The sequence below is a fragment of the Opisthocomus hoazin genome, chromosome 3 (assembly GCF_030867145.1).
Source record: "Opisthocomus hoazin isolate bOpiHoa1 chromosome 3, bOpiHoa1.hap1, whole genome shotgun sequence".
In the NCBI taxonomy this organism is placed as follows: Eukaryota; Metazoa; Chordata; class Aves; order Opisthocomiformes; family Opisthocomidae; genus Opisthocomus; species Opisthocomus hoazin.
In genome coordinates this window covers 41,109,139-41,396,824 of record NC_134416.1, presented here as the reverse complement: position 1 = coordinate 41,396,824, position 287,686 = coordinate 41,109,139, and the positions used below count along the sequence as shown (strand labels likewise).

Sequence of the window (287,686 nt, the reverse complement as noted above, 5' to 3'; positions counted from 1 at the left end):
ATACAGCTTTCCTAATGCAACCTTAACTCTATCTTACTGTTGCTTTTCACTGATCTTCTCCATAACACTGTAGCTGGAGTTTTGTACAGCAAAGGCAAGCCTTAGCCTTATGTGCTATCATTATAATGCAGGTGTGATTTTGAATCATGTCATGCTAAGGCACGCACCCATCACAATGTCTCTGCAGTTTCTACCCAAAATGAAATACATTCCATTTCCAGAGAAAAATGCAAGGATTTTAGCTAGGGGAGAAGGGCAGGGTGTAAGATGCCTTTTGAATGTAGTTTCATAAAATGAACTCTTCTGAAGTACAGGGAAAAAGTTGGAACTGCAGCTTTGGACACTGTGCTGTTACCACAGATCCTTGCTGTGAGTTTGTGTTTGCATGCTGTACTTGAGAAAGACCATCGATGTACTGGCAGCCGAGGAACAAGGAGCAAGTATCAGAAGTAGTTTTACAAACCAGTCAAAGCAGTTTTACAAACCACAGCTCAGTATTCCCCATATTAAATAAAAGCTTGCCAGCTGGCAAGTGGGAGAGAGGGAAGTTCTTGTCCTCGTGGGTGGTTTGGATTGTGCACCAGCAAACCTTCAGCCTTTACCCCAACAAAAGGTCTCATCAGTTTTCGGGAGCTGCATGTTTTGCCTTAAAAACACCCTTGTGTAACCTAGCTTCAAATTTATTTCCACCCTCAAGTAAGCAAGTTAGCAAGGCCAGTAGAAAAGCAGAAAGAAACAAATCTAATGATCAAAGGAGCATGTTGAAGAAATCCTTCAATCCCTGATTCCTTCACCTGTCAGTGTGTGCTCTCCTTCCCTTCTGTACCCCACCCCGGCCTCCTCTCCCCTGAACATAATGATAAGCAACATGTGCAAAACATCTAATTAAAAACAAAATACTATTTGCACATTTAAAGTGATGCTAGAGAAGATACGAGAAAACAGCACAATGGACAGCAAAAAATGTGGTTCACATAAATGTTTGTTTTTAGCTTTAATATTTTAAACAAACATTTCCTTCCACTTAGACTCATCCTAATCTGCAATCTCCACCTGGTGTTTTTCAAACCAGATGGAAATGTAAATTATTTAAAATCATGAAATTCCATTAGCAGTTGGGCTTAAGTGCTTTAAAAAAAAGAAAAAAGAGGAAGAAAGAGAACTTCTCAGGGTTCCAGAATGTGACTGCACCACCCCTTGTGTATGGCTGCAACCACAGAGCAGGGTCTGGGAGCGCTCTGCTCCATGTGTGCCCTGACTGAGCTCTGAGCACCAGTGAAGAAGTACTAGATCCAAGCAGTTGCTGAGATTTGCACTGCAGCAATGCCTGCAGCTCACTCATTCCCACAGCAGAAAGGGTGTGACCCCCAGAGAGCCTGCAGAGCAGAAATCTGTTTCACCTCAAAAATGCTTCGAGCAATGCTACCTACTTTGCTGCTGTTCAATGGGGAGAAAAGATTTTCCCCAAACTTTATTTTTGCAGGGTTTTTTGTTTGGTTTTTTGTTTTTTTTTTTGCGGTAGATGCCTGGGATGATGTCCGTTTGTTCCTGTTTGTAGCATAGAAGTCTGGGAGCAAATGCCATGTAAAGAAGATGCCTGCATGAACAAATACAGCAGAAAACTGAAAAGGACCACGAGGAAGAAAACGTAAACTAATTTCATGTTTCTATTTGCAGGGGTTTTGCCATGAAAATTAAACGACATTTTGGGGCACTTCACTCTTTTATCTCTCTTCTTTATTGAGGCTTTGCAGCTAGTCCTGATGATGTATCCGACTACTCACAGCTCTCAGGTGTATCACAAGACAGGAGCCTGAAGCCACCAGCATCAACGGGCTACACTACATGTTCCCATCTCCCTTCCTCCAAGTGGGCTGCGTTCTGCCAGCCCCCATCACCCTCTGCCAAGCTCCCTATTGCCCCACGCAGCAAGAAATCAAGCTGGGACACCTTCACCACTGACTGGAGGACTGTCTGTGCATCTTCAGCATCGTTTTTTGTGAGCTGGGAGATCTCTGATTAGTGTTTGCTTGGATTTAGCTAGTATTTGGCCACACCATACTATAAAAGAAGTCTCTAAAACTCAGTTATATTACTTAAAGTACAAAACCTTTAAACTCAATAGTGGTATAGATATAATCTATTCACACTCAATGGACATCTATATCGATGTACCATTTACAAAATCCACACCAGACATACTCCTTCTGCCTCCTTTATTGATTCCTAGTTATTAACAAGCATACTGTTCTTACCCAATTCTTAACCTCCCAGGATCAGCTAGATGGTAACAACACCTCCGTCTTTAATCAGTTTCATCAAGTAAAGCAGAGTAGATGGATTTAAGTTTCATGGACCAAATCCATCAAAGGAGACTTAGGCACTTTAACACTGTCTGTCCTGTCTGTCCTATTATGAATCCAGAACCCTGTGAGTGATGGCTATGTCACAAAGAATCACAGACTGTTCAGGGTTGGCAGGAACCTCTGTGGGTCTCCCGGTCCAACTCCCCTGCCGAAGCAGGGTCACCTACAGCAGGCTGCACAGGACCTTGTCCAGGCGGGTCTTGAATATCTCCAGAACCTACAGTTCCTGGTATTTCTTACCATCAGGAAAGCAAACTCTGTTCATAGGGAAAAACCCTATCAAATGTTGTAGCACTAAAAGCACCCAGAACAGGCAATGCAAGCAACAGTCCCAATTTCAGTATCTCCAAGAAAATTTCAGTGTTCTGAGAAGCTGCCTCATGGAAGAGAGAATGCTGACTGCTTCACACAGCTCTGCTCCTTTGCTCCTTTCTCTCATTACGTCTTGTAAGTGTCGGACATGTTCTTGCCATGGTTTTTTCTCTCTCTGATTCCAAAGAAAGAAACTGGGGCTTCTGATCAGGAGGGAGAAGTGAGGAGAAAAAAACATTCCTATAGCAAAGGGAATTCTGTCAAATCACATTTTAAAAGAAACAGTATTTTAGAGTACAACCACATGACATTTGCTGCAGTTTGGGCACAGAAAACTGTACTTACTTTGTAGGTCCTGGGGACATGGCAGGTCTTGTGGCACAGAGATCAGTGAGACTAAATGCCCCAGTGTTTGCCGAGTTCCTCAGAGAGGCTTTACAGCCTGCTTGGGGCTCTCTCTTTTACGCCACCGGGAGCATTCAGGCAAGATACTTTACATCTAGCTGGGATGCATCTGCATGTACTGCAATCAGCTCGGCTGCAGAGTAACTGCAAAACAAGTGACTCTGTGCTGTAAATTTTTCGTAAGCTTGTGTACCCTACAGGTAGTCCAAAATTATCCTGCCTCATGGAAAGAAGTCAACAGCTATCTGCACCACAGTGAATGGCACTCTGCATGACACATGTCCCAGCTGGGAGCAAGTCTTCCTCTCAATATCGTCTGAGACTTTCCCCTTTTCCCTTAAAAAAACCCAGAGAAGCCATCAAAAAATATTCTCAAATTTCCATAGCTTTATATCCAGATAGATCTTCTTTTGTGCTCTTTGTGCAGAACAGCTTGCAGCATCTGGGGGTACATCCCTTTATGGGGGCAAATTCTGCTGTGCTTCCTTAGAACATCATCCTGCAGGACCAGTACTAAGAAAGACTCTCCCAAGGGTAAAAGGAAAAAGGAGATCCAGCTGCAGTCATACCTTCTGTCTGTGCCATCCTGGACTCAGAGCTGCAGAAAAGGAAAGCTGCTCTCTGCTGCTTTAGGGAGATCAGAACAAGGTAGGCATCCCCCTCCATCCAGCATGAATCAGGTAGTTCAGGTTGGACAAGTCTTCCTTCTTAAAGCAGGCTCAGCTATGAGATCAGATGGTGTTACTCCAATCCTGACAGATCCTGTAAAGATCCAGGCAAAGAGGTAGCACATCCTCACTGTGCACTGTCTTCTTGTGCTTCACTGTTCTCAGGGTGAAAAAGTTTTTCCTTGTATCCTCCTGGACACATCTTTCCTTGTTTCTATTTCTGTCCATTTTCTCTTGTCCTTCCACCATACACTGCTGTAAAAGCCTGTCTCCATCTTCTTGATAATCTCCTCACTAGTTCTGGCATTCTTTAGTTAGGCCCCCCTGAAGCCATCTCCACTCAAGGCTGAATAAGTCCAGTTCCCTCAGCCTCCCTTCACAGAACAAGTCCTCCAGCACCTGAACATCTCAATGGCCCTCTGCTGAATTTTTTCCAGTATATTTATGTCTCCCTTGTATTGGGGAGTCTAAAACTGGATGCATCAATGAACCCGCAAGGAAGGCCAGAAGGAGCCAAAGCAGTGAGGCACTCTGAGAATTCTCTACAGTTTTGATCAGGCATTTCCCCACCCTGTTTTACAGGTTTGGGTATGAAATAACAAGTGATTGCACCCTCTGGACATAATAAGCTATATCCCTTTCTGGCTATCACAGTGACCAATGGCATGTACACACCTCACGTGTCCCAGATGCAAAATGAAGCATTATGATTCAGCTCTCCCTGGCATGGCCTAGCTGTGGCCAGTCAGGAACCTGCACACTGCAGGTCACACCAGTTAGCTGATGGGTAAAGCCCATTAACTTTCAAGCTTGTCAGTTTTGTTTATCTGACCAAGGAATGCAAATTAATTTTAATTTTGTCTCCCTGTCTTCTTTTACCATTTTCTGCATTGCCTTTCAGTTCTCTATTCCTCTCGGCCAAACCTGTTCTTCGTCCTTCCTCTCCCATCTTCCATCCCGAAACTCTGGAGTTTCCATGGTAATTCCCGTGGTAATTGTCAGCATCCCCTTACCCCAACACCCAGTGTGAATCGAATCCATTTCAGTGATCGTCTGGGTGGATCTGGGACCGCTAGACATTTCAATTTTACCAATAGCTAGAGTTAGGGGGCTCCATTCCTGATTCGCTGATGGCCATCTCCATAGGAAATACAATTATTCATAATAATAACAAGAGATATCACAAACTAAATGTATGTATGTGTTCCTAATATACAAGGACACCAAGGATTGACTCACATTGAGAATAAGGAACCTGAATTTAGGTGTTTACAAGTGCATCACTGATAAAAACTCCCATCACAAAAAAATGGAGATGTAGTTAAGATTGTGAGTGCCCACCTACAGCCAGTCCAGTCAATAACCCTTCAGGCTCTGCTGACTGTGATGGCATCTGAGACACAAAGCTTACACGTAGACACCTGGATTTATGCATTTTAATCCCAAATCAAACCCTACCTGGAGGATTCAAACACAGGTTTACACAACTCACAAGCTTCATTTCCTACTACAGACAGAGGAAAGATGGACAAATATTAAGTAATTACACTAAGGTTTGTGCCAGCTCAGGGTCTCCCAGTGGGTTGCTCTGAACACCAAACCTTGCTGCCTTAAGATGCTAAATGCAGCAGCTCAACTCCACTTAAAAATACTTCTCATAGCTCCCACATGCTTTGCATTTTGCCATAGAGCAGCTGAGGCACAGGGACGCCAGACACTCCAGAGCCCCCCAGCAGGCCAAGCCCCCACTCCTGAGGGCACACCAGTGAATGCAGACCCCACTTGGGGGGTCAGCGCTCACCCAGAGCAGCAAGCGGGCTATCCCTTCCACCAGCAAGTGCCAAGGAGAAGTTGGCCAACAAATGGAGGCAGAAAATAGCTGCGGGAGAAGGGGTCTGGTTGATGCAGTTGGCTGGGGCACTATACCAAGGGGTCAAGGATGGACATCCTCCAGTAGTCACTGTGCCATCTTTTTCTTTTCTTCTTTGTTTGAATCTGGGACAATTCAGGTCCAGATGAGACCAGGTTCAAAGCCAGTGGACTGCAGCAGTTTCCAGTTAAACAGAAACCGTTCAAAGTTAATAAACAAGTCTCTGCAAATGGGCAGAAAGAAATTCATGCATTAAAGCTGCATTAAGAGAAGAAAGAGAAAACAAATCATTCTCTCTGTCTGTCACAAGCTTCACTTTAACTAACTGAAGCCTATTTGAAAAGAAATGCTTTGGGTCCCCAGTGCGGAGGTGGAAGGGGAGGGAAGGTTACGTGGGGAGAAGAAGAAATCACTTTATTTCTATCACGATGCAGTAAGATATAAATACAATCAAAAGGGGTTAATCTAATCCTTTTGTGAAGCACTGAGTCAGAGAACAAGACAAAAACAAATCTGTGATCTGGAACTTCCTGAGCACCCACTCAGGGTGGATTAATGAGGAGTACACGGCTGTGAAATTACGTGCCCTCTGAGTCAGGAAAATGGTCCTAGTGGTGCATGACCTTGAAATGAGGGGAAGCAAACTTCACCTGATCCACAATTATAAAGACCTAAAAGAAGGGGGACTGAGGAGGCGGGAGAACACATTAAAAGCCGGGAAAATGTTTCTGAATATGAAACCAACAAAATACTAAACAAACCAAAGGCTTGAAAGATGAATTAAATGTAGCATAAACAAATCCAGAGGCTTTAAAGGATATTGGCATTAGTGTTTGAGCATTATAAGGAAAGCTTGTCCTCTTTATTTACATGAAGTGGATATTTTGTTGCTGTTGTTATGGACTTAGAGATGTTTGTCTGCCTTCAATTTTCTCTTTGCAATGAAAAATTGTTGTGAGATGATTTCTAGTCTTAGCTGCTTTACATGACAGTATTATCAAGGATTCATCAAGAGGCCATCTGTCGAATTTATGAAAAAAAATGCAAAAACAAAACAGATGAAAAGGAAAGAGCAAGACAGAGACTGGTCCAGGGGACGATAGATGTGGCAGCATGTGCCTCAGTGTGAAAATTACAACATTTAAATACTGTAGAATAAATTACTGTGCCGAAAAATTAGTGATGCTCTCCCACTTCAGATTCTTCCCTTATGATGAGAACATAATGAAATAGATCACAGACCAAATCATTTTTTCCTGTGGCTATTATTATATTCTAATGAAAAATTCAAATAGGGTAAAGACATAAAACCTGTAAGGGAATGAAATAAGCTACTGAGCCATTTCTTAGGTACCCCCCAAAATGTACAGCTGATGTAGAAACAATAAATTCATATCTTTTTATGTATGTAATCAACTGATCTCCCCCTGTTTTTCATATCTTCTTGCGTCTTTATAACTGGTGTGTGTAGATTCACATACATGCCTGTGACATAGCAAATATAATGAAGGGAAAAAATGATCTGTCCTCATTACAAGCTGGTTGAATTGCATATCAAAGTAGAGTCAAATATAAATATCTATTCCCAACCAATATACATATTGTACATAAAATTCACTGAGTATCTACTCTTTTCTGACTAGGTTGATACCTATGTTTACACACTGTGTATGAGATATAAATTTGAATCAAACATATGCTTATTGAAATCAAGCACTTTGGATTTAATTGGAATCTAAGAGATGAAATCCAGATTGTGCTATATTTTAAAGTGGAATTACCACAAAGTCCAGTCCTTTCCTAGCCTCTCCCTTCATCTAGCCTCCATCAGGAATGCACCTGAACTTCTGCGCAGATCTGTGATAAACTAATAGGGAAAATATCCCATTGCTTGTTACACAAATTTGAAGATTTTCAACAGCCTTTCCTCAAAAGCAATTTGCCTTTCTCTTTTACTGATTATGTTAAAAGTTATGGAAAGCCAGCCACTAGGCTTTCCCTATGAAAGTGCAAAAAATCAGAGAATGACATGGCATATATTTTTGAATATAACTGTGTTATATAATGAAAAATCCGAGTTCTTTGTGTCCTGATTCTTAACAGGGAGAAAAACTAAGAGAAAGAAAGACTGATATTGTTTTTGTACCACAATTAGAAAGACATTCACAATGGTTAACTCTGACTATCTCCACCAAAACCTCCCATAAAAGTAAATGGCCTACCAATGGTGACCTATACAAAGATGACTTTCAGCACCTGAGAAAAAGAGCAGGTAGAACCACTCCTGAGCTTCGTTAAAGATCTTCCTAAACCATACTGGTTTATATGGCAGATAACAAAACTCTATGCTAATTTCCACCAGTTACGATTTTTAATCCAACAAGTAAAGAAGGGCTACATCCGGCAGTCCATCAAACTGTCCTCAAGCACACGATCCTTCAGTTTAGATGATGAGCATACTTAGTGCATGGAGAAGGCAATATCCTGAAATTTTTAGCTGACTTGAAAAAAACTCAAATTAACCACTAAGTTTAACTTAATTGAATTGGGATGAACATCTTGATGCATCAGTAATTAAATGACAGCAAACATCATAAAAGCAAACTGTGCATAGATCTGAACGGCACAGAGCAAAGCAAAACTACTTACAAGGTCTAAACTCTGTGTCCTTCCAAAACTACAAAAGGGTTTATGGCTAAAGACCATTATATCATTCACTGTATTCTAGGGAGACTGCACTGGGGAAAGTCTATAGGTTTAGTCCTGAAAATATATGCTTACTTATTTAACTTTACTCATGAGAGTAAGCCCACAAATTTCTGTTGTACTTGACCCGACTGTAAGGGCAAGCATATACAAATCCCTCTGAGAGATGGGCCATAAAATTTACATTCTGGAAACCTTTTTTAATACAATTATGCAAATATTACTATAACAATATTATGCTTTAAGGATCAATTCTTTAATTATATAAGCATCAATATTCACTTGAAAACTGTGATGTAATTACAAGTAAAAGAAGTGGTAGTTGTGCTTGGGGGTACTAATTAAGTAAAAGTCTTCTGTGAAGTATTTTCTTTTGAATCTACTCAAATATCTAAATATTAAATGAAGTCAGGAGAATGATTCTCAAGCAAAAATATTGTACAAGTCTGCGGGATTCGGCTTCTGATTTAAAGTAAGTCTCGTATGTGAATACAAGACCTGGTACCCTTTATGTAGAAGGAGCCATCATGTAAATACAGGGAACGCATAATTTTTCGGTGATCGGTAATCTTGCTTGTGAAAATTAACAGAGAATAAACCCACAGCAATCAAGTATACTCTATTAATGTCTGTGATATGACCAAGCATTCAGATAACAATTGTACCATAGTAAATGGGAAACAAAAATATTTGTTCACAGTGATGTTTGATCTTCATTTCACCGGACCTGTAGGAAGCAAAAAATGGCATCAACAAACCATCACTGTCCTTTGTGATTGGTTTTTAAGAATTCAGCTGCCTTGTTTAGAGTGCTTCTCTGCATTTTCCCAAATGCCAGAAAAAAAATTAAAGCCTCTGCCTGAATCTATGCAAGGACCAGCTCACACTGAAATAGTGCAAGACGCCTTTGAGTTTCCAGGGAGTGGGATTTTTCACATAGGTGCAGAGCTCTGCAGCAAATAGATGTCCAGCCTGATTCCTGCCGTCGGTGGGTCATTTAAGTGCTTTGCCTACGCCAAACCACTACCGCTGTACTGTTTAACAAAAAGCAACAGTCACAAACAACTGCTAACAACAAAACTTGTCATATAAGCATTGGAGGTCCGGTTTCATCAGGAGCAGTGAATTCTCTGTAACCCCAATTAATTTACTGGGTTCAGAGGCAGCTGTTTTGCTGGCAGCAGATTTACCATGGGAGCTGGCTCTGTTTGAGCCTCTGGCCCCATCTTTGAGAAATCAAGAGCCCTTGTGCCGCTCTTCACCTGTCCCGCGTTGCTGGGGCCCCAGGAGAAGAATTATGCTGGGGCAGGGCTGTGTGGGAGAACACGACAACACATTCCATTAAATTAGTTACTCAAGTGTGTAACACCACCGCACACGGGAGTCAATTACCCTGATAGCCCAGCTCTGCCCCACTCCCTATAACCATATGACTGAAGATCCATTGTATAATAATAGCCTGCAATAAGGTGTCAAGAAAGGACATTAGGGATCTCTGAAGCAATGAGCATTAACTGGGTGCATTTTCCTAGGTCCATTTTATTGGGATAATCCTTGAACTATTCAAATACATGAACTCCCATATGAAACGGATATCTCTCCATCTGCACAGGCTTGGGTACTGGCGAACAGGCTGGAAATACATGGGAAGCTGTGTTATTTTAAATAACTGTTCCATAAAATAAATACTAAGCACACAGCTCAGCATTTCAAGAGTCATAAAATAAATCGTCATCAAAAAAGCTTCTTTTATGAACCCATAAATCTCCTGAAAATAAATGTTTTCTTCATCTTCCTGTGTTTTAATAAAAAATTCCTTTTTTTACTCACTCAATTACAATATCACTATCAGTTCAAATTACAGGTCAAAGATACAGAGCTTAATGTATGTACAGCCAGTTCTCTTCTCCTAATAACCTGTCATTCCCAGGATTTGAATGTCAGAACAGAGCCTGCTGCGGTAATGCTACTCGGCAGCACAGTGATGAAAACTTTGGACAAATCATGAAGAACATTCCAGATCCAAATCACCAGAAGGTTACTGGGGAGAGCCTTTCATCCTGCTCTGACCCCTTGATCTGACAAGTGACACCTACAAAATGAACAGCTCTCCAGCTTAAATTGTTTAACTGTAGCCTGATCAGTTTTATTATCTTGCTAATCCGGATATCAGCCGTTTCATCAGAATGGAAGATATGCATATCATGAATTATTTTGACACCAAGACCTTTTAATTTTTGCCAGCAATATTTCACTACACCAATCAGGGCCTGCAGTCAGTGATGCTGCTCGCCTCCTGGGATGTCAGAGGACAGTGCACTCCTGACAGCACCAAATCATCTGGGAGCTGTAACGAGCTATTGCTGCAATTATTATTATCTCCTGTAGTCATGCATTTCATTATAGTGCAGGCAGACAGAGGTTTCAGTTTTGGGCCAGTCTTATTTAGGAATCTCTGCCATTTTATGGGCTGTAGGGCTCTGTAGTGTAATTTCTTTTCTCCGCAGTAGACAAGGATAGGTGAATTTCTAATAAAAACAAAACACTACCTAGGTACTGTAGAAAGAGGGAGCACAATACAGTACATTAACCAGCAGTGAAACAGCTTAAATGGCCCACGTGTAGTTTATGAAAGCAGTGGTTAATCAGCAATATGGTTTGCTGCAGAGAGAAATAAAGAACAGTTTATCTTTAAATACATATATATTATTGTTTTTCCAAGCTACCCACTGCTAAATTTTTTGTAGGCTAACACTAAATCCTGAATGGACACATCTATGGCTTTTAGTGACTTTTTTTCTGCCACTTCATGAAAATAAACTAGAATAGTTAAGAAAAATGAAGAAAATTGTCTGTTTTGATTGTTCAAGCCGCTTAGGTGCCATTATTGCAAAGCATGGGCATGCAAACAAGCATGTTGGAGAGCAAGGGGAAAGGAGCATTCTCAACTAAAAATTAATAAAAATGATAAATATTCAGCAATAGATATTCACAGGTAGAATAAGACACAAGCCCTTCCTGGAGAAACACCAACAATCACCATTTTACCTCTTTCTAACATTAAATGGTGGCCCAAAAGAGGTTGTCCTGCCAACCATTTGTTGAATGTCCTTTGCAGGGTATCGCCAGCTTTTACAAGCATTGTAAAAGAAAAGAAGATAACAAAATGCACATTGTTAAAGATGTACATTGATGCAAAGGCAACACTTTGCAAAATACCCAGCACCTTCTCCCCCTGTTCTCCATCTCTCCTTGACATTCACTTTTGCTATGACCAGTATCCATGTGCTTACACATACATCATACATTTTCATCCTTAGCCTTCTTCTGCTACACTCAATTGATTTCAAGGACTTTTCCACTTTCTTTCTCTTCAGGATTTCCTTTCTCCATTGGTTCCCTTTCTCTTTTTCAAACCTTATACCCTTTTTTTCAACGTTTAAGCTACAAATGACTTAATTTTTTAGTGGAAAAAGAAGCACCAGAGAAACAGAGGTAGAATTTGGCAGCTTCAGTTCTCCCGTGTTTTTAGAAATGCTATGTAATATGAGTAAAAAACAAATTAGAAAGTTACCACTATGTGTGGGGGGAAAAGCCAAGCATGTGGCTATCTGTGAACACATAATAAAACACGGGAAAGTCACCAACACTTCCGGAGAATCTAAAATTAACTGTTATATAAGAACAAATTGCTGTTATGTGTAACAAAAAAAGCATTTGAGCACACTAATTTAAATGTAAACAATGAAAGAACCACTTCACACCACCCCATGAAAACTACATGGCGTCTTCTTCTGTGCTGAGGTATTTAATTATGCACTTTCTGCAGTCAGCTATCCCCTCCACATGTATAGCTTTTTGACAGCAAGACAGACAGAGCTTTGAATATTAAACTTAAAGTAACATATTCTGCCTCATCGCTTGCATAAAGACAGCTGATATTGCCTAAGAGTTTGGCACCAGAGGCCAAGCACCATATTTTCAACCACCCACACACAAACCCTTTCAATACAATCGCTAGCAACTTGACTGTGAAATTTCCAGACATTGATGGCTAGCAAAGACTAATAGCAATGCTCCTGTGATGGACTCCCGTCATGAAGAAGCAGTTCTTCAGCTTTTTGATCCCATCTGTGTGATGCGAAGAAAGCAGGAAGACTTTGCCTCAGCAAAGACAGGACAGCATGTCCAAAACAGGAGCAGAGCAGCACACCAGAGTCTGTAGTGTTGTGTTTATTTACAGATGCCATTCAATTTTGCATAACTCCTCTGTTAGTTAAGGGTTGCTGATCCTGCAGACTCTTACACATGTGAGCAGTTCCATCAAAGTCACTGGGACGTGCCTGACTTCAGATTCCTCTTTTAAGTAAAGCTTAGCAGGATCAAGGCTGGTCCTCACGGTTGTTGGAATTGACTTGAAGGAGAAGCTAAATTCACTCAGCACTACACAAACTGGAAGATATTTCATCATGTCACACGGGTTGTTTCAGTCTCTCTTGTGCTAGTAAGACAGTCATTCGAAGCTCTGAGTGACTGCCTCTGTCGATCAGTGCTTCTGGTATGCAGCTATGGAGTGACGGAGCTGGATCACATCCCCAGGCTGGGTAATGCTGGTTAACACAGAACAGCGGCAGCTTAAGGCACTGACAAGAAGACACTGCAGGTTGCTATATTGCCTGAGGATCATGGTGCTCCCTGCTCTGAAACGGGTGGCACATGGGTCACTTGGAGCTAAAGCTATGGGTCAAGATCAGTAACTCTTGGCTAGGAGCTTAAAGTTGCAATGTCGTGTCCTTCCCTCTCTCTTCGACTACAATTTCTGCTGTAGACTTCAGAAAACATCTTACTAAAGTTACCGCACTTTGTGGGTCCTTTAGCGTATGGCGTTTACACTGACTGTGGCTATCACAAGGAACAGTTGAAGACATTCAGCATAAAAACAAAGCAAGACAGCTCAGCTCAAAACCAGGCTGGAATTTTCTGGACATTCACAGATTTTTATGAGCTCCTATGGAAGAGGTCGCTCACAGGAGGAAAACCCCTGCCAGGTCCTTCATGGCTACCTTCTCCACAAGGCCTCTGGGGCCAATGAAGCAAGCAGGAGGCTGACTGACACCATCCTGGAGTTATTCTGCTGAGGATCACAAGACGTGCCTGGTGTATGGGCTGGGTCCTGCTGTGCCTTGGATGCAAGCTCTACATTTTTCTCCACCACAGCTAAACACCAGTAAGCAGACGGCCTGAGGCCAGGAGAGTGCTGGCTGTGCCAGGCTGCTCCCGTTTGAGGATGGGTGGGAAGGAACAAAATTTACTTCAAATTATTGTAAAATTTTAATGTAAAAGAAGAAAAAAAAAGGAGAAAAATTACTAATTAATCAGAAAACTTTAAAAGGGAACCCAGGCACCTGAACTCTCCCACTCTCACCCTACAACCTACCGCTGCCTTCAACGCCACCTATTTTATTTATTTTAAAATCATTTTTATTCTCTTTGGGCCAAATGCTTGTTTTCCTAAGTGACTGTAAAGTCCCTTTTGAAACTCAGCTGAAAATTACTTTTACCATCTAATTGTGGATTGATCTAGGTAGACTTGAGGAAAAATACTTTCAGCTCTTGAAAAGTTATAATTCTTGCATGCGTGTCAGTAAGCAATGAAAAATGCAATACAGTAAGAAAATTGGCATTCTTCAGGTCAATGAGAAGCTCTTCAAATTCATTGAGGGCAAACATATAGAGTTGCAGATTTCGTATGGTGCCTTCTGTAAGAGACTTTCAAATTCTACATTATTGTGATTAAAAAATTCATAAGACAATATGCAATGATACTGTCAATGCAATAATATGCAATGATAGTATCAAAACCACCTGTATTTCTAGTGTCTTTTGGTGTGTAAGTGGTGGTTAATTGTTTCGCAGAACACAAGCATACCTGACTATAAGCAAGTTACACAACAGATTATAATCAGTTAATTAAATCCCCATAACATTTCCAGACAATCAGTTCCAGAATTTTCAGAAGTATCTTGGGCCAAATTTAACAATATCCATCAAAGTGGAAAAATGTTGTTAACTGATCTGACCTACTTCAGATTCCTAACATTTTCCAGGGCTTTCAGCATATATTAGCATGTTGCTTAAATCCTGCAGTGTTCTTATTTCTTGTTTACTACATATTATGTTGCCTTAGCTTATTTTGTTTACCTGTAGAGAGTTTGAGCCAAGCCCTTTGTATTACGGTCTAAAGAAAGTTCTAGCTTATAATATCAGAATTATAATTATTTTTAACAGCAATACAGCAGATTTGCACTAAAATAAACAGAGTACTTCATTAACACTAGCATGTGTAGAGACTTAGCCTTTTCTTTTTTAAGAAATCAAGCGTGACAGATTCTTTGCAATACTTCTTAAAACAGAGAACATGACTTCCATCTGAATCCTGATGATCAGCTGCAGTGTAACGTTGCAGGCACCAAGTGAGGTGCGTCAGCATCTACCTTCTCAGCTTATAGGTGCATTTAGTCATTTAAGTGATCTGACACTAATTAAGCAGAAATACTGGACAAATTTGTAAAAATCTGGCTCTCGGCAACCTGTCAAAAGACATATCCAGCCCAGGAATTCAACAATTCATAGCTCTCTTGTTTGAGCTTAAGCTATTAATTCATTCCTCACTGTAACTCCTGTAAAATCTCTTTCCTTCCCCTTTTGCCCTCCTGTAATGTAGTGTATCTTTTATTCTTACCATGCTAAAAGGTTAAGGATGCAATGTGTACAGCAGTAAGCACCCTTTTTACCTGTACACTGGTAACCTCATGTCCATGTAGGGAATGTAATACAACCTGCTTAAATTCCAACTGCTTCTAGCTTTGGTGAATTTAATAAGGAGACTGTAAAAAATTCTGCAATTTATACCATATATAAAAGTAATAAAACAAATTTAGAGAAAGATTTTGTAGCTCATGTATCACACAGACGTGAGCACTCATTTTAAAAGCAGAACCAGAAATCTGCAATTCCAGTATGACCTGATAAAGGTTGGATCAAAGTTTTCAAACACAGTGCCTGGTGGCAGGCTCCCAATCCCACGTTAGTCTTACAGCTTGCATCCAAAAAAGGGGGTTAAGCCCTGTGCGGAGGAGCCTTACAGCACTTCAGAAGGCACCTGCTGTTACCACAGAGAAGAAGCCAAACGTTGCCAAAAGCAATCTTGCTGGATCCTCGTTGTGCCAAGATACGGGCTGGGAACAGAGCAGCTCCACTGGCCGTGCCAGGAAGGAGATAACTCTCAGCATCCAGGGAGGAACTGCAGGCTTTGGGGAGCCTTTAAAGCCCAAAAGCTAGGTGCTCCAGAGTAACGTCTTCATCAGGAATCTTTAGGGGTATAATCTTGGACATTTAAAGCAAGACTCAGAAACAATTAAGTGTCTGGACTCATATTTGGACCTGATATTTGAACAAAAAATGGTTTGAGTTAAAACCACTGAGTGCCTGTATTTCCCATTAACACCAAAAGGTATAGTGGCTTTTTTATGGAGGAGGCAATTCTGTAATGTAAAATTAGGCAGAATATTTGAAAACTTTGGCCTATAAACTTTGTGTGTATTGCCAGTCTAAACTCAGCTCCTAAATATTTAAAATCTTGTTTCTTTTTTATTGGAAATAATTTTGTGATTAGGAAAAAGAAGAATGGAAATAAAGCCTCTTAATTTTGCTCACAGGATTCATTCAGATGACTCCATGAGATCACAGTTAGATACATAAATTAAATTAAACTACAGAAATAAGTGTTCTTAGACTTGGAAAGAAAGTTAGGGAAGGACAAAATGACCATTTCTTTCTCCTTCTGTCTGAGCCATTTTTAATAATCCTTCCTTATGCAGATAAGGTAGCCACCACTACTATTCAAGCTAAAGTTTAAGGGAATTAAGAGGCCATATAGCACTCTGCTATGTTTACAATGACTTACTTAATTTTAAACATTGCATGTAAAATTTTACAAGACCATCCTGAAAACTTGCTTGATATCCTGAACAGTGGAGTGACTCCACTGTTCTTGTTTGTCAGTAGAGCTAAGGGAAGGGTTCCAACATGTAAGTCAGTGTAGGGTAATGATATATGTGATTTCCCTTGGAAAATCTACACTTGGCTGAAAGTTTGATAAGCTTAAAATCAACCCCTGTGTTGGTGTTTACATGCTGCAGAGAGCTAGGCATGTTCCAACAAAGGCTGTGGAGCAACCTTCAGAATATTTGCTTCCAATATACCAGGTGTGTTCACACTTTTCTTTTAAACCTAAGGCAATGGTACAACCCACCTGTGCTGTCAGTAAGTTGTTAAGCCGCACACTCGAGGGAGAGGTCACTGGCTCTGGAAAGCAGGCTTGTTCGGTACAACCGCTGTCAACCTTACAGAGAGCTTTAGGCTTGCTTTTTCCTTCCTCATTCGCCCAAGATAGTGCTCATTTCCAAGTCAGTCTGAATTAACTCACACTGCTACGCAGACATGTTCGTAATTTTGTTTTACCCTCAACAATATGTTTCTTGTTAATAATTAAAAACCCTTTGGGTTTTATGAACCTTGGCTGATATAAATCAGTAGTTCAGATTTGCTGTTGTCATTCTATAGTAAGTAACCCTCTGAATTACTTGTAAAAGGAACTGCCCCAAAAAGCGGAGAAAATCTCTTCAATTAAAACAAAAACATTTTATAACTTCTATTGGCATCCTGGGAAAAGACTATTTAAATTTTCATAAAACCACGAAATCAAAGTTTGAAACAGCATTGGGAGGTAATGCAACCCAACTTCAATCTTAATAAAAATAGTTTTACTAATGCATTTTATTTTGTAAGCGGTTGGGGAACTAGAGAACTCCCACACCATCAATCACAATACGCAGAGGATGGGCAATTCCTTGCAGAGGTGTTCTAACCCGATCGTGTGTTCAGATGTGTGTTCGTACCCAAGCGTACATAGCCAGCTTTGTCAGGAAGAGATAAAACTATTTTTTAATCACAGCCCTCATACTAAAAGCTGAGCATGTACTTGTCTTCGCAGAACTGTGACCATAATGGCCTTACAAGGCAAAAGATGAGGCAGGTCACTCATTTCCCTGGTGAGTATGTCCTGGTGTGGGTTAGGTAGGCAAAATAATAGTCAGCTGTCAAACTAAAATCAATCATAGTTTGCTTTATTTGCAGTCATTCTGCCGTGGGAGGCTTGCAGTTTTGTCTTTGTTATTCGTGGGTTTAGAGAGCAAAATTAAAATGTGAAACCCTATCAACATGTGAACTCTGCACCCTCTGACATATGGGGCATGCCCCTCATCCAACACAATCTTTGGTTAACAGCTGTGAGGAATTTTACCACGCTAAACAGCTTTTTAGTCTAACCCAGGGGAACTGGCATGTGTTAGCACAGCTACAGAAGGTCTCTTCAGTCCCTAAATGCAAAAACATATTGAGGACTGTAAAGAAAAAGTTACAAGGGGGACAGAGTTCAAATAAAATTTGTTCTCTGGTTTGTGGCGAGATCTATCTATGCTCACACACGCATTCAAGTCAGGCTTGTTTGCCGCAGGTTTGCTTTTGCGAATGCACAGTGTGAAGAGCTCCCATTGAAGCCACTGGGAGCACTGGCACACAGCAACGCCGTTCCTCTGCGGAGTAGAGACAATTTGCACCAGCTGAGGATTCAATTCAAAGTACTTACAAGATGAGGCTTGGGTGTTGTGTTCAGTTACAAGCAAGATGAGAGGCAGTATCACTTTTTTATTTTCCTTTGGGGATTCTTGCCAGTGCAATATCCATAAAACTCATCCTGGTATGTAACAATCCATTGGCATGGCAAGGCCTGAATATTGCAAACCAAAACTGTCTACCTAGACAAAATTTTGTTGTGGGCAATGTTTGAAGGTAGTCCTAGGGTGAAATTTTCCCACTTAGAGTAGCAATGGAAAGATAACAGCATATGAACTAGTGCCCATACCTAGGACTGCCATATTTCTGCTCCTGATTCTTCCATAATGCAGGTACAAGAGAGGTGATGCATACAGATGATATCAAATCTGCCATGCAAATATAGGAAGACCAGTATACCCTGGCACTTGAGGCTCGCTGTACCTTTAGAGTTTATCTGTGCATGCCCAGCTGCCACCCGGCGCACGCACAGCCTGGGCAGACCCAGTAGCTGGAGCAGGCTTCAGCCAGCCCAAAGCACTGAGCAAACGGTAAAGCACTATTTTCCTATCAACCAGGTGAAAAAAGAAAAGATCTTCAAGGAAAACCGGGTATATAGTAGCAATGTCCACGTAGTCAAGAAGCCAGACCACTTTATCTCAGTCTCACTGCAGGACAACACATTCAGGCTGGTGCAGACTGTAAGAAAATAGTCTCTAACTTCAAACCACTGTGCTGCGTGAGGAGGTGGCATGAACACTCGTATGCCACAGCCCAGGAGTCAGAGAGAGAGGGGGGTTTTCTCCCTTGCCAATGCGAAGGGTTTGTTTCATTATTCTGTGCTTGACTGAGTTCCTCTGGCTCTTGCCAAGCTAAACTTCCATTATCACAATAATTCTAGGTGCTGCTAAAGGCACTTGGTGAAGCATGAGGAAAGCTAATTGACACGGAAACGGAAAATTCGCAGGCCATGTTTTCTCCTGTGGAAATTATGTAAAATTGTTGCTGCTGCATTACACAAATAATTTTGATGCATCAACTTGTCTCTTGTTTGTCTTTACCTCAATCTCACCCAAATACTATCGTTTTTCACATGTTCTTTCCCCATCATAGGTACAAAAAGCATTACTGCCAGAAAACAGCAACATTTCTGAAGCACTTTGTTCTGCCTTATCTCTTTCTTTGTTCAGTGCTCACTCACACTGACTCTGTCATTAGTTGCTAACAATTTAAGGCATTCCTGTTTTCAGTTTTTTCTTGAAAAGCCTGTAAGCCTCTGACAGTCATATCTCACTGATATGCTTCTGTAACTTAACAAATGTAAATACGCATCAGAATCTGACTCGAAAAACCTTGAATCGACACTTCAGAAATTTTACACTATTTCAACCTAACCATTGGGATGACAATAGCAATGATTATTAGTTTTTTATAGCATAAAAGTGTACAATATTTATAATTCATATCTATTTTATAAGTTTACAAAAGCTGAGGCAATTTGCTTCACTGCAAAGTGCTGAAATACTTGCCCGCTAAATTGTGGCAAATCTGAAGCTGTCTATGAATGAGTCCCTCAGAAATTTAAAAAAAGCTAAAAAGAACCAAAATTGATGTTAAAATATTTTTAATTATTTACATCATCTCTGTTATTTCATTGTATCTTCAGTATCGTTTTAAAAATGAAGCCGTATTTTTATCTTGATTACTAACAAACATAGTATCACTATTTTGCTATGGACTTCACATCCCTGTCTGTCTTGCTAATGGATATTTTCCTGTTTAGAGAAAATGAGAACAATTCTATTTTATTTAGAGACCAATAATATTCCTGAGTGTTCATCCTCACTATTCTGGAAGAACAATGAAACAGCACTTACATGAACGATTTACTGGTGTGCATGCCAGGACAAAAACAGATGGACAAAACAAGTTTAGACAAGTGAATCTGAAAAATTGGATGACCCTTATCTCACAAACACAGTTACAGAAATGCAGAAAAAGCCAAAAGATTTTTTATTTCCTTCAATGGAGAAATTCCAGTATTTGTGCTTGAGCCAACCACTTTCACTTAAACCTGGTGTTGTAAGTTAGTAGCTAGCACTTACGGCCAATACCTATCATTCCCAAAGAACAAATATCTCAAATGCCTTAAAAAAAAAACCCACTCCACCCCCAAAAAATTTAGTATCATCTTACCTAAGGGTAAGATCAGGCCTAATAAAGGAGACGTATGGGTTTGGGGTTTTTTTTTGCATTTGGTAGCATGCATGGACTCACAGCCAAAAATAAAGTGACTGGCAGTGACATTGTCAAGCTTAGGCGACAGCTCCTGGCTCAGAGAGCTCGGAGGTGAGGAGAAGGCAGAAATACAACAGGCAGACAAAACAAGAGGTTTGAGAGGCTGCTGAAGAATTAAGGAGGAAAGAGCAAAACATACACTTCTTAGCCACAAAGTACGAGGTTTGGATCACTAGTTTTAAGGCATACAAAAGGAAGTTACACGAAGGAAGTCTCCCATCGATGTTTCTAAGATATCAAAGCTTGCTCTGCACCGCAGACATAAGAATTTAAGCAGGCAAGGCAAAGAGCCAGGATATGGTAAGGCCACTGCAAAAAGTAAGTTTTGAATCTACGAACACTTTTTTCAGATTTGGAAGGTATCCCCATGATATTCAAACTCTGTAAAGTCTACTGAATACAAATACTGAATCCTTAAAAATCCCAAGTGGATTCTTCACACCCATTTGAGAGCAACTCTGCAAAACAACATTATCAAGAAAAGCTGATTAGCATCGTTTCAGCTTTAAAAATAACATGTTTTAAGAAGCCAGAGATAAGAACTAAACAAAAGGAAAATGAAAACATGATCCTACACAGAATAATCATGAAACAAATAGAAAACCTTCCAAAAAATGGAATGGCAAAGTTTGGGTCTCACAGCTAATTCAACAATGGAGCAAAAAAAAAAGGCTAGGTATTTGGTAGCTTTGCAGTTACTTTCCTTTCATCTACTTGCTGTTAAAGTGATAGGTGTAGTGTTGATGCAATACAATAGAAATCAACTAGTATTGCAGAAAACAATCACAGGCACTTCTCATCTTCATGTGGTCATCTCAAAGAAGCACCACATTCCCTAATATTTCCCGTGAACCTTGCTGCCCCTCACTGCTCTAATGACATTGAGCACTTCTGCTCAAACACAATGAGGCACCAGGACAGGCTCATGTGAACGGGTGGGTCCTTCTTCTAGCGTGCACCTCTTACACATATATATCCTTGAGTAATACATGGCAGAGTGCCTGACCTCATCAGAACATGTTGTGCAATTTAGTAGAGGGGTACAGCCTTGCCCTGTGATTTTTAAACCAAGGTTTATAATTCTACTCTGTGAATATGGGTCTGTTACATTCTATGTGGTTTTGCACAAATTCTGTGGATTTCCAGAAAATTCACATGGCGGCATAATTTTTCTAAAAAAAAAAAAGAATTTTACGAGAGCAGGAAGACACTTACGTTTCACTTTGTTGTCTGTCCAGTCACTATGTTCTCTACAATCGTGTCACAAGCAGAGCATGAACCTACATACCTGCTTGAAATGGCTGGTGTTTTACAACGGACAGTGTCATGGCAGAATCTCTTTTTATAAGACACCCCTCTGTCTGCATTCCTGGTGGTTATGACTTTGCTCTTGACTTAATCCATGTACGTCCTGGTGCCTAAGTGAGGCTCCATTAACAGGACTCTGCCCTGGCTCAGGAGATACAGGATCAGATCCCAGGTGCAATCGTATACCTGCAGCTGCAACAGAACCAAGCACTGTTGCTTTCAAGTGAAATATCTTTTTCTGTAATCGTTTTCCTGACTGCTTGAATTGTGAGCCAGTAGAGATGCTGAGGAAGACCACACAATACTATGACCTTAAGAATATTTTTTTGACAGGGAATAAAATTTTCTCTGTTTTTCATCTCTCAGCAGTATCAGCCTTTGTTTCTCAGAGCTGTTCAAAGGTCCAAAAAGACAGAACGATCCTGTTCTGCCTTTTGCAAAACAAGCTGCTGTAATCAGAATTATCACTCTGCAAAGATCCAGCTTTTTATTCTCAGCAATTCTGTTTTAACTTTTTCTTTTTTTCTTCTTTTTTTTCTTCCTTTTTTTTTTTTTTTTGTTGCACAAAATGGTTTAATTCTGTCTAAAAAGCAATTAATATGTTCCTCCAAACAAATCAGAACTGGAGAACCAAATTAACACCCTTCAAGAGTGATATATCAGTGCCTGATTTCACAGAATGCTTTACGACCCTTCCACCTAATCTAATGGATAGATTTTAAACATTAGAAAGCCTTAACATGGCTTGAATTTGAACACCTCGACTCCTTATAAGTGTGTACCACTAATTACAATAAGCCTTTATTAAACCAAGTAGTCACCTATGTATTTCCAAGACAAGGAAACCTTTTAAAAAAATAGGTACCATTAAACACTATGTTCACTGTTATTTTTATTGAGCCTTACCCAGTAAGGGAATATTTACCATTGCGGTACTGCATACATATCAAGATTATTTGCAAATCAAAAATCAACTAAATATTAAACATATAGCAGAACTAGAGGTATCAACAGCTAATTTTTTCCACTTTTCCTTCACTTCCTTCATCTCATAAACAGATTAAACAAAAAAAGAACCATGGAATCAAAACAACATATTCATGGGGAGGTATGTTCATTTAAGCAACAGGCTGTTCCAATGTAGCATTTAATAAGATAGATGAAACTGAGTAGTGATAATTTAACCAATGACAAAAATGTTTTTTCATACATTGCAATAATGCCAAGCTTCGATATCTAATTAATTCTCTGTTTTTCTCACAAAGCCCCAGATCTTCTCGTCAGTTAATTAGGCAGTAATATCGTTTTTCATCTGGGGGGTGTGAAAAAAGGTACAATTCTAGGTGTTGCATTTAAAAAAGGTTGATATGAAGCAAACGCCTTAGAAAACAGACAGCAAAGGAAAAAAGAACACAATGTGCTAGGTTCAAAATTATGCAGTTTTTGTGTTGTACAGTGGGCAAAACTTATGACTACACACATATTCAAAGTTACCACACCAAGATGTAGCTGCTGGGAGTCCAAGGGGTGCCATCGCAGCAGCACCTGCAAAGAAGATGGGGCAGACAGGGAGTATCACTTGTGCTGCTGACCTGCTCGTGGACTGATATCCAAAGTAATATCCCATGTCAGGGTATACAGGCCTCACAAGAATGGTCAAGTGGTACATAGAGTTAAACATCCTAAATAAATGGGCAACAGCAGGGCAAACTTCCTAATGATGCATCACTCAAAAGTGTTTTGAAGAAGTGTCTCTGAAAACGAGACTAAATCAGCCTGCGTGCCCATACAGCTCCTGCACTGCCAAATCTGGCAGCAGAGGTTTCTGCCAATTATTTTTTGTTAAGGGAATTGGACTGCAGCCTATGATTCATTTTACATATAGTAGAGCAAGAGTTGGCCTACATATAAAAATTCACACTGGTATAACTGTGTCAGTTTGGGGTGTGATACTTTGCTGAGAGTTTTACCTTTAAAAGACCTAAAGTAGATCTGGTTAAATCTGTACCCAGATACCTTATGCTCACTGAGGGGTTTTGTTTCTGGTTTTCAGCTAGAATAAACAGGCTAAACTATTTAACTATGGCACCTTACAGCAGGCTGCCTGTTAGTCTGTTCTTATCAAAATAATACAGCTGACATGGAAGACTAGGCATATACCGGAGGTTCCCCAAAACAGAGGGGATCATTAATAGACTTTTTGCATCAGTCTCAGAACAGAACCACAGAATGGTTGAGGTGGGAAGGAACCTCTGGAGGTCATCTGGTCCAACGCCTCTGCTCAAGCAGGGCCACCTAGAGCCGGCTGGCCAGGACCATCTCCAGATGGCTTTTGAATATCTCCGAGGACGGAGACTCCACAACCTCCCTTGGGCAACCTAAGCCAGGGCTTGGTCACCCTCACAGTGAAAAAGCGTTTCCTGATGTTCAGACTGAACCTTTACAGGAAGCATAATCTTGTCGGGTACTGACATTCAATAAAATCTACTGATATACCAGAACTTTCAAGAAGTTAACCGGTAGTCATATGTAACACCTTGTGATACCAAAACTACGAGTCTATATATTTGTTCTGAAAATGATATTATGGTAGTGGTCTCTATATTCACAGTTCCTAGAGATGGATATTTTTGACTGAGTAGGGGCATTCACTATGTTTATTTGAAACATAAGAAGGCCTGAAACTAAACCTCCTCCTTACATATCAGCCACCTCAGTCTTGGCAGAAATGCACAACTGAAAATGAACTTAATTTGCAATGCAAGCTACCAGTTTATTACTCATGTTAGTTGTAGAGAGCTGAAGATCATAATGCAGTACAAACGTTTTAACAGTCAAGATTTACACAGGGAACGAATTACTTTGTTAGCCAACTATGGCTTGCTTTATTGGCATCATTTAGTTCTAAGTAGACTGAGAAATGGAAAAAGAATTGTTTTTCATTTTTAACATTTCCCTCCCTCATTAATACTCCTCATCAATTGCAGTAATCAATCTCATTCGGGCACACTGAGATTTCAAGTCGTAGGGTCTGGAGGGGGAGGCTGGCTTTTGCACCTTTTCCGTACACTACTTTCGCCGACAAAACTAGTTTGGCAATCACTTGTCAGGCTCTTGGCAAAGGTTCTGACCTCACCATTTTAAGCACTGTTTTCTTAATATAATGTTGACATATGGCCATTGTGCTCTTAATCTAGTTATTTTGTGTCTGCTGTGTTGTTGCTATCTCATCTTCTGAATTTTCTTCAGGCAATTACTGTCAGAAGCATTTAATTTCTTCTGCTACATATTAACCAGTTGCCAACATTCTCCTCTTAGCAGCGCAGAGAGGCTGGTTATGGGGCCAAAGCAACATTATTGCAAGGTGTCCTAGGTATATCTATCTACCTGCAAGGCCATCTAAAAATACTCTGATCACACACTAAAGAATGGTAAAGAAGTTTTGAAGAGAATAAAGCTGTTCTTCTGGCTTTCACATGTCACAAAGCCAGAAAAAAACACGCTACGTTGCTTTCATCTCTAATATGTTGAATAGTTGCCTGTGGTTAATTACACTGCATCGTGGAAGGTGCCACAATCAGGCAGTAGGATTAAGCCAGTTGAAAGTGATGTGAGGAAACAGATGGAAAATAACTCAGGTAACCATATTAAGCAAGTACAAAAGCTCTAGCCGTAAGTAGGCAAAACACCACATTCAACCATTTTATGCTGTCCAAAAAGCAAACACCCCTGCAACGAACAACAGTACAAGCTAATGCACATTGTTCACTACCATGTGTTGACATATTTTGACCTTGAGCAAGCAAGACCAGAGGTACATAGGAAAAACAGAGAAATGCAGTAGCTGGCAGGCACGGATTTAACACAGGGACAGGGGGAGGGGATGTTTTTCATGTTAACTCTTTCTGGTTCACAACACACTCCACATCCTGTGATGGGAAGCAGCTGCCCTCCTCTGATGCTGCCCAGCATCCATGAAGGCTATATCTACCCTGACCAGCCTGTAGTAATTATTAGAGCTTATGGCTGCTGTTCAGTTCTTATGTCTTGTTGCAAAGTCCCTTAATCCTAAACTATGAAAAAGCTGCTGACAGAGTATGAGATCAGAAAGTATTTGGTCTACCAGGCTTCACAGGCTAACTGCATGGTCCTCTGAGGAGCTTCTCTCTCCTTTCATTAATGGTGAATAATTCACATCACAGGCATCTCATATGGGCAGTGAGCACCTGCTCATCATCTTTGTGTTACTGTGCTTTGTCCACACTCCCAGTGCATAATGCAACTTCATTTTTCTGTGCCTCTGCTTATGAAATAGGGATGACAAGACCTACCTCCCCCTCTGCAAGTATTCCAGCACGTTATCAGGTGATCAGCTTCCCCTTTACAGGCATGACTGGTGGTCATAATGTTTGCTTTCATGGAACAAATTACAGAACTGAAGAAAATCAGTATCTAAATTTGTTCCAGTAGCTCATTTTGAATGCAAGCTAAATCCCATGTTTTCAGATTGTACCCCACAAATACTAAAATAAGCCCTTCTTGGGGGCTGGAAAATAAACCCTGAAAAAATACACCCTTGATTTCTCAGTGAAACAAGAGCAGACATTTGAAGAGGAAGAACAAAAGGTATGTGATCCATTCCTATACTTCACAGTTTGTCACATTTTTCACTGAAATTCAACCAGCCATTAAGTCATAGGATAGCATGTACTATTTACAAAAACTAAATATAACCCTTGGCTTTACTCACAAATGCCCATACATTTCTTTAATGATTTCTAAAGGAATTTTATAGTATGAGGATAGGTTGCATAAATGCCAGTAAGACAGACATGACAGGGGTATTGACAACATTATAAAAGCAGCAGTTATGCTTTACTTGACAACTTAGATTAAATGGTATCTGTGGCAGCTAATCAGACAACTGGTTAGCAATTTAGTAACCAGTTTATTCATAAAATTAAATGTAGCATTAAAAATAATGTGGCAATATGTCATCATATAGGTTGAAGCATATTGGACAAGAGACCTCTTTGCGAAGTCCATGAGAATTTGGCTGCACTGTAATGCTCTGTCAGCCGTTGTCATTATCTTGTACAGGTACCTAGTGGACAAAATAACAATCTGAACTACAGAGAACCTGCTAAAATTCACAGTTCAGTGAAATGCTGATTACAGCAGCAACCCTCTTTTCTTCTGCCTGTCACTCCCACCCTTTTGCTCTCCTCCACTTCGTCTTCCTCCGTGGAACAGCAGACAGCGGTAAAATGGTGTGGGTAACATGTGGTATATTAGTCTTATTAGCACTCATTTACAGCAAGCTGCATAGCTGCAGTCTCCCCAAACCCATGCTGCTCTACATCCCTACTGCCAGGACACATGCATTCCCTGCTCTACGTGGGGACGCCCGCATGGAGGCGGAGGACCCTTCTTCGGTTGTGGGCTGCCTTCTCGTCGTCCGCCCCAGGAAAGAAGAGCTGCTTTCTGTCTCCTTTGTGCATTTGAATGTCTCATTGTTTCAATCAAATTACAAGCTTACATTCTGGCCATGCTCTTTATCCCCTGAAACCAAGTTTGAATGTAAAAGATAATACAATGTTTACCATAAAGATTAGTCTCTTCCATGACTGTTATGTTTATCTCCTAATTTAAATACTTCTTATTTTCCCTGCTTCAGTGAGCTATTTTAAGGAATAGTTGAATGAGATTCTTTTGGAAGACACACAGAAAATTGCTCAAAACACAGATTTTTTTTTTTTTCCAAGGGAGCAAAATATACCACTTCCAAAATGAGTTTAAAATTAATCACCTGACAGGTACCTGGATTGTTAAAAATTGGTTTCTCCTCAGCTTCCACAGCCAAGTAATTACAAAAGGAGAATTCATGGAAATTTATCTAAAAACTACCTATATGTCATGGCTGGACTCAAACCTTGTGTGAGGCCTAACACAGGGTACAAAAATGTCCACCCATCTAAAGCATCCTTCTGAACCCCACGATGTTACTGTTGCTTGCAGAAGAAGAGGTCCCATTTTTAAGGGACATTATAACATTCCTCAACCCTCAGCAAACCACATTTTGCTCAATATTTTTACTTCAAGATGTAAAGAATTATTCTTTATTTTTCTTGGTTATCTTAAAATAAGAAACTATGAGAAAAAAAAAAAAACAAATTCCAGACAACAGGACAGTTACTGAATGGATTACTTGATGTCATCCCCAAAAGCTGGTTCAGAAAATCTCTGGCTCATTGGTCAGGGAAAAAGGAAGTCTGTACAGTGCCTGATCTATTATTCTGAGCTGCTAAATTTTTCTTTCTACCTCTCCAGCCCTGAATCCGTGAAGCACACTGATGGATTCTGGCTAGCACAATCAGTGCGATTAAGAAGATGTCCTGAGACAGCGGAAATCACCTGTGAGACAACAGAGACACGAAAGCAAGGGTTAGGACAAGGAGGTGCTTTGGGGCTTGGATGGAGTTGCTCCTCCATCATGCAGCAGAGTGAAAAATCAGTTTTCTGCTTTACGACCAGGGAGATGTGAAGAAAACAAAAGGTTAAAAAAACAAAAAGGAAGAAATGCATCTGAAACCCATCAGACCCATTTTCCTCTTCCTTTTGCTTTCCTGCCCCACTCACCCCCAAGAGAGAGATAATAAATGGCTAAACTTGGTGTTGTCAGTGAATCAGGGCCCAGATTCCATCAGCGTCTAGAATCCAATTTGAAATCATCACGCCATTTTCCAGGTAATAGATATAAAAGTTTCTGTAGGAGACAAAGCATCTGAAGTTGGATCACATCATCAGTTTTGTACTGATGAGACATTGGATGGGTTTTCTATTACACATCCAAAGAGTGAACATCTGTCTTACCAGAAAGCTTATTCAGGCTCAGCCAAAAGCTTTCATATTCAGGGATACATGTCATAATTCGAGACTAGTGAACTGGAGATATTCTGGGAGAAGAAACATGCCAGCAGGGAATATTTTAACACAGCTGAGATTGGTCTAACATGGAAGAGACACTCAGAGAAAAAAACAGTCTTAGGGTTTTCTATCCTGCTTTAATTCTGAGTTAATTTTATTTTTTTCCTATAATTCTGGTCTGCTAAATACCCACTAGACACTAAACAGGAGATAAAGCCACTCTCCAAAAAAGGTTTATCTAACATTAAACAAAATAACCATAAATTTTAAAAGCATTGGGTTTCAAATAAATTTAAAGCATGTGGCACTTTTTTTTTTGTGATGTAACAGGAAAATCCTGCCAAGCTAAGCCAGACCCTCTTGAGACTTAGCAAGCCTCCAGAATGCATCTGGAGCACCATACTTGTGGCCAGCTAGAAGATCAGACTTTAGGGGAATCTTCCTAAAGAGTACATGGGGAAAAGCAGGCTTCGAACATCCATGCTCTGGCTTGCCTCCTGAAGGCACCTGACTGTACCAACCTCCAGCTTACACACCTTTCTAGGACATCTAAAATTGGATGGGGTAAATATCCCCCAAACATGACGGTAAAATAGCACCATCCTGGACTCACAGTATGCTATAAATCAACCAGCTGTCAGAAAAATTAGCTTCCCAAGAAGACTTTCAGAAGACAATGCACTTTGGAAACTTATGTGTTCAGGTACAAAGCATTAGTGTCCAACCTGGAAACTTCTTGTTCACACAAGCAGCACCATTGATTTTCATGTAACTATTTGCATCAATAAGTCTTTTGCAGACTCACAACTTCGTTTCCTAAGTATGTTTTATACAAATGACATCCTAAAGCCCTTCATGGAATTAAAGAATACTGTCCACTGTCTTGTATCTGATATAAATTACACAAAACAACATCATAAAGATATTTCACAGTGAATAAATTAAACATTCACTCTTCAGGCCCATGACAGAGGGAGAGAGAAATTAAGAGACATAGGCAAAGGAGAAAAGATCTGTTTTAAGACAAGGTTTGAAAAGAGACAGAGTCAATGAGGCAGAGAGGTACATTCATGCAATGGGACTGCGCAACAAGAAAAATTTTCAGATGTTCTGATACCCAGAAAAAACAACCATGGGCAAGTTTGACCAGACACATGGTACATGGAGGCTTCCTACACAAACAGCAATTGTTACACCTCGCAAATTAATTACAGGGAGAAGTCTAGTCCTTGACTGGTCCATAACTTGTTACATCTCTAGTTTTTCAGTTCACTGCCCTATAGAAGGCATTTATGCCAGCACAAATCCAACAAGACACTAGGAGAATAGCTTCAACTCATAAATCAATTACATACTTGGTGTTTCCTGAGAGGAATAGGAACATTTGTGAAGGTCCTCCAAACCCTTCTGTTGCTATGTACTTAACTTAAATTTAACATATGCTAAAAATGTGGACAAAATTACTGCAGTCACAGTGCACAGTCACAGCAGAAACTCCAGTCAGGTAGCATTTGGTTTGGTTTTCACTTCTACTGAAACTCATGCGCCATATTCACATTTATTTGTAGGGGTCCCATGACACGAAACTCAATGGAACCTCATATCTAAATACCTCCGTAAACACAAGTTTTATGCATGGCCTTCAGCTAGTAGTTTAAAGACTATGTGCCTCAAATCTTTCCCCATAAAGCCAGGATGTTAGTATTTGGTAACCATGAATGAAGTTGGTGAAGGGTTCTTGCAACAACACACAGCACTGGAGCCATACTATCTGCCTAATACTCTCAGTGTTGTGTCAGTCAAGAGACAAATAGCCAAATGCCACAGTTAGAGAGAGCTGTCAGAGTTTCAGGACTTACTGCCACTACAGGCAGAGCGAGACACTGTCATACCCAGAAGGAGATTTTGAAACTTCCTCTAAAGTTTACAGGAACCTGCTTATATAACAGTCCCACCAGAGCTGATGGAGCAAACCTGTAGCCAGGAAGCCCATGGGAGGGCAAGCACATACAAGTCCTTCCATCACATGCAGAGATGCCTGATCTACAGCTTTGCACATAGTCCCTCTTCCCACTGTCAGACTGGCCCTTTTCTTCTTACAGGGAGATGGATCAGTTATATGAAGAGAAAAGACTCTGAGCCATTGCGCCACCTAAGTCTTCACTCCAGGTCCTTCTGCCCTCATTCTACACCTTTGTACACCTTCTCCAATCATGATGTTGATCACTTCCCAGCCTTGCTACCCCTGCCACCTCTCCCAACTCCACATGGATCATCTAAACACATTTTTTTCCAAGAATCTTATCATCTGAATTTTTCCCTCATGATAAACAGCTCAGGTGTGACCTAGGTGTAATGTGCACTTCACGTGCATTTATGTCATACTTTCAAATTTAAATCTCCTTGAAGGCAAAAGATAAAGGATATTCACACACAAAAATGTGAGGGGAGGAGGACAGTAACAGGGTATATATTTGAAAGCACCAAGCCTTTGGGAGAAGGCATTTATTTTAAAATCACTTATTCTGTGTGGATGGTGTGGGTTTGTCACTGCAAAGAGCAGCTAAATAAAATATTTCCCACTTTTGGCTCTTGGACTTCATTAATATTTTGTAGCTGTGGGGTCAGTCAGATCCCTCATTTGACCCTCCAAGACAATTTTTTTTTCTGAAAGTCTTATCCATCACTCTGACTTTTCCAATAAGATGGGAGGTTTTTCCACAAATTTTACACACACGTGCTTACACCCTCACGTTCGCACACTCTGAGTGCATCTGGAAAACGTTGGTGAGAGAAGTACAAGGCACTCAGAGCCACAGATATCTTACCTGGGGCAAGGGATATTCCCACTCCCTCCCTTCCTTGGGGTAGAGAGCAAAGGAGAGTGCCGGGGGAGGAAACAGTGTGCCCCAAATTTGTGACTGGGAATGCTGTAAGCCGTGTAGGTACCTTCTTGTTCTGTATGGAGACCCACCTGCTTCCCTGTGACCCTCACACTCGACCAGCTGCAGCAACAGCTTCCCCATCAGAGTGGGCCCATGCCTCAAGACCACTACTGTCAACATTTCAGCTGATATGCATCGCTGGCAGGAACTATTATTTCAATTCCACAGTCTAGTAATGATTTCCTTAGCCTGTATAAAGGATTTTCCATTTTCACAATTCTCATGTACAGTAAATACAGTGAATAGCATAACGTGACAACAAAACAAAGTTTTGGATAGCAAATAATCATTTTCTTCTGGCGTTTCCCTGTCCCTTAGTTAAGTTAGAACTTAGTTTAAAAATTAAACCATTCCTTCCAATGTATCAATTATTCTTTAAAACTGAAGTTGCTTCCTTTTGGTTTTACTTGGGAGAAATTTTCCCCCCATCCTCTCCCTTTCCTTTTAAAGGTACTGCACTGCAATCAAATACTCAGCGTATGCTCAAAACAGTCACCTTGCTAAGCTGCTTCTACAACATCATGCTAACTTTCAATGCTCTACAGAGACAACTACTGATAACTCATCAATATTCATAGAATCATAGAAACATAGAACGACAGGTTGGAAAAGAATTCTAAAATCATCCAGTCCAACCATTCACCCAACACCACCATGCCTGCTAAACCATATCCCGAAGTGCCACAGCTAAAGGTTTTTTCAACACCTCCAGGGATGATGACTCAACCTCCTCCCTGGACACCCTATTCCATTCCTGGTATGGAAAATAATATGCTCTATACTACTAGGAAGAAACAACAGAAAAATCAGTCACTTTTTTTTGTCTGAAGACGATAGCAAAATGCAATTTTACAGGTCTATCTGTGGAATAGGAACTGGGCATTTAGGTTCTCAGCTTTGGCAAAGACTTTTCATGTTTCCCAAGACTAGTTACACTGGCCTGTATTTTCCATGGTGATCTTTCACATCCTCAGATACCATAGGCTTGGTCTCCAGTTGCGCTCAGCATTTCCAGATTCATGCTGTTTTAACTGGAGGTAAAGCCAAATCATGCTGCCCTGAGAACTGGTTGTGAGGAGAGTCTAGTAGATTAAAGAATAGAAGAGCCACACTTGAAAATCCACGACTGCTTTTGAAAACTTGGACATTAACAACTCTTCCTCTGAGTTTTCCCCTCTTGGGAAAAAATGCTATACCTGCTCAACATGCCAGGGCACTACAAAGCTGAAATCAAAGCTTAGAAAAAATATAACAGTCTTGTAAGAAGCTACCTCAGAGGAATGATTACTTAGCAAATTCCTCCTAGGAAAGGGAAGGCAAACGCGTTACATCTTATTGAGCCTGACTGTTGAAGTGAGACCCCAAAGACTGTATGGTACATGGAAAGGCTAGACATTTGCAAAACAGACACATTCTTAATATGCTCTTTAAGTCACACGGCTACTCGCTAATTCTTCTCTAGCCTGCTGACTCCTGTGCATGAAAGGACAAAGACTACAGATTTTCCCAGGTAGCCTGGGAGCCATGAGGTCAGCTTTACTGAATGAATTTATCAATTGAGTTAGAGTTGCAATTTCTCTAATATGTTTTACCTAATAAGGCAGTTCCTGTCGTAATTGCTCTTGTAAGGATAGGAGGTTAATCTTTTAAGTGACGGCACTCAACTCACCTGCTGAGAGATGATCTGGAGCACTCCAATAAAACATTCATGGCTTCATGCCTTCTCTGTTGCACTTAAATCTATGTTAACAGTTTCAAAAAGCTAAAAAGCCAGGCCTGTGCTCTGCAGTGATCAATAGCACCACGGTTAGATATCAACGTATTCAGCTCAGTGGGATAAATGTTCAGTCTTTGGTAGATTTAGTAGTGGGTGGAAATGACAGATGGAATTGAAGTCTTTTGTTCAAAGGCTTTGTTCTCCTCCTTCTTTAGTGCAAAGAATTTCCCTGTGATATTTTGCTTTCTTTCCAAGAGCTCTGAGGCACCAATTATTTTGCTTTGTTCCCAATGGGGGGGGGGGCAGGGGGGGGAGAAAGCCAATCCAAAAATACAGAAGGAAAACACTTACTCCACAAAGATAGGTCCCTAACAAAAGGCTCAGGTCAACAGAGACAAGACTCTGCATGTCCGGACAGCATCCTTTCAAATTTAAAATTGTACAGTTAAATCAAATATGATTTGTAATACATGACCTTTGAAAGTGTGCAATTTGATCAAACAAAATTTGTGATAAATTATTAGGAACAGGAAATCCCACTTTTTCACAGTAAGCTGCAATTGTCTTCTAAGAACTTCAGATCTAGTCACATTTCCCACAGTTATTTTTTAGCCCGGGATTCAGCATGACACTTGCACACAAAAAAAATTTGGAAAAAAACCCATTGCATCAAATGTAACTCTAAAGGGTTGTGAAGTATCAAAACTAGCAATTGAGGTGAAAGAAGACAGTGAAGAGAGCAGGATCTCCTGGTTCCCCTTCACCTATACTTTTCTCCTTAGTCTGGAATTTTCTGCAATTAAAATGTTCTGGAAAAAGCATTGAGTGCGTCTCAGAATATAACACTCTGGAAGTGTTTCCTCTAACTAGAATTTCAGCATTTCCTGTGCCCAAATTATTCACATAGTCCTCAACAAGGGCTCCATGTTTGTGACTCAGAGTAGAATTTGACCTCAAAACTTTGAAGAGCACAGAGATACCTGAAGCTTTCCTGGCTCTTCACTAAGTATTGCCCTAGTACTTGAATTATCTAAGTGGGGCTACACCCATGTTGGTCTAATTCCCCTTCTTCCCTTTGTACTTCTGGCACGGTACAGAAATACTGGTACAAGCAATTATAGAAGCGGCAGTGTTTTGATCACAAATCTAACGCTCATACAGTCTTAAACCAAAACAGAGCCAGAAGTGGAGTCTTTCATGGTATTTCTAATGATTGTCTGCTGAAACTCTTGAGTCAATTTTGTCCTGGGAGAAAACCTGATCCAGGAGATCACAGAAGAAAACATTTATTGTGCTAATATACTTATGAAGAACTGGCAAGCCAATCTCAATATATTTTATTTTCCAATAATATGATTTTTATAACATGAACTATATTACTTTTATTGGGAGCTGGTTTTACTAGATATTATGCATGTACGGGGTACACGTGGACAGGCAGCAGGAGCATTGTGAGTAATGTGGGGGCAATTCTGTGTTTTGCAAAATGGGTTGCTGTCTGCTAACCAGCATTCAGATCAGGAAAGTCCTTCAAGCTATTTAGGTACATGATGTATTGCCATGCCTTCCATCTGAGCAGCTCAAAGATTTTCTGTGTGAAGTCTGTGAGCTTTGCTGAGGAGTACCCACACACTGCTCATATTTACTGACTACAAAGTGAGGAGATGGGAGAGGAAAGAAAAGAGGAGCTACATCTCCAGCTCTTCCCTACTGATGTGACCCTGAGATTACATGGGATAACTGCAGGATTCAGAAAACAAAGAGCTAGAAGTAACTGATCAGAATGGCAGAACTTAACAGGATGGCTCTGCCATGTAATAAAAGTTGCAGTGCGGTTGAGTAGCTCTTATTAACTAGTTACACCATGCTATTAAACTCCAGGGGACACAGGTTGCTTTAATTTGTTGGTGATAGAGTTAATAAAAATTATGGATAAAAGGTTATCTGTTGAAAAATGGTATTCTAGCATAAATCAACAAGCCCCCAAAACTACTGCTTGCTTTCTGAAAAACAAGAACAAAGGACATGTTGCTATTCAAGGTCAAACCCAGAACATGATTTTTTGGTATCCAATTTGTTATCATCAGGTGGATGTTCAATGTTACACTTTCAAATTGCTTTTTATAAAAGTTAGGTAGTTAACAAAGATTCAACACACAAAATTTTAAACTTGTGGTCCAATGAAGGATATAGGTGTGAGTACAGGTCTGTTATATTTGAATGGCAAAAAAGAAGAACATATGCTAATTCAAAGTTTTCTTAGTTACATCTTTGAATCAGACTGCTGTCAAGGATCTCCTTATTTGATTACTCTTTTGGGGGGGAACTCTACCACCACCACTCATAAAACTGTGGGTAGTTCCCTGCTAAAGACGGCACACATCAGTACAACCTTCTTCAGCACGGGGACCATTAAATCCTTTATTCAAACATTTGAGTTTGTCTAGCCCTGGTGTCAGTACAGCAACCCTTCCGATACAATCTTTTCCTCATCATGAGTGCGAAGTATTTAATTCCCTGAATAACGCCAGAAAACTGTAATGTAATTATTTCTTAAATTTGAGCTTCTCTTAGTTTCCTCCATGGGAGAAAGGAGCTCTGTTTCTACCACTTCCACAACCTGGGTCCCTTGCTGTCAACGTTAGATAGAAATTCAAGTATTTGTATGCACAGGAGAGACACCATCAGTGGTAAATTCTCCCTGATTAATCTTTTGTTCATTTTTTCAGACTTTTCAGATTATTCACAGAATGGAGTTCATCTGCTATGTCTTTCACCACTTCTCCATGATGATGAAATATCTTTGCAATGCCTTGCAATGTTTTTTGATGCAGCATAAGTAAGTTTTTGTACCTTTTGGTACCTAAAATCTCAGCAAATACCAGCCTGTCCATAGGGAATCAGTAGACTGCCACTAACGGGATTTTGCTGAAGAAGACTCAGAAGAAGAAATGCAACAAATTCCACAGCTGAAGGTTAAAGTCCAGTTACCAGTGGCAAGGACAAGTACAGTCCTGGGGAATAATTTCCACAGAAGTTGGAACAAGTCCCTCTTACAAGGCCTTTTTTAAGACATATTCAGGATAGGTTGTTTGGTGTGCTTCTTCCTGAAGACAGATAGTCAGGTATAGTAGAGGAAACAGGGTTGATCTAAGAGAACAAAGATTTCAGCAGTGTAATACATTTTGTGGACTACAGGATAAGGAAGACTGATTAAGTTAAAAGTACCATTATTTCAGTCCTTAAAAGGAAGCCCTTTTGCCTCATAAAGAAATTTTACTATGAACAAAATGGAACTTGAAAATCCTTGAAAAATTCTACTAAAAAAAGGCACACAAGGGTTAGAATAATTCGGAAGCTGCAGCATAAGTAGAGCCATACTGAATATGAAGATGAGACACATTTAGTTTAAACCTCAGAAAGGGATTTTCTCAAAGGGGGATGAAACATAATGTTTTCTATATGCAAAACATAAAGATTGCCTCACCATCCTTTTAGATACAGCATATGAACATATCTGCTAAAAGTCAAAAGTGAAAGACTCTAGGAAGCTGCCAGACCTAGGGAAAATGAATATTCTGCAAATATATTTATTTTACTTGTAAAGAAAAGCAAAGAAAAATATTGTTAAATATTTACTCATCACCCAGTAGCTTATTAATCTCTGTCACAGCAAATACAGCTGACTACAGAGTGTGGGGAGAGATGGTCCTTACCAATGGCATACCATGGCTGAGACTTGTAGGTAAGCAAAAGCCCTGACAGGAACAGTGGCTCAGCTGCCTGAAGAGCAGCCGCACAGGTAAACCTGGCTGCAAGCATCCATAACAGTTGAATTCTCTTGCCTTTTTCTCCCCCCCTGTAACTTCCTTCATCTGGCCCCCAGAGTCTTCTTGCACTACCAGACATCCTATAATTACTACTCCAGCACCACTGAAGTCCATGGAGACATGGACTATATTCTGCCTACCTACTATAGGTACTCAATATTAATAGTTGCATCACCTGAAAACCAAGTGCCTAGTCCCAGCCTGATGATTCAGGCTGCCCAGGCTCCCCATCTGGTCCATGGGGAATCTGATTCAGCTTATCAAATGTCTGTTCCTCCCCTTGGTCTTCTACGTTTCCTGAACGCCAAACATGGAGGTGCCTACATCCAGCTGGTAGGAAATGACAGTTCCTAGCAGGTCTACACCTGAAGTTGGTGCAGTTTCACAACATAAGATGCTCAGAGAGGACTCAGCAGTCTGAATATTCTTCTGACAGATGTAGCGGCAGCAGTGATGACCTGCCTTTGCGTGACAACACGGCAGCACGTTGCTAAAACCCAGGAAGAGAAGACCTGAAATCTGATCTCTGCTTCAGACTGAACAGGATCAGCCCCACAGCTCCCATTTCCCCACTGCACAGGTTACACACCAGGAGGGGATGTTCCCCGTCTTTGTTGAAACTGTGCCACCTTGTCCTACTACAGGCTCATGTGCAAGACTCATAGCACCAAAGAACAAACAGGGAACCCGCCTGCAGTGTTCAGAAAAAGGGTAAGGGGTCTGGTTCATGGTTTCTGTCACTCAGACATCCTCATCAATTCAAAGTGAAAACATGAAGCCTCCTGGAGCAGGAACCAGACTACCTTGAAAAAGTCTCCTCCTCACCAGTGGCGTAGAGAAAGCTCTTTTATTAGCTCTTGACCAAAAAATTCAAAGGAAAAAAAAAAAAACAATTAACACAGCATGCATTGAAAAGACCACAAAATAGTTAACAGATAGTTACTGGAGAACGTGCTAAGAGTTGCAGTGTCTCTGGCAGTAAAATCAGGACTGGCTGTTTTCCTTGGGGATACACTGGCCTTCGAGTGTGAGTTATTTAGTGAATATCCAAAGGTCTATGTTATGCAAGAAGGCAGATTAGATGGTCATCCCAGTCCCTTCTGGTCTTAGGCAATTGATCTCTGACATGATGTCAGGAGGTTGGTTCATCACAGCCAAAGAAGGCAATTTCCTTGCTGATAAATGAAAAAGTAAATCAATTTTTACTCCAAGATGAAGATGGGATTCCACTGGTCCCCGGGGGCTGTTTTCATGTTCAGGCACTGAGCAGCTGAGCAAGGGACTGCTGCACCAAACAGCATGTGCTCTTGCCAGAACCTGCCTTTATTCTCCCTGTTCCTAGCAAAATCACAGCCACCAAAGGTGCATTCTGGCCTCTGAAGACACTGATAAGTTTAGATGGGGTCTTGGCTTTCAAAGAAGTACAGAATCCTCAATGCTATGCTGCTAAAGAAATGGTGTAAATCAGGTGAGGAAAAAACGGGCTGTTTACACCGCAGGATCACAGGTTGCACCTTTGATAAACAGCGGTGGCACAATCTTACTGACTGATCTTAGCCATGTCACTCTGGTCTACATTTTCCCCATTAATTTAGCTCTTCACGTCAAGATTGGATGCTGATTGCTAGGTTTCAGGAATTTTTACTGCAAAAATAGTGCAGATATTGAGTAATTAATTCCCAAATGCCCATGTGACTCTGAGGGCAACGCCCTTCTTATCTCCAGTTCATCAAGGAGGGAAGTAAAATGTGAGATGACTTGCCCAAGGGCCAAAAACCAAGTAAGCAAAAGAGAAGGGCATGAAAGTGGAATAACCTAGCTTTCCATCCTGTATTCCTACCACCAAATTTCATGGTCCCTCAGAGGTCACTTCTTCCATTTCCAAAACTAACACAACTTAAATTTCCAAAAATTTAAATCTCCCTTTAGATAGCACTGTTTCCTTTTCTCTGTACTGGAATCTTATGAAGAGGGTGAGAAAATAACTGTGGTCAGAGTCTGCCCCTTTTTTGACTGAGGAATGGTTGTAATTCAAGATGGCAGAGGGAAGCAAAACTGCAAAATGAGTTATGCACTGTCATCCACAAGGAATGAAAATAAGTGTACTGCACTGCCTATCATTACGTACTTAATGATATCACTGTCAAGACGGATTTCTTTACAGCAGATGCAGATGTAAAGTTTGTGGTTGCAGAAATAGTATAATTTATTACATTTTTTAATTCTTCATTGGTTACATTTAAGTATGTAACAGAGAAATTATTGTACACATTTCTAAAGGACTCATACAGAGGAACCGCTCTGAAATAATTTGAAGTGGGGCCACAGTGTCTTTATTTTGTATTTGAGGCATCTTCTCAGTCAATGAACCTCTGTGAAAGATTAATGTAGTCTGAACTTTTATTGTGGAATATCATTCGTGCACTGTCACACTTCGCACAAATGGTGTTTCAGTCACAGTTCGGTAACACTCCAGCATATTATTTCCAAGGCATTTGAGAGTTTAGAGAATTATTGAAGGGCACACTGTACTCATTTGGTAATAAGCCAGAGTGCAGTTGCAGTTTCCATATGATTTCAACAAATGGAATCAATGTTAATTTTATTGAACATAGCAAAATAGTTGCGATAATGACCCCAGTGAAATATTCCACTAGAGAAAAGAGATAGAATATAGCTTTATAGTGTTTTACATTATCTCCACAAAGGATTCTAGAAGAAATACAGAAACAGGTAGAATAAGATATTATTAAAAAAAAACCCTAATAATTTCTGAAAAAATATGCTCATTTGGAAATCAAAATTGCTATTTCTCCTAATCTTTGCACTTTGATTTTAAGAATGTGCTGCAGAAGAAAGAATTGAAGAAATCAGCTGAATTCACATCCTATTTTCACCAATGATACCCAGATTTAAGGCAGTGTATATGTTTTAATTTGGCATTACTGTTTGTTCAAATACATATTATACTGATCCTGAAAGTAAACACTTCCCAAAGCTATGATTTGTTAGCACTGCCTTCACATGTTATAGCCAATTAGTCAATAATTAGACAAATAATTAAAAATATAATTATGTAACGATGTTGCCTTTTTTAAATTAAGGACTCATTCACAAGCTGATTCCTCTTTCTGATTATATATTTCCTTGCTGCTACACATAAACCTTGGTTGCTTTTTCTCTCCTTTTGAGTTAAAACAGGATCCTGTTAACGGACAAGTGCTTATCAATATGCCATCACCAGCAAAGCCACAAACATGCAACTAAATACTTATGCAACTCCCACCAGATGCAAATCTATCTGTGAGAACCATCACTAATATGCTGGAGACCTCTAGAGCTGTAGCTCTTCTCATGACGCTGCACTTGCTGTTATTACCTATTAGGGCTACAATCCAGCTATACATTATCAAGTTTTAACCAAAAAAAAAAAAAAACAACTGAGAGGTCCCTTGCAGAATTATCAAAAATCTCCTATATACAGTCCTAAACTGTGTAACATGCCAGCAACCACCATGTTTTCAGTATGTCTAGACACTTGCTTGAAGCAGAGGGATATCAGCCATTAGCAGGACCCTGATGCCACGCAGAGGACATGGGAGCACCACCAGAGAAAGAGAGAGGTGTTAGTGGTGTTAACTGGCATCCAGAAAAATGACTTCTTCTACATAAGACAAAACATTACATCCATAAGACAACCAGAATCTGGAATTCAAAGTGGCTTTAGCCACCCATTAGCTGGCTCCCATTTATTTATACCAAAGCTATTGGATTTCCAGCTTGCAAGGTCTGCATGGAAGGCCTAAGATAGCTTGCAGTGAAGAAAGGCACATACTTCACCTCACCCCTCTGAGCTAAATCTATGGTGTTAATGTAGAAACAGGAATGTATTACATCAATATATTGCCCCTGTATTTGGCACTGGTGAGGCCACACCTCGAGTACTGTGTTCAGTTTTGGGCCCCTCACTACAAGAAGGACATTGAGGTGCTGGAGAGTGTCCAGAGAAGGGCAACGAGGCTGGTGAGGGGTCTAGAGAACAAGTCTTAGAAGGAGCGGCTGAAGGAGCTGGGGCTGTTTAGTCTGGAGAAGAGGAGGCTGAGGGGGGACCTTATTTCTCTCTACAGCTACCTGGAAGGAGGTTGTAGTGAGGCAGATGTTGGTCTCTTCTCCCAACTAACTAGCAATAGGATGAGAGGCAACGGCCTCAAATTGAGTCAGGGGAGGTTTAGATTAGATATTAGGAAACATTTTTTCACTGAAAGAGCAGTCAGACATTGGAACAGGCTGTCCAAGGAGATGGTGCAGTCACCATCCCTGGAGGTGTTTAAAAAACATGTAGATGTGGCACTTCAGGATATGGTTTAGTAGGAATGGTGGTGTTGGGTGGATGGTTGGACTCGATGATCTTTGAAGTCTTTTCCAACCTATGATTCTATGATTCTATGATTCTATGATTCAATGCTCTCTAATGACTATGTTCACCCTGCTATCTAGCTACCTTTTGTAGTTGTGTTAATGAAACACTGATATTCAGAGCATTTCTTTCCTCCAGGCACAAAGTTAGCGAAAGGAGAGCAATTGCATGGTGCTATCCCATGCTCCACTTCAGCCTCCTCCTTCATGTGCATACCTCAGGGGTGAATTGTTGGATGGTTCTGAAGACAGTTTATCTCCCTGCAATCTGCTGAAGTTAGATCTGGTCACACAATCAAACCAAATGCAGGCCTGCTCATTACTGCGCAAATACAGAAGGAGAAAGGGACCTTCTAAAGACTGTCAGCTGTAGATGGAAATGGAAACTAAAAGCAGAAGAACATTTACAATTTGAACAAAACTCATGCCAATCATTTAATCTCTTTTACAAATGCTAAATGCTTTTATTTTACCAGGTGCAAGCCATTCCTGTCAAAAGCTCACAAAAGTCATATTTTTCCTTCAGGTTGCCCAAAATCACTCCTATGGGCCAAGCCAGCCTGAATTAAAACCCAGTGGTCAACGTATTCTAATGTTGGAGGGTTAAGTACTGAAGATGCTAGCCTTCCAGACCACACATGTGAGCAGGATTCTTGCCTGAACAAGAACTGAGTAAAGAGATCGAGACTTTTAACTATGGTTATGAAGACAAGCATGCAATTCCAGTCACGCATTACTTGAAACTTCTAAATTAAATGCATCCAACACTCTATCAGAAAGATTCATTTTGTTTTTCCAATGGATCTTTTTCCAAGAAAACTCTCAACCATAATTGGTACCAAGATGTGGGTTTGGCAGGTGTATAGAAAACTTCAATTTTTGTCTCTTAATATGTGGTACTAGAGATGGGAAACATTTTTGCCTTCATACAGGACCCAGATGGCAAACTGTGAAAGCTTAATTTCAAGAGCGTTCGGGCTGACAGCTCTACAAGCAGCAAGCTGAATTTAACTTATGTGATTATGACACATACACAGGACTCTTCAACCAAGTGGTCCAACGCTCTACCTATTAGAGGCATGCCTACGAGATCTGCGAGTGCTGCATGAAAGCCTTTAACGTGCAGATCAGGTCTGGATTACTGCACTGGAAACCACACATGCACATGCACTCAATGTACCTCCATGGGCTACCTTGTCAACCAGGACATCAATACTATTTTTGCTTCTGCAAGAGGTACTGAAGAGTTTCTACAGTCTCATAGGCAGGATCACTTTTACTCTGTACTTTACCTAAAGGGCTTCACTCATGTGTGTTATGCCTTACTCAACTTCATGCTGGCACACCACCTACTGACAGCCCAGCGCTGCTTTCTGTGTCGTGTTTCTTAAATTCCTATCCCTTTGTGAGACCATGAGCTCTGATCACAAGACGTCTGGCTGTGCACAGCCAGCACAGCAGCATTTGTTGCAACTCTGAGAAGAGAAGGAATTGAGAAAAAGGGTCATCAGGCCCCTGGTGGTACATTGATAAAAAATAGTAAGCTCACCTGTTCCACGTTTCAAGCCAGGCTGTGAAAAACGAATTCTCTCCCAGCTGAATAAGAAGCAAGCAGTCGGACAGTTTGTCAGTAAATGGTTAATGAAACTCTAGCATTCTGAGAATTTATTTCATCCAGGTATAAAGTTAGCAAAAGGAGTAATAACTGTATGGTGCTATCCCATCCTCCATTTCAGCCACCTCCTTGTCTTCCAAATGCCAAGGTCGGTTCAAGTTTCTTTTGATCCCACATCATTTTAAGGTGTTTATGTGTTTTAGTGGTTGCAGATTTGCAAGCAGATTGCAGTGCACAGAGAGAAATGCATTAAAGGACCATCTTTTTTCCTTTCTGACTCTTCTTTATATACCACTGCCACACAGCTCAGTAAGGTTGAACTTCTGTCCCTATTTTCGGTAATGTTTGCTGTTTTTTCCCATGTATTTACTTTGATACTCCACAGGTAGCACCCATGAACCTCACAGGATATTCTAACTAAGAGGAAACCATGGCAAAAGAGTTAATCCTCTTAGTGAAGTTGTGTCTAGAGAGAACTGCCTGCAACCAATGACCCCCATTTCTCCAAGTTACAACTGTCTGTACCTTGAGTGAACCAAACCTTCCTGAACTTAATAATGCTGGGATTTGACAGATATGCTGCCTCATCCTGCCATCTTTGGCATTATTAGGGTACCCTGCTCTATCGACTTTGCCACCTTCAGCAACCCAGGGGAAGCTACTTGTGCCCCTCTCTCCCCACCCTGCCATGGCACCTGTATTTGGTCTGACCTCTCCAGATCTCAGCCCATCTGTTTTACCTCAACTCACAAAACCTCCTTAAAAACCCTGTTTCTGGAACTTTTGGTGCTAGGAAGATACCAGTGATAAGCAAGGAGGGAGAGGCTGTTACATGTCTGACTGACACAAAACTGGGAGGAGTGGTGGATACACTGGAAGGCTGTGCTGCCATTCAGCGAGACCTGCACAGGCTGGAGAGTTGGGTGCAGAGGAACTTGATGAGGTTCAACAAGGGCAAATGCAGGGTCCTGCACCTGGGGAGGAACAACCCCAGGCATCAGTACAGGCTTGGAGTGGACCAGCTGGAGAGCAACTCTGTGGAGAGGGACCTGGGTGTGCTGGTGGATGACAAGTTGACCACGAGCCAGCAGTGTGCCCTGGCTGCCAAGAAGGCCAATGGCATCCTGGGGTGCATTAAGAAGGGTGTGGCCAGCAGGTCGGGGGAGGTTCTCCTCCCCCTCTACTCTGCCCTGCTGAGGCCCCATCCGGAGCACTGTGTCCAGTTCTGGCCTCCCCACTTCAAGAAAGATGAGGAACTACTGGAGAGAGTCCAGCGGAGGGCTACGAGGATGATGAGGCGACTGGAACATCTCTCCTACGAGGAGAGGCTGAGGGAGCTGGGCTTGTTCAGCCTGAAGAAGAGAAGGCTGAGAGGGGACCTTAGAAATGCTTATATCTCAAGGGCGGGTGTCAGGAGGATGGGGCCAGACTCTTTTCAGTGGTGCCCAGCAACAAGACAAGGGGCACAAACTGAAGCACAGGAAGTTCCACTTGAACATGAGGAAGAACTTCTTCACTCTGGGGGTGATGGGGCACTGGAACAGGGTGCCCAGGGAGGTTGTGGAGTCTCCTTCTCTGGAGATATTCAAGACCCGCCTGGACATGGTCCTGTGCAGCCTGCTGTAGATGACCCTGCTTTGGCAGGGGGGGGGGACTAGACGATCCCCAGAGGTCCCTTCCAACCCCTACCATTCTGTGATTCTGTGATTCTGTGAATGGAAGAGCTATGTAACCACCCTCCTTTTCCTCCGCTCATAATGCAAAGGGTACACAGTCACACCAGTGGATTTGGTTTTCCTCAGTGCAAAGATCATCACTTGCTTGTCCCTGTTAGACACTAAACAGCTATTTAGGGTAATAAATGAAGGGATATTTGCTATAGAAGTCATCCCTGGTGTTGCAGTCTTGAAGAGACTAGTCTCTAGAAGTCTCTAGTGTCTCTAATCATCTCCAGGGTGAACTGGAAAGAAGATTAAAGCTGATCTATTTAGAGGGGATTTGAGGAGGAAACAAAAAAAATGCTGTAGATTAACCTTTAACAAGTTCTCAGACAAAACTCTGATGAATTTACACAGATTCTGCATAGCTGCACAAGTATGTGTACATTTTATTATGTGTGGTCTTAGTGGGCAAACTGCTGCAATGGGCTTTGTCCTCTTCCTACGCTTCCCTGTTTGGTGTGCGTACATCATTTCACACCGCACAGGACCCACCGAGCCATCCTACTCACACTGCAGCTGCGTGCAGTCCTGAACAGCGCCATTAACCTCCACCTCCAGGAAGAAAACACAACGATTCCTTCATTTGCCCAGGTGGGAGCTGACGCAGGAAAGGTTTGATGACTTCCTCAAGCCACCCAGGTACAGCAGGGAACAGAGCCCTGAGATCACCAACCAAAAATTACTGCTCACAACAACCAACATTTCTACCTGGAGAGAGAAGAAGCAGTAAGAGTTAATCCTAAAGCAATACCACAAAGACCATCAGCAAACAGGCCCAAGCTTCTATTGCACAAAGGTGTTGATATTTGTAGAAAAAGAACTCTCTTTACTTCGGTTTATGTGCTGCTGTAAAATTTCATGAAATTGAACCATAACACTTAAACTAACGAAGATCCAGCAGATGTTGAATCTGTGATACTTCATAGCAGTGTTTGATTTGGGGAAAGAATCCAGTTTTTCTAAAATATTAATGAAAAAATGCTCATTTTGCTTCTGGATTCGCTGAATGCCTGTGCTCCATAGTTTGTTCCTGTTCTCAGTTACCACTGTTGCTTCTTCTTCTTTCTAGCAAGATAGCAACAGGCATAAATGAAGAACCAGGTGACTCTGCGCATTGAACCACTAGATGTATACTGTGAAGAGGACAACATAGAGGCTGATGTGAACATATTTTTTTCCTCTACCAGTGTACCCTGGAAGTCTGTCCATCTGAAGCCAAACTGAATTCAGATCCCTTCAATTTCCTTTTGATTTTGTCCATAGAAGATGGACAGAAGTCAGCGGAGACTTTTCAAGTCTTGAGCCCAGACCACAAATGTCATTTTGAACAAATTAAACAAGAGTGTACTTTACTGGGTAAGGCATCTTGGAGGTTTTCATATAATGAGTAGGTTTCACTTACTATGGAAAAATAAAATTAAAACAAAGCAAAACAAAACAAAATAAACAAGTATTGCACTATGAAACTCAGCCTAAGTCATTCGATGGCAACCTTCTAGACCTGCCTTGAGTCCTTGCCGCTTGGGGCATTTCTAAAGGCTGAGACTGAATTCTCTTTTCTGCCTGACTGCTGGGAGAAGATCTCTTTTCTGTCCCCACAGGAGAAACCTCAACTTCTGTCATCTCCACAACACACAATCCTGCGCCTGTTTTTTCTGAATCACTCTGCTATACATGCCTCTCTGCTGTTATACATCTGTTGTGGCACAAGCTCATATCCCCACTGTCATTCTCTGAGTCAGTATTTGTATTTCTGTCTCATATTGTGATGAAAACATCTCTAGTGGCACCACACTTTAATTGGTATCAAAATATTTGGTAGCATAGTCAGTTACACCCACAACTTCCATTTACTGCTTCTCTCTCTATGGAATATCGGTATCGTCATCCACTTTCACATGGCATTATTCTGTCCCTATTTTTAACTTCAGTGATGGGACTCCTACTTCTGAGCTGTCCATTCTAGTAAAATGTGTCAGACCTTTCCAGGGAAGCATCTAGAGACCTGAGAAGGGTATTTAATCCCACTACAAGCATCAGCAGACTTTACACCAACATCTCTAGTTGCACTTACAACTAGGGTCAGGGAGTCTGACATGGGGCTAGACAGGACCAAAAGACAAAAGCATTCCTAAAATTACTGTAGGTCATTTGCCTTGGTCAGCAGCTCTGTCCACACACCAAGCTGACTTCTGCTGAAACAGTCCCATGATGGAAATAACACTAAAGCAGTTTGATTAAATTTAATTTTTTAATACATTACATTGGATATGGTTGTTGAATATGCACTGGGGGGCGGGGAGGGGGACTGTATAAGCAGATCGTTGTCTATTTGAGAAAGCCCAGGTTACAAGAAGAGCTCTTTGAACAAACACCCATAGCATTTCTCTCTCCTACACACAAATTCATCCACATCCACCATGTCAACTGATCTTTCAGCAAACCATTTTAAATGGGGTCTACAAGAGGAAAAAATATTTGCTTCCACTTGCTGTCTTTATGAATAAAATGCGTACAGGGCACTGTGAAAAAGATCAGTGCATCTCTTCTGGGCTCTAAACTAAAGTATCTTTTGGAACCTCTTTTGTATCGATTGTCTCAGTAACCATGGGGTTAGTTGCCTCTGATTTCACAATTGATTCCTTTGTTTTTTGGAGGCTAATACCAATGCTGTGGAAGGGCAGCACTTTGTGAAGCAGCAACTTGGATGTCAAATATTCGCTACATCAACACTGGACCTAACTTAACTTATACCAGCATAGTTCAAGGGCGCTGACCCTTACCCAGGCTTCTCCTTTGCCCCACTCGCCCTTGAACCCACCCATGGAGCAGCCCCACAACCGCGGCAGCAGGGATGCACCACCATGGTGCCGGTGCCATCATGGCCAGGGACTCGGCTCTCCCTGGGACAGGGCAGTAGCCGGGCTGTCCTCCCCGCTCACAGTGTGGAGGAAGCACCACGCGCTCCAAAATAAGAGTAAACACATGCAGACTAAACCTTGACCGCTTTTCAGTAAACACTTTTTTGTGCCTCCCCCTAATTCCTCGCTTGCGTGGATGCGCTTCCGGTATGTATTGCTGTGAGAAACAGCTGCTTCAAGAGCAGCGTGGCCAGCAGGTCGAGGGAGGGGATTCTGCCCCTCTACTCCGCTCTCGTGAGACCCCACCTGGAGTCCTGCATCCAGCTCTGGATCCCCCAACATAAGAAGGACATGGAACTGTTGGAGTGGGTCCAGAGGAGGGCCACGAAGATGATCAGAGGGCTGGAGCACCTCTCCTATGAGGACAGGCTGAGGGAGTTGGGGCTGTTCAGTCTGGAGACGAGAAGGCTGTGGGGAGACTGTATAGCAGCCTTCCAGTACCTGAAGGGGGCCTACAGGAAGGATGGAGAGGGACTTTTCACAAGGGTGCGTAGTGATAGGACAAGGGGGAATGGCTTTAAACTAAAAGAGGGCAGATTTAGATTAGATATTAGGAAGAAATTCTTCACCATGAGGGTGGTGAGGCACTGGAACAGGTTGCCCAGAGAAGCTGTGGCTGCCCCCTCTCTGGCAGTGTTCAAGGCCAGGTTGGATGGAGCTCTGAGCAACCTGGTCTGGTGGAAGATGTCCCTGCCCATGGCAGGGGGTTGGAACCAGATGATCTTTAAGGTCCCTTCCAACCCAAACCATTCTATGATTCTATAAGAAGAGGGGCGTTGCTCACATTCCTGTATTTTGAAGGCAACTAGTGGCAGGGGGATGCCAGGTGCACGGGGTGAGGACCTGTTGCAGACGTGCTGTGCCGGTCTGGGAGCAGGGCACCAGCCTCAGCGACTGCTCCCACGGACTAAACCCGCAGTCTCCGGGGCAATGCCCGGGCGCTGGAAGGAAAGGGGTGTCCCTGGCTCCGGAACCGAAGCGTGACCCAGAAGGGGGCAACTATTCGCAAAGAGCTAAATTCTGGTTTCAGTTACGCCGGGATCCCCTGCGTCCGGGATAAAACTAGGATCAGGGCGGCCCGTGCTCGCCTTGCTGCCGGGAAGATGGGGCCGGAGCCCGGGCCGCCGAGCACGGACGCGCCGGGGCCGAGACGCGAACCCGCAGCCGCCGCTGCCGGGGCCACCTCGGGGCCGTTCAAGCTGCCTCCGGCGCCGCACGTGCAGTCGGCAATGAGCGAACCGTAAAAAAATAACCAGCGCTCTTCGGCGAAGGGACCAAAAATTTTACTTCCGCGGGAAGTTTTTTCTTTAAAAAGCAAAAGTTGGAAGCAACCGAGGAGCGAGATCCGCGTGAGAACAAAGGCACTACAACACCCCACCCCGCCCCGCGGCTCACGGCCGCGCAAAATGCAGCACTCCGGCCACAGAACGCGCCTGACAACAACCAGGAGTTGCGGGGGGGGGGGCGGTGCGGTTACCCACCGCCCCCGCACCCCGCCGGCGGCACCCCCTCCCCCCACTCCCCTCAGCGGGCTGCCGGCGCGCGCGCCCGCCGCGCTCCCTCCCAACGGCACGGCCATGCTGCCACCTAGCGCGCCCGCCCGGCCGCGCAGCCCGCGCCGCCGCCGCCCCGCCCCCTCGGCCCGGCCCCGCCCCGCCCCCTCGGTGGCAGTCCGCTCCGCGCCTGCGCGCCCGGGCGGTCCGTTAAAAATCCTCGTTAAAAATAAGGGCGAAAAAAAGCATCCCCCCGCATCAGCGCTCCAGATGCCGCTGCCGGGAGCGTCCGTTGGCGTGGGCCGGCCCACCTCGCCCCCGCTGCTGAGCGGGGTGGCGGCGGTGCGGGGGGTGAGCCTCAGGGGACCGCCCGCTCCCCACCGCACGGCCAGGCCGGCGCTTTCCCGCCTTCAGCCGAGCAGCCCGTGAGGAGTGCCTGCTCAGGAGTTTGGTGGCGTCCGGACAGCGGTGAGCCCCCCAGGGCAGGCCCGACCAGACCCGGGCGGAACGGTCACGGTGGAAGGCAGGAGCCCTCTCCGCGGGCGCTGGAGGGTCGCGCCGGCAGCCGCCCGCGTCCCTCGCAGGGGGAGGCACCGATGCTGTGACCCAAGGAGTCTTCTGACACCCCACGTTTCAGTTTATGCAAGAGTCGCACAGGAGGGGAGGCGATACAGCCTCTCTTCATAAGCTTCACATCCCAAAAAACAGTTTTGTGCCGTTTGATGAGATGTGTGGGACGAGGCCTGCTCCCGGGCCCTCGCACCCGTGCGGCTCTGGCAGGTGCCTCTGGCACCATGCCAGCGCGTCACTCGGCCGAACCCCCAAAGAGTGGAGGGAAACCCTCTGCCTGTTCCCCTGCTTTGCCTGGGTGAAAAGTGAGATGCGGAGTTACGGTAAGCAGATCAGGGGAAGAAAAATTAAAACGCAGAAGGCTCTTGAACGATTCTTTGCAAACACACCGAGCCAGAGAAACAGGAAAAGGCAGCAGAAAGATGGCCGGAGTAACACAGGGGCCAGTGAGGGAGCAGGGGAGCTGGCAAAGCAAGAAGGGTGGAAAGCTGTTTTAATCTTGTTACAGGGTTTGGTTGTTTTGCTTTGTTTTATTTTTCTGATGCTTGCTTTTGCACAGCCCTGACTTGTAAGGGAAGCGATTCTCCAAAGTCTCAGTTTTCGTTAAAAAAACAAATATCCCTAATCCTCACAGCTGCAAAGAGGGTGGGAAAAAAGCTTGGAACCGCACTCTAGCATACCCAGGCAGCTGGAGAAAACAAGCAAGAAACAAAAAGAATGTTTTTAAGTCCTCAGGAAATCTAAGTCCAGTTCATGGTGGGACTTTGTCAACTGCATTTTGATATTTAGTATTACCAGGACTGAATGGATGGATGGAAGAGCACAACAACATCACCACAATGAGTACTGCAAGAAGAGCAAAAGAAAGGAGCAAAGCATGCAGCAGAGGAAGCAGGTTTGCCCGAAAGAAAATGCCTACTTACTTGCTTAAGACTCATACTCTGAGCTGATCGATACTGGAGCAAGATGAGAAGTCCAGGCATAACGGTATTGGATTTATTTAGCTCTGTGAAGGGGAATGTTAATTTTAAGGGTCTGGAGTTAAGGTCCCAAAGTGAGCAGCTCAGGTCCAGAAGCCAAAACCGGTTTCCCCACCTTAGTGCTGATCAAGCCAGTGTTTTACAGGATGGCCCAGCAAGAAGCACTGCGCAATTTTGGTGGGTGCCCAGTTTGCTGAACAGCTCTCCCCTTGGCAGGGGAGAAGTTTGATTCTCGGTTTTTCATTTAGATCTCTCACACAGCAACTTAGCCCTTTCTTTGTATAAATAGGTGCCTTCATCCACTTTGTATTCTTTTAGAATGCCCATATTTAGAGAGTGGAGGCCCCTGGTTATGCTGGGATTCAGTTATGTTGCAGGACAGCCCTAGCTGTGCTGCACTCTACTACAGGAAAAAGAAGATGGAAAACTCCTGTACAGAGGCCAGTAGAGGTCATTTCTGCAGAAAAGCTGGTGCAAGGAGTAATCGCTAATAACCAAATGATTTTATTCAGAGTTGTAACTCTTCCCCTTGCCAGATTTAAGGGGCAGCCCCAGAAAGTTATGAGGGACATATGCTCTTGCCAAGATAACGCACTAACATTAGAAAAGACTACTCCTGAAACAGCGATTGCTTTGGCGTATGACTGTGGCACTGCAAACCAGTACCAACAATTAATATATGGCTTATAAGAATTGGGTCTCAGAAAAGGGAGACCACATTACCCATGAACAAAATAAAACCATTTTTACAAGATTTCTTTCTGTCGAAGAAGTTTCCCACTAACAGCAGTGGAAGATGTTGATCAGCTCACAGACTTCTTCTTTAAAATAAGCTGAAGGACAACATTGCAATCACAACAGCATTATGTGGGGGCATTTTTGTCAGCATTGACAATTTTTATCCTGTACAAATGGTGGTGTTTAACAAAGACATATGTTTACACAGATGGAGGAGGGAGGTTGTAGTAATGGTGTGACTGAAAGTAAATTGGATTGGTTGAGTAGCTGATACCAGCTGCCGCTTCAGTCTAGGAGTAGGTGGGTACATGAGACGGGTTGTAGTCGCTGGGACCACATACTGAAAGTTTGCTGTTACCGTCCGTTTAGGTGATCCCAAAATAATGACACAGCAACTGCTGTAAGCCCCAGAAGTGCTTTAGCTTAGCTACAGCTTTTGCTGCAGCTCCATTTGGCGAAGTGCAGAGGTTCCTTCTTGAGGAATCCTTTCACCGGCCCCCGTGTACGGGGAGCTGGCTTGGGGCTCAGGATTCAGCAGGATGCTTGGCTTTGGGTGTTCCCATCCTCAAGGAAACAAACAAGATGTCCACTGGTGGCATTTAAGCACGAAGGTTTTTTAGAGGCTGGCAACACAGCACACAGGTGAAGGCCAGACTCGGGTACCCTTACAGCTCTCCAAATGGAGAATTTGTTTAAAGGCACCCCCCCACCCCCACCCCATCCTCTCCCAGTGGTGGCTGACTATCCAACAAGCCAAACACAAAGACAACCGCAGCGCTGTTTAGCCAGAGTAGCAGGACATCCATCTTGCACAAGAAACACCGTTCTTGGAGCGTTAACACTTTGGCTGGTCAAAGAGGGGCTTCTAAAGACAAAAGCCCGTTTTCAGGATTTGGGTCTTTATGAGCTATCAGTACTGGAACATTAAAGTACAAATTGCTGTAGAGTTAATGGGAATGACACCTGTGGGCCCCATCTTTTACTACCTCATGCTAGTCTCGTGTGAGCAGAGGGTCCATGCCTCCCCACATCTTTCGCTTTACAGGCCCTGCTGTGGTCTGGTGGTGATGCTGTCGGACAGGGGAGAAAAGGACCAGGGAGGGCTGGGCTACATTCGAGCTTTCACTGCATTTTGTGGTATTAGGTTTTTTCATTCTCTTCTTCCTACTCCATTTAATTTAAATAACGCAGATAACTTTTGTACATTAAGGGTAGTACACATTTACAGGTAGTAGTCAGGTCTAACTCTTACTGCTGTTTACCAGATGTCAATCCGCTCTACAGAGAAGTCAGCATCGTGTGTCCTTACGTGTTATCTTGTATATTATGAACAGTGTCTGAATAAAGCATTTTTTTAAATTTCAACACATTACAATTTTTAAAAGATCTTAAGATATTTTTGGTGGTTTTCCCTAATAATTATCATTTCCCTTTCAGAATTTATAGACCCTTGATTGAGTTGCACCTCACTATTTAGCTAGCACTAGTGGTATCTGCGTCAGTGTTCATTATACTGGGGGTGTTATATATATATATATATATATATATATATATGTACATGGGAGACTGAAGAAAAAAGAAAACAGAGCACACTGACATTCTCAACTCATCTAACCCAGACACACAAATAGAAACCACAAGCGTAACATTAAAGAGGTCACAACGATTGAGACATCCCAGGTGAAGGACTAGCCATCACCACCTTTAATTTACAGAGTCCTAGCTTTGAAATGGAGAACATGCACCTCTTCAGTAACAAGCACTGCAAAGTCGTGCTTCAAGAAGCTGTTTCCACAGTGAAGGCTTATGCACAAAAGCACTATTTTTTCTTTCTTAGGACAAGATTTTGCAGGATAGCACAGAGTGTTTTCATTGTTGAAACTACTACAGTGAAAAAGATTTCAAAACCAGTCATTTTTTACTTTAGCTTTGTTTATTCTGTTGAAGGGTCTGGCTGTAACTTCTTTTAAATAGCAAGAGTAGCCTTCGAGCACGTGTAATTTACTGTTACAAACAGCAATGCATTTTATACGCCAGAACATCTACGCATATGGAGAAACAAAACCAGCTACATTGACTATAATAATAAGATTGCTTCAGCAGCCTAAATGACAGAGTTAATGCTCAACTATGTTAAATGGCTGCTATTTCCCTATTATAGTGGGTGATATATCTTCATTGCTTCAGTAATGTAGCCAACAATTGAGAGCTAAGTAGTAGCCACTCTTCACCTTCAGTAAGCTTTACAGGTATTTTATATGCAAAGAAATAGACTCCTTAAAATATGCCATTTACTACATCCCACTGAATTACAGTGTATAAACAGTAATGGTTATTTGCTAAAACATTACAGCACATATTTGTCGTAGCAAAGGAAGTAAAGCCATGAAAACAAGGACAACGTACAAGCTTTTAGTTTTATATCAAGACAATGAAAGCGAATGGCTTTGTCAATATTAAACGTGGGACTTCCCTATTAACAATATAGGGTTTTATAATCAAAAATCTATTATGGTAGTTTAAGGTTTTATTCAGAAAAAAATAATCTTGCAATAATACAAATTAAACTATCACTCTTGGACGGTCTCACATAATGTTAAATTAGTGCTGTTCCTCTGGCCAGGAGGAGCAGCCCTTTGCAAATGGAAAGCCTGTTTCTCTGGGAACTGGTTTCCAGCTTCCCTCCCTTCCCTCCCACCCTTCGCAAAAAAAGGAGACCCCTGATGGATCTTCCACCTGTCCTTCAAGGTTTAATACGAACCAACACACCCTGGATTCTCCCCCAGTGAAGGAAGCACAGCCAAAAGGTCATGCGACCAACGGGACATCTTGCTGTGCTCTCATTTTCAACCTGTGATCCCGGGGGAGGAGGAGTTCTACTAAAACATGCTCTTGAAAAGCAACTAAAAAGAAATACCACGTTGGTATCAGCTATATGATGGTGTATGTATGGGGAGTCCATAAAGGAGATCACACCTTCTTAGAGAAGTGTTCAGGGATTGAAAACTGCTAATGACATTAGTTGCTGGAAAGGGTGTAAACACCACTGTTGGGGTGAAGCTTTAACATATGTGAAGACAGCAAATGCCTGGGGTATGTATTGCACCTAGCACTGCTGAAACAAAAGCTTTTGAAATATATTGTAACATATGCAAAGATAGCTATATATTTTTGGGGAAACCAACTAGAAAGGGTATTTGTTACCAAAAGTTCTCCCTTACCTAGAATTTCAACAAATCAGTAAGGACTATTGTGAGAAGAAAACTGGCTTTCAACCACGCCTGGCTCGCAATGCAATCCTGTGCATAACTCAAATGTTTTGGCTTGGCCTGGATAAATGCCAGGTGCCCACCAAAAACCGCTCTATCACTCCCCCTCCTCAGCTGGACAGGAGAGAGGAAATACGATGCAAGGCTCGAGGGTCGAGACAAGGACAGGGAGAGATCACTCACCAATTACTGTCATGGACAAAACAGACTGAACTTGGGGAGAAAAGGGAGCTTAATTCATCACCAATGAAACCAGAGTAGGAGAGTGACAAAATAAAAACAGATCTTCAAACACCTTCCCCCCACCCCTCCCTTCTTCCCCGGGCTCAGGTTCACTCCTGTTTCTCTCCCTCCTCCCCTCAAGCAGCGCAGGGGGACGGGGAATGGGGGTTACGGTCAGTTCATCACACGCTGTCTCTGTCACTCCTTCCTCCTCAGGGGGAGGACTCCTCACACTCTGCCCCCACTCCAGCGTGGGGTCCTTCACACAGGAGACAGTTCTCCATTAACTTCTCCAAAGTGAGTCCTTCCCACAGGCTGCAGCTCTTCACGAACTGCCCCAGCGTGGGTCCCTTCCACAGGGTGCAGTCCTTCAGGAACAGGCTGCTCCAGCGTGGGTCCCCCACGGGGTCACAAGCCCTGCCAGCAAACCTGCTACAGCGTGGGCTCCTCTCTCCATGGGTCTGCAGGTTCTGGCAGGAGCCTGCTCCAGCACAGGCTCCCCACAGGGTCACAGCCCCCTTCAGGCATCCACCTGCTGTGGCGTGGGGTCCCTTCCATGGGGTACAGGTGGAGATCTGCTCCATCGTGGACCTCCGTGGGCTGCAGGGGGACAACCTGTCTCACCATGGTCGTCATCATGAGCTGCAAGGGATGAGTCTCTGCTCTGACATCTCGAGCACCTCTTGCCCCCTCCTTCTTCACTGACGTTGGTGTCTGCAGGGTTGTTTCTTTCACATCGTCTCACTCCTCTCTCCCGACTGCCATTTCCCACAGTTTTTTTCCCCCTTCTTAGTTGTGTTATCCCAGAGGCACTACCACCATCGCTGACTGGCTCGGGCTTGGCCAGTGGCAGGTCCATCTTAGAGCTGGCGGGCACTGGCTGTATCAGACATGGAGGAAGCTTCTCACAGCTTCTCACAGGGGCCACCCCAATAGACCTCTGCTACCAAAACCGTGCCACACAAACCCACAACACTGAATAAGGAAAGTTGCTTACAGCAGGTTTGACTTCTGCTCCAGCCAGAGGAGTTCAGGCAGTGCAAAGGCCTCTCTTAAAATGAAGGGCATCTCAGCTTATTTTTGTCGTGAAGCGTGAATGAAGAATCAGGGACAGCTCACAGAATTTTGCACTTCCCAGGATTCCCGAGCAATTTGGGTAAACAGACTCAGTTGTGCAGTGTGTGAAAGGAGGCCAGAGGAAGAACACCTTTGTCAAGACCCCGTGCTGTGGATGTTCAGGTGTCTGTGGGGTGTTCGGTGTGAACAGTGTGCTGGCTGCCTCCTGCCAGCTGACCACGTGCTCCCCTCTTCCACCAGCAAGCACCCAAGGGGCAGCTCCCCACGCCGGCAGGCTGGCATGCCCACGTCCCTGAAGGACTTCAGCGAGAAGAGGTACGAAACAGCAAGGCATTCCTCCAAGCCAGCAGTACTCCGTTATTCTCAGTATTTATGCTCAACTCAGTGCTCCGATTGGAAATGAAAGCAATGATCTGGTCATATGGTGATTTCGTGGTATTCAGTTTTTTTATGCTTGCTACTTGAAAGACCCTTTTTTAGGCCCCATCTGGAGTACTGTATCCAGTTCTGGGCTCCCCAGTTCAAGAAAGATGAGGAGCTACTGGAGAGAGTCCAGCAGAGGGCTACGAGGATGATGAGGAGACTGGAGCATCTCTCCTATGAGGAAAGGCTGAGTGAGCTGGGCTTGTTTAGCCTGGAGAAGGCTGAGAGGGGACCTTAGAAATGCTTATAAATACCTGAAGGGTGGGTGTCAGGAGGATGGGGCCAAGCTCTTTTCAGTGGTGCCCAGTGACAGGACAAGGGGCAATGGGCACAAACTGAAGCATAGGAAGTTCCACTTGAACATGAGGAAGAACTTCTTCCCTCTGAGGGTGACGGAGCACTGGAACAGGCTGCCCATGGAGGTGGTGGAGCCTCCTTCTCTGGAATTCAAGACTCGCCTGGACATGGTCCTGTGCAGCCTGCTGTAGGTGACCCTGCTTCGGCAGGAGGGTTGGACTAGATGACCCACAGAGGTCCCTTCCAACCCCTACCATTCTGTGATTCTGTGATTCTGCTGGTCAGATATATCGCCATGCACTGCTGGCATAGAAGTGCTTTTTACAGGAGAAGTGTGGTTCCAGTTGTGATTTTATTCAGCTCCTTAGAAACGCTGGTCAGGTAAACGCAAGCACTGCCGGCTGACTGACCTGAGCTGCAGGCACTCAGCAAGTATTAAAACGCTGCTGGAAATTATTTAGCTACCAAGTTCTGTCCAGTCTTTGTGCCACGAAGAGGCCGAGCTGCTGGGGACTTGATCCAGGCAGCAGCCTTTGGATGCTAACAAAATAAACAACTTCTGCCACGACAGCTGGCACAAAAATAGTGTAAGAGTGTGCATCTCCTCTGAGATGTTTTTGTACCTCTAGACAACGTTAACTGCTTTAATGGATCTTAATTCATTCCACAGGGGAAGCTCTAACTCTTCCAGTCACTAACAAGCCCAGTGCAACGTGTACACAAATGCACCATAACGTGAAGAAGTACGTATCAGCTTATAGATGTAGACATTACTCTCCATGCTTTAACCAACATACATGCAAATACTGCTAATTTAAATCAGCTTTTTTCAACTCTATTCAAAACGTGCATGTAAAGCAGGCTAAACAGGTAGAACATCGCCTGCTCCGCGTAAACTACAAGAAATAGGACAATTTCTTTCTGTAACAGCTTTATATTGAGCTTCAGAGCAGGAATTTACACAGCCAGTCTCACCCCTCAGGCTAATTAGGTGCTGTACCTCACTGAAGAAGTCTCCAGTGGCCCCACCACTCACCCTCTTTCACCAAGTAACCTGCTCTCAACTTTTCCTGAAGAACTACAATCAGAATCTGAGATGGGTGGAGAGGTTATTCTCATCCCTATCTTAATTTATTTTCAGTCCTTAATTTTAACAGATTTATTCACTTCTTAGGAACTCAGAATACTTAGGTACAGATGAAGAAACAGGAAAGACTATACAGTCCAGCCTTCTGCAAAATGAATACAGCAAGGAATATGCTGCTGCTTAGTTTTATTAGGGATGTTTTTAAACTCTGCTAGTTGACAGCTGGAGCGTTGTTTGCAGGCAAAAAGGGGCACCCACATTTTATTTTACATTGCAGGCAGTTACAGGAGTAGTTCACACCTGCCAGTTTGCATCTGCCTAGGTTCTCACTGTTTTCCTCCGAACTAGCCGCACACAGCGCTCCCCCCATCAGCTTGCACGGCCCATGGCAAAACTCAGCAACACCAGCTATTTTTGTACAGAATAAGCCATAGGTGGTTGCGGAGTGGGAAAGCTATGGAGTGTATTGCATTTCACAATGCTGCAGAATGCTTACAGTGCTGTGACAGCTGTTCACAGAGGCACAGTTATGCGCCTCAATTTTGCCTCTACCTATCCCATAAGCATTTACTCTTATTATGAAGAAACATGGTAGTGATTATTCTATTATGCTTTACATGGCTATAACCCTAGGACAGTTTAGGAGCTTAAACCATGATGCACGTGGTGGCTTCCTCGGAAATCCGAGTACTTTGCCACTACTGCAACGCAGTACCAGTGCTCCATCTCTCAGGTCAGCTTCTTTTTGGAAGCCTCTAATTTTGTAGTATTTTTTTTTGGTCGTCTCCTTAAGTCAACGGGCTTTCTTATCCTTAATCTGAGAAAAAAACCTGCAACTTTTTCTGATCTGAAAAAAAAGCATGAAATTAATGACTGAGCGCTGTGTTTGCTTTTTTTTTTTCCTTTTTTTTTTAGTTTTTCAAAATCAGAGGTATCTTCAGGAATGTTTCTTCTTAATTTCCCTAATGAAATATGACCTACACAGCATGTTATACAAAAAATACCTAATGTCCTAAAGAAACCCCTAAGAATGAATGTGAGATGATGTCCTTCAGTAGCTTCCACTTACCTACTTCTTACAAAAACTTTGTTTAAAGTGCCAAGTATGTTCTAAACACATACAAAAAACCCACTGTGATACACAGCAAAGGTCTCATGACTGGGTATTTGCATTCCTCTCTGTAAAAGATGAGGATGATGTATTTCTAATACCGCAAATGGCTTAAAAGAACGTCAGGACATCTAAAAAGGCACCAGTGTTTGTTTAAACATTTAAAAAGGCACCAGTCATATTTTGTTTAGTTATATTATCCTTTATTATTTTACAATATATTTCAAAAACTTTTACAGATGCCTTTAACTGTTCTACAAGAGCTGCAATACTGTCATAAAAGCACACCTACAGACCAAATGCACAGACAAACTGTAATACCTACTGGTATTGAACCATTAATATCCAAAGGGTGTAGTCTTTTAGTAAACAGATGTGCAGTAATGCAAATGCAAACGGATGTCAATGCAGAAAAATAAAACTCTGCATTCATGGCTGCAGAACAGAGGACTTTTCAAACACATTTGGTACTGTAACATTCTAGACAGCAATATGAGTAGTATTACATATTTAAAGCAATACATGCCCTGAAAAGCCTGTATTTTCAATCTGTGCGTGTAAACCTGAATCAAAAATAAACTAGATATATTAAAAAACATGAGACATCTAGTCTGCCAACAAGTTTTTCTTTTTTATCCTAGAATGACAATTAATTTGGGCAGGTGAACTCCGACCTGCGTTATTATTTTACATTATAATTTCCTCAGCATTTCTGTAGTAGTATGACAGCCTGTGAATTTTATTTTGTTTTTAATTCCTTGCTCATAGGCACAGGGGAATAACTTTGACGTATTAAATTTTTTTTTCTGAGTCTCCAAGTGGTAAATTAATATTATAGCAAATACATTACCACAAAAAAGCATTGTGTAATGAGGTTTATAACATAAAGTTCGCAGCTGTATTTCTCTGGTGCAACAAAGCAGTGGCACTGCAGTTTTCAAGCACTGTGTATTGAATCCTCTCAGGCACACAGGGTTTATTAACAGCTCAGATGTGTATTATTCTCTACCTACAGAAGTTTTGCTTTTATTACCACTTCTAGTCACAGAAATTACCAAGCCATCTTTAAACCTATACTGTCTGAAAGTAACCAGGTAAAGCCAACTGTTTGCACACGTTTTTAAGCCTGTCCAAGCTGATGTACTTTCATGGGAGTCTCATGAAAGACATTAGAAGGGAACAATAGTTAACGTTATCGGATCTGTTAGGTAAAAAAATAAAAAGGGTTAAAGTCAAAATTTATGAGTGTGGCACTGTGGCAAAAGAGGCATTCAGTTCTGCTTTATTCTTCAAGTTTAAAGTTTCAGTTACCATTAAATATTTGCTAACAGTGAACACCATTTCTTAACCAAATACAGCCTATATCCCTCTATTCTCTGCAGACAGAGCTGCGGTGGGTCATCACTACATTAGACCACAGCTTTTTTTGCTACAGTCTTCCCAGCTAGACTAAACAGCAGCCAGTGGTATGTATTAGTTATATACATCAGTCAGTCACATCCATCATTACAAATATGTTCTAGTTAGTTTACTGTACAATGAATGTATACATATGTGTGTTTATTCAATCCCTTCTTTCTTAATCTCAAGCACTCCAGTGGTTAAGGGCAGGCTGGAAAAAAATTCAATATACATAGCAGGGTTATAAATTTCAAGTCTGTAGTGATTCTAGTTTAATAGCAAAAGGGGAATGTCGTGCTCATGCTGGGTATATGGTTAGCAAAAATAAAGGCAAAAAAGGAGGCAGGCTATCTCTGGAGTCCAAATCTAGAACATTAAACAAACTAACGTTACTCCAAAGGGATGCAGGAATAAAAAGGGCATTTTATTTAATGCAGAACTAGAGCTATTAAGAATTTTCTTTCACAGAGGCCCTGAGACTTGAGTTAAATGGTTTCTCCCTATCGTGTTTCATGTGAAGTCAAACTTAAAGCTCTGTACACATAAATATTTGGTATATAACAGTGGACCCATTTTTAAAAAGTGAAGCAATAAAATCTACACGAAAAACAAATGAAAGAACAATTTGATTGGAGGCCTCTGTCCTTTGACCCCTGCCCTATCAGGCTAAATGTCCAATAAAATGTAAAATGCAGCATACATTTGCTCAATCTAAAATTTTTGTAATGACTTATTGCAAATTGCACTTGGCAGTTCACCACACCAATGGAAAACTGGCCCCCCTGTTGGTTCATTCACACAGTCTTTTAACACCAAATACAAGTCACCAGTAGAAAGATCTCGATAGAAAGTTTGCTGCCGTGCTGAGCCAGCTTGCTGCACCTTCCGGGTGCGACCCAACACGAGACACTGCTTTGTCCTGTTCCTTAGTAGGGCTTTCATCTTCCGGTAAATACTCAGGTAGATCTGTATTCTGCTCTACTTCCACTGGCGTATCTTGGAACGGAACCAGCATCTGATAAAACACAACAGATTAAAATTATGTCAAATGTTGTAACTTAAAAAAAAAAAAAGTTACACATATACACACATTCAGGATGACAGGCATATGTGTTGTGAGGCTCCTCCCCATCCCCCTACACAGCAAGAATATTAATGGTACATACCATATATCCAGAATCTCCTATGCTTAGAAGATACACAAGAAAAGCTCTGGCTTAACATGGAAGAAAAAATACCAAATATAAAGACATACCCCTTTTTCTGTAGTTGTGAAAGAAAAATACTTCAGCAACTGCAGCCAAAAAAACCCCAACAAACAACTTGTTCACTGTGATCCTTTTCATATCATTAAGGAAAGAAACAATTACAGTATTTTTATCCTTCTTCTGAACAGCGAGTTCTGTAGAACTGTTCCATGGATACAGGCCCTGATACAGGATACCCTTTATTCTCTTTGTACTGTACATGCAGCACTCTCACAAAATTTTGCCTGGTATCAGATATCGTGGGCACAGAAGTGCTGGTATTAAAGATACAGCTGAACTAGAACAATTGGTATTTAGAAAGATGCAGATCCTACCTCCTCACCACTTTCACTTTTCACAACTTGCTGTGCCTTCATAACTTTGGTTGACGCTATTGCCGTTGCCAGCGCCTGCAAGTACACAGAGCAAACCCAAGAGCTTAGTGTGACAGAATGCAATAATGCAATAATGCTAGGATCTAGAGGGTTACTGAGCACTTACCTCTGCTTTTAAGTCTGAGCGAATTCGGACCACGCACCTTTGAACAGCCATTTGAAAAGTAAAACTAATAACACCTTTAATTTTCAACAAGGCTTCTTCACAAAGATTCCTTCGAGACTGAAAAAGAAACAAAAGCCCCACAACTGAAGTACCTGCACAATACACCATGTGAAAATGCTAATAATTAATTGTCAAGGAATTCCTGCATGTCTGAGGGCAGGTAGTTACTCAACAGCATTTTTGTAAAAGAAAAACTGACATACATTTTAGTGCACAAACATTAAGACTCTCTTGCCAGAAAAAAAAGAGAAGAAAAAAATTGCTTACACTTTAGAAGTCAAACAAGGATGGAATCAACTGTAAATAATTAGAGAAAAGTGCTGAAAAGCAAAGAATGTTTTTCTCCGTATGATCAGCTAAACAGTCCCCTCTGGTTAAGTTCTGATTGACTGAAGTGCTCATTGATGAGTAGTTAGTGTTTAAGTTGCTATTTATCAGACACCTTGCATCCATACTGACTGCATGCATCAAAGCAGCTGTTGTATCTTTCAGCTGCTTCATCTGTGGCAGCTCATGGACATCACTGCACAGCACAAGCTTAGTTCTTATTTCAAAGGGAAATATTTGGTTGATAACCCACAGAATGTTATGTTTAAAGCAAGTGACATCACCTACTGTGCTGTAACATTACATCGACCTGTACCAGTTGCATCTGTTCTGCATTATCTTAGAATGCTCCATTATTTTTTTTCCTTTTAATATTTGCACAAGACAGTTGTAACAAAAAGGATTAAAATATACTTGTAGAGACTGCGAGCACATAAGAGGAAAAAAGAAAAGATGCACTGTACCAGAAATAAACCAACAGCCTTACAAGGGTTCAAAATAATGATGTATTTAACTTTTACTGCAAGTTCCTGCAAGATTTTAAATAGTAAGTTATTTCCAAGCATATTTATATTCGTTCTCAAATAATCACTAGTCAGTATTTGGGACAGCTTCATGCACAAGTAAATTAAATTATTTTAATCTCTGGAAGAACTAACTGAAGCAGGGGTTTTTTTAGCAGTTTAGCATATATATTGAAACAATTCATTTGCATACGTTTACGTAATGAAATAATGAACATTTTTGAGATTCACAAAAATAACTTTGCTGGATAGGCTACCTTTCCTATACCCGGGGAATACCTCATGGCAAGATGACAGGCTGCCTTGCATGAGTGAAACTGGAACCTACTTTTGGACACAAGAAGCAACACATTCATAGCTTATTAGCCTTAACAAATAATTTATGCTTACATGGCTGTACAGCAATTGTGTGACAGAATTTGGCTTTTTACTCTGAGATCCCAGGTTAAAGCACAGGCACCTCAGTTTAATTTGAGATGAGGCTTTCAGTGACCAGGTAACTGGTGAGTCACTTAAAGACAAAACCTGCCAAGGTCCATACAGACTCCTTAAAAGCTGGAAGCTTGGCAGCCACCGGCCTTCCTGCACAAATGTCTTTTGCAAAGTATGTGTAACTATGGCAGTTAGGCACAAACCCCAGCAATACGCAGCTTGACATCGTTCTGCATGGTACTCCTGAAGTGTGGGCACAGGGTAGGACAGGTACAGGGTAGGACAGATGAAATTGAGGTTATTTTCTTGCCCACCAAACCCTGGTTACCAGACCCTAACAAATACTACTAAAATGTACAGACTAGAAAACTTACTGAGGGGGATGCCACAGACACCTGAACTACTGCTGCTTTTATTTTTTTAAGCTTATAATCAAATTTGATAATTAGATCTTAAAATAAAAACAGCCCCCCCACTAAAAAACAAACGACCTTTCCCCTCCCTTCGCAAAATAATCAATATCTACTATTTGAGGTTTCAAAATCCACAAGCATTTGTAGGATTTGCAATCATTCCTAACAGCAGCTTCTTGTTTCAAATCTAAATAACAAAACCCAGGTAAACTGAGAACACAGTGTTTACAACCCTGCATTTACTTACTATGCTTTTTAACACTCGTATGTGCTGCCTAATACTATTCCCAACTTAAGTAGCAAAAAACTGTTGAATGAAATTACGCTGCTTTTATTGTTCACTTCCTTCTCATCCCTCCAGTCCCAACTTACCGTGACATTTAAAATAGCATTGTAGGGAGGTTTAACTGCTGGGTGAACACCTGGAGTATCACTAACATTTCTTTAATCATCTGATGAAATACACAGCTACGTGCACTAGCCACCTCCAGCCAGCGCACAGTCAGATTTTTCATTTCTTAACAACGAGCTAAGAAAACACGCTGGTGTGTTCCAGGCAACTGCAGAAGCCTGCAGTTTTGCTCTCCGGAGCTGAATATCTACATGTCCTACGCTTTTTCAGAATACCCTTGCCTCAGCACTTAAAAGAGAAACTCCACAAATCCTGCTGAGTTCCATTTGTCAAAGAACACAAAGAAACACTTTTAAGATACGATCAGACTACAGCCAAGAATATCTAAACTCACGAAGTAGAAGTGGATGAAATTTCTTGCTTGGAGATACCTGTGAACAAACAAACCAACTACAAGCTTAAAAACAAAACAAACTTAACAGGACTGAATTAAAAAAACTTGAGAGCACGATGTTGACAAAGCACTGCCTTCCTAGACAGAGCAAGTGCTGGAAGGACAAAACTGTAAAAAATATTTACTTTGTGTAAAGTGAGCTAGAGCAGCATGTTATTTCTAAAGGAATTAACCATGGTCTTATGAAAACAGTACGACGGGTATGCTGTTGATAAACTTGGCCTGTGGACATGCTTACTTGGCAAAACGTAAAACCACAAAGCAAAGGATCAGGTTTGATCATTTAAAATGGGTACAAAACTGAAGATACAGAGTCCGGAGGGCACTTGTGGATAACATGCTTAAACAGTCTACATGCTGTTTGGCAGCCGTAAAAAGGCAAACATGGCCCTGGGGTGTTATCTACAGGGGTATGGTAGATAAATCCGTAGAAGTTATTCTGACATTACATAAAGACTCAGTGAGACCTCATTAACTCAAATGCCATTCTGGTCACTACAGCAGAAAAGATCCCACAGACAATGAAAAGATGTAGCAAAACCAGCTCAAAAAACCCACAGCATTTCTAAATTAAGGGGGGGGGGGGGGGGATCCAACAGCCAAATGTCGGAAATCTCTCATAACTAAAAAGAAACTTTTTTTTTAGTTTAACACACTGATACAACCACATGATTTCCTTAAGTGAAACTGCTGAAGGTACCTTATTTATTCCATTCTTTCTTGAAAAAGGGAAGAAAATTAGGAGAGGTGGAAACAGAACAGTTTAAATTTTAGAGTAATTAAAAACACACCAAGGAAACTGCCTTAAAACATCTTTAGATATTCTGAGTAAGCTAAATTTATGCAAAATTTTATACACATCTTATGATTCAAAAATACAATTCATAGAAATTGCTGACAATCGATGATGCTACAAAAGTAGCCCGAATACATTATTTTTGTGGGCAAAATGCATCTCAGTACAGCATGCCTTATTTAAATAAATGTTGAAGGTTTCCTTACCGAATCATCAAGGCCATCTATATGCAAAACCACTGTCTTGGCACGCTTATTTGTGCTGCCGAGGAAAAACTGCGCTTTCCGTCGGCGATAATTCATCTCATTCACACCGTCCACGTCTGACATGCTGGAAGACTGAAGGATATCATAGACTTCAGAAGCTAAAAGTTTAGTCTCTCCCGGTGTAGTGGTCCTTCAAGAAAAAAAGGATTAAGATTTGCAAATATTTGTTTTTACATTAGTACTCCAAAGAGCTGCTAATTACGTCCTTGCAACTGGAATACTCCACATGCTACAGAAATACTATTCTACAGTCAACACATAGCAAAAGTTTTAAAAATCCTTTCCCATACTATGACTTTTATGTCGATCTGTTAATTCTAATATTGTCATAAACAAATCTGTGTTCTCAAACAACACAAATACAGTTTACATCAGTTTGACAACTACAAACAAAACAAGGTAGATGCTCAGTACACCGCTGTTACTTTGTTCGTGTTGAGCTTTTTCTTTTTTTTAATCAAAAGATCTCCAACTGCCTTGTAATAACGTTTCATTTCCCACTTTCCTAGTTACACAATAAAATAATTTAGCTGTAGAACGATAATCTTTCCAAATGTTTTCTTCTCCAAAGTTATTGATCATTGCAGAATCCCAGATTTTCTTAAAGAATACAAAGGTTATTTCTGATTACACTAAAATTTATGGTATGAACTATATGATAGATTTTTTTTAGATAGAAAAATATAGATAATAGACAGAACATGATTGTGATTAATTAAAACTAATTTTAAAAACGTACTAATATAAATCTGTTGTCCAAATTCATCCCTGTTTTAATTATGCCAGTGATTTAAGGCTATGTGCTGAAGCAAAATTATTACTGCATAAACTTGCAATTAATCTTAAAATGATGAATGACAGCTTTGCTGCTTTGTTTAGCAAACACTAAGTAACTAACAACTACCTTTAGATCTTTTTTTTCCCTTTGACTTCCTTAATCACCATACACTAAACATGTTTTCCATCCTACCATATGGAAAAGCAAGAACACTGAAGCAAGCATGTTAGGACTTCTCAACTTGTGGGGGTCCCAGCTAGCCTTTATTTTCCTTCTCTCTCCACCTTGTTTTGAACAGCTCCCATTTGGAGAAGAAAATGTGAGTTCTTGTGATCATTCAGTACATTGATAGCATTCAAAGAAAAAAAGAAAAAGGAGTAATAAGCAAACAACCTAGGCTTAAAACAGCAAAGCATGCCAGCATACGTTCAATTCCACTTATATTAATTCACAGAAACAAGTACTCGGAACTCAAACATTTCAACTTCAACCTTTCATAATTTATTAAATAAAGTAAAAGAATAGCTGATAAAGCCGTACAAGCTGATATCCTGAGGCAGTAATAAATTAACTTGCGCAAAAAAGTGAAGGCTTATAAAGATACTAAGAAATTTATCCACCCATTAGTTTTGGCAAATTCTTTCAACAACAACAAAAATTCTGTCCATATCAAATGATTTACAACAGAAGACTTTTGTTTTGGTAAGTTTAAGTACAGTTAACTAAGCACAATATTGAAAATGTCACTATCCCACCTACAGCACCCACTATGCTGTTGGTGAGAGTTTTTGCTTGAATAAAACTGTACTATTTCATGCCAGTTACAAAAAAAAAAAATCCAGAAAGGCAAAAGAGAAATGAAATATACTTAATATAGCCATAATATCTATGCATGTATATACATACATACACAAGAGAATTTAAAGTTATCAATATGTCAGCAAATATAAAATATGCAAGCGCCTAAAATCAACAGTGATTTTCATACATGTTTTGTGCTCCCAACATTATAGTTGCCATAGTTCTTGGAAAACTTATGACCTAAGATTAACTGTACTATTGAAACAACCTGTTGATTTGAAAACACAAATTTAAATCTGCTCTTATTCGATAGAAGTATTCTAAGATACCCCTAAAACAAGTCTATACAGGCAAATGGTATGCATATGCACACACACACTTCAACAAGCTACTCAGATAATTCCCTCTATTTTTCCACAGAGAGGATTACTACTATCTATCACTATGTCACAGATGATAACTCTACTTACCCTCTTAGATTAAAAAAAAATAAAAATCCCAAACCCAAGATCTTAATCTTCTATAATCTGTTGCAAAATATATAACTGCGTAATAAGCAGCAGCATGAAACTCAGACACTACACTACAAGGGCAAGAACAACAGATGTCACATAAGAACACCAGACTTCAAAACAACTCCCAGTAAAGGAATAAGCCAGTTCTTTCTGCACTAATGCAATACTACACTTTCAGCAACTCAGTTAAAACAAAAAAACAAAGATACACAAAATTCCACACAAAGCCTTCTACAATTTATACAACAGCTATAAAGAGAATAGGAGCCTTAATATCAGGCTAGATATAAGGGTGACATTTTTTACAATGAGAGTGGTGAAACGCTGGATCAGGCTGCCCAGAGAAGTTGTGGAGGCCCCATCCCTGGAAACATTCATGGCCAGGTTGGACGGGGCTCTGAGCAACCTGATCTAGTGGAAGATGTCCCCGCTCACTGCAGGGGGGTTGGACTAGGTAGCCTTTAAAGGTCCCTCCCAACCCAAACTATTCTATGATTTTATGATTCTCTGATCTTTCAGGGAAGGGCGGGGGGAATCTATCTGGAAGTCAGTATAATAAACCCTCTCTATTGTAAAACCAAGGTGACATTCAGCGCTGACTCTGTTTCCTTACCCTGCTAGGGAAATAGTAGTCCCTAGTTAGAGCAGAGTAACAGTTGGTAAGAGTTGGTTACCACCACTTTCAGAGGCGGTAACATCTTACATGACTTCAGCAAGATTCAGAAGATGCCTGTCAGAAACACAAACCTTTAATTTTCACTGTCGTCTTGAATTCCTGTCATCCTAGATTGCTGCCTGTCCTTCCATTATGTTCACCCAAGGCTGGCTGTATAAGTAATATGAACACAGAATCCAAGTGACATGTGCTCTATCTGTCAGAAGAGGATACCAGAAATAGTTCTCATTTTCTTCACAATTAAAAATAACTTTAAAAACTTAAAAAGTATGAAAATTACTGGCTACAACTCCAAAGGTGGATGTGATGTGGGCTGAGTATGCATGCTTGGAAAGAATGCATAAGTAGCATACAGCATTATGGCTGTACAACCAGCACGTGACTTCAGCATAAACACAGCATCACTAATGATAAGAGAAGGGCCCCAACAAGCTTCCTGGCATACCTGCATCTGATGTAAAGGTAACATAGAAAGTCATGTTTCTTCCTTTAGAAAAAGCACAAAGGCTGAGAAAGACTGATATAGTGGATTTTCCCCTTCTGAAGAAAGACAAGATATAAAAACATTTATAAATATATATATATGTTGGTTTTTTAAAAATATATATGTGTGTGTATGTAAAAGACCACCTTATCCTTCTTAAAGCTATAATATTTTATATATCTATTTTAAAACAAACGTACATACATATACATATGTGTACATTACATACATACTCCTATATCAGACGAAACAGATGCAGCCATAACCCTGCTTGAAGTACAGCAGACCCTGTGCACAAGCACAGAAACCGTTACACGCTTTTCCTTAGTGGCACACATTGTGCTCTAAAGACCCATTAGCCAAACAGCTAACAAACATACTGTAACAGCGCTTCATTAGAGTGTTTCTACTGAGTTTATAAACTAGAGACAGGAGGTTTTCAAACTAAAGAGGGTATCTTTCTTTGCCAGAGATTCAATTACATCCCAGATTCTATCAAAAGGAGATTTGTGTAATTTAATTCCAAAAGTCTCACTTCTACAGAGATGCTGCTTTTGGTTGTACTTGCTCGGTTTGTCATCTTATTGGGGGTAGTGCACAAAGTTAAATACCCATTCATGAAATTTCAAGGCTCTTGATAATCTCCGAATGATTGCCTCAACTCCTGGCAACATGACAGAACAAATCTGGAAACCATTTCCTCCAGCCACATGAAGGACAAGAAGGTGACCAGGAATAGCGAGCATGGATTCGCAAGGAGGAAGTCATGCCTGACCACTCTGATAGCTTTCTACAATGAGATGACTGGCTTCGTAGATGAAGGGAGAGCAGGGGATACTGTCTTTTTACATTGTCTCCTATAGAATACTCATAGAGAAGCTGATGAAGTATGGACCAGATGAGCAGACAGCGAGGTGGACTGAAAACTGGCTGGATGGCCAGGCCCAGAAAGTGGTAATCAGGGCCATGAAATCTATCTATAGGCCAGTATCTAGCAGTGCACCCCACGGGTCAATACCGGGTCCAATCCTGTTCAATATCTTCATTAACAATCTGGATGACGGGGCAGAGTGGATGCTCAGCAAATGTGCAGATGACACAAAACAGTAAGGAGTGGCTGATATGCCAGAGGGTTCTGCTGCCATCCAGAGGGACCTCAGCAGGATGGAGAAGTGGGCCGACAGGAACCTCATAAAGCTCAGCAAGGGGAAATGCAAAGCCCTGCCCCTGGGGAGGAACAACCCCAGGCACCAGCACAGGCTGCGAGCCACCCACCTGGAAAGTAGCTTGTCAGAGAAGGATCTGGGGATTCTGATGGACACCAGGTTTGGACATGAGCCAGCCATGTGCCCTTGCGGCAAAGAAGGCGAATGGTATCCTGAGCTGCATTAGGAGGAGCATCGCCAGCAGGTGACAGGAGGTGATCCTGCCCCTCTGCTCAGCACTACTGAGGCAACACCATGAGTGCTGGGTCCAGGTCTGGGCTCCCCAGCACACATGCCAGGAAGTTCAACGATGGGTCAGGAAGATGAGTAAAGGGCTGATGAGAAAAAGCTGAGAGAGCTGGGACTGTTTGGCCTGGAGATGAGAAGGCTCAGGGCAGGGGAATCTTATCAGTGTAAATACCTGAAGGGAGGGTGCAAACAGGACGGAGCCAGGCTCTTTCCAGTGGTGCCCAGTGACAGGACCAGAGGCAACAGGCACAAACTGAAACACGGGAGCTTACCTCTGAACACCAGGAAACACTTTTTCACTGCGAGGACGACCAAGCCCTGGCACAGGTTGCCCATGGAAGTTGTGGAGTCTCCCTCCTTGGAGATCTCCAAAAGCTGTCCAGACAGTGTTCTGGACAAGGTGATCTAGGCAACCCTGCCTGAGTAGAGGGGTTGGACCAGGTGGCCTCCAGAGGTCCTTTCCAACCTCAACCATTCTATGAACACATACTAGAAATTGAGAAGTTATTACGTAAATTCAAACAGCAATTTTGTAAGTTAGGCTTTTACGTAAGTAAAGAAAAAATGTATTTGATTTTCCTGCCAACTACTCTCCTTACATATTGTTTTCCAAAGAGTTGTGCATGACCGCTTACGTAACTCTAATGCACCTGATAATTTAGAAAGACTGGAATATAAGCAGCTGTATAATTTTATTTTGATTTCAGAAATTTCCTGCTCCCATATTTAGACTTATGGTTCACTGCTCAGTCCTAAATTGTTTTATCTTAAGGCATCATGAACTAAAGGCAAGGCTAGATGGAAAAAGGGAAGTTTTGTTCCGAAAGTCACTAAACAATTTGCCAGTCGGTACTTCAGATGTTTTCACCTTCGCTTATAGCATGATCTTACTAGCCACAGTCATCACGGAAAAGTTATTGAGCTTATTAGACCCTACAATAACAATTTAGAAACATAATACAAAACTTAAAAATCCAATAGCTTACTGGTGCAAACATGATGCTGATTTTAGGAAAAAAAAATTTCTCCCTCAATCTACAGCTGAAAAACCTCTGTGAGAAGAGGGCAGCTATTGGTAGACTCTTTCTATCCTAGAACAGCCCACTCCCCGAAACTCTTAAGATCCAAGGAAAATGATATACAAGAACAGTACATTTGCTGTACACCACCTATACACACGTAATAGACACTTTCACATACACAGTACAGACAGACTGTCTGTACTATACGTATTTTCAGCATGCATGGCCCCACAAGGGAGTGGGCACGGCATACAGCCTTACAGCTCATGGCAAAAGGCTGTGCTGCAGTCCATCAGAAAAGGTGGACATGCATTGTATGGCTCATCATCATGCTCTTGCTCACGAGTACTTGGGAAACCAATACACAGAAAAATTAATATTAAGAGCAGGTCTGTAAAACCAAAGAAGTCTAGCAGTGGTGAACCCACAAAACTAAGGAAATAAATCTCAACCTTTTAAAATCAGTTCAGGTAAAATTTCCTGTTTTGACAGCTCAAGAAGTTTACATACTAATGGAAAAATAGTACCTTAAAGCATAGCTTAAAAAAAAAAAATCCATTACACAATTCAAATCTAATACATATGAAGAGTTTGAAGAATAAAAATGTCTTTATTATCCAAGTTAAAGCTCAGATATTTGGCAAGACCTCAGCTCAACCCCATACTAAATAACCTACCCATAAATTAAAAGTAAAAACAACTCAGATGTCACAGTCTTATCACAGAAAAATCCTAAGTGAGTCAGTGAAGGTAACAAAACACTGAATGCATCATTTTTTTTTTCTGAATAATAGTTTGAGAGAATCTATTTCTACAATGACCCAAGCACCATTCCAAAAAGTCTGAGAAAACTTATGATCACATAGCAGTAGATATTTTCACTTGATCCCAATCCTTTCCATACATGCAAGTACTGCCCCTATAAGGCAGAACTAATATTTTTCCCTAGGATCTTATGTAGTGATATCTTCAACCATGATTTTATTTCCGTAACGAACCTCATTCACTGCAATAAATGTAGTATCCTATATGACACAAAAAGAGCAAGTAAGAATTTAATGGATTGGCATGAATTCTATCTAAATACACTGTTGGGTAAATGCAGCTGTATTAGAAACCTTGAAGCATATACTTGGTAGAGATTTATCGGTTGACTTCATTATGGTTAAAAATGGCTAACAAATTGATATTCATGTCAAGTATGTCTTAAGACCATTGATGTATTTGTTTCCAGGTGACCAATTTCTTTCAGAGATCATTCTTCCAATATCTAAAGACAGAAATTGTCTCTAGCGCTAACTAAAGGGAGCAGTAAGCTGCTAAGAACTGCTATATTTGGTAATAGGGGGGTGGGAAATCACTAATCCTTGACTCTAGAAGTGAGACACAGTGATTGACATGGTTTTGATGAAAACTTTGAGCATGAATGACAAGCCTAAAGAAAGAGTATGGTATTAGAGAAAAAGCAATCTGTTTCAAGACAGTTATCTGATCTGGCTGTTTTTCTGGCTGTTCTGCTCCAGTGCCGGGGCAAGATTCTTTCTTATCTCCAAGAATGCTGCTCTTTCTTGTTAGCTTTTAGCACATCCCATGATATGGTGGGCTCACAAGCATATGGCTGCTCTCCTGATTCATTCCAGGCAATGGGCAAGTCATTTGAAAACAACTTGAAAAAGAGCATTACTTCAGCACACACTTTCTTACAGTCCCAGTATGGTGCTATTACCATGCTACCCATGACAGTACAGCTCAGTTCCCTCTAGCCCCAAAACACCCAGTAAAGACCAGATAACATTATACAGCAGTTGACAAAAAGGATTACCACCTGCTTTCTTAAAAGAAAGAAGTCAAAATCCTCAAGAATATAGACAGCAGGATCCTTACGTTGGCCAACAACAACACATCAAGCACAGTAGTGTGTTAACAATAGGAAAAATAATTCATAGGTGTAGAACAGGAAAAACAATAGAACCTGTAGGGCTGGGCAAGTTTGAAGTGACACACTGAGCTGCAGCACTATCAATCTCCAAATCCAAAAACCAAGCAGTTGGACTGCTCGATGAACCTATGTAAAGCCTGAGTGCAGCTGTGTTATGTGACTGCACTCCAATAGTATCAACCGCATGCTAGCTACACGTCACCTTTATTTACTCCAAGGCTGTCACACCATGGAAACAAGGCAAGGTCAGACACACTTTCCTAGAATGCTTTCTAGACCTGCAAGATGCCTGCCACTTGGCAAATCTTCCAGACTCTACTCGCACTACTAGCTGTGACAATTTGACCAGGAGAAACTAAACTAAGGAAAGTTTGGAATGGAACAAGGAAACCTGATGTCTTGAAGTTGATTTTGTACTAAACGAGATATATCACTGAAATCAGGAGTGAGGAATGGATTTCCCAGTGCCACTTCCAGCTCAATTTACATCACGTGCCTACTGACCCTGGAAATTTAGAGAAGCCTCATGTCAATGCTGGGATGTTCTGAAGACTGATGAAAAACAAAAAAAAAAGCCTGATTATTAAATATAAATTGTAAATCTGAGTACGATCTCATTAACTGCTGTAAAAACCAGTGACTGGCATATGATCTTAAACATTTAGCAAACTGAGTAATTACCCAAGCTTAGAACGTTTCCGTGATTCATTCTATTGTCCTCTGATCACAAGAAGAAAACGAACTTTCAAGAATGGGATAACAGATTTGAACATATGCCATATGTTTAACCCAGCTATTCATCCAAATTTGTTTAACTCTTGCTATTTATATGCTAAATGGAAGATCAACTTTTGATCTCCCACAGCTTGGTATCTACCATATGGACATATTCTCAATCTCAAAAAAAAAAAAAAAAAAAAAAAATTAAAAAAAAGGCCTGTTACTCAACTAACTCAAAAGGCTTCAGAGTAACATTTGCTAGACAAGAGTCTGCATAACAAACTCCATGTTGAATTTCACAGTAGCTAGTTCCAACATCTTGCCTGCTAATGAACAGTAATCATTTCATGGATTTATATAGCAGAAATCATGTTTATTATATGGCTTCAACAAACTGCATCTGGGTTAAAAAAAAGTCTGAAGGGTAACAACTCTCTTGGGTCATTTCTGGTGGAAGATACCCAATACTGACATTAAAAAGCCAGTCCTTCCCAGTAATAATGCTGTAGCGACCAGGTAGAAGCACTGGCAATGTTGGAATCACCTGAAGCATTTTAGGAACACCTTGAACATAGCCGAATACTACTTCTTGTATTACCAGCACACTAATAGCATTAAGTACATCATATAATAATATAGGATTATAGTATATAATTTTCTGGAAAATCCTTTTATGTCCTAAAAAAACCCACAGTTTATTTTAATTTTGAGAAATAAACTTCATCAGATTATTTCCCTGAAACCTACTGGAGAAAGCGAAAAAAAGGTTTGCAAACACACAGATAAAGGCTTCCCTAAACAAAACCTGTGTGAACAATACAAATTAAACTACAGCACTAATGCGTATCACAGAAAAAAAAATGCAGGTTTAGTCTGTGTACGTGTATCTGTGTGTGTAAACTTTGTATTCGACTCATTTGCTAATATAGTTCATATTAATCTATTCAGCAGAGACTTGAATTAGGTAACTTTGAAAGCAACAACTATTTAAACATCTTGATTTCATACTCTTCAACTACCTTTTTGTTGGCAACAGATTTTTTTTTTTAAAGCAAGCCAGTATTAGCAAATTCACTGCTAGCCAAAGGGACAGCAGTCATGCAAAACAGGCTGAAGCACACACTAAGGTTCCAAAAAAATTTTTTGTGTGAACTTGATGATGTACTAAGTAATTACAGTATGCACGAACAATTTTAATTTGTTTCAAGTTGTTTCAAGTTATTACATAGGACTTCCTACCTGCAAAATTAAATGGAAATCTTGCAGAAAAAAAATATTGTAGCATGTACTGCAAAACAACAAAGTATAAAAACACATTCCTGAATAGAAATACATCTAAGTCAGAATAACATATTCGCTTTGCATTAGTTGTTCCAAAGTAAAATTCACTTTCTTCTGAAACAACAGCTCCATTCAGAAACTGCTAATGAAGACTGTTTCATCACCACTATTTTTTGAAGCATTTCCCTTTGTGTCACTTACTGCCTGTAATACCCACGTGAAACTACGTAAGTTCTGATCTCACAGCAGCACCTTACTACACTTCTTGCTTGAGCAGCATTCAGGGTGGCGCGGAACACGGAGGGAGGTGGGAGGAACAAGGTAATCCAGACACTACTGGTTTAATAGAAGAAATCTGCAGTTGTTTTGGGACACTTAGCATGAAGGTCAAAGACCAGGGACAAGCATCACCTGTGGACAAGCTCACTGTGAACCAAAAGCAGCCATATGATACTAGCAAGGAAAGATAAGAAACCTCACAGTGCTAAGTATCTATCAACTCCCTTTTCACAGTTAAATGGCTCCAGCCTACCACACTGTCAATCTGCACCTGCAGTATGTACTACATACTTCACAACACAACTCGTTACTCTTATTTCAAAGCATCTTAAGTCTTCTTTGCTCTTTATTTTAGTAAGCTGTTGGCAGAAGTCAGCGTATCAAAGAACCTAGCTCAGCACTTTCTCTTGTACACTCACTGGTAACCAGTGAAGGTCACTGTATTCCTAAAATGCTTTCGACACCAGCTGATGACAAGGTTTACTGAGTGTTAAAGGCACCCTGTGTTGCCATTACTGTTCCTGACTCTTCTGCCAGTCCATTTAAATGTCTTCCCTCACACCTCAATACTGAACCCCAACACAAAAAGAGAAGATAGTTGCCTTTTGGCATGCCATGTCAGGCAGGTCTTGAGGCACCAAGTTCAGCATGATAGTACTTTTTTTCCTACCATACAGTCAGCAATTAGTTAAGGCCAGCTCAGCTTCTATTCTTTTTAATATATCAAAACACGCTCTGTAAAGCATTAAATTTTTCATAAATTTTTTATAAATCACTGCTTTGCAGAGTTCCATTATTTGTTTTAACATAAAGTCTGCAGAAAAAAATAGGAAGTAAAAACACCTTAAGCTTATACTGCTTTCTAAAACACTTAATTCCCTGCTCCAGCCAGCTTCTAAATAAAGAAGAAACTGGCTAAGACACTGAACACAAAAGGCTTTCATACATATGTATTTTTATTAGTTATTTTATACTTCACACACTTTGTTCCAGTGTTTCAAAGTTCTCTTTTTTAATTCTGCAATACTCATCACAACATTTCTTGCCTATAATGAAAAGCTACTAGTTAATTTTCTAACTTCCCAACCGATTTCTTCACATTTAAATACAAAGCACTCAAATCAATTATGATTGTGGCCCTCTCTCTGCCAAAAAAAGCAATGCCAGAATAATGCCTATTCACTCAGTAACAGGTACTAAAATTTCTTTTCCAGGTTTAGGAACCTGTGATTCGGTAACGTGCCTTTTCAGATACTGCACACAAATCACTACTGTAGAACTTCAGCACTTTGATGGTTAGGTAACAGGGCGTGAAACCTGCACTACTTGTTATCATTTTCTTAAGCCAGTCATTGTAACCCAGTTGAAAGTCATGATTTTGAAGGATTAACAGGTAGTCTCTAAATCTTACGGTACATAAATGACCAACTAAAAACACTGCATTACTTTGTTACCTCACTATTTGTCAATTAGTTAACTTGGAATTCACTAAATACCAAGAAAATTAAATATTTATATCAAAGAAAAGATATGAGAGAAACTGCTGAAATGCAAGAACTTTAGTGTCAGAGACGTACCAAGAAAGCTGTGCATTAACTGCAAGTGCTGCACAGAAACCAGTAACAAAAGCAGCTGGTCCACTGTTTCACTGAGAGTGCAAATATACTGAGCTAGTATACTAAAAGCTAGTCTATTGAACTAGTATCTTATTCAACTGGTATACTAAAAAGTCTATGGATGTACAGTACCAGAATTAAACTGAGACAGGTATCACATGATGAAAAGCCACCCAACCTGAGAGAGTCCTGATACAGATGCCACATACCAAGAGGAATGTTGTAAGGTAAAAGTAGTAGCTTGGACAGCAAAAAGTGAAACCAAACTGTATTCCTAACTGCAGTCAAAAACATTACAACAGGAATTACACACATGACAATGAAAGACATAACACAAAAAAGCCAAATCTAGAGGCTAACAACCACCTAAACTGTTGCATACAGAAACAGTACTGACTGTATAGAGCTCACTAAGCAAGGTGTGTGCAAGAAGAAACTATAGCTTCGTAATACCTCTTTGACTACAGAGACGTCCTGAGATTTAAAAAAAAAAAAAAAAACAAAACACAACATCAAAAGTAAATTGATCGAGTACATCTTGGAGGGCACAGGGCAGATCTTTCCACTTGGTAATGCTTCCACATTTTTTTCAGTGACCAACTCTACACACACAAACAAAAAACAGTAAGCCCATCCTAAATTGCATCTCTCAAAATAAAGGTTTAGAGCAGTTATTTATATGACTGCTAACTTATATTAACCCCTGCAAAATATAAACCCACAGCAGTATTTCAAAATTTAAATTATTAGCTACATTTGAACTGCTGGCAGTCAAGTTTTGGACTGTTCTTACAAACAACCTCCATCTTTCCAAGCCTTTAAACTTTATTTTCCTGATCTCATAAAAATCCTAACATTCTCTCTCAGAAAGCCCATAAGTCCAGGTTAACATCAATACTGTATAACTAGGATTTCACATCACTTCGTTACTCAACGCTTTTTGTGTTTTATTTATTGTTACCATTCGTCCCTGTGCCTGCATCTCTGTGTTGAAAGCATGACTTCCTACGTCCTTCATAACGCTAAATATACTATAGGAATACAAAAAGTCTTAAAAGATTTTAAAAACAATTGCTGAACTGTGAGAAAGTCTGAAGTCCCGTTAGTTTGCCATGACCCATGAGCAGCAAGAGCAAGAACTTTAACTGAGTACATGCCTTACTGACATAGGTAGCCTACAGCACTGAACCCATCCTCTCCTCAGCACCTCCACTCCTTCCTATATATAATCTCCTCCAAATACCAGGAAGCTGTTTGACAGACAAAAGGAGCATTCAGCCACTTGGAACAAATAACACTGTATATTTAAAGAGGACATAATGACGTTTCCTACATTCCCTAATATTTTATTGGGTTTTTTTGTTTTTTTCAGAGGATGCTTTTTCAAAAATAACTTCAAAATACAATCTATTTATGAAACTTGTAAGATTTACAAAATATACAATACAAACATTTCTTAAAGAAACTAGGAGTGGGGGAGGGGGATATTAAGCCACTTTGCTTAACAATGCTGAATAAAACAGCCTGCAGACACCTTCGTGCTGTGACCATCTATTATTAACAAGCGCACTGCTACAGCACTGCATAGGCTGGAGCCCTACAGCCCAAAGAGATCCACCAGCAATCAAGAGTGTGATTTTCTATAAGCACTTACCTTCTAACCGACAAAATTTAACAAAGTGGGTAAAACAAGGAGGCTTGGGAAAATAACAGGAAAAGAAAGGCCAGGAAAGTTAACATGGAACAAACAGACGTGTGTGTATTACTCTTGTTCCAGGTGATACACTGCAGTTTGTAAATCATTTACCAAACCAAAGTTCTTGGAACCTCCTGCTGACAGGAATATTTAAGACATAAGATAACCACGTTCTTCTCCCAAAACACAACTCCTTAGTACAGTATCACAAGTATGACAAAGTCCCAAAATAACTATGCAACAGAATCATGCTTCCCATTACCCAATCTCAACCATTTCTCAATTTTCATGTGTAAAAAAACCCCACACACCAAGGATTACAAAAAATAACACCACTGATTCAGTTATAGAAAAATAAAATCTCTACAGTCTGTAAAAAGCTATTTCCTTCTCCCTTGCAGATCAGAATTTAAGTATTCCAATCAACACGATAAATGTATAAATGCAGTAAATGTGAAAAGTTTACGGAATTTTTTAGCTGTAATTTTTCACAAAGTATTATCTTGAAGCCGGTTATGATATGGCAACATACCCTTCATCATCAGATATCCCTTTCAATATGCAGTTTGCTTTCTTGCTAATTAATACATGGCCTTTGCCCTGGCTTCCCCCAACCATTTCTCCTTTCTCACAAAGGAGAAAAAAAAAGTATGTCACGCTACAAAAATGAGAAAACTATTGGGATACTACATACATACTTACCAAATACTACCTGAAATACTTTTTTTGTCAGACATTATAAATTTAAACTTTGCTGGTTTCAACGAATAATTACATTTTTTAAAAGTATAGGTAATTAAGACTACCAAAAATTAAAATTGAGTAAGAAGCCATCAATTATATACTGCATGTATTTATCAGATCTGCATGGGACTCTAATTAAACACATATTAATTGCCCTAATCTTCTTAGGCAAGTAATAAATTGGAAGAGCTGATTAATGCACTGGATTTAGTTCAGCTTGTTAAATGTGACACCCTGGCAAAGGAAGACTATCTTGAAAAGCTCTTTCAGCTAAGTAATTGGAATTTTACTCTCCGTAATTTGCTGTTCCATAATAAGAGCTATTTAGTATATTGACACTACATCAGTTTTTTTTTTAATACATCTTAGTTATATTTAAACTACCATTATGCAGCTCATAAAGATTATGAAAAACTATGAACTTTGACCTTTACTGTCCATCAAAAGTCACTTTCACTCTGAACACAAATTAGTATATTTCCTTGTAGGCTATAAATCCTAATTAATTTTAATTCTAGAGGCTGCTAATAACATTTTATAAAGTCCATAAGGACACATTAAGTCCTCAATACAATTTATAAAACCAGCACCTAAACCAGTTTCCAACATTAAATAACTGCTGATGACTGCTGGAATACAACCAAACATCTCCAATGAGCGCAAATTTCTCCTCTCCTTTTTATCTATTTACACAAACACTTCTGCACATACACTTACCAGTACTCAGTCACCTAGCAAGGAAGTGAAAGATTTTTGTGATAGCAATGAAGCAGTATCAGCCATAAAAAAAGATCAGAAAACTGCAGGCAGGGATTTTAAAGGTCTGATTTCTCTTCAACACACCTACTATTTCTAGTTTATAATATGGAAAGGTGCATCAAGCTTCACTTAAAAATAAGCAGATGTGAACAAACAAACAAGAAATCTCACTTGCTAAGGAAAAAAACAGCAAGTATAGAACAGGGCAATAGAAATTTTTGTAGTTGAAAAATCTTTTGAAGTATCCCATGAAACTTTAACAGCTTATCATATGTCCTAGAAAATGTAGAATGTATAAAGCCTTTCATATGAAGTATCTCAAGAAAGTCATACATGTTCCAAATCAAGTTCAGGCTCAAAAAACCCCCTACATATATAAATATCTCACTGCCTTTTTATTCAGTACTCCTCAGAGCTGACATTTCATATTTCTTCTCTAGAGCTTATAAGCTCCAGTCTCTACATCTAAAATCTGTTAACACTTCTGTTAGTAACAGCTAGTGTTCATACGTCTTGAAAATCACTGTCACAGTGAACCTAAAACCTACCCTTTGTTCCTGTAGTATCAACTAAGAAGTCAGTTAAACATTTCATTTTAATCAGCAAAATGATTTTCACAAATGAGTTATAATGCTTATTATAAGCAAATACCAAAAAGCTGATCAGAAAATACTAGGGGACTGGTAAGTCATTAACTGAGACATGAATGTACCTCAAAGAACTACAGTTAAACTTTGATGTCTCTCAAATATTTCCCACCAATTTTCCACAATGCAATAGAGTATAATTTACTGTTTATCACTGGATAAACAGGTGGCACTCAATTTCAACTCTCATCCTCAGTAATCTTACAAAGGAAATAGTACTCTACCTTCACGATAACGAGTCTAAACAAGTGGTATATTCTTCTTCCATTGGTTGTGTATCACTTGCAACAAAAGGGTTTTGGCCTATGCCTGAGGCTCCCATGTACTATTACAAGAAATCCTAAGCAGCAAACCAACTCCAACTATTATCCAGCTCATGGCATCGACCATTTCAAGGTCTGTTAGACTGGTTAGCTGTAGGCAGATTACAAGAAGAAGTTCCACACCTGAACGTGAGGTCTCTAATACAGAGTCCTTCAAGGCTCATAAAAAGACACTCACATGATGAGAAAAGCCCTCAAATTTCAAGATTTACATAACTGAAAGCAAAAGAGAACTTGAATTCTAAACAAACTCTTGACTTCTTAAGCACAGTGTGAGTTCAGCGCTGCTGAACATCAACTCAAGTCCGAAATATGACAAATATTCAGCTTGCAACTTGCCTCTGTGCACACGAGCTCCAATTCATTGCTTGAAAAGACGTAACACAGCTTTATCAGTGGCAGAATACAGTTTGTCACGATTCACTACCGAAAAGGGAAAGCCACTGGATATTATTCAGTGAAGTGAGAAGTCAATGAAAGTGAACAGTGAGAGTTATAAAATCCTTGATGAAAGGGAAAGATTCAGACCACAGGACGTGCTTAACTCATCAAGAGCAAAAGGCCAGTGACTACAACTTCCGGTCCAGAAGATACGGGGTTCTGTCTTGCTTGAAAGAACTGTGCAATAACTGGAAAAGCAGAATACTGACCGAAGTTCATATCTCTTTGCATGATTTGTTTGCATTTTCATAACACATCACAAAAAAAAAAATCTACACCTCAAATTAAATTGTGGAAATAATAAAAAGATTTTAGATTAGATAAAGCGATGATCTAGATACAGAGATTCTGGAAGGTACACTGAAACGCACAGCATGTAGTCATTAAGACTAAAGCATTTATTACTGCATTTATTAATGTTTAGTTTCAGTTCAAAGGAATACAGTATCTTCTGGTAAACTGAAAACACATTAAAATCTAGAATCTGCCCTTTGTAAAGCAAATCTGAAGACGGTAGAGACCTTGTTTTCTCCCCTACAGACCTAACAAAAAAACACAACCCCAAACCACTGGGGTTTTGTGACAAAAATAGTTCTACATCTATCTTCTCAGCACTTTTCTACCATCTTTCTCCATTTTTCTGCAGGCGATACAAAACTTAGCTTCAGCATTTCCTGTCAACATTAAAGCCTAAAATCCTGACAAGCACATGACAAAGTCTTGTGTTTGAAGATGCTATGTATTTAAATTTTCATGATCTCACACTTTCCAAATGTTACAAGCATACAAATCAAATGTATGTTCTTAGTCCTGCCAAAGAGCTTTCTAGACAAAAAGAACACCTACAAGATTTTCAGTTTTTACTGGCTTATCTCTCCATTTCCGCACGTTTCTGAACTTCACACTCTTTTGGTCCTTAAAATTGAAACGCAGAAAAAAAATGCTGCTTAAGAGGTTGCCATAAAATTCTTTGAACTAAAGTTTTAATTATGACTGTTTCCCAAGTAATATTTGTAAGCTGCAGAGACAGATAATGAACTACCATTCCCCTTTCAACAACTTCTTAAGGATGTCTCTGTGCTCGAAATAGACATGTAATCCATACTAAAAGTTCTTCTCAAATACATGCTTCTGTTATTACCCAAACATTTCAGTTCTTATTATAAAAGTAACAAGCAAAGACTTCTGTGTATTTTAACTTAATTATGCCTGTCCTTAAAAAAAAGTGAATAGTGTAAGACTTAATTCTATATTTCCCCCCATACATCCTATTAAAAACACCATTTTAAAAAGTTGTAATTATTATATTATTCAAAAAACCTGAGAACTCTTCTGAAATCTTGTGATTTAGTTCATCATCCTATTTCAGACATGTGTTTCACATCCTTGTGTTTTATGTAACTGGTGAATAACAAGATGGTATTTAGGCATAATGCTGAATTTCATGCCAATACACAATCTTGTTAGTTTCAGCAGAATTAATGAAGTACTTCAAGGTAAACAGTTTTAATCTTTCTTAGATCACATAACACATAGGACTTGCGAACAGACCAGAATTTCCCCTCCAGTTCTTCAGGGTCACACCTTTAGATAAGCAGTGGCTGAGGGAGAGATACAGTAACAAAGGATACACCACCAAAAACTGAAGGGGCTATGGGATGAAGGAACTAGCAAAGTCTAGCCTTGATTTTTTTTCCAAAAGAAACTTGTAACTTATACCACAAGCGACACATTAGAGATTCAACTAACATATTAAAGATTCAAAAGTTTTCCACCTGAATCTTTAATATACAATTTTACTTGTGTTTCATCCCTTTCTAAATAATTGTTTTAAACATTTGTCTGAGATACCTCAGTGCAGCAATACGACTTTTCTCCTCCCTTGCAGAACAGTGCCTTACATCTGAAAAGTCCAGTTAACTAGAGCGCTATCAAACTGCATGTAAAAGAATCACCTTTTGATAACTTAATGGCAAATTAATTTTTGCTATGACAGACTAATCTGTGAAGGAGGTTGGGGGTTTTTTTGCTAATAATGATTCATCTTAGCTCATCACATTAATTCCTATTGATAAGTGCTCATATGCATCTTCTCCGGTGTGCACATACCCACAGGTGCTCTAGTATTCAGGACTCAACAGTTCACAATCTTAACAAAGCTGAAGTTGCAAATTCTAAGAGACATAACCGGCTGACACATTCTGCAAAGAAATCAGAGACCACTATAAATCTCACTAACTTCTACTCCACCTGCAAGATGTTACCTCAACACAGCACTGCAGATACACACCTTCAAAAACACACTGAAACAAATACATTGCATATACAATTTCCCTTCCCAAAGGTGGGATTCAAAGAATAAATGTGGCAGATGCCAACCAATTTCATTAAATGCACTAGTGTAAGGCACCCTTATACAATGATGAGAAGAATTATAAGAGAACCGAAAGGGAAGAGACAAAATTAGTTACCTGTAACAAGGGCAAGAAATCTGTTGTTTGGCAAGTGACTTTCAAACGAGCATTTCTTGCAGACTACGGTCTAATTACTTTGCTACACTGTAAAATGAAAACCTTTAATCGCTTACATATTAAATATGAAATAACTTCAACAAGGAGGAATGCAATATTAAAAATTTGCTATTCAAATTCATAGTCAGTCTCACTTTGCATCAGAATGTCATGTTTACACTGTCTTTGGATCCAACAACCCATCATAAACTTACTTTTGTATTACATTCTGTAAGCTGAGCATCATACCCAGTTCACTTTTCATCTTTTCTCTGTTGGCACGGCACTCTGCCAAGTAACGGAGAGCCTAAAAGAAAGAGGGCCACAGCAAATCAGCAGTACGTCCAGTACATTATCGTTCATTTTTATTAGTGTACCTCTGTAAAACATTCACAGGGTGAGTTCTAATAAGATGATAAAGACTATTCTCACTTACTGTGAACAACAAAAAAATTGTTTATTCTTACAAATACACAGAAAGCAGAGAATGTCTAATCTATGAGAAAAGGTTGAGAGACTGGGTTTGTTTATACCAGCTAAGAGAGTCTAAGGGACAATCTAACAGCTGTCTACAACTACTCAAAAAGCCTTTATGAAGATGATAAAGGCAAACTTTCCTCTACAGCAGCAGACAATGTAACAAGGGGGAGCAGACACAAATTGCAGCTTGGGAAGTTCAAGTCAGATATTACAAAGTTTTTTTCACTATGAAGGTAGTTCAATACTGGAACGGATGACCTAGTGGAGACAAAGCTACAACTGATCTGACTGCTAGTGACAGTCCCAATTCAAGCAGGAACCTAAAGCGAACGACTTCCAGAAGTCCCTTCCAACAAACATTTATGTGATTGAGATCTAAAGTAATTTTTATACACTATGCTTCCAGTATAATTTCCATCAATTCTATGGGCTCCCCCAGAAAACTCACCACCACCAAGTTTCTACTGTCCACAGAAAGAGGTCTACCACATTTATAAGCTTTTTGGAGACTAATTGCGATATTCATCACTCCATGCAGAAATAAGAATACAAGCAGCAGCAAGCTGCTTAGGTTATTGTTACCTAAACTGGGAATTTACACTTATTTGTTGCCCAAGGTTTTGTTTATTTGACATTCAAGGGAGACTCTGCACAACTTCACACTGCTGAGCCCAGTCAGCAACTGTGTATTTCCATGATCCTCCTAACGCAATACTCTTCCAGTTAAAATGTCAGTCCTCCTTTTCATGAGACATCTATTGTTAGCGCCGACAGACAAAGTTTTCTTAGAAGAAACCTCCAGAGGTGTACTGTGCATTGTGCTTTAATCAGTGTTTTATTGACATAGGTACAAGAACCACACTTGCAAAATCCCACAACACACAAATGCAATGGTTTATAAAATGGGTTTTGTGATGGAAAGGTTCAGAAGTGCACCGCTTCTTTAAATGCAGTCATGTAATAGCTATGCTGCTCAATAGCTACTCTAAAAATAACATGCTCCTTAATCCCTTCAGAGATAGAGAACTAATTACCTGGGGTTGTTTTCTAAATAATCTTCAGCACTTATTGGGTAAAATTCAAGGCCATTTGATTACCTTTGAAGAAATTCTGGCTACATTCTGGCATGATAAAAACTCCAAGTGTGATTTTCGCTATTTCCTGATGTGGATTGTATCAAAAAAAGCAGTTTATAGATGTTGTATGAATGAATTTATTTCCTTACTTTTCAACTATGGGGAAATACTTGAATGATAGCTCCGAACAACTAATGTTCACGTTAAGAAATATATCGTTACTGGTAGAAAGAGTTTCTCATTTTTATTAGTCTCTGTTCGAGCAATTTAGCAAGTACATAAGATCGTTGGACAAAGAAAGATTCATTCTTTTAACAGCTAATTATTTGAGTCAAGACATAGGCAGTCTCTTTTCCATCTGTCACATACTCTTTACACAAAAAATTAACTTCCATTAAAACAAGGCCAAAGACAAAGACACAACTTAAGTGACCTGACTTTTCAACACTAGGAATAGCTATTCCTGCTGCCCACCATGGGAGATGCAGAGCCCATCACCTTCAAAGAACTGAGATCATTTATGCTTATTGAACCACAGACTACTGAAGGCATAAGGAAGACTTTGGCTCAGCCTCTGTCCAGCAAAACTTATGTACATTAGCTTTAAGCTCATAAGTAATTTCATTATAATCAATAGGACTATTGCCACCCTTGAATATAAAAATACACTGTTGTCAATTTTAGTAACAAAAGACACCTTTGATGTTTTGTAAGTGAAATGTTAATGTAGTTTCTTAACTTCAGAGTCCTGTTTTTGAAAATTTTAGTCCAAATTTAAGAGACAAAAATAGCATTGCTTGGGTTACTTCTGATTTTTTTATTTAAAACATTCAAAACTCATAGCATTTGAAGTGCAACACAAAGAACTCCTGGAACCAAAACTAGAGAAAACTATGTACACCACTTCTTGACCAAACAGAAGAAAGGACTGAACTGAAACTGCACATTGGGAGGAATACACCTTCCCTGAAAGACTGTACAACATATCAAAAAAGTTAAACAGGGAACTATTACGATTCATACAAATTATTTGTAATTTCAGATATAGGAATCGCAGAATAATACAGTAAGAAATTTAAAGGCAGTGCTCTACATCCTTTTATTAGGTACAGACTTCATGGAGAATCCTTACATTTAATCATTCCCATTCAAATGGAAGCACCTTTTTAACAAATGAGATGGCTAGAAAAAACAAAATCAAAACAAAAAGATCTTTCAGAATGGAAAAATATAAAAAATGAAGACTAGAAAGTTATCAGCAAAGCTATGAAAAGCTGCAGAACCTGAGAGTTTGAAGAACTCATGAACACAAGGAGTCTGAGCCGCAGACAAAAACACGTTTTCACAGCAAACTGATCCATTTCTGACTGCAGCCAGGGTCCTGGGATATAGCATGGTCTCCTCTAAATCCTGATTCTTAAGCCACTCTAACTACAGGTTATCACTAAATGGAACAACACAGACGTCTCCTGTTCCCACACAAGAAGATGTCCTTACAACAAAACTCGAACAGTATCTGGGGCTGTGGAACCACACTGCAAACTGGATTAGCCCTCATCAATCTGACATAGTCAGACCTTTTTATGTAGAGTTAATTTTTGTAACATGATCACAGACTGCTTACATATCTTGTGCAGGGAGTGAGAATACACAGCCCCGAGGAGCAAATAAAGGAAAAAGAGAATGAGACAGCCAAACAAAATCCTCTTCTAAGACTACAACTTAAGAAAACTGTGCTGGAAAGAAAACCAATGCAACGTATTCCCAAGAACTGTAAACTCAAAGTTCTTCCAGTGTAGAACATTATAGTCTGGCAAATGCTATGGCAAGGCTAACCTAAACACCAATTAGCAGGACACAAGTCTCCTGGATGATGGAACCTCATTCCCTGAGCCCAGAAGAGTATCAGAGACATGAAATAATTCCAAGTCGTCCACTAATATCCACTATGAAACTAAAACAAATTAAAAATACAGAATTACGGTAAAGAGAGGCCTTAATGGTATAAAGAATAATGTGTACTTGTATGTAAAAAGCAGAGCACTTTATTCTTTAGTTTCACACTGTTTAGAATTCCATGATGACACAAAAATGGAAAAAAGAGAACCACATAAATTTTAGTAACTTCAAAACTTATTAGAAGAATTGAATTAGACTTGTAGCAAAATCTTGACTTCTGTTTGTCCTGTTTCTAAGCAAGAAATACACTTTTCCAAGCTAGTATTTAGATTCAGGATGAGATATCAGGACTTCAGCATTTATGATTTAGAACAACAAGCAACCGACAAGAGCTGAAACAAGTTGTATTAGATATTACTAAATTTTGGGTTCTTTTCTTGGGTTTTGGATGGGTTTTATTTGTTTAACACCATGAGGGTGGTCAAATACTAGAACAGGGTGCCAGACAGGTTAGGGAATTTCTATCCTTCAAGGTGTTGAAGAATCAAGCGGACACAACCCTGAACCATGATCTCAGTATACTTAATTTTAGCACAGGATTGGATCACATCACCTCTAGAGGTCATTTCTAACCTAAGTTATCCTATCATTTTAATTTTTATTTTTTCCCCCCACAATATGAATGTTGAATCACAGTGTATATTTACCAAGCTCCATGACTTCATCTTAAGAAAGAGATTTAAGGGCGCTTACCTCCCTCCACACAAAAAGTGAAATAGCTGTATTAGAGAAAAAATGCAAAGTAAATTAACCTCTTCCAAAAAAAACATACATTCCCCTGGAATAATGTGTCACTGGTAAACAATTTTTGAGATGCATGTTTTTTTTTAAAAAAACACATATAATGAATAGCAATATAACATAAAATGAGGTTTTATTTTCTACATTTTTACTTGTTTAAAGACTTATTAACAAAGTTACAAACTGTCCTACTGATACACAAGTTTATCTCCAGAACACTTACTAGTAAAGCTGAATGAACAACTGGAGGGTTGGGATGGTCCAAAAACAGAATAAGACCTGGCAGGCATCCTTGATCCTGAACAATGGCCCGTCTGTTCAATGGGTCAGCTGCTAGATCTCGGAGTTGGTTAACTACAGATAGTGCATCAGGCTCCTCACTCATAGTAGAATTCATTTTTTCCGCACCATGCATCCAAAATACCTGCTGGAAAAAAAACCCCAACCAAATTCTATTACTACTACCACAACATTTATCATGAATTAAAATACAGGTAAGACAAAAGCATAAAGACACTGATTTGTTACAAGCATAAAAGTATAAAAAAACCCCAAGAACTAGAATTCAGTGAATATACAAACATGTGAATCTTGAGATTTGTAAACTGGAAATCTAAACTTCCTATGCAGAGAACAAGTAGGTTTGGTTAATAATATTTTGATTTGTGTCCTATATATAGTTTCAGACCAGTCAGCCTTTGCGGGAGTTTGTGTGGATTTTTTTTTTTTTACACTGCCAACAAATATTTCCAAGAAATCCAGTTTTCTCACAACAAGGCACCCTAGAAGTTTACAAGCAGTCTTCTGCATAAATATGTGTAAAATCAAAATACGTACTATCAGACTACCTTTAGCAATAATCAAATCTTACACAAAAATGAACCAGGAAAGCCACCAAAACATTAACACTGCATCAAGAACAGTGAGCATTAAGTTTTAATCTGGATGTATATATCAAATAACCAGTGTAATGCCATACTCATTCAAAGGCAAAGAAGGTTTCAGAGAGTAGGTTTTGTTGTTTTTTTTCTTTTTTTTCTTTTCACTAGTACCCTCTCAATAAAAAGCAAGAAAGCAGGTCACGCCTTGCTTCAGCTGAAGTCCAAGCCACCGTATCAATTTCAAAGGAGACATGTGTCAGCTTGAGAGTATCAGATTCCAGAGTTGTTTAACAAGGAATAACTACTTCACAGGCAACAAAAGCGTAAGTTTACTCAGAGAAAACGCTACATCTTGGTGCAAAACACTAGTTTCCTTCAAAAGGCTGATTATGTGCCTCCTACACTAAATGCTAACTGTGGTCCTGGTGTTGCCAGTACCAACTCATGTTTTTAAGGCACAGAAGCATGAGTAAATATGTATTGTTACTTTGTGTTGTCTCATTTTTCCCCTGCATAAAAATAAAACAAATTAAATTTTTAAGTGGTTGCATTCTTTTAACATCTTTTTCCAAACAAATAATGTTGTACAAACATTACAGTATTTTCTTACTGAAGGTAGGCCTTTCAGCAACACAAATTAATCATACTCATCAAAAATAACAAACCTCAAATACGCATTTTAGTTATGATAATTTCTGACATTTTCACATAGAAAAAATGCTGCTAATCTCTAAGTTGCTGATCCGTCCTTCGGGAAAGAGCTGCTCATGTGAAAAGTACACGTCAATGGTTAGTCTCCAGGCTACTTTTCTTGACTATCACAAGTCCAAAAGAGATCAACTAGGAGATGCAGCAGCTCAACTAATAAACAGTAATTTATATTTCCACGGCAGACAACTTCAAATTAAAAAAACAAAAACCAAAAAAACCTGTCTCAAGTATTATTAATTACTTTTCATAGCTGGCAAAGGAACTTATTCAAAACTTAAAAATCACGTCAGTTGTGGAGCTGATGCTAACCGATGGACGCCGATGCTGACTTCCACTTCTGCGTCCCAAGCACCAGATCATACCTACAACTCTCTCCATCCTGACCACCTTTTGCCTTTTTCCTATCTCCTGAACAAGCCTGAAGCCAAATTTTACCCCCCTCCTATGCCAAGGGACACACTCCTGTCCTCCCCAGACCTTCTCCCTCTCTCCTCAGCCACAACTGAGGGACAACTGAAGTCCTCATCCTCTCCATCACCTACAACAGCCAACGTTATGAAAACTAGGATCCCTAGCAACTTTTTATGAAAAAACAATTAAGCTGTCTCAAAAGTTTTAAGAAGTTTTCTAGGATTTGGGGGTCCTAGCAGAGAAGTTCGCCACGCGCCGGCCCTCTTCTCCTTGCAGCTTGGAGATCAAACCTTAACAAAGGCACCGCGGACCTCTCCGCCGGCCACCCCTCTTCGCTCCTGCGTCCTCCCCGGGGAGCCCCAGCAGAGGAACCGCCACGCCTCACGCCTCCGCCCTCAGGCCGAGTGTTCCCTCAGCGGCGGAGCTGACAGCCCGGCTGCGACAAGGCCCCGGCGCTCAGCTCCCGGGCCCCTCGTACGCCGGAGGGACAACTCTCCGGCGAGCGGCCGACGCCAGCTCCGGGACGCGCTTAGGGAAGGCAGGAGGGACCGCGGCCGCCCCCCTTTCAGAGCCATCCCGCCCTTCCCCAGCGCCCCCCGCTCCCCCCCGCCGGCGCGGCCTGCCCCCTCCCCGGCCCCGTACCGCCGCAGCAGACGTCCCCGGCCGGGAAGCTCAGCCCCGCGCCCCCATGGCCCGCGGGGGCGGCGCGGCCTGCGGAGGGCGGCGGGAGGAAGCCGGCAGCAGGGCCCGCCGCGCACGCACCTCCCGCTCCGACCCGGGCACCCCACGGCGCCCCGCAACCCGATTGCCCACGCCTCTCCGCCACTCGCGGCGCGCTTTGTTCCGGGCGAGGCGCTATTGGCTGTCGGCGGCGCCGCCGTGCACGCCGGGAGTTGTAGTTCGCGGAGGATCGCGCCATAGCGCACGGGGATACGCGGCCCCGCAGCTCGATTTTTATCTTTATTTTTTTATATATTTTTTTTCCATAGATGGCCGCCGCTAGAACTCGGATTTACCGGTGAGTGTACTGCAGCGTAAACTACACCTGACCCTGGGCGGAGGGAGAGCACCCGCCCCCATTTTGAAGCCGGCAGCGGGCCGTCCCCGCCCGCCGAGGCCCGGGCAGCTCCGTTTGTTCAACGCAAGCAGATCCCGGCCCCGTTCGCGGGCTGGGTTCTTCCCCCACAAGACTGCAAAGCACCCGCCGGCCTTTCCCGCACCGTTTCACGGGACGCGGCTGCCCCGCCCCCGTCAGCGCCGTCAGGGACGGCCAGGACTCCACAGAAGCGCTCGGAAGCCTCCCCCCCTGCCCAGGCCGGGCCCGAGCGCCTCCGACGCCGGCAGCTCCCGCGCTCCAGAGGAGCCCGCCCCAGGCCGCCGGGCCGGTAACAACCGAGTGGGACCGCCACTGCCTCCCGCTGCCTCAGCGCCCGCCAGGCCGCCGCCAAGCAACGGGCAGTGCCTGCTCCGCGGCCCCGCCTTATTGGCGGGGGCCGGTCACGTGGTCCCGGCGGTCGCCGTCGGCGGGACGGGCGGGGCGGTCTCGCCCGCCTCCTCCGGGCGCGGTGGGTGCCGGGTAGGTCGCAGCGCCGCAGCCTGGCGGAGGGCACTCGAGGTCCCGCCTCCTGTGGGCGCGGTGGCTATTGGTCAGGGCGGCGCCGGGGCGGCCGCGGATTGGCTGTTCGGCGGTGTGGGTGAGGGGAGGGTCGTGAGCCGCGGTGGAAGAGGCGGGTGAGAGAGCGCGGCCGCAGCGGACGGCGGGTGAGGCGGCGGCGGCCCCTTCGCTTTCCATGTGGGGGCTTGCGGGCCTCCCCCCCTCCTGGGCAGCCCCTCGCGTCGCGCCCGGTCCCGGGTGCGTGAAGGGGAGCGCGATCCGGGCCCGCTCCGCTCCTCTGGCTCGGCCGGGGCCCCCTCAGGCGGGTGCGCGGGGGGTGCTGAGGGGGTGTCCTCCGGTGGGGTCCGACCGCGGGAGCTCCCGGGTCGGCGCCGAGGGGAGGCGGGGGTGCCGCTCGACTGGAAGCGAGGGGCAGCCCCGCTTAATGGCTACTGTGTCCGGGCAGCGTGGCAGCGCCGAGGGCCCATCCCGGGCAGGCAGCGGGCGGGCGAAGGCGCGATGCTTGGGCCGCCTTTCACGGGGGAGCAGAGCGGCGTGGGTGTCGGGGTCGAAGCTGTGGTTTCTGCAGGCGAGCTGACGGAAACGGAAACCCTCTCACGTTGACAGGTCGCGGGAAATCGTGTCAGTCAAAGATGATCTGGAGAGCTTTCAAGGAAGTGTTTTAAGGAGGCTTATAGCACATTGAGGGAAACGTAGCCTGTTCTTAAGGGGTCTGGTGCTTACTTTGCTTTTCTGTACACTTATGATGCTTACTTTCTATACCTTTAGTGATGCTGCTGCTGTGCTCAGGTTCTTCTGCAATTTTCATAAAGAAGTAACTTGCTAGATGCTTGTTTTCATTTTGTTTAACAAGCTGTCAAAATTCCAAATACTGTGTTTGAGTAGAGTTTGAATGCTGGCATCAACCGTGGTGCATTGATCTCTGTCTGATAGCGTCAGTCTGTGAAGACTTTATTAATATTTACATGCTGTCCTCAGACAGCCGTAGTCCTCTGTAGATCTTGTGAAGACAAGACTTACAAAGACTAAAAAGGAAATAATTCTGTCTTCTGATACCCACTGCTTTTGCCTAAGTGATAGAGAAAAAAGAAGGGAGCTGAGTTTTTTTGCAAATCAGCTCTAAAAGTTCCAGTTAACTATCACTGAGTCAAAATAATTTGCTTCACAGGGATCACTAGCTGCAATCTAATTGCTGTGTGTAGAAACTCAACATTATTACAAGGAGGTTTTTTGGGGTGAAAAAATCGAACATTTTAAATGCTTTTTCAGACAAATACACCCTTTTGGTTAATAAAATTTGCATACTCCTGTTTCTCAGAGACGTAGCAGAAGGACTGGCATTCACAGCATTGACTAGGGAGGTCTGTATGTCTGGCAGGAAAGTGTAGATGTGTGGTTATGTCTGTATAGTACAATACTGCACTGTTTTTAGAGATGTTGAAAGATTTCACTTACCTCTCCATGGTATCATATTGCACCATGTAGGTATCGTATAATCTCAGCCGAGTAAAGGCTTTGATTAAACTAGTGTTTAAAGACGGGGATTTTTTGTTCTTCATCCTTAGTTGGCAAGGAGTGGTGATGTGGGTAAGATGTGATGAATATGGTTTGCACTTTGAGGTACATGTAAGTAGGCTATATTCTTAAGAAAGCTTTAACCGCTTCTATTGCAAGTAGGCATTATTTTCAATTCTTGCTTAGATTTCATGCTGATACTAGCTTAGATAAGCCTTTGATTGCTTCTGTAGTATTCACTGACTTTTATCTCTCTTAGCCTATCTTTCCAAACAGATGTTTCTGAATGTAATAGGGCACTTCATTATTTGTGGCTTCCATGCCAAAAAGTAGACCTCTATAGCTGGCTATGTGATCTCCTCTGAGTGCTTCCATTACTTATAAGAAATCTGTGTTGGTTTGGGAGAGGGTCTAGTCCATAATCTGAAGATTCTTCCTGCCTGCTTGGCTTGCTGCTGTTCTGATAATTTTTTGTTGTTTTTTATTTTTCTTTATTAAATTTTAAATATATTTCCTCATGGATGATTTTTCATTAAATGAGTTTGGGTTGTGTGTCAGTCTTAAAGACTGTGAAAATATGTGTGCACTAGTTTCCTGCTGAAATAAGGAGGAACCTGCTGTTTTTGCGTGTGACTTTTGATGTGGTTGGTATTCCTTTGAAACCATGCTGCTTTGAAAATTTTGTACTACTTTATGTTATACATACCCTTTCAATTTAGAGACTTTCAATTTCAGATTTCATGCATTTGTTTATTCTTCGTTAAGGCTGATCTGCTGATTCAAGCCTGTTAAGTCATTCTCATTTATTTTTGTGTGGATCTTACGTGAACGAGAGAAACTTCCTTCAGTAAGAAAAATATGAATATTGTATTTCTGTTTAAGAGCGAGAACTCATAATTTGGAAGGGACTTGGACAAATACAACATTGGAAAATATGCATAGAAGAATTTCAATATGAATGCAATTGCATCTCATTTTTCTTTCTTTTCATCTTCTGTGTGGGACTCACTAGAAAGCCTGTCAAAGGGCTCCATTTCATCTTTAGTGAGTGGTATGCCTTATGTGTACAGCCTCCAGAGCCTTTATTTATTTCATAAACAGTTTGCAATTTATACGTGGTATGATGTTTCAGCTTTGTATTGGATATGACAGTATTGAATGAAATCTGCAAAAGTGGTTGGGAAAAGTAAGGGCAAAAGAGAGTTCAGGGAGGCTAAGGTGTGAGAACCCCAACACTCAGAAATGTAGACCTTATTTCTGAACCAGGGAATTCCTGCATGCTTCCATATCAGAAAGCAAGTTGTTCAGCATTGCTAGTTTCTGTGTAAATAGAGTTTTATAAATGAAGAACCCATGAAATTCCAACCCCCCACCTCCTTTATGCAGTGAAATGTAGTTCTTTGTGTTATTACTCTTCTGACCTCTTTTGGGAATCTTGCTTATGACTACTGCTTATCGTTGTAATAGTTTTGCTTAAGCACAGCAGAAGGACCATGTGTTATAGCAATATTACTATCACTCAGGGCATTTTATTATAGTAATTGAGTTGTTGGAGCTGTAGAGGAATTAAACTACTGTTAGTTTAGGTAGCATAAAGAAGATAGAGGATAAATAAAGCAAGCATCAATATTTTAAAAGAGATATTGTTCTAGGTTAATAAAAGCAATAAACATTTAACTCCTGCTTCTAAAATTCGCATGTATACAGAGCGTAAGAGAAAAATGTGCTAATGTTTTCATTCTTGCTGTCCAGCAATTTCATTTGGAATTAACTCTTTCTGTTCTTGGCACATGAAATAATTGTGAAATAAATGAGATTTATGAAGAAAAGTATAGTGCAATATAGTCTGGAAGAAATTAGCATCTAGTTTGTCTGGGGATAATTCTGGACAACTAATAGATCTCACAAAAATATCAAGCTGATAGAAGCATTTTCCTTTTAGGTCTCCTTTTAGATAACAAATTAGCTGGAAGGTGTTAAGACATGGTGGTTTTCTGTAGTGCCAGGAACTAAGGAAACTAATGCAGGAACAGGTTGGTACTCTGCGTTCTGTCGCTTTCTTCTGCAAAAGCAAACAACAAGTCATTGGCAAGAGCGAGGAGTTGATGATCCCAGTCTTAGGTACGTTAAGTATTTAGGCTACAGAAGAAACAATGATTTATAACGTGAATTATAAATAAACATTTTACTGAAGTAGTTATCTTGTTGAATGAATGGTCTTTTGTGTTTGGTCATCAAAATCTTGGAACCGTGCATTATAAAAGGTCATCTACATGTTTCAGGGCAGGATAAGTATTTTGGACTGTTCCTGATGCTTGGTGTCATCATGCTCCTTCTTTTATTCCTGGGTCTTTTGGATCTCATTGAACAAGTTTCTAAAAGTATTCACTGATACCTCAGAAATTGCTTTGGCTAATTGCTTTTGGCTATTTTTTGCTAAATTTTGGCTAAATTCAAGGTGAATTTCATTAGAGACTCTTGTCCTGGATGCTTATAAATTTTCAGAGTTGTCTGTAACCCATTCTAACATCTGTCTCTTCTACCATCTTCAAGTGAAAACACAGAATATACAGACTGTATCACTCATTGCTTGCTTTCCTCTCATGTTACGTCATGGCTTTCTCATCTCCTGCTTACTCTTAATACATATGTAGGATTTTTTTATGGCTGTAAGCTGGAACGGATTTTGTACCTTAGCTTTTTCTAACTTATTGCTTTGTAGTTGTACTGTTCTGTCATCCTAATATTGTGCTGCTTTTTTCTGCATCTGCTTTTGTGACTTTACTTGGTTATCTTGACAGTTTCTGTGTCATTCCTTTACTTCTTTGCCTCTCAGTTTCTTGAGTTCATGGAAACTTGCTAGAACTGCTCTGATTTCCTCAGAGGAAGTTGTATCACTCTTTTCGCTTCTGTCCAAATTGTCTTTTTAAAGACTTGGTCCTCCCAGTTGATCAGAAACAAAATAATACCTTTTCTTCACTTCCTGAAACAAAACGTGACTCTGACTACATCTTGGGATTTTTAAACTAATAACCTGCTTATCTGTTGAAAGAGCAATGTATCAAGGTATGGCCATCACTTTGTAGTCCTATCACTTGCCTTTACCAGCTGGCTCTGTCCTTGTAATTGCTCAGCAGTACAGTCTCTACCTCTTTTACTCTTTTGTTTGCATGGCTTGACACAGCTTCCGCTTTTGTTCTGTTTGATTTACACACCAAATGTTCAACAAGTCTGAACTTTGGAAGGAGGCAGCGTGCATCACATGTATCACACGTTTGGAACACATTTCCCCTTTTAAAGGAGCATTCCTGTCTCTTACGTCACTGCGTATCTACAGTGCCAGATATGGTGCTAAATCTAATATGGGGAATATAGAAAGACTTGTATTCTTACTGTTTTACAAACACAACAGGTGCAATGCGATCAAAGATCTGCACAGTCTGGTAGCTTGTCTAAGGGCAGAATATCAGATGCCTAAAGGAAGAATAGATCAAGTGGATGGTAATGCTTCCCTAATAGACTTTTCCAGCTTTCCATAAACAAGCGCATGACTTACTTACTGTGTAGGACTGTAGCTTATGTTCATGGCTGTTTGGTAGGTAGCCCATTATTCTTCCCTGTTGTTTTTCTTATAGTGATTGCAGTTCCCATTCTAATCTCATGGTGGTCAGTTCGCTTTTTTTTTTAATTTTTTTGTGTCTTACATTTTCAGTAGTCCTCCTTTAGCTGATAGATTAGTAGTTTCTTCCTAGTTTATTTAGAAACAAAAGAAAGTCCTGTTAGGAAATACCTTTTACTTTCTGTGTTGATGAGAAACTAAACTTTTTTATTTTTTTCAAAAGCCTGTCTAAAAAAAGGTAACTGTAGAGTTGCATTGTTCCTGCCAAGTTTCCACAAGAAACAGGTTATTACTAAGGAACTGTAAACTGTTGAAAAAAACACTTGTAATGGAAACAGTGATGGTTTAACTGTAATGCTTGTGGGCACTTTCAGACAGCATAGCTTTTCCATCTCCTGATTTGCAAACTTCACGAGTACCAGTTCCTTGCTGTTACGTTGCTTTAGTCATCACTGTATATATAGAGAGGCTTCAGCAACACTGTTGTTCATGCTACAATATGTTGTTCGGGGTGGTTCGACAGAGTGTTGTTTCTAGCCTGATACACAAAACAAACCTAAATCTATGGCTTCCTTTTTGGTTTTGGTGGCATACACTTCTCAGTGGCATCCAAGTTATGACTGGTGTAGAACACAGTTAAAGAAAAGCTACACTATTTTCACTAGAGGAGCAATGAAACATCATAAGTGAATTGTAGTACATATAAATAGACGCAATTTGAAATCTGTCCAACTTTATAAATCACTTGTAAATATTTTCAGGTCCCACATCTATGCTATTTCCTGTCATTTTCTTGCATTAGTCATTTTTCCATGTTTCCTTTATCTCCTCAGTTGTGGGAAAAAGGAGGAGACAACAAAACTGTTAGAGAATGTGAATGAAGAGAAGTGATCAGCTTTCTATAATTTGTTCTTGCATAGAAATGAGGTTTAGATTGGAGTGTGGTGCTTTTATCTTAGTGCTAGTCCCCAGCTGCAGGCATTCTGTAGTGTTCGGTGCTCACTTAGAGTTGTTGAACACCATCATCTGTCCAAGCTCAAGTGAGCAATCATTCCCCCAGCTCTTTAATTGTTAACTTTGTGACAGCTTTGATTTCTTAAAAATGACACCACTAAAAAGTCTTTGTCACCTCTATTAAGTAAATGCCTTCTGAATGCCTATACTTCGCAGTATTAGGAATTGTTGTCACCTACTATGTTTCTAAAGCTTGGGTGTTTTTAGGAATACGTGTAGCAGTTTACTTCCACGTATGCTCCACAACATGGCATCTAAAATTTTTCTGTTTCTCATTTCAGAAGTACTATGGAACCTCTGCAGTCCTGTAGACTTGGAAGGCTTAAAACCAAGTTTGGAAAGGCTTCTTCCATTCCAAATGATTTGCTGGATTAAGAGCTTAATTAGGATGGCTTTTGAACAAGTTGGATTAAACATGGAATCAGTAAGTGTTTCAAACTTGCTTCATGTTTTCAGCAAATGAGGTATAGAAGGCCCTTCTTATATTTTAGTTTGTGCTTATCTATTCCAACAGAACGCTTTAAGTGTACTCAGTACCTGTATGATTCTGCATTGCTGAAAAAGTACGAAGTTTACTATGTGTACACTGAAGTATTGAGTAATATATGTGTTAAAAATACCATGCAGTTCCTTCTAGCTCTAGTAACAAACTGTTTACATTGTAAACACTGCTTTTCATGCTGGACCTCTGTGTTTTGAAGCTGAAGAAAAATTTTCAACTGATTTTTAACAGTGATTTTAATTAATAAATAGTCTTATTTCTTTTCTGTTATCCTGGAGATGCAAAAAGCCCTGTGCAACTGAGATGATGATAATTGTATTTACCTCTCTTGAAAGTGTTGCAGTACATGACAGCAGCACGGCTGTGTTCTTTACTCGGGAAGGAGGAATGTGCATGCATAGCTCTCCTCTTGGAGGAAAGCGTATATAGAGTTTTCTTTGAATGCTTAGCAGAGAGAGAGAGGTCTGCTACACATCAACTGCTTTGTCACTGGGACCTTTAGGAAGCTATTTTGAATACAAGTATTTACCTCAATGCAGTAATCCCTGTAAGTTGTCAAAATATTTTAATGCTTGAACAATGGGGAATTCCTTAACAGCTATGTGCAGTAGTTAGAAGGGCAGTTCTTACTCTGGATTATTGTGGTAGAACCTTTATCAATCTTGGGCATTTTCTTGGAGAACAAAGTGTTTATACATTGTAAATTAAAATTACCAGTAAGAATCTATATTTTAGGATTTTATTCAAATTTGGATCTGAGATTTCATGCAGTGTAACTATGAAAATTCAAAGTATGAGAAAATGTTGCACTGCCATGATTTTTGCTGTGGCCATTGTCAGTGGTATCTTTTGGCCTGAATAGGGAAGGGGGGGACGACAATGAGTTTTTAATCTGTTTCCCCCCATTCTCTACTTGTATCAAGCTTGTGATATTGCAGTTACATTTCTAAATGTCAGTTGTTCTGGACAACAGCAGAACACTGATGCAACAAGAGGGTATGACTAAGTATTATTTTGCAGACTTGTTCTGCCAGTGCTTCAAGTCAACGAGAAGTTGCATGAACTTGGGTAGAGCAGTGCTGAGACGACTTAGCTCAGCTGAGCAGTGTGCTGACTTTACTTGCGTACCTTGTGGCACAGCTTGCATGCAGTTTTCTGAAGATACCGTCTCGGTATCTTGAATTACCAAAACTGAGTCACTGAAAGTTTGGGTGCACCAAACCACTGTTGTTGAACAACATCAAGGGCATTTGCGCACAAAATATATTTGAGGATCTGGGTGGTAGTCAACATCTTGTCTGTGGTCTGAGTGATCTCTAAACAAGTTTTGCCACTTGCTTAAAATGCACTGCATTTGTCTTGGTAATACAGCGTATGGTCTAGGCTCCTTTGCTGTTGTTGAAGTGCTTCTGTAATTAATTCAGCCTTCCCTTGACTAGTAGTATTTTTTCCAGTGCAGCATCGCTTTGAGGCTACTCATGTATTGGCGTGGCAGATGAGGGTTATCCCAGTATTACTAGCCTGGATTTTTATCTAAGTTTTCATTGTTGGGCAACCTTATAACAGGATGTTGAGCGTGCTTGAAGCTATGAGCCTTTAAAAACTGAGGTCTGAGTAGTAAATTCATATCTACAGCCATAAGTAAACACTGGCCAATTTTTTAAAATCACCATACAGTGTTCTAATTGTTTACTAACAATGTACTCTGTGTTAGAGTCTTCCAATTATTCTTTTTCTTCTTTGCATTTTTTTTGTTGTCTTTGCCTGTGCTGAAATTTTTCCTACTTATCTCTGGGTTTTTGTTTGTTGGTTTTTTTTTTTTCTTTTTCTGTTCTGGCTTATTTTGTACTCTTCTCCTAGGATTAAAGTCTCATTTTATTTCATACAACTATGGTAAATAGTAGAGCAAACATTTCCGTCCTTAAGTACAGCAAAAGAAAGCAAATTCCTTCCCTGGTGAAATAACGTAGAAGAAATCTGAACTGCAGTAGAAGCAGTTCTGATGAAGCCAGGTGTGTTGAGGTGCTACATGCATTCTCATGTATTTATTTTCTCCCTTTTCTTTGCTCTTTAATTTCACAGTTACATTTTCATGCTTATTCGAGCTGATAGTTATTTTTATTAAGACTGGTAGACACTGTTCTTGTATTAGAAGAAAAAGAAATTTAATTAAAAAAAAAGAAAAAAAGATATTTTGGGAAACGTAGAATTACATAACATTGGATTTTTCATGATTGAGTGTCTTTTCTTGAAACCCCTGAAAAAGAGGTGTCTGACCCAATGCAGGTTCTTTATTGTCTTGAAAATGGATAGATTTCGCTTTTGAAGATCCTTCCGACTCTTGAACCCTTCTGTGTTACCCGATTTATTGCTTTGAATTTAAACTTAATGCAAAGGCTGTCTTGAACTTAAACATCCATAGCTATATTGTAATGGCAAACACAAATTTTGTGCCAATTTGGATATAGAATGTAAGTAGTTCATTGATACAAATTTCAGTGTGTATATACATGTATTCTATTCTAGCATAAAAGGAATAACTCTAAATGCATTTAGCACAAACATCGTATGGAAGGATAAGGGAAACCTACTCCAATATGATATAAAAATCAATTGCCTAACAGCTGGCTTCTTTTTCCTTCCCATCTAGGTGCTTTGGTCAAGCAAGCCTTATGGTTCATCTCGAAGTATTGTAAGAAAAATTGGTACTAACCTCTCTCTTATACAGTGTCCAAGAGTTCAGTTTCAGGTAGGTGTTCTCAACGGTTTAGAATATGTGTTTCACTGTAATGATGAAAGGGTTTGCTCTTGCATCAAAAGATTTTAAGCAAATATGCAGTGAATTTACACAAATGTCTAGAGGGTTTGCAAAAGCAGCATATGATAAACTGGGCACACTGGGGAGTTAGTTTACTTCAGTTCTTCCCACTTCCAATTCAGGTTTTCCCAAATATGGATTCTTAAGCTTCTGTACTGCCTAAAACCTGAATCCATGTTGCTGTAACACACACTTAAGGAAACCTGAAACAATTTTTTTTTCCTAAGGAAATTGGAACTTCTAAAATGAGGCAATACAGTAGTAAAAATTTATTCTTGGGAAAAAATTATATTCATAAAAGAGAAAAATGTTTGAAACTTATTTCTGTAAACAGTACTTATGAGCGAGGCTTAAAAGGCATGTAAAGATGAACAGCATTACTTAAAAATATTTGGGAAAAACAACAACTTTATCAGAAAGTAAAAAATTAGTAACAAAGTAACATGAGTACCCTGTTTGCTGTTGTTTTAAATAAAAGGCTAGCACTGTGCAGGTGAAAGGGGAACATAATTCTGTGCAGCTTTCTGACTTGTTTGCTTCTGACTTCCAACTGTATATAGTGGGAGGGTAAAGAGTAAGGGTAGAAGCTTAAGGAGGAGAAAACCTTTGCTTTTTATAACGAGCCTTTCAGGAACAGATGGGAGAATGGAAGCTGTTACACATAATCTCTTCAACTCTGTGTGTTAGGGATGGGGGTTGGGTATAGATTTGGAGAAATTTGGTGTTTGAAGCTGAAGCTGAGAAAGGAGTGTTTCTTGGGCCAAGCAAGTGTGGAGAACATAAAGATGAATGGTGGGAATCATCACCCACACTAAGACAAGGTAATTTCCATACAACTAAAATTTTCACTGTTTAAATTACTGTCTTTATCCTATATGAAATGTCTGAACAATATTTAGACTTGACATTATACTAGCAAAATCAGATAGTTCAGGTTACTGTAGAAGCCTTTTTGCTGTGATAGTAAAAGCCATGCTAACATTTTGCCTCTCTTAAATAATTGAGAAACTAGGAGGGTGACCATCTCCCACTACTAGTGGCTTAATGAAACTTTAAAAATGAATAAATACTTTGTAGGGGTGGGGATTTGTGCAGGTAAGAACAACAACAAAATGACATGCTGGATTTAAAATTGTGGACATGTAATTAATAGTAGTTAGGCTCTGTGCCTCAGATCTGAAAGGAAATGGAGTCTTTCTATAATGTGTCTGATTTTCTGTACTGTAAAGGCCGTACAAGGGAAGATGATGCTCATTTGCAGATAGTTAGCCAAATACTGCCTTCTCTTAATATGGCACATGAAAGAAGACATTTCTGGTTTATGTACTTGCAAAGAGCTGTAAGATACATCTGGAGAATCTATTCCTGAATATTTTTAGTGTTGAAATAAAAATATGTATATGCCTTCGTCTGAATTCTAGGTTAGAATAAATACAGTATTTGCCTTTTTTTCCTCTTAGAGACATTCAGTCAGGTTTGCTTAGATTTTATGCACATTAAGTATAAACATTTATCTTCTATTAGATGAAGGGAAAGGATCCTAAAAATAGAAGTACATTTGTCAGTTGGTTGAATTAGAAATGTGAATTTCAAAATTTGGGCTATGAAAAACATTAAAATTTATATGGTTTATGCAGGCTTTAAACTATTTTAATATGTAAACTGCTGAACATGTAAAAGTGTGATGCTAACATCTGTTTCTTACGTCTTTATCTCAGCATTAAGATTCTATAGTGAAGTTCAATACTGGTCTCAATCGTTTTTATGCTGTTGCAACTGACGCTTTCCTATAGCTGTCTCTTCCTCTTTCTTTCTTGCCAGCTTTAGCTATATTATGAAAGGACCATGCACTGAACCTTGCAGTAAGTCACTTTATTTAAAAACCAAAGCAAACCTTGCTTGCCTCATCTGAGTGTGCATGTATATCATCAGTGTTTCTAACTTCATCTAAGAGCAACAAACTTTCCACAGGTCTTTATTTTCCTTATGATACATGGATAAGAGATATGGGAAGAATATCTCTGTTATGTTCATTCTTTCTTCTCTTCTAGCATGCTTTTGTTCAGCTAGTCTGAAAAAAAAAAAAGAGTTGTAGCCTAACATTTTGAATTTTGAAGTCTATTGACTGTTGTAGTATCTGTCTCTATGGATCATGCCACAGTCAACATTTAAATTAATTGCTAAATGCTATTTATGTATTCAGTAAGTGGTAGCAGAGCTTACCTTATATAGTCTGTGTGGCATGAACAAATGAAAATGGTTCATATAGTTCTTTTGTATGTCAAATTTCTTATGTTTATCTGTAGTCTTCAGGAGAAAATAAACTTACCAATATAGCCTAGGTAGATTCAACCAAATCTATGATACTGTCTCTCAGGATAGTATCCTTCAGCTACAGCATTACTGTACTAGTCCTGTGCTTTTCGTGTTCATCTGATGGAAACCTGATAACTCAAGAGAAGTCACATGCAAACATCAGAATTTACTGGGCTTATTTGAAAAATCATAGCCAATTTGTCTTACTTGAAGAAGTATTTCCAAATGTTTAATATCTAACTGTATTAGTAATTTGAAATTACAGTTTTTGTTCTGTCCTTAAACGTATAAAAATATTTGTTCTACTTTCCACTGCTTGGAACAAACAAAACGTAGCAATCCTGCTTGACAGTCTCCTGTAGAGGGTTTCTGTAGTGTAGTGGTTATCACGTTCGCCTACATGCGAAAGGTCCCCGGTTCGAAACCGGGCGGAAACACTGCTGGGGGCTGACTCTGGGAGTTAGACCTGAGGATCTTTTATGAAGTCCATTCCAGCTCAAGATATTGTCTGATTTTGTGACATCAGGCAAAACAGTACAGTGTGTGTAGTCTTCAGAAATTCGTGGAGTAATAGTTCTGAAACCCAGAGGTGTGCACGGGGTGGGGGGGGCGTTCAGCTCTCTGTTTTCCATTTTGGGTGCTGGCAGAGCAGTTGTCCCAGTTTTATTCGGCTGAGATTAGGGTAGTCACAGAGTTGATTAAGCATCATTCTAGAGGCAGTGAAGGTTTTATGAGATGAGTGTTGGCTTTTAACCTTTAAATTAAAGTAAAAATCCTGCATTAGTTTGAAATGCGAAATCCACTGCTGTGGAAAGCCTTGTTGTTTTTAAGGATAGAGAAAAGAAACATCTGTATACGGGGTAACAAGCAGATTCTGTTTACATATAAATATGAATAAAAAAGTAAGAAGAAACTTGCATCACCATATAACAGAAGGCTTTCTACTAGGTGTTGGATTAGAAGTTATTTATCTCACAGTGCGGGAAACCTGGCAGTGATAAATGCATTCCTTTCTGTTGATTTATAAAATTATTTTTGATGCAAGTACATGTAGTACCTTTATTTAAATGTGCCTTCCGTCTTTTCATGGTAATAGTTCCTCATGTGTCCGTTACCATCAGGAAAATCTGTGCCACCTGCAAGAAGTGGCTAACGTATTATGGATTTTTTAAATTGCCATTAGCATTAATACAGATGCTGTGGTCATGAAAATTTCTTTTTATTTTAAAAAACAAAAAGACCAAGGAAACCTGAGCAATTAAAATCCTAACATGCAATATAGTATTCTCTAGACTGTTTTAAAGAGAGGCAGACTGTCATGGTATTAGGCACAACTGTTAATGTGATAAACATATTACCATCTGTGCTGATGCTACCTGGAAAAAACCCTGTTGTGTCCAAATGATCTGATGGTGCCAATGCACACTCCTGGGAGCTGTGATAAAGGCTCACATACAAGTTGCAAGAGTGCGAGGTGAAGATGACTAATCTTGATTTCCAAAGCTGTTTGTAACAACTCCTGGGGAAAAAACAACCCCAAACGCACAACTTCTGTCTTCCTGGGTCCTGTGTATCAAGTATCTGTGGCTGTTCTTCAGAAATAGTTTCACCTCATCCAGACTGCAGTCCTACTGCGATAGGTCTGCTACAAATTCAGGTTAATGTGAACATTTCATAGTTGCTGCTACATAATAGTTTCCTCTTACAGAGATGAGTTGCCTTGAAAATTGACCTAAGCGCTAACAGGCTGGACCAAAGCTGTCTTCACAGACTGTTACATACTACCACCATCTTTGTCAGTGTTACTAACTTCTTGGCCACTGCCAGCAGCAGGCAGCACTTCAGCAGCTGCAATGACTCGTGCACATTTGGCCTGTGGATTGAATCTAACCCAGGCAAAAGAGGTGGCATAGTTGCATTGGAGATAAGTAAGTCAAGGTGACAGACTGAGCAGAATTTATTACTGAAAGATGTCTTGGTAGCTTTTATCTGCTAAGATACTGAGACCGGGCTTGTCAGCAGTCCAGTGACTTGAGTATGTGTGCTCTTGTCTAACTGGGGAAGCAGGCAGTATTTCAAAGTAGATTTGAAACCATTTTGTGTGTTTGTGGCTATGGAGAATATATTGATGGTCCAAACAATTTTTCAAATCTCCATTCAGGTCACTTAACTGTAAATCTGAGGAAGGTTCCAGTCTGGAGTCTTGCTCACCTTTGGCCTCAAACAGCTATAAAGCTAATGGCAGAACCATGCTGGAAAGCAGTCAATTTGTTTGGCGTGCTGTAAATAAGTTTGTTAGCATTACTAGTGTATTCTGTTATGATTGCATCCTACCTTTCCTACCTCTCACTCGCTCAAAGTCTTTGTGATTACTGAGCTAGTAGAAATGGCTCCCCCCCCCCCCCCCACTGCAGTGCACACACCTTTATTCTCATATGGAAATTCTGGATGCTGTAGGGGAAGAGAAACACACTTCAACAGAATACCACTTTCAAAATAATACTAAATCAAAGCAAAAGACTTAAGAAGTACTAGAAGCCGTAATGTCTTTTGTAACTACTGGTCATGAAAATAATTTAAAGACATATTATTTCAGTTAATATAGCTGCTTGAGAATGTTGATGTTTGTCTTCCAGATAACAATTTGCATTGGATTTTTAATGTTCAGTAGTGTCATGTGATAGGATATGCAGTTAGCTGTGAACCTTAATAACAAAAATAGTTTCTGTAAAGCATTCAGCAGGCTAGACTGAATAGTTTGAAGTCAGTGAAATGGTTCTGGACCAAGCCCAGGACAAAAGTAAGTGTGTTAAGTCTACAGCTGTGTTTTGTGCATGTATGTGTTAATTGTTACATGTAGCCTCACCAAAAGTATTGGGTAAAATAACTGTGACACAGGCTGGGAACAGTGGCTCTAAAACCTTCAATCTTTTCTTCAAAATTTAGCTTACTTCTCATGCCACAGAAGGAAACCATCCTAATCAACTTAGAGAAGATGCAGTGGCCTCCTTTGCAGATGTGGGATGGGTTGCTCAAGAAGAAGGTGAAGTGTCTACAAGGCTCAGGTATGTTCCTTAAATCTTCTCTTCCAACTTCTGAACTGAGAGGAAGAAACCTAGCTTATCTCTAATGAGAATCCGCTGTGCATTGCAATTAAAGGAGAGCACTTGAATGCTGGGTGAAGAGACAGAGAAGAGTGATAGAAAAGGTAGGGTCTGGAAAAGAAGTAGAGGTTAGGCTAACAGGACTATGAATGGAAGACTGGTTTGAGAACATACAGGAGATTGGCTTTATACAAGGAAGACTGTGTTTTTTATTTACTTGTTTATTGCAAAGAATTGCATGTGACAGCTTGAAGCAACCTTGTCCCCACAAAAATGTCTGCTGTGGTATGGCACAATTGCTAGCACTGATTCTTTTCCAGTGCTTCTAAGATTTTCATTAATACAGGGCAGTGTACTCTACAGCTCCTAATTAGCAGCAATGGTCATTCTGACAATCCAGTAACTGGCACATTGTTTTTTACCTTTCTGGTTAAGGCTCCGCAGCCTGCTAAAGACAATTAAAAAATTATGGTTTATATTTCATCTTTAATCTTCGTAACAAAAACTGGCAGGGAAGCATGTGAGCACCTGTGTCCAAAACGATGGGACAGGTACTGTTGTGTTGGACCAAGAGTACTCCATAGCACTGTAACTGCGTGAAACAGGTTGGCCGAAGTGATGAAGTTCTGTGTTCCAGCCTACCCAAATGGCTGCTCAGAGGAGCCAGAAGCAAAGGTGCAGTTCTGCAGCACAGAGGAAGTTTTTCTTCTAAACAAACTAACCTTCCAGAGAAAGGCACAGATTGTTGGCTTCAGAGATTACTGGAGGATACCGTTCTTAATTTGAAAGCATAAAATAGGTTAGTAATGACCTAGATGTCCTCCAACATGACTTGCCACAGTGAAGCTTTGCATAACGAGCATTCTGGCACTGCCACATTAATTTCACAAACTCACAGGGGAGTCACAGAAATCAACGCTTTTTTGGGAAACAGTTTGTAAAGTGTATTTGATGTGCAGGAAGTGAACTGGCCAATACTACTCTAGCTTGCATAGAAACATTTTGCTTAAGGATTGCACTGTAAAGCTGTTACGCTTAATGGAGACAACAGGGAGAATAGCTCTTTGTTGCTTCAAAGAACCTGTTACGAAAGACGTAGGACTTGCATATTTGCTGAGACGTCTCCATGTGAAGGGGGGAAGGGGGACAGATGGATGTGGGATGGGACTAAAATAATCCTGCAGATACATAGTGGCCTTAAGGCAAACAGCTTATAATGGAGCATGGTAAGTGAATTACTTAGCAAATACGAGTGTTTCGACGTGCACTGTTTATTACGTCTGTGCGCAGTATTATGTGTGGAGCGAGCCTGCATTAGGTGTTTTCCAGGCATTTGAAATTCTCTGTTTTGACAAGATCACATAGGTGTTACTGTTAAATATATATTCACTGTATAATTCAGTAAACAGTCTTGCAGACGTAATTCCTTCTGCAAATGCAGTTTTATAGACGAAGCAACTAAATGACACATCATTTTTCCCTACCCCTAGTCAGAACAGTGGCGACAATTCAGGCGCAGCATTTTTTCCACAGCATTAGATTCCAGTTGAGACTTTTGCCTAATACACCAGAAGTCCAGAAAGTACAGAAATATGCTGTGGAACTAAGAAACTCTTCCTGCTTCTGAAAGGAATCAATTACAAGTGACTATTTGCAGCCTATGGGGCAAAAAAAACTTTAAATCTTAATTCCAGCAAAAAATACAATAGGTATGAGGCAGAGAAGTACATTGGGGGTGAGAAAGAATGTATTCCTTTTTTCTCCTGAAATCAAGGATTCCACAAAAAGCTGGCTAGGGGAAGAGAAGAAATACCACTCGTGATACAAACAGGAAGGAGGTAAAAATCTTGTTTCCTTTACGCTGTATAATGTCTTGGTAGAAGTGATTTGTGTAAAGCCAATTTTAAAGTCAGGCCTTCAACTTGTATTCCTAGTTTGTAAGTAATGGTGCTTCAGTTTTTAATCGATAACAAAGCCTTTAAAAAAGGAATCTTGTGATGTTTTTGTTACAGGTCAGAAGTTTGGTCAAAAACAGCCCAGCCTCTTTCAGGTGAACCACATCATTCTGGGAAGTCCCCATGCAGACAGATGTCCTTACAAAACCTGTCGGAAGAAGAACCAGTGTCCAGGAGCATAGTGACTGCAAATGAAGAAGCTCTGCAGAAGATCAGTGCTCTAGAAAACGAACTAGCCACTTTAAGAGCACAGATAGCCAAAATTGTAATCTTACAAGAACAACAAAACCTGACAGCAGGTATTAAATTTGCTGTATTCTTAGCATAAATAGTTAATGAATTTGTCCCTTTTGTAATTAACGTGCTAATTCGCTTTTGTGAGATACTGCAGCACTGAACACTTCTCCATTTTGTTGTGGTTAGTTTGGTAGACAGACATAGTAGACTAACCAAGGGATACAGAATAGATCTTGAAGACAAGAGACCTGTCAGATTTTCTGTATTTTCTTGTATTCCAAAACTCTTCATGTTTGGGGTGGACCTGCTGGAGAGCAGCTCTGTGGAGAGGGACCTGGGTGTGCTGGTGGATGACAAGTTGACCGTGAGCCACCACGGTGCCCTGGTTGCCAAGATGGCCAATGGGATCCTGGGGTGCATTAAGAAGAGTGTGGCCAGCAGGTCGAGGGAGGTTCTTCTCCCCCTCTACTCTGCCCTAGTGAGGCCCCATCTGGAGTACTGCGTCCAGTTCTGAGCTCCCCACTTCAAGAAAGATGAGGAGCTACTGGAGAGAGTCCAGCAGAAGGGCTACGAGGATGATGAGGGGACTGGAGCATCTGTCCTACGAGGAAAGGCTGAGGGAGCTGGGCTTGTTCAGCCTGAAGAAAAGGCTGCGAGGGGACCTAATAAATGCTTATAAATATCTCAAGGGTGGGTGTCAGGAGGACGGGGCAAGACTCTTTTCAGTGGTGCCCAGTGACAGGACAAGGGGCAATGGGCACAAACTGAAGCACAGGAAGTTCTGTCTGAACATGGGGAAGAACTTCTTCCCTCTGAGGGTGATGGAGCACTGGAACAGGCTGCCCAGGGAGGTTGTGGAGCCTCCTTCTCTGGAGATATTCAAAACCCACCTGGAGGAGGTCCTCTGCAGCCTGCTGTAGGTGACCCTGCTTTGGCAGGGGAGTTGGACTAGATGACCCACCGAGGTCCTTTCCAGACCCTAACATTCTGTGATTCTGTGTGAAAGTCTGCCAGAATTCTGAGCCTATGGATGAGTAAAGATGTATTATACGGCTTTCGGAGCAAAGCTCATGATAAACATGATGGCTTAAACCAAGCAATTAAATTACATTTTTAGTTAACACTTAAGTCTCCCATCCAGTAATGAAATAGGCTCTCTGATATCATGAAGTAATCATACAGGATGCTAATGATGCTTTCAGAATATGTAATATACATCTGAAATTTATGAAATAACTAACAGAAAAGGAGATTAATTGTTTATTGGAATCATCTTTGGGATCAAATACATTGTCCAGATGGAACCAAAAGTGGTGCACTGTTTCTGGCAGTAGAGAGAGTAATAATTCTTTTCCTGAGTTTTTTTCTCCTCTTTCCCTCACCTCTGACTGCCTCACAGTTCTAACTCCATCCACCATCTCCAAAGGTTGGTGGGAGATGCCCCTTCTCGACTGGAGATGACAGCCATTCAGTTTTCACTCTTTGCTAAAGTTTCTTAGCAAGTAGTTTTTTTCTACGTTTATGTATAAAAATCACGTTCTCATTCTTCAGATGCTCTTGTTTACTTTTTGTCTATGAACTGATAGCAGTGACTTTATTTTTCCTTAGTTGTTCATATTCAAAACTATGAAATAATTTTAAGGATCACATGGTTTCAACTCCTGAATTGTAATGGGGCGGGTGTGATGTAACTAATAACTATTGTTCATCGTTTTCCCTTCACCTCTATTTATTAGGAAAAACAAATTTTTATTTTATCATCTTTACCTCCCTCTTCTGGTAGAATATGGTAATGACACTGTGCCTATGCCCACATGCACACAGAGTAGACACCTCTGTATTATTTGTACACATATCTTTACACGCTTTATACTCCAAGCCTCAAAATTCTGTTTTAATCTGGTTTTGCCCATTTTTTTAAAGGTGCATTTGAGCAGAGGTTTCATCATTTATTTGTCAAGTTGTTACTGCTATTATATTTATAACATCAATTTTTACCTAAAGAGTACAGGGAACTTGAAATCAAGATTATCGTCAGAATCTCTAACTTCAGACAGATGATTAGGTGGCCTAAAAATCCTTAACCTCAGAGAGCTGGGATAAGCTTCAATTTAAGCACTGTTTGAGCTCTGAAATCTAAATTTTAAAGTCTTGTATGCTGATTTCTTACTTGTGATGGCAAGGAAGGAAACACTGCTCACATGGCAGATTGTACATGACTGCCAGTTCAGTACCTGCCTCTCAAGAAAGTGAAATTCTGGTAACATTAGGAGCAGAACAGAACTAGAAGACATTGTGACGTCCATCCCACTGCAGTAAAGAAGTGAATGCACCTAGAATTCGAACTGGAAATTCAAGGAACACTTCTCACTATTCGAGAAGGATTTTTATGTGGCTTTTCACTTGAGTCTACTTCAGTGGTTTAGGAATGAAGAAGTTACATGATAATCTAAAGAAGGCAGAGAGGAAGCAATTGAAGCCATTACAGTCATATTCTTACCTGAGCATTTGTGAGATATAAAGGGGATTTACCAGTAACCTGACATATAATGCATGTTTTGTTTGTAGTTGGGTCAAGTCCCATTGCTCCACCTGCTGTCCCTGTTGCACCTCCACCACCGCCACCTCCTCCGCCACCGCTCCCTGCCCCAGGTCTACAACAGGGTATGTCTACAATTGAGCTCATTAAAGAAAGGAAAAACAAAAAAATGAACTCTGGACAGAATCTGACAGAGAACGGGCCAAAGAAGTCTGAAATGCCAAACATGCTAGAAATCCTCAAAGACATGAACAGCGTGAAACTACGCTCAGTGAAAAGGTAATAAATATAAATAAATATCAATGTATGAACATTTGCATCAATTATTTAGTTTTTTATGACTCAGAACTATTTCAGGGTGAGACAGATGCTGATGTAACATCTGACAAACAGAACGCAAAAGCATTCACAACTTCTAAAGGTTTGTTTTGGACTATGTGAATGCTTCTCATTTTCTTTCCTAGATCATCAGAAGGCACAAAGCCTAAAGTGGCTGACCCTACAGATCCTGCGGCATTAATAGCAGAAGCGCTGAAAAAGAAATTTGCTTATCGTTACCGAAACGATAGCCAAAGCGAAACAGAAAAAGTGATTCCAAAGACTGAAACAACGACAAAGACCGAGGTGGTGCTGGTGAGTATTGTGGTTCCAAGCACATGCTTGGCCTAAACAGTACTTGTCATGAAAGCCAACGTATGTCTTTCTGCCAACACATGCAAATGCCTATGGAGTTAGCATCCCTGTCCACCAAACCCTATGAAGCACTGCTGATATGCCAGGATTCGTGGCAATCACACGTTTTTAGTATCAAGTCTTAAGATTGTGTACTGGTTTAAAAAGCCCTGTTACAGTTTCCGGTTTTTGTTGTTTTTTTTTTTTGTTTTTTAACAAAAATCTTTTCTGTTGCCACAAACATGCAGTATTCTGAGAACTCGATTCCTAAGGGCTCAGACTAGAACCAAATCTGAACTGAGTTTGCCTGTTATTACCAACCTTAACCATTCAGATAGCGCATGTGAAACTCTGAGGCAAGATCCTGAAACATGTCAGCCATTCCTAGGAATGCAGAAAGCAACTTGTTCAGAATGCCTGGTGGATCTTGGTGTAGGGAGTTCCTTCTAATAATTGAAAATGCTGAGTAAGTAAAAGCAGTTTCTTTATAGTGCGAGAACATTAAAATGAAATTATATTTAAAATTCACATCATGGTACAAGTTAATGGCTTCTAGTTTATTTCAGATTGATTTGAAACTGAAGTAAGAGTTTAAGAGGTGAACGTTCAAGATGCAAATTTCTAGCAATATACACTTACTTAAACAGGCTGGTATAGATCAGTTTTGTTAGTAAGCAATCCTTGAAGCCTCGTGCCATAGAACTAGAATTAAATAGTTATTTTTCCCCTTTGTGTGTTTGGAAGAGTGCCCATAAAACTCCAAAAGAGCTGACTGCGCTCTGAATTAAGTTCTGAGCTAAATAAGATTCCGAAGCCACAAATCTCAGGACTTCCGAGTACGTCAGCTTATTAATGTTGACTGGCTTACCTTCTGGTTTAGGCCTTTAAGGTGTACTCCTGTAACAGTCAGGCTGTTCTTCGTAGCTAAAAGGCTAGATATTCCCCAAGAATCAATTACTTTTTCCCCAGCACCTCTGAGGATTCAAGGAAAAGAAAATGAGTTGGCAATGTTTTTTGCACACAGGCGTTTTTCATGACTTTCCAGTTTCAAAACTTACAGTCCGCCTTTTGAGAATAAGGATCATCAAGTCCTCAAAAGCTAAGAAAATTGAAGGTTTTAATTTGTTAAATGATAGGATGTTGATCCATAATGAGCTAATGAATGTCCTTCATCAGTTACCAACACGTAACTTCTTTGCTAGATGAGTTCTCGTACAGTATCCTTGTGTGATAGTTTTTAAAAGGACTTGCACAAAAACGCAGGCTAGAGTAAGAACAGAAATACGGTTAAATTCCTGCTAGAGCCATTGGTTGTCGGCTTCTAAAGATAACTCCATCTGTCTTCTGATTTTGCTGTGGTAAAGTGAACTACCTGTAGTCAGAGCTGCTCCAGCAGACAGTTAGCTGCCGCCTCCGAGGGATTTCAGCTCACTGCTGACACCAGTTTCCCTTTACTTTGTGGCTATGAAGTGGTGAAATCCACAGGCAGAGCAGCAGGTTGATAAAGGAAATTACCTCTGGCCAAGTTCTCGTTTGACTTACAGCTTGGACGGATAATGTGAGAGTGTTCAAGGAGGTTTCTGGTGAAAGCCATCTGACCATGTTTCTGGTTTCCTTCTCAGTTTGGACCGCACATGCTGAAGTCTACGGGGAAAATGAAGACTTTAATTGAAAAATCTTAAACGTATTGAGATCACTATGCAAAAGACTGTTAAGCTGTTTTGTCTGAAACATTTTATGTTGCGCGTAGCACCAGTGCTGAGCGGTCTCTTACAACACAGGACAAACCTGATGTGAAGTGTGGAACTGAGGCACTAAACATGTTTGTATGCGATGTATCAAGGGGAATAAATCTGACCATTATACTCAGGTATTAATTTTGTATTCAAACCTGGCTTTCTACTCAGACTTATGTGGTGGGTTTAGTTTATTAACACTAAGTTATATAGACAACAGTCTTTGTGCATAACTGACCACCTTAAAAAATTTGTGTACATGTTAATAGTGGTGATAATGATACACCCTTAAATTTCTATCAGTCATTTGAGCTCTAACTGTAACTTGCACTACGATGTTTACTTTGATACTGAATTTTTCATGTCAAAGTCTTTCTTTTAAACTTAATTTTAGCAAATTTTTAGCCCCAAGAAAACCTGAATGCATTCTGCTTCGTACTGAAAGTGAAAACTTAAATCTGCTGCTGGTATGAGACATTTTTAGTAGCAGCACATTTTTGTGCAGGGTTTTTTTCCTTGTTTTTTTTCCAAATGAGCTTGCAAAGGTAAGAGAGCAAAACCTACTTGCATCATCCTGTGGCCAACATAAAGACTGCCTGACAAGTGAGTAAATCATGCTGTGGGAGCCTCTGTGAGTAGGCAGCCCAGTGAGTTTGGAATAACCAGTAGAGAGCAGCAGAGTAAAATAACTGATGTCAGAGTACGTGTTAACTAGCATAGACGTGGTGTAGGTAAAAAAAAAAAAAGTACAAACTACTGTGGCATGCAAGCTGCCAAATGTACCTTGCGCGTCTTGGCTGCTCTAAGAGATGTTTGTGTGCACCTTTTCACCCCCAGCTGCCTCTGGGTCCCCGGACAGGTTTCTGGCAGTGGGGACCTGTGAGCAGGGAAGCGATGGCACAAGCTGTTGCACATAACCCGCTCTCCCAGGGAAGCCCTTCTGGGGCTGCGCGCTGCCCGCCCCATGCTGAGCGAGTGCTTTCAGCAGCCGCCAGCCACAGGGGTACAAAGGGCTCCAGCTAAAAAATAAAATCCAGGCTGAAAAAAAGCTGTTTAGGAACCAGAGAGCTGCAACTTAGCTGCATGCATAGATGAAGCCAAGGTTTGCTCTGGCTGTAGAGGAGCGTAGAAAAAGCTGAGTCCGGGTATTTTGGTGTTCTCAGCTGATCTGGCTGCTGGAAGAAGTACAAGTGCCTCTTGGAGCTTCCGTTTTCTAGGAAAAGAAAAAAGCAGCACTTCTCAAATAACGACAGCTGAATGGCTCTGACAAGGTTACTGAAGGTGACTTAAAGCTTTGCTGCTTACAACTGGAACATAGATTGTACAATGGAGGAGGATGTTTTTTGGTCTGAAACTTGAAGTGGTGTTAATACATACACAGTGCGACTTCCTTCCAAAATGCTCTGCCATCAGTCTCACTGATAGGCTGTAAATCTGTGTGTTCTTTTAAATGCCTTTATAACACCTTTTTGAAAGTTAATTTTGGTTTCAAATTTTGTATTTAATGCTCTATTGCAACTATATAAGATTAAAAGCAGTTAAAATAAACATTGCATGTGATTTGTGGTACTCTACAAACAACAGCAGCCACAATAAAATATAGTTTACTTTCTATTATAGTGACTATAAATCAGTGTAGTGACAACTTACTTGCATCTCCTTCAAGACTGGACTACTTCCCTTGCTGTGCAGCAGGGATAACAGCAGAATTAGTCCCAGAACAGCACCATGCTGTTAATTCAGTTACACTCAGATTAACAAAGGGAGAAAAAAAGAGGTCAGGAACCAGTGAGAAGTTCGTGCCTCACCACAAGCGCAACAGGAAGGTGCTTGTTTAACGGTCTCTCTGTCCCCTGCTACACTGGGCTCCCCAGCCATCCCATGGTGCGGCAGGACCAGCCCCCTCCCAGGGGCCACGCACAGCTGCAGAACAGCTGGCCCACAGAACCTCCGCTGGAGTCGTCATCATCGTCTTGCAGAGACAAAACCTCTGTCCAAAGCGTTTCCACATACGTTATTGTAAATATAACTCAATCCAATTAAATCATTAACTTGTAAAATTTAGGGCATCACTTGACCTGTTAAACTAGGCTAAAACATGAGAAAAAACTCGCACTAAACATTTTCAGTTTGAACTGCCGATGTGAGGCGCAGCACCCCAGAAATACAACATGTGGCAGGTTGTACTGGCAGTGGAAAGCTACAGTAGAAGAAATGTCCTCTGCACAAGAGGGTAAAATCACAAAGCTGCCAACAAATAATTTACTTTGTACTTTTCTGTACCTTGATTTGTATCTTTCTACTTGAAATCTTTCACACACACAACGCTGCCGCCCGCAGAGAGGCGTCTCGAGCAGAAGCGCTCAAACCAGGGACACTGAGGCACCCCAGGCAGGGACCGCGGCCGTACCCCAGGGCCTGTCCGTGCGCGCGGGCCCGCAGCGCGTCCCGCCGGGAGCAGCTCTGTGGATGATGCCATCCCACGCACCCGCGGGCTGAGCGCCTGCGCACCGGGCACCCTCGCTCCCCGCGCGCACTCACAGCAAAGTGTCAGAGCCGTCGGAGTGCTGGCGTTCAGCAGGGGTTTGTAGCAGGCATTTCTAGACAGCGTGGACAAGAAAAGGCTTTCGTTTTCCTTTTTTAAATTCGGTCAAACATCAGAAGCTTCTGCACACACTGTTGGATGGGACAGGACCAGCCTCTCTAAACCGAGTCTGGCAGGAAAAGACAGAAGCCCCTTTCCAGGAAAGGCGACTTAGAACAAAACTACTCGTGCTTTACTCTCGCACCTTGACAAGCTGTCCTGGTTCCTGTCAGAGCAGACGACAGCAAGGCTGCAAATGTTGCACAACGTTGAAGAATCACAGGATGTTTATAAATATTATACTGAAATATTTCTATAGGCATATACATAAATGCATTAATTTTAATTTTCATTAAAATTACATATTAAAATATGCTTATGAAGAGCCTGTAACAAGTAGGAAAATTTATATTGCTGTTGAGACCTTGTCTTTAACCAAGTCACATTTAAAAAAAAAAGTGAGTCACAGAGGACATCATCAGATACTGATTGTAGTGGCTGTTCTGAAAATGGCCGCAGGCTCGGAATAGGCCTTAAGCAAACAAGTTAAAGCAGAATCAATACTTTTCCACACTTCACCCCACGAATCCGTACAGGCCGTAAGGAGGCTTAGCTGCAGCCTCTCTGTAGTAAGCTACTCACGCACAGCCATCACCCTCTTCGTCTCGACAGCTCCAGACACCACTGGCAAGCATCCCCCTTCCAAAGACGCCCTTGTTAAAAATCAGGCTTTTCTGCTACTGCAAGTTACAGCTGAAGCTGACAATCGCATCCGATCCTTCTCTGCTGGGGTCAGACGCCAGCAAGAACTTGCACTGACAGCAAAGGAAGGAAGATCACGCAGGTTCAAATAAACGGTTTCATTACAAATTTATTTCTTTAAACATGGCCACTTTGAGATTAATGATACTATTTCAGGGAACGTGAAAGAGTAAGAAACAATTTTAGAAGGGGAAACAATCAGATAAGTCAGGATTTGCTTTTCCAACAGTAAAAGGCCAAGTTGCAAGAGGCAGTAAGTTTTGGCGTATGAGGACTGGTATTTTCAAACCCAAGAGTTGGCTTAGTTGTACAGTGGAAGCTGACTGCAACCTTCGCTATCTTTCCATAATACTGGACTCGGTCGTAACTTAAATGTACAGGAGCATAATGTGAAAAGGGTTTTTTTTATTAATTAAAAGTTAACAGCAACAGGCACATATTAAAATGAATATGGCAAAGCCTTTACAAATGGCTTTACGCTGAAGCTCTCTCCCAAAAATGGCTGTTGCAACAAACTGTAAACAGAATCAATAAACAGTCTTTTACAATAATAACAGGGAATTACAAATGAACTAAAAGAAAGCACCAGTTTCTCAAACTAGATTACAGTTGTGCTTACTGTACTTAAAACAATGTAAAACAAATTACAAAAATGGAATGTTTTAAGTTTAAAATTAGTCCTTTAATTTTGTCCTAAAAAACATTTTCTCCTTTTCCCATCGAAAACCCATTAGTGGGTAATGTTTCAGTAGAGGGAGGAATACGTAAACAATGCACTTTTTTTAATTATTATTTTTCAAATCAAAAACAAATTTGGTCACTTAGCTTTGTGCATAGTTTAAGGCATCTGTAGCAATTTGTTACAGTTTCCTCCCCAGTGTGGCTGTTCATGAAATTGTCACGTTCTAAAAGAATAAATAAAATTAAAAAAAAAAAAAAATAATATGTTGCCGTTCAAACCCTTCCCGGTACCCTCCCGCCCTCCCCCGTCCCCACCAGACTCACACACCCACACATACACGCACGCTGCAGCGAAAGGGGCATTTGTACCCTTGTTCTGAAGGACACGCTTCCCATCCCACTTTATTTCAGATTGGCAAATACCCTGAGCTGATTTATGGTGTTTGGACATTCCACCTTTTTCTTGCATGTGCAGTTCAAGTGTACAATAGTGAAAACAACATGCGATGTTTCCACTGCAGAATCGCAATGCAGTTCGGACGCTTCCCCCCCGCCCCCGCCCCCCCCGCCCCCTTCCCCTCCCAAACTCAGAAGTGTTTCCCGCCGTTAAAAAACTGCATTCCCATACAGCACTGGAGTAAAGCTTGGCTGTGCTCTATGATGAATGCTCAGTTCCCAGTGCACAAACAAAATTATGGCAAATGGGAGGCTCTTCTGGCATCCAAAGAAACGAGAGCTGCAGTCTCAGATTTGATCTTTTTCTTTTAAAAAAGCAAAAAACCCCAAGTTAGTGGTTCCTTCACAGCCATGCGCAAAGGTTAAGTCTAGAACCAACAGTTGCAGAGTACATTTGTAAACATCGAGTCTCGCCAGAGGCAGCAGAGGATGGGCACTTCACATTTCCGTATTAAAACAGGGACTGAGTGGAAGGTACGCTTTCAACGCTTCTACGCGAGTCTTGCTAAACTCCAAGGAAGTGGAACAATCCATCTCGAGTCTTAGATTTGAAGACCGTATTCCAAATTTCCCCAAAACCCCAAAGCCGTGAGGCACAACGAAGCTTTCGTACTGTTCCTCCAAGGCTTAGTCACTGCTGTGCTTTGCATATTCAAGGTTCCGAACGAACACCAGCGGAGGCGTATGCATATTGCTCTATGGTCAGGTCTTGCGGTTTAAAAAAAACCCCTCTGGTTCAAATGGTCCGTGTCAAAGGAAAACTTGGAAATAAATAATGCTGGCATCATTTTACCATTCTACCAAAACCTTGGGCTGGCAAGTATCTCCTTCAACCCAACCGTGCAGATACCACGAGAAGAGGCAATTTTGTCATGAAGACTGAGGTCAGGACAATCGAGGTTCCTGAGGTAATATGTCTGAGTCCATCTCCTCAAAAGCGGGGTCGCCGTCGTCACCGCTGCCGCACTGTTCCCTCTGCAACCCCTTCCAGCTGGCCTTGTTCAGCCCCAGGTGCCCCAGCATTGTCTGCGACAGCCTGGTGTTTGAAAACCGGGCCCATTCCCCAAACAGCGGCTCCACTAAGTAGGTCATAAAACCTTCGGAAACAAGCACACGTATCCAAGTGAAGAAAAAAAAAAAAAAAAACAGAAAAAAAATTTAAGTATTTTAAACAAAATTTAGTAGCAAAAAATAAACAATGCATCAGACTACTCCAGCGTGCATTTAAAAATTCATTTCATTAAGGCTTCTTTACAAAATCATCTCTCAAGATGTAAAGGATTTTACTAGTCAGTCAAAAGAACAGCATCCTACTGGATGACAGGTTAACCTCCTTCCTTTCGCTGAAGTGACCAAATAAAGGAAAATATTGGAGCATGTGGCAGGGGAGGGATCTAAACATCAGCAACTGAGCCACACAAATTCATTCAGAAAACCTAAATTTCTAAAAGAAATATTTTATAACAAATTACCTACAGACAGTCTGAACTATATTACACAGGGGGGAAAAAAAGAGAAGATGCTCTTTTCACAACATTAAGTTGACTAAAAATACTTAAAAATACAAATTACAGAAATTTTTAAACAAAAAGGCCACAAAGTATCAACACACAAACATTTACAGACATGTCTGGGTGTATGTGCATGTGCGCTTATTTATAGTGTCTATTTCAATGAATGAAAAATGCAATGGTAAGAAAAAACTGGATCTGTCAATTACAGAAATGTATCATTTTCTAACATCCTAAATGAAAACAGCGCAGCTGACAGAAGAGATCAGTTTTGTCTTGAATTTAAAGCACTAATTCATACCATATTTGTGGTTAAATTTATTCTTGACTATGTTTTAAACTGAGTTCCATTCAATCTACATAAGTGACTTTAATAAATTTTACTATGTTAAATCCAACTCAAGTGAGAAAAAAAAAAAAAAAAATAGTGTAATGGCTATTCACCGTTCTCCATCAAACCCCTGCCCACCACCCTTCTCACGGCTGGATTCAGCAGGAATGCCAACATTCCCGAGAGCTGAACCCAGAGAGCTGGAACCAGTTCTTGTCCAGTTCTGGCCTCCCCACTTCAAGAAAGATGAGGAGCTACTGGAGAGAGTCCAGCAGAGGGCTACAAGGATGGTGAGGGGACTGGAACATCTCTCCTATGAGGAGAGGCTGAGGGAGCTGGGCTTGTTCAGCCTGAAGAAGAGAAGGCTGAGAGGGGACCTAATAAATGCTTATAAATATCTCAAGGGTGGGTGTCAGGAGGATGGGGCCAAGCTCTTTTCAGTAGTGCCCAGCGACAGGACAAGGGGCAATGGGCACAAACTGCAGCACAGGAAGTTCCGTCTGAACATGAGGAAGAACTTCTTCCCTCTGAGGGTGACGGAGCACTGGAACAGGCTGCCCAGGGAGGTTATGGATTCTCCTTCTCTGGAGATATTCAAGACCCACCTGGACAAGGTCCTGTGCAGCCTGCTGTAGGTGACCCTGCTTCGGCAGGGGGGTTGGACCAGATGAACCTCTTGGCTTAAGGGAGAAATGTTGTGTAGCGAACAGAGAAAAATTGCTCTTTGTAACGAAGCGCTGCTGCGCACACACAGAGCAGGTACAACCTCTAGAAAATGCATCTAAAAGGTACTTTTTTTTTTTTTTCAAATTACATCCTGAAAGAAATTACTAAAATAAACTGAACTGCAGTTACCAATCTGGATGTTGGCAATAGTTTCCGTCTGTCGGTCACAAAGTGGACTCACACCCAAGTGGTATTTTTTCTCAATATCTCCTAAAGAAATTAAAGTATAATACAATAGTTCAGTCCTCAAGCCCAGACCCAAAAAGAGCCATCAGACACTAACAGAGGTGAGCTGTGCATGCTGGTTAACACGGACGGTATCTTCCAGCTGGGTGAACGCATTTAGTTCCCTCCCCCACCTCCCAAAAAAAACAAGTAGGTCTATTTAACAGCAGACTTTGTATTTTTCATCAAACATTAATTAAAGAAAACACATCAAATCGCAGGTTTCCTGAAGGATTAACACACTTCCTTGCAAAACCTCCTAGAATGCCATAGAAATGGCAGATTAAGACCCCCCTTAGCAATATGGAAGAGAACAGCTTAGCCTTCAGGAATTTCTCACCAAAGGCAATTAATCGTTCTCCTTCCCCATCACCTTTACCCAAGAATAAGCTTCACATGATTAGCACCAAATAAAGCAGTTGTTGGTCATTTATCCTACCCCTGCACAAACTAGCATGTCTCAAGCCAGCTAAACTAGCCTTAAGAAAGGAGAAGCACACATTATTTTATTATTAAAACTCTTAATAATAATGGAGAAAATTCACTCCATTTGTCAATTAAAAACTTTATTAACTGCTTAGGTAAGTAAGTAGCCTTGACTGCGTGGCAACTAAAAATGCTGTCCCTAGCTCTTACCTGCTTACCAACAGGCCTCACAGCCAAAGTTTAAATACTGAAGATACATGATGTATGTATTTTGTAATTTACCAAAACCACCAGGTAAATGCAAAGTGAGCATAACCATTCATCAGAAGCACCTTTCAGGCTGAAGGATCTATTGCACCAGCCCTTCCAGATTCAGATTCTAAGCAGACTCTTTGGTGGGTAACCCCAACCCTTTGCAAGAAGTACAACCCACGAAAGTAAAAAAAAGAAACCCACACTGTACTGCAAGTTTCTATTAGCCTTAAATACAAATCCCTTTATCTGCAAGCACCTATGACTCATGGTCGCTCTCTGCACAGTGCAAATATATTCTGTACCAACAGATACTTCTGCTCTCACTTGCCTTGATGGAAGAACTCCTCTGTTACTTTTTCACTCCACTGCTTACTGAGCTCCCACGTCCGACATGGATTACAAATATCAGCACACTTCAAAGCCATCTAGTAAGTTAAGATAACAGCGTTAGATCATCCTTCCCTCCAACAGAAGCATCTGTAATTATTTATTTCCTGACAGCAGATTATTTTAAGTTTTGTGAATAACAAACCTACCTTCCATTTGTGCTTTGCGCTAAAGTTATGTTCTATAATCATATTTAAAACATGCTCATGGAACTATCAGATCTCATGATCATCTCTGAGTAATATGGAAATTCAGTCAAGTCAAAGTATTTCAGGAACGCTATATTTAGTATATTCACTAGTACAGAAGACAACAATAAATTCAGAAAAAGAAATATCAAAGTTAGAGAACAGTTTTTTTGCACTTCTGGCTCTGAAGTTCACGTTTTCACTCGTGGTTTGCACAGGACTGAACTCACCTGCTCGTCCACTTTCTTAATTTCTATAAACTAAAGAGACTCTCAAGGCTTTTGTTTTTGAAGCTTGCTAAACCTCCCTCTAGCACAGCTAAAAACTGATTCACAACAGTAGTGCTTTCCTTTCCTGAAACAGGTTCTGACAAAGCATTTCACAGTTCTGAGACTGCACTGGAGTTGTCAGAAGAACTACACCTTGTCTTGGAAACGCACCTCTCCTTGCTTCAGCAGCTCTGAGTTATCAGACTTACCAACACACGACATCACTTGGGAGAAGTGCTGGGAGCGGGGAGAGATTGAAGTGGAGGGAATAACCTTTTTGTAATGAAACAACACGACTAAAAGATATTTCTGCTTCATTTTGAAAGCAGGAGATAGCCTGGAAAAAGCAGTATTTACCATTTTTAAGTAAGTCATTTTTGACACTATAATGACATTACCAAAAAGATCACCTGTAAAATGAAGTGACGATGGTTCGCGTTCTCTAAACATAGGTCTCCTCTATCCAAATGGGATCGAAACATGGACAGATACTCATTTTGCTGACTGATGTCTGTGGCAAGAATGAGATCACCTATCTGGCTTTCCATCAGCTGCCTGAAATTAGTGATACCAAACATTCAAAGAGTGTAACAATTAAGAACAACAGCCATCATTAGACTTACATGCCTTTTTATCACATACATTATACAAATGCAAGTCGCAACATTTATATTCAGCATTTTCACGGAACTTTACTTTTTTTTGTTGTTTTCCCTCTCTGAAAAATTCCTACAACATCCACAGAAATATCAGGATGTATAATTGGCAGCTTTCAGGAAGACTAAAACGGCTTTTAGCTTCCCTTCTCCTCTGCCCCCCCCCCCGCATTTTTAAAAATGCACAAACTTATAGTCTAAAGCTTATTTCTTGTTAAAGTAGGTGGAGAGGGCCCATTTTCAACTACAGTTGTGGTGACAGAATGAGAAAGGGCTGCCAAGTTTAATCTAAGCAGGCGCTTGACTATATGAATAGTCTGAATTCTTCAGTGTGGTCACAGTAAGTGTTATTTTCCGAATACTGCATCGCACCATGAACTGCTCTGCTCCAACAGCATAGTATCCAGGAATTCTTAAAATAGATCATAACCTATGTTTCATATTCAGAACTGCCATGCAATAATTTAGCTTGTTTTGCAAGGCTGTCTTTCTTAAGTGACAGCTTGCTTACGTCTTGAAGTAATCTATACTATTTTGTACAAACCTACCTGTTTTCTAATGACATGTGTGCAAATAAACCAGACTCTCTCAGCAACCCCACTGCTGATCTCCAGTGATGGTTCTCTAATACTGAGGTATTCTGCAAATGAAACGGGTATTACAGGTATCAATCAATGATTTTCTCTTACACTATATAGTATATATAGTACACATACATAAAAGCTATATACTAAGAGCAGTACCAGACAGTTTCATTGCGTCTCGGGAGTGGTGTTTTTCTTTCTTCTTCTCAAGGAGATTAAAACCCGCAAATCCTGAATACTTTGTTAGCTTCCATGTTTTTTTTATCCCAGTGGCATGGAAACAGCTTCTGGATTCAAACCTACCACTAGCTAAACACATCGCAATTTATATTCCTCTCCTGTACTCCTCAGGCGTTCTCCAAACCTGGGTTTAACATAACAACCAATTTTGTCCTTACCTTATACAAAGTTGCTAAGTAATGGTTTGTTTTAATTAGGAAAGGTTGGTTGACGCCTGGGTGATCCAAATCATGTGTGGCAGCTGCTATTAAACTGAGCAGAACATCCCATGGAGTTAAAGATTTGGAAAGCTGTAAGATAAAAACAACAAATGTAATTCTGTTTGCAATGCAAGTACGCCCTCAGAAAATGTGCATGGTTGTCACATTTTTGTTTTTTCAGTAATTAAAAGCCAACAGGAACTCAAAGAAAACTTTAATAATGTAGAACTAATATTCCACCGCCTTTTCACAGTATTCCCCCCCCAAAAGCTACAGAATTTCATCAATGGTTTAAGCATGATTCTTTCTGAAGGGGAAGGTTCAGTCTTAAAAAATGCTGGCACACAAAATGCTACTTTTCTGGCTGGTAATGAAGTACTATTTCTAACCAGATCCTGTAAAAGCAGCAAATTCTTAAAATTAGCTCTCCATCTCATTTACCAATTCTGTCTGTATGTGTCAATTCTGCTTTAAATACAGAGTGTATTTTAAAAAACATAAAAACCTTTCATCTTCAAAGGAAGAAACTATTGCTCTGGAAGACTTCAGAACTGTTCAGAATGGATTTCTACTCTTACGCAAAATTATATTTCAAAGTCTACCAGGAAAAGAACCGAAGGAGGAAAATCTGCAAAACCAAGTATTTTCAAGAAGTATGTGTGTGTTGATTAACTCAGGATCAAACTGCATGGACTTATTTTCACTGTTCATAGTCGTTACTACTTCTGGCTGGGAGGTCTGAGAGTTAAACTCAGTAATAAAAGTCTATCTCACACTAAAACGGAGAGGACAGTTCTGCCCACGCAGAAGTGAAATGCAGCAGACACCCTACGAGGGCCGATGTTTATATTCCCTGTTGCACTCGCCATCCATCATGCCTCTCATGTTTATAATGTACTTCGGTGCAGCAGAACCCAGTAGCTGTATATGTTACTAAAAATACAAAGTCTATACTTGTATCCAAAGCATTACAAAACTTCCATCACGAGTATTAAATAGAAAATTCTCAGAGCTTCCAAACTGCATGCCATAAAAAAAGCTCATCATGTATCAGCTGTGGTCTCTGGCTCACCACACCAACAACTGATCTGAGCACAGCCCTGAGAAACTGAGTGGGAGGAGTGGGCAAAGAGCCTCTGGAAAACATCCACAGAGCCAGAACTTGTTTTTACCTCAGCAGCAGAATAAAGAGCGATGCCGTTCAGGGGAATACCAGATTGGCGATAATCTGCATCAAGGTAGATGACTTGTCTCACCTGGCTAGAGAGCACTACACTTTTCAATGGAACACAGCAGGGACGGGAAGCATTTAGCCCTGAAATGGTCTAAGACATCGCTCGCAGCAGACTGCCAGCAGCCCAGGCAGCAAAGAACAGATGCTCAACTAGCTCAGCTCCTTAAGGTCTGACACACTGCCCTTTTTTAGAAAGAAAGGCCAAAGAGAACTCCTGATGTCTTGCTACAAGTTGTCTCTAGCAGAAGCATACTAGTCATTAGCATCAAGAATGAGCAAAGCAACAGTAACGGTAGTTTCTGGGGGGGGAAAAAACAACCACCAAACAGAAACACCCCACCCCACATGATGAACACACAGGTTTATTACTGCCAGCTCTGACTCAGGCTACAATTCTATGTAAAAGTCTTGGAGCACAGCGCTACGTTAAACAGCTGCAGTCTTAATCAATTCCCCATTCTGGTTCTACACGAAGTCACACAAAAGACAATGCCAGCTAAGAGGAGGGGAAGAAGAACAGCATACTGCTAAGCATGAACCCACACCCTCAGCAACATGGAGAGTCATTCCCTGCCTTTTTGTGTTCAAAAGCAGGTTTTTTGTTGGGTTTTTAGGTTTGCTTGTTTTTAACAGAAAGTGTGTGTATGTGCATATACACATATATGTATATAGGTGCACACAATCCATTTATACGCACAAATACATGTATTTCTGTAGGTACCCGTGACAAAAGTGAGAACACTCCCTTACCTTGGGCTCTTTTAAGTAACAGTGCATGGCCTGAGTCACATCAGCAGCATGAACTGCATTATGATAAGGGTTTTGACTGTGATAATCTTCTTGAACCATAACTGCAGGAAAATAACAAATATCCAAGCTTAAATAAAACAGTAATTTTTTCAAGTAGCATTTTATATGTCCTAGTTAGGCACAGAAATATGCAATATCACAAGTTACACATACATAAAAGCATCAAAGTCAATAAATCATCAGGTGAACCACGATGCAGGTGTAAAAGGTTTTTATGTGAAGAAACAGTATTTTCTAAAGGAAATCAACTACCTGTAAAGTCAGCTCAGAGCAAAAATTAAACAACTTGAAATCAATGTGTAATCTGAGATACTTTGACTTTGAGAACTTCCCAGAAAAGGCTCCCTTTGATAATCTAGCCTGCCTGAACGTTGTGGCAGCCTGGAATACAAAATCAAGACAATACTATTTACCAAAGCATCAAGATGACTTCATGTCATGCCTTGGAAACAGACAGGATCAGAGGAATTAGGCACTGCTTTCCTGTCATAAAGTGCTTTTCTTTCATCTTCAGGAGAGTGGTCATGCAAAGCCACTTCTACATAGTTTAGGCATCTTCTCGCACTCAGGCAAATTAAAGCCTATAAGCAATTTATAAAAGAATCTCATTTAGATGATGCTCTGGATAACCGCTCCCAGATTTAATACTCCCCGTTTAACTTCTTCCTTGCTTTCCTCCTCTTTCCTCTATCTCCCTAGCTGTCTTCAAACATTATAGCTAGAATACTTTAAAGGACATCAACATTAGCTTGAGTATGTCAAGTGAAAGAACTGTAATGTTTACAAGGATGGAGAAGGAGGAGATCTGGAGCACAGCAATCAAACTATATTCTAAAGTCTTGCCTGATATGACACATTAGCTCTTTCAAGCAAACCTCATAGGCACATTTTCCTGGCTGACTACAGTCTGTCAGTCCCATTCAAACAAACGTGCCCGCAACTTCTTTTCCTACTCAGTTTACAAGCCAGTAGCCTCCATGTAATTGTGACTAATGTTAGAGCATTACTGTCATGTTATTTGTGAAGAGCTGTAGTTCATGAAAAGTCTAAATGTGCAACCATCACAATCTCAATAGTACTCAATGCATAGCTTACATCTCATGTGACAAATAAACAAAACCAAGCATGTTTGGGCTTGGTTTTGTTATTCCTCACGTCCAGTGCATGAACGAGGATGTCCCTGGCTTAGTCCTCAATTTTTTGTGGCTTCATAGGTTGGTCCAGCTACCTGAAGTCTACAATTTTCTTATTTATTTTAATAAAGAAGACCTAGGACAATATTTTCATCATGGTTTGCCAGAACTAGAATGGCACAACAACCTATGTTTCCAGGAATGTAGTACTTTGTATTTTCTCTCCCCCTATTCTGGTCTGGAATAAGAACTTGAAAACACACAGCAGGAGGAGACAGATCTCCAAGCAACCTGTGGAAATCACAGAAGGACTGTGTATGTGTATAAACAAACATATATACACACACACACACACACGAGATACATACACACAAAAATAAAACGTTCAGATCCTACTGAGGACTAAAATCAGATTTCTCTCCTTAAAAAGATTCCAGTAAGTTCCAGTAAGTGAATTTTGTGTGGCACTGTGGGCCACTACAGCTGTCCTAGTCTTCTGGAATCTGATCTTCAGATTAGTCTGGAGTAGGGTAGAAGAGGTAGCAAAAGAAAAGAATTAATTGGGTTTGTGCTAAGAAGCTGTATTTGGAAGAAAGGTTCCTTGATTGGACAGATGGGCTAGTACACAGCTAAGGAATTTTTTTCTTACTGCTATTAAGTAGAAGACATTAGCAAAAAGGGAAAGGTGGTGAATTTCAAATCTAGAATAAAATTTTGCCTTCTTCCAAGTCTCACCTCATTTTAGTGATTTACAGCTTTGAGTAGTCATACGCAGTTAAGACTACTGTTACCTTTTGATAACCAGTTAACTAATCCAGTCATTCCTAACTGGTCTTTCATTTCAAGTACTGTCATTTGCTAAGTATCAACTAACCAGGAAATAAGCAAGTTAAGAAGGACAAAACAGAGTCAGTTACAACTTGAGTAGCCTAAGACCAGACTTCTACAGCGATTTTCTTCACATTACAATGTATCAGCCCTCAAGGTCAGCTCATTTACCTTTCTGAAACTGGAAGGAATTGAATCCACTTTAAAACAACAAGAAATGCAAGACAGAACTGAAATTTTTTTAAAGCTGAAAGAGAGCTAAATGACAAAACCAAAAAAATTCCCTTATTTGAAAGGGGAGAAAAGCCTTCCAAAATGGGATTTCTCCCCTGTTAAATGACAAGCTTTGTAACCACAAAATTGTTTTCTCTGCAACTGTGAAAGCCTGCTAAAAGGGACCAGAAACTTGTTTCTCCTGCTCAGTTAAAAAAAAGCATCCCACTCCACAAAATTAAATAAAAGATACTGTCACAGAAGAACTGAAGGAAGTCTCACACCAGCGTCTGTGTCTGTGGTATGAGGATGCAGAAAGACAGCTCTCTCAGCTGTCAAGTGAAAGCACCACTTGGTTCGAATATATATCGTATTTACAGTTCTTTCCACTGAAGCATTCCAGTGCTGCGGGCCCAAACATTTGAGTAAAATTGTCTTGCGCTCCATGGAGAAAGTATGCCCACCGTACAGTGCTTATTTGTAGGAGAGTTTGAGCAAGCAAGAGACAGCATTGAATTGGCACCATTAAATATAGCCAAGCTGGCATGTTCAACAGTTAGGAAACTATTTAATCTTAACTTCTGAATTTCATGCTAACACAACTGAAAATCAAAACAAAGAAAGGAGCTGTCTAGCCTTTCCCAATAAAAACATCACACAATATCACATATATTCCTGATTCTTTAGATTTAATAAATACAATACAGCATCTGCTACAAAACTACTAAACTTGCTAATACTTGTTTGGATTTAACATGGAGACTTCTACATTCATAGAAACTTTGAGAGATTGTCTCAATCAATGTAATTTAAATCACTGCACGATTTGGACTGCATCAGTACTCTTCAAATTGTATTGCTAAACTATAACCAGCACTTGAGTTAAGGTATAAAAATGCGGATAAACAGCAATATTCATCATAATAAAAAGCTGTATTTACCCAAAAATCTACGAAGTTTCATCGTATCTAACTGGAAGTGTTCAATTAGTCCATGAAGATTAAACAGATGAAAGGTTAAGCTGACTAGACTGTTTCCTAAAAATAAGATGAAAATACTAATTCATTGGAAGCCATGAAATCTCTTTCATAAGAAATGTATTATTTCAAACAAATTGGTCACAAAAATTATACAAGCAAATTTCTCTACACCAATTTATGATAAATCTTTAAATCTTTAAATCTTTAAATCTTACTGCATGACAAGATTCCATTAGCTATCTCCTCTAGTAATCACCAGTGTTTTAGCATAACTATAATGCATTTACCAATTGTCCACTGTCAATTGATAGGAAGAAAATGTTACTGAACATTAAAAAAGCAACAGGTTTCAAGGTGCAAACCTGTTACATTGGTATTCAACTTTATAAATATCATGATGCAACATTTCACAGACATACAGCTTAAAACCAAATTCAAGAATAATCAGGTGAAGACAAAAGCTAACGGACTATTGCTTAGCGTACATCGTGCGTATGCCATCTCTCATTTTCACCAACTATTTTGCTAAACTACTCCTTATTTCACCCAGAATACAAAGAAAAAGTTTTAAGTTTCTCTAGGAAATGTATACTATTACAAGCTTACAATACTTTGCCTACTCATAGCTGTAATATTATAATCACATGCAGTGGTAGAACAAGTAAAACTAAGAGACAGAGAAATACCCTGCAAATGTTTACTTGAAATAGCTTGCCCGTTATTTACTCTGCAAACAAGATGTAGTGGCAGGTAATTCAGTTTTGGCACACTGACAATCTTCATTTAGCAGGAATTAAAGGACCTAGCACAGACAGAAACTGAGGTACAAGAGGACAAAAATTTCTGCTAAATCTAGCTTATGAGTAAGGTTCAAAAGTATTCACATGTGCATGCCGCTTCCCCACAATAAGATACGTAATTCTTTGAACATTTACTGAGTAATAGTTTCTTACAGGCTCATCCAGGGCAGCTCATCCAGCAGTTTTACACACAGCATTCTCCCCCTTACAAGCTTTCAAGAACAAGACTGCCTGTTCAAAACGTCCTGCTAAAATGATTAACTTAGGATGCAAAACAGATGGTATAGGAAGGCTTCCACAATAGAAGCTGTATGGGTAGTATCAAATATGCTCTTTTCAAATACATTTTAAGGAGAGGGCCCTCCCACAAGGACAATGACTTCAGATTACTCCCCGGAAACTAACACAAAACAAGCTATGCTTACAAACAAGTTAACTTGCACACATAGCTTTTTCTCATTCAGTTATCTAGTCTAAAGTTTATCATTATCTATATATACATGCTATTAAAAATCCTCACTGTTTTAATTTTTTCCTATCCATTTTCTGTATTAAATCAAACTGTGAGGATACTACCTCTACACTAGATTAAGCCAAGAATCTCTTCAACAAAACAGGAGAGAAAATTATCTTTTCTGCACCACATTTTCCTTTCTGAACTTAATTTCTTTCTGCCATCTTTAAATGCTCTAACTGCATCTCTGCTACCAGCTCCATTTGACTGATGTAAAACCTGCAAGAGCTGCCCTCCATTTGCTTCCCACACTGGCACAAATGTTGCCATGATGCTGGATTCGCTCGTCTCCTTCCATTCTATTCAAAACTCACCTTCCATTGCTGTGATTAGAATACAAAACTTTACCCTACCCACTGCAGCAGCCCGCCCTCCCTCCTCCTGCCCAGCACATTTACAGATCTCTTTTCTAACTCTCTGTCCATAACTTCAACAATAATTTATTTGCTGTTTTTTAACCAACTACTTCTGTAGTTCCTACTGCTATTTGCAATGGGTGCACAAAAGTAATCATAATATTCTCTTCCTTTCTGTATTTTGTGCAAGCTATGCATACAGCAGCTTCTGTCTGCTCAACTCCTAATTCTCTAGGTATTCTATATTATGTCATACTTATAATGCATTCGTACCAACATGCATCATATTGTACTGTAAACCAACAGAACTCTTCTATCTTTAACATTAAATTTATCAGAAAAACACTTGTTCAATATAAATGACCTTTTGGGCATAACCATACAAATTACCAGCACTCCATAATTAAAAAGAGAGACTAAAAGAGCAAAATTATTTGTTAATTTATATCAAATTACTATTAAGAAAGAACAGCAGCCTACACAGTAGAAGGACCTCTTCTACAAATCAATTATCAGTACTGACAGTAACACTATTTTAATAGAGTGACCAGGCAAACTAAGATTTAGATTAAAGACTATTAAATCAAAAAGTATTACCTGATGAAACTTGTACTTTTTAGTGAACAAGCAGTCACATACCGCAATGTAGGAGCAATAGTTCAGTTATGCTAAGAGATAAAACACAAACGAAGTAGCAAAAGTAAACTCACCATTTGTCAGTCTATCAAAAAGAAAAATATCAAAATTCCAGTTTCCAACCTTCTCCAGCATACACTGAAAGAAAACAGAAAAGCTGTTATTTTTTTCTCACTATATGCCTATCTTCCCATAGCCCAGAGGAGTGTTTAAGATTTTAGACACAGATGCAAGTCTTAGGATTTTTACATACAAAAAAAAAATTATTAAAAGAATAATTCAGTTTGTCTCATAACTGAAAACCTTTGAAATACATGTGCCTTGACTGAACTGGTTGGAGATTTTCCCTTTTTTCTGTGTAGTCCTTTACCTTGTTTTCTCTCTTTCCCTTGTTGTTTATGGAAGAGAAATAATATCTAGATGCTTTACTAGACATATGAGCCAAGCTTTTAATGTCACTAAGAACATGGCTTTTGACTTTCCACCTCACTGAACTATCACTTCTTCACGGCTGCTCCACAGGAACTGTTCTTCCAGCAATAAGGATGAACAGGAACAGCAAAGAGCACTTGGGGCCTCACCAGAGGCAGAGTCTTTGCCTCCCCTACCTCTATCAGAAATACCTGTCCAGCCCATTTTACAACAGATACCTGCCTTCTATTCTCATTAGACTGGTAGAGCTATTTTGTGATCTAATTATATGTTCTAGCTTTTCTCCATAAGCCACTAAAACTCCACTACCAGAAGAAACAAGAGCATTAACAAGATCTTTTTACTATTAAGTCACATGTACATTTTTAAAATCCATCTTCCAGGTTACCAGATTCTTCCTACACCACAGCCTGATCATGTTCAGAATGAACATTGTATTGTAAGTGTATTCCTTTTCTGTGTCAAGATTACGAACAGAAAGCACTACATGCAATCAGTAAGACGACACAGCTTTGGGGATCCTGAACAACCTTCGCCTGCTTGCTCCTCTTCAGCACTATCCATCCCCTGCCCCCAACACATTAGCCTTTCATCCAACTAAATGTTCTCTTTCTACTGCCCGTCTTCCCAGCACCTGCTTTCCCTCCTTCACTGCAGCACAGGCATCTTATAACTGTCATAGTTTTCTTTTCTAGAAGAATTGCCTGCCAAAGAAAAAGTCAGTTTGGTATAATAATCTGATAAATCCATTTACTGCATTTTATTGAGTTTTCAGCAGTAGGTACTTGGGCTTTCAGATATTCATTAGTGAAGTTAGACTAAAAATGAAGGGGGGGGGGTAGTCATCCAAATTGCTCCATTGCATTTCTTAAATAGGGATACATTTCCCTTTCTTCACTTCTTCAATTATTAAAGTGCATGCTCCATTCAACAGAGTTATCAAAAAAAAAAAAAAAAAAAAAAAACCCAAACCAAAACTGCTAACCACATAAGCTCTAAAAATCATCCCAGTAAACCTGTGCATAGCAAAGGAGTTTGTTAGAAACCATGTAATTTTGGCTGGACTTTATTAAGATATATACATATATACAGACACACACAAAAAACCCCACATACACACATATGTAAAAAATACATGCTTAAAATTTGTATTTGGTTGCACTTTTAACATGAGATATAGTTATATACTAGCAAACATTTTAAAAAAAGTACTTTAAAAAAATAAAAATCAAGCAACCAACCTTTGCTTGTCCATTATAATCATCATCTAAAATGTTTGAAGAATTTGGAACAGTGATACCGCGGAAAAAACGGGAAGATCTCAGGTACCGCTGGAAACTAAGCAACCTTCTCACATTTCTCGCAGACACAGACACCTCGATTTCAGAATTTGCTACAAAAAACAAGAAAACAAATACTCTCTCTAAAAAACCTTTACCAAAAAGCTGGCTGTTCAGGGAAGTTTGGTACAACAAAGGCGATGCAATTTTTTTTGTGTATCAAATGTCTCAGTAACATATACTGATATTTTTATTAATAGTAAGTACAGGGCCATGGCTTAGCAAAGGAAGTTTTCTGCGTAAGCATCCTGTGAAGAAAAACAAATATTTAAGTCACAGCTGAAAATTATCTTTTCCAGGAGCTCTGTTATTGAAAGGACAGAAACATTATGGAAATTGTTTCAAAACACACACAGTACTGCAAACAACTACTTTTTGAAAAAACTGCTCACATGTATATACATCAATCCATGTCTCTAATGTACACCAGCAAGAGAATATCAGTGCTTTTGTGTTGATACAGGAGTTACAAGTCGGTTTTGAGCACGTACAAATAACTTTTATACAGATTTTAACACTCAGAAATTCTCTTAACTTTACTGGCAAAGTTTTAAACACACTCCAGTGATTTTGGTGCTTTTGCAGATAATTATTCCCAGAACCTCTCCTCTGCCAAAGCACCATATTTACTTTCCCAGCATATGTAATTCCCTTTCCCAGTACAGTGAAACACTACAGAAATTTGTTTCAGCCCGTTTTCAAAGATTAAGCCAAACATTTTGCTTTACTCTCTTAACTGGTTTATTCCAATGACTGATGCCACCTTATGTTCAATTCCACTTGATATGCTTGAAGTGTTTCAGAAACCTGAAAATCAAACTACGCATAGCTATAGCGTCTTTGCAACAGGCCAGATATTTTCATTCTGAAACATATAAGACCAAACTTGGCCTTTACTTCCCTTTCAGCAGTACCTCCAACAGCATTTTTTTAACCAAGTCAATCTTGACATTCCCTTGTTGTGCCCAAAATTACTTATGTTTAAAAAAAAAAAGAAAAAAAAAAGGTATTAAGTAAGGAAGCCAATGCAAACATGCTCTCCTCCAAAACTGCAGAGCCTCAAAACCAACATGAGCCCAACTTTGTAGTATAGACCTCTTGCCCTTCCAAGAACAAGGCATATCAGAAACTGATGAAGTAGTCACAATTTTTGTTCTTAAAGTCAGTCTAAAATACTGTAGAGGAAGGTGTAGGCTTATTAACAATCTCAGTTAAAAACCTCAGTGATTTCTAGTGAAAGCAGTTTAATTCTATGTAAGATAAATCTTTATCCCTACAAATTCTTCTCCCTGCAGAAGTTCCAACGTAATTTCTGTTCCTCATCAACTCATTAATACGTTACTTTCTGATCTACACTAACAAAACATCTATGAACAGAACTGACAACTGCACAGACACAGAATATCTCCACAAATGCAGGACCGTTTCTCATCAACAGTCGGCACTAACACAGATTAAAATGACAAAGCTGGAATATTCTTTCAGACATGCCTGAAACACTTCATCAAGACACTGAAGCTCCCATTAGTTTCAAAGGGCTAACACGGACAACTTCACATGAATTATCTTTCAAGTCATCACATTTATGGCCAAGGGCACTTCCTCTGAAGACACTGGTACCTATAGACCCCAGTTGTGTAAGCAGCTGTACTGCAGATGACAAAAGTTGCTTATAAAGCGACAGTCACACATACAGTGGGCAAATGAATAGGTTCTGTCATGCTGCATTACCCTACCAATATTTCTAACCACATTTGTTACCATGAGGTTACGGCCTGAACACTGCCAGCCTGCAGAACAGAGCAGCAGGGAGCAATACAGCTGCTCCTGTTAACGGAGCCTAGGCTTTGGGTAAGAAGTTTTACCCCCTCAATCTGGATCCAGTCCCTTAAAATCCAAATTTCAGAACAGAAGTCATTAGTTCATAGTTACATGAAATAAAATAATGTAAAATGGATATATTGAGGTCATAAAATGATCTAAGATGTCTGCAAAGTCACATACAAAATCCACAAACTTCACTGAATCTCAATAAAATTAAGTCTTTAAGTAGGAGAAATCAGCACTCTTCTGGAAATAGTTTTCTTGATCATACGTACTCTTTAACAGATCTACAGTTAACAAAACCTACTTTTGCTGTCAAAGATGCCACCCGTTAATCTTTGGCAGAACTGTATGATGCAGGGAATACATGTATAACAGGAGCTTCTGTCAGCAAAGCCCACAACAGAACACAGAAATGCGGTAATCTGGCAGCACAGGCCTGCGTCCCACCTATATGTGTATTCATAAGTCATATGGGGAGGCTGCACATGGTTTTGCTTCAGCGTTTTTTCTGATTATGATGATGTGGGTACAGAGATTAATTAAGTTTTCTGTGAAGCTGAATAGTCATTATTCTTTACTTTGCAATATACTATCGACACATTCATCTTTAATATATTTTTAAACTCTCTAAATTATCCCACTGGTACAGTTCATAACCACTACTCTTAAATATTAATCCTGCTTTTTCTCCTCTTTATTTAAAAAAAAAAAAAAAAAAAAAAAAAAGAGCACTGCTCCAGCTGATGCAATTCAAGCAAACAACAAAGCCTACTTTATGCCAGCTTTCCTGGCAGCAATACTGCCATTACAGAATCACAGAACAGCTGATGTAGGAAAGCACCTCTGGAGGGCATCTGGTCAACCTCCTCTGCTCAAGCAGGGCCACCTAGACCACACTGCCCGGGACCACGTCCAGGCATCTTCAAAGTATCTCCAAGGATGGCAACTCCACAACCTCTCTGGGCAACCTGTGCCATGGCTCGGTCATCCTCACAGCAAAAAAGCGTTTGCTGATGTTCAGAGGGAACCTCCCATGTTTCAGTTTGTGCCCATTGCCTCTGGTCCTGTCACTGGGCACCACTGGAAAGAGCCTAGCTCCGTCCTGTTTGCACCCTCCCTTCAGGTGTTTATATACATTAATACAATTCCCCACCCTGGGCCTTCTCATCTCCAGGCCAAACAGTCCCAGCTCTCTCAGCCTTTCCTCATCAGCCCCTTAATCATCTTCCTGACCCTTCACTGGACTCTCTCCAGCACATCCATCTCTTTTGCGTACTGGGGAGCCCAGACCTGGACCAAGCACTCAAGGTGTTGCCTCAGTAGTGCTGAGCAGAGGGGCAGGATCACCTCCTGTCACCTGCTGGCGATGCTCCTCCTAATGCAGCTCAGGATACCATTCGCCTTCTTTGCCGCAAGGGCACATGGCTGGCTCATGTCCAACCTGGTGTCCACCAGAATCCCCAGATCCTTCTCTGACAAGCTGCTTTTCCAAGTGGGTGGTTCCCAGCCTGTGCTGGTGCCTGGGGTTGTTCCTCCTCAGGGGTAGGGCTTTGCACTTCCCTTTGAACTACTATTTATTCCACCTGCATAGCCCAAGTTAGGTAATAATAGCTTGACCAAACATCTTATCATTTAGATCTGCAATGATTAGAATAACTTCCAAATAAGAAAAGAGATTCTGAGCCCTGCCAGCCCTCTGCAGTTCCAGAACACCTAATTTGGGGGGACTACACCAACCCAAAAAGTAAATTGCTCTCTCTAACAGCTAAACATTTGATATGGGACAATTCAGAATAGGTGAGTCAGATGTGGAGGTGTGACAGGTAATTAATTTAAGAGGGGGGCTGAAAAAGAATACTTAGCTTTCAAGGAAAGGGGGAAGGGAGGGAGAGAAATTAAAAATCCAGTAGGTTCTTCAACTGCAGGAACACTGATAGCATTCGTGCTAGCAGTTTCCTTTACCTCACAGATTAACTGTTACGAAGAATACAAGTCAACTGCTTTGTGGTTGTGGCAGACCAGCAAAGACAAGTCCACATGAAGGACTGGCAAACAAAATGATACAATTGTGCAATGAAAACCTGGTATTTCCCTCCTGGCACAGGCAGAAAACTCTTTTCCTTTATATGCGTGATTAATAAGAGAACATCAACATACCCTCTTCTACCATGAGTCACAGAACGAGATGCTAATTTCAGAGACCCTACCAAAGTAAGGTTCAATAATGTATTTATAATGGAAAGGAGGTGGTGAAGAGTGAAGACTTCACTACATTTGCTGAACAAAAAGCATGCTGCAAAAACATCCCTCCTCCCAGCCCAAGCGTCCGTCATTTCATTTGGAGCTTTCAGTGTGCTAAATGCCTATTTAATATCCAGTAGTGACCATTTGCTCTTGAGAGATAAGGACAAATTAGAATAGGAAAATAAATCAACGCCTACAACAGTTACAGTCTTGAGAACCAAAATGGAATGAAAGCAAAGCCAGGATGTTGGACATCTTAAGAAGGAAGCAACAGCATTCAGAAGTGTCTTCGATGCAAGGAATGAGAACACTGAAACTGTGGGCCTGTGTGCCTAGTCAATAGCAGAGCTCCTATGACATTCCTCTTCCCTTCTTAACTCTTCATGCCCTACCTAAAGTTAGAGTACCACCCAAAGTATTTTTTACTTCCAAGTTATTTTTTCTTAAAATTATTATATTCTTGTTTCCAAGCATCCTAAGTAAGATGCTGGTATAATAAAAAAAGCCTTTCTCTAAAATAAAGAAAGAAGGAATAATTCTGTTTACTAACATCAGTTATTTTGCTAGTGTTATGCATATAGAGCAAGAAAATAATGCAAGTTGTCTTCATGCAACAGATTTCATCTGCATTCCAAGATGTTTATTTTAATCTCTTCCCACTCCCAATCTTTTAAGTGTATTATACTTCATGAAAACCTAAAAATTTTATCACATTTCGCAGGAGTATTAAATATTTTTTCTCATGCTGAAATAAAAATACAAAGTAAGTAAAGACAAGCGATGATCACTTCCAAAATCATAATATACTGATATATTTGTTCTCAGAATCTTTGCATCTTTCATACAGTAAAGACAGACAATGAAAGGAAGAATGACAACTTAATTATGGTTTGGTTTAATTTTTTTATTAATGGAAATCTTAAATCCTAACAAAATGGATTATATCTTTTAATGCAAAGATAAAGACTCACAGCCTCTAATGGGGTCCTGGTCGAAACAAGGCTGTCCAGCATAAGAGCTACACTTCCCTTTCTTCCTTGCTACAGCCCAAGAGATAAATAGGAAATTATCCATTATAAAAATAATTGAATTTTGCAATCAGCAATAGAAAGAGCTTAACGGAGGATCTTTGACATCACTGCCACTAACAGAAAAAGGAATTTTAAAAAAAAATTGAAAATATGGATATTTCTTATGTTAGAATGTGAAACCTGAATTTGAGGTGCGCGGGTCCATCAGAGGAGGTTTTTCTCCCTAAAAAATTCAAGGAAGTCTCTTTTCATTGCCATTTTTCCATATTAAACTCAGCTACACATTTATCATTTTTATATAGCAGATATTACCACCAAACCTGACATAGTATCTGATAGTTTCCACTAGCTGTAAATAGATACTTTTGAAAGACATTTCACATGCCAATCACAACCATATTTCTAAGGCCTTTCAGGATACAAATAATTTTCTATTTATGCAGAATTTGAAAGTATTATCTAGCATTCACACCACTAGAGGGACCCATAAGCATTCTAATTTCGTATCTGTTCCCATCAAATCCTTAACAAATGCATTATATTAGATTCCTACACACTTAAAAATATTAACTCCTGTTATTTAGCTCTGTTTTCCACTCATGACTTGCATTTTAAAGTACTTTTAGACATTCAATACTAAAGTCACATATAAAACTATTATTTCATTTGAAAACGTGGGTTAAGGATTAGCTAAATAAACATGGCTTTGCGAGTGTCTTCTGAGTGGAATCAGACTTCTGCAAGTCCTCTGGTCCAACTCTCTGCTCAAATCAGAGCTAATTTGAGACAAATCACTTGAAGTGCAGGGATTAGACTACTTCAGTATGAATTAAATGCCAGTTCTCCAACTACACTGTAAGCCCTTACACTGCAGCAAAAGTGTAAAGAAACACTGCGAAAAGGCATGTAAAGGATTCGACTCGTAACTCTCTTGAATTTTGGCTCCTCTTAGTATTTCCATTAACATCTCAGGAAGGTTAGAAAATTAAGTAAACTGAACAATGCCATTACTGTGCTGGACAGCATAACATTTTGCAATTGTCTTAGGACTAAGAAACAGTATATACATGGCATATTCTTTTGTTACCAATTTACGCAATCATAACCCCAGAAATCCTGCAGTTGTGTACTTCTCTTACCACCTGAATCCACCCACTGGACAAGCAAGTCTGTAGCTCACAACAGCATAGCGTGAACTACAAACCTCACTGAAGCAAAATATTTGGAGGAATATCATCAGAATACACACATCTCCCTTACAAAAATGGGTTATGCTGTGTTAATCAAGATACTGATGATCTTGAAGAGCAAGTATATGACACATAATGGCTCTTTTTCCCACAGAGGGATAATATATTCCAGATCATCACCAAATCATTTTCTTGATGACTTCCAAGAAAACACCATTCTTTGGTGTTCTAGAAAACTTCAGTTCTGTGGCAATGGAATGACAGAACCATCAAGTAATCCTTTTTGGCTATTTTTCACTCCCAGAAATTAAAGAATTCAAAAGTAACACCGTGGTTGACAGAAAAACAATACCCCATATAAGAGCCTGTATGACTGTCAATACAAAAGTCAAACTGGAGGCAGAGATGAAAACAAAAGAATTTGCACATAGTTTGTGCCAAATTGTCCAGCATAAAAAAAAGCAAGCCTTTCAAAATAAACTACTTGGAGAAGGAACACATTGGAGAGGTTCAAAAGAAAAGGGAAAAACGAGAATGTGGCTGTGTCTTTTAAGGTCAAACTTGCCTCAGCAACAAAATCCTGAGTAAGATGTACCAGTGCTGCAAGACTCCAGAGCACACATATTGTTTTACAGAAACTTGGAAAGAATAAATTGTAGGTAAAAATCTTTCTTTTATTCTCACTTGGAAGCTTTTACCCTGAAATCTTCCTTAACCAAGCTCACTTCAAGCTCACTGTTCACTTCAAGTTTATCTTCACTGTTGTCTTTTGGCCAAAACTGTATTTAGGACATTTTCCCCTTGTGTAACTGCATTCTCCACACTAAAATGAACTGAAAATTTCTCTCACGTTGAGGAAAACAATTTATTTTAATAATCTGGATTGTGAAAAATTACATGACAATTTCAGCATGCATCCTTCACAGAAAGGCAGCTTTTAGAGAAATCTCTTGGGTACAAGCTTTTCACTCAATGTTGGTATTTTCACAGGGAAACCAAATACTTCATTCAACATATGACCACACAGAAGTCTTCCTGCATGACTTTACTCATTGTGAAACTCACCCTTCTTCCCAGTAGACTGTTGAACAAGACGGACAATTACCCTTAACAAGATTCAGCTAGGCAATACCTCCATTTTCTTGAAACCAAAAAGGGCATTGAACTTCATCTGGACTATGCTCATTTTATCTCTACCTCTAGATGGTTTTCTCAAATGCATGAACAGGTGCTGTTACACAGCACAAACATTTCCCAAATTGTTTAAGGCAATCAGTTTGGATTTGAACTCCTCTCTTCTTTGACTTCTGGCCTCTCACCCAAGGGAAGTCTAAATTCACTGTCCAAGTTAAACCTTCTCCAATGATTTGCCAGTGAAAAACTGTAAACGTCAAAACAACATCACAAAGAGTAGATGCTGACATCTTTGCCAGATCTCAATGTAGCATATAAAATGTTCTGTGAACTGCAATTTCCAAGTAAACAGTCTGAAAGTTGCATACCAAAGATAAACTCTGGAATTTCTTCATGTGTTTGCTCTCTTAAATAAAAACAGATTTATCCATCACCTATAAATCACCTAAACTCCTGCCTTCCCCACTAAAATGGCTCCATACGCAACTAAGCAGAACCACCATCTGAGTCTCAATGAAGTCTTAAGTTCCCAGCACATCGTCTTCTCTCCTATGTGAAGCACTGCACTGTATGCAAGCAGCAATTTGATTCAGAATTGAGTCATTCCAAAATGTTTACAGAAACATACTGATTAACTCCAAACCCCCTTTCTACTTTCTAAGATACTTTAACTCACAGATGTGACGTATTTGGTTATCCATAAAACACAAAATAGAGCCACAAGTGTTGGCAACACCACCATCTCCCCACAGAACCATGCTCAAACTAGAGCAGCACAAGAGAATTCTAAAAACCTTCTGACAAGATCGTGTCTATTCCGGTGCAGATACAACAGGAAAAGCAAGAAGAAAAAAATGTTTCCTCTCCACAAAACCAAAGTATCTGGGTTTTTATCTGGTTCTTCCAGATTATATCTAACAACCCTTTCCTAAAAAGGAAGTTGGAAAACACTAATTTAAGTTGTATCTACGCAAGACACTTCCCAATATTTTTGCTGTTATCTTAGTTATTCACTTTAGCTTCACCTTATTCATTTTCACTTCACTTCCTCAGCATAACATCCCGTACACATCACTGAGCACATTCACCAATTGTTTTTTTTCAGGTGAAACAGTGACTGATTGGGGCAGGTTATATATTCTTTTATTTGCGCATGCTAGAAAATCCTCACAAACATAATCAAAGTTTAAGTGTATGCGTGTGTATATACACACACAGGCACATGCATATAAAAAACAACAGACATTATTGACAACCTCTCAACAGCAAGAAAGCAAAACCTAAAATTTTATCGCTGGTCTGGGAGCATTTTTATACTGTCATTTACCAAGTCTTCTACCAAAGATTGTGTTTTGCATTAGCTTTTATTAACATATTGTCAACATAGCAGACTGAATCACTATCTATGATGCCTTGACTGATGTAAAAAAGAATTTAAAGTAGTCATGTTAACTGTAGTCTATTTGTGAACCAGCAGAGAGCAAGAGTGGTTATAACCACTGCAATCACTTTTTCAATAACTTCCCTGAAATCAAACAGTACATGCTGGGTTGTCAGACAGTAAACTGCCAAACTCCCTCCTTGTTAACCAAGGAGTGAAAAAGTAGATCCAGTGCTCTATATTCAACTCCGTAAAATAGTGATGTGTACGCAATTTACTGTGCAACTGTGAAATATGGACATCCACTGAACAAAACCAGACCATTATATTTAAGATAAAAATTTATTTCTGACGATAAAGTTACGTGGCTGCCCTCTCTTCTCCAGAAAATGAGGGCTTTTAGCTGCTAACTTGAATTTATGCCCATGGTCCCACACAGATGATAATCAACAGACCGCAGTAACAGAAAACTATTAATTGATGTCCCAACTTCAAGTGACTAACAACCAACATGAATACAACCCTGACTTTCCCCATTCATTGGGAAGCAGCCTTACTGAAACAAAAATTTATTTATTGAGCTATTCCTCCTGGCTAGTTCCCACGAATAGCTATAAGAATGTGACTTCTGGAACAATACATAATATAGAAGAAAAACTACCACCCAAACTTAGTCTGATCATCAGTGAAATCCTGCATTTAATAATCCTCAGATATGACTCCCATACTACCAATATAAATATATACCAACAATAATATAAAGACGTTTTTCCAAAAATCATTTTAAAATTGAATTTCCCAGAAAGAAGTTACCGCTGAGAACACTTCTAGCCAATTTAGAAACTTGAATATTCATGTGCTAATTACAGAACTCTGGGATGAAGATGCAGACAGTGAGCTTACAATCCTTAAGGAACAGAAGCGGTCTTAAGACCTAAATGCTAACTAACTTTACTCAGGTAAGTTAGGTGCAAGTAAAAATAATGTTATGAAACAGAAGTGATTACTTACAAAAGAAAAAAAAAAAAAAAACACACCCAGAAAACAATATAGTAACTTCCTGAAAACAGAGTAATGTGTTTAAAATTCAATACTCCTAAAACCTACCAACAGAATAGGTTAAGAGCCTTTTAAAATATTAGAAAAAGAGAAATGGTCAGGAAATTATTAGCTGGACTTCCTGAAAGACATTCAACTTCTTCACAAAACATCATTGACAGAAAGAAAAAAAATAATGCTAAACAACAGAAGTTAGCTAAGCAAAATCACAAATGGCAATAATGCTTCAACATTGTGAATGATAGCCAGTAAGTCATCTGCAAAACAGGTAAGCAACGATCGCTGTATTTAGAACCACAAAGTTAGTGGATAGCAGAAGAAAGTTGCAGCAAAACTTTACAGACATCACGAAGGAAGCGTATCCATGCATTATCGATGTCCAGTACACAGCTCGGGGGGGGGGGGAAGCCAACATTCAGATGGTCTCTTCTGCTGCAGAAGAGACCCTTTTCAGTCCACTTTTTGCCCCAAGCAATGAAGAGCAGGCTGGCTCCTCTCACATGCTGTCTATTGCTCATATCAGCAAACATTTTTCAGCCACGTAGCTCTATGTGGCAAAATCCTTCTGGAGGTACTGGGAGAGGGCAGGGAGAATATCCTCAAAATGAGGACAAATCTGATGCCCACAACTTCTCTCTAGCCAGAGTCTGACAGTGGGATATTAAAACTCTTTTGCTTAACAAAATTAAGGAAGCGCTATCAGGACTCAATTAGCATTGCTGAGAAAAAGAAAACATTTCATTGATTTCAAAGACAAAAATTCCCGTAAATTAACAGCTAATCTAGTGATAAGGTGAGAGACGGGGCCAAATTCCTTACTGGCTTTGAAGGAACCTCCACAAAGCAGCAGCAGTCTGAGTCAAAGAGCAACGCAATCCTCAAGAGGCCACAATCCTCAAGAGCAAAAAAAAAAATCTGACTATAACGTGGCAACTCTGAAAACTGCCACAGCAGCTGACTCCAGAGGGAAGCTATAGCCAAAGAATTTTTTGGGCCTCCTAGCAACATTCTTTGCTGTCATCAGACATCACAGTTGATGTTGCTAAAAGTTGGTGCCTATGCCTGAACAAGCAGGGGCAAGAAGAAAGGGTGTGAAAATCCTGTTCCTGATTAGTCATGATCTGCCTGATGCACAACCACCAGGATGGAAAGAAACAGCCTGACGAGTACCACAGAAAATACAGTTAATTTGACAACAGCAGTAATATCATAGGTGACTGCTTTTTGACAGGCAGTTCTTTTAGTAAAGGTAACAAAACCAAAACAGTAACAGGTAGTTCTTTTTTTTTTTCTTTTCTTTCTGTTAGTATTTTCCTGTATCAGCATGAAATGTCACATATATATACACACACACAAAAAGACAGTTATGTAATTCACAAATCGCATGCTATTTCTGGAGAGAATTTTTATTAGACTCAATAGAATTATCAGGACTTGAGATGGAATTCTTATCCTCTTTATTGAAAAAAATCAGTACACCATACTCTTCAAACTTTGTTTTCTCACCTATTTTACAACACTAACTTTTGAATGAAACTAAGAGTTTAAGAGTTTTAAATTTAAGTAGTGATCTACTTTTATAAAGAGTAACTTCAGTTAAGAACAGAGTATTAGACCAGTTTCTGCCACTCATTTTTATTAATAAGGTAATTACAACAACCACACTTGTTACCATGAAATAAGTTTTTCTAAATCTCTCCATCACATTCAGAATACTTGGAATTGTGCTGATACAATGTTGGTATAGATACTTTATGACACTTAACACATTAATATTATTGGCATAATTTAATCAAGACTTAAATCCCCTGCACTTCTGCTGCATATTGGTTTGGTGGTTACTGAAGCTTTTATATTACAACTACTGACATACGTAGTTATAACAATATAGATGTAGAGAAAGTGACGTTATCTGAAAATATTCTTCTTGTAACACTTCTGAGAAAAAATGTTTCCTAAAACACATAATAAAAAAAATTTAGTCTGCTGTTTTATTATAACACTGTAATCTTTATTTAAGATTTGTCCATGTCCAAAAAAATGTAAGTCCTATCTGCATGTTTGAGTAAATGTAATGTTAATTGATTATGATGGGGTCAAGAATATTGACATGATTGCAATTCCCTTCAAACACCATCCTGGACCAGGCCTTTCTGCTGGATTATAAAAGCAGGAAAGTATTCTTCTCAACTGATTGTGCCAGGTAAGAACTCGGCACACACATCAGTAGCTGTCTGTAAGATTGTCTTCATTTCCATAGGGATTCAGGTCTAAATCCAATGATTTTAAACTGTATTTTTAAAAATAAAAATTTAGCAGTGAAGATTTTCCTCTTCTGTTTTTGGTAATGAATTAGCATATAAGATTTTACTAAGAAGTATAAAAAATGGTCTTGCTATATAAGCTGCTAATTTTATTTTCAGAGGCTCAATAGTGAAAATTAATGGAAGCCTTTGTTTATTTGTCATTTATCTGCTTTTAAATACTTACAGTGAAAAATACGGAAATCAATGTATGGATGAGAACCTCTTCTCTCTGTTTCAAATCCTGCCCGACTTCTTACTCGCACATCTCCTAGAAACAGGGTCAAGAGTGAAATAAAAGTGTGGAAGAGTGGCAGAGATAAAATGCAAATGAACATAGCCTGAAGGGGTAAAGATTCATGTACTTAATGGAGGAGTATTCAAACAATAGGCCTACTTCAATGCTTTTCGTTTTAAAGGTGAAATTCAAAACAAAGTTTGAAGACTTGTTGAACATGCAATCGCATGCTTTCTTGTCAAAACTTCTCCTGCCTAAGCATACGTTGCCAGAAGCATGTGACAAGCATTCAGATGAAATTAGGAACAGCTTGCTACACCAGTATGGTAAAAATGCACCTTAATATGACAGGAAACAAGAACATTAAAAGTTGATTTGTTCCTCAGTAACACACATAAAACGGTAACATTCTGTATAATACAAAAAAAGATTCAGCTTCTAGAAATGGTAGCTTTCAGCAAAGAAGCTAGTTACAATACGGTTTTATATTACGTAATATTTTCCCACTAGCATTTACTTACTTGCGCTCAGCTGTTTGAATATTACACAAGAGCCTATTAAAATACCAAAACTCAGTATTAAAATCTTATAAAACTATTTTGCACTGCAATTAGCTTCAACCTGACTCTTTTAGCATGCTGGTTGATTTCCACTTATGCATTTTACCAACTGAAAGCTGATCAGTATTCTTTCATTAGGTATTTGTACGCATTAATGTAAGTAGTTCATCTGCATTAAAAGATTTCACTTAAAATCCTTTAGCAATTACAAATTTAGGCAAAACTTTGAATATCACATGCAATAGTGCTTCCCTCCTCAAATCCTAACAAAAAAGTCAAATTTAAGATGTGAAAATGGTCTGGTCCAATTATGAAAATCCTTTATGTGTTGTGCTCTCCTCTTCACAGCGACTTTTATATTAATCAAAACTAAGTATTTAAAACAAGGAACTAAGATTGATTTAGTAAGAACAAATAAAAATATAGCTATTTAATGTACAGCAACTGATAACATCTTGACAATGTTTTTCCCTTTTCCTCCCCAACCTGCTAATTTGTAATGCTGAAGCAGGCAACTTGTCAGAAAACAGCTAAAGATACTAAAACTTCAGTAATACCCTTTTAATACTTAACAGGTATCTTTCTAGACACGCATCTCTAAGCACTGACATATCTATAGTGACACACTTCACGTGAATGTTATCTTGTGAGGCACACTGGAAGGACCACAAAAAGATAAGTAGGCTCAGGGCTCCCCAAATGGTGAGTCTAAAGTTTACATATCAGTAAAAACATACCAAACAGTTGTGGTTTTCAGTTATCACTCCTTTTGGGTTTTTGAAACCGAAAACCTTAAAAGTTTCAAGGGAAAGTAACCCAGTTACTACCTGTAAATATTATTTTTCAGACCACTGACAATATATTACTTATAAAGGTTTCAAGCATTCATCTGAGCAGAGTGCAAGAGGCTTGTCTTGTTCCAGGCAATACAGAGGCAGCAAATCGTAGAACTCTTCTGTTAGGCACAAGCAACTGATAAATTTATTTTGTAAATAATTCACAAAAAGGAAAAAGGGAGGAAATTTTGGAAAAGAGAAGGTGAATGCATTAGTAGCTGTTTATGAAGATATTAGTTTACACGGAGGAAAATACAACTTTCATTACCTTTCAGTCACATTTATCTGGGAAATCAGTCATAGCTACAGCTGTGTGAATGAGTTCACCAGCTGAATTAAAAGAAAAATAAGGTTTTTTTAGTTGAGCTTTTTTTTTTTTTTTTCAGAAAAGGTGATACAACTTTTGTGAATTATCTTTAGTTTTCAAGACAGTCTTAACTTTCAAAATTTACCAACCATGATGTGAATTCTGTTTTGGTGAACAATCTACTTGTTTAAAGTGTCAAGAATAGGAAAAGTTCACAGCAAAATACCTGAAGACTAACATGGAATTCTGCAAATAAAAAAACAAGCAGGTTCATCTGATAAATGCTATCCAGCAAATGTTTCTCTGCTTTCTTCTTTTTTATTTACTAGTACCTAGTCTAACAGCATAGATCGAATAACAATATCCTTGTTACCCTCGAAAAGCCTGCAATGTTGTGGGCAATGTTTTGAGTAGGAAAACAAGAAAAACTGTCTACAAGTGAAATGCAGAAGTGCAACTAACTACATTCCTTTTAACGGGAATTATTAAAACATCTATTTACAGGAATAGCTAGCCAAAAGAAAAAAATATTTACTAAAAATACATACAGCAAACTTTTAATAAAGGCAATTGTAATATGGTAAAGGGAAAATGAAGGTATTTACTCGCATTCATATGAAATGAGAAATTCCCAGCAAGGAAAGCAAAATATTTTCATTAAATAGTTGTTAAACAAAATTCTCTCTCCCTGATCAGGGTAGAAGCAGAGGGTATTTTGTTAAGAATCAAGATCTCAGCAATGGATGAATTTTTTTAGAATACATCTAGACTTATTCTGGAAAAAGAAATTCCAGTCCTGTAAAGTGACACATCACAGTAAACAAAGTAGAAATTCCTACTGGGCCAAACAAAGGGAGAAGAGCTGTCTCCGTTATCATTGTACAGAACTACTGCATTTTTCAAGACTTCAGACAATAAATGTGCTTGGAAAAAATTGGTATAAGTGGAATTTGAAGACACATATATACCTGAAGTTTCTGAAGTTCACAATCTGAAGTTTCTATGTATGTAGAAGCATAATAAGGAGTAGCATCAAACTGGCTGCAAATTATGAAATGATGTGCTATTAGCACAGTGAAACTAATCTCTACTGCATATATATAGTTATTCCAAAACATCCAGAAACACTGGACCATCGTTATGCATTCACTGTTCGATTAATGCAACCTGCAAAGATCAATGGATCCCAAATGCACCCACCGCAATACAACATGTTCTCATTGATTTGCCTGAAGTTTTTGGTAACCCTATGACTCTGAAATGACAGAGAGTTTCATTTTAAGGAAGAGACATGTTTGTGATCATAGGTAACTTCAAAAAAAGGCACAAGACATTTCAGATTTAAGTTTACTTTTAGCAGACAAGTGGACAGTGTTACATAATTCCTTCAAACAGCAACAGAAGTCCAGCCTCAGAGCCAATAATTATTACAGTAGCTACAAGACAATTTAAACTCAACACCTAAAGCAAAAGAACTTACGAATAGTTTTCATTTATTTAGGCCTTTTAAAAAAAACCAAACATTAAAGTGTTTGCAAAATCTTCTGAAACCATCAAATCACACCATTTGCTTATAGCTAAGTTTCCTTGGGTGGGCAGAAGTGGTAGCAAGCCAACAGTTTTTATCTTAAGTGTCTCTACTTTAGCCACTTCAGCCACTCTGAAAAGACTGCTCTGTTTCCTTATGGAAACACATTCGAGTCCAGCATCTTAATGACAGTGGACTTCCAGGAACAATTTTTTTCCTCTTTGAGAGTTTCTGTGAATCCAAAGAATCAAGAGAAAGCTCTGAAACACATGAAGCCTTCCTTTCAAAATCTGATTTTGTGCACAAACATGATAAAATATCTGTTAACTGAGTATTTAACTAGATTTTTTTCCAGAATAGTTCTACATGACCAGGATTGCTTCCATTTTTAAGACAAAGGCCATACAGGCAGAAACTCAATTGAAGACTGAATAAATAGGGGAAGAATGAATAGAAGAGAGGTTGGCTGCTACAACTGAAAACTGAAAAGGAAACAAGGCTGTAACAAAACTTACCTTTAGACAGATCATTTAGTTCCTACCCTCTCTCAGATCCCTGCCCACACCGCAAGGACAGCTCTGATACTTACGGGGCAGCTGAAATGCCATGGCTGACATCCCTGCGTGTTAGGGTTACGCAGCACATGCTTCGTGCTACCCTACTACTCCAGCACGGCACAGTAACAACGCAGCAGCTGCTTGGGGAGCTGAGGCCTTCTGGAGCAGGAGCAGAAATCTCAGCGACCACGGAGGACAGCTGGGAGCAGAAATTACAACAGCCACCTCAAGGTAAACCACCCAAGTCAAAGCCATGAAGTTGTGAAGAGCAGGATTTCCAGAAAGAATTACTAGCTTCACAGATTAAAGCTCCTATTAAATTTGCTGGAGAAACAGATGACAGGTCAGCCGCATAAGCCAGAATGAAAGCAGAAAGAACACAACATAACAACCACTACCAGAGAAGAGCGTACACCTGCATTACACAGTAGCTTGCCTCCACTGTTTCCTATTTGAAGTGATCAAGACCTCTAAATGGGAGTAAAATGTTCCAGTTTCAGTTCAGGTACACGCTTACCAATAGAAGCAGTTAGTGCCCCACTTTTTCCACCCCATGCACAGCAGCAAAACTTTCAGGCAATATAAAACAAGAAAAGAAACCAGAAAAGCAAATGAGAGAAAAATCAAGAATGTATCAAGACTACAATGAAGCACTCACAAGAGATTCTGAGAATTCCTCATAGCTGCCGAGAGAAGTAGCGGACTGAGGTGATGCAGATATATTAGCCCTTCCAAGGTCTTAAAAGAAAAATTCTACAATGCTGCATCTGTATCTACATTTTAAAATAGTACGCCAGCCACTCGGGAGTGGCTCAGGGTATATTCTGGGAATGGGGTATGACAGATGAGTCATTAGAGTCAATGCTGTTTGTTCAATATCGACACTGACAAAGCCGGTTAAGAGCTACTTCTTTATTTTGTGTGCCCCTAGAATTTGATCTTTCAAATCGAACCTGGAAACAGGTTCCTGTCATACCATAGGAATTTCTGTTTACTTGGTGCTAATGAATTTCCATTGGATTAGCCTGAAAACATTAAAGGAAGCAACTCTATGGCCAGCACAACTAAGCAGAGGCAGGCGGATGTGTCCTGGATACCCTTAGCTTTATATTTTTGGTCTGCTCAAATAAACACCTTACTGAGATACATTTTATTAGTAGATAGAGTCTGTCTGGAATAATAACCAACCACATAAAAAGAAAACCTCTCATGATGCTGCCTAACTTCCCATTAAGTTACAGCTGAGGATTCCTTACAGCTTACTCTGTGAAAGTGTATCAAGATAAATAAAAACCCAAAACCCTCACAATACTGTATGGGAAATGCAATACTTCACATTTCTTGCAAAAAATTCTAATTGAATATATTTATTCTTGAATCCACTCTGATATGAATGTTTCTGCATATCGATGCTTCCAACTGTTCAGCTTTCAGGCTGGTCTTTTTTACAGTCAATTTACAAATACAACAGTAATAAATCTGTAAATAGTTGCTAACTTGTACAGTACAGCATACATAACATTCAGGAAAACAAAGTCATCACCAACAAGTGAGAAAGCAATACAGATTTAGCATACTGATTCAAACATCCAGTGAGTAGTATTTTGTTTGTTTGTCAGTACCCTCCTCCCCCCAGCCAAAGTTAGAAGAGGTCAATGCTTTAAAAGACTTACTGCCTCCAAACAGCTAGCATCATTGAAGAGCAACAAATGCCAGCAAGAGTTGTGCTATTCATAACAAGCACCAATCACATAGCCTAATAATTAATTGCAGTGAGAGAACAAGTGAAAGTTTAATTTACTTAACATCATGTTCTGAATATATTCCAGTTCTGCTTATGAGAATAGTCGAAGCAAGATTTCAAAACAAATGAGGTTTTTCCCTCTGTTCAGGTATATACACCAAGAACCACAGGAAGCCACGCTTCGCTTTCCTCTAGATTTACCGCAGCATTATCACAAACTCTTCTGCAGATATGATGTGCCTAACAGTTAAACTTCCAAAGTAGCAAAAGAAATCAGATTATTCTCCACAGAAATTAAGAACTATTTTCTTACAAACTGTTTCTATCACTAGCAGATTAATTTTAAGAAGATAAAAACACAGACATATACTTACAGTACCTTTAATTCCAGCATAATAGTGCATTTTAAAAATTAATACATATTTCCCCTGCTGTGGAATTAAAAAGTATTCAATTCATAGGATTCTGAAGCAGAAAAAAAATTTTATTTTCTAATTACAGCACAAAACTAATTTAGTTTTTTAAAAAAAAGTATCACAAAATCAAGGAAACGAAACTACCTCAGGCCTGAATTTACTTTCTTATTCTTACGACTAGAGCAGAAAAATCACTTTTTGAAGAAATCTAGCATTCATCCTGCAAAAAGGATGATTAAAAATGAGAAGGTTATTTTAACTTTCAAAAATGAAATAAACCTATTTCCAACAACAAAGCAGCCCAGCAGCTTTTTCAAAACATTTAGAAGCCAGCATCTTCTGTCCCACCTCCTCTTAACCAATCTCCAAATTAATTACATTCTCTTATCAAAAATCCTTGCGTTATATTAACACCTTCACAAACTTAAAAATAAAAATAATTGAAAAGCAAAAATGCAAAGATGTGAAGTCAAAATTGGATTTATTATACTTACACACATGTGCCTACACATGTAGGTTATGACTATAAATTCATATACATACACACATGTGTACACATGAATATAGCTTACAACTTTAAATTCATAGACAACAGTTACAAATTTCTGGGGACTTTAATACATACAATATACAACTAAACTGAAAAGACTCAAGGCATAAAAAGACATGTTCTGGCTGATTTAACTGGAGCCGGTTAAGAATTTATAATCACTAGCTGTTGATGTTCAGTGAGCCGTGCGAGACATCAAGCAAGCATTCAGAGTCCATTTCAACACAAAATCATAGCTCAAGATGGCTTAAATTAAGTGGCATAATTGTGCAGTGAAACAGAGTATATACACAGTCCCCATGCCATCTGCACCACCAGCAGCCTCCAGAAGAGGTGCGAGAAGCACTGAATCTGGCAGCCAGATCTACAAGAGCTTTGCATCTTTCTCCTCTCAAAGATTGACCTCAACTCCTCCTTTTGTGCACCCACTATCACAGAGGGTCTCCCCTAGATGCTCGCCCCTCCCAACACTGTTCTTTTTAATGTGGCTTTACTACAACTGTGGCAACTATCTAGTTGCTACTCTGGAAACATTCAACAGTAAGTTGACTAAATTACTGCCCCTCTCATGCGGCCTTTCCCTTCTCAAGTCTTCTTCCAGGACTGATAACAGAAGTGTTTAAAATCATGTCATTATTTTAAGAACACCTCAAGCATTTCACAGCTTCAGCACTGAAGTTTTTAAAAGTGTGTGTTAACTCTCACACAAATGTTCTTTGAGCTACAGTTTTAACCAGAAGGATACCATACAGAGGTGATAAATTCCATCACAGAAATAAAGATCAATTATGAGTCACTTTAGTTCATGGAAACCTTAACTTCTACTAAACACGTTACATTAATTATAAGATCTTTCTATTTTTTTTTAATAAAGGAGTAGACATCCGACACAATGGGTAACTCACAAAAAAAAAAAAAAAAAAGCAAACAACCAAAAAACCCAAGTCAACATAGAACCACCCAAACTCTTCTAAAGAATCTATTCAGAATATTATCCAGTAGATAACAGAGAATTATAAGTTTAAGAATTCAACACTGAAATATAAAAAAAAAAGACTATCTTAAATCAATCATAAATGTTAGAACTTTGCAATATAGAAACTGGCATGCTTACCTAGCATACGAATGTACAACGCAGTCTGATCAGAGCTGTCATAGGAAATTGCTCCACGTCTCTGCAAAAAAAAAAAAAGGTATATTTTACACAAGTTAGAACTGAATAATTTTTAAATTGAAATGAAAATAAAGTATCAACCGTTCACTTCCAAGATAACTCTCAAAATTAATTTTGGAAACTTGAACATGCATTTTTCAAAGATATATATATGTACACACACACCCCCCCGATATTGTTTCAGGAGTGCACAAAGGAAAGACAGGAATTAGTAGTGAAGAGACTATGAAAAAGAGGACCAACGTGTTAAAAAAATATCCCCCCTAAATTTCTTTCCAGATGCTTAATCACTCCTCACAATAAAAAAAGACACAGAAAAAGATTAAGCAGACACAAAAAACGTGCTCCTCATAGCCTTCTAGAATGTAATACTTCAAACAACTACTTGCAGTTCCTGGTTTTTTTTCAATTTACTTTTACCTATTTCCATCTTTCAAAGCTAAAAGTAGTTTTAAAAGTAGTAAAAACTCTAGTGAGATCATTACTGCAGTCCTAGGAATTCAATCTATATTCTGCAAGTGCAGGACTTGGCTGCCACATGCTACTTGCATTCCACCCACTACTTTATGTAGGCAAATCAAGGTACCACTAAAACAGGATGTAATACATAAAGGTATTTAAAAGAAGATAAGCACATGGTATTTCCCATTTGATGACAGAAGTCCAAAGGAGTCATCAAGCTATCCATGCCTGACACTGAAATACTCCCATACAGGCTCTATATCTTACCTACACAAAACACGTATGTGCCACACACGTTCAGCTAATGCAATAATAGTTATAACCCAGCAGTCTCCCACAAGTGCGGTGAACTGGTCCTCTAATAGCTAAAAACTGGAGGAGTGTTCTCATAGTTCCACAACACTGGCATCAGGCAGTCTTCAAAGTAGGCACAACCTAGCACTCGGCCTTCTGCCACTTCCTAGGGCCTTCATTAATGCTGTTTCTTAACCCTAGGATCAGAGGATCACCTTCACAATCAGACTTCAATTTTGCCAATTTGTTCTTTAAAGAAATAAGATCTTTTTATGTGCGTGCACATTAGAAGACTCGTATGACCTTCCCACGTCCACCACCCTTCTTTATTTGCACTGAGGACAGTGAAGTCCTGGGTGCCACAAAGGGTTATCACACCCCTTTGAAAGCTTCAGGTGACAGCCAGTCTGGAGGCGAACATAGTCACCCATTTTTTCCTCTGTGTAGCAGGAACAACACTACACCAGGGACACACAACAGCCTGAAAATGCACAAGCTCAAAAGACGGGAAACAAAACCATGCTGGGAAACAGGACAGAAAAACAGGTGTTGGACATTGAGAAGAATTCTAAAAGGAGATAAAGAAACAAATTACTTGGAAGGGGCAAAAGAGGCAAAATTACTTATAAATTTCCATCTACAGAGCAAACCCAATACACACAGAGAAAGACTGGAGATAACCTCTATCAGCATGATTTGTACAACTGATGTGTTGACTCCAAACCCAGAAATAACACTTAATTGTTTTAGTATTTTTCATGTTACAAGAAGGAAAAAAACCTTACACCTGAAGTCAGAAAGGTTTTTCCAAAGGCAAGTTAAATATTTAATTATAGAAATGACCAAAGATCTAGCTCCAAATGGGGTCTGGTTACAGCAGTTGTTGTACTATAAGGAAGAACTTCCTGTACAGCACTTACATTGTCTTAGTTTTTGTTCTGTATTTCCTTGGAAAAATCATAAACCATGCAAATAATCCTTCCCTCGAGATATGTTTCATTTCTCACAGCAATGTGCCTGTCCTGATGGGAAAGGCAGCAAAGCATCTCATCAGCCAGAAAATGATGCTGATTTCCCACTAACATTTTCAGATTTCTTCATACAACATACACTTGAATTTCAGCAAATCTCAGCTGAATACATTTTCAGTAGCCTGTTACGTTTCAAAGTTTGGTTTCCTAAGGAAAAAGAGACAATTTATTGTGTGAACTGTACTAATACTACTTCAAAAGCAGGAGGACAATTTCAGCTAATTTTGCTAAAAGGGCAGAGGTCCTAAACATGCTTTATTCATTGAAATTTATTAAATAAAACAGGTAAGAGGAAAGCACCTGTTTGCAAGTTCCACCAAGGGACAGATACAGGGTGGGTGATGGGTGGCCGGAACTCATACCTTCAGACCAGGCAAGTAAGTGAGCTATGGCTGGACAGTCAGGAGGACCGTGGTGGGCAGTCGGAGACAGAGGAAGGAGCTAATGGCACAGAGGCTTTTAGCAACTTGTGACAGGTTAAGTAAATTAAATAATACTGTGCTCATTCAGGCATGGATTGCTTTGTGTCAGCTCATGCTCTGAATAGGTAACAGACTACGTACCGCAGGTTGAGGTACATCACCTATTTTCCCACTTCACATAATACCGTCAGCATATTAGTTATGCTACCCCCTACACTACTCTTAAGAATATACAAGAAAAAGCAAAACAAGAGAAGTAGTTTAATCCACCCTGCCTGTGGTTCTTTAAGATACTCTGCTTTCCACTTTAAATTTTTTTCCGTTTTTTAAATCCAGCAAACAAAGACCAGATTTAATACATCAGCTTTTATTGAGATGTGAACTGTCACATGCAGCAAATTTGTAAGCAGAAAGGCAAGTAAGTCTTGAACTAAAGTTCAAGCACTCAACTGTTCAAACAATTTAATTACGAGGAATCTACCCTTGGTGACCACCAAAAATGCCTCCTCCCTCATTGCTAATCAAAGGCCCCCTCTCTGTAGCCTACACCAAGATATCAAGACTATACTTACACTAAAAATATACCTTACTTACACAGTCGAGGTGACTGAAGCATCCATTGTATCAGCCTAGTTACAAACCTTGGCTAAAAACTTCACAGACAGAGCTTGGCTTCTGGCACTTCAAAATACCACATTACTGTTAATACTGTTAACTCATTTAGCATGAAATTTTATTTCTAGATCTCTGCCACCTCTGTGGTCTACCTGAAGCTTTGTATCTGTCAACAACCTTAAAGCACGTTGAACTCCTTGACCCTCTGTACAAATCTCAGACAAATAAGCATCATTCCAACAGGCAGACAGAATTACTCCTGCTTAAACCAAAGACAATCCTCACGTGTTTTGGCAGGTCTCCTTTTCAAGCACAAGGACAACTTGGTCCAGTGGGAATACCTGCTGGACTCCAAGTGATTCAACAGATTCCTCCAATGATCAGGTGAGGTCCCTAACTACTCCTGCTCCTTTCCAGACATGAGCACAGCCATCTGAACTGGGTGGGCTGGTTCACTTCAGCAGTGAAGACAGATGTCAGAAAGATGACTGGGAAAGATTCTTTCCACTGGACTTCCACTTTGAAAACATCACCTTAAATTTCAGTTTCATATTAGACTGTCATTTATTCTTCTAAAGGGAAATACAGTACGAAAAGCTTTCATTTCTCCTCTCTTCTGTCGCATCTTTGTAGAAAGTGAAGACATTCAAACTAAAGCAGAAGACTCATTAATGCTTTAAGAACAACAATGATACAAGGACTCCACAGAAACAGGCGAAGGGAGTATCTACCAAAAGACAGATTTAGGTCAGATCTTTCTGAAAGTCTTTTTACAAGAGTATAGGAAGTTAAAGGCCACGCAATGGGAATGACATACCAAAATAGCACATCAATGTATCTTCAAAGCGAAACCGCTTCAGTGATGCTAGGGAGCACAGCATATGCACACAACACTTGGAAACGGAGCACCTGCTGATGTTTGTGCCAAACAAACATTTCCACTGATGTATCAGTTTTATCACAAGGACTTCCCAACCCAGTTCAGAGCAGAGCACCAGCACTACTGTTGTGCACTTCATTTTGGCAAGGGCCAGCTAGGCAGCTTTTGGACTGTCAAGTGAAACAACTGTTGGCCTCATTCTGTAACAGCAGAAAGAAACTGGTAGACCTGTTGGCCTTCAAAATTCGGTACCTCCCACCAGAAACAACCATCTATGCTTTTTGTTGGAGTATACAACCCTCATTTTGTCACTCAGTTGTTAATTCAGGGGCTAGGAAAGAAGAGCCAGAGGACAGAAACACAGCTGGTCAGCTATTTTTACCTATCTTGCCGAAGTTATTTGCCCACCAGTTTCTAAATACTTCACTGGAGTTCAAAGCAGTATTTTGAAAGTTTATCAAACTAGTGATAAGAAAATGTAGTTAATTTCAGGAAGGCAATACTAATCATCAATAAGACACACACACCCCCCCTTCAAATATCTGAATGTGGCAATTTTAATATTGTCTTCCATATAAAGCCATTTCACATGATCCTCTCCCAACATAGATGGCAATCATTTATAAACTTAGCTATTGTTTGAGTGATAGTTATCAACATCAGTGTTACATACATATAACGAGCATCTGTAAGGTATTTTCTCCAGATTTACCCAAAGTTTTATCAACATAAAAACTTCAACATTTAACAAAAATATACACAACAAAAGCTTAAAAAATTGATCAGAACAGAAAGCATAGTCAAAACAAGCATCAGCGATTGACTTAAGCGAGGACAGAAACACACAGGTATTATCTTCAGAAACTAAACCAGAATGGCAGAAGGACTCAAGAGCAACTGCAAAATGGGATAATTGGATGAACACACAAAAAAAGTTCTTTAAAATAAACAACCATTAGCATGTTTAAAAACGCAACCATAAATAGCAGAGGTTTTCATGCTTTACCTGTATTATGTCAGCTACCTGGAATTCCTGTTTTTCCCAGTTTAACAGAATCTTTGACCAAACTGAATTAGAGATAATCCTTAAGCGGGCTTTTTATGTCAAGTTTCAGAAAAACAGTAATTTGGCAGTAAAATGTGGATGATATACTAGGCTAACATACCAGCTGTAAAACTTTGGCATTTAGGATCTGCCGTCAGTCACAAGTGAACATCCAGGGTATTCCGGTCTTTTTCTTGATATGACAAAAGTTATCACCAGTGCTAGCAACTGAGCCTGACCATTTTTGCTTTTAGTAAATTTAGAACTGCGTTATTGGCAATCACTGAAGTGTATGGCCATGGATACCTAGCAAAGCTTGTTTTCACAACAAATTCAAGTTCATGTTTGTTCAGATTCTCCTGTTACCTGCAAAAATATGTTAAAATTGTGTATTAATTAAAAAAAAAATCTATCTATATATAAATGAATGAACTCTGAGTCTTTTTCCCCAGGTTCCCTCCAACGATTCTGGCCCTCCTTCACAATCCTCAACTTAAATTTGTTCCTCCTTCTGGAATTAACTCCACACTAGGCAGTGAGCTATGCTGAGCAGAGCCTGGTCCGATCTCCAGGCATCAATCCCACTTATATTCACTACCACAATACGCATTGTGGGTATACTCATGTGCTTTAGAGCAAGAGAGAAGGAACTCCTGATTTTGTCTGACCCTAGCACAGATTTTTCAGAGCACTGCCACATCTCCAATGAAAAGGCCACAAAGTAAGTGAAGTAGCCAGTATTTCACCTCAGCAAACAGATCTGGTATTTCCACTCCTGTAACCCTGAAATCAACAGTACAAAAAGGATATCCTGTCCAGGAAGCAAAACACGCTAATTTGTATTATTCTCACTATGTTTAAAATTGATTTCCTTATTTCCACAAAGCCTTTAAAGCACTATAAAGTTGAAGATCTGTTAGCAAAGGAGGCAAGCTAAGCCCTGCCATTCAGAAGCCATTTCAGACCCCTCTTCCCTGTCTCCTAACCCGCACTGCTACAAACGCACTCTTCCCACTTCAAGGCAGAGCTATGAGATCACGTACCAACACTCACGGAACACAATCTCAAATGGCGAACGATGTGCTTCCAAGACAGATTACATTTAAAAAAGAAAAAGCAAGCGCTCGTGAAGCTCCCTAATGACTTGTTTTCTCTCGGGCTAGTTATAAACCCCGCCAGTCAGTCAGAGCAGAGTGACAGCACTACCTTCGCGGCGATCCATCTGACGAGGGTCAGCGTCAAGCACCAGGATCAGCGCAAGTCCCAGCGGGTCCCCCCTGGGGCCTGCAGTGCGATCCCCCCCTCAGTCCCTGGGGTCCCGTCCGCCCCCAGGGTCTGCAGCGTGACCCTCTCCCCGGACCCCTGGGGTGTGTGTCTGTGTGTGTCCCTGCCACCACACAGCAGCCACCTGACAGCGCAGCGTACAACCAGGGGATGCGACGAGTAGTAAACCCATCCGTAAACCCTGTGGAAAGGCCAGGGGCAGTGACAGAGCAGGGCTGCGCGCTTCCATACCGCAGCAAAGCCGGCCAGGCCAGGCAGCAGCGCTCGCACTGGGCGGCCCCAGGATGCAGCTGAGCCGTTAAACACCGCGAGGAGCACGCTTCCAGCAGGTCTCACCGCGGCCGATGGTCACGAGTTCCTGTCATCTCTGCGACCCAGAGAACTGCTATGGACCGAACTTCAAAACATACTTCAAGGTTGCTCTTCTGGCAGCTTACTACAGATAACGTTAATGCACTGGATCAGTGCAACCACTGAAGCCAGTCATGGCACTCCCGTCCCCTCGCCAGCCCGCCGAACCCAAGCCACCCTCCTACGGCCTCTCCAGCCGCTGACGCCCGTGCTGGCGTGTCCCTTCGGTGCACGGCTCCAAGGCTGAACCTGCCTGCAGTCCCTGTCTCCCGGCACTTCCCAGGGCTGGCAGGCAGGCTCGCCTGCCTCCTCTGAGAACACGGATCGGGCAGCCAAGCAGTCCCGTACGTGTGGTGCGGCTTTGCAATTCGCTTCAACTTCTATCATCTTAAGCTGACAAAATATGTTTCATTTCAGAAATGCAAAGAAATCTCAGATAGTTTGGGGGGGAAGAAGAAAAAAGCAGCTATGGAGGGAAAAAAGGAACAGTGTGAGGTATTTAAAAGGATGAAGTCAAACAATTGAAAGGAAAATTGTATGAAGATTCTGCTCTTCCTGTAATTATTCTTATTATAAGAAGATCATATTGTAAATTCCAATATGTGCACAAAATACCAAAGTTAACACAGGTTACCAAAGGAGTAACTTCAGCACTGAGAAATTAATCTGCTCCTGCCCACAGGAAAAGGGGACACATACTGCGGTGGATGTTTACTGAATGAAGGAGAAGACTCAGTAACTGGGACAGGCTCTTCACTGTTTTATAATACTATTTCTAATATTTGTGCTGGCTTTTAAGCTATAACCATGATCTCGGCACCAGCTGCAGGTTCCTACAGCACCATTCCATTCCAAACACGCGTCATCTGCTCTGTCCCCTCCCTGTGCCCCTGAAAATCCATCAGATCAAAGCCATAGGCAGGAACATTCGGAAAGGACCTTCTGGTACCTCACTTAATGAAGACAGCGCTTATCTAAATGTCTGTCAAGTTCCACCCAAGATACAACCTGTCACTGATGCAGATTTAAAACACTGCTATCTCCAAACATTTGACAAGGTTAAGACACCCTGACAACTAGTCATCACCAGTCTGATGTTACTTTAAAAAACCAAACCCATGATAAATGGCATCAGGCTGTAACTGCATCGGCAATTTGGCACAACCAGAGCAGATCAAAACACAGCTGCTGCCGAGGTCTTTACACCTACATGATATGAAGCCCAGGAGGGTTTTTTTTGCAGGCCGCATTTTGTCAAACTTCCTGAACCGGACCCTACCACAGGAGGTTCAAAGCTACCAAAAATGACCGGTAACAGGTCAAACCTCTGCAACCCTGTCAAGGATCAGAGTACATTTGGTGCACACAAGGAGTGGAGTGGCTTGGTTCCTTCTGAAAGGAGCCTAGTTAGCACATACCGAAACCACTCTGGGAAACAAACAAACAGGCATGATGAACAGGGATAATGAGGCGATTTGCTTCAAGACTGAACTCTCCTCCAAATAAAACTAACACAAATAGCCTTATACTCTTTCAAAGGTCAAGCATTTTTCTCCATCACCACTATTTTCAGTCCCTGATCAGTCTGTCTTCTCTGTTTTCCTGTCTCAAAACACATGAAGATGTTCTTGGAGCATGTGGATGGTCTCATTTCGGGTGCATGGAGCAAACTTTTATTCCACCGATGTGGGCAACACATGATCTTGGAAAATACAGCAATACAAAGTAACCATCCTTTCCTCTTTTGTCTTCCAATAGTAAGTGGTTTAATTAATTAGCCTCCTCTTATTGAAAGTTTTTCTTAAAACTATTGTCTCATGCATAAGTTTAATACCAGAAACAGAAATAAAAATATCTGCCCATCTGTTAAGCACCACTACAGCATTATTTGTTTTAAATACAGCTTGGAAATTGAAAGATTGTTTCAGAAATAGGATTTTGAATTTGGGGACAAAGGAAGACCAAAAATTGCACTGGTTTAGAAGAGAAGTATATGAAATAACAGAAAAGCTGAAGTGCTTCTTTTGGGGAAAATACTGCTTTAAATAACCCATTAACAATTCCAAGGTGAAATAAATTACGTTTTACAAGTATATGAGAGAAATTATTCAAGGTCATTAGCAAGTATGGTAAAGCCTCAGGTATAAGTCTACACAAAAATAAGATAGTACTAAATTCCCTCTGTGATAACATACTACCTACTACGCTATCCAAGTTCTGGGAGTGCAACCAGTGACCCTAGGGCTATGGACATCACCATCAGTCTCAGCTTCATCTTGAAATGTAGGAGGATACCAGAAAGAACCGCTGTCATATACTGCATTTTTTCTCTTTCAAAAATTATATAAGTTCTTAAGGCTGTTTAGTTTTCTTTCTTCTCTTTCTTCCCTGCTTTTTAGCAGATTCTTTTCCAGTTTTTCCTAAAATTCATTGCATGCAGAGATACTGTGTTTGATAAGGCAAGACTTCTAGTACTTAATACTCAAATATAGCATACAAGTCATTATCTAGTTCCTCTGCCCTTACCATCAGCTTGAAGTACAAGTGCAACTGCTGTCTCTTACCCTTTCCAAACAAAGAAACATAAATATCCCAATCACTTCAATGTAAACTTAATGATATAAGGCATTGTAAACGCATTTAAGCAGCCAAAGGCACGTTTTGTGAAAATTTTTGCATTTGCCGAGTAAACTTTTCTGTTTAATTCCTTATAAGACAGAAATTCATTATCAATACAGCAGAAAGCACCTGCGGTCTTGCAACAGTTGTAACAAAGATTCCACTACGGAATTTGCTAAAGATACCAGTTTGCTCTCACTGCAAAACCGGCATCACATGGGACCAGCTCCCACCCGTTCAGAAGTAACTTCCCATTAATATGCCATTGTGATTTGCAAGGATCCAATTATTTCCATACACACTCCTAGAGATCTGCAAGGCTCCACATGGAAACCCAGTAATTTCTATTAGCATACTCTGTTATTTGAAGTACCAAGTACAGTATTCCCAATTTTACTTGTATATTTCTAAATACCCATCTGCCCATCTGTTCCAATCCCTTTACCTTTTTTTTTAAATACATTTCACCAGTCCTGAAGAATGACTCAGTGTTGCTTTACAAACCTCAGTAACTACTGTATCTACAGAAGTGTCTTTAAATGCTCCCCCTCAAAAGCATGTCAATAATACCTACAGGAAATCCAGAGTTGAAGCAACAGGACCATATTTCACAGACGTAATTGGGTCTCTCATGACGCTCCTGTTCAAATGCAGGAGGGCTCCATCACCACATGATATTTATGCAGAAGTTTGAGGCCCATTGCTAACCACTCCTACTTTCTGGAATAACCTGATTTCACGTGCATGCACTTGTACACCTGGCCCAGAAATCAGATCTCCATGGAGTCTCCTTTGCCCTTCAAACACCCCCTTCCAGAACAGGCACAGAACAGTGGCTTGTGGCACGCTGATTTCTAGGATAGATTACTGGCTAGCATCGTACTTGTTGTGGACCGATCAGGGAACTTCACTGTATTTATATTAACAGCATATAAAGACAGCAGAGAAATAAAAGCCTATCATCTACCTATTCATCAGTACATAGTGTAAAAAAAAATCCACTGCGCTAAAATCATTTCCATCTTTTCTTCACTTTTCTCCCTGTCATTATCCATCATGTGCGATCTCTCTCTCCAGCAGACTCCACTAACAAAGAATAATTAAATGGTAATCTGTGAGAATTATTCTTGTAACAAATGTGGGTAGCTACTGCTGCAGCCCAACCCAAGCACTAAACACTGCACTCCAGGAAAACAGGAGAATACACCATTATTTTTACCAATACTGAGACCAGACATTTTAGAATTTCACAACGTATACACAGTGACCAACTTTTACAATTGCTACTTCTGTTTATATAGTAATTTAAAATGTTATCTAAGCATTTTACTTTCAATTCAGCTTTTTATTTAAAACATTTATTAGCCTACGTTACAACAAGGTGCAAGATTCCAGCTATTCTAGCTGCTTATTAATAAAGCTACGCATCAGCTAGCAAGCAAGAAGCAAACATGAAAAAATAAAGAAAGTTAGCAAAATACACGTTCTTTACTACATAGAAGTCACCATTACTAGTTAACTCGTTGCAACTAAACTCAAAAGGCTGACTGATCTTAAACCAAGGGCTTAGAACTCCAGAATACAAACTTCCAAAGCAAAGGACGAATATAGATCCAGAAGGCAGAATTTCCAATTTCCTTAAAGAGCATTTTTAATTTTCATAATCTTCCATTTCAGTCCTCCATAAGATAGAATGAACCCTCTCTCACCCTTGAAACAAAAGTATCCAATCTTAGCAAATGAAAGGAAGCCAAAACCCTACATTTCTGTATCATCACTCACTCATCAGCTACTCTAACATAACAGAAAAACATCAGGACCATCCTATGTGCACTGCATTTCCAAAAAGGTTAAGAGGTATTCTGTATTTTATAAACAAATCACACAAATCTTTGCCAAAGCAAGCATGTTACTAAACATTGTATTTCTCTGATGGCTGTTTTTAACCTTTCATCTGCAGATGACACCAAACTGGGCAGGAGTGTCAATCTGCTGGAGGGTAGGAAGGCTCTGCAGAAGGATCTGGACAGGCTGGATCGATGGGCTGAGGCCAGCTGTATGAGGTTCAACAAGGCCAAGTGCCAGGTCCTGCACTTGGGTCACAACAACTCCATGCAACGCTACAGGCTTGGGGAGGAGCGGCTCGAAAGCTGCCTGGCAGAAAAGGACCTGGGGGTGCTGGTCAACAGCCAGCTGAACAGGAGCCAGCAGTGTGCCCAGGTGGCCAAGAAGGCCAATGGCATTCTGGCTTGTGTCAGGAATAGTGTGGCCAGCAGGAGGAGGGAGGTGATCATGCCCCTGTACTCAGCACTGGGGAGGCCACACCTGGAGTACTGTGTTCAGTTTTGGGCCCCTCACTACAAGAAGGACATTGAGGTGCTGGAGAGTGTCCAGAGAAGGGCAACGAGACTGGTGAGTTGTCTGGAGAACAAATCTTACGAGGAGCAGCTGAGGGAGCTGGGGCTGTTTAGTCTGGAGAAGAGGAGGCTGAAGGGGGACCCTATTGCTCTCTACAACCACCTGAAAGGAGGTTGTAGTGAGGCAGGTGTTGGCAACTAGTGATAGGTCGAGAGGCAATGGCCTCAAGTTGCACCAGGGGAGGTTTAGATTGGATAATGGGAAAAATTTCTTTACTGAAAGAGTTGTGAAGCATTGGAACAGGCTGCCCAGGGAAGTGGTGGAGTCTCCATCCCTGGAGGTGTTCAAAAAACATGTAGATATGGCATTTCAGGACATGGTTTAATAGGCATGGTGGTATTGGGTTGATGGTTGGACTTGATGATCTTAGAGGTCTTTTCCAACCTTAATGATTTTATGATTCTATCTTATTTGCTCAACAGCAATCATCTGTTATTTTGAAGATTTAAAAAATGGTACCCTTGTTACATGACAAAGTACCACTGGGGCCTCAGACTGCAATCCATTCACTAAAGACAGACTCTTCTGCAGGCGAGATGCAAGAAGTTGAGTTTTAGCTGCTCTGAGTTACCATGTTTTTTATTAAACACTCCTTCCACAGTGACTGAATGGTATATTGGAAGCAAATAAAGAGTAATTTAAATTCCTGCATACTTCACATATTGAAAGTAACTCAGCTATGTAAGTGAAAACAGATGAGCAGAAGAACAGCAATATGTGACAAAAAGCTATCATTGTTTTAGACTTTGTAATAAAAAAATTTATGTTCTATTTCTAAAGCACATCCTTTGAACACTGAAAGCCTACCTTACTGCCTTTTATTTAACTGGAAACCTAAATAAAAAATACGGAAGTTACCATCTTACAGAAAGACAACATCACAAAATTGGCAACACATCACAACACCAGAAAAGGAAATTACAGAAATTTAAGTCATAGTAGTTGCATCTTATAATTCTTCATAAATTATCTACAGAAAATGCAAACAACACAAGAAGTTTGTCCTCTAAATTGAAGTCTTAAGCTTTTTTCCTTGAAGAGAAGCTTCTCCAATAACTTTTGTTCTTATATGAACACTACTTATATGAGCTTCACAGCTCCTAGAAGCATGTGTGGGGAAAGAGGGAGCACAGGAAGCAATCAGGGCCTCTCCAGACAGCAGCTGTATGTACGAATTTCCACAGATGTGTCTGTCTAGCTCATGAACTAAAGAAGAGAGCAATGTAGTGCACTGAATGAAGGCTAAAAGGCATACGGGCAGGGTATGATGTGAGCTGCTGCTTTTGACTTTCTCCCTGGATCCTCTCTCATTCAGACATGAAAAGCAATCAGAAATTAACAGATTCGAGTATTAAAAAAAAAAAATAAAAATAAGAGCTTCCATTTGGCTCCCAAGTGATGGATAAGCTCCCATAACTTTGAGGGCTCAACTCCATGTAAGTCTCAAACATCTGCCTGCCTGGTTCTTGACCAGCAAGTTTTTGCTACTCCAGCACTGCTTAACCCCCTCATGTACACTTTAAATACTTCCTACAAAGTGAACTGAAGAGTAGCTTACACAAACCTAAAATACCAACATCTATTGAGACTCCCCAGGCAACACAACTTCCACTTACTATAAGCAGATATTTATGCAAGACATGTTAGAGATCATTTTCAAATTTTATTTTAAAAAAAAGCTAAGAGTTCCCAGAGGAAAAACACATTTCACCATTTTCCTTGGCGCACAGGCATATGCTAAAGTTCAAAAAACACACTAAACATTAAAAAGGCAATAATAAAATCATCTTTGTTTCTGGTTCCTTGGTAGCCATCACAAAAACATGAAAATATTATGTTGTCAAAAAAGATTAAATTTCAAGGGCCAAGCTGGAAGTTTCACATTAATAAATTAAGCAGAGATGGCAACAGAACATCTGAAATAAATCAAACCTCGTTGTTCTTTTCCTAGTCTGTGATCATTTCCATTAAAATAACTGAATGACTACACAGGACAAACACAGAAACTGATTACACCATCTGCTGTCAATTCCACAAATCAATAGTATTTTATTTATAATACGATGGCATTATAACGAAAATATTAATTCACTTAAATAGTCATTGCACAGTTTATAAAGATTAAAGAAATTCAAAGAAAGATCACACCTGCCATGCCCAAGCATTTCACAAAACAAGAAAAAGACATACCTAAGAAGCAACACATAGTATCTGAAATACAAGAAAGGTAAGAGCAGTTACATTGGCCAACTACATTCAACTTCTTTCACCTCAAAAATCTAACATGTTCAGCTTGCAAATAAAACCCCATTAGCTGAGTGAGTTTCTGCTACAGCCTTCTTTCCAGAGAAAATTCATCTGGAGAGTCGTCTGCACTAAACACCTATTTCAGAACTTGCTTATGCACCGTACCCATAAATGCTTGTAGTCTTCCATGCATTTTCTCAAGAACTAATTAAACCTATGCCCATTAAGGTTAAGCTGAGCAATTTCAACTGAACTGGTTAAGCAGACCAATTTCAGCTGAACTGGTTAAAGTCTGTAAGGCTCTAATGAGACACTAAGCTGAAAACTCTAACCTTCCAAACACCACAGTTCAACACCTGCCATTGCAACACCTTCCCTCGCTTTCCAGGCTGCAATGTATTATTGCTACCTTCCCATCTTTTATTTTATTGAGCTACCAACACAACCCTGGCTTACATACTTGCAAATTCTCTTTCTCTGACCCGTAGCAGATGCAAATTTCTTCTAGTGAATGCCTTGAAAACTTGCTAATAAAGTTTAATAAAGGTATTTTCATGCAAAACTGGTATTTTTTAGACATTTACACATTTGTAAAGCAGTTATTGTCTTCCATTAATATTCTATTAGCAGGGGGGTGCCAGCAATCCATGCATCCAGACTTTTCATCAAAAACCCAATTTCAGCATCTCACCCATCAGACATAAAGCTGACCCAGTAACAGAGAGCACTTTTCAGTAGTGTTGTGGCTTATGTCTGCAGGTGTTAAACTGAAAAAGAGTACTGTCTTTGAGACCAAAATGCACTGGAAAGGTTCAGCCTTCTATTAGAGACATGTCAGCATACGATTATTTTTTTGGTGGGGGGGATACAAAGAAAGAGTTTTTGTTTTAAGTACATCAGTACTAAGAAAGAGATAGATGCCAAAGAAACAGAAGAATTACAACCTCAAAACTAATACAAAAAATTCCCAGGCAAAAAATTCCATATGACTATTACAGAGAGGTATGGAAGGAGGTATGGAAACACGCATATATAAAGAAAGTGTTCTATTAATAGATTAATACATTTTTGATAGACTTCACAGCTGACACATTGACATAGAAAAAAAGATAGAAAGCTAGTAGAAAAAAAGTTTAGGGACTTCAACTACAACTAACATTCTTCTACAGATTTCTCAAAAATACAATATCCTTGTACAGACTTCTCATTATTCAACCTGAGTAGGCATTTATCACATCTACAACATTCCAAGACCTCCTACAATTAAAAACCATTTTTCAAGTAATTTTTCTTGCAGGGATTTCACAGCAGCACACTCCTGAATTTTCCATTTTTTAAGGTAATGAGATGCTACTTTCACTGTCAAGCTTTAACATTAAACTGAAACTGAAATTAAGAATCTAGCATAAAACAGTTATTTCAATAGCATTTACAAGATTTACATTTGTAAAATTAAGTTCTATTTCCATTTTGCTTGGTTATCCTGCAGGGAAGCTGAAAGAAGCCACACAATTATTACACTGTTTCTTAAAGAAGCAAGAATTGTAGCAGTACCAACAAGAATGTTTATCTCTAAAGCTCCTTGCCACCCACTGGACACCTGTCAGTCTTGGCACTGGCCTTTATGTGCCCATGTAAAGAAGATTTTGCATGGCATAGCCCTCTCTTGACCAAATTAGGCTAACCTCATCTGCATTGACATCAGTGCCTATAATTTTGGAATCTCATCGACAGAAATAGCTTTATCACAGGGCCCAGCATACAAATTAAGCATCTGTATAGGGCAGGCTGAACTTGTGGAAGTGATGAAAAGCTGTAGTGGAAAAATCTTAGCATACGCTTTGAAGCTATATCTAATTAAGGCAACAGTTAGCTACTCTGGGGGAATTTTTTATTTGAAGTCTTGGTTTTAGTCCGCTTGCAGTATTCTCTGTTTGCACACAAACCAGCGTTAAAACCTTTCCTTTCAACTGAGAACCCTGAACAGTAGTTCAGTTTAGTACATTTGAAAGCATGTAATATTTCAGGCATGCAGAAATCACAAATTTTTATTACCAGATCCCAGTTCTGTCTTCAAATTCGGCATCACTAATCATTCTGTTGTTCCACGAGAAGCAATTTCAGCTTGCTTCAGAATTATCTCCAATAGTAAATTTGTGCTGTGTGCGACAAACTAAGAATACCAAGACACAATTAATTTCATTAATGTTATATGACTTGGGCAGTAAGGTGAAAGCCTCATATATTAGATAATTTCCTTATGAATGTAGTGATCTAATTTTATAGAGGGACTTTTGGGAAGAAGCAGAATGGCAAAACAATTAAACCACCTAAGCAACCTCCGAAACACATTTGCAAAATGATGGAAGAAAGAAGTAACTTGCACAATTTTAGCGTAATTCCAGGCTCCTCATCACTCTGTTAGAGCTGGGAGTTTACAGATCAAAAGGCATACAGCACTGCTTGCCCCATTCTCTGGGGGAAAGGAGGATCTGCTGTCAGTTACTTCTCCAAATATGATGGAACACAGACACGAGCCTCAATATAATTAAGGCCTTTCTCACCTTATGAAGGAATTTTAAGATTTATGGAAATACAGAAGAGCATGTAGAACTAAAGATCAGAACAAAAGAATAATAGAAAACACTAAAAACATTCTTTACTTTAAAACAGCTACTGAATATGGATGTCATTGCTCCTGAAGGGAACAGTACTGGAAGCGCTGAGCCTACCCCCAAAGAATTACCTAGAAAAAACCAGAAAGAAACGTACTCCAGCTTGTAGTTCAAAATCGCCATTTTTTGCAGGGGTGACATGGGGAGCCAACCTGTGACATGAGCAGCAGAGCCTTGCTTCCCATGCTATGAAACAGTCTACCTCCACCACAATTACCACAACACTTTCTTTACTGCTTCCTACACAAAATTACAAACTGTCCTTATGCCTCTAGCCAAAAACGTTCCATGTGTAATCAAACAACTCACTCTCATCCTCCCATCCCCTCTTTTGCATCATACCACACCAAATAATCGTGTAGGAGAACAGGAAAAGAAAGGTAGCACACGTTGCAGCTGACCCATCAGCCTGGTCAAAGTCCTACTGCACACCATACCAGAGCACTTCTCCTGGAAATCACCAGTGAAGACTCTTGGTCTTTCATTTACTTTTCCAAATCGTGAAGTGCAAAAAATTTTCAAATCCTAAAAAACAACAGATCAGTTTTCAACACTGAACTTTTATTTTGCTTTGAGAGATATGAATATTTATATTAAGTAATTTCTGTTTCTTTCAAGAAAGTTTCAGACATCCTTCTAGACAAGCGATACACACATTTTGGAAAATATCCTGCACTGAAAGGTTTTCATGGCCATAAATCATTATCCAACATAGTCAGCTGTTTATAATCCATACTTATGGCATCCTTAATTTTAACCTCACCTAAAAAAAATTTTAAAAAAAACAAAAAAGAGTACTGGTGCATCTTAACTGAATTCTCACAGCATATACTTTTTGATTTTTTAATAGACCAAGAGTAAGGTTTCATGCTGGTTTTCCACAGAGCTCCCTAGTCAAATTATGCACATAGGTTGTTTCTCCCATAATTAAGTCACAATCCTTCACTTAAAAAGAAAAGTGAAAGGTCTGGAATGGCAGTAGGCTTCACGTATTGCCAAGTGCTCAAACTCCGAAGGCAGAATTAGTTTTCTCAGTGGCTTCTCTAAAGCACTCATCAAAAATATCAGAGCACTTCACAAGTATTCTTCAAAACCCCAGCTCAGTACAAGGAGACCAGAACCCAAACATCAGTGCTTCTGGGCACCCACTTTAAGACTGCTAGAATTGTATTCTTCCATTTCTTTTTTTAATCACATACAGCCCTCACGTAAGCACAGCTCCCTGGCCTGAGCTTTTTCCTCTGTTGGGAGTGGGTGGAGGGGAGGAAGAGGGCAGGAAAGGCAAATCAGGCTGCAAGATCTCACATCAAGTATTTAACAAATAAGAAGCATACAATCATGATCTAGGAAAAGCTTGATTTACATGTCTGCACTAATAAGCAATTACCAGATGGAAGCATGAGAAATCTCTTTTTCTCCAGAGTGGCATTTAACTGCCTTATAAGTACACACAATACTTCCTCCTTCTTTGACAAAAAAAAAAAATCACCAAGGAATGGCTATAATACTTTTCACAACACAAGCAAGTACATTTTGTGCAATAAAGGACACAGATTTCCTGGAAAATATTAAAAAAAAAATCAAAACCTCACAATGCATCAATGCAAGGATGTTAATATCATAGCACAGACAATCCAAATGTGTGTTTCCCTAAATACCGTATTTGTCTTTAGAACTACATCCACGAAGGAAGAAAACTGATGTTGTTACTTTTTGTTCTCTTTTAATTTCAAAAAAACAAAAAAAACAAAACTACAAAACAAAAACCAACAAGCCAACAATCAAACTTTGAACATACTTTGCCCACATAACTTCCCGAAGAAGTTGCAAACTCTAGATTCATCTCAGAGGTCACTTCTGCTGTTTTAAGATACAAACCAAATACACAACTCATCACAACAGAAAACAAATTAAAATTTATTCTAAAAATTAACAAATTGAAAATTTATCCTGAGCAATACATTTTTATATAGAGATATTCAAATACACTCAGCATATAAACTGTATTTGGAAACACATGCACAAATTTGAAGTCAGAATTCTTTACAAGCAAGTACCAACTTTTTACAGAAAGCAGTACAATGCAAAAAACCACTAAAGTAGTTATGTAAACCGATTCATTTTTGTCCTTCTTGACCTGAGCAGCTACTTACAGTTTTCACTGAACAACTGAACTTTCTAGATTGGATTGGCTGCTTCTATTATCTACAAACCCCAAAGCTGAAAAAAAAAATTTTCAAACTCCTGGGTTTAGAACTTGTCTGAAGTTCTTCCTCTTAGGCAGGTTAGTTCAACACACACAATGCCTACCAGAGTTGTAAGTGGTATAGTAGTCAGAGCTAGGCATGGACAGGGTGTTAGACAAAGCAATCTGTCCTTAACGATAAGAGTAAGTTTTCAAGTGCACAATTCATGCCAAAATGCCTTTGATCCTGAAAATTTAACATTAGACAAAGCTTTGAGCAGGTTACCCACAAGCGCACAGCTGAGTGCTCGAGAGCCTCCTAAGAATCTCTGCAATAATTACAATAAGACTAAACATTGCTATAATTAAGTCTCCTTGTTTAATAAAAATAATTGCTTAATGTTTTAAAATCCACAGGTATAGGGCAGTTTATCTGAAAAAGTGACTTCTCTCATTGTCAGATTATGGCTTGTGTTTACTAGTACAAGACTACTACCAGAACTACTTCAAGATCACCTCAAACTGAGAGCTGGCTATGCTGCCTGTTACAGTACATATGTGTGGAGTACAACACTCGGGGCTGACACTGACTTGCACCTCAATGCATTGGCATTATTAGATCTTCTTTTTATTTCCTAATTTTGCAAAACAGGTTCTAATATAACTACACTCAAGAAGTATTAAGAAGTACAACTAGTAAGCTAAGCTCCTCTCCTGCCTCCAGCCTTCCCACATACCCTGGATCTGTGATACAGTAGGCTTGTCACCCTTCAGCTGCGCACTTTCCAGCCTTCCAACAAGTCATGTCTTGCCTTAAGGCAATACGTATTATTCCATTTCTTCCCAATTTCAGACATGTTGAGAAGGAGTGGGATAAGCTCATGCAAACACAGGACTCCTGACAAGAGGCACTGGAGTCAAACTTAAATTTTTTGCAAGTAGGTATCCTGTTATCATATGTTGGAACAGAACACGTAAAGACAACTTTGAAATCAGAGTTGTAACTTCTTCAAGGCTTAGAAAGGCAAGCCTATGATTGCATTAGAGAAAAATACAATGATGTTTAAAAAACAGCATACATCTGTGAAACACTCAGGATAAATTTCAGTTTGCATCAAAACAGTACGTTTTCATGTTAATACTGTAGCATTATACTGTAGCATAATACTGTACGTGTCTAGAAGCTAAAAAATTTCTTTGAATGCAAAGTTGTAAAGGTCACAAGAAATATCCCCCACAAAACCAGCTGACGGGAAAATAAACTGTTTTCCACTGGCAGATGAGATTAGCTGGATAGTCGCATATTTTCATGGAAATCATTCCATATAAAGTGGAATTTTATATGCAAAACTAAGCAAATAGCTTACCAGCCCCCAACCCCTTCCTCCCTATAAATTACACCACAAATCTCAAAAGACGAATTCAACTTTTATTCTCTAACCAAATATCACAACATACTTTTTTTAACTTCAGTTTTTCCTGGACACTTTTTACCATAAGGTACATCCTAACAAACTCACCTGATTTGCTACTTTGGTAATTATTTTTTCTCTAACTTCTATGGTTAATTGCTGTGCAACAGTGAGATTCTTTCTTTAAAATTGAAAGGATGGTGATTTCTATAATGATTCTATAATTTCTATTTCACCCTTTCTATAAAGGGTGAAATGAAAAACTCAACGAACAACTGAATTGAAAGCCCCCTTGCTGCAGTTCAGATGAGATTAAAAATAGGTGAGAAAGCTCAACATCGGAACTGCTTATCATTTTTCTCTGCTGCTAACTGAGAAAAAATGGGAGGGTGGGAAGGTATGAACAAATTTTTGAGACAGAAATATAATTTTCAAAGAACCATATTTGGCTTTGTTTCCCCCCCTGCCCCCACATTACATTATCTATTTGATAGAGGTTTGTTTACTCAGTTCCAACTTCAATGGGCTTCCCTTCCTATATAAGTACAACCAACCTACAAATTTCTGAGGAATATCCATGAATGTTCCTCAAGCCCAAAGAAGATGACCTATTTAACAGTGCTATTTAGTCTCTTACCTTTTAGCTTTTTTGCTGCAGCAAAGCCTTTTTAAGGAGGTCTGCAAACTGCTCAGGAAACCTGACAGTAAGACAGTTCATTAACCAAGAGATTAGAAAATGGGAGGCTGGGGAAACCCACCTCAGGCTTGTAAGGAGGCATAAGAGGTTCTCCTGAAATAAGATGAGCAAGCATTTTGCAAACTCGGAAGAGTAACCCAACTTTCTGCAGGAGCTGGGAGAAAAGCAGTGACTGAATTCATGAATCTGTAAATGTACACAGCACATGCACCCTAAGAAAGGGGAAGGCAACATCCATGGGCTTTTTTTAACTGCCACTCACAACAATTAACTGCAGGTAGGAGCTAAGCCTCACCACCACCAGTTCATTCCAGGAGAAACCTTAGCTCCACTTCACAGTTTACACAAACAGGGAACCAGAAGAGAAGCCAGGCATATTCTTGTCCCCCCTCAGCCAGCAGCAAGTAGACTATTTTTCCCTCCCGTCTGACAGTTTCCATATTGGCATGCATAAGCAATAACACATCTATGAACTGCACCAGTTTGGACAAAGTTCATAAAAAGTAACCTATTCAATTCCCCTACATTTATCAATCTGGACTGCCAGATATCTGAAAATCCTTCAGAGAGCAACTTGGTATCACGTACAGCAAATCACCATATTCTGGGCACTGAGATAATTAGATACAATAAAGTCTAGAACAGACTTTGTGAGCTTATGAATATGGGAACAGCCTACATGTATGCACTAAATCTGTGCATGTCAAAGCCTGCTACACTCGTGCAGAGGGCTCCCCAGATTCCTAACCACGTTCTGCAACAAAGAATACTAGGTGACTCATTTCCTTGATGTGTACATGCATCATTTCAGTGTAGTAAAACACTTTATTTCTTATCTTTTTAAACTGCAGGTGCCATCAAATGCCATCAGTGCAAATCAACATCACACCAGTGGCACCCCGTAAAATGAAAACAGTCCTGCGAATAATCACTAGCCATATCTGACACTTACACACATTCCTGAAAAAAATTTGGGGGGAGAGGTGGGGACAATGAGGAGGAAGGTAGTCTGGCTTTCTAGAACATATTTTTTTTATACCAATGGTCAAAACTGACAGGCAAGCTGCCAAAAAGTATCCAGCACTAAAACCACTGGAGCATCATCAGACCAGGAAAGAAAATAAATTAATAACTAGAAACAATGCATGATATCAAGTATTACACAGATTAATATCTTAAGCTTTCCAAATAGCAAAGAACTGTAACACACCTAAATGGCATATCAATTCTGTAATATTACCAATTAAGTAATAGGTCCATTATATCTGTTGATATCAAAGACTAATTCACTACCTACAATGCCAGTTCGATCTCTAGCAAAATTGATAAAATTAGCTCCGGTATCTTGATTTAGGTGCCTTCTAAATCTACAGAATCCTCCACAGGTATGCCATCAATTTTATTTTCCTTGCACTCCTGTCTACATATCTGCAGAATAACAACAGCTCGCAACTTAACTTGTATGTCACAACGAAGGTCTACAAGATATCAAGGATGCCAGATTCTGGATCTGTGTGATGACTTTATTTTTACATTAGGTTCTTTATTGTGCTGGTAAAAGAACAAGTCTGTCTTTAGATGGAACCAAAATCATTAATCCACTCAAAAAAATCTTGTAACAGTACTGAAGAAATGTAGTCAGGCATTAGCTGGTGAAACTCTTTCTGTCCCCCAGCCATCCCTGAAAGGGCAGATCCTCAAACTCTTTTAGAGGTCCTCTATCAAAAGACTGCCTTCAGGAATAGCGTCAACCCATGCCAAAATACTATCAGAATAATATACTTGGTTATAATATAATGGCTAAGATAAAAACCTATTTTACAAAGCATAAAACACCTGAAAATGTAATAATCACTCACCATTTTTACGATGCAACATCCGTCAATGTTTGTAATTTAAAAACACTAAAATAAGACTTTCACTTCCCCTTTTTCCACCAACAAACACTAACCAAAGTTAACTATTACAGAATTACTGAGCATTTGATCTGAAATCTTAAGGGTTACTAAAAACATGTAATTTTTAAATGAAAGCTGAAAAAATGAAGAGCTGAATAAAATACAAGACGAGAGCATTCTCTCAACTTTAATGCCCTCCACTAATATGAACAAAAGCCTAGGAACCAAAAATTATGTATTCCAATAGCTGTAATTATGACGCTTCACCTATTGTACTTGAATGAAAGCAACTGGATACAAAAATAATTTGTATTTGCCGTGACGCACAAAGCATTTTTTAAATCAAGTTATTCAAATCAATACTATCTACAAATTATAATGAATGTATCATACTTGTATAACAGTTAACTTTTAAGGAAAGAAGTTAATCAGTTTCTGTGAACTCGGAAACTCAGAGACGGTAAATTCAAGTTGCAACTGGAGTTATTTACATTTGTCAGTACAGATACAGCTTCTGGAGCACTGCTCTGCAAGCTTTCTATGCACAGCCATGACTATATTCCAGGCAACACCAAGGCAGCTAGTATTACCCACAAAATCAGTTACTTCGCTTTTCCAAACAAAAATCAACACAGAGCCACCAAAAACCAGCCTAGAAGTTTGTTTCAGAGGAAAACGACATTTATTTTCCACTTCACAGAATCACAGAATCACAGAATCACAGAATCACAGAATCACAGAATAGTAGGGGTTGGAAGGGACCTCTGTGGGTCATCTAGTCCAACCCCCCCGCATAAGCAGGGTCACCTACAGCAAGCTGCACAGGACCTTGTCCAGGCGGGTCTTGAATATCTCCAGAGAAGGAGACTCCACAACCTCCCTGGGCAGCCTGTTCCAGTGCTCCGTCACCCTCAGAGAGAAGAAGTTCCTCCTCATGTTCAGACGGAACTTCCTGTGCCTCAGTTTGTGCCCATTACCCCTTGTCCTGTCACTGGGCACCACTGAAAAGAGCTTGGCCCCATCCTCCTGACACCCACCCTTCAGATATTTATAGGCATTTATTAGGTCCCCTCGCAGCCTTCTCTTCTTCAGGCTGAACAAGCCCAGTTCCCTCAACCTCTCCTCGTAGTGGAGATGCTCCAGTCCCCTCACCATCCTTGTAGCCCTCCGCTGGACTCTCTCCAGTAGCTCTTCATCCTTCTTGAACTGGGGAGCCCAGAACTGGACACAGTACTCCAGATGAGGCCTCACCAGGGTAGTGTAGAGGGGAAGGAGAACCTCCCTTGTCCTGCTGGCCACACTCTTCTTGATGCACCCCAGGATCCCATTGGCCTTCTTGGCAGCCAGGGCACACTGCTGGCTCATAGTTAACCTGTCGTCCACCAGGACACCCAGGTCCCTCTCCGCAGAGCTGCTCTCCAGCAGGTCCACCCCAAGCCTGTACTGGTGCATGAGGTTGTTCCTCCCCAGGTGCAGGACCCTGCACTTGCCCTTGTTGAACCTCATCAGGTTCCTCTCTGCCCAGCTCTCCAGCCTATCCAGGTCACGCTGAATGGCAGCACAGCCTTCCGGTGTATCTACCACACCTCCCAGTTTGGTGTCGTCAGCAAACTTGCTGAGGGTACATTCTAACTCTTCATCCAGGTCGTTGATGAAGAAGTTAAACAAGACTGGGCCCAGTACTGACCCCTGAGGGACACCACTTGTCACCAGCCTCCAACTAGACTCAGCGCCGCTGATGACAACCCTCTGAGTTCTGCCATTCAGCCAGTTCTCTATCCACTTCACCGACCACTCATCCAGCCCACACTTCCTCAGCTTCCCCAGGAGGATATCATGGGAGACTGTGTCGAAAGCCTTGCTGAAGTCAAGGTAGATAACATCCACGGCTCTCCCTTCGTCTACCCAGCCAGTCATGTCATCATAGAAAGCTATCAGGTTGGTCAGGCATGATTTCCCCTTGGTGAATCCATGCTGACTACTGCTGATAACCTTCTTTTCTTCCACTTGCTTGATGATGGCCTCCAGGATAAGCTGCTCCATCACCTTTCCCGGGATGGAGGTGAGGCTGACCGGCCTGTAGTTCCCTGGGTCCTCCTTCTTGCCCTTTTTGAAGATTGGAGTGACATTGGCCTTTCTCCAGTCCTCGGGCACCTCTCCAGTCCTCCAGGACCTCTCAAAGATGATGGAGAGTGGCTCAGCAATGACATCCGCCAGCTCCCTCAGCACTCGTGGGTGCATTCCGTCGGGGCCCATGGATTTGTGGACATCCAGATCGCTTAAGCGATCCCTCACACAGTCCTCCTCGACCAAGGGAAAGTCGTCCTCTCTGTAGGCTTCTTCTCTTACCTCCGGGGCCTGGGATTCCTGAGGGCCAGTCTTAGCACTGAAGACTGAAGCAAAGAAGGCATTCAGTAGCTCTGCCTTCTCCGCATCCTCCATCACCAGGACACCCGCCTCATTCAGCAGCGGCCCCACGTTGTCCCTAGCCTTCCTTTTGCTGCTGATGTAGTTGAAGAAGCCCTTCTTGTTGTTTTTGACATCCCTTGCCAGCTTCAATTCCAGGTGAGCCTTGGCCTTCCTCGTCGCATCCCTGCATGCTCTCACTACGTTTCTGTACTCTTCCCAAGTGGCCTGTCCCTCTTTCCACATGCCATGCACCTTTCTCTTCTGCCTGATCTCCGCTAGAAGCTCCTTGTTTAACCATGCAGGTCTCCTGCCTCCTTTGCTAAATTTCTTTCTCAGGGGGATGCATTGCTCCTGTGCATGGAAGAAGTGTTGTTTAAAAAGCGACCAGCACTCATGGACCCCCCTGCCTTCGAGAGCCCTGGCCCACGGGATTCCTCCCAGTAGCTCCTTGAAGAGGGCAAAGTCAGCCCTCCTGAGGTCCAGGGTTTTGATCCTGCTTATCGCCCTGCTTCCTCCATGCAGGATCCTGAACTCGACCATTTCATGGTCACTGCAGCCGAGTCTACCTCCAACCTTCACGTCCTCCACCAGTCCCTCCTTGTTTGTTAATACAAGGTCCAGCAGAGCGCCTTTCCTTGTTGGTTCCTCCACCACTTGCATCAGAAAGTTATCATCGATGCTCTGTAGGAACCTCCTGGATTGCGCCTGCCTAGCTGTATGGTCTTCCCAGCTGATGTCAGGGTGGTTGAAGTCCCCCATGAGAACCAGAGCCTGTGACTGTGAGGCTGCTTGCAGCTGCCTGTAGAAGGCTTCATCAACCTCCTCCTCCTGGTCAGGTGGCCTGTAGTATACACCCACCGTAATGTCACCCGTGTGAGCCTGTCCCTTAATTCTAACCCACAAGCTTTCAACTCCTTCTTCACTTGCCCCCAGGCCAAGCTCAATGCATTCCAGTTGCTCCCTCACATATAGAGCAACTCCCCCACCTCTCCTTGTTGACCTGTCTTTCCTAAAGAGTCTGTAGCCATCTATGACAGCATGCCAGTCATGCGAGTTGTCCCACCACGTTTCTGTGATGGCGACCAAGTCGTAGCCGTCCTGCTGTATAATGGCTTCCAGCTCCTCCTGTTTATTGGCCATACTACTTGATCTTCATACCCTGAAACCAGTTTGCAGAAAGACACCCAATACTGAAGACACACTGTAGGTCTCATCTTCCAGAAGGGAACTTAATCACCAGCTTCTTCAACTTCCATTCCTCCTGCTCAGTTTCTTACAACCGCACTTTCCTTGCCCATATGTGAGGTACCACAAATTCTTAAGTAAGTGACATCATTTCCAAAGACAAATCACCTAGATGGCCAGACAAAGCTGATTAAGATGATACAGTACAGCCATACCAGCTTCATTTGAATGTGTGGGAAGAACCGACGCTGGTGCTAACGCATTTATGTAATGTGGTCCATGCAGATGTTCACCTGCTTTAAGTTGTCAGCTGGCTTTGGAGATACACATCACAAAGCAGACTGGTAATTTAAAGAAGAACCCTCCAGGTGGTGTTGTGTGGATTTTAACATGGCAAGACATCTTGAGAAACATGCTAGGATACCTACCTTATACAACAGAAAGTTTTAAAAACCTCAATGACACATTCCACCGTGGGCTAATTAGAATTAATTTGTGCCCCATGGCCTCAAGAGCTGCTCTTAAAATACTTAAAGCTCCTTAATCATCTTTTGCATCCTTTTGCCATAATCTGGTCTGTGATTGCAGGACAATTTAAAGCAGCAAACCTGAAAATTCTGAATTCCAAAGCTTGTCTATCCACATATAACATTTTTCAACGCCTTTATTTCTTGTTGAAGTGTGTGCCTGTGTACGCATGCCTGACAGAGAGAGAACAAATGAAGATCTATCTAGTCTATCCCTTTACCACCAGCAACAACCACCAGCACAGGGCTGCACTTGAGCCACCTTTTGTACGCTTACAAGGAATCAAAGGATTGATGGCCAAAGCATGCATAGCTCAAATACCACTACACAGAAACCCGTATCTCAAATATTTGAAAAAATCTATACAAGAACATCCCCCCAGTTTTTTCCCCTTTTGAATTACAGGCTCTGCTATGCATTTCACCTATCTTTCCAGCTAGTTTTACACATTCAAATAGCTTTTTTCTCCTTCACACTACTGTTGAATTATTTTACCTCTGTGTATTTAACATCAAAAAGCACAGCTCATACTCCTCCTAAGCACTACATATTTGCCTGATGAATTCTAGTGTAAGTTGTGAGGTCAAAAAAAAAAAAAAAAATCATTCTTCTTAGAGGAGACAGCAGAAGATGCAAACTTCTATGTGCTCCACTTTACAAGTATGAATGACCGATTGTTGGAGTTTTCACATAGTATGATGAAGAGTCAGCATAACCAAGGACAGCCATTATGCATCAGTCCACTAGCTAGCTTCATCAAACACTGCTTGAGAACTTTAAGAACAAGCAGCTTGGTAGTCCTCCAGTCTTCCCTTCGCAGAATGCTCATTAAAAACAGTCGAACGTAGTAACTCAATACTTAAATACTTGACATGTACTCAAAGGTGAACATTCATGAAAGACAAATGCAGTTCTTTTGGCAGGTCAACAGCATTTTAATGTCCATGGAATACTAAGATAACATTTTTCTTTAAAGCCTATCAACTGGAGATTCCTTCTCCAATCTAAAGAGGTAGAAGTCATCATGTTGCTCTCTGTAGTAAAAAACATGGTCAGTAATCAGAATAACCCATGGCTGCTGCTGGAAGCTTAAGTAAGTATTGGAGATCTAGCATAAAAGTGCTATTTTGAAAGACATGTCCTTATCTCACAATTTTTCACAAATAATCATAAATGCATCACTTAGTGAAAAAGCAATACACTACTACGAGAGTACACTGTAGTTAAAAGCGGAAGCAACAACACCGAAGAGTCTAGTACTAATGCCTGCTGCAGTACTTGCACCAGTAATTCTGTATTACTGGTCTTGGGCCCCAGCTTACATCATCAGATCCCAGACTATTTATGCATGTCTTCATTCTCAACACTCTTATATCTCAAACAGCAGTGTGAAGGATTACAAACTGACCCGACCCTTTTCTCCCAAGCGTGAGTCCCTCTTTCCCTCAAAAGCATAGCAGCAGAACTACCATATTCTATGTTAGACAGAAGAGCCTGTAAGGCTCGGAAAGGGGATTTATGAAGGAGGAAATATTCCAAAAAACAGATAAGTGAAGGGATACACTTCTGTATATCTGCATAGCTGAGATGGGAACAGAGATGCTGGAGGAGATGGGACTCTTCAGAAGCACCTTTCAACCAGATCTCACAGGACGTGAAAGGCCACTGCTGTTAAGGCAGAGATGACGAAGTCTCTTACCTCACCTGCAGTCCTTGTACAATTCCCCAGTCCCAGAGCAGAGGTTTAACAGTATTTTCATTCCTGATTTTATTTAATATTGTTTTTCACAACAGCGCTGAGAGATTTAAAATGCAGACAACTCTTGCACATTTCAGCCAAGCGTGTGTGGTAGCTAGTTGCACTTACATCTAGTTCAGAACTCCAAACTGAAAAAAAGTACTCAGGTAGGGTAAAACGCACATAATATTTAGACCTGCATGCTACAAAGCTAAAGAACATAATCACTTCACTAAATATCCATTTTAACTACACAAACATTTCCTATGCCTTCAGAACTGCAAATCTCCTATCTTGTTGAAGCCAAACATTACATCATGAATGCACCAATGAATCTGCACTAATATGTTTCTTTTACCTGAACTAGAAAATGCAGGACAATGGACTGATAAAACAGTAAAAACCTGCAGGATACCTGGGATTGAATATAAAAAAAAAAAGACGGTATTAAAGTATTGCAATGATAGCATGTTAATTCTTTTGCCTGCAGATCAGGGTTTTTTTGTCAGGTCAATTTGTTCATAGGATGAAACCTGACTTTTAATTACTTCAGTTTGTTATGAGTCTAATTAACACACATCAACTCTGGTGCTTTCACCAAACTCCTTCCAATCGCTAAATTGTGGACTAAGGACAAAAGCACATTTCACTGTCCCCCTTTATAAACTATTTCAGGCCTATACTTTCTACTGGTTGACTTCAGTGTTCAGAAAGACTCATAGCAGTCAAAGGAAGAGTAGGGTTTTGGAAAAAACTCCAGAAACTAGAAACTGTAACCACACTCTCCATCCAAACACTCAGTAGAATCAGGCTCATTTCCAAAACGAGAATTCTCTCTCTTTCCCTGCGCCCTTCCTTTTTCAAGTTAGGTCACTTCAACTCTAACCAACAACTCTCTTCCCCAGTTACTGAGCACTTTAACAACCATTCTCCAAAAGACACTGTCACTCCATAGCTAGAGCACAAGTTCTTACACCTAGTATTGCATCTTGCACCCACCCAAAGTCAGCCTGCAATACAGAAGCAGGGCCACTGAAACTGCTGGTGAATTCTGTGCTAGGTGCACCTCAAATGCAGCCCCTTTATCCCAGCTGCATGCAGGCAGCAAGTCCTGGATCTAGTGGAATTAAGAGGCAAAGCAGTAGCACAGGGGGCCCAAACTGGGAGCACAGATAATTATATCATCTACAAGACAACACCACTGACCAAACAGACATGATGCAGTTTGCATCCCTGTGAGGCTCCAAGACAGGCTTAAAAGACCACTGCAACAAAAGAGTAAGAGCTGTCTCACTGCTCTGGCAGTGCTGGATGCCACTACATGATTTCAACAAGGGTGAGAAATTGATACAGAGACACTGAAGAAGCGATTGAGAGGCAAGCTCAATGTTGGAAACCGTAACTCAGCAACTATTGCCTCACTGGAAGCCTCTCCCTATTGTGTGGGTGCTGCCATACTCTCTGCAGCACAGTCTTTTATTCACCCCCTGCAGAGAATCAGTGGCACAGGCCACAGCCAGCAAAGAATATTGCTTCATGAGAAACAGGAATGAATGTATACACCACTGCATGACAACACACACAAGCCTAGGTGTCCATGGAAGCCTTAAAAGCTTTCTCCTCCTGACCAGAGCTGCTTCCTTATTTTTCCCTAAGCAATGAAATCAGCAGAATTCTTAAAAAAGCAGAGATCTGCTTAAAACTTTATTATGTATTACTGTAATATAATATTATAGTATATAATATAATACTATAGTATAATCCATATTTTTGCAATAGATCCATTTCCTTTATTTACCCAATTCATTTTCAGCGGCACTTTTGGAGTAAGTGAAGTTCTGGGCCCTATAAAGATACCTGAAACTTTCACAGAGGGTTTGAGAGGCTGTATCCAGGCCTGGGGCACCAGTTAGGAATACGAAGAAAGTAATGCCATAAACCAGGCAGCAGAGGTGAGAAAATACAACAAACGAAACAGATGGGGATCAATGTGTGTTCAACAAAACCATATTACTTTCAAAGCAATTTCACAAAACCCAGAGGTAACATTCTGCCACCAAGCATTCCACACAAATTATCGGATCATCACCTTCTCCCAACAGGAACAAACCCTAGAAGGCACTGGTGACAACTCTCATACGCTGTCTTTAGTCAGTCCTCATTCTTTGCTCTCACAAATATTACAAAGCAAACTTCATTTAAGACCTTAACACAGCATCTTCTACACCAAACAAGAAGAGCTACTAAGAAAGGATGCTTTTTCCATCCTCAAGTTTTACTTCATCTGTAGAACAATCATCTGTGATCAATTCCCTCTCACAAATGCCAGCGTGTGGAAGCCAATACACTCCTTGCTGCAGCTTCCTCTCTTCTATCCTGACGAACGCAGCAAACGTGACAGTAGTATGGCCTGTCTTACCTCCAGTACATTGATGGTTCCCAGGAATGTTCTCAAGGTGCTGCACTGGGCAGACCGGCATATGGCATCCCTCAAGACACTTCTCCTAGGACACAGATTGGGTTCCACACAGGCCCCTAACAAACCCACCCACAAATACCTCCACAGAACTGGATGCACTTCAGGCTGGGATTCAAAATAATTCTGCCAATCAACATAATCAGCATACTGTATGCTCTACTAAATTCAGCAGAAACGGATGGCTGAACAACTGTGCACACATGTACTCAGTCAATCCAAATTTGTTTGACTTGGCAACTCAGTAACATAGAGAACAGCTATTATGGTACGATTGTCCTTGGCCTAAGACATGCTTCAGGACAAGCTCTGCAAAGTTTGAAGGAGACATCTAACAACCAGAAATCTGGAAAAAGGAAAAAAAAAAAAGACTGAAAAGAACAATCCCAACAGGTACCTGACATCATCCTGAAGCACTTGTAACAGTGTATAACTACGTGTCTGTCTATTGTTCATTCTGACCAAGCGCTTCTAAAACCTTACTGTAAATGATAAAGGCTAGTGGTCTAAGACATACAAACCTCTTGCTTAGAAAGATGAAGTGAAAGCAACAAATCTTCCAGAAATTGATACATTTAGGATATGACTTAGTCCTGTGACTTGCAGGACACAGGACAACATGGTAGCAAATGATACAATGAATACCGCTGTTTCTCTCTTCTCCATCTATGCAGCACTCACCATACCCTTATTCAGTTACCACATTTTCATATATATCTATACGTTTATTTTCATATATATACACACACTCCCACATACACTAGCAAACCTTTTAAGTATTCTAAGCAATTCTCCAAAGACAAAAGCAGGATGATCCTCATGTTCTGACACATTTCATTTATAAACACCCATAGCTACTTTTCAGTTAAAAAAGCAGAAAGGAACGATGCTTTCAGTTTCACATGAAAATAACCTTTCATTTGTACATTACCTCTAAATGTACTATTCATACACATGAGAAAAAAACAAAAACAAAAATTCATCTTTTGAGGTCTATTAACCCAGATTTCCAAACTGGATATTTTATGGTTAAAAGAGGAAGAAACCTAGATTCTTCTGACTTGATGTACTTTATCAAGCACTTGTTCAAAGGTTAACAACAGACCTTCTAAAATGATCTTTTTACCAAGGCAAATCTAGCCAATATCTGAAAAATAACAGAAGCATGGACTCATCTAATAAAGACGAAATTACAGATTTTGAAGTTATGTGAATACTAATGTATAAAAGACACAGGGCGCACAACACTTTTTCAGGAATACTAAATATCAGAATACAGTGCATTAGTTAATTTGAATAACACCAGGGAGTTTTCAGCCCACTCTCGTTTGGGGAGAAAGTGAAACAATTCCACACAGTTGTCAGTTGTTCTGGACATTCCTCCAACTGCAGTGGAAACAACCTGAGTCAGTGTTGCCACACATTGTGCTGCCTCTGACTGTACATCCCTGCTCCTTCCCTTGCACCGACACTCCTCAGACCCTAAAATAAAGCCAGGGAGGGCCAAATAAGCAGAAAATTACTGCTACAAAAAGGAAAGGGCTTTCTGCTGCTGTAGCTCAGTAAACTAGCTTTCTGCAGGGTCAGAAGAGTGCAAATGTCAGCACAAGAGGAGGAGTAAAGATACACAGCTAAACACAATTCCTCTGCAAGCAATACTGCTTACACTTAACACCAAATGCACCTTGGAACTATGACTGTAGATATTAAATAAATCTCTTCTCTGAAAAATAAGAATTTCTGTTTAAAATAATATTGGTAATAAAAACTATGGCTCCAGCCAATGATAATCATCAACCACCATGCCTCTTCAAGCACTAAGCGCAGCATCACAGTGTCAAACAAGCCAGAATTAAAGAAATTGCCCTCCTATTTTTCATGACACATTAAATGCAAAAACCACTGTACTTAACTTTAACAGTCATAACTGGAGGAGTGTCAGAAACAAAACCCTTCTGTAACAAGTGTATTATTACATTAAGAAATGAGCTTAAGATGTATTCTTTAGCTTATCCATCTTTGCCTCCTCCCACCCTAACCAGACCCTCTGCCACACTCAGCATAAAGAGAAAAATTTGACCTCCTGGCTCCCAAATTGGTTTCAATACAATCAGACTTTTTAGTATATAGCCTCTTTCCTTTGTTCTTGTACGAATACAACAGTATTAAGGATAAAGAAAAAAAGTCTTAAACTTCATTAGTCATAATAGTCTTTCCTACTTAGTCAAGCAATCATGAATAATAACTTCTCGTCTAATCCCCTCAAATCATCTTTCCTAAAAAGCTTGTGAAAATGGATTAGCCTTGTAGCGCACAGCAGATTATTTCACTTACAGTCTGTTTCATCACAAGGTGATAGGTGAAGAATTTTAACCAAGGGCCTTTTATTGAGACACAAAACATCCCTTTGAGCATCAACTTAAGCTGGGGGGCACCGGCAAAAATAATACCGTGATATCACATGAAAAAAAAACAACCAACACCAAGGTAGCCTACAAGGATCACAGAGTACAAGCCCAGCAAATTCCCTGCAAGCAAAACAGTGAATTTAGTACCTGCAATTTGCTCTGTTTAACTTCTAGTCTTCATTTACGGTAGGTTGCAAAATTCTCACAATAACCTGACATGACAATAATATAAGTAGAGTGACTATACTCAGAAGAGAACCAGTATCCTTTCCGAAAGGAGAAGCAAAAAAATAGGAGTGGGAAACAATTTTTTTGGAAGTATTTGGGACATTATGGTATTCTTCAGGTAAAAACCGCAATTTTAGTGGGTTTTTTTTTTTCTTTTTTTTAAATTCAGGCAATAGATTAAGTTCTACGATTTCCTCTGTCAATGTGTGGGCTAAATACTAGATGTTTTATCTGAGCAAAGATGTAATCAGCTTATTTGGCCCAAATGAAAACAAGCTAGGAAAAGCTGACTAGACATATTGCATAAGTCCAGTGAGAACTACAGAAATTCCTATTCTCACCACGCTAAAGGAAATGTAGCTCAGACTTTTCAACAGAAGAAATGACAGACTAGAACTCCATAAAGCTACTCTGTAGATCTCTCACAATAAGCAAGAACATCAAAGAAAACTCACTGCCTTTACTTCCATGCATAGCCATTTTGTATTTAGCAGGCCCACACCATGTTTGCAGCTCTAAAAGAAACTGGATGGATTTTTCTTTGCCCAGTACCAGAAAGAGCTCAATTATTGCAGTTGCTGAAATCTAAAGTCTAAAATTTCACAGACAATCCAGAAAATTTAGGTACTCCAGAATTTTTGAAAAATGTTTTTTACCAAGCCAAAAGAGAAGCTAACGCAGGGCACTACCAGCAAGACACCTCACCCCCATTTCAGGAGATTAGTGTTGCACAGGAACTTTTCAGTAGAGTTAACAAAAAAAAAATGGAAGTGCGAGTTCATGCCTGACTAAACATGAAACCTCCTCAGCACGCCATCAACTGCAGCGTCAATATATATAGTGTATTAGCTACAAACTTAAAGCAAGAAATAACGCAGGCCAGCATCACTCCTGCAGTGACAGCTATGCAGCCTCCACTATCAGACTCTGCTATTAAAAAACAAGAGTATTTTTTGTAATAGTGTTAAATTTTTCTGATCTATATGTATAACTGAGTCCCTAAGGAAATCACTTGCTTGTCAGCATCCCAACACCGTACGTACCTCAATTTCTAAGACAAGAATCGCCACATCAGACAGAGACTGCAGAGATGTGAAACCTTTCCTGTAGCAAGGCTGATCCACCTACCAAAGTCTCAAGCTTCCCATTACAACCTTCTCCCTCGTAGCCTTGGAATAGGCTCCTGTATCTTTTCCTTCATTTTCTTCCCCTTGGGGTAGAAATGAACCCTTGCCCTGATGTGGGCAATATGTTGTATTTCGCATGTATTAAATATGCAGTTATACTAGTCAGAGTAGGCTCCAGCTGTGTCTGCTATGGGGGGGGGGGGGGGGGAGAATCTCTGGTAGAGAAAACAGCCCCCTTCACATATCTCATCTGGCAGCAAGGAGTGGGGAAACATTGCAAAATATTCTGCTAATACAGAGCTATCTTCAGTATTCTCATTGCAGCACACTGTTTCTGATGTTCAGACAGGCAGAGAAGGAGGGCATGCTGCAGATTGTGGCTCCTTCGTGCTTTTAGCTAGGAGCTGAGAAAAGAATTTGCCTTCTACCTTGCGATGAAAAGCAGACTCCAGGAATCTCTTTAATTATAATTATTGTGGGAGTGTGGTCAGGAAGATAATAAATCAGATTGCCATATCACAGGTGTACAAAGTGGGGGGAAGTGGGAGGAAAACAGGAGTTAGACTGCTGTAACAGAAATAAAATATTCTCAGGGTATGGAAGGGAGGGCAGGAAAGGTGAGATAACAGCCACAAATTTATTTTTGACCAGAAAAAAAAACACCAAATTCCTTACAATACACCTAGCATGCAAACATATACATAAACAATTCCCCAACTAACCCTTAAATCCAGTTTTCCAGAACTGCATTTTTATAGTAAAATATTTTGGTTTTGGCAGGCTGCCTTGCTGGATTACATGGGGTGCTTATTTACAGTGCAGTTACTTGTTAATGACATGATCAGAACAAACTGAGGAAAATGTCACATCTAACGAAACAAACTCTTCCAAGCTTTCCCATGAGGATTTCTGTGCATAACACTGAACTGGAATTTGAGAGTTCGACCCCTGGTCCCAGGCACATGCTTCCTCTAAGACTCGACGTGCATGTGCATGCACACACCAAGCATTTGTATTTGCTTATACAAAAGAATTTTCTAAAGTAGAATGGAACATTTCATTTAGCTCTGAATGCACACAAAGAACTACTGGCGCTAAATGCATTATTTAGTATGATTTCCAAGATTAAGATTAAACTTCAAGTTTTTCGCATGTCCATCCTCAGTCCTTCATTTGCAATGAAAAGCCATTCTAACAAAATACACTACATTCCTTTAATCATATCATGAGATACATCAATTTATATTTTAGACACCCAGCTGTACAAATTCACTGGTGAATAGTACTGATGTGTGTTAACAAAGATTTACATAGCAAAGGACAGCCAGGTTAGTTTGGTTTCACATTTCGGGGCGAGGAGTCTAATTTGAGCTGCCACTATTTCCATGTAGATTCAGTGAATTTTAAGAAAGGCAAATACAACAGGTTTAGTCCAACCCAAAAGGTGTTTCTTATACGTCAGCCATAACCCGGCAGGACCTGGAAATACAGTCATGAGTTTGAGATCCTCTATGCTAGAAAATAACTGAGTATACTCAGAAACCTACAATTTGAGGAGAAAACAAGTGCAAACTTGTAGACACCGAGTGATGAGGGAAACACAAGAAAACAATAAGCCAATGGTCATTGACACAACCGAGAAATGTTCTAACAAATCACCATTCTAACCATTGCCAGGGTTTTTCCCCCCACCCCCCGCAGGCTTTGCAGAAAACAGAAGAACTCAAGAAAGAGGGATTCAAACATTATTTTCCACATGCCAAAACAGTCAAACAACAGAAATGTCAGAAAATTACATTATTTTTACGATGCTTTATTTTACCTTATAATTGAGAATATTACCATATTGACTCAGAATTAACCCAATTTGGATACTGTTGCTTTTCTCAAGCAACCTAAAAGACTTACTTAGCAAATACAGGGGATTTTTTTTTAAAAAAGCTGCCGAAACAGACATCCCATACAAAACACTTTCATTCCAACAACCTGTATTTGCATTATGTTATTACATTATGAGTTCATACAGAATACTGAATATTCATATACTGATGATGACTTCTTGTTAAATTGTTTTATGGTTAAAATTCAATATTTCACAATTTAAGGGGCACATAGCTACAATCTCTCTTTTCAAACCAATTTCTCTTTAAAGATAGCATCAGAAAATTGAGGTTCATACAAAGCACAAGACCTACTATTACACAATCTGGACAAAGAAGAATTGACTTCTGGTGATTTAAGACAACCTAATTAATGGGAACTTTAAACTACTATTCTGCTTAGATCTTACATAGGCAATTACAGGCCATGAAATAAGCTGCTATGACCTTTTGCAGAATGAAAGTACCAATGCTGCTTCACACTACAACATATGAAAAAGTTAACTGGTCATAAAACTCAGAGAGCATTTTAAAAATGAACTGCCACATAAAATTACTGTAGCACATGAAATCTCCAATCAGAACTTGTCCATGCTGTGCATAGAGTCAGAGTCAGTCTCCGCTTCTAATATAAAAGAGATGCAATCTCAGCAACCAGACACAACAAATACAAGATGAAGGGAATGGCAAGCATAGCACCAACACACAGAATTAATTCCAGAGGCTAGGAATCACTTCATGAAAATTATTTCATTATTTTAACTTGTTAATTATTCATGCAGCAGAGATACGGGAAATGGCAGGAGACAGCTAATAAAAGAGGAAGCAACTGAGAAACACTGATGGAAAGGATTAGAGAGGTGTAAAAGAAAAGTTATGAAAAACAGCAAACGAGAAAACAAAGGGGTTTAAGGTAAAGTTCCACATTCATAGAATCATAGAACAGTCTGGGTTGGAAGGGACCTTACAGATCACCTAGTTTCCAACCCCCTGCCATGGGCAGGGACGCCTTCCACCAGACCAGGTTACTCAAAGCCACATTCAACTTGGCCTTGAACACCGTCAGGGAGGGGGCAGCCACAACTTCTCTGAGCAACCTGCTCCAGTGCCTCACCACCCTCATAGCAGAGAATTTCTTCCTGGTATCTAATTTAAATCTACCCTCTTTCAGCTTGAAGCCATTATCCTTTGTCCTACTGCAAGAAGCCCTACTGAAAAGTCTGTCCCACCCTTTCCTACAGGCCTACTTCACATACTGGAAGGCTGCTGTAAGGTCTCCCTGCAGCCTTCTCTTCTCCAGGCTTAACAGCCCCAACTCTCTCAGCCTTTCCTCACAGGAGAGGTGCTCCAGCCCTCATATCATCTTTGTGGCCCTCCTCTGCACCCGCTCCAACAGGTCCATGTCTTTCCTGTGCAGGAGACTCCAGAGCTGGATGCAGGACTGCAGGTGGGGTCTCACCAGAGCGGAGCAGAGGGGCAGAACCCCCTCCCTCGACCTGCTGGCCATGCTGCTTTTGATGCGGCCCAAGGTACAGTTGGCTTTTTTAGGGCCAACCTAAGGCATTTCTTCTGTCTCCCCACCCCTCTACTCCTGGTTTAGCATTGTGGCATACTGCTTCCTCCTTACTAACAGGCACAATCATTTGTGAAGCTGTATTATGAATCAGCCAGGGCTGAAAAATAACCTGACTAAAAAAAAAGAAGTTGATACAACTAAGAGGAAAATGCAGGAGCAGAAATGAGCAGCTGCAAGGGAAAAATAGGTCATGCCAACACTTCTCCCAGCAAAAAGGTGTAACCGCCGGATTAAAGACCAATGCCTATATTCAGACCCTTAAAAATACATCTTTCATCTCTGTCTTGTAACACTACATGCCGAGCGAAACACGTTTGGATCACATCAGGTGACAAACACTGAAAAGAGAAGTTACACAGTAAAAGGTGGCCAAAGCACTTGGTTGCTGTTGCGGAGCACATTTTTCAGAGGAAGCATCTACCTTTCACTGAAGAATCCACCAGCGTAGTACACTTCCAGCTGCTCTTAGTGACTTTTTTCCTCATTGTGTCCTCTAAGTCAAATCTAGGATTCCATGTGCATGATCTGCAGCCTACAGTTCAGGTGTATATAACATGGAGAGTCACAAAGCATGATTCTATATCGCTTAAACGCGTGAAATGGAGATGCAATGAAGAGGGATCAGGAACTAGAGGATCAAATGCCAGGTAGCAGTACATGGTACTACCCAGTACACAACAATATTTGGTACTTCAGATAGAGACTTAGTGCATACATTTCAGATTCAAATGGAGTCTCCTGTATTATTTGCTCCATTCCCTCTTCATGAAATTCCATCCTTAGAATATGTCTTCCTTTACCACCATCAATTTCAAACATTTAAGGACAGAAAGGCCAAAACTAGGTCTTCACTTCTATTCAGACTCTGCCACTAGATACCACTGATGCCGTTTTTGGAGGCACTGAAGAGAGTGCAGAACCAGTTACAAGGCAGAAGGATAGAAATGAGTGAAAAATAGCAGGTTAGGTAGTCTTCTTACTCATTCATGATATATTAATGTCAATTCAACTTGGGGGCAGGAGGGAGTGCAACGCAGGACATGTAATCTAAAAGTGCTCGCAGCTATGTCTGTAAAGTGGTTTTCATTATAAACCCTTATTCATTAAAAAAACAGACTAAAAATTTTCACACTAAGTGCGTACAGACAGTTTTAGAAACTTTTTTACTACTATTAACAAGTTAAAAAACAGATGAGGCAAAGAATCAAAAATCACCCTCTGAAAGCACAGCTTTGACTTAAAAACCATAATTTTGTAACATTTGGAGTGAACACCCTAAACGCATGATCCAAGGTACTACTTAACATCCACTTGATCTCACAGTGAACCTAAATTCAATCTCACCAGTGTGAAACATCCTAGTCATTTCAACAGCTACCCATTGAAGTGCCCTTAAAATCAGCTTTTAACGCTAGCATTTAAAAATTGTTTCATGTTCAAAGACAATTATTAACTCGAACAACTGTATAAGCCCATACAATAGCAGCTTTTCACTTGACTGGACTTGAACAATAAGTATCGTAAATAAGCTTCAGGTAACAGATGTCACTTTTACTATTTTTGCTGTTAATACTTCTAATTTAAAGAAGACTTCAGGGAAATAATTCACACATAAAAGAAAAAACTGCAAAGAGAAAAGGAATAAGCTTTTCTCTACATTTACTGGGGATAGTAACAGGTGTAACTCTCCACAAGGAAGACCTAAATTCAGTATTAGGAAAGAACTCTCCTGTGACAAGAACAGTTAAGCACTATTAACAACAGTTAAGTTGCCAACTCAGATTGCATAATTGTTATTATCCGAGGCTTTTATGGGCTTCAAAAGCCTAGTGGTACCCTCCTTTCTTTTAAATCAGTTCTGATAAACTTCACTAAGCCTATTTTATTCAAAGAGATGGCAGGCAGCGACCCAGTTTCCTGCTTGTATTAGGGGTTTTTGCTGTTTTAGTGAACTGAATCAGCAAACACCTGACAAGCATCAGAGATGGCATAAAGCAAGTAGTAATAACACATGCCCAATATCAGGACTTTAACCTTCAGCAATAATGAGTTATGTCAGCTCACCGCATCTCATAAGACTGCATCTTAAAAAACAGATTAACCAAACAGATTAGACAAACATCTACTAATAACATCGTAAGTACAAGTTATCCTTCTGCGGCTGAGAGGAGTAGACCAGAATTCTTGAGGTCATTTCCAGCACCACTTTATTTAAGCTTTAAAAAAGCAACACAGAGCCCATTTTGAACCCATTTAGTGAAACTTTAACAAAGTATTAAACTGAAATTTCACTTAACATACTAAAAGAGAGAAGTATTTGCTTGCTTAGCTTAATCACAATTAAATGCCATGTCTAACGTAGCATGCACCTGTCTCATCTGTGTTTCCCGTGTAAAATATGTCCTCGCTGAAAGGATAAGCCTAAAACGTCTTATGCCCAAATCCCTTCACTTTTAATCTATACATGCGAATTCGATTTTCAAAACCCTACATTTTTTAATAAAACCTGCCAAATGTGTATTAACTGTAAACCAGCTGACTTCTTGAGTATGCTAAAGCACAACTCCAGTTTTACTCCCACTGCTCAAAGCTAGCCCAAGCAGAAGACTGAAGATGATAGACTGGTAAGGGTTCAGACCTCTGAAAAGCAATGGCACTGGAACCCTAGGAGTTCCCTAGGAGACTTGCAAGGTGAATTTAAGTTCAGAAGTTACATAGAATCATTAATCTCACTGCTTAGTCCATCATTTACACCAGCCTATGACTGCAGGTCTGGTAGACATTCACACCCTCTTATCTGCAGGAGACTTCAGGGAAAGGAAAAGAAAGGTAAAGACAGCAAAACATAGCTAGCTGTCCAATACCGGCAAAGAATTTCTCCCTTAAATATCCTAAATCCCTTTTATTAAGCTTATTTTGCCACTTTGCTCAAAAGAAATGCTACTTGGTCAAGCATACATACAGTTTTCACTTTTTTACAAGTTATCCAAGCACCTCTCCCTGTGACTCATTCTAATACACCTGCAGCATACTGGTCAGAAACAAGGAATCCATTGAGAAGCTTGAAAGACTGGAAAAAAAAATACTTAAATGTCAATACCATATTTAATTTGATAAGCTTGCATACACTTCATGCGTCACCTGCTCTGGAGACCACACAGAAAAGGAATAAACACATTGTATCACCCTGACCATTTTGCCTATACCTTTTCTCAGAAGGCCATCAATGCTTCAAACAAGAAAGACTCTTCTCTCACTTGCACAGGAGAAAATGTGCTGAATTAGGCTGGACTTTCAAGACTTCTACATATGGAAAACCCACCACCACCACCAAGTATAACAAGATCAAGGGGTACAAATGGAAAACATCCTAACCCAGTTGCTACGTCGAAAACGAATTCGTCATAAAAACAAAGTTTTTGTCAATTACCACATTCATACTCTGGGAAGGGAGGGCTGTCAACATACGTTCATCTTCATTTGCTTACTAATAATTATTTCCATATGCATTCAAATTCCTGGTCATTAACACAGTATTTGGTGATTCTTCCTTCCCAAACATACACGTGCCTAACGCTCACATACACTCAGAACTTCACGGCTACCAAACCGGGGAGAAAGCCAAAAGATACTGGTGGACCTGTATTTTCTATATATGCATATATGAAGCAGATCGAGTAACAAAAAAAGCAGAATAATTTCATAAGACATCCCAAAAACGCAAACGACAAAAAATGACCATTACACATGTAAAGAACCAAGACAACACCTTCTGTAAGGACAACACACGTCAGAGCACTGAAACAGACCTTTCAGCCTAGACACTGTAGGAAGTCCCTACAAGCCAAAACCGGCTGACTCCCACCAAAACACACGCTTTCCACCATAACTCCGAATTTTCTCCAGAACATGATTTTATCACTGTTTGCTGGGAAACAATACTACCGCATATAAAGAAATTTAGGGCAGCGCTCACAAGAAAAACCTCGCTTTTGTCCTGGCAGTTATAAGGACTCTTTCTGCAGTATTTCCAATACGATTGGATGAAACAAAATACAGTATAGTTCATCTTCTGACTGATGTAATGCGGGCAGGGAACAATACCGTAGAAACGAAAAGGCCAAGGATCTTTGTCTCTTTCTAGAGGGATTGCCAAGTCTTCATAGTTGGAGGAAGCAGCAGCTTAGCATCCCAAATAAAACACTGCAGTGCACGTTCGTTATTTCAGTAAAGTCACCGCAGCTTTTGGCAACCCCACAGGAAACTCGGACCATTCGAAGCAAGCCCAAGCTAAAAAGCTGCACAACAACCCTAGCTCAAAGATTACAGCAGAAACAAACGGTGCCCCGGCCCCGGAGACGAACCCGCAGGAGTCCGCCGCTCGCGTTGCAGCCAGCGCCGAGCAGACCACCTCGGCAGCGGCCGGCCACCAGCCTGCGGAACGCTGCGCCAGCCCAGCGCTCGGCGGCGGGCAGGGCCCCTGCCGCCGGCCCACCCCTATCGGCACCACCGGTGGGCCCCGGCGCCCGGCAGCGGCACGGCGGCGGCTGGCGGGGGGCCGCCCGCCCGGCCGGGCAGGCAGGGGAGCGGCGGGCCCGGTGGCGGTGCCTACCTGCGAGAGCTGCCGGGGGTTGGGGCAGCCGAAGAGCGCGGAGCTGGAGCTGAAGCTGATGGCCCCTCTGCGGCTGAGGACGTGCTGCGGCACCGGCCGGTCCAGCGGCAGCACCGGCAGCTGGTAACATACTTCCATTGAAGAAGCCTCCGTGCGCCGACCCGCCGCAGGGCAGCGGCCTCGCCCGCCGCCGCACCTGCCCGCGCAGGGCTCGCCGCAGCGGGGCGGCGGGGGAAAGCCGGCGGCGGAACCCCGCGGGGGGCCCGGCGCCTCCTCGCCGCCCCCGCACCCCCCGGGGGGCCGGGCCGGGCCGCGCCGGGCCCCGGGCCTTTGTCCTCCGCCGCCAAAGCCCGGCGGGAACCGCCGGCGGGAGCGAGGGGGAGGGCGGCGAAGCGGGACGCCTCTATCGGCGCCCGAGGCGGCGAGTCCCGGCCCGGAGACCGCGGCCGCCGCCGCTCCCTCGGCCTCGCTGCCGCCGCCGGGAGCCGCTGTCAGCCCCGCTGCCCGGCGCCGCGCATGGAGGCGAGGCCGGCCTGGAGGGGCCGCTCCGGGTGAGGCGCACGCCGCGCTCGCCCCTATTGTCCGGCACGGCCGGGAGGAGGAGGGGGAGGAGGAGGCGCCGCCGCACAGCCCCGCTCCGCCGGGGGGAAGGGGCCGGGCCCTCGGACAGGGGACCCGGGGGAGGAGGGGGAGGAGGAGGAGGAGGAGGAGGGAGGAAGCCTTCGCCCCGCCCGCCCCCGCTCGGAACAGCCCCGAGCGCACCGGCCCCGGAGGAGGCACAAGCCCAACGGACTCTGCGTGGGTCGCGCGACCGGCGACACGCAGAGCGTCATCACGTAACTACCCACTCTCCCCTTCCCCCCGCCCGTGCGCAGCAGGGTGGCGGCGGCGCCAGCGGGCCCCGCGCGCCGCGCCAGGCGCATGCGCCCTCCGTTTCGCGCCTTCGGCGGCGGCCGGCGGCGAGGCCGGGGCTGAGGCGGGCCGGGGCCGGGCTGGGTCCCGCCCCGCGGTGCCCGGGCAGGGGCGGGCGGCGGCACCTCCCTCCCCCCTCTCTCCGCCCTCCCGGCCCGGCGGTCTGAGCACGTGCTGTGCCCGGCGCTGCCCGGGCGAGGCCGCAGGGGGCAGGGCCCGGGGCCCGCTGAGGGTCGGAGCCCCCGGGCGGGTGACTCGTTGCCCGCGTTTTCTGTCAGCCCCCGTGCTGTGCCCCGAGGGCTGGGGGAGCCCCGCTGAGGGGGCGGCGGCCTCCCCGGGGCGGGATGCGGCCTCCGCGGCTGCTTCCGCGGGGAGCCGGGCACTGGTCGGTGCGGCCTGGCCTTGAGCGCCCGACTTCGGCGGCTACTCGAAAATCGAGGTTTGTTTGAAATGCGTGATCCGTCAAAAGCAATACACGTGGGAGTTTGTGTTTGCCTTTGAATCCTTGCTGTTCGTTCTTTAGAGTGCGGCGGGGCGGGTTTTTTTGCAAGATGAAGGGGTGAAACCGTGTAATTTTTGTTAAGGTAAAAGCTACGTTCCTGGCAAACCACACAGTTCGGAAATTGGACTTTAAGAAAGAAATAGAGTAATTCATGATGTGATCTGGTTCGTGGCTGCGTACATCACATTAGCCAGGACAGCTGGGACTAAACTTCGGTTTGTTTTTTAGGACTAAGCCTCCCTTTGTCTCTCTCTGAAGCTGCTTTTTTCCATCCTTTCATCTCTTTTATTTCTCCATCATAAAAAAGTCCTAAATATAGCCTGATAGGTAAGGGAACGTTTCTGTTCTTTGAATAATAGATGAAGTGCCTGTACCCACTTAAAAATCAGATTTTGCAAAATGATTCATATGATTTAATTTTGCATAATACATTGTTCTTCTAAGTGCTTGCTTACTGGCAGAAAGGTTTAGATTTCACATGATAGCGGTTATTTATAGTCAATGACATGGCTTTGGAGGAACCCATTTGGAAAGAATAGGTGGTTTGTATGGAGGATTTTCATCTGTTTGAACTAGTTGTAGAAACAAGGAGTTTTATAGATGTGGGCTGCGAAGTTAACAAATGCACCTTGTTCTTTTGCAGAACTGCAATCCCACATCATCTCACGGATAGCCACAAGGACGTACGAACACGAGAGAGGACACTGGATCAACTGTCTCATCTTAAAAGCTTGCTTCAGCTGTTTTTCTCCCATTTTGTGAAATGAAAGTGTCACAAGCAGTCACAGTATAGTTTTACAACGTGCATGCAATAATTCAAAATATATAATAATTCACAGTAAAATGACATATTCAGCATTTTTTTTTCCCAGTAGTTAGGGTAAGTCAGGTTTTCTTCCGCATTCTTTGACAGTTTACTCCTATTTGGCCTGCTTACATTAAATGAACGGTGCATTTAAGTTAGTGATAGAACTCCACCAGCTTCACTGGAGTCAAGATTTCCCTCCCCCATTACTTTTGGTTCTTTCCTACTAATAATAAATTAATTTTGTGTACTCGGAAGCAAGCATTTTTACTCTAGTCAATCTGAAATTCATTTTGTGAACAATATATCATGTTTTGTAGAAGAAAAAAAACAAGTATATTCTTACTTTCACTGAATATACATGGTGTATATTTCAATCCTACAAAGTCAAACTACAAATAAAGATTATTGATAATGTGTTTTACAGTTCCTATCAGCTCTGCATACTTCCCATCTGACTAGTTGAAACTAGTTCTTTAAGATTATATTAGTGCTCAATCTGAACCAGTATATCCTTAAATAACATAATCAGCGTTTTCTTTTCCCTCGCTGATAATCACATTATCTTTGATCTCTAGTTAGTGCTACATAAACACCTTTAAGGAATCTGGAATACGTTCTTATGAAGTAAACATAGATTTTCCAGGCAGTGAGTGATTCTGTAAGTACTCTGCTTTCAGGACACAAATCACTATTTTTAATAAATACACAAGTTACCAATATTAGCCAGGTGATGATATCTTGTATGAGTGTACGAGGAAGAATCCCACCTCAGGACAATAGAGAAAGCTTTGGAGTTGCAGTGTAAGTCACATATTTTCAGCCTAAATATGTTTGTTACAAAAAGAATACATGTTCTATACCTCATATCCTGCATATTCTGTCTGCTGTCTTGTCTTGCTGCCCGTGAAGAGATTGTAGCACAGGAAAGAGGGTTGGTTTTGTTGTTGTTGTTGTTATAGAAGTACAGCAACACCAAAGTGTTAATTTACAGCATTTTGTATGAATTAAGTTGTTTTCCTTGTGAACCATGGAGTTCTTTGGGCACCACAGTGCTGCACTTCTTAAATGCATCATACAACATCATGAGATGCTGTAGTTCACCTGCGTAAGCCCTGTGTATTGTGCGTTATTTATCATGGGAGATACAACCTTTAATAGAGACTACACATTGGAATTTATTCAAATTTAGGGAATGTTAATAAAGTTGCAATGCTTCTTTTCACATTTACAGTTAATGTCTTTTACACATCGTTCTCATTTTCAGGGTGCCGTCTGCTAATGACTGGATTTATCACAAAGAGGGCACTCGTGAAACCAGAGAGATGGAAGATCCGAAATCAGAGTTTAGTTTCCTGGTTAGTATGATAAGAGGATGAAATCGCACGGGTACTCCGTCAGGACATGCTGCTGGGCTAACCGCACAGCATGGAGTGCCGTTCCCTGGGGCACAGCCAGCAAACACTGGCAGAACTGTACAGTCTGAACAGAAGAGGATGCTTTTCCCACGTTCTCCTACAGAACAGAAAATAAGGATCCTCAAATGCGTAACACACTTGTACTTTGAGAACACAGAAAGTATTTCTTTGTATGGGTACATGATAGACAAGCGCAAGAGTTTTTAGCTTTTCTTTTTACCTGAAGAGGTTACATGGTATAAAAGGCAGGGTTTATTTCTATAGATGGGAAAATGTCTTTTCTTTTGTTATGTTCTCAGTAACTGTGTTTTTACACATTGTTTTTGGCATGTGCCATTTCTCTGGCACACCCAGATACATCTTTTTTTCCTAACCACAGTTACTGTATGTGAATACGATATATTTCCGTAAGAATTCCAGACGTCTGGCAGCCCAGTTGACGTGTATTCCTGTCCCCGTGTGGCTTGTCCCTTCCCTCTGCCTTGCCCTGGGTCTCTGTCGGGCTTGTTTGAATTTTTGTAGCAATACATCATTCTTGACTCCTGTTTGGTTTGCCATCCCCTGCACCCCTGGATCATTTTCAGCAGAACTTTTAGCCATGCCCTCAGTGTGTTAGTCCTTCCTGAGTGGGATAATTTGCGATTGCCTTTACCTGAGTGAATTGAGATTTCCTCAACCCATTTTTTTTCAGTTGGTCAAAATTAAATGCTAGTCCTGTCCTTCAGTATACTTGCAGTCTTTCCTGGCTGTCAGTCATCTGCAAATTTAATAAGCATGGTATCAAAACCAGTCAGGTCAACAGTGAAAATTCTATGAATGAGCGAGTCCAAGATCTGGAAAAGACCTCTTGGAGAATGGTGTTTACTATATCCTGCCAACCCTTGCTAACTCCTCTGGGAATAGCTTCCAATCGTTTTTGCACCCATATTGCAGTAGCTTTATCTACTTTGCAGCCCAGATTCATCCTTGCTAACTTTAGAGGCTTAACTGAGAGAGTAGTTGCCTAAGGCTAATTTTATAGTCAATAATTAAGGGAAAGACAGCAGGCCATTCAAGTTGTTCTTTGAAGTTGCCTTTCTCTTCACTGAAAAGAAGGAAGACAGCACAGCCGTCCTCCTAATTCAGATGCTTCTATGTGTGTCCATGAAGTCAATCAGATGAAGTGGGCTAGGTGGTTTTGTTTACCGCAGTGTCAAGGTGGACTGTGTCGAAGGGCAGTGTCAGCAAAGATGAGCTGTGTCACATGTACTGTGTTCCCACTGACTACAGGTTTTGTCACTCTGCTGGAGAGGCAGATTAAACCGATTTGACTTGCTTGGGCAGACTGCTTGTTTGCTTTTGCTTCAGTTTCTGGTATTTCGAATATTATGTTGAAAACTATTTAGAATATTTTCAATATCTGTGATAGCTGCAGTTTCACTGAACTGACATTGGCTAATGGACACGTACCAATTCTGCGCCAAAACCAGCAAGATGGAGCAGTAAGTTTTAAAAAGACTGGTTCCAGAGGATTTCAGTTTTTCTTTGCTTCCAGACCTAAGAATCCCCCTCTATGCTTAATTTAAGACTGGAGTTTTGCTGACAAGTTATAGCCTCCAGAAACAGGGACTGACTGTGGAAACACACTAACCTAAGTCAGTTCTGAACACAGCTGCAGGCTGTCAAGAGTTGAATATTGGTTCAAAGATGGCTTTTTGTAACTGCACTGAAGATATTACTGGGAATAACAGTGTGTAAAGGTGATTCTTTTCACTTTGTTATTCTTTCTTAAATGCATTTCTAGAAAACTTGCTAGAGTGCACACAGCTTAAATGGCCTCAGCCGCTGAAGTTATGGTTTTCTCGGTGATTATGGTTGTCTGGACAAAAATCCTCACACTACAATAGCGTTAATATGACTCAGGGCGTTGGTGTCAGCATACACCTGTGGAGAAAGCTTCTCTGTGTCATTTTTACATGCATAATAATAACAGTTGATGCGCAGAATATTTTTAATGTCAGAGTGGGAGGATATGCGAACCTCAGGTGCAGTTTCAGACGTGCAGCTTGCAAGTTTAACGGCGTTATTAGAAGATGAAAATTCACAGATTTTTGTGTTGGTAATGGAAGCAGCTTTGGACCCCTATCAACAGACATAACGGATGCATTGCACGTTCGCCAGCTGAATCATTTTTCAATGTACCATTCAGCATACAGTAACTGTTAGCCTCCATGATAAGCTGTAGGGCATCAGTCACCCATTTTGTCTGTAGAAAATACAGTGGTTTATTTTGATTTGGTTTTGTAACTTTTTATGTGTGTGTGTTTTATATGTTGCCCAAATACCTCATTAAAATTGCACATCCTTTCTAGGTTTCTTTACACGTAGGTGTAATTAGTATTTTCAGCATGGCCTTAAGAAGGATATTCTAAAGCAATTTTGACTTGTATTTTAAAAAATGTTAAGCAAGCAGTCCCATAATTAGGGACTGAGAGTTAGGTTTGGATTTGGAAGTTGTATTTGAGTTCAAAAGATTCCTGGTGTCCCATCTGATTCTTTATTGGCCTATTGGGAGATGGTAAAGACGTCTTCTAATATTGGAACTGAGAATGTCAAATACTGCTAGAAGTGAAATGATGAACAAATGTTCTGACATGCCAACTAGACTGGAGCAACAGTGTCTTACTAATCTCACCGTGTTGTGTTGTCAAAAACTAAAGGAAATCAGTTTGTAGTTTAAAGCTTGAAAATGAGACATTTCTTAATAACACCAGAATTTTTCAGACAAAGAGTATTTTAATTTATTTTATTTCTGGTTAAATTAAAGATGACAACTTCTTTGTTGCAGAAGCTTATTTCTGTGAGAATTTAGAATAGTTGCTTTTTGATACATGCAAAATTTGTTGGAAAATTTCTAGGAACAGAAAGGACACATTAGCAACAGTCTCCCTGTGGTAGATGAAGCAAACCAGAAACGGGAACTGGAGTAACCTGCAGCGTTGGCACTTCTGGTAATTTGGACGAGCACACGCAGGAACCTAGCAGTCTTACTCTTACACCTACCTTCCTCTTGCACTTCGGCTTTTTTACTATTCAATTTTATTTCTATTGAAGTGCCATTTTGTGCAATTGTTCCCTCACAAGAAGAGTTAAGTTGAAATAATTATTAACTACAATTAGAATCAACAGTTACTTTCAGAGGATCACATTAGTAGTAAAAATGTATACTAATCAGTATTCAAATTAAATCACTCCATTATATTCCAAGTAGTTATTTTTTCTGCCTTTTCAAAAGATGCTAAAATACACTACTTCAGTTTCTGCATTAAATTTGAGCTTGCATCAAAAATTAATCACGTATTTCATCTTTTTGTGCTTGCCTTTTAGCTAATTGCTGGGACTGCTCTTCTATCAAGGCCTATAGCAGCAGAAGGTAATCTCGTTCAGATGAATAGAAGTGAGGGGATTAAATATTTGCAGCAACTCACGTTTTCCCACCATGTAGCATCATTTCTTTGTAAAGGAAAGAATGTGTCGGGGTTAGCATTAGGAGGACTTCTTGAAAGTCTGGAGAAAGGTCTGTCATTCTGCCAGTCTTCCCATTAATTGCCTGAGCAAATGCAGCAAGAAGATTTCGTTACTTTCAAGAGACCACCTCTGGTTTTATTTAGGTTTATTCTTTGCTAAACCTTTTGTTTTTAACAATAGCAAAAAGGTAGCTGAAATCCTGTCTGATTTACAACTCACTAAATTTCTGTGTGCTTAATCCAATTAAAACTGCATGGAATGTTGCCAGTATGTCAACAAAAATGCAACAAAGCAATGGGAGGGTTAGTTTACAGAAATTCCTGAATTCCTTTGTCTTGACCAAATGAAAGAAAATTGTTCTTGTAAGACAAGTGCATACTAAAAGGATTAACTCTGATAAACTGACTTTTATGTTCAGATAAAAGCCAGTCTGAGTACTAGGAGAACATTTTTCAATCAATTTCTTAAAAGCAGCTTTGCATTTAATTAAAGATGAGTCTCTTGTTTAAAAGCTGGGGGGGGGTTAGTGCACTAAAATGCAGAGTCTGGGCCTCTTGATGGTGTGGAGTGCACTGGAAATGTGGTTTTAAAATACATCGATGCTAAGCTTAATCACAGAATCACCAAGGTTTGAGAAGACCTCTAAGATCATGAAGTCCAGCCGTCACCCCAACACCACCACGCCTGCTAAACCGTATCCTGAAGTGCCACATCTACACATTTTTTGAACACCTCCTGGGATGGTGACTCCACCACCTCCCTGTGCAGCCTGTTCCAATACCTGACCACTCTTTCAGTAAATAGATTTTTCCTAATATCTAATCTAAACCTCCCCTGGTGCACCTTGAGGCCATTGCCCCTCGTCCTATCGCTAGGATAGTGTCCTATAGCTAGGATGCTGCTGTGCAGAGGGGCCATGCCCCTCCGTCTCACTCCTCCTGGCTGGCTGCTCCTACCAGTGCTGATGCTCAGCTCTAGAGTGAGCCAGGGGAGTTGAGGGAGTAAAGCTGGCAGAAAATAAACCTTAGCCCCCGCCGAAAAGTGGGAGCATCCAAGCAGCACAGCTGGTACGAGGTGCAGATATAGAACTGGCGACCGGAGTGCCCCTTTTGGAGTCAGCCCACTGTTAGAACCTGTCGTCTGTATCATAAAAACTCACCTACGTGCTGTAAATCAGGATTATGTAAGGCTTTACTCAGATACTGTGTAATTCAAAAGGTAGTTCATTTTGGAAAATTTAGTTTTAAAATCTCACATAAAGATGTTCTTCGGCATATATGTATAACATATTGAAATACAGAACAGACATGTGGAGTATATAACATATATATGGAGTATATAACGTGGAATATAGATGTAACATGTTGGTGATACAAGCCAGGCATAGCAGAATTTGCGGTGAAAATCTAGGTTAATTGGCATAAAGTATTAGTGGTACAAAGTATATACTTAATTTTATGCACGTTCTTACATGCTTTGCTGAGTTGGGATTATGGAGAACACCCTTTAGTCATGTGTCAGAACATCAGTTAAATCTACATAAATCAATACCATGTCAGCATTTTTCTGGATTAAATTACATGGCTAGAAGTTTGTAGAATACTTTTTTCAAAGATAGGCCTAAGGAAATAAGCAACTTTTGTAATGTTTAATCTCACCTTGGACTCTGAATATTTGTTAATATAATTCTTTACTAAGCAGTTTCAATATCAAATGTAAAAAATATGAATAAATATACTTGTTTGTAAATTGTTCAAAACCTGAAAGACAGCATGTTTTATAGAAGACCTAAAACCAGGGAAAACCACGGCATCTACTCAGTTGTATGCAGGAGATCTTACTTATACACTCAACTTATGATTACACAAAATAAGTAGAAAAAACATATCCTGTAGTACCTGTGATTTGTCTAAAAAGACAAAAAAGAATGTAAAGCTTCTAAAGAAAGATCCTGATACTTTACTGCAGAGTACAAAGATCTGAGAACCCATAGGCGCAAATAGCTTAATTTGGTGAAAGACTGATTGTATTGCTGCTGATGTTGAACTGGATGATCTGTGGGCAAGCTACACGTCATTGCGTCCGTAGCCAAGATAATCAATTCCCAGATAATGGGAGAATTGACTTCAATTTGTTAGAAATCAGCACTAATCCTAATACACTGCAAGTCAATACCATTTGTACTACAAGTGGCTGGTTTATTGCAAGATATGGAAAAAAATGTACCGCGTGAAGCTGTGCTCCCAATGTATGAATTCAAAGCATGATTGCTTTGTAGTTCAATTTTCAGATTTTATTTTTTTGTTTTCTGGTCACTTTAGTGTGTCTGTATGCAGGAATGTCCATTGGCGGAAGCAGCTGATGAAATAGGTCTTTCTAAATGCTACTTGGGAAAAAATGAACAAATGCTCATCACGCAAGTTTATTTATAATTGCCACTTATCAAATGTGGGAACAAACATTGTTTTGTGTGCAATTTGTAGCAATACGTTAATTTAAATTGCATGTGACTTTTCAATAATGTGCAAATAGGCAAAGGAAGAATTGGTGAAATCCCTTATTGCAAATTGTCTGCTTTGGGTTGTGACATCAAAATCTGACAATGTAAGATGACAGAATCGGGTGCTTAGCACCCGCGGAGGAGATTGCAATGTGGGCGAACAGTAGCAGCCTACGCTGATGGTTGCCGAGTGGTACGTGGTATGGGTTCTGTCCTGCTCGGGCACGGCACGCCTACTGCAGCGAATCGTCTCCCCTCGCTGCGGCGCAGGCCGCGTGCACACGCTGAAAGCCCTCGCTGTGCGGCCGGAGCCTGCTGGTGGCCGATGCTGTACAGAGAAGGCTTTTGCCCACCTTCCCGGGAAAAGATTCATGCGTCCAGGTTTGCGATTTTGGAAGAGAATAAAGAAGATGTAACAGTGCAAATCTGGAGAGTTAGCTGTTAACCAATGTTCTACTGTCCATTTGTTGGAGCTGTACGAAGCGTCAGGCGTGAGCTGATGCGGGGTGGACCTTGGCTGGGGGTGGGTGGTGCACAGGGCAGCAGTAGGTCCCCAGGATTGCTCGTGCCCTCCGAAGTAGCTTAGGTACTGCTGTGCCAGCCTACCGCAGTCTGGGGATCCCTGTCTGACATTTGTAAACTGTTTTGAAATAAGATTTTGAAGTGACATGCAAAAATTTGAAGAGCCGTTTTTTAAGGAAAGCAAGTTAATAAAGTACCTCCCTTCCCTTGAAGTGAATCACCCTCCCCCCAACTTTTGGGGAAAAAAACCAAACAACCAACAAGCAAAACCCCCCGTGCAGAATTTAGTGTGAGTAAAACCTATCAGGTTCCCCAGTCAGGTAGAGTAATTAATGGGAAAATTTATAAATAAGAGCTGCAAATGATTGGGTGTTTATTTTCTGTCAGTTTCAATTGGGAGTTCTGCCACTGATTTACAGAGGGCTGGGATCTCACCTTCTGAATCAAAAGGATATTAAAAATTATTTTGTAGGTTTTACAGCAGCCATGAAGTTCTTTATTGAATGCTGTAGGATTTCCATAAAGTCCACGGGACTCTTCAATATAATAAATGCCTTGTAATCGATTTGCCTGAAAGAAGAAGTGTGTGTTATGCTGAGGCCTGTGAATATTTACCCCCAAAGATTATTTTCTGGTAAAGCACAGTTCTTCATTTATTGATGGCAATTACCACTGAATTTTGTGGCCTGAATTTTCTATTGCGATCAACAGATAAATCACCAAGTCGAAGAGTGCATGATGTTCTTTCGCAAGCAATAAATGCCAGTGCTCCATACCTTTACGATTATATTGACCTTATTATGGACAGATCAGCCAACCTGGAAATAAGCAACTATCAAGCAGCAGCTGTAATTGTAGCATGGCTTTCTGGCCCCGAAGGACAGCCCACGCTCCGTTGTCGCAGCTGCCTAATGGAGTTTGATCGCACAGCTGGATCACGCACCAGTGACCGCTCCGCGGCTTTGGCAGCTCGCTGCTGCTACACTAACTTTTTGTTTCCCAATCATAAGCAAATTAAAGCAGGCAGCTGCAAAATCATCAATAGGTTAAATTCATTAGCTGTTCTCTGTGTGAAATAAACAGGAAAATGAAGCTCTCCTTGGTCTTAATTAGTTCTTATAAAAGTTGGCAGGGAAACAAAGACATTTGTACACTCCTTTATTTTTATAAGAGACTTGCCCGAAAGAAAAACCTCAGACGTGTAATTTCCTTTTTTTTTTTTCCCCTCCCCTGCCTAATGCGCTCAGTCAGAGGCGAACCCAGCACCCTCCCTCTGAGGGCAGAAAGAAAGGTGGTTTGGCACGGGGTCATGGTGTGTCTCCTTTATGCGGATCGGGGCATGTTCTGGGGAGCCTGCACAAGCTGTTTCCACAGCGATAGGCCACGCGCTCTATTTACCGTCTCCTGTCCGGGTAATTCATCTGCAGGGGAAGCCTGAGCTGAGCGCTGTGGTTCCACCATCATTACCACTGGCTCTGGGCCATGCCACATCACCCAGCAGTACAAATTTGATCTGGATCAGGTGTGGGCACATGATTACATTTTTCTGTCAAATTAGCTGAGCGCTTCGTGAGGGTTTTATGCCGCCTGGCTGCTTTTATCCTGGCTGCGGAGGAACAGGCGGTGCCGGAGCCACAGCGGGTTAGGGGGGGTGGGGGCAGCCAATGCCTGTTGCAGCAGTCATCCCGCCGGGGCAAAGCCGACCTGTCAAAGTTTTGTTTGAACAAATTGGATTGGCAGGGAGCGTTTCAATGCGAACAGCACGCTGTGTCATGCACCCAAGCCTCCAAAATGTTTTAACACGCTGTCAAACATCGGCCTATCCTATAGCCACGGACTAGTCTGGAAGAGTCTTAATTCTCCTAATTCGTGCTGTTTTCCACAGAACTTACTTGTGCTTCACACTTGTACAGTGTTCTGGCCCCTGTGTAGTTTTTAAGGTGCACTTTTGTGGTGAGCTGAAGACAGTGTAAGACTTTACTGCTGCTGAAAAGGTGTGATGTCACCACTTCCATTGCATCAACTCTAGTAACGACGCCAGTCATGAAGTGAGTCAGATTAGCAAGTTGATTTAAATGAAAACTGAGAAAAGAAAAAAAAAAAACAGCGAAAGTGTGGACCACTCCTTTGCTGGCAACCCTCAGATTGACTTGAGCCAACTGCAAGCCCACGGGCTCAGACTTTGAGTTTCAGCTCAGAGTATTTTCCAGCTGAAAGGTCTTGTTGGGGAAAAAAACCCCAAGAACATTTGTCATAAACGGTTAACAATGAAGCTACTAATTTACTGAAATGCTAGTCTGCTGAATTATTGGGAAATATTTCCAGTGGCTTTTCCTACACCTCATATGTGGAGAATAGCATTCGTGTTTATGTTTTCACCTCCTGACTTTATTGGTGAAACATTTATGCTAATTAAGTACATTTTTAGGAATTTTTACTTACTTCCAGTAAGTGACATTCAGAAAAAAATGTATCTGAGAATTCTGTCTTCTCATCCATTAATCCGTAGTTCCTCTACTCCTGGAATCACGTGTTGCTTTAATTCTTTGACTTTTAACTCAACCGTTGAACAGACACTCCTTTCTGGCTCTGGATAAGTTAACATCAGCACTCATCAGCAGTTTAGAAAGCGTTTACCTTTCTCAGCCATCAATGAAGTGAGCATTTCTAAGACGGTAGTAAATCCTATGTGAGGATTAATGAAGCTTTAAAAAGAAATGGCTATTTGGCTGCCATCTCCCCTGCTGCATCCCCTCTCTCCTGGGAACTGTGTAGGTAAGGAGCCAGCTTGTAGGCATTTGGGAGAGAATAGTTGAGGGGGTAGGTGCCTGGAGATTGGAGTATCTCTCCTATGAGGAAAGGCTGAGGGAGCTGGGCTTGTTCAGCCTGAAGAAGAGAAGGCTGCAAGGGGACCTTATAAATATCTCAAGGGTAGGTGTCAGGAGGATGGGGCCAGACTCTTTTCAGTGGTGCCCAGCGACAGGACAAGGGGCAACGGGCACAAACTGAAGCACAGGAAGTTCCATCTGAACATGAGGAAGAACTTCTTCCCTCTGAGGGTGACGGAGCCCTGGAACAGGCTGCCCAGGGAGGTTGTGGAGTCTCCTTCTCTGGAGATATTCAAGACCCGCCTGGAGGAGGTCCTGCGCAGCCTGCTGTAGGTGATCCTGCTTTGGCAGGGGGGTTGGACTAGATGACCCACAGAGGTCCCTTCCAGCCCTGAACATTCTGTGATTCTGTGTGATTTTGTGCTGGATGGAACTGAGGACTGTGTTGGGGTTTTCAGGAAGGAGCTTGCTTAGACAATGACTGCAGGAGATGTCAAAGCGTGGTTGTTTAAGGAAACTGTGTGGAGGAGGAACCAGTGAAGTGTTGGGTGCTGGAGACAGGTTGTACCTGGAGGGGAGGATTGAAAGCAGCTGTTGATTCCCAAGTTCAAGCTAATCTTCCTGACTCTTTGCTGTAGCTGATCAGGATGTGCAAAAATAATAACTCTGCCACCAGAGCTGTGAGTTTGTTAACTTATGATGAGAAGTTATAGAATACTGCCTAAGCTGCATGCAAAATAAATTACTAATGCACTGCCTAAGTAAGGAATTAGGGCACTCACTTACTTCACTTTTACTATAAGTCCTAGATAACTGACCTCTGAGTTGTCAAAGCTATATAGTCTAGGGACTTCCTATCCTTTGCTTTTCAGAAAGAAACTTAAATTAAAGTCAGAGAGATTATTATGATTTATGTCTTAGTTATGGCTACCTCCATGACCCACTTCAAATTAGGGAGGACAGACGGAACTTGCTCCTACACCACGGATGAAAATAAAATTCCCAGTGTTCCACTGGGTACCTTGCTGAAAAAGTTAAGTATATTACTATTACTTAAATCTTCATTTTTAAGCCTATAATTTAATTTCTAAGGAAAAATTGTTTATATCATGTCACTTAGGTAGTCCACCAAGCCTTTGAACTGGACTTACTGGAATGAGCTAGGAAGTTGCAGTTCTGGATTGGTTCTCTGTGTCTGACTGACCATGTAAAGGCATGAGCAATTTGGATAGGCAACTGACTGTTCATTTAAGGTTCATACTTCATGAGTTTGCTACTTTTTTCCAATACTGCAGTTGTTGAAAGATATTAAAAACCCAACATATATTTAAATTGAGATATTCTATGTGAATAGTAACAGAAGGTCACAATATGTTCAGAGAATTCAAATATATGAATGTTCTCTTATGAATACTTATTTCTTGTATAGATGGAGTTGCAGATGGGTTGCCAGATGGAATACATGGTTATAAGTATTTAAAAACGGATGCAACGCAATCATTATTTAAATCAATTCTGTTATTACTTTTGAAGCCATAATGACAGTAACTATTCTGTAACAGAGAAACGTGGCAAGAGGCATGTAATTTCTTGCTGTAGATGTCTGAGCTCTTAAACAGCTCGCTCTGAAGGAAGGACCTCTCTTCTTTAGGAAGCTGTTTGAATATCTAACAGGTAGCATGCAGCAAAGTTTAGACAGAGCACTAGATGCCCAGAAGCCTGTGAAGCAGAACTGGCTGTAAAGAAATGACAAGAACATTTTGGGACATAGCTGCCTCAGAAGCACTCTTCCGTTCCTAACAAAAATCAGTCCCTGCGCCTGAGCCAGAGGCCCAGAACATCTTGGCAGAAGCGTCCTTTTCCACTTGCTCAGTCTTTTGCCCTTTGATTAGCTTGCTCAGGTGGGCGTTATTCAGGTTGACATTACCATAGCACAATATTAAAAAATAAAACAAAAGATAGATCCTGCCCAAAGAGTGAAAAAGTATACACACTACACCTGTATACACCCTTTCTCAGTGTATATGTTCTCTCATCTCATCAGCCTACCATACTTTTACTCATATCCTCATGCTTTACTTGTGTTAGGTCTTGTTTTTCAGATTGCCATTCGTTCACCTGTGAGAAGTCATCGACTAACAAGAGCTCTAGTTTCAGTCTCCTCACCTGCTTGCTTTCTCTTGTCACTGCTGGTCTGTCATCAACATAAATTCCAACATCCTGGCTAATGTTCTTACCACCTTTTTTGGCAGAACAAAGCATATAAATTAGTGATAATAGTAACCACACTAGGACGTTTTGGGGAAAGGAAGCAGGGCCACCTACAGCCAGTTGTCCAGGACCATGTCCAGGCAGCTTTTGAATATCTCCAAGGATGAAGACTCCACAACATCCCTGGGTAACCTGTGCTAGTGCTCAGTCACCCTCACAGTGAAAAAGTGTCTCCTGCTGTTCAGAGTGAACCTCCCGTGTTTCAGCTTGTGCCCATTGCCTCTAGTCCTGGCACTGGGCAACACTGGAAAGTACCTGGCTCAGTCCTTTTTGCACCTTCCCATCAGGTATTTATACATGTTGATGAGATCCCCACAGCCTTCTCACCCCCAGGCTGGACAGTCCCAGCTCTCTCAGCCTTTCCTCATAGGGGACATGCTCCAGTCCCTTCACCGTTGTTGTGGCCCTGTGCTGGACTCTCTCCAGTATGTTCATGTCTCTCTTGTACTGGAGGGCCCTCATCTGGCCCTGGCACTCCAGGTGTGGACTTACCAGTGCTGAGTAGAGGGGAAGGATCACATCCTCTGAGTAAAATCAGAGATTTTCTTTCCCTGTCACTATTGGGAGAAGGAGTCAGAAGCTGTAGGTTCTCTGTGAAGGTCAAGAGTGCTCTATCTGATTCCTTGTATCTCCTCCATGCTTTGATGATGTCAATATTAACATGCCAGTTTCAACAAACTAAGAAAACAATTCAGCTTTTAAAAAATTGCCTTTCCTTGCCTTGGAAGATAAAATGTCACACCACTGTTGAGCAATGATGCCAGTCCTTTCATGCATGTATGTCTTTCAGCTCCAGGCTCTTAGTTCCTGAGCTTGCTCAGAGCCAGGAAAAGGAGGGAGCGGTGGGAGGAAGGACCAGAGTGACTCAGAGTTCTTCAACCCTGAGCTCTGGTTGTGTGCAACTGGAGGCTTCTGAAGCAACCCCAGACCTCCTGCTCTGTCTGGGCCGTGTTTCAAATTTTTTATAGGCTGATATGCAACTTTACATTTCCAGACATGTTCTGATTTGTCTGTTTTGAACTGCATGCAATATATAAATGAAATATGAAATGTAAGTAAGACTTTTTAGATATAAGGTCCTTTAGGACTAGACTGTCATTTAGTTTTGCGTTGCCTGTCACAGTGGTGTTGTGGTGCACTACTAGGTGTTACAATACCAAAAAAAAAAATAAATGAGAAGAGTGAACAGGTATTAAATTACACGTTTTATTCTCCTAAATTATACAGCAGATCTGATGAAAGAATTATGAGTTTTAGTCTTTTAAAGATTCATTAGAATGTGCTTAGGATAGAGAATCCCCAAAGGAGAAAACTTTTGCAGAGCTTTGCAGAGGTGGTGTTCGTTTCCTGCAAACAAAACAGAAGTGCTTGCAAGGGAAGCTGACAGGCTCCAGAGCAGTGTTGGCTCAACACACCAGAGGGAGCTGCATTCCCACAGAACTGCAGGTCTAGCTCTGTGACAGGGTTGCAGAACAGTGGTGCTTTCCTTGATAATAAGATGTATGTAAATACAAAGGATTTGGGGAACCTCAAAGCGATTTTGTTGTCTTCCTTTTGTATTTTTTTCCCCTAAATTTCTTCTGACCGTTAAAAAGTGTACTTTTTTTTTGTTTTGCAAGAATGATAAAGTCATTTCAAAGCTTGAGATCAAGCAAGCTGATTGAATAATCTGGTTTATTGTGTTCACACAATGTAATAGAATTAGCTGTACCTACTCTGTTGTTAATGTCCTGGGAAAGATATTTGACTTCTCATAACTATGAAAAACACTCACATTTTAGGTTGAAATGTGCCTTACCTTGTCCCCATCCAAAGCTGAAATTTGAGGGAATATTTGAAATTAAAGAACATATGTAAGAACAAGAGAAATGTTAAAAACACATGCTTCACATTAAAAAGCATCCACTTAAAAATATTTTTTGATTAGCTGTCACACTGTTGTTTCCTTTTTCATAAATAGTATTTTTATATGATTGTAGTTAATTATGCTTGTTTTCAAAAAAATTATTGATTTATAGTTCCAGTCTTGCAGTAGAATCCAAGCCCAGAGTCACTGACTTCTGCCAAAGCAGACTTTACTGGGTTATGGGGGCTCCATGAATCCACTTGCAGGACTTTAGTCTACATAAAATTTTGCTGAGTGTCCGTGACAAGATTTCAGTAGTGGGGGACTGCAGGGGGATCCCGGCAGAAGGTGGCCAGGGACTGCCTCATGCTGGATACAGCCAGCTCCACGACAGACCCACCGCAGGACACAGCTGAGCCCATCAGCCAGGCTGGTGGCACCTCTGACAAAACGTATTTAAGAAAGAGCAAAACACTGTATGGTGGTGAGGAGTGAGGGGAAAAAAGTGTGAGAAATAGCCCTGTGAACACCAAGGTCAGAGAAGAAGGAGAAGGAGGAGATGCTCCAGGCACTGGAGCAAAGAATCCCTTGCAGCCCGTGGAAATGGCCATGGTGGAGTAGGTATTTGCCTGCAGCCCATGGAGAGGACAACACCAGAGCAGATACCCACACTGCTGTGCCCATATGGGACCCCACGCCAGAGTAGGTGGATATTTTCTGAAGGAACTGTGATCCATGGACAGGAGCCCATGCAAGAGCAGGTTCTCCTGAGAGGAACTGTGGCCCATGGAGGACTCACTTTGGAGCATTTCTTGAAGGACTGCAGTCTGTGGAAAGGAGCCACACTGTGGCAGGGCAAAAGCGTGAGGAGGAAGGAGCAGCAGAAAGAAGCCATTATGGACTCATCACAACCCACCACTCCCTGTCCCCCCTGTGCTGTTCAGGGGTGGGGGCAGAAGAGTCGGGAAAGAAGCAGTGAAGTTGAGATGGGAAACAGGGTGGTGAGAGGAATGTGTTATTTTATTTTTTGTCTTTGATTCTCACCATACAAATCTATTTCAAATGGTAATAAATTAAATCAATTTTCCCAAAGTTGAGCCTGTTTTGCCTGTGACAGTAATTGGTAAGCGATCTGTCTATTGTGATCCATGAGGTTTAATCTTATTTTCTCCTCCTGTCCTGTTGAGGAGGAGGAGGAGTAAGAGAGCGTCTGGGCAGAGGTCTGGCAGCCAGCCAAGGTAAGCTTACCACAAAAACATATTGTGTGGAGCTGGGTGATCTGGGACATGAGCTTTTTGGTTCAAAGGGTGAACTATTTGGTTCCAAGGATGACATCCCATGAGCAATTGTTTTTTTAAGTCTCTGGCATTTACAGTCTTCTCTATTCCAAATGGAAAGGAATGGCTCTCCAGACTTTTTCATAGTATAAGTTAGAGGAGAAGCTCCATCAGAGTGAGAGAAGACACCCTACATCTTCTGTTTTAATACAAAAAATTACAAGAACTCAGGAGGAGTCCTAAGGGGTCTTATTCAGTTGATCTTCTGGAAGAGCTTATGTAGTAAAGCTAAGCCATGGCTGGTCTCAAAGAAGTGAACTTTAGGGAAAGACTGTTGTATCTTTAAACAAATTTAGTATATTTGCATGGGAAAAAAGACAAATTCAAGACACCATCAAGAGTAAAGCACAGAACAAGTAACTAAATACATGGTCATCCCATATTTTTTGGTGTCATTAATTCTCAGGTGTATCAGCCTTTAGGCTCATGAATGTTTTATTTGTTCTTTCATAGGTCTTCCTGAGAGATAGAGAGTTGGATACTGGACAAACAAACAAACAGAGTAATCAGACTCCACTGACCTGTTTAACCTTGATTGTGAAGGAAGAAAAGCAGCAGCCGCTTTCTGCGGAACAGGGCTTCTGCTGGCGCTTGCTTCTTTCCTTTTGGATTATGTTGGCGTAAAGACATCAAGATATTGAACAGAAAATGTTGTGAGTTTATACATGCCAGACTGTGTGCCATCACTTTTTGAAGCAGGTATGTTATCTGAATCACCTCGCCTTATTTTTCAGCGCAATTCCAAATGAATTATGGGTATGGTAGAAGAAAGACATTTTATTACAACCTCTGTATAAGGTAGCTCATCCTGGATAATATTATGTTTGCACAGAAAAAGTTGAAGTTAACTGGGGTCCCATCCTCTTACAAGAGGTGAAATTTTTATCAGAATTTGTATTGCCTTTCAATATATTTTATTGTCATTCAGGGAAGTAAACAATATTTTCTTGTCTCTGTTTCAATGGAACAAAAATACATAGCTTGAAAATAGGATTCTAATGTAACTTAAGCCATCAAGAATGGATCTAGTACTAAAATTGTAACTGTTATATCTTCCTTAATAGAGAGAACATAGCTTTTTTTCCAGAAAAGTGTCATCTCATTGTGCTTTTAGTATTTTATAGGACTGCTTTAAAAAAGTAAGAAATAACTGTGAGTAGCTAGACCTTCAAGGTGATTAATCACTAAAAGACTGAATAGGCTAGTGAGTTTAAATTTGCATAGCTGACTAGGTTATTAAAATTATTTTATGAGAAAGTACAAATTACATGACTTTTTAGTTCTTCAGAATAAAATTCATCATAACTTCAATTTTGTTTTATTCTTCAGGGCTGCCATGTAGCTAATCAGCATCATGTAATGGAATTTTTAAATAATGCTGTATATCTGTGACTTCACATTGTTGCCCACCATTATCTTGTGTGTCAACAGCTTGATGTGCCCAGCATGATTCCATTGTGATCAGGATAGATCCTAGGATTATGTTAAATATGCTCTGAACATACCATTAGTAACAAGTAACATTGTAACTACTGCAGGTGGTAGAGCAATATCTATAAGCTCATATATAATTTAATCCTTAATTGTTAATTTTAAAATTTCAGTGCATTTAGTTGATGGTTTGTGTACTACACTTAAAAGTAGAAAGGAATTTTTTTCAGCAGATCACAAGACCCTAAATTGTGTGTTAGCTTATTAGAAAGAGAAAACATCAAAGTAAATATGAGTAAACTTAGGTCTCCCAGTAAACCAGATACTACGTGCCAGAATTACTGTTTGCTATAGATCTGTGTGTACTTACATGGTATTTTATTTTCTTTTTGCTATTGAACAAAGCTGAAATGCTTAAAAGTGTTACATGGCTGATTCTGAACCAAATGTGGCCTAGTAAATAATATATGAATAATGGCAAGATAGTGTTTCTAGCTCATCAGTGAGAAGGGTGAAATAACACAGTGGGTAGTCTTACCTAACAAAACAAGTTCTTAGAAATTTTTCTTATGGCTGGGGTTACAGCTCACTTTCAGGCTTTTTCTGTGATCACTCCTCAACCTTTGGAGAAGGATGCAATATGCAAAGAAATAAAGAGTTTGTGGTGAGAGTTTTGTTGTGGCAAGTCTGCCATCAAAGAGCTGCAGCTTCCTCTTATGAATGATAGATATCTGTACCTGGTGTTTTAAATTATGGTTTGTATGAGTTTCTTCATGTCATTGCCTAGCATTAGCTAGGTCTGGTTTAAAAACATTTGGTTTCTCAAACCCAGAAGGATGAACCATGGACTGCAACGAGGTAGTAGAGCCACTCAGTGGAGAATCACTTTTTTTGTCTGCTTTGCCTCTGTGAGGAAAGAAGGAATGGGCAATAGATCTGAAGTGGACAAAATCTGTCAGCCTGTGCTTAGCCTTTATTTGCACTATATTGTAAGGGCACCTTGTTAGGTTTATCACAAACTCATGAATTCAGCCCAAAGACTTGTTTCTCAAATAAGATAGGACCTTGACTGATGTATTTCCCATGCATATATTTGCAATAAATGATTGCTTTTATAATACTGAGGTCAATTCTTGGTATCTAGTCTCATTGCTTAGGTCCAGATTCATTCCACCTGTCCTCAGGCACATGAGTTGGGAATGCAGTCTTCCTGAGCAGGCTGTAGAGGTAGTAAAGACAAAGTGTTTGGTCAGTTGTCCTCTGAGTATGTATCTCTGCCTGTTGATCTCTGAGTCTACTTTGACTAAGCTTCAAACTTAATCACTCACGTTAGGCACCTAAAATTGGTTAGGCTGAATCTGAGTTCTTGTGTTGAAAAAGCAAAAATTCACTGCTGTGTTGCATTAGGTTGTACTCAGAGGTGAAAACCTCTTACCCCGCTGCAGGAAGCCAGTAGCCTTAACAAATAGTAGAATTATTCTTCTAAGACTTTGAAAAGATAGATGTAAACAAACACAAATAAAACTAGGTGGAAATACTATGTGCAGGGATTAATGCTCTAGGAAATTTATGTAGGAAATGTAGGAAATAATTCTATGATTCTATAAGAAATAAATTGTTTACTATGAGGGTGGTGAGGCACTGGAACTGGTTGCCCAGAGAAGTTGTGGCTGCCCTCTCCCTGGCAGTGTTCAAGGCCAGGCTGGATGGGGCTTTGAGCAACCTGATCTAGTGGAAGGTGTCCCTGCCCATGGCAGGGGGGTTGGACTAGATAATCTTTAAGGTTCCTTCCAACCCAAACCATTCTATGATTCTACGATTCTATGAAGTTTAGCCATTCATCTCAGTGACAGCAACATCAAGCCTTTAGTATGAACAGTGATACCTAACACAAGAACTTCTGCTCTTTGTGTTTTGCTTTTCCATTTTCTCAAATAATTGTAAAATATCTTAAGGGATGAAGGATAATTTAGAGGAGATTTTATTCTAGTTTCACTTACATATATTTTTAACCTTTTACTGCCTGATTATAAACTATTAAAATGAATGGTAGGAAATACTATCCATGCACACTTGCCATACCTGCTATTTTGATTCTGTTCTACATTAGCAGCTTTGGTAATGCACTGCTAACATGGCTGAACAAAGGCAACGTGCTTTGTCAACATCAGGCGAAGCGTTATACAAAATCTTGGCCCTAGAGAAAGGAGCAACACATGATGAGATTAAGAAGACCTACAGGTATGTAAAATGTGCTTTGCAACGTGTCTAAAGATGCTGGTGTGCCTGGCGTGATTATGATGGTCAAACCTTTTGAATTACTTGCACTGTAGACATTCATTGTTACAATTTTTGTTTGCACTGTGAGCCTGAAAAGAATCAGAGATGATACAATATGAATCTATTGATTTCATCCCACAAGCAATCTGTGTGCTTCATCTAGAATGTTTTTATCTAGTTGAATGAGAGCTCAGACTCCTAGAATAAAATGCCGCAGACTATGCTTGTGAAGTGCAGTCTTTGAATACTGCGCCTGGTTCTTGTGTTAACTTTTCCTGAAGTATGTTGAAAAGTAAAGCCAATGCAGAAAAGTGCTGTAATAACGATTCAAGAACTAGACTAAGACACACAAGGAGTTTGATGAGATTATCTTGTCATAAAGAAGACAACCGATAGATTATTTGATTATAGGGTATAGAATCTTTGAAGGGGAAAAATGCTAGGTGTGAGACTGTTCATTTCATGAAGGCAGGCATAACTGAAACCAGTGCTTGGGATCTAAAAGCAATTTGAGCTGAAAAAGAGGTACGTGGTTTTAACAGTGAGCATAACCAACCATTGAAACATACTGCCATGGGAAACAGTAGGTTCTCTACTGAAAAAGAAGAGAAGACCTTAAAATAAGTTTTACTCAAACCCAAGTTACCAAAATGGTGAAAAGTATTTTATTATTAAAATGTAACAAGACCTAGAAGTAAAACTAGAAGATTTTATGGGTCATTTTGCTCCTAAATCTGTTCTGCTGCTATTAAAAGAGAAAGAATTGTAAATGTCATGAGGGAAATAGAAGTTCTTGACATCAAAATATGCCAGACCTGTACTTGCATGTTTAATAAATATAGTAAAACTTTTGTTACAACATCATTCTGGGTGTTGTCATTGCACTTTATTACCAGTCAAACTTTAACACAACTTGGTTTTCCTATCAATTGTAAGAATTATTTGAACTGAAAAAGGGGTTATGAAATAGATCTATTTGCATCATTGTTTAGCTTGAATTTTGCTGGGACTCTGTCCTCTGTGTTTGTGAACAAATTGCATCTCTCCCGCTTTCTGTTCCTAAAGTCATATATTCAGTGGAGGCGGGAGAAGTAGTGAATGTCCAAACTCTTCACACAATGGAAGGAAAACTGTTGACATCTCATGGTTCTCTTGTCTTGCATAACTATACCACTGGGGGATAAACTTACTACAGTATCAAATTCACTCATGACTTGCACCTTCTGTGTCCCTGTAGTATAGCCTGGCTGCAGAAACCATCTTCTGTATCAAACCTCATGTTTTCCTGTTGTTTTTGCATTTAAATTTCTGGAAAGGAGGCTTTCTTTAATCCCCAAAGGAGAGAGTTGTCATGGAAGAATGTAGAATGGAATTAACTTTATTTAGTGCTGAACATGAATACGGATGATTTACACAGTGATCTATGGTAAAACTGACAGTGGTGCTTTATCCATCTTTATTAGTAATTACAGCAAAAAAAAGGCTGCTTCTGACTTAAGTGGAAATGTCAGAGGGATTCACTTTTAATGGAGTAGCTGTAAATATTTGCAAGATAAAATGATGAGTCAGTCTCATAGATTTGCTTTAATTATCTTTTAATTTATGCTAATTCAAAAATCTGCTGCTGAAGTGGTATTCTTTAGTACAAGGTATAAAACCAGCAATACCTGATTCTGAGTTTCCTGCCATTATTAATTAAGTCAGTATTAATCACACTACCACAGCCCAGGGCAAAATATACTTTTTAATAAACATGACAGAGGTACCTCTCCGTGCTTTTATTTGGAGTTTGGCACAATCTAAATTATCAAGGAGTAAAGCTAGCAGGCTTCTAATCAGCAGAATTTCAAAGGAGATTTGTTTATCTTCAATACCCTACAAAAATAATCTCTAGAAACTTTTTTTTGCGTAATAACTTAAATTGTACTTTGACTTCTGCTTTCCACTCTGACAGCAAAGTTATATGCAGAGAGATACCATATTTCTTGTATTTTCTTCAGAAGACTGAGAAGATCCAGTCTGATAGACTATTTACAAAAACAGTACATCACAAATTTAGCCTCAATCAGATACAGACAAGGCTGTGAGAGAGTACACAACGGTGAGGTAGAGTTTTATTAGAAAGATAAAAACCTCTCAAATTTTATTTTTCTGAATCTAATCTTCAAGCACTTCCTGCAAGCATAATATATTTCATAGTCTGAGAAATTTTTTCTGCATTTGCAGGGAGGAAATGCAGAAGTCCTAGACCCTTTCTCACATGGCTACATTACTGGGAGAATATATTCTCTAATAATACTCAAGAATTTATTACAATATATGAAAAATTAGAAAATAATTTTACCCTGTAAGATTAACCTACCCATACAGATTACTGTTAGAAAACTTGAAAACACGATGTATGCTTAAATATATTGAATATCATTAGGACTTTGAGATGTACAGTATTAAGCCTAAATACAAACTTAACTGTATTCAAAACACCAAGAAAACCATTTTTTAAAAACAAGTTTTACTAGTACTAAACATAGTAAAAACTGTTCCAAAAGAAAATTTATTCTCATATATCCAAGCTCAGAAACTTCTTGCATTAAGAGGTGATGTGAAAGAAGATCTCTGAATGATGATGAAGACATCTCTGCTGCTGCCACTATGTCAAGGCCTCCATCCTCTTTCTAAGTTCCTGCTGTGCACTTGGTGATTGCAAATTGTTGAGAGATCTCTTCTCTCTCCTGGATAGCACAGGATTTTATTCATTTAGCTCTTGCAAACCTCCAAGATCAAAGACTGTACAAACTCCCTGAGCACTCTCTTCCACAGCATCACTGTCCTAATTGGGAAAACAAAATATATCCACTCATACCATTCTTGGTCCATTGTCTCTCATCCTCCTGCCAAGCACAGCGGTAAAGACCTGGCTCTGTCTTTTCTAGAACTTACTTAAAGCTGCCAGGGACTGCAGGAAGCTCTGCCCAAAGCGCTAGATTCTCCACACTGAACAATTACAGGTCCCTAGGCATCCCTACACTGGACAAGTACTCAAGCCTCAGCTGTCATAGCCACACTTGGAAGCTCACTTCCTTTTACTCCTGTCTTTCTTCTACTGGGAACATGAAATATGTGTGCAGTACTCTGAAAGAAATATAATGACTGCTAAGCAAAGGAAGATAACCCCTCCCCTGCGCCTATGACAATCAAATGTGCTAATCCTGGTACCACTGTGGATGCTGTCCTCTGGGCACACTGTGATATCCCCACAGCCCCCAGAGGACGTGAGACCCTGGCAAAGGGCCCTGTGCCCAGCAGACAGCAATAAAAGCGTTGGAGAATGTGGGCATCGATCCGGCTGCCTCTCACATACTAAGCGAGTCCTCCACTCCACCGGCAGACATATTGATGGACCAGCTGGGCCCTCTCCCAGTTCTGCCTCCATGACAGAGCAGTCAAAGAAATCACCTTGAATGAGGCCTCAGGACACCTCTACTGAAATCTCGTCCAAGCAGCCCAAGCCTGGGGATCACATAGGATAGCTCAAGGCTTCAGCCAGTCAGTTTATACCGGCCTCCAAGCACGGAGACTGCACAGCCCCCTGGCACCCTTCTTCTCTTGCTTGACTGTCCCGAGGGGACTGAAAATGGAACATATTCTACTTCAGTTGTGGCCTGTCTCTTCTCATTCCTCTGCCAATCACCACAGTAAAAGGCTTAAGTGCGGAATTAATAACCTGCTGAGAAGCATACCAAAGCTGCTGCTTCTCTCCCCCAAAGTTCTCTCTTCCCCAGGGTCTCTGACACGCCACATTATTTGGCCTCTCCTCAGAGGGCAAATGCACGTAATCCCAGTACTCCTGGTGGCCTTGTTCTGAGGACGCTATACTTGGTCAGTGTCGCGCTTCTAAACAGAGGAGAAAATTGGGCAAAGTATTCTAGACACCATCAATTCTGTTCCAAGTACAAGTGGAGACTGCCTCCCCTCGATCCAGAGCCTATGCTGCCCTTCGCTGCAGCCCTAGATGTTATCCTCCTCTTGAAAGCCTGGGCACACCGTGATCTCCCCACCGCCCCCAGAGGACAGGGGCCCCCGGCAAAGGGCCGCGTTTCCCCAGCAAGGGCAATGAAAAGCATTGGAGAATGCGGGCATCGATCCCGCTGCCTCTCACATGCTAAGCGAGCGCTCTACCACTTGAGCTAATTCCCCAGCCCACGGCCCCTGCCTGAGGTCCTCTCCCCCCCCCGCCAGGCACCCAGCCCTGACCCAGACTGCCCTACACCCAGAGCCTGGGCCTCCCAGCGGCCTCGTGCTCTCACCCGCCGCCCACCCACTCGCTTTCCTGATGGAGGTGACCCCTGACGGCACCACTGCTCAGGACCACTGTCCCCTGCCCAGGCTTCACCCCGGACAACCTCGGCTGGTCATCTTCCCCGCCTCCGGCAAGAACTCAAGGCTGGGCAGCCCTTGAAGGGGAGCAGCCCGTGCCGCGCCAAAAGGCAGAGGTGCCGCAGGGTCTGGCCAAGCGCCAAAAGGGCACTCCTTCGAGCCGGAGTTGAACCAGCGACCTAAGGATGGCCGTGCAAGGGAGCCTACAGTCCTCCGCTCTACCAGCTGAGCTATCGAAGGAATCATGGGGCCTTCAACACTTGCTTGCCCATCACACACTTATCCAACGCTTTCCCAGCCACAGCGCAGTGCAGCCTGATGCCTCTGTTCCAGCACCCTCCTTCAAACAACCTCACCTCCAACCTCACAACACCGTGCTCAAGCCTTTACCCCGGAAAATCTTGAAAAACAACCAACAGAAAGGCTCCACAAGCTCCTCGGATGTCATCTTCTACAGATGGACTGTCCTCAGGGCCAAAAACAGCTTACCCATATCCTGATGCAATGTCCCTTGATTCAGTTTCACTGTGATGGCTTCTGCGCTCTGGGCAACCACCACACAAAAGGTAGCCTTTCCCCTACTGCGCAGACTACTCCTCCAACATGGAAGGAATGCGTAATCACGTCATGCGTAAGCCCTCTGATCCTCCCTTTCTCCAGGATGAACGTGCCTGGTGTCTTCAGACAATCATCACAGACAAATCCCTCCATTGCCTGAGCTTCTTGGTGGCCCTCCACTGAGGTTGCTTCATTTCATTCATGTCTTTCCTCTACGATGCAGCTCAAAGATGAACACGGTACTGGAGACGACATTTGACGACTGTCAAGCAAAGGGCGAGAAAATCAATTCCCCTCTTAAACTGCTCCTAGTGCCCTTGGTGCAGCCCTGGATGTTGTCCTCCTCTTGAAAGCCTGGGCACACCGTGATCTCCCCACCGCCCCCAGAGGACAGGGGCCCCCGGCAAAGGGCTGCGTTTCCCCAGCAAGGGCAATGAAAAGCATTGGAGAATGCGGGCATCGATCCCGCTGCCTCTCACATGCTAAGCGAGCGCTCTACCACTTGAGCTAATTCCCCAGCCCACGGCCCCTGCCTGAGGTCCTCTCCCCCGCCAGGCACCCAGCCCTGACCCAGACTGCCCTACACCCAGAGTCTGGGCCTCCCAGCGGCCTCGTGCTCTCACCCGCCGCCCACCCACTCGCTTTCCTGATGGAGGTGACCCCTGACGGCACCACTGCTCAGGACCACTGTCCCCTGCCCAGGCTTCATCCCGGACAACCTCGGCTGGTCATCTTCCCCGCCTCTGGCAAGAGCTCAAGGCTGGGCAGCCCTTGAAGGGGAGCAGCCTGTGCCGCGTCAAAAGGCAGAGGTGCCGCAGGGTCTGGCCAAGCGCCAAAAGGGCACTCCTTCGAGCCGGAGTTGAACCAGCGACCTAAGGATGGCCGTGCAAGGGAGCCTACAGTCCTCCGCTCTACCAGCTGAGCTATCGAAGGAATCATGGGGCCTTCAACACTTGCTTGCCCATCACTCACTTATCCAACGCTTTCCCAGCCACAGCGCAGTGCAGCCTGATGCCTCTGTTCCAGCACCCTCCTTCAAACAACCTCACCTCCAACCTCACAACACCGTGCTCAACCCTTTACCCCAGAAAATCTTGAAAAACAACCAACAGAAAGGCTCCACAAGCTCCTCGGATGTCATCTTCTACAGATGGACTGTCCTCAGGGTCAAAAACAGCTTACCCATATCCTGATGCAATGTCCCTTGATTCAGTTTCACTGTGATGGCTTCTGCGCTCTGGGCAACCACCACACAAAAGGTAGCCTTTCCCCTACTGCGCAGACTACTCCTCCAACATGGAAGGAATGCGTAATCACATCATGCGTAAGCCCTCTGATCCTCCCTTTCTCCAGGATGAACGTGCCTGGTGTCTTCAGACAATCATCACAGACAAATCCCTCCATTGCCTGAGCTTCTTGGTGGCCCTCCACTGAGGTTGCTTCATTTCATTCATGTCTTTCCTCTACGATGCAGCTCAAAGATGAACACGGTACTGGAGACGACATTTGACGACTGTCAAGCAAAGGGCGAGAAAATCAATTCCCCTCTTAAACTGCTCCTAGTGCCCTTGGTGCAGCCCTGGATGTTGTCCTCCTCTTGAAAGCCTGGGCACATCGTGATCTCCCCACCGCCCCCAGAGGACAGGGGCCCCCGGCAAAGGGCTGCGTTTCCCCAGCAAGGGCAATGAAAAGCATTGGAGAATGCGGGCATCGATCCCGCTGCCTCTCACATGCTAAGCGAGCGCTCTACCACTTGAGCTAATTCCCCAGCCCACGGCCCCTGCCTGAGGTCCTCTCCCCCGCCAGGCACCCAGCCCTGACCCAGACTGCCCTACACCCAGAGTCTGGGCCTCCCAGCGGCCTCGTGCTCTCACCCGCCGCCCACCCACTTGCTTTCCTGATGGAGGTGACCCCTGACGGCACCACTGCTCAGGACCACTGTCCCCTGCCCAGGCTTCATCCCGGACAACCTCGGCTGGTCATCTTCCCCGCCTCTGGCAAGAGCTCAAGGCTGGGCAGCCCTTGAAGGGGAGCAGCCTGTGCCGCGTCAAAAGGCAGAGGTGCCGCAGGGTCTGGCCAAGCGCCAAAAGGGCACTCCTTCGAGCCGGAGTTGAACCAGCGACCTAAGGATGGCCGTGCAAGGGAGCCTACAGTCCTCCGCTCTACCAGCTGAGCTATCGAAGGAATCATGGGGCCTTCAACACTTGCTTGCCCATCACTCACTTATCCAACGCTTTCCCAGCCACAGCGCAGTGCAGCCTGATGCCTCTGTTCCAGCACCCTCCTTCAAACAACCTCACCTCCAACCTCACAACACCGTGCTCAACCCTTTACCCCAGAAAATCTTGAAAAACAACCAACAGAAAGGCTCCACAAGCTCCTCGGATGTCATCTTCTACAGATGGACTGTCCTCAGGGCCAAAAACAGCTTACCCATATCCTGATGCAATGTCCCTTGATTCAGTTTCACTGTGATGGCTTCTGCGCTCTGGGCAACCACCACACAAACGGTAGCCTTTCCCCTACTGCGCAGACTACTCCTCCAACATGGAAGGAATGCGTAATCACGTCATGCGTAAGCCCTCTGATCCTCCCTTTCTCCAGGATGAACGTGCCTGGTGTCTTCAGACAATCATCACAGACAAATCCCTCCATTGCCTGAGCTTCTTGGTGGCCCTCCACTGAGGTTGCTTCATTTCATTCATGTCTTTCCTCTACGATGCAGCTCAAAGATGAACACGGTACTGGAGACGACATTTGACGACTGTCAAGCAAAGGGCGAGAAAATCAATTCCCCTCTTAAACTGCTCCTAGTGCCCTTGGTGCAGCCCTGGATGTTGTCCTCCTCTTGAAAGCCTGGGCACACCGTGATCTCCCCACCGCCCCCAGAGGACAGGGGCCCCCGGCAAAGGGCTGCGTTTCCCCAGCAAGGGCAATGAAAAGCATTGGAGAATGCGGGCATCGATCCCGCTGCCTCTCACATGCTAAGCGAGCGCTCTACCACTTGAGCTAATTCCCCAGCCCACGGCCCCTGCCTGAGGTCCTGTCCCCCGCCAGGCACCCAGCCCTGACCCAGACTGCCCTACACCCAGAGCCTGGGCCTCCCAGCGGCCTCGTGCTCTCACCCGCCGCCCACCCACTCGCTTTCCTGATGGAGGTGACCCCTGACGGCACCACTGCTCAGGACCACTGTCCCCTGCCCAGGCTTCATCCCGGACAACCTCGGCTGGTCATCTTCCCCGCCTCTGGCAAGAACTCAAGGCTGGGCAGCCCTTGAAGGGGAGCAGCCTGTGCCGCGTCAAAAGGCAGAGGTGCCGCAGGGTCTGGCCAAGCGCCAAAAGGGCACTCCTTCGAGCCGGAGTTGAACCAGCGACCTAAGGATGGCCGTGCAAGGGAGCCTACAGTCCTCCGCTCTACCAGCTGAGCTATCGAAGGAATCATGGGGCCTTCAACACTTGCTTGCCCATCACTCACTTATCCAACGCTTTCCCAGCCACAGTGCAGTGCAGCCTGATGCCTCTGTTCCAGCACCCTCCTTCAAACAACCTCACCTCCAACCTCACAACACCGTGCTCAACCCTTTACCCCAGAAAATCTTGAAAAACAACCAACAGAAAGGCTCCACAAGCTCCTCGGATGTCATCTTCTACAGATGGACTGTCCTCAGGGCCAAAAACAGCTTACCCATATCCTGATGCAATGTCCCTTGATTCAGTTTCACTGTGATGGCTTCTGCGCTCTGGGCAACCACCACACAAAAGGTAGCCTTTCCCCTACTGCGCAGACTACTCCTCCAACATGGAAGGAATGCGTAATCACGTCATGCGTAAGCCCTCTGATCCTCCCTTTCTCCAGGATGAACGTGCCTGGTGTCTTCAGACAATCATCACAGACAAATCCCTCCATTGCCTGAGCTTCTTGGTGGCCCTCCACTGAGGTTGCTTCATTTCATTCATGTCTTTCCTCTACGATGCAGCTCAAAGATGAACACGGTACTGGAGACGACATTTGACGACTGTCAAGCAAAGGGCGAGAAAATCAATTCCCCTCTTAAACTGCTCCTAGTGCCCTTGGTGCAGCCCTGGATGTTGTCCTCCTCTTGAAAGCCTGGGCACATCGTGATCTCCCCACCGCCCCCAGAGGACAGGGGCCCCCGGCAAAGGGCTGCGTTTCCCCAGCAAGGGCAATGAAAAGCATTGGAGAATGCGGGCATCGATCCCGCTGCCTCTCACATGCTAAGCGAGCGCTCTACCACTTGAGCTAATTCCCCAGCCCACGGCCCCTGCCTGAGGTCCTCTCCCCCGCCAGGCACCCAGCCCTGACCAAGACTGCCCTACACCCAGAGTCTGGGCCTCCCAGCGGCCTCGTGCTCTCACCCGCCGCCCACCCACTTGCTTTCCTGATGGAGGTGACCCCTGACGGCACCACTGCTCAGGACCACTGTCCCCTGCCCAGGCTTCATCCCGGACAACCTCGGCTGGTCATCTTCCCCGCCTCTGGCAAGAGCTCAAGGCTGGGCAGCCCTTGAAGGGGAGCAGCCTGTGCCGCGTCAAAAGGCAGAGGTGCCGCAGGGTCTGGCCAAGCGCCAAAAGGGCACTCCTTCGAGCCGGAGTTGAACCAGCGACCTAAGGATGGCCGTGCAAGGGAGCCTACAGTCCTCCGCTCTACCAGCTGAGCTATCGAAGGAATCATGGGGCCTTCAACACTTGCTTGCCCATCACACACTTATCCAACGCTTTCCCAGCCACAGCGCAGTGCAGCCTGATGCCTCTGTTCCAGCACCCTCCTTCAAACAACCTCACCTCCAACCTCACAACACCGTGCTCAACCCTTTACCCCAGAAAATCTTGAAAAACAACCAACAGAAAGGCTCCACAAGCTCCTCGGATGTCATCTTCTACAGATGGACTGTCCTCAGGGCCAAAAACAGCTTACCCATATCCTGATGCAATGTCCCTTGATTCAGTTTCACTGTGATGGCTTCTGCGCTCTGGGCAACCACCACACAAACGGTAGCCTTTCCCCTACTGCGCAGACTACTCCTCCAACATGGAAGGAATGCGTAATCACGTCATGCGTAAGCCCTCTGATCCTCCCTTTCTCCAGGATGAACGTGCCTGGTGTCTTCAGACAATCATCACAGAGAAATCCCTCCATTGCCTGAGCTTCTTGGTGGCCCTCCACTGAGGTTGCTTCATTTCATTCATGTCTTTCCTCTACGGTGCAGCTCAAAGGTGAACACGGTACTGGAGACGACATTTGACGACTGTCAAGCAAAGGGCGAGAAAATCAATTCCCCTCTTAAACTGCTCCTAGTGCCCTTGGTGCAGCCCTGGATGTTGTCCTCCTCTTGAAAGCCTGGGCACACCGTGATCTCCCCACCGCCCCCAGAGGACAGGGGCCCCCGGCAAAGGGCCGCGTTTCCCCAGCAAGGGCAATGAAAAGCATTGGAGAATGCGGGCATCGATCCCGCTGCCTCTCACATGCTAAGCGAGCGCTCTACCACTTGAGCTAATTCCCCAGCCCACGGCCCCTGCCTGAGGTCCTGTCCCCCGCCAGGCACCCAGCCCTGACCCAGACTGCCCTACACCCAGAGCCTGGGCCTCCCAGCGGCCTCGTGCTCTCACCCGCCGCCCACCCACTCGCTTTCCTGATGGAGGTGACCCCTGACGGCACCACTGCTCAGGACCACTGTCCCCTGCCCAGGCTTCACCCCGGACAACCTCGGCTGGTCATCTTCCCCGCCTCCGGCAAGAACTCAAGGCTGGGCAGCCCTTGAAGGGGAGCAGCCCGTGCCGCGCCAAAAGGCAGAGGTGCCGCAGGGTCTGGCCAAGCGCCAAAAGGGCACTCCTTCGAGCCGGAGTTGAACCAGCGACCTAAGGATGGCCGTGCAAGGGAGCCTACAGTCCTCCGCTCTACCAGCTGAGCTATCGAAGGAATCATGGGGCCTTCAACACTTGCTTGCCCATCACACACTTATCCAACGCTTTCCCAGCCACAGCGCAGTGCAGCCTGATGCCTCTGTTCCAGCACCCTCCTTCAAACAACCTCACCTCCAACCTCACAACACCGTGCTCAACCCTTTACCCCGGAAAATCTTGAAAAACAACCAACAGAAAGGCTCCACAAGCTCCTCGGATGTCATCTTCTACAGATGGACTGTCCTCAGGGCCAAAAACAGCTTACCCATATCCTGATGCAATGTCCCTTGATTCAGTTTCACTGTGATGGCTTCTGCGCTCTGGGCAACCACCACACAAATGGTAGCCTTTCCCCTACTGCGCAGACTACTCCTCCAACATGGAAGGAATGCGTAATCACGTCATGCGTAAGCCCTCTGATCCTCCCTTTCTCCAGGATGAAAGTGCCTGGTGTCTTCAGACAATAATCACAGAGAAATCCCTCCATTGCCTGAGCTTCTTGGTGGCCCTCCACTGAGGTTGCTTCATTTCATCCATGTCTTTCCTCTACGGTGCAGCTCAAAGGTGAACACGGTACTGGAGACGACATTTGACGACTGTCAAGCAAAGCCCTCTGATCCTCCCTTTCTCCAGGATGAACGTGCCTGGTGTCTTCAGACAATCATCACAGAGAAATCCCTCCATTGCCTGAGCTTCTTGGTGGCCCTCCACTGAGGTTGCTTCATTTCATTCATGTCTTTCCTCTACGGTGCAGCTCAAAGGTGAACACGGTACTGGAGACGACATTTGACGACTGTCAAGCAAAGGGCGAGAAAATCAGTTCCCCTCTTTAACTGCTCCTAGTGCCCTTGGTGCAGCCCTGGATGTTGTCCTCCTCTTGAAAGCCTGGGCACACCGTGATCTCCCCACCGCCCCCAGAGGACAGGGGCCCCCGGCAAAGGGCTGCGTTTCCCCAGCAAGGGCAATGAAAAGCATTGGAGAATGCGGGCATCGATCCCGCTGCCTCTCACATGCTAAGCGAGCGCTCTACCACTTGAGCTAATTCCCCAGCCCACGGCCCCTGCCTGAGGTCCTGTCCCCCGCCAGGCACCCAGCCCTGACCCAGACTGCCCTACACCCAGAGTCTGGGCCTCCCAGCGGCCTCGTGCTCTCACCCGCCGCCCACCCACTCGCTTTCCTGATGGAGGTGACCCCTGACGGCACCACTGCTCAGGACCACTGTCCCCTGCCCAGGCTTCATCCCGGACAACCTCGGCTGGTCATCTTCCCCGCCTCTGGCAAGAGCTCAAGGCTGGGCAGCCCTTGAAGGGGAGCAGCCTGTGCCGCGTCAAAAGGCAGAGGTGCCGCAGGGTCTGGCCAAGCGCCAAAAGGGCACTCCTTCGAGCCGGAGTTGAACCAGCGACCTAAGGATGGCCGTGCAAGGGAGCCTACAGTCCTCCGCTCTACCAGCTGAGCTATCGAAGGAATCATGGGGCCTTCAACACTTGCTTGCCCATCACTCACTTATCCAACGCTTTCCCAGCCACAGCGCAGTGCAGCCTGATGCCTCTGTTCCAGCACCCTCCTTCAAACAACCTCACCTCCAAACTCACAACACCGTGCTCAACCCTTTACCCCAGAAAATCTTGAAAAACAACCAACAGAAAGGCTCCACAAGCTCCTCGGATGTCATCTTCTACAGATGGACTGTCCTCAGGGCCAAAAACAGCTTACCCATATCCTGATGCAATGTCCCTTGATTCAGTTTCACTGTGATGGCTTCTGCGCTCTGGGCAACCACCACACAAAAGGTAGCCTTTCCCCTACTGCGCAGACTACTCCTCCAACATGGAAGGAATGCGTAATCACGTCATGCGTAAGCCCTCTGATCCTCCCTTTCTCCAGGATGAACGTGCCTGGTGTCTTCAGACAATCATCACAGACAAATCCCTCCATTGCCTGAGCTTCTTGGTGGCCCTCCACTGAGGTTGCTTCATTTCATTCATGTCTTTCCTCTACGGTGCAGCTCAAAGATGAACACGGTACTGGAGACGACATTTGACGACTGTCAAGCAAAGGGCGAGAAAATCAGTTCCCCTCTTTAACTGCTCCTAGTGCCCTTGGTGCAGCCCTGGATGTTGTCCTCCTCTTGAAAGCCTGGGCACACCGTGATCTCCCCACCGCCCCCAGAGGACAGGGGCCCCCGGCAAAGGGCTGCGTTTCCCCAGCAAGGGCAATGAAAAGCATTGGAGAATGCGGGCATCGATCCCGCTGCCTCTCACATGCTAAGCGAGCGCTCTACCACTTGAGCTAATTCCCCAGCCCACGGCCCCTGCCTGAGGTCCTCTCCCCCGCCAGGCACCCAGCCCTGACCCAGACTGCCCTACACCCAGAGCCTGGGCCTCCCAGCGGCCTCGTGCTCTCACCCGCCGCCCACCCACTCGCTTTCCTGATGGAGGTGACCCCTGACGGCACCACTGCTCAGGACCACTGTCCCCTGCCCAGGCTTCATCCCGGACAACCTCGGCTGGTCATCTTCCCCGCCTCTGGCAAGAGCTCAAGGCTGGGCAGCCCTTGAAGGGGAGCAGCCTGTGCCGCGTCAAAAGGCAGAGGTGCCGCAGGGTCTGGCCAAGCGCCAAAAGGGCACTCCTTCGAGCCGGAGTTGAACCAGCGACCTAAGGATGGCCGTGCAAGGGAGCCTACAGTCCTCCGCTCTACCAGCTGAGCTATCGAAGGAATCATGGGGCCTTCAACACTTGCTTGCCCATCACTCACTTATCCAACGCTTTCCCAGCCACAGCGCAGTGCAGCCTGATGCCTCTGTTCCAGCACCCTCCTTCAAACAACCTCACCTCCAACCTCACAACACCGTGCTCAACCCTTTACCCCAGAAAATCTTGAAAAACAACCAACAGAAAGGCTCCACAAGCTCCTCGGATGTCATCTTCTACAGATGGACTGTCCTCAGGGCCAAAAACAGCTTACCCATATCCTGATGCAATGTCCCTTGATTCAGTTTCACTGTGATGGCTTCTGCGCTCTGGGCAACCACCACACAAAAGGTAGCCTTTCCCCTACTGCGCAGACTACTCCTCCAACATGGAAGGAATGCGTAATCACGTCATGCGTAAGCCCTCTGATCCTCCCTTTCTCCAGGATGAACGTGCCTGGTGTCTTCAGACAATCATCACAGACAAATCCCTCCATTGCCTGAGCTTCTTGGTGGCCCTCCACTGAGGTTGCTTCATTTCATTCATGTCTTTCCTCTACGATGCAGCTCAAAGATGAACACGGTACTGGAGACGACATTTGACGACTGTCAAGCAAAGGGCGAGAAAATCAATTCCCCTCTTAAACTGCTCCTAGTGCCCTTGGTGCAGCCCTGGATGTTGTCCTCCTCTTGAAAGCCTGGGCACATCGTGATCTCCCCACCGCCCCCAGAGGACAGGGGCCCCCGGCAAAGGGCTGCGTTTCCCCAGCAAGGGCAATGAAAAGCATTGGAGAATGCGGGCATCGATCCCGCTGCCTCTCACATGCTAAGCGAGCGCTCTACCACTTGAGCTAATTCCCCAGCCCACGGCCCCTGCCTGAGGTCCTCTCCCCCGCCAGGCACCCAGCCCTGACCAAGACTGCCCTACACCCAGAGTCTGGGCCTCCCAGCGGCCTCGTGCTCTCACCCGCCGCCCACCCACTTGCTTTCCTGATGGAGGTGACCCCTGACGGCACCACTGCTCAGGACCACTGTCCCCTGCCCAGGCTTCATCCCGGACAACCTCGGCTGGTCATCTTCCCCGCCTCTGGCAAGAGCTCAAGGCTGGGCAGCCCTTGAAGGGGAGCAGCCTGTGCCGCGTCAAAAGGCAGAGGTGCCGCAGGGTCTGGCCAAGCGCCAAAAGGGCACTCCTTCGAGCCGGAGTTGAACCAGCGACCTAAGGATGGCCATGCAAGGGAGCCTACAGTCCTCCGCTCTACCAGCTGAGCTATCGAAGGAATCATGGGGCCTTCAACACTTGCTTGCCCATCACTCACTTATCCAACGCTTTCCCAGCCACAGCGCAGTGCAGCCTGATGCCTCTGTTCCAGCACCCTCCTTCAAACAACCTCACCTCCAACCTCACAACACCGTGCTCAACCCTTTACCCCAGAAAATCTTGAAAAACAACCAACAGAAAGGCTCCACAAGCTCCTCGGATGTCATCTTCTACAGATGGACTGTCCTCAGGGCCAAAAACAGCTTACCCATATCCTGATGCAATGTCCCTTGATTCAGTTTCACTGTGATGGCTTCTGCGCTCTGGGCAACCACCACACAAACGGTAGCCTTTCCCCTACTGCGCAGACTACTCCTCCAACATGGAAGGAATGCGTAATCACGTCATGCGTAAGCCCTCTGATCCTCCCTTTCTCCAGGATGAACGTGCCTGGTGTCTTCAGACAATCATCACAGAGAAATCCCTCCATTGCCTGAGCTTCTTGGTGGCCCTCCACTGAGGTTGCTTCATTTCATTCATGTCTTTCCTCTACGGTGCAGCTCAAAGATGAACACGGTACTGCAGACGACATTTGACGACTGTCAAGCAAAGGGCGAGAAAATCAATTCCCCTCTTTAACTGCTCCTAGTGCCCTTGGTGCAGCCCTGGATGTTGTCCTCCTCTTGAAAGCCTGGGCACACCGTGATCTCCCCACCGCCCCCAGAGGACAGGGGCCCCCGGCAAAGGGCCGCGTTTCCCCAGCAAGGGCAATGAAAAGCATTGGAGAATGCGGGCATCGATCCCGCTGCCTCTCACATGCTAAGCGAGCGCTCTACCACTTGAGCTAATTCCCCAGCCCACGGCCCCTGCCTGAGGTCCTCTCCCCCGCCAGGCACCCAGCCCTGACCCAGACTGCCCTACACCCAGAGCCTGGGCCTCCCAGCGGCCTCGTGCTCTCACCCCGCCGCCCACCCACTCGCTTTCCTGATGGAGGTGACCCCTGACGGCACCACTGCTCAGGACCACTGTCCCCTGCCCAGGCTTCACCCCGGACAACCTCGGCTGGTCATCTTCCCCGCCTCCGGCAAGAACTCAAGGCTGGGCAGCCCTTGAGGGGGAGCAGCCCGTGCCGCGCCAAAAGGCAGAGGTGCCGCAGGGTCTGGCCAAGCGCCAAAAGGGCACTCCTTCGAGCCGGAGTTGAACCAGCGACCTAAGGATGGCCGTGCAAGGGAGCCTACAGTCCTCCGCTCTACCAGCTGAGCTATCGAAGGAATCATGGGGCCTTCAACACTTGCTTGCCCATCACACACTTATCCAACGCTTTCCCAGCCACAGCGCAGTGCAGCCTGATGCCTCTGTTCCAGCACCCTCCTTCAAACAACCTCACCTCCAACCTCACAACACCGTGCTCAACCCTTTACCCCAGAAAATCTTGAAAAACAACCAACAGAAAGGCTCCACAAGCTCCTCGGATGTCATCTTCTACAGATGGACTGTCCTCAGGGCCAAAAACAGCTTACCCATATCCTGATGCAATGTCCCTTGATTCAGTTTCACTGTGATGGCTTCTGCGCTCTGGGCAACCACCACACAAACGGTAGCCTTTCCCCTACTGCGCAGACTACTCCTCCAACATGGAAGGAATGCGTAATCACGTCATGCGTAAGCCCTCTGATCCTCCCTTTCTCCAGGATGAACATGCCTGGTGTCTTCAGACAATCATCACAGAGAAATCCCTCCATTGCCTGAGCTTCTTGGTGGCCCTCCACTGAGGTTGCTTCATTTCATTCATGTCTTTCCTCTACGGTGCAGCTCAAAGGTGAACACGGTACTGGAGACGACATTTGACGACTGTCAAGCAAAGGGCGAGAAAATCAATTCCCCTCTTAAACTGCTCCTAGTGCCCTTGGTGCAGCCCTGGATGTTGTCCTCCTCTTGAAAGCCTGGGCACACCGTGATCTCCCCACCGCCCCCAGAGGACAGGGGCCCCCGGCAAAGGGCCGCGTTTCCCCAGCAAGGGCAATGAAAAGCATTGGAGAATGCGGGCATCGATCCCGCTGCCTCTCACATGCTAAGCGAGCGCTCTACCACTTGAGCTAATTCCCCAGCCCACGGCCCCTGCCTGAGGTCCTGTCCCCCGCCAGGCACCCAGCCCTGACCCAGACTGCCCTACACCCAGAGCCTGGGCCTCCCAGCGGCCTCGTGCTCTCACCCGCCGCCCACCCACTCGCTTTCCTGATGGAGGTGACCCCTGACGGCACCACTGCTCAGGACCACTGTCCCCTGCCCAGGCTTCACCCCGGACAACCTCGGCTGGTCATCTTCCCCGCCTCCGGCAAGAACTCAAGGCTGGGCAGCCCTTGAAGGGGAGCAGCCCGTGCCGCGCCAAAAGGCAGAGGTGCCGCAGGGTCTGGCCAAGCGCCAAAAGGGCACTCCTTCGAGCCGGAGTTGAACCAGCGACCTAAGGATGGCCGTGCAAGGGAGCCTACAGTCCTCCGCTCTACCAGCTGAGCTATCGAAGGAATCATGGGGCCTTCAACACTTGCTTGCCCATCACACACTTATCCAACGCTTTCCCAGCCACAGCGCAGTGCAGCCTGATGCCTCTGTTCCAGCACCCTCCTTCAAACAACCTCACCTCCAACCTCACAACACCGTGCTCAACCCTTTACCCCGGAAAATCTTGAAAAACAACCAACAGAAAGGCTCCACAAGCTCCTCGGATGTCATCTTCTACAGATGGACTGTCCTCAGGGCCAAAAACAGCTTACCCATATCCTGATGCAATGTCCCTTGATTCAGTTTCACTGTGATGGCTTCTGCGCTCTGGGCAACCACCACACAAATGGTAGCCTTTCCCCTACTGCGCAGACTACTCCTCCAACATGGAAGGAATGCGTAATCACGTCATGCGTAAGCCCTCTGATCCTCCCTTTCTCCAGGATGAAAGTGCCTGGTGTCTTCAGACAATCATCACAGACAAATCCCTCCATTGCCTGAGCTTCTTGGTGGCCCTCCACTGAGGTTGCTTCATTTCATTCATGTCTTTCCTCTACGGTGCAGCTCAAAGGTGAACACAGTACTGGAGACGACATTTGACGACTGTCAAGCAAAGGGCGAGAAAATCAATTCCCCTCTTAAACTGCTCCTAGTGCCCTTGGTGCAGCCCTGGATGTTGTCCTCCTCTTGAAAGCCTGGGCACACCGTGATCTCCCCACCGCCCCCAGAGGACAGGGGCCCCCGGCAAAGGGCCGCGTTTCCCCAGCAAGGGCAATGAAAAGCATTGGAGAATGCGGGCATCGATCCCGCTGCCTCTCACATGCTAAGCGAGCGCTCTACCACTTGAGCTAATTCCCCAGCCCACGGCCCCTGCCTGAGGTCCTCTCCCCCGCCAGGCACCCAGCCCTGACCCAGACTGCCCTACACCCAGAGCCTGGGCCTCCCAGCGGCCTCGTGCTCTCACCCCGCCGCCCACCCACTCGCTTTCCTGATGGAGGTGACCCCTGACGGCACCACTGCTCAGGACCACTGTCCCCTGCCCAGGCTTCACCCCGGACAACCTCGGCTGGTCATCTTCCCCGCCTCCGGCAAGAACTCAAGGCTGGGCAGCCCTTGAGGGGGAGCAGCCCGTGCCGCGCCAAAAGGCAGAGGTGCCGCAGGGTCTGGCCAAGCGCCAAAAGGGCACTCCTTCGAGCCGGAGTTGAACCAGCGACCTAAGGATGGCCGTGCAAGGGAGCCTACAGTCCTCCGCTCTACCAGCTGAGCTATCGAAGGAATCATGGGGCCTTCAACACTTGCTTGCCCATCACACACTTATCCAACGCTTTCCCAGCCACAGCGCAGTGCAGCCTGATGCCTCTGTTCCAGCACCCTCCTTCAAACAACCTCACCTCCAACCTCACAACACCGTGCTCAACCCTTTACCCCGGAAAATCTTGAAAAACAACCAACAGAAAGGCTCCACAAGCTCCTCGGATGTCATCTTCTACAGATGGACTGTCCTCAGGGCCAAAAACAGCTTACCCATATCCTGATGCAATGTCCCTTGATTCAGTTTCACTGTGATGGCTTCTGCGCTCTGGGCAACCACCACACAAACGGTAGCCTTTCCCCTACTGCGCAGACTACTCCTCCAACATGGAAGGAATGCGTAATCACGTCATGCGTAAGCCCTCTGATCCTCCCTTTCTCCAGGATGAACGTGCCTGGTGTCTTCAGACAATCATCACAGAGAAATCCCTCCATTGCCTGAGCTTCTTGGTGGCCCTCCACTGAGGTTGCTTCATTTCATTCATGTCTTTCCTCTACGGTGCAGCTCAAAGGTGAACACGGTACTGGAGACGACATTTGACGACTGTCAAGCAAAGCCCTCTGATCCTCTCTTTCTCCAGGATGAACGTGCCTGGTGTCTTTAGACAATCATCACAGACAAATCCCTCCATTGCCTGAGCTTCTTGGTGGCCCTCCACTGAGGTTGCTTCATTTCATTCATGTCTTTCCTCTACGGTGCAGCTCAAAGATGAACACGGTACTGGAGACGACATTTGACGACTGTCAAGCAAAGGGCGAGGAAATCAGTTCCCCTCTTAAACTGCTCCTAGTGCCCTTGGTGCAGCCCTGGATGTTGTCCTCCTCTTGAAAGCCTGGGCACACCGTGATCTCCCCACCGCCCCCAGAGGACAGGGGCCCCCGGCAAAGGGCCGCGTTTCCCCAGCAAGGGCAATGAAAAGCATTGGAGAATGCGGGCATCGATCCCGCTGCCTCTCACATGCTAAGCGAGCGCTCTACCACTTGAGCTAATTCCCCAGCCCACGGCCCCTGCCTGAGGTCCTCTCCCCCGCCAGGCACCCAGCCCTGACCCAGACTGCCCTACACCCAGAGCCTGGGCCTCTCAGCGGCCTCGTGCTCTCACCCACCGCCCACCCACTCGCTTTCCTGATGGAGGTGACCCCTGACGGCACCACTGCTCAGGACCACTGTCCCCTGCCCAGGCTTCACCCCGGACAACCTCGGCTGGTCATCTTCCCCGCCTCTGGCAAGAGCTCAAGTCTGGGCAGCCCTTGAGGGGGAGCAGCCCGTGCCGCGCCAAAAGGCAGAGGTGCCGCAGGGTCTGGCCAAGCGCCAAAAGGGCACTCCTTCGAGCCGGAGTTGAACCAGCGACCTAAGGATGGCCGTGCAAGGGAGCCTACAGTCCTCCGCTCTACCAGCTGAGCTATCGAAGGAATCATGGGGCCTTCAACACTTGCTTGCCCATCACACACTTATCCAACGCTTTCCCAGCCACAGCGCAGTGCAGCCTGATGCCTCTGTTCCAGCACCCTCCTTCAAACAACCTCACCTCCAACCTCACAACACCGTGCTCAACCCTTTACCCCGGAAAATCTTGAAAAACAACCAACAGAAAGGCTCCACAAGCTCCTCGGATGTCATCTTCTACAGATGGACTGTCCTCAGGGCCAAAAACAGCTTACCCATATCCTGATGCAATGTCCCTTGATTCAGTTTCACTGTGATGGCTTCTGCGTTCTGGGCAACCACCACACAAACGGTAGCCTTTCCCCTACTGCGCAGACTACTCCTCCAACATGGAAGGAATGCGTAATCACGTCATGCGTAAGCCCTCTGATCCTCCCTTTCTCCAGGATGAACGTGCCTGGTGTCTTCAGACAATCATCACAGACAAATCCCTCCATTGCCTGAGCTTCTTGGTGGCCCTCCACTGAGGTTGCTTCATTTCATTCATGTCTTTCCTCTACGGTGCAGCTCAAAGGTGAACACAGTACTGGAGACGACATTTGACAACTGTCAAGCAAAGGGCGAGAAAATCAATTCCCCTCTTAAACTGCTCCTAGTGCCCTTGGTGCAGCCCTGGATGTTGTCCTCCTCTTGAAAGCCTGGGCACACCGTGATCTCCCCACCGCCCCCAGAGGACAGGGGCCCCCGGCAAAGGGCCGCGTTTCCCCAGCAAGGGCAATGAAAAGCATTGGAGAATGCGGGCATCGATCCCGCTGCCTCTCACATGCTAAGCGAGCGCTCTACCACTTGAGCTAATTCCCCAGCCCACGGCCCCTGCCTGAGGTCCTCTCCCCCGCCAGGCACCCAGCCCTGACCCAGACTGCCCTACACCCAGAGCCTGGGCCTCCCAGCGGCCTCGTGCTCTCACCCCGCCGCCCACCCACTCGCTTTCCTGATGGAGGTGACCCCTGACGGCACCACTGCTCAGGACCACTGTCCCCTGCCCAGGCTTCACCCCGGACAACCTCGGCTGGTCATCTTCCCCGCCTCCGGCAAGAACTCAAGGCTGGGCAGCCCTTGAGGGGGAGCAGCCCGTGCCGCGCCAAAAGGCAGAGGTGCCGCAGGGTCTGGCCAAGCGCCAAAAGGGCACTCCTTCGAGCCGGAGTTGAACCAGCGACCTAAGGATGGCCGTGCAAGGGAGCCTACAGTCCTCCGCTCTACCAGCTGAGCTATCGAAGGAATCATGGGGCCTTCAACACTTGCTTGCCCATCACACACTTATCCAACGCTTTCCCAGCCACAGCGCAGTGCAGCCTGATGCCTCTGTTCCAGCACCCTCCTTCAAACAACCTCACCTCCAACCTCACAACACCGTGCTCAACCCTTTACCCCGGAAAATCTTGAAAAACAACCAACAGAAAGGCTCCACAAGCTCCTCGGATGTCATCTTCTACAGATGGACTGTCCTCAGGGCCAAAAACAGCTTACCCATATCCTGATGCAATGTCCCTTGATTCAGTTTCACTGTGATGGCTTCTGCGCTCTGGGCAACCACCACACAAACGGTAGCCTTTCCCCTACTGCGCAGACTACTCCTCCAACATGGAAGGAATGCGTAATCACGTCATGCGTAAGCCCTCTGATCCTCCCTTTCTCCAGGATGAACGTGCCTGGTGTCTTCAGACAATCATCACAGAGAAATCCCTCCATTGCCTGAGCTTCTTGGTGGCCCTCCACTGAGGTTGCTTCATTTCATTCATGTCTTTCCTCTACGGTGCAGCTCAAAGATGAACACGGTACTGGAGACGACATTTGACGACTGTCAAGCAAAGCCCTCTGATCCTCTCTTTCTCCAGGATGAACGTGCCTGGTGTCTTTAGACAATCATCACAGAGAAATCCCTCCATTGCCTGAGCTTCTTGGTGGCCCTCCACTGAGGTTGCTTCATTTCATTCATGTCTTTCCTCTACGGTGCAGCTCAAAGATGAACACGGTACTGGAGACGACATTTGACGACTGTCAAGCAAAGGGCGAGGAAATCAGTTCCCCTCTTAAACTGCTCCTAGTGCCCTTGGTGCAGCCCTGGATGTTGTCCTCCTCTTGAAAGCCTGGGCACACCGTGATCTCCCCACCGCCCCCAGAGGACAGGGGCCCCCAGCAAAGGGCCGCGTTTCCCCAGCAAGGGCAATGAAAAGCATTGGAGAATGCGGGCATCGATCCCGCTGCCTCTCACATGCTAAGCGAGCGCTCTACCACTTGAGCTAATTCCCCAGCCCACGGCCCCTGCCTGAGGTCCTCTCCCCCGCCAGGCACCCAGCCCTGACCCAGACTGCCCTACACCCAGAGCCTGGGCCTCCCAGCGGCCTCGTGCTCTCACCCCGCCGCCCACCCACTTGCTTTCCTGATGGAGGTGACCCCTGACGGCACCACTGCTCAGGACCACTGTCCCCTGCCCAGGCTTCATCCCGGACAACCTCGGCTGGTCATCTTCCCCGCCTCTGGCAAGAGCTCAAGGCTGGGCAGCCCTTGAGGGGGAGCAGCCCGTGCCGCGCCAAAAGGCAGAGGTGCCGCAGGGTCTGGCCAAGCGCCAAAAGGGCACTCCTTCGAGCCGGAGTTGAACCAGCGACCTAAGGATGGCCGTGCAAGGGAGCCTACAGTCCTCCGCTCTACCAGCTGAGCTATCGAAGGAATCATGGAGCCTTCAACACTTGCTTGCCCATCACACACTTATCCAACGCTTTCCCAGCCACAGCGCAGTGCAGCCTGATGCCTCTGTTCCAGCACCCTCCTTCAAACAACCTCACCTCCAACCTCACAACACCGTGCTCAACCCTTTACCCCGGAAAATCTTGAAAAACAACCAACAGAAAGGCTCCACAAGCTCCTCGGATGTCATCTTCTACAGATGGACTGTCCTCAGGGCCAAAAACAGCTTACCCATATCCTGATGCAATGTCCCTTGATTCAGTTTCACTGTGATGGCTTCTGCGCTCTGGGCAACCACCACACAAACGGTAGCCTTTCCCCTACTGCGCAGACTACTCCTCCAACATGGAAGGAATGCGTAATCACGTCATGCGTAAGCCCTCTGATCTTCCCTTTCTCCAGGATGAACGTGCCTGGTGTCTTCAGACAATCATCACAGAGAAATCCCTCCATTGCCTGAGCTTCTTGGTGGCCCTCCACTGAGGTTGCTTCATTTCATTCATGTCTTTCCTCTACGGTGCAGCTCAAAGGTGAACACGGTACTGGAGACGACATTTGACGACTGTCAAGCAAAGCCCTCTGATCCTCTCTTTCTCCAGGATGAACGTGCCTGGTGTCTTTAGACAATCATCACAGACAAATCCCTCCATTGCCTGAGCTTCTTGGTGGCCCTCCACTGAGGTTGCTTCATTTCATTCATGTCTTTCCTCTACGGTGCAGCTCAAAGATGAACACGGTACTGGAGACGACATTTGACGACTGTCAAGCAAAGGGCGAGGAAATCAGTTCCCCTCTTAAACTGCTCCTAGTGCCCTTGGTGCAGCCCTGGATGTTGTCCTCCTCTTGAAAGCCTGGGCACACCGTGATCTCCCCACCGCCCCCAGAGGACAGGGGCCCCCGGCAAAGGGCCGCGTTTCCCCAGCAAGGGCAATGAAAAGCATTGGAGAATGCGGGCATCGATCCCGCTGCCTCTCACATGCTAAGCGAGCGCTCTACCACTTGAGCTAATTCCCCAGCCCACGGCCCCTGCCTGAGATCCTCTCCCCCGCCAGGCACCCAGCCCTGACCCAGACTGCCCTACACCCAGAGCCTGGGCCTCCCAGCGGCCTCGTGCTCTCACCCCGCCGCCCACCCACTCGCTTTCCTGATGGAGGTGACCCCTGACGGCACCACTGCTCAGGACCACTGTCCCCTGCCCAGGCTTCATCCCGGACAACCTCGGCTGGTCATCTTCCCCGCCTCTGGCAAGAGCTCAAGGCTGGGCAGCCCTTGAGGGGGAGCAGCCCGTGCCGCGCCAAAAGGCAGAGGTGCCGCAGGGTCTGGCCAAGCGCCAAAAGGGCACTCCTTCGAGCCGGAGTTGAACCAGCGACCTAAGGATGGCCGTGCAAGGGAGCCTACAGTCCTCCGCTCTACCAGCTGAGCTATCGAAGGAATCATGGAGCCTTCAACACTTGCTTGCCCATCACACACTTATCCAACGCTTTCCCAACCGCAGCGCAGTGCAGCCTGATGCCTCTGTTCCAGCACCCTCCTTCAAACAACCTCACCTCCAACCTCACAACACCGTGCTCAACCCTTTACCCCGGAAAATCTTGAAAAACAACCAACAGAAAGGCTCCACAAGCTCCTCGGATGTCATCTTCTACAGATGGACTGTCCTCAGGGCCAAAAACAGCTTACCCATATCCTGATGCAATGTCCCTTGATTCAGTTTCACTGTGATGGCTTCTGCGCTCTGGGCAACCACCACACAAAAGGTAGCCTTTCCCCTACTGTGCAGACTACTCCTCCAACATGGAAGGAATGCGTAATCACGTCATGCGTAAGCCCTCTGATCCTCCCTTTCTCCAGGATGAACGTGCCTGGTGTCTTCAGACAATCATCACAGAGAAATCCCTCCATTGCCTGAGCTTCTTGGTGGCCCTCCACTGAGGTTGCTTCATTTCATTCATGTCTTTCCTCTACGGTGCAGCTCAAAGGTGAACACGGTACTGGAGACGACATTTGACGACTGTCAAGCAAAGCCCTCTGATCCTCCCTTTCTCCAGGATGAACGTGCCTGGTGTCTTCAGACAATCATCACAGAGAAATCCCTCCATTGCCTGAGCTTCTTGGTGGCCCTCCACTGAGGTTGCTTCATTTCATTCATGTCTTTCCTCTACGGTGCAGCTCAAAGGTGAACACGGTACTGGAGACGACATTTGACGACTGTCAAGCAAAGGGCGAGAAAATCAGTTCCCCTCTTTAACTGCTCCTAGTGCCCTTGGTGCAGCCCTGGATGTTGTCCTCCTCTTGAAAGCCTGGGCACACCGTGATCTCCCCACCGCCCCCAGAGGACAGGGGCCCCCGGCAAAGGGCCGCGTTTCCCCAGCAAGGGCAATGAAAAGCATTGGAGAATGCGGGCATCGATCCCGCTGCCTCTCACATGCTAAGCGAGCGCTCTACCACTTGAGCTAATTCCCCAGCCCACGGCCCCTGCCTGAGGTCCTGTCCCCCGCCAGGCACCCAGCCCTGACCCAGACTGCCCTACACCCAGAGCCTGGGCCTCCCAGCGGCCTCGTGCTCTCACCCCGCCGCCCACCCACTCGCTTTCCTGGTGGAGGTGACCCCTGACGGCACCACTGCTCAGGACCACTGTCCCCTGCCCAGGCTTCACCCCGGACAACCTCGGCTGGTCATCTTCCCCGCCTCCGGCAAGAACTCAAGGCTGGGCAGCCCTTGAAGGGGAGCAGCCCGTGCCGCGCCAAAAGGCAGAGGTGCCGCAGGGTCTGGCCAAGCGCCAAAAGGGCACTCCTTCGAGCCGGAGTTGAACCAGCGACCTAAGGATGGCCGTGCAAGGGAGCCTACAGTCCTCCGCTCTACCAGCTGAGCTATCGAAGGAATCATGGAGCCTTCAACACTTGCTTGCCCATCACACACTTATCCAACGCTTTCCCAGCCACAGCGCAGTGCAGCCTGATGCCTCTGTTCCAGCACCCTCCTTCAAACAACCTCACCTCCAACCTCACAACACCGTGCTCAACCCTTTACCCCGGAAAATCTTGAAAAACAACCAACAGAAAGGCTCCACAAGCTCCTCGGATGTCATCTTCTACAGATGGACTGTCCTCAGGGCCAAAAACAGCTTACCCATATCCTGATGCAATGTCCCTTGATTCAGTTTCACTGTGATGGCTTCTGCGCTCTGGGCAACCACCACACAAACGGTAGCCTTTCCCCTACTGCGCAGACTACTCCTCCAACATGGAAGGAATGCGTAATCACGTCATGCGTAAGCCCTCTGATCCTCCCTTTCTCCAGGATGAACGTGCCTGGTGTCTTCAGACAATCATCACAGAGAAATCCCTCCATTGCCTGAGCTTCTTGGTGGCCCTCCACTGAGGTTGCTTCATTTCATTCATGTCTTTCCTCTACGGTGCAGCTCAAAGGTGAACACGGTACTGGAGACGACATTTGACGACTGTCAAGCAAAGCCCTCTGATCCTCTCTTTCTCCAGGATGAACGTGCCTGGTGTCTTTAGACAATCATCACAGACAAATCCCTCCATTGCCTGAGCTTCTTGGTGGCCCTCCACTGAGGTTGCTTCATTTCATTCATGTCTTTCCTCTACGGTGCAGCTCAAAGATGAACACGGTACTGGAGACGACATTTGACGACTGTCAAGCAAAGGGCGAGGAAATCAGTTCCCCTCTTAAACTGCTCCTAGTGCCCTTGGTGCAGCCCTGGATGTTGTCCTCCTCTTGAAAGCCTGGGCACACCGTGATCTCCCCACCGCCCCCAGAGGACAGGGGCCCCCGGCAAAGGGCCGCGTTTCCCCAGCAAGGGCAATGAAAAGCATTGGAGAATGCGGGCATCGATCCCGCTGCCTCTCACATGCTAAGCGAGCGCTCTACCACTTGAGCTAATTCCCCAGCCCACGGCCCCTGCCTGAGGTCCTCTCCCCCGCCAGGCACCCAGCCCTGACCCAGACTGCCCTACACCCAGAGCCTGGGCCTCCCAGCGGCCTCGTGCTCTCACCCCGCCGCCCACCCACTCGCTTTCCTGATGGAGGTGACCCCTGACGGCACCACTGCTCAGGACCACTGTCCCCTGCCCAGGCTTCATCCCGGACAACCTCGGCTGGTCATCTTCCCCGCCTCTGGCAAGAGCTCAAGTCTGGGCAGCCCTTGAGGGGGAGCAGCCCGTGCCGCGCCAAAAGGCAGAGGTGCCGCAGGGTCTGGCCAAGCGCCAAAAGGGCACTCCTTCGAGCCGGAGTTGAACCAGCGACCTAAGGATGGCCGTGCAAGGGAGCCTACAGTCCTCCGCTCTACCAGCTGAGCTATTGAAGGAATCATGGGGCCTTCAACACTTGCTTGCCCATCACACACTTATCCAACACTTTCCCAACCGCAGCGCAGTGCAGCCTGATGCCTCTGTTCCAGCACCCTCCTTCAAACAACCTCACCTCCAACCTCACAACACCGTGCTCAACCCTTTACCCCGGAAAATCTTGAAAAACAACCAACAGAAAGGCTCCACAAGCTCCTCGGATGTCATCTTCTACAGATGGACTGTCCTCAGGGCCAAAAACAGCTTACCCATATCCTGATGCAATGTCCCTTGATTCAGTTTCACTGTGATGGTTTCTGCGCTCTGGGCAACCACCACACAAAAGGTAGCCTTTCCCCTACTGCGCAGACTACTCCTCCAACATGGAAGGAATGCGTAATCACGTCATGCGTAAGCCCTCTGATCCTCCCTTTCTCCAGGATGAACGTGCCTGGTGTCTTCAGACAATCATCACAGAGAAATCCCTCCATTGCCTGAGCTTCTTGGTGGCCCTCCACTGAGGTTGCTTCATTTCATTCATGTCTTTCCTCTACGGTGCAGCTCAAAGGTGAACACGGTACTGGAGACGACATTTGACGACTGTCAAGCAAAGGGCGAGAAAATCAGTTCCCCTCTTTAACTGCTCCTAGTGCCCTTGGTGCAGCCCTGGATGTTGTCCTCCTCTTGAAAGCCTGGGCACACCGTGATCTCCCCACCGCCCCCAGAGGACAGGGGCCCCCGGCAAAGGGCCGCGTTTCCCCAGCAAGGGCAATGAAAAGCATTGGAGAATGCGGGCATCGATCCCGCTGCCTCTCACATGCTAAGCGAGCGCTCTACCACTTGAGCTAATTCCCCAGCCCACGGCCCCTGCCTGAGGTCCTGTCCCCCGCCAGGCACCCAGCCCTGACCCAGACTGCCCTACACCCAGAGCCTGGGCCTCCCAGCGGCCTCGTGCTCTCACCCCGCCGCCCACCCACTCGCTTTCCTGGTGGAGGTGACCCCTGACGGCACCACTGCTCAGGACCACTGTCCCCTGCCCAGGCTTCACCCCGGACAACCTCGGCTGGTCATCTTCCCCGCCTCCGGCAAGAACTCAAGGCTGGGCAGCCCTTGAAGGGGAGCAGCCCGTGCCGCGCCAAAAGGCAGAGGTGCCGCAGGGTCTGGCCAAGCGCCAAAAGGGCACTCCTTCGAGCCGGAGTTGAACCAGCGACCTAAGGATGGCCGTGCAAGGGAGCCTACAGTCCTCCGCTCTACCAGCTGAGCTATCGAAGGAATCATGGAGCCTTCAACACTTGCTTGCCCATCACACACTTATCCAACGCTTTCCCAGCCACAGCGCAGTGCAGCCTGATGCCTCTGTTCCAGCACCCTCCTTCAAACAACCTCACCTCCAACCTCACAACACCGTGCTCAACCCTTTACCCCGGAAAATCTTGAAAAACAACCAACAGAAAGGCTCCACAAGCTCCTCGGATGTCATCTTCTACAGATGGACTGTCCTCAGGGCCAAAAACAGCTTACCCATATCCTGATGCAATGTCCCTTGATTCAGTTTCACTGTGATGGCTTCTGCGCTCTGGGCAACCACCACACAAACGGTAGCCTTTCCCCTACTGCGCAGACTACTCCTCCAACATGGAAGGAATGCGTAATCACGTCATGCGTAAGCCCTCTGATCCTCCCTTTCTCCAGGATGAACGTGCCTGGTGTCTTCAGACAATCATCACAGACAAATCCCTCCATTGCCTGAGCTTCTTGGTGGCCCTCCACTGAGGTTGCTTCATTTCATTCATGTCTTTCCTCTACGGTGCAGCTCAAAGGTGAACACGGTACTGGAGACGACATTTGACGACTGTCAAGCAAAGCCCTCTGATCCTCTCTTTCTCCAGGATGAACGTGCCTGGTGTCTTTAGACAATCATCACAGACAAATCCCTCCATTGCCTGAGCTTCTTGGTGGCCCTCCACTGAGGTTGCTTCATTTCATTCATGTCTTTCCTCTACGGTGCAGCTCAAAGATGAACACGGTACTGGAGACGACATTTGACGACTGTCAAGCAAAGGGCGAGGAAATCAGTTCCCCTCTTAAACTGCTCCTAGTGCCCTAGGTGCAGCCCTGGATGTTGTCCTCCTCTTGAAAGCCTGGGCACACCGTGATCTCCCCACCGCCCCCAGAGGACAGGGGCCCCCGGCAAAGGGCCGCGTTTCCCCAGCAAGGGCAATGAAAAGCATTGGAGAATGCGGGCATCGATCCCGCTGCCTCTCACATGCTAAGCGAGCGCTCTACCACTTGAGCTAATTCCCCAGCCCACAGCCCCTGCCTGAGGTCCTCTCCCCCGCCAGGCACCCAGCCCTGACCCAGACTGCCCTACACCCAGAGCCTGGGCCTCCCAGCGGCCTCGTGCTCTCACCCCGCCGCCCACCCACTCGCTTTCCTGATGGAGGTGACCCCTGACGGCACCACTGCTCAGGACCACTGTCCCCTGCCCAGGCTTCATCCCGGACAACCTCGGCTGGTCATCTTCCCCGCCTCTGGCAAGAGCTCAAGTCTGGGCAGCCCTTGAGGGGGAGCAGCCCGTGCCGCGCCAAAAGGCAGAGGTGCCGCAGGGTCTGGCCAAGCGCCAAAAGGGCACTCCTTCGAGCCGGAGTTGAACCAGCGACCTAAGGATGGCCGTGCAAGGGAGCCTACAGTCCTCCGCTCTACCAGCTGAGCTATCGAAGGAATCATGGGGCCTTCAACACTTGCTTGCCCATCACACACTTATCCAACGCTTTCCCAACCGCAGCGCAGTGCAGCCTGATGCCTCTGTTCCAGCACCCTCCTTCAAACAACCTCACCTCCAACCTCACAACACCGTGCTCAACCCTTTACCCCAGAAAATCTTGAAAAACAACCAACAGAAAGGCTCCACAAGCTCCTCGGATGTCATCTTCTACAGATGGACTGTCCTCAGGGCCAAAAACAGCTTACCCATATCCTGATGCAATGTCCCTTGATTCAGTTTCACTGTGATGGCTTCTGCGCTCTGGGCAACCACCACACAAAAGGTAGCCTTTCCCCTACTGCGCAGACTACTCCTCCAACATGGAAGGAATGCGTAATCACGTCATGCGTAAGCCCTCTGATCCTCCCTTTCTCCAGGATGAACGTGCCTGGTGTCTTCAGACAATCATCACAGACAAATCCCTCCATTGCCTGAGCTTCTTGGTGGCCCTCCACTGAGGTTGCTTCATTTCATTCATGTCTTTCCTCTACGGTGCAGCTCAAAGATGAACACGGTACTGGAGACGACATTTGACGACTGTCAAGCAAAGGGCGAGAAAATCAGTTCCCCTCTTAAACTGCTCCTAGTGCCCTTGGTGCAGCCCTGGATGTTGTCCTCCTCTTGAAAGCCTGGGCACACCGTGATCTCCCCACCGCCCCCAGTGGACAGGGGCCCCCGGCAAAGGGCCGCGTTTCCCCAGCAAGGGCAATGAAAAGCATTGGAGAATGCGGGCATCGATCCCGCTGCCTCTCACATGCTAAGCGAGCGCTCTACCACTTGAGCTAATTCCCCAGCCCACGGCCCCTGCCTGAGGTCCTCTCCCCCGCCAGGCACCCAGCCCTGACCCAGACTGCCCTACACCCAGAGCCTGGGCCTCCCAGAGGCGTCGTGCTCTCACCCACCGCCCACCCACTCGCTTTCCTGATGGAGGTGACCCCTGACGGCACCACTGCTCAGGACCACTGTCCCCTGCCCAGGCTTCATCCCGGACAACCTCGGCTGGTCATCTTCCCCGCCTCTGGCAAGAACTCAAGGCTGGGCAGCCCTTGAGGGGGAGCAGCCCGTGCCGCGCCAAAAGGCAGAGGTGCCGCAGGGTCTGGCCAAGCGCCAAAAGGGCACTCCTTCGAGCCGGAGTTGAACCAGCGACCTAAGGATGGCCGTGCAAGGGAGCCTACAGTCCTCCGCTCTACCAGCTGAGCTATCGAAGGAATCATGGAGCCTTCAACACTTGCTTGCCCATCACACACTTATCCAACGCTTTCCCAACCGCAGCGCAGTGCAGCCTGATGCCTCTGTTCCAGCACCCTCCTTCAAACAACCTCACCTCCAACCTCACAACACCGTGCTCAACCCTTTACCCCGGAAAATCTTGAAAAACAACCAACAGAAAGGCTCCACAAGCTCCTCGGATGTCATCTTCTACAGATGGACTGTCCTCAGGGCCAAAAACAGCTTACCCATATCCTGATGCAATGTCCCTTGATTCAGTTTCACTGTGATGGCTTCTGCGCTCTGGGCAACCACCACACAAAAGGTAGCCTTTCCCCTACTGTGCAGACTACTCCTCCAACATGGAAGGAATGCGTAATCACGTCATGCGTAAGCCCTCTGATCCTCCCTTTCTCCAGGATGAACGTGCCTGGTGTCTTCAGACAATCATCACAGACAAATCCCTCCATTGCCTGAGCTTCTTGGTGGCCCTCCACTGAGGTTGCTTCATTTCATTCATGTCTTTCCTCTACGGTGCAGCTCAAAGATGAACACGGTACTGGAGACGATATTTGACGACTGTCAAGCAAAGCCCTCTGATCCTCCCTTTCTCCAGGATGAACGTGCCTGGTGTCTTCAGACAATCATCACAGAGAAATCCCTCCATTGCCTGAGCTTCTTGGTGGCCCTCCACTGAGGTTGCTTCATTTCATTCATGTCTTTCCTCTACGGTGCAGCTCAAAGGTGAACACGGTACTGGAGACGACATTTGACAACTGTCAAGCAAAGGGCGAGGAAATCAGTTCCCCTCTTAAACTGCTCCTAGTGCCCTTGGTGCAGCCCTGGATGTTGTCCTCCTCTTGAAAGCCTGGGCACACCGTGATCTCCCCACCGCCCCCAGAGGACACGGCCCTCTGGCAAAGGGCTGCGTTTCCCCAGCGAGGGCAATGAAAAGCGTTGGAGAATGCGGGCATCGATCCCGCTGCCTCTCACATGCTAAGCGAGCGCTCTACCACTTGAGCTAATTCCCCAGCCCACGGCCCCTGCCTGAGGTCCTCTCCCCCGCCAGGCACCCAGCCCTGACCCAGACTGCCCTACACCCAGAGCCTGGGCCTCCCAGCGGCCTCGTGCTCTCACCCCGCCGCCCACCCACTCGCTTTCCTGGTGGAGGTGACCCCTGACGGCACCACTGCTCAGGACCACTGTCCCCTGCCCAGGCTTCACCCCGGACAACCTCAGCTGGTCATCTTCCCCGCCTCCGGCAAGAACTCAAGGCTGGGCAGCCCTTGAAGGGGAGCAGCCCGTGCCGCGCCAAAAGGCAGAGGTGCCGCAGGGTCTGGCCAAGCGCCAAAAGGGCACTCCTTCGAGCCGGAGTTGAACCAGCGACCTAAGGATGGCCGTGCAAGGGAGCCTACAGTCCTCCGCTCTACCAGCTGAGCTATCGAAGGAATCATGGAGCCTTCAACACTTGCTTGCCCATCACACACTTATCCAACGCTTTCCCAGCCACAGCGCAGTGCAGCCTGATGCCTCTGTTCCAGCACCCTCCTTCAAACAACCTCACCTCCAACCTCACAACACCGTGCTCAACCCTTTACCCCGGAAAATCTTGAAAAACAACCAACAGAAAGGCTCCACAAGCTCCTCGGATGTCATCTTCTACAGATGGACTGTCCTCAGGGCCAAAAACAGCTTACCCATATCCTGATGCAATGTCCCTTGATTCAGTTTCACTGTGATGGCTTCTGCGCTCTGGGCAACCACCACACAAACGGTAGCCTTTCCCCTACTGCGCAGACTACTCCTCCAACATGGAAGGAATGCGTAATCACGTCATGCGTAAGCCCTCTGATCCTCCCTTTCTCCAGGATGAACGTGCCTGGTGTCTTCAGACAATCATCACAGAGAAATCCCTCCATTGCCTGAGCTTCTTGGTGGCCCTCCACTGAGGTTGCTTCATTTCATTCATGTCTTTCCTCTACGGTGCAGCTCAAAGGTGAACACGGTACTGGAGACGACATTTGACGACTGTCAAGCAAAGCCCTCTGATCCTCTCTTTCTCCAGGATGAACGTGCCTGGTGTCTTTAGACAATCATCACAGACAAATCCCTCCATTGCCTGAGCTTCTTGGTGGCCCTCCACTGAGGTTGCTTCATTTCATTCATGTCTTTCCTCTACGGTGCAGCTCAAAGATGAACACGGTACTGGAGACGACATTTGACAACTGTCAAGCAAAGGGCGAGGAAATCAGTTCCCCTCTTAAACTGCTCCTAGTGCCCTTGGTGCAGCCCTGGATGTTGTCCTCCTCTTGAAAGCCTGGGCACACCGTGATCTCCCCACCGCCCCCAGAGGACAGGGGCCCCCGGCAAAGGGCCGCGTTTCCCCAGCAAGGGCAATGAAAAGCATTGGAGAATGCGGGCATCGATCCCGCTGCCTCTCACATGCTAAGCGAGCGCTCTACCACTTGAGCTAATTCCCCAGCCCACAGCCCCTGCCTGAGGTCCTCTCCCCCGCCAGGCACCCAGCCCTGACCCAGACTGCCCTACACCCAGAGCCTGGGCCTCCCAGCGGCCTCGTGCTCTCACCCCGCCGCCCACCCACTCGCTTTCCTGATGGAGGTGACCCCTGACGGCACCACTGCTCAGGACCACTGTCCCCTGCCCAGGCTTCATCCCGGACAACCTCGGCTGGTCATCTTCCCCGCCTCTGGCAAGAGCTCAAGTCTGGGCAGCCCTTGAGGGGGAGCAGCCCGTGCCGCGCCAAAAGGCAGAGGTGCCGCAGGGTCTGGCCAAGCGCCAAAAGGGCACTCCTTCGAGCCGGAGTTGAACCAGCGACCTAAGGATGGCCGTGCAAGGGAGCCTACAGTCCTCCGCTCTACCAGCTGAGCTATCGAAGGAATCATGGGGCCTTCAACACTTGCTTGCCCATCACACACTTATCCAACGCTTTCCCAACCGCAGCGCAGTGCAGCCTGATGCCTCTGTTCCAGCACCCTCCTTCAAACAACCTCACCTCCAACCTCACAACACCGTGCTCAACCCTTTACCCCAGAAAATCTTGAAAAACAACCAACAGAAAGGCTCCACAAGCTCCTCGGATGTCATCTTCTACAGATGGACTGTCCTCAGGGCCAAAAACAGCTTACCCATATCCTGATGCAATGTCCCTTGATTCAGTTTCACTGTGATGGCTTCTGCGCTCTGGGCAACCACCACACAAAAGGTAGCCTTTCCCCTACTGCGCAGACTACTCCTCCAACATGGAAGGAATGCGTAATCACGTCATGCGTAAGCCCTCTGATCCTCCCTTTCTCCAGGATGAACGTGCCTGGTGTCTTCAGACAATCATCACAGACAAATCCCTCCATTGCCTGAGCTTCTTGGTGGCCCTCCACTGAGGTTGCTTCATTTCATTCATGTCTTTCCTCTACGGTGCAGCTCAAAGATGAACACGGTACTGGAGACGACATTTGACGACTGTCAAGCAAAGGGCGAGAAAATCAGTTCCCCTCTTAAACTGCTCCTAGTGCCCTTGGTGCAGCCCTGGATGTTGTCCTCCTCTTGAAAGCCTGGGCACACCGTGATCTCCCCACCGCCCCCAGTGGACAGGGGCCCCCGGCAAAGGGCCGCGTTTCCCCAGCAAGGGCAATGAAAAGCATTGGAGAATGCGGGCATCGATCCCGCTGCCTCTCACATGCTAAGCGAGCGCTCTACCACTTGAGCTAATTCCCCAGCCCACGGCCCCTGCCTGAGGTCCTCTCCCCCGCCAGGCACCCAGCCCTGACCCAGACTGCCCTACACCCAGAGCCTGGGCCTCCCAGAGGCGTCGTGCTCTCACCCACCGCCCACCCACTCGCTTTCCTGATGGAGGTGACCCCTGACGGCACCACTGCTCAGGACCACTGTCCCCTGCCCAGGCTTCATCCCGGACAACCTCGGCTGGTCATCTTCCCCGCCTCTGGCAAGAACTCAAGGCTGGGCAGCCCTTGAGGGGGAGCAGCCCGTGCCGCGCCAAAAGGCAGAGGTGCCGCAGGGTCTGGCCAAGCGCCAAAAGGGCACTCCTTCGAGCCGGAGTTGAACCAGCGACCTAAGGATGGCCGTGCAAGGGAGCCTACAGTCCTCCGCTCTACCAGCTGAGCTATCGAAGGAATCATGGAGCCTTCAACACTTGCTTGCCCATCACACACTTATCCAACGCTTTCCCAACCGCAGCGCAGTGCAGCCTGATGCCTCTGTTCCAGCACCCTCCTTCAAACAACCTCACCTCCAACCTCACAACACCGTGCTCAACCCTTTACCCCGGAAAATCTTGAAAAACAACCAACAGAAAGGCTCCACAAGCTCCTCGGATGTCATCTTCTACAGATGGACTGTCCTCAGGGCCAAAAACAGCTTACCCATATCCTGATGCAATGTCCCTTGATTCAGTTTCACTGTTATGGCTTCTGCGCTCTGGGCAACCACCACACAAAAGGTAGCCTTTCCCCTACTGTGCAGACTACTCCTCCAACATGGAAGGAATGCGTAATCACGTCATGCGTAAGCCCTCTGATCCTCCCTTTCTCCAGGATGAACGTGCCTGGTGTCTTCAGACAATCATCACAGACAAATCCCTCCATTGCCTGAGCTTCTTGGTGGCCCTCCACTGAGGTTGCTTCATTTCATTCATGTCTTTCCTCTACGGTGCAGCTCAAAGGTGAACACGGTACTGGAGACGATATTTGACGACTGTCAAGCAAAGCCCTCTGATCCTCCCTTTCTCCAGGATGAACGTGCCTGGTGTCTTCAGACAATCATCACAGAGAAATCCCTCCATTGCCTGAGCTTCTTGGTGGCCCTCCACTGAGGTTGCTTCATTTCATTCATGTCTTTCCTCTACGGTGCAGCTCAAAGGTGAACACGGTACTGGAGACGACATTTGACAACTGTCAAGCAAAGGGCGAGGAAATCAGTTCCCCTCTTAAACTGCTCCTAGTGCCCTTGGTGCAGCCCTGGATGTTGTCCTCCTCTTGAAAGCCTGGGCACACCGTGATCTCCCCACCGCCCCCAGAGGACACGGCCCTCTGGCAAAGGGCTGCGTTTCCCCAGCGAGGGCAATGAAAAGCGTTGGAGAATGCGGGCATCGATCCCGCTGCCTCTCACATGCTAAGCGAGCGCTCTACCACTTGAGCTAATTCCCCAGCCCACGGCCCCTGCCTGAGGTCCTGTCCCCCGCCAGGCACCCAGCCCTGACCCAGACTGCCCTACACCCAGAGCCTGGGCCTCCCAGCGGCCTCGTGCTCTCACCCCGCCGCCCACCCACTCGCTTTCCTGGTGGAGGTGACCCCTGACGGCACCACTGCTCAGGACCACTGTCCCCTGCCCAGGCTTCACCCCGGACAACCTCAGCTGGTCATCTTCCCCGCCTCCGGCAAGAACTCAAGGCTGGGCAGCCCTTGAAGGGGAGCAGCCCGTGCCGCGCCAAAAGGCAGAGGTGCCGCAGGGTCTGGCCAAGCGCCAAAAGGGCACTCCTTCGAGCCGGAGTTGAACCAGCGACCTAAGGATGGCCGTGCAAGGGAGCCTACAGTCCTCCGCTCTACCAGCTGAGCTATCGAAGGAATCATGGAGCCTTCAACACTTGCTTGCCCATCACACACTTATCCAACGCTTTCCCAGCCACAGCGCAGTGCAGCCTGATGCCTCTGTTCCAGCACCCTCCTTCAAACAACCTCACCTCCAACCTCACAACACCGTGCTCAACCCTTTACCCCGGAAAATCTTGAAAAACAACCAACAGAAAGGCTCCACAAGCTCCTCGGATGTCATCTTCTACAGATGGACTGTCCTCAGGGCCAAAAACAGCTTACCCATATCCTGATGCAATGTCCCTTGATTCAGTTTCACTGTGATGGCTTCTGCGCTCTGGGCAACCACCACACAAACGGTAGCCTTTCCCCTACTGCGCAGACTACTCCTCCAACATGGAAGGAATGCGTAATCACGTCATGCGTAAGCCCTCTGATCCTCCCTTTCTCCAGGATGAACGTGCCTGGTGTCTTCAGACAATCATCACAGAGAAATCCCTCCATTGCCTGAGCTTCTTGGTGGCCCTCCACTGAGGTTGCTTCATTTCATTCATGTCTTTCCTCTACGGTGCAGCTCAGAGTTGAACACGGTACTGGAGACGACATTTGACAACTGTCAAGCAAAGGGCGAGGAAAGCAGTTCCCCTCTTAAACTGCTCCTAGTGCCCTTGGTGCAGCCCTGGATGTTGTCCTCCTCTTGAAAGCCTGGGCACACTGTGATCTCCCCACCGCCCCCAGAGGACACGGCCCTCTGGCAAAGGGCTGCGTTTCCCCAGCGAGGGCAATGAGAAGCGTTGGAGAATGTGGGCATCGATCCCGCTGCCTCTCACATGCTAAGCGAGCGCTCTACCACTTGAGCTAATTCCCCAGCCCACGGCCCCTGCCTGAGGTCCTCTCCCCCGCCAGGCACCCAGCCCTGACCCAGACTGCCCTACACCCAGAGCCTGGGCCTCCCAGCGGCCTCGTGCTCTCACCCCGCCGCCCACCCACTTGCTTTCCTGATGGAGGTGACCCCTGACGGCACCACTGCTCAGGACCACTGTCCCCTGCCCAGGCTTCATCCCAGACAACCTCGGCTGGTCATCTTCCCCGCCTCTGGCAAGAGCTCAAGGCTGGGCAGCCCTTGAAGGGGAGCAGCCCGTGCCGTGCCAAAAGGCAGAGGTGCCGCAGGGTCTGGCCAAGCGCCAAAAGGGCACTCCTTCGAGCCAGAGTTGAACCAGCGACCTAAGGATGGCCGTGCAAGGGAGCCTACAGTCCTCCACTCTACCAGCTGAGCTATCGAAGGAATCATGGAGCCTTCAACACTTGCTTGCCCATCACACACTTATCCAACGCTTTCCCAGCCACAGCGCAGTGCAGCCTGATGCCTCTGTTCCAGCACCCTCCTTCAAACAACCTCACCTCCTACCTCACAACACCGTGCTCAAGCCTGAATATCCATCTTCACTTCAGAATCTGCATCAAGGTTGTCTTTAGCTGGACATCGCCATATGCACTCCTGAGCTTGAGGAGTGACAGGAGTCCTGCGACACCGCAGTGGAGTCCTAGAACCTCACTGGCCTCTTTTCACAGGGCATATATGCATGCTCCCAAACCTCCTGGTGTCCTTGTTCTGAGGTTGCTTTATTTGATCTTTGTCCGTGCAAGTGTGCTTTCATTCCTCTGCTCTCTCAGCTGAATTATTTAATTTATGGCATGGCTGTGTCTGATACCCTTCATACTCCAGATCCAGCCACATCTCACCATATACAATATACTTTCCTGCTTCCAAAATGTTCCGTCCTGCACCCGGATGTACCTTCATCAGGTCCAACCCTGCAGCAGAGTCTATCCTGGTCTCACCTGTCATCCTAAGCCTCCCACTGATAGAGGTGCTGAACGTATTTCTCTGAATTCATATCTTTGACTGCCCTATACATCTTATGGGGTAGCTGTTTCTCTGTTTCTCATCACTTTTCTCTCCCAGACATGTCACATTGCTTGCTGCTGTGAAGGACTGCAATGTCAGTGGTCCCTAGGTGGTGAAGAAATTGGCCATTCATCACCTGAAAAATCGGAATGGACATAAATCTGTGTTTGGTATGGGAAGTAGCCAGTGAACTCCTCTGTTCATTTCACTCTCTCCATTTTTTGGCCTCTTCCTTTTTCTCTACTCATAATAAATCATGATTATCACATAACTAGGAATGCCGCTTTTCCAGGGACACACAGGGAAGCTTCTATGTAGCTGGTAATTCATGTTACATCTCGTAGTTCTTGTCTTTACTTTTATTGTGTTTTGGGTGTGACCTAACCGTGTCCTTTTTCTCACTCATATGTATTGCACTTCCAGTATGTAGATCTCCTTCTCGTTACGAAATCATCACTGATTATTATATGTCATCTTAGTGTGCAAGGAGTTGTTTTGTTAATGTTGTTTTTAGTGACAATATTTTTCCCCAAATCAAAATAAGAACATATCTCATCTTATGTTAACAGTATTATGTTGAAATTAGTTCTGTTTGTATTCTAAAACAAGACTAAGTAAAGTGAGTGTGCAGCTAATGGTTTTCACCTTTTTGAAACTACGTTTTATTCAATTTCTTTTGAGATTGTTTGGGATATGGAGAGGGCAGAAGATGTCTTTGAATCTGTGGGAAAAGAAAGAAAGGCTGGAGATTGATTGTCCAATGCCTGCAACCACATATAGGTTTTGAAAGTCTTACCTCTCCCATTTTTTTATTCTAATTGCTGGGATTCATTTTCAGTTAAGAAAAAGGATAGATTGCATAAGCTACTTAAATACTTGGATGGCACATAATGTCATTAGTCGTGCAAGACTTAGCTTGTTTTTCCAGTTCTCCTATTTCATCTTTTATTATGTTTAAGGTACCACATGTTAAATATGACTGAAAATTTGTGTTTAAGGTGTCACAGGCACATTATATTAAATACGACTGAACAGGAACCCCTTCATGCTGTTAGAGACATGTTTAACGATTTAGTTATTATCTACGAGAAGATGAGCTGGGTTCAGAGTACAGAACTGAAGAGGTCATTGTCAGAGGCTGTTCCCAGGCTCATATCAGTCTTGATAATGGCAGAATGTCTCCAAGGCAGGGACTGCTGTCAGGAGCAGAGCAGTTACATTTTTACTGGAGGAATGACCTGTTCTGGGACTTCAGTGGAAAGTCAAGCAAGACCCTACTCTGCGGATGAATTTGTTAGGTGAAGTGTGGACACACTGCCTTCACACCACAAATAATATTTTTTGGCTTGATAGTCATGGCTAGCTCCTGAAACAGAGAATGTTTAGAAAATGCAACATAGCTTGACTGAGGTGAGGACCACGGAATTTAAAACACCACTAAATCACTTTTGATGCCACTAGAGGTCAGCACTAGTCATTAAATAAATGTCCTGGAAAAATCTTATTGCCAGTTCTTCAAAGGGAGGAGAGATTTTTTTAAGAGATACACTGCTGTCTATGCTTGTTTTGCAGGTATGTGTGAACTCACACTGCCAGTGCTCCAAAATGGTCGGAAGCAAACCGTTTCTTCTCTACGCTGTCCTTCCCCATCCCTGTCCATGAGCCAGCAGTCCCCCATCGTTCCTTTCAAGCTATACCTGTCCTTGGATGCCATAGTGCTGCATACAGTCAGGGGAAAAAGGCAGTGCTGAGCCCGGTCCCAGCAAAGGCTTCCCACCAGCCTAAACAGCCCAAAACAGTTGACAATCAGCCTCCACTGCTTTAAGAACTGTCTCAGAAGTGTGGCAATGCGGAATTAGGCCCAAAGACAGGCACTTGAAACTGGGGCCAACTCACTATGCTTTTCCACCCAGTGCTTCAGAAAGATGCTTCCTTTCTATTGCAACTCCTAACTGTGTTTTCCATCATCGCTGTCTGGGCTTCTGCAAACACAGACACTGCTTACAAGATTTTAATACAGCTACTATTGATAGGCAGTCAAATACGGCATTTCCTTTGCTATAAAGAAGATAATATTGATGGGAAAAGCAGTGTGATCATCATGTTTTTAAACAACCTTTAAAAAATCTTTATCTTTGTTGAAACCTGTGAAATGATGCAAATCAGTTGGCAATCATAATGCAACAAATGTGTGTGATTTATTAACATGCTGCAATCTGTGCTTTCAGAGTATATCATTGTCCCCTTTAACATGGTAGCTGACTAGGTATCAATACACAATGTTCATGCTCAGTGTAATAGGAACACCTCTTTTACCAAAACTTTAACTTTTCAGTCACTTTGTGTCCCTTTTCTTCCAGTGAATACATCAGAGCTGGACAAAAGGCTGGACACGCTGTTCGGAATGCTTATATCTCAACTGAAATATTTTGTCATGTTTTGTAAGTGTCTGTATACATGCACACATACAGATGATTTATTTTCCTTCTGTGTTTTTTTTTTCCATGTTTCAGAAAACTGGCTCTGAAATATCATCCCGACAAGAATCCAGACAATCCAGAGACTGCAGAAAAATTTAAAGAAATCAACAACGCTTATGCGACACTGACTGATCTGTCCAAGCGAAACATATATGACAAGTATGGATCATTAGGGCTCTATGTGGCTGAACAGTTTGGTGAGGAAAATGTTAACACCTATTTCATGCTCTCAAGCTGGTGGGCAAAGGTAAGCTGTTATTTTCTGTTGAAAATCAAGTGTTACAATTCACACAGACAATTACATACACAAGGAACCCCCTGAAAAACATGATCTCTCTACATGCTTAACAAATAGTAGGATGTGAATCTAAAATGCTGCTAAAAGCTTAATTAAACATCAACATTATCTGGAAAATTGACAGCGACAGAATGTAACATCAGCTCAGAATTATGTTAATATAGAATGTTTTCTTTTTAACTTGGTAAATAGTTAAACAGAGTGCATGTTTTGTAACATGTTCAGACATTAATTACTAGATTTGAATCTAGTGCTCCAGGTTAATTTTGACTTTCTTTTCAGTAATGACTAAATAAAAATGACTCATTGTTCAAAAATGAGAAGTCCCACTTATGTGACAACCAGTTAATAAGTTATTACAGTACAAGTTTAGCTGTGTTCTTTGCTATATATAGCACACAGCATAAGTAAGCAATAATAATATATAACACTCTGTGATTGTGGTATCATATATGTGCCCTAGTGAGGGGGTGAGAGAAAAGAAGTGGAAAAAAAGGTGAGAAGGGTGCAGTGGAGGAAGAGAGTAGGAAAGAAAGAGAATGATACATCAAAAACTGGCATATCACTCAAGGAAAATCACATCATGGGCTGTTCTAGTCATAAAGGAGTTGTGTTCATGTGTTCTTCTATGTCACTGGTATCCTCTGATGTTTGCATATGTCAGGTTCCAGTGTTTCAGCAAATATTGAAATGTTACAGAAATGTAACAAACCAACAGAATTACAAATGTGCAAAATCCGTGCTGTCCCCACGTATTTCCAGCAACAGAAGCACAAGAAAGCAAGGACTCTGCTGGAATACACAGGAAAATGATCTGCCCAATGTGAGGCAGTCACACCATGTCAGCTTTGATCTGAGAACTGTGGAACATGGCACAGATCAGGCCAGTGCTTCACTGCCCCGCCGTCCCCTTTCAAACTAGGAAGTCGCTTGGGCAGTTTGTGGGTCTGAGAAGCCATAATTTGTCTGCTCAGTCAGGACGAGACGGAGGCTGCTCAGATGCAGAGCAGTGAATGAAACTAATGAATGCGCAAAGGTGCAGTTGGACCCTTGGAAAGCAAGCTGTAGCTGACTCCTGCTGCAGGCTGGACTCCCCACCACAGCCGCTGTCTTCTGCTGCTGGATCTTTCCCTCTCTTCTTTGCTGTCCACACTCGCCTTCTGCCTCTTTGTCACAGTTCAGGTGCTGGCAAACACTGCCTTAGAGCTGAGAGTCCAGCAGTATTGACTCCTTTAACAGTCTTGCTAAACAAGGTTTTCTTCACTGTTTGCTGGTTTTTTAGCTTTTTTTTCCTCTTCTGCTTACCGATTTTTAATGGAGGTTTTATGAAGTGTAAAATCCTTTGTGGTTAAAAAATCAGGAACAGAAATAACCATTGTGGCTTTGAGTCATAAGGAGACCACTGGAGAGTGCAGAGGAAGCTAGCAAGTCCCTAACAGCTAAAGGAGGAATGTATGGATTGTTGCAAGGAAGCTGTATCCCAGATGTGAGACGAGATATGTGGAATATCCCAGCAAAAGTAATCACTGCTTCCTGGTTTTTAAGAATTCTGTGAAAAAAAAACATCCAAGATATGCATATAGACTCATTTCAGCATTGTCACAGGTGGTCTTTATATCCCTCCCCTAACCCAAAATCTTGTCACCTCCAAAACATAACCAGGCCACCAAGTGTTTTTTGCAAGCTGAGCTCACTATTCCTCATCTCTTTTTAACTCATGCGTGAATGCTGGGTCAGTTTCAGATTTTTATATTGGCCATCATAATACAATTTGAGTCTGAGGCACCATCTGCAGATGACCTCTGGACCCCTAATTTGCTCCATTCTGGTAGAAGACCGTAGTGACCACAGCTTTCGCTCATTATCTCTTCAGCTATGAACATTCCTGATAAATCTTCTTCCCTATCACACTCATACTCAGAAAATCTGACAGTTGTGAGGAGGTGTATCATTAGGAGTAAGGAAACTCAAAAGAAAGGAGAAATGCAAAGTGAAAATTACTTTTTTTTCAGAGTACCAGCCTTCTTAGCAGGCATATTAAACTGGGAACATAGTGCCATGGGTAATGGGAACTTTAACTGCTTCTCGACTGGCAAGCATAGGCATTGTTCGTTTAACTGTCTTATCAAAAAGCAATTCTCCCTCTACCATGAAGACAATTCATTGATCACATCAACAAACTGATTCTTGATTTACCAACTATGATCACATAAGCACAAGAAATATTGGAATGTTATGATATCGTGGATGAATTAAGTATTTTTTTCTCTCTATACACTTTTATTCTGTACTTTTTTTGTTCTGTCCGTTGTGGTGATTTGTTCTCCATTATGGCATAAATGATAAACAGTCCAATAACTCACTTTAGGGGTTACGGCATTTAGAACAGTTTTGGGTGTCCATTGGAAGGAAAAAATTTTAAAAGAAAATGTCAGAGTCCTTCTTTTCATTTAAAACCACCTTGTTCACTCTTGATACATCCCTATATTAATATTAGGCATGTAAATAGTCCTACGACCTTCAAAGATGCTCCAGTCAGCCCCCACTAACATTGCCTAAGACATGGATACATAACTGAGTGTTATTTACATGACTTCATTGTCAAAGCTTGACAATATCCTGATGTTGTGCTTGCTTTCTGCCTCAGTGGCACGTTTTCTTAAAAGGTAACAAATAGTTAGTAAAGGGCAGACTGTATAACTATAACACTAAAGCCTGGCGGTACCTTCAAGTTAACTTATACATAGCCGGTTACTGCAAAACTGTGCTGGCTTTACATACACATTCCACATACCAGCCTTGATTCCCCTTTCAGGATCGTCACTGGCTTTCCTTTACTGTTACTGAGTTACTCTAATTTACAGAGCTTTTCTTCCTTTGGAGTTTTCTGGCTGTTGAATCCGGCTGAGATCCCTGGTCTCGGCCCCAGGCAGCTGTGCTGGCTCTGCTGGAGCCTCCACGCTTCGTGCCACAGGGACAGGAGTGAGCAGAGGGCGATGCGGGTGGGAACTTCTTGCCGCCTGAGTCACCAGACCAAGAACCACAGCCTGAGGATTTTAATTCAGCAGCTGTCACCTGTGTGCTCCTGCACAGGCTAATGGGGAGAGAAAGAGACAACCTCAACAGGCAATGCCAGTCCTCCCAGGGCTGAATCACCCTCGGGAAGGGCTTTCAGCTTACCACTGACTACGTGGGGAGCCCACGGGGGCCACAGTCCACATGTGGGTGCCTCAGTTCAGCGCCTAAAGTTATGTGGGATGCATCTGGGTCTTTGCTGCTTTTTCTCTCGGCTTTGTTATTGACAGGAACCTGCCAGTAAATAAGTGTTTGCAAAAATGATCTTGGGCAAATGAGTCATTTTTAAGATGGAAATGAGTCATTTTAGGGTGGGTGGAGTTTTGCAAACCACCTGGAAGTTTTTTCTGAGGGCCATGAGCTGGAGACAGACTTTCAGAAGTTGAGCGTGTGGGGGCCTGTTGGTTGGTGTCTTGCTTGTGGACGTGGTCCTGAGTGGCAAGTAGGTGTCAGTGGGTGAGGAGGACTTGGGGAGATCTGGCCCTTGTTCAGGCACTTGCCCAGCAGCTGGACTCCTCTGAGTGCCAAGCACTTGGGAACCTGAGTTCCTTCGACGATCTGCCTTCAGCTATCAGAAGCTGCCACGAGTCTCAGGAAGGTCGTTGCTCATGGGGTTTTCCTCCTGCTGTGTTTCACCCAGGGCCTGTTTGCAGTCTGTGGCCTGCTGACGGGCTGCTACCTCTGCTGCTGCCTCTGCTGCTGCTTCAACTGCTGCTGTGGGAAGTGCAAGTCCAAAGCACCCGAAGGGGAAGAGCAGGAGTTTTGTGTGTCTCCAGAAGATCTGGAAGAGCAAATTAAGAATGACATGGAAAGAGGTGTGTATTATAGGGTCTTACTGTGTGGCAAAGCTGTTCAAAACAAGCTTTAAAGCCTGTAGGCCAGATGTTCTGCTCACGGTGCTGAGGCTGCTTCCAGACACCAGTGGAGACATGCCAATTCACTCCAGCTAACACCATGACCTGATGAACTTCCCAAGTTGTGGGTTTATGAAAAACTAAACTTACGGCACTAACAAATAAATATCTCCTGTATCTCTTACGAGACACTTAAACATTAGAAGTCCCTGAGCTGATCTTAAGAGACAACATTCATCCTGTAGCCCCAATGCCCACGTTGCTTCATATCTTAGATCCTGTACTTATAGATTAGGCTTTGCCTGAACTGGTGCTTGCCACATCTGATCTGCCTGAATAAGCCATCACTCAGGTTTTATTTCTGTAAAATTTATCACTGACTGTGATGGGCCAACTGTACCCGTTCAAGAAAAGGCTTCAAGAAAAGATGCAAAGTTTCCAATGGTGAGGTTGTGCAGTAACCTAAGAGAGTTTTCTTGGAAGCTGCCATGGTCCTGCCCCTCTCCCATCCAGCCCCCAAGCTGCTCGCTCTCTTCTGCGCTGGCAGTAGCAATTGTGCTGCCTTACCGGGAGCCAGATCTTGGAAGTGATCCAGGTGAAAGCTAATCCTCTGAAAAATGTGTGCAGTTCCCGGCCCATTTAACTCCCTGCCGTGCTTCATGGTGGGGCAGGCCAAGTGCTAATGCTGCCTTGAAGAATGGAGCAAGAGTGCTCAGTCAGGAAGATGGGCCAGGGCAGAGAGACCCTCTGCACAGCATGTCACCCTCTTTTCTCAGCTTTGCTGCATCCCCCAGCTGCACGCTCAGGTTTTGGCTATAGCAAAGGGTGATGGTGGTGGTTTCCTAATTTGGCACTAGGGTGGGTTACATATTTCGAACAAAGGGCTCTGTCCTAGCCTGCTGAAGTGGGGCAGAGTTTTGCCTTCACCTTCAGGGGAAGCAGAAATATCTCCAGCTGCTTAGATTTGGACACTTGCAGGACAGGCTGAGAGGCGATGATCCTCACTCCAGCAATAAGAGGCCAAGCTTTCAGGGGAAGACCTAGGCCGTTTTTCAGTTGCAAATTTATATGAACTACAATTAGGATTATGCCTTTTTATGAGGAAGGACCTAAGCAGTCAGCTCACTCTCTTTCTCTTCCATTGTTATGAAGGTCTTACGCTGTTATATTCTTACATTCATTGTGCTTAAATTAGCACTGCCAGATTGCAAATGTCACATTCCCTTAGCAAGAAGAATTTCCCCCCCTCCAACTTTTCACACAAATTCACCCTTCCATAAATATGTAACAAAACACTTGTAGTAGTTGAAAGAAATGCTATTTATATAACTGATATGCCAACATATGGTCGTGTTTTTAAATTGGTTTTGCCTAGAGGCATATCAAGGTAAATACAGTCAGCCTAAAAACTGATCATAGTTAATCAGTCTCCGCAAAGGCAACAAAGACTATTAGTGAAAAGCACAAAAGCTATCAGTGAAAACTTTATAACCACAATGCCTTATTTGAAATAAATGTTGTATAGTCTATGACATTAGGTACCTGAAAGGTGCAAATCTAAAATGGGTCTTCATATGTATGGGTCTATGGCACCAAAGCCAAGTATGAAATATGAAGATGGAACTTTAAGGATAAGAACTTGTTAATTCTGCCTTTTTTGTAATTTGGCAGGTATTTTTCTCTCTCTCAAAATCCAGCACAAAATTCCCCAGTGGCAGAAAAAAAAATTCTCCCTTCTTCCAGCACAGGTGGTATTTAGTGGTATTCAGTAATTTTAGCCCACCTTCCCATCCCTTTACTCCCACCAAGTCTCAATGAGATATCAATTTTTAAAAATAATTTTAAATGTTTAGCAAAGTACCAGTCTGAAAAATTAACAGTAGGCAGAATTATGTGTTTTAAGTATTTTAAAGACAATATTTAGTACACAAGTGGGGCCTGAAGAAAACTAGATATTTGTGCCTTCCCTACCCTTCTCTTCAGTCTTGCTGCATTTTCCTACCGATCAAAACCAGCTTGCCTCAGTAGAGCAGAATTATCTGTGTTTTAAAATTAGATTAAAAGAGAGCATCATATCAGGAATAAAAGTAAAAACTTCATGACAGAGGATAACGTGAGCATCTTTTCTACAGCTGAAAGGAAAATAGACACCGCATTTAGAAAAAGTAATGTTAAGCAGCTCAAACTGCACTTCCTCCCTCCCTCACTCCCCCTTCCTCCCCCCAAATTTTAGGGATGTTGGCCAAAAAGATGCAGATGACTTAGAATGGCAAAGACTGGGCTTTTCCACCAGATATTTTCAAATGTTGGGCCACAGAAATGAATACTCATGCCTACTTTTATGTAAATAATAGAAATGCTCCTGTAGGTAGTTCAGAAACAAGCTGTAATCACTCCTGCAGCAGATTTCGTTTTGGAAGAGGAAATCCTATTAGGATCCAAATTCTTTGCGTGCTCTCTGCCCACAGACTGAGCATTCTAGCTGGTAGTTAATTTATTTGCTTCCTGCTGTCCCCAGTATCTATATTATTGCTAGCCAGAGCTTTTTTGCTAAGGTCAAAATGTAGATTCTCAAGCTAAGGCCATACTTTAATTTATCCAAATATTTTGTAGTCAGTCATTGCTTTTCTGAGGAATGCAACATCGATAAAATATCACCATTCTCAATGCTAAAAACCTGAGAGTGAGCCTCTGTCAGATGTTGTTGCACTCAGTGGGAGCTGCTTGGAACCAGCTGTACTGTGCAAAAGGAGCAAGATGTGTGTTGTGGAGTCAAGATTTAGACTTCATCTTTTGGATCCTTTGAATTGGCACAACAGTAATAATTTTCAGAGTCCCTCACATTTCTCCTTAACAAAATTAAGGTGTCACACAGTTGATTTCATTCTTCAAATTAGCATACCATAAAACATAATTATTAATGAGAAAAAGAGATGTGAGGCAAAAACTTCAGTGATCCATTCCCTGAAATACAAAATAAAAGTTGTCACTGAAATCAACACAATCCTGTCAAAGGCTTCAATTCCATTGAAATGGCATATTCCTCTAGAAGATTTATTCAAATATGTTTGACTAATCGTAGTGCTCAGCTAGTTGAATGTCTCCCGTGAGAGATTCATTTCACAGCATGTACTTCCATGGCTAGCATGACCATCAGAACTAAAGGAACTTAGGGATCTGCAAGCCCTGGCCCATGCTTAGGTTACAGTGATTTCTTCTCATGTCTATTAATCCGTACCACAGAGGACTGTGGCCTAACACGCAACGGATGATCACTTTCCAAAATAAGTATTACATTTGGATTATTACATTTTAGACATGGCATTTTTTAGGTTTTCAGATCAAACATGACATTTTAAAAGTGTAAAGTAATCTGTGGTATTGTGCCCTGATGTTATGGGTGACCTGCAAAAATGCACTGGCAGAGGGAAGTATCACTCACTCGTCTGCAGCACGGACACGTGCAACAGTTCATCGCCTTCACTTGCACACACAGGGCAGGTGGCCAGATTTTGCTTCCACTGAAGTCAATGGCAAACCTTTTGTCGACTCTTGTGTTCCCAGAGGATGTGCCACTGGAATTTGGATTGCCTTGGTACCTCAGGCTGTAATGATGTGCTCAAGCAGTTTGGCAGTGTTGTTCGCCTCTCCTTTTTGGTTATTATCGTAAGAACAAAGCAAGGCATTCTAAACCAACTTTCATTTTGCAGAAAATGGAATCTGTAAAAGAAAAAAAAAAAAAGGAAGAAAAAGAAAAAAAGAACCTGAATAACAAAATACTTTCCCAACTCAGAAGCAATAAGTTTTTAGCACTTCATTGTCTCCTCCGCACTCCATATGATACCAATGTAGGCGAACAGTGAGCAAGAGCTATCTATAGAAAGCAGTTTAAACTGTGAATTCTGCCGCACCTCCATTCTGCAGCTCTCCATTAGCAGGCTATATTTGTACAGTTTATTATACCATGGGTCCCTGCTCTGATAAAAACCACCATAAATCTTAGAAGGGCGCAGGCAGCAAAATGCTTGGTGAAGGTGTCAGTTCAGAACTGTCTGCAGATCAGCTGGAAGGAATGCGACAGATTTGCAGTGGGCCCTACTCTCTTGTTGCACATCTGGGTATCACCACAAAATGAACTGCTAGTCTCTGCCCTCCACCAATGATCTTCCGGAAAATGAACAACTCGGAGGCAGCAGAGGGTGGCAGGGAGCGCGGCTCAGAAATCGAGAAAATACACAGCAACTTAAAAATGGATTGGAAGTGCCAAACTAATCGGAGCCCAAGCTGAGTTCTAAACCTTCATTACTCATATACTTTTAGAAGTTATGAAACATGTCTGTCTTTGACCTTGTGTCTAAATATGGAATTGCCCATACAGAGAAGTTGCTTGGCATTTAATCATTCTTGCCTTTCACCTTGACAGAGTCAAAGTTGTTCTACCCCCACCGAGGGGAAGCCGTATGGCGTGCAATTAGATTCCTGCTCTGGGTTAAGTTACTCCTGTACATTACGTCTTTTGCCCATGATTCATCCCATCAACTGTCATGTAAACAGTGGGAAGTATCAGATGAGGGTTTTTTTCTGAACATTTGGTCATTTGGCAAAAAAAGGTCATCATTTATGTTCAATTGCTGTGAAGGCTGTACTAGTATCAAGATATAGATAGTCCAAAATTTTTCGTATGAAAACATTTCACTGAGATGGATTAACCTTTAAAAGTCTGTCTCTGAGTCCTGAATCCCCTCCTCCCCTCCAAAAGCAGTGGGTTGGAAAGAGGCCCAGGAGAAGGGCAGCCAAACCTTGTTCATTATCAGAGGGAACACAACAGCCATCAGGCAACTCTGTAAGGACTTCTCCACTCCACAACAAGCACTGTTTACAGATGTATTGGGAAACCAAACACATAACTGCATGGAATGAGAAAGTGCAAAGCAGTAAGGATTTATATAGTGATAATATGAGGTTTTGGCAGTTCCAAACTCATTAAAACAGTCATCCTCAAAATCCCGTTGTATATATATTACATAAGACTTCAAAACACAATTTAACATTTTAATTTATTTTTTAATTTAACTAGCTTTCAGGATATATGTGACTTCTTCCCTCTCAGGCATATTACCGCTCACGCATTTTTTTCCCTTTTAACTCTCCTCTTTCTTTACTGTTAGCTTTGCCTGCTTCAAGACTCATTTCTGGTCCGTTCTCGCAAGTGCTGTCAAGGTTAGTGCTTGCTGACTCACAACAGCTCTCATTATATTCAGACATCTGCAGGAACAAGCCCTGGCAACTGGAACAGGCAGGGACCCTTATCCTGCAATCTATGCAAAGCACCAGGTACAGCTAATGTCCAGTTTAATAATAACAGCAACAGTCACCCAGAAATCTGCCGTTACACATGGACAAGGAGTAAGAGCATTTGTAGACGCGGTGTGGGCATTGCTGCCTCTCCAGTACGCACGTGGCTTAAGCCATAGCCAGAACAGCAGATGAAATGTTGTGCTGCTAACAAGGAATCTGACTTTGGTAGTGAGTGAAGCATTCTTAAAGTATTTTTTGTCCTCCTCCCCAATTTAGATGGAGAAACTCCTATCGTGCTTCAGCCGACTAACGCAACCGAGAAGACACAGCTAATAGGGGACAGCCATCGGAGCTATCGCACAGACTCCTAGAGCAGGCAAATAGGACCTGTTGATGCTTCCCACTCAGTGTCACAGCGAGAAAAAGTACGTGATAAGCCCTGCAGCCTGTATTTGTAGTTGTTTTTAAATTAATCAAGACTAATCTGAGAGTAATTTCCTATCAAGGCAGAATCTCCCTTTAGGCCACTTCCAGTAGGTTGATATCTACACTCTGCAAAGAGATGCTTACCGCCAGTACAGAGCTTTACAGACCAGCATGCTGGTCTCTCACGGCTTCAAACTGCCAGGCTTGGCATATTCCTTCCCTCTAATAATACTCCTTTCGGTATAGTTGCTCTCCTCCCTGCTCTCAGCTGTGGTTTCACCTCCCAGACACATTCCCAAGTCCCTTTCTGGACACATCAGCTCCGTCTCTCCCTGCCCCGGAACGCTCCTCGCATGCCGCAGTTTCGCTGGATGTGAAACGTTCCTGTGAGGGAGCCTTGGAAATGCTCTTTAGCAGACCTCGGAGGAAAAGCTGGTGGCAAGGCAGATGGGGATGTCCTCCCCACAGAGAAAACGCTCTTTGGAAAGCAGCTAGCGGCTTGCTGGGGCCCAGCCTCGGTAATTATAAACCTCAGCTAGGACAAAGCACTCGGGGATCGTTCTGCTGGTGGTTACAATGCAGGTCACTCCAAATCCAGAGCCTCATCCAGCACCAGAAGCACACTTAGGTTCTGTGCCTTCACCTGCACAAGCTGCAAACCCGGGAGACAGTGGGCAAACACCCCGTGGAGGGGGAGGCTGGCCTTGGGCTGCCCCAGAGCCTCTCTCATCTCCCTGTAGCCGGCAAAGCTCCCCTGATCCTGCCTGAATGGGCTTGCTGCCCATGCCAGGCGTCCCCAGCTTCTCCTGCTGCAGCTCCAATGGGCTGGAAATTGGTCCCCAGCCAACAGCTTTCTGCCGGCTTGCTTATTCCACTGTGCCCCTGGCTGCCAGCCCCGCTGCCCCGCTGGCACCAGGCTGGGAGCCATCGCGCCAGCGCTGGCACCGGGGCTGTGGGAGCAGCAAGGGCTTGGCAGCGCAGGCAAGCAGCAGAGGAGCCACTGTCTTCTCCACAGCCTGTCTCAGTGGTGTGAGCCTGGGTCCTCCCCTCTGCCCCAGGCACAGGGGCTTGAAGAGCACGTGGCGTGAGTTTAAATATAGAGGTGGGGATGAGATGTATGTTCGGATGTACCGCTGAACAAATCAGTGGAGATACGTGCGGGTACAGCTAAAGCAAACATGAAGAAATCAGGCCCCTAATTTACAAAAGCTAAAGAAATACCTCTGAGATCTTCAGCTTAGCACTTGACTGGTTTGACAGACTAGTTTAAGCCTCAGACAGCTGAATTTCTCTTTATTGATCATGTTACATCAATCATTGTCAGTTCTGTGCATTTGCTATTTTTGCTCCTCTAATCACAGTGCTGCGGTCCAACGGGGGACGTAATGTACCACTAAATTGTATAGACCGGTGAATATATAGCTAGTCACAAGTGTTATTCCCTTGCTTAAAATTGGATCCTGCAGTTGTGAAACAGTGTTGTCTTCCTTCTATTCTCACCTTTCACATCAAATGTCATTCAGTGGCAGCTAAATATATGGGAAAAGAGTGTGTTTCATCGCACTGGCTGTAACTCCAAAGTCAAGAAATAGTACTTTGAACATTTCTTTAAAGTTCCCATAGCACACGGACATTTTAAAAGCCATTAATTCCAGTTCAGGTTATATCTCTCTTCTTCAGGCGCAGGCACCAGGGCTTACATTACCCTCAGAAATAGCCCTATTTTCCTGCTTCGAAGAGGGGAAGTCCTGGCATGGCTGGGGCTGCACCCAGGCACTCGCTCCCCTCCCACCCATGGGCTTCTCTTTGTACTCAGCTGCATGTTGCAAATAATTTTGGATGCCACTGGTAGGTACGTAAATCCAGATGGCATCCTGCCTGCCCAGCGGTGCCGCGGGGATGTGCCCGTCCATCCCGGTGGTCCCAGGGGAGGGGAGCCAGGGACACCATCCTGCTGCAGCGGCAGTGTGACCCCAGAAGGTGGAGGGGTCTGGATCAGACGGCGCGTGCCTCGGGGTGCTCGTGCTGTGGGACTGGGACACCGGCACCCACTCGCCCCAGCACGTGCACGCAACTTGTGGCTCCCTTCGCTATTCCCCTTTGCTCGGCGTTTGCTTTGGTGTAAGGTGTTATCACCAAACGGAGGAGCAGGGAGAGCACCTAGTACGTAATAAATCTGCAGGCAAAGCGATTTCCTAAGTTTCACAGTCTGGGGGAGAAATTCCCCGTCAAAGTGTGCAAATGCCACTTAGTGGCTATTATTTCCAGCAGACAGCTGGCAAAGGCATCGGGAGAAAAGTCTAGTGTAAAGCCACCCATTATACGTGGAATCCTTCCTCGTGTGAAATCCCTCCTCCTGCTCCCATGGAAGTCACTGGGCATTGCACCCTTGATTTCAACAACAGCTACAGAGCAAGCCTAAAGCCAGGGAGGGAAAGGTAAATCCCAGATTAGCAAAAGCAGTTGGGGAATTTTCTCACATGCGACACCTTTGATATCCCTCAGGACCCCACTCTATGGGCCACAGCCAAAGTTTTCTGGAATCAAGGAAATGATCTCCATGGGCTTGAGATGTACCGCAAGTCATGTAGTTCTTATTCGCTCTTGCTAAATGAGAGATTTTTCTTGGGAAAGGTTTATGACTCAATCTCGTGGTGTGATGCGAAGCTGGACAAGCTGCTGAACGTTTGCAAAGCCCTTTTACAGGCATGGGGATCTGTACAGCAGAGCCACAAGGTAGTCTCTCAGTTAGCCAAAAATCCCAGAAGAAACCAGTGACCAAGCCTCTGAGGGGGTTCTCCAGGACTTGCAGCTTAAAAATCCGAGTGTCTGAACCCATGGTTTAATTCCAAAGAGGAGGTTTAGTTTTCAGAGTACCAGGGCATTTGCCTCTTTCTCTGCTGTCAGGATCAGCTGTTCTGAGGACACGTGCGGAGAGGATGAATAACGATTTCAGGACTTAGCTCTTCAGTGTGATTTTACACATTTGTTTGCTTTTCAGAAAAGTTCCTAATGTGGACAGAGCTACACTTACGTGATCTGTTTCTGTGTAAAGTTCAGTTGCACACCCATTAATCTTCTCTAAATGTACAGATGCTCAAAATTTTGTTCTGCTTTGCTGCATTTGTTCATATGTAAAATACTATATATTCAAATCTGCCTTTGCTGTCAACCACTCTGACTAATAAAGGTTGTACGTATGAAATGTAGCACACCCTCACTTTTCCACGCTACCAACAACTTCATTCCGGTAACAGCTAGAGAAGCTGTTGAGACAGCTGTCCAAAATTATGTCTTTGAACCCTGACAAGTGTGCAGGCGGCAACTCAGGGTTTCCCCGAAGAGGAACTCGGTCTTGGATTGCAGCAGATGGGCCTGCCTATGCAAAGCAGCCAGAGCTACAGCTGCACGTTGCAAACGCGTCCTTTGCAGTGGGACGAGGTGATGTAACACCATGGTTTTACTGGCACCAGTGCCCATATGGAAAGACTTCCCCCAGCGAAAGGTGAAATGGTGATGCTGCTGAGGAAGATGGCAGCCGTCCCGTGAGCTGCCCCGGGGCCGGCATCTCGCTCGGGGGTTTCACGTCTGCCCGAGAGCCAGCGCAGGTGCCACATCATCTGGGCTTGCCGCGGGACAGCAGCATTTCTCCCTAGGATGGTGTCCAGTATCTGTGACCACAGAAGCCCAAGGACAAGGGGCAACTGTTTCGGCTGGGTGTATTCTCAAAGAGCTGTCCTTTTGTGTGTTTAGATATTAGCTCACACCCAGATTCAATCAAATGACCAAACGGAAGAGGCATCATAGAAGATTTAGGCCCACCACCAACAAAACCAGTTATTTAGGTAGTCTGTGCACTTTTCTCCCCGTAGCAAACTTGTATGATAAACCACTCTGCTTAATCCAAAAAACATCAAAGACAGCTGTATGCCATTTAGTTTCATTGCTTACTTTCTCTCAGAGCAAATTCCCAAGGTATGGGTATGGTTTCAGTCAAAACGAATCACATTTTTGCCTCTTTTTAGAAAAAAATCATTAAAGAAAAATGAAGCATGCAAAACTGAGCACAGTCAAAATTACTGATTTTTTTTTCTGTACTATAATTTTCCATAGAAAAAAAATATGTTCATTGTGCTGTTACAAAGCAGGGAGAAAGACCACAGACAAGAGTAATCACCTTCCTTCCCTCCATGCACTAAAGTCAAGTAAATTGTCGCACGCGGCACCTCCCGTCACTTCAAAAAACAGAGAATCGTAGATAGGATCATAGAATCGTTAAGGTTGGAAAAGACCTCCAAGATCAACAGGTCCAACCGCCACCCCAGCACCACCACGCCTGTCAAGCCGTGTCCCGAAGTGCCACATCGACACGCGTGAACGGGTACAAAGTTCCACGCAAGAGGACTCCGTCCTTCGTGCCAGCGTTGCCCGCCCCGGGGCTGAGGAGGCAACAGTGTGGGACAGCTGCGCGGTGGCCGACACGTAGAAGGGAATGTCCGCAAGACGCTGGCGAAGACCTGTGCTTTCCCGCTGTTGGGGAGAGCGGACACGTGCTCAGTGCCACCTGGCTGGATTTGAAAACGTACTCCTCTTGCAGCAGTACATCGGTGTACAGGTACTGCCTGGTTCTGGGAAAATGGCACCCAGGCATCGCGGGGAGAGGAGGCGAGGCATGGAAAAAAGCCCCTCGGAATTTCAACAGCCTGATTAACCGCGATGAGACGAAGGGATCTCAGCAGGCATCCTCCTGCGCTAACTTGCTTTGTGAGGGTTTGCGGTAAGCTGGAGCAGGAAGATCGTGGATCTTGTTTTCCTTTGGCGTGGTGCTGGCAGTCACGCGGCTGGCACTGCGTCCTCGGCTCCCGCAGCAGCCGCTCTTACTGACAACCGCAACCACCAGAGTCTCCGTTTGCGAGTCGGCTGGGTCTCTTAGACAAAATACAGCCGCGTTTGCGACGGGTTAAGCACAAGCTGCCCAAAAGCGCTTCGCGGGGCGGGAAGAAAGAAAAAAGTTGCCTCTCCTTCGAGCCGGAATCGAACCAGCGACCTAAGGATTCCCGCGGGCCGCGCCTCTACAGTCCTCCGCTCTACCAGCTGAGCTATCGAAGGCAGCTGTGAAACAACACGCAGTGCCACAGCAAGAACCAATCCCCGCTCGCGTAGGCGCCGGTCGGCGCATGCGCGGGGGGCGCAGCTGCAGGGCGGGCGTCAGCGCTGGCCGGGGCTCGCCGCGGGGCTCAGCGCGCCGAGGGCGGGCGGGGGCGGGGGGCGGGGACCGGTGAGGCGGGGCGGAGCGGGGCGCTGCACTCGCGCGGAGCCGTGTACAGGAGAGCGAAGCGCCCTAATTTTTGTGCGGGGCCAGTGGCGCAATGGATAACGCGTCTGACTACGGATCAGAAGATTGTAGGTTCGACTCCTGCCTGGCTCGTGCTTAGTTTTTTCACTCCTCTTCCCCCCCTGTTGTGGTGAGCGACACGCGGAGGGGATCCGATCGGTGTTCATCCGAGCTCATCGTTTAACACCGTTTATACGCCCGGCACATCGTTGGGTTCTTTTGTCTCCCAAAGCAAAAATGACAAAGGTAGAAAGTATAAAACACCACCTAGGCTTAAACTTTTCAGACAATCTAAATAGGTATCTTGTCAAATACATTCACTGTGCCGACAGCTGGACCCAGGTGACACACCGCTGTGCTACACGGGGGAAAATCCTTTGGGCCCCGGGAAAGGAGCGGTGCACTCATCGTTGGCCTGACACAGTACTCTTCGCCCACCCCGACGTGTGTAAAGGCAACGACGCAGTGTGTAGAGACAAGCTTGCAACCAGGAGAGGCGAGGAAGGCGTCTCCAGTGACTAGATTTGGGAATACTCCGCCACTTCAGAGTAGCTGCTGTCTGTGGACTAGGCGCAAGCTTAGCGTATGGAGCGGCTCGTGTCGCTGCGAATGAATAGCCGAGGTAGCTCGTTAGGGCTGCTGACATTTGGACTTGCCATCCTCTGTCTGGCCATGCCTGCGAATGGCACTGGTGACGGTCACGACACAAGGCTGTGTGGGCAGGCGAGAGGCGGCACAAGGATAGGGCACCCCACCGTGTCATGCAAAGCCCTTGAGACCCTCATTTTTCTGCTTGTCGCTCACAGAACAGTGACTGGGAGCTGTGTATGGAATGCCTTCTGGAGAAGACAGGACATGGGAGATGTCTGTTTAAAAGGAAAATCTGGGCATGTCTCAGGGCAGCTGGCTCTCCAAGTCTCTAGGTAAGTGTGACAGGGTTTTGGTGCCCACTCCAGGCTGCCCGCTGGGAAGGGAGGGTGACAGGCCGAGACGGTTTGATTTTCTTCTCCACCGGCGAGCGAAAACCCGGCGTTACGAACTCAGGCACCAAAATACACTCGAGCCAGGCAGGAGTCGAACCTACAATCTTCTGATCCGTAGTCAGACGCGTTATCCATTGCGCCACTGGCCCCGTACCCCGCTACTCCCTGAACCGCGCCTGCTGAGCAAACCCCCCCTCCACCGCCAGCCCCCTCCCCGCTGCGCGCATGCGCCGCTCACCCCCAGATCGCTGTCTTCCCACAGCGCATGCTCAGAACTCGGCGCCGGGTTGGGCGGCAGCTTGGGCGGCCGCTGGGCGGCGGCATGCAGCTCCCTTCGATAGCTCAGCTGGTAGAGCGGAGGACTGTAGAGGTGCGGCCCGCGGGAATCCTTAGGTCGCTGGTTCGATTCCGGCTCGAAGGAGAGGCATACTTTTCTTTACTATTTTTTTTCTTTTCCCCCGTCTCCCGGGGAAATTAGATTTTTTTCGTCCCGTCGGTGATGGACGGGGTCGCGGCCGGCTCCCGCCTTCTGGGCAGGCCGGGAGAGAGGCGGAGGGGCGGCAGCGCCGGCCGCGCCAAACACATGTAATATATAAGCAATTTGGGGTAAAGAAAACAAAAAAAAGAAAAAACTGGAAAGAGGTGACAGCCTTGCAGCAAACACTGAAATCCGTGTTGCAGCGATGCTTTGGGAAGTGCTTCGTTGTTTCCAATAATAATAATAATAAACAGTAAATACATAACACGTTTTCCATAATAACATTAATAGTAATAAAGAATGTAATTAACAATACATACTCCAATAATATAGACTTAAAAATTAATTAATTATAATAATTAATATAATAATATATATTTGGCATTGTCCTACATGAAGCCAAAAAACGAGGCTTTTTTAGCTGTATTGTGGCTAGTTTTATGAGCTCTTCTTTTCCAGGGTGATCCTTGGGGTGCCACTTCGGCTCTGCGCAGGCTCTCCTCATTTTGCCAATAACAAGCAGTGTGCGTGTATTTGACCCTTTATATCATTTAGTAAGGAAAGATGACGGACATTACAAAAACCCCGTCCATAAGACATTTCACCCTGACACACTGAGTCACCAGAGTGAGGGCAGATCAGGGGCTGTCAAATGTGCTGACAGGTACGGGGCGGGGGTGGGCATCTGCTCCAACAATAAGAAATTCTCAGCTCACACATTGTAAGACAAGGTCTTGTTTGCATTTCAGGCGAAAGCTGTCTATTCTCCTGGAGAAAGGGGAAATAGAATAAATCTCAGGGGAGTTAAGAGTATGTGGACAGAAATTTTCAGACTGGCTGGCGGATTTTGAAGGAGAGATGGTGAAAATGTTCTCACGTGACGAGGTGCTGGCTCATGGATGCAGTTTGACTGAAGTGGCATGTGCATGTGTTGCAGAATAAGTTTAATCAACTAAATTCTTTAAACACATTCTATTCTCTTAGCTTTATCTTTATGTTTGAATAACTTTGCTTAGCATGAATTAGCAGGAGAGTGTGAGCTCGCTGGAATTCCAGGTCTCTTGTCATGAGCTGGTCCTGGCCTGGTTGCTGGGATGCAGGAAGGCAGGCCCTGGCTCCAGTGTGAACTGGGAGATAAGGAGGCTGCCGCTGTCGGAGGAAGAAGCTGTAGCTCTTTCAGATAAGAACTGCTAACATAACGGCCCGTCTGGAGAGAGAGGAAGAATCCAATAAGGAACAAAAGGACCCCAGGCCAAGAATTACTGTTGGACCAAGAAGCGCATGCGTGAACAGCACGGGAATAGTCTGTAAAGGTACAAACACCCAGGGATTTCTTTGTTCTGGGTCCATCTCTTAAAGAGGCACCCGGTCCAGACAGTTTCTTTAGTGTACTTTTTAATCTGTTTCTTTAATTATATTCTTTACAAGCACAGATGTCTGAGCCTATGCTACGGGAAATCTAGGTTCAAGAACGTTTCTTTAAGACATGGACAAGATGTCCTGCTGATCACACAGGTGGGAAGCCATTGGAAGTGAGAGAGCATCTTTCCTGATTTTGTTAGTACCTGAAACTTTATTATTTCTTGGCTTAGGTACTCTTGTCAGTGTATCTAATTTGAATATTGTAAGCACACACTTCTATTTGTATCTGCTCCTCACCTGGCTTGAGTTAAGCGGGATTTCAGGGTCACCAGATCTATCCGGTTATCACTCAGCTAAGAGCAACTCTCTCAGCTGTTGTCCTGGGCTCTCAGACATGACTTCTAGCTCCCCAGGACGTTTCCTAGAGCAGCCAAACCTGCCCCATTTCAGCAGCAGGAGCTGGACGAGCGAGCATCCTCCGAGGTCAGCTGAACCGGAGCCTGACTGTGGAAAACTGGAAGATGCTGGGAATAGCCTTCGGTGCAGGAGGTTCCCAGTGGAGCTGGGAAAGAGCCATGTAATTAGCTAGATTCTTTAAAAATAAACCTTTTTAGAGATGGAGTTGACCCGGTTGAAAGCTCTCGATGACGCTGAGCAGGATGTGTGGGCACCAACTTAATTAAATCCCTTAATGAGGAAATCTGCATCTCCAGCTTTCCAACTGGGTTGGGTTTTTTTTTCTTTTTTTTCCCTTTCCACTTTTTCCCTCCAGCCGTGCCTGGTTGGGTGGGGACCGGAGAAAATAAAATAAAGTATGCCACCGAGCCAGGCAGGAGTCGAACCTACAATCTTCTGATCCGTAGTCAGACGCGTTATCCATTGCGCCACTGGCCCCTAGCGGTAGGAGCCACCGAGGGAGGGAGCCCCGAGGGGGGCGACCGTGACGCCCGGCACCAACGGGGCTGTGGGGCAGGAGCAAAGCCTTGCAAGCCCTGGTCCCCGGGCGTTGGGCGCCCGATGCTGCGCTGTTGCTCTCGAGAGGGGAAGAACCGAAATTTTCCAGCAACGGGTGGAGGTTATGCCGCGGAAATTCCATTTTCCCACTGGCATCCGGGTCCAGGCTCCGTATCTGATGTTGCTCCACTGCGACGAAGAGCTTTGCAAGTTGGGAACAAGTCACGTCATGTCACCTGCTGCAATCTCTATGCCGAAAGGAAAAAAGGAAAACATCGTAATGTCACCCAGTTCCAAAATGCTGGGAGCTGTGTCGTGCCCTTTCGCTCATAAGCTCTGCTCCCCACACCTCCAGCAGAGCCTGGCTACTCCCATGGTGTCTGGAGGAGGAATCCCAGCTGGTGGGAGGAGGAGGTGGGATCTGCCTCAGCTTCCACGACGCTGTAGCAGAAGAGCCTGGTAGCCTTTACCCCACGCTTGGTCCTGCAGAAGGACCCCAGAGCGGAGAGCCAAGGCCTGCAGGGCTGGGACAGGCTGCGTGGTGGAGCCCAGAGCTGATCCATTTGGAGGGATAAGGGCAGCTCTGGAGATACCAAAATACCATCAGCACCTTCTCTTCCAGGTAACCCCCACTCCACTCTCCCACTGACACCTCTCCCGTTACGACATGCCTGGCTCGCACCTGCACGTTAGCTCCTGCCCCAAGCTCTGAGTTACTCTTGGTCTGTACCCCGTGTTTTCTCCCTGCGGCTCAGACAATTCCCTCTGGACTGCCAAGAAGGGCTTTGCCTTGGAATCCATACAAAGCACAGTGCTGGTGCTTCAGGAAGGAGACCAGCGCCCTGGTGGCTGTGGTCTTGGTCACTTGGTATGCTCCACAAAGGCCGCAACATCCCAGAACTTGTTTTCCCATTTTTCCTTGTCAATCAGACTCAAAGCAAGTTTTCCTTTTCCTTGTTAATCAGATGCAAAGCAAGTTTTCCTTTTCCAGGGAGAGCCATGGAACACCTCGCAGAGTTAGAACATTTTGGGTTCAGTCTCACGACTTCTTGGTGACACTTGCTGCCTGCATCTCTGAGCCCTTCGCTGACCTTACAGCAGCCAAACATGTTGGCTCGTCACTGATAATAACCCGAGTGTCAGTGAGCTGCTGGTTTCTTTCCGATGGTAGACTTTGACTGCTGTCTGATTTCTGGCCTGTCACTGGTCGGGCTTCCATTAACAGGTCTGTACCAGAGAGAGCCCGGCTACTGAGAACAAACTCTGCATATTTAGCCCTAGCTTTATTTGGCAAAAAACAACGGCAAAAAAAACCCCAGTTCGCCAGCATTGGACATTAGGGATCATGAAAAAACATGAATGGCTCTTTTTTCCATTCCTGAGGAGGAGGATGGGATTCACATAACCTGCTGCCAGGGAAAATGTTGGGAGCTGTTGGAGACAGACGTTAATCACCGCAGCCCTATCTGAACACGCGTTGCTACTGTGCCTCCCTCTGCAGCGGTGATCTTGCCAGGCTACTGTGGCAGGCTTGACTTGCCTGCGAGTGTTCCTTGAAGTCATGGACCGTCTTAAAGGTATGACGTCCTGGGTAACAACGAGGATGAGCCAGTTCAGCAGCCTCGTCCTCCAACCTAAAGAGGTCCCACTTCCTCTCCTCCACTGTACTCAGCTACATGACTTGCCTTGTCCTTGCTCTGGTGGTCTGTGGTCCCTCCAGGCACCTCAGTCAACTTGATCATTCAGCAAAAGAGCAGGGGATATTCTAATGGTCAGTGAGGTGAACCAGCGAGAGGACAGGACCATGAGGCCAGGGCCAGTGCGAGGAAGGCGAGAGACACTGACTGCCCCATCCCTCTGGTCCTTGCAGCAGGAGGAGTGTCAAGCTGAGACAACGAGGCAGAAGACATGGAGTGGGACCAAGGTGTGAGAAGTGGAGAAGGTATCCAGCAGGTAGAGCTGCTGTCTGCCTCCACAGACGCTTCACTTTCAATCTATTATTTCCACCCTCTCTTCATTTTCCTTCCTGCCATTTTTGTTTTTCGCAGGTGCTGGTAAGGTGGGCAGTAAAGACGAGGCCAAATTCCTCCTGACTGCCTCAAGCCGGCGCAGAGGGGTAAGCACTGAGGCAAGCAGCTCCTTCGTCAGCAGAGACTTGCAGACAGCTCCTCTTCTGCAGATGGGTTTTGGTTTTTCCCCCTGAATTAATCATGAAAAACCGCAAAGCGAATGAATGGGAATGAGCATGTCCAAATGGCTGGTGGGCATACAACAACAGGAAGAAAGTAATTGCAAACAGGAGTTTGCAGGGGTGGGGGCAGCGCCTGTTTCTAGTTGGGCAGCTTGGACCTGCACCTATCCCTCCAGTTGGCAGCCAGAGACATCATCAACCGCGTGCCCGGGCCAGGCAGGATGGAGGGATCCCACGTACTTGCTCAGTGATCCCAGGGATGTTACCCCTGCTGCGGTGATGGGGTGAAGGATGATGCTGGAAAAGGGCAGTTTCTCAGGTTTCCATGCTCTTCTAATGGAGTCGCTCTGAGCGCAGCGAGGCCGCTCGGTTTTGGCTAACGGAGCACGCACCGGACGCAGCAAGAGCTGTGTTGTGGTGCCCTGCGATTCTGAAAGCAGGCCCCAGTAAGATGGGCCCTGCTTAGACCCAGAACAGGGCTGCAGCCAAGATCAGTGATTTCAGGCGAAACCCTGGTCAAGCAGGGAACCATCCTTGTGCCTGGAGAAAACTGGAGCCAGAGCTGGGAAATGAGGCTAGAGGCCCAGGGAGGGGTTGAATACAGGTGAGAGCTGGAAACAAGAAGGGGTGGGCAGGTAGGGAAGGACGGGTGTGCCTCACAGTATCCCCAACCTACCTTTGGTGGCTGCTCCTAACTTCTTTGGATAGCTCTCCTGGCAATGAGAAAGGCTAAAAATATATGTAGTCTTTTACAAACCTTAAGTTGCTGGTTCAGTTCTGGCTGATGGGGGGGTTCTCTCCTTTCTTCTTGCTCAGCACATGGTGCAAGAACCACGTGTTCTTTCACCAAGCCATCAGTCCTCCAACAAACCCCACAGAAGCCCCTGGGATTCAGGTCTTCCTGGTTGCTCCCATCCCTAGAAGACACTTCTTCTCCCCTGGTTATTGCAGGTACAGCGGGGTCCTGCCACTGAGGGAGGGCACATTCAGTAATGCTTTGAATATTACAGAGAACAAGCTGGCAACCCAGAGTGCTTGTGAGGTGCCTCAAGCTCTGCATGGAGATTTACCACATCCTTTGGCAAGGAACGAGTCATTAGTATCCAATTACACTGAAATCATACTTAATTCAAGACAGGTTAAGACAAAAAGCAAATAAAAACATTTACTCACAGCTGCCAAGATAGATAAACTTACAAAAGAGGTAGGTGGAGAAATGAGAGAAAACCAGGCTTCAGTTACTGGCTTTGAAGATTAGATCAGCAAGGCCATTCCCTCATATCCAGGCTTTTTGCTGCAGGCTCTTCTGACACAGTGAGGAGCAGAGAGTCTGTCTTCCTCCACACCTTACACCTCAGGCTGTGTTGACCAAGAAGTACTTCCTCATGGGGGAACAAAGTGCCTCTCATGTCTAACTTCCTCCTACAAAAGCAGGTTCTTCCCTTCCAGGGAGGTCCACCACTTTAGTATGGAGCTCCTCCTATTTCTTCCTTCTCCAGGAGAGGCGCTGGCCCTTCCTCTTGGCAAACATAAGAATGATTTCATTCCTTTAGCATTAGATGGCCAGCTAACGCTTTGGCTCAAGTGCAGAACTGGGGTGCTGCCGTGGGAAAGGCATTGGCTAGATGCTTGAATGCCACCATTTTATTTTTTTCTTTTTTTTCCTAAACTTTTTGTTCTATAATAATGTAAACATCTCTTCTTTGCCCTCCCTGGTGTTGTTACTTCGGTGGGCATACAGCGAAGTGTGTGCACCTGGTCAGCCTTGGTTTGGAGGGGACGCCTTGCTTCAGGCTGTGCTGGGATGGGAGCGAGGGGAGCAGCTTCTGCCTGCTCAAGCAGAGGTTGCTCTTTGGTTGATGGGACTTATCTTTTCAGGGAGAGGGTGAAACAGTCCACTGCCTTCACGGAAAAGGATAAAGGAGCTGAAGGCTGATGTGGGAAGGAGGAAAAGCAGGTTGCTGTGGTGCTGCAAAGTAGAAGGGGAGGTGTGGGAGTTGTCCTGGGCTTGGGTAATTGGCTCAAAGGGCTTGTTCAATGAAGAGGACATCCTGGGACTTACCACCGTGCGCACATGCAGTCTCTTTTCTTACCCGGCTATAGTGTCTTTTTCTCATCACATCTTCTGCTTGACTCTACAAACTTTCTCCTTCCAGTTTTTCAGGTTGTCCTCACATAGGGACCACGCAGAGATCCCCGTTAGCCAGCTGGTAGCACAGTTTCCTCCTTCAACTGGAAGGAAATGGCCCAGGCACCTTTCTGCTTCCCTGCACAGCTCCTGCAGCCTGAGGGGCTGGGGTCAGAGCAGTGACAACACCAGCCCACAGGCAGAGAGCAAAGGTACTGATCCTGCCACTTCTGATGTGCTGGACAGGTGGCCGGGCACACTTCCCTCAGAAACAATCCCCGGCTGTAAATTGAGGGAAAGGATGGAAGCAGGATCACCAAGATGGAAAAAGGTGGCTCTTCCTGCCCTGTACGTCATCCCCTTCAGATGCTTTATTTCTCAATTTCCAGCCTGATGAAAGCTGTGAGGGTCAGGTGTAAAGAGCATTTCACATGGGAACATGTTAAGAAGTCATCAGAAGAAGGATGGGAGATCTGTCACCTTCTTCAGGGAAAGGAGTTAATGTCTGACTGGGTGACACCTGGCTTGATAGAATTATAGAATCATAGAATCACTAAGGTTGGAAAAGACCTCTAAGATCATCAAGTCCAATAATCCACCCAACACCACCATGCCTGCTAAACCATGTCCTGAAGTGTCATATCTACATGTTTTTTGAAAACCTCCAGGGATGGTGACTCCACCACTTCCATGGGCAGCCTGTTCCAATGTCTGACCACTCCTTCAGGAAAGAAATTTTTCCTAATATCCAATCTAAACCTTCCCTGACACAACTTGAGGCCATTTCCTCTTGGCCTATATCTATTGAGTTGGAAGAAAAGACCAACACCCACCTCACTACAACCTCCTTTCAGGTAGCTGTAGAGAGCGATAAGGTCTTCCCTCAGCCTCCTCTTCTCCAGACTAAACAATTCCAGTTCCCTCAGTCGCTCCAACTGAGACCTGTGCAACAGCCCCTGCACCAGCCTTGTTGCCCTTCTCTGGACACTCTCCAGCAACTCAATGTCCTTCTTGTGCTGAGGGGAAAGATACATTTGTATTTCCCTGGAACCAAAGACGGCTGACTGCAGTTCCTGGGAATGAGCAGCCAGTCTGGATGCATTTCAGATTAAAGTCCACCAGGAGCCCAAGGAATTGCCTATGAGACCTGGCATACCAGGAGCACCCTAATGAAAGCAACCTGAGCTGTGACCTGCAGAGAGAGCTATGAAAGAAGTACTGTACCTTCTCAGGGCAATCACCTGCATACCAGCCGGTGCCAGGTGAGAGGTCTTGCTGGTTTGGATGGGTAAGCATTGGGGTCTGTTTAGCTTTTTTAAGTATTTGTGGTGGGTTGACCTTGACTGGATGCCGGGTGTCCATCAATGCCACTCTATCACTCCCCCTCCTCAGCTAGACAGGGGAGAGAAATTATAACAATAGGTTTGTGGGTGGAGATAAGGGCAGGGAGAGATTGCTCACCAGTTCCCATCTTGGGCAAAACAGACTCGACTTAGGGAAAATTAATTTAGTTTATTACCAATCAAATCAGAGAAGGGTAATGAGAAATAAATTCAAATCTTAAAAACACCTCCCCGCCACTCCTCCCTTCTTCCTGGGCTGAACTTCACTCTCCATCTTCTCTACCTCCTCCCCCCGAGTGGCGCAGGGTGACGGGGAGTGGGGGCCGTGGTCAGTTCATCACATGTTGTCTCTGCCGCTCCTTGTCGCTCCGGGGGAGGACTCCTCACACTTTGTCCCTGCTCCAGCATGAGGTCCCTCCCATGGAGGCAGTCCTCCATGAACTGCTCCAACATGGGTCCCTCCCATGGGGTGCAGTCCTTCAGGAGCAGGCTGCTCCAGTGTGGGTCCCCCGTAGGGTCACAAGCCCTGCCAGCAAACCTGCTCCAGCGTGGGCTCCTCTCTCCACGCGTCCACAGGTCCTGGCAGGAGCCTGCTCCATCACGGGGTCACAGCCTCCCTTGGGCATCCACCTGCTCCAGTGTGAGGTCCTCCATGGGCTGCAAGTGGATCTCTGCTCCACTGTGGACCTCCATAGACTGCAGGAGGACAGCCTGCCTCACCATGGTCTTCTCCACAGGCTGCAGGGGAATCTCTGCTCCGGCACCTGGAGCACCTCCTCCCCCTCCTTCTGCACTTACCTTGGTATCTGCAGAGTGGTTTCACATACTCTTGCTCTTCTCTCCGCTGCTGCTTCCGCACAGTTTGGTTTTATTCCCCACCCTTCTTAACTATGTTATCCCAGAGGCGCTACCAGCGTCGCTGATGGGCTCGGCCTTGGCCAGCAGCGGTTCTGTCTTGGAGCCAGCTGACACTGGCTTTGTTGGACATAGGGGAAGCTTCTGGCAGCTTCTCACCGAAGCCACCCCTGTAGTCCCCCCTGCTACCAAAACGTTGCTACGCAAAGCCAATACAGTATTCCATAAATATAATTTATTTTGGATGGATATCCATGGATTTGTCATGGATAAATGACTTTATTTGTGATTTTGCTTTATCTCTCCTGAACTGAGTGGGATTTCAGTGTTACTGGTTGCCCACTGGCATTGCTTGCTGAAGGTTGTGGTGAACTGTTACCCTGTGGCCGCCTAACTCATGTCAGGCTCCCGGCACGTTCTCCAGAGTGCTAAAAGACAGCGATAGCTGTGCCTGCCCCATTTAGGCTGCAGGAACAAGGTCGCTGGTGGAGGTCAGGGATGGCAGAGGCATCTTGTGCTGGCAGTGGTAAGTGGGGACACCGTTTGGGGTGGAATGAGAGATTGGCCCCGGGCTTGACTCCTGAGGTTCCTCAAGGTGTCTGTCAGGGGTCCGATAAGAAGCCCAGTGATGAGTAGGAACCTTGCAGTCCACCCCAAAACCCCCTAACTTTTGAGCTGGAATTGGAACAAGTGACTAAGGATTACTCTGAAAGCACCACAGTCCTCCACCCTGGGAGCTGAGCTGTCAAAGGATGAGAGATGAGGTCCTGAGAGAGACTCCTGGCAGGATCCCACAGCAGCCCTGGTCCTGGCAGTGTGAAGGGAAGTGGCAGACGCATCACTCTGGGGTATGGGGAACCAAGGTCTAAGAGGCACCTTGAATACAAATCTCTGCGCAAAGAGATGCTGCTGCAAAGCTGTCGCCTCGCTGTGAAGTGCTTCACAGCAGTGATTAGGGATGGAAATAGCACCAAGGCCATACTACGTAGGTAACCGGCAGAGGTATGATTTGTAGTCTACCCATACATCAATCTTACATTCCCTAAACTCAGCCAGAATCAGAAAGGCTGACTCCTGGGGAACAGCCTGATGGGATAGCGGGATGCACCACTGCGCGTGCGGATGTGGGCCGGCGTGCTTGAGATGCTTCCTGAAGTGATAATTCAAAAGGACGTTAATCTAATAGACCACTGCTTGGTACAATGAGCACAATGTCACAGCAGATGACAGCCCTGATCATAGCTTAAAGTGTGTTCATTCAACCCCTGCCCGGCTTGAAGGCTCTTCCAGCTGTTGCTGTCCTTGCAAACACCTGCATCACTCTCTCATGCATTGGGCTCCTCTACGCTCACATGAATCTTATGTGAAGGAGTGGGGGAAAGAACTTGGCTGGAAAATGGCCAAAAGGCAAACTTTCTCTTCTAATCTGACTTTCAAAAGGAAAAAATGTCATTGGCACTCAGAAATGAAGTCGTGCTGGCTTTGTTATATTCCTAAAGAGAATTTACAGGGCAAAGGAACACATAAGAGGAAGGAAAACAGAGGAGTCTGGAAAAAAAAGCTAAAGCACAGAGATACCATCTCTGTCACCAGCCACGTGCTAAGCAGATGCTTGGATGTTTCAGGTAAAGCCTTGCTGTGTGACAGCCTTCCTGCCCCCACACACCATATTTTTGTTTATCTGTAGTGTCATACTGTTTGACCCTTTGTCTTCCAGCGCTGAATCCCTATTCCAACCTGGAGGAATGACTCTCAAGATGGGTATGGATGAAAACATAACCTAGAACAGCCTAGGCAGCTGGGATGGAGTCTCAGCAGGTCTCTAACGTGGTGTAAAGTCATGTGCTAAGTATAACCTTAAAACCAGTCTCTCCATTGAACCACAGACCTCAGCATTGTCCTGGAGAAAAAAATACCCGCACTCCTCGCTATAGAGAGAACATACTGAAATAGCATCAAGAGTGGCTTGTGTTGAGCGGACCAAGGCTGGGGAGAAACGTGACACTGGGAAAGGGCTGTATCTCTGCGAAGTGATGAGCTGACGCCAGCTGGGAAGCCTGAGCTGGACCTGTGCTGTGAAACACTAGTCACTTCCCTACTGAAC

At 43.2% G+C, this 287,686-nt stretch overlaps 4 protein-coding genes and 35 non-coding genes across 45 annotated transcripts; 4 read left to right on the top strand and 35 right to left on the bottom strand.

Annotated features, from left to right (window-relative positions):
- Positions 1-59,148: 59,148 nt before the first annotated feature.
- On the bottom strand, positions 59,149-91,467 carry ARMC1 (armadillo repeat containing 1). Of its 2 annotated transcripts, none has more exons than XM_075416066.1 (7): positions 91,327-91,467; positions 88,905-89,108; positions 84,641-84,732; positions 65,681-65,870; positions 62,117-62,233; positions 61,951-62,025; positions 59,149-61,383 (listed from the first exon to the last, which is right to left on the bottom strand). In XM_075416066.1, exons 2-7 carry the CDS (start codon positions 89,094-89,096, stop codon positions 61,192-61,194), a joined length of 858 nt encoding a protein of 285 aa, XP_075272181.1. In that variant the 5' UTR covers positions 89,097-89,108; positions 91,327-91,467; the 3' UTR covers positions 59,149-61,191. The 2 variants fall into 2 exon arrangements, with proteins under 2 accessions (XP_075272181.1, XP_075272182.1); XM_075416067.1 differs by having other exon boundaries at positions 88,905-89,105.
- Positions 91,468-91,658: 191 nt separating this feature from the next.
- Positions 91,659-115,874, top strand: MTFR1 (mitochondrial fission regulator 1). Of its 4 annotated transcripts, none has more exons than XM_075416064.1 (8): positions 91,659-91,702; positions 98,729-98,871; positions 101,600-101,698; positions 107,030-107,148; positions 109,200-109,441; positions 111,948-112,197; positions 112,383-112,551; positions 114,213-115,874. In XM_075416064.1, the coding sequence occupies exons 2-8, from the start codon at positions 98,806-98,808 to the stop codon at positions 114,270-114,272; spliced, it is 1,005 nt and encodes a 334-aa protein (XP_075272179.1). In that variant the 5' UTR covers positions 91,659-91,702; positions 98,729-98,805; the 3' UTR covers positions 114,273-115,874. The 4 variants fall into 4 exon arrangements, with proteins under 4 accessions (XP_075272179.1, XP_075272177.1, XP_075272178.1 ...); XM_075416062.1 differs by lacking the exon at positions 91,659-91,702 and adding an exon at positions 92,390-92,445; XM_075416063.1 differs by lacking the exon at positions 91,659-91,702 and adding an exon at positions 92,413-92,536.
- Positions 115,875-118,935: 3,061 nt separating this feature from the next.
- Positions 118,936-197,071, bottom strand: PDE7A (phosphodiesterase 7A). Of its 3 annotated transcripts, XM_075416058.1 has the most exons (13): positions 196,865-197,071; positions 154,103-154,163; positions 146,440-146,523; positions 133,985-134,136; positions 132,386-132,449; positions 129,967-130,062; positions 126,792-126,892; positions 124,766-124,897; positions 124,332-124,423; positions 123,538-123,682; positions 122,612-122,708; positions 121,507-121,587; positions 118,936-119,906 (listed from the first exon to the last, which is right to left on the bottom strand). In XM_075416058.1, exons 1-13 carry the CDS (start codon positions 197,000-197,002, stop codon positions 119,695-119,697), a joined length of 1,455 nt encoding a protein of 484 aa, XP_075272173.1. In that variant the 5' UTR covers positions 197,003-197,071; the 3' UTR covers positions 118,936-119,694. The 3 variants fall into 3 exon arrangements, with proteins under 3 accessions (XP_075272173.1, XP_075272175.1, XP_075272174.1); XM_075416060.1 differs by lacking the exon at positions 129,967-130,062; XM_075416059.1 differs by lacking the exon at positions 146,440-146,523.
- An 18,849-nt stretch (positions 197,072-215,920) lies between these two features.
- Positions 215,921-269,898, top strand: DNAJC5B (DnaJ heat shock protein family (Hsp40) member C5 beta). The gene is made up of 5 exons (XM_075415265.1): positions 215,921-216,011; positions 218,854-218,984; positions 260,036-260,249; positions 264,016-264,190; positions 269,804-269,898. The coding sequence occupies exons 2-5, from the start codon at positions 218,878-218,880 to the stop codon at positions 269,896-269,898; spliced, it is 591 nt and encodes a 196-aa protein (XP_075271380.1). The 5' UTR covers positions 215,921-216,011; positions 218,854-218,877.
- Positions 223,148-223,220, bottom strand: TRNAA-AGC (transfer RNA alanine (anticodon AGC)). The gene has a single exon. It is a non-coding gene; the product is annotated as a tRNA-Ala (tRNA).
- TRNAY-GUA (transfer RNA tyrosine (anticodon GUA)) lies at positions 223,552-223,640 on the bottom strand. The gene is given in 2 exon segments: positions 223,552-223,587; positions 223,604-223,640. It is a non-coding gene; the product is annotated as a tRNA-Tyr (tRNA).
- TRNAA-AGC (transfer RNA alanine (anticodon AGC)) lies at positions 224,403-224,475 on the bottom strand. Its single transcript has one exon. It is a non-coding gene; the product is annotated as a tRNA-Ala (tRNA).
- TRNAY-GUA (transfer RNA tyrosine (anticodon GUA)) lies at positions 224,803-224,891 on the bottom strand. The gene is given in 2 exon segments: positions 224,803-224,838; positions 224,855-224,891. It is a non-coding gene; the product is annotated as a tRNA-Tyr (tRNA).
- TRNAA-AGC (transfer RNA alanine (anticodon AGC)) lies at positions 225,654-225,726 on the bottom strand. Its single transcript has one exon. It is a non-coding gene; the product is annotated as a tRNA-Ala (tRNA).
- TRNAY-GUA (transfer RNA tyrosine (anticodon GUA)) lies at positions 226,054-226,142 on the bottom strand. Its single transcript is given in 2 exon segments — positions 226,054-226,089; positions 226,106-226,142. It is a non-coding gene; the product is annotated as a tRNA-Tyr (tRNA).
- On the bottom strand, positions 226,905-226,977 carry TRNAA-AGC (transfer RNA alanine (anticodon AGC)). Its single transcript has one exon. It is a non-coding gene; the product is annotated as a tRNA-Ala (tRNA).
- TRNAY-GUA (transfer RNA tyrosine (anticodon GUA)) lies at positions 227,305-227,393 on the bottom strand. The gene is given in 2 exon segments: positions 227,305-227,340; positions 227,357-227,393. It is a non-coding gene; the product is annotated as a tRNA-Tyr (tRNA).
- On the bottom strand, positions 228,156-228,228 carry TRNAA-AGC (transfer RNA alanine (anticodon AGC)). Its single transcript has one exon. It is a non-coding gene; the product is annotated as a tRNA-Ala (tRNA).
- On the bottom strand, positions 228,556-228,644 carry TRNAY-GUA (transfer RNA tyrosine (anticodon GUA)). Its single transcript is given in 2 exon segments — positions 228,556-228,591; positions 228,608-228,644. It is a non-coding gene; the product is annotated as a tRNA-Tyr (tRNA).
- Positions 229,407-229,479, bottom strand: TRNAA-AGC (transfer RNA alanine (anticodon AGC)). The gene has a single exon. It is a non-coding gene; the product is annotated as a tRNA-Ala (tRNA).
- TRNAY-GUA (transfer RNA tyrosine (anticodon GUA)) lies at positions 229,807-229,895 on the bottom strand. The gene is given in 2 exon segments: positions 229,807-229,842; positions 229,859-229,895. It is a non-coding gene; the product is annotated as a tRNA-Tyr (tRNA).
- TRNAA-AGC (transfer RNA alanine (anticodon AGC)) lies at positions 230,855-230,927 on the bottom strand. The gene has a single exon. It is a non-coding gene; the product is annotated as a tRNA-Ala (tRNA).
- On the bottom strand, positions 231,255-231,343 carry TRNAY-GUA (transfer RNA tyrosine (anticodon GUA)). Its single transcript is given in 2 exon segments — positions 231,255-231,290; positions 231,307-231,343. It is a non-coding gene; the product is annotated as a tRNA-Tyr (tRNA).
- Positions 232,106-232,178, bottom strand: TRNAA-AGC (transfer RNA alanine (anticodon AGC)). The gene has a single exon. It is a non-coding gene; the product is annotated as a tRNA-Ala (tRNA).
- TRNAY-GUA (transfer RNA tyrosine (anticodon GUA)) lies at positions 232,506-232,594 on the bottom strand. Its single transcript is given in 2 exon segments — positions 232,506-232,541; positions 232,558-232,594. It is a non-coding gene; the product is annotated as a tRNA-Tyr (tRNA).
- On the bottom strand, positions 233,357-233,429 carry TRNAA-AGC (transfer RNA alanine (anticodon AGC)). Its single transcript has one exon. It is a non-coding gene; the product is annotated as a tRNA-Ala (tRNA).
- Positions 233,757-233,845, bottom strand: TRNAY-GUA (transfer RNA tyrosine (anticodon GUA)). Its single transcript is given in 2 exon segments — positions 233,757-233,792; positions 233,809-233,845. It is a non-coding gene; the product is annotated as a tRNA-Tyr (tRNA).
- On the bottom strand, positions 234,608-234,680 carry TRNAA-AGC (transfer RNA alanine (anticodon AGC)). Its single transcript has one exon. It is a non-coding gene; the product is annotated as a tRNA-Ala (tRNA).
- TRNAY-GUA (transfer RNA tyrosine (anticodon GUA)) lies at positions 235,009-235,097 on the bottom strand. The gene is given in 2 exon segments: positions 235,009-235,044; positions 235,061-235,097. It is a non-coding gene; the product is annotated as a tRNA-Tyr (tRNA).
- On the bottom strand, positions 235,860-235,932 carry TRNAA-AGC (transfer RNA alanine (anticodon AGC)). Its single transcript has one exon. It is a non-coding gene; the product is annotated as a tRNA-Ala (tRNA).
- On the bottom strand, positions 236,260-236,348 carry TRNAY-GUA (transfer RNA tyrosine (anticodon GUA)). The gene is given in 2 exon segments: positions 236,260-236,295; positions 236,312-236,348. It is a non-coding gene; the product is annotated as a tRNA-Tyr (tRNA).
- TRNAA-AGC (transfer RNA alanine (anticodon AGC)) lies at positions 237,111-237,183 on the bottom strand. Its single transcript has one exon. It is a non-coding gene; the product is annotated as a tRNA-Ala (tRNA).
- Positions 237,512-237,600, bottom strand: TRNAY-GUA (transfer RNA tyrosine (anticodon GUA)). Its single transcript is given in 2 exon segments — positions 237,512-237,547; positions 237,564-237,600. It is a non-coding gene; the product is annotated as a tRNA-Tyr (tRNA).
- Positions 238,560-238,632, bottom strand: TRNAA-AGC (transfer RNA alanine (anticodon AGC)). The gene has a single exon. It is a non-coding gene; the product is annotated as a tRNA-Ala (tRNA).
- Positions 238,960-239,048, bottom strand: TRNAY-GUA (transfer RNA tyrosine (anticodon GUA)). The gene is given in 2 exon segments: positions 238,960-238,995; positions 239,012-239,048. It is a non-coding gene; the product is annotated as a tRNA-Tyr (tRNA).
- TRNAA-AGC (transfer RNA alanine (anticodon AGC)) lies at positions 239,811-239,883 on the bottom strand. The gene has a single exon. It is a non-coding gene; the product is annotated as a tRNA-Ala (tRNA).
- On the bottom strand, positions 240,212-240,300 carry TRNAY-GUA (transfer RNA tyrosine (anticodon GUA)). The gene is given in 2 exon segments: positions 240,212-240,247; positions 240,264-240,300. It is a non-coding gene; the product is annotated as a tRNA-Tyr (tRNA).
- On the bottom strand, positions 241,661-241,749 carry TRNAY-GUA (transfer RNA tyrosine (anticodon GUA)). The gene is given in 2 exon segments: positions 241,661-241,696; positions 241,713-241,749. It is a non-coding gene; the product is annotated as a tRNA-Tyr (tRNA).
- Positions 243,110-243,198, bottom strand: TRNAY-GUA (transfer RNA tyrosine (anticodon GUA)). Its single transcript is given in 2 exon segments — positions 243,110-243,145; positions 243,162-243,198. It is a non-coding gene; the product is annotated as a tRNA-Tyr (tRNA).
- Positions 269,899-274,972: 5,074 nt separating the features above from the next.
- TRNAY-GUA (transfer RNA tyrosine (anticodon GUA)) lies at positions 274,973-275,062 on the bottom strand. Its single transcript is given in 2 exon segments — positions 274,973-275,008; positions 275,026-275,062. It is a non-coding gene; the product is annotated as a tRNA-Tyr (tRNA).
- Positions 275,063-275,308: 246 nt separating this feature from the next.
- On the top strand, positions 275,309-275,381 carry TRNAR-ACG (transfer RNA arginine (anticodon ACG)). The gene has a single exon. It is a non-coding gene; the product is annotated as a tRNA-Arg (tRNA).
- A 966-nt stretch (positions 275,382-276,347) lies between these two features.
- On the bottom strand, positions 276,348-276,420 carry TRNAR-ACG (transfer RNA arginine (anticodon ACG)). Its single transcript has one exon. It is a non-coding gene; the product is annotated as a tRNA-Arg (tRNA).
- A 182-nt stretch (positions 276,421-276,602) lies between these two features.
- Positions 276,603-276,692, top strand: TRNAY-GUA (transfer RNA tyrosine (anticodon GUA)). Its single transcript is given in 2 exon segments — positions 276,603-276,639; positions 276,657-276,692. It is a non-coding gene; the product is annotated as a tRNA-Tyr (tRNA).
- A 2,240-nt stretch (positions 276,693-278,932) lies between these two features.
- TRNAR-ACG (transfer RNA arginine (anticodon ACG)) lies at positions 278,933-279,005 on the bottom strand. Its single transcript has one exon. It is a non-coding gene; the product is annotated as a tRNA-Arg (tRNA).
- Positions 279,006-287,686: the final 8,681 nt, after the last annotated feature.

Excerpts from the sequence above, each read along its gene's own strand:
- ARMC1 (XM_075416066.1), bottom strand. The coding sequence starts at position 89,096 with ATGCATGGTGCGGAAAAAATGAATTCTACTATGAGTGAGGAGCCTGAT. Across the intron at positions 62,234-65,680 it reads TAGATGGCCTTGATGATTCG|TCTCGAAGGAATCTTTGTGA; the intron begins GTAAGGAAACCT and ends TTTCTTTTTCAG. Across the intron at positions 62,026-62,116 it reads GCTCAGACTTAAAAGCAGAG|GCGCTGGCAACGGCAATAGC; the intron begins GTAAGTGCTCAG and ends GTGTACTTGCAG.
- MTFR1 (XM_075416061.1), top strand. The coding sequence starts at position 92,475 with ATGTGGGGGCTTGCGGGCCTCCCCCCCTCCTGGGCAGCCCCTCGCGTC. Across the intron at positions 98,872-101,599 it reads TTGGATTAAACATGGAATCA|GTGCTTTGGTCAAGCAAGCC; the intron begins GTAAGTGTTTCA and ends CTTCCCATCTAG. Across the intron at positions 107,149-109,199 it reads GAAGTGTCTACAAGGCTCAG|GTCAGAAGTTTGGTCAAAAA; the intron begins GTATGTTCCTTA and ends TTTTTGTTACAG.
- PDE7A (XM_075416058.1), bottom strand. The coding sequence starts at position 197,002 with ATGGAAGTATGTTACCAGCTGCCGGTGCTGCCGCTGGACCGGCCGGTG. Across the intron at positions 124,424-124,765 it reads ACTTAGCAACTTTGTATAAG|AATACCTCAGTATTAGAGAA; the intron begins GTAAGGACAAAA and ends TTTCATTTGCAG. Across the intron at positions 121,588-122,611 it reads AGAGGAGTTCTTCCATCAAG|GAGATATTGAGAAAAAATAC; the intron begins GCAAGTGAGAGC and ends TAATTTCTTTAG.
- DNAJC5B (XM_075415265.1), top strand. The coding sequence starts at position 218,878 with ATGGCTGAACAAAGGCAACGTGCTTTGTCAACATCAGGCGAAGCGTTA. Across the intron at positions 218,985-260,035 it reads GAGATTAAGAAGACCTACAG|AAAACTGGCTCTGAAATATC; the intron begins GTATGTAAAATG and ends TCCATGTTTCAG. Across the intron at positions 260,250-264,015 it reads TCTCAAGCTGGTGGGCAAAG|GGCCTGTTTGCAGTCTGTGG; the intron begins GTAAGCTGTTAT and ends TGTTTCACCCAG.